This window comes from Bufo gargarizans, chromosome 6 (genome assembly GCF_014858855.1).
Source record: "Bufo gargarizans isolate SCDJY-AF-19 chromosome 6, ASM1485885v1, whole genome shotgun sequence".
NCBI lineage: Eukaryota > Metazoa > Chordata > Amphibia > Anura > Bufonidae > Bufo > Bufo gargarizans.
In genome coordinates, this window is record NC_058085.1 from 367,044,604 (window position 1) to 367,332,961 (window position 288,358).

General features: G+C 44.8%; 1 protein-coding gene across 1 annotated transcript; it reads right to left on the reverse strand.

Annotated features, from left to right (window-relative positions):
- Nucleotides 1-4,121: 4,121 nt before the first annotated feature.
- Nucleotides 4,122-240,529, reverse strand: LOC122942241 (alpha-2-macroglobulin-like protein 1). Its single transcript, XM_044299744.1, has 35 exons — nt 240,330-240,529; nt 237,916-238,099; nt 235,107-235,266; nt 234,972-235,024; nt 229,036-229,056; nt 226,892-227,051; nt 225,860-225,944; nt 204,938-205,016; nt 203,736-203,844; nt 201,816-201,925; nt 186,413-186,577; nt 183,057-183,275; nt 173,913-173,976; nt 148,458-148,603; nt 146,920-147,069; nt 143,243-143,356; nt 141,542-141,635; nt 104,755-104,845; nt 97,390-97,615; nt 92,492-92,618; nt 88,785-88,906; nt 88,623-88,674; nt 87,015-87,104; nt 68,947-69,123; nt 68,759-68,840; nt 68,320-68,476; nt 61,831-61,905; nt 61,375-61,537; nt 59,100-59,296; nt 58,809-59,024; nt 51,896-52,011; nt 48,641-48,731; nt 35,388-35,456; nt 5,884-5,986; nt 4,122-4,282 (listed from the first exon to the last, which is right to left on the reverse strand). Exons 1-35 carry the CDS (start codon nt 240,527-240,529, stop codon nt 4,245-4,247), a joined length of 4,305 nt encoding a protein of 1,434 aa, XP_044155679.1. The 3' UTR covers nt 4,122-4,244.
- Between the last annotated feature and the right edge of the window lie 47,829 nt (nt 240,530-288,358).

The following is a 288,358-nucleotide window of genomic DNA, read 5'->3' on the forward strand; positions in this document are numbered from 1 at the left end:
TCCATAAGCATGGAATATGGCTTCAATGGCTTGGTAGAATTAGCGAATTGACGAATATATTCGTTATATTCCACAAAACGAATATAACGAATGTATTCGTCATATTCCACAAAATGAATATAACGAATGTATTCGTCATATTCCACAAAACGAAGATAACGAAGTATTCTGCATCTTCATTTTAGCTACCTATTCATCAATTTCGCTAATTCTAGCAATGATATAGGAAAGTTTACTATAGAGACAGCTAAGTATAATTCGCTATGCGATTATATGACTGCTTTTTTTTATAAATAGTATAATTATAATAATTATCAGGTATTATAATTATTCTATTTATTTAAAAAAAAAGCAGTAATATAATCGCATAGCGAATTATACTTAGCTGTCTCTATAGTCAACTTTCCTATATCATTGCTAGAATTAGCGAAATTGATGAATAGGTAGCTAAAATGAAGATGCAGAATACTTCGTTATCTTCGTTTTGTGGAATATGACGAATACATTCGTTATATTCATTTTGTGGAATATGACGAATACATTCGTTATATTCGTTTTGTGGAATATAACGAATATATTCGTCAATTCGCTAATTCTACCAAGCCATTGAAGCCATATTCCATGCTTATGGAGCGTCCCCATCACCATGGGAACGACTCCATATACTAGAATGTACTGTCGGATTTGAGAATTACGTTGAAATCGCAATTCGATTTTTTCAAGTTATAATAATCAAATTTCGATTTTAACTTAGCACTGCTATATGCCATATTAGTTAGCCTAATATGGCATATAGCAGTGCTAAGTTAAAATCGAAATTCGATTATTATAACTTGAAAAAATCGAATTGCGATTTCAACGTAATTCTCAAATCCGACAGTACATTCTAGTATATGGAGATGTTCCCATGGTGATGGGGACGCTCCATGAGCATGGAAGTCGGCAGAAGCGGCAACGGGCACTGACTGGAGCAGCCAGGAAGCCAGGAATCCAAAGGACAGGTAAGAACAACTTTAGGGAAGTGGGAAAGAAAAAAATATAACAATAAAAAAAAACAAAAAAAAACGAATATTCGAAATATCGAATTTATATCATTATATTCGAAATATTCGCGAATTAGCGAAGTGCCGATATTCGCGAAAAAAATTCGATATTCGAATATTCGCGCTCAACACTATTCGAGACAGAGACCTGCATGGTCTCTGGGTAGTCATCAATTCTCTCTGCTGCTCTGAGCTGTTGTCATATAATGTCTACGCTGTCTTCATAGTCAACAAATTAGTCTTCTTTCCCTATACACTAATACACTAATTAATTCATAATGAACCTTCAGGGATCTTTATTATTATTGAATCCTCCTGTGTCCTTATGGATCTGATGTATAAACCCAATGATGGAAAGTCATGAGCAATATCTGTATGGATAGAACTATCCCATTGAAGAAAGATTACGGAAAGAGAGGCGGTGTAGCTATAATTATACAACTATGACATGAAAGACGGTGCTGCAGAATATCTGAAACCTGGTACCCACAAAACTGGCAAGAGTAAAGTTCAAACAGAAACAAAGAGGAAATTTAGGGAAAATAATCCAGGTACAAATGTAATCATGTAACTTGTAGAAGACTGCGACTCACTGGTATTTCTGGAGTGGATGGTGGGCGCTCTAACTACATGGGCCGTCCAAATAGCCAACTGTAATGTAGGTATAGAAATGTTGAGTCGTTGAGGCATAATATTTATTATATAGTTAAAAGATGCAAATTAGTAACAGCAATTAAAGCAATATAGCATTAAAAAACACAATGGTCTCAATAATGATACTTCTTGTTTGTGGGGCCCTCACATGAGATAAGTACGGTATATATAAAAGATATACAAAATGGACTTTGTGGACAATCAGACAAATAAAGATTAAATATATGCAGTCTTCAATAATGTCCTTCCATATTTTGATAATAAAGCGATGGGTGCGCTCATTGGTAGTTAGGGTAGTCACCGGAGCTGGTTGAGGCTACCGCAGTATTAGCAGTTTTGATGTGGTTAGCACAAAGTAACATAAGTTTGTGGATTAGATGTTGCCCCCTTCACTGGGTGTTTATGTGGTGTCTGCGGCACTCTTGCCGAGTGAGGATCCTTCCTCCGTGGTGTAATCACCGCATGCTCCCAGTCTTTTTGTAGATGAGCCACGTGCTTGGTCTCGTAGTGTATGAATGAAGGAGTGGTATAAATGTTCCGTGCTTGGGATGTCAAGTTGCTATCTTGAAGGTTGTTTCAAATCAAAGGTAACATGCAGCTTCCTTCACAAATTCACAGTATTTAACACTTTGCTAACGCCAAATAAAGATTCCCAGACACGTTTAGATGTTGTCTCCATACCTTCTTCAGTGGTATTAAAAAATCTATCTTCACCAGCCAATGACTGGCCACCTTGGGGTACATACAGTACTGTGATATAGACTCTAGATTGCTAGTGTCCTGCAAAAATGTGTTGTGATTGGGGATCATACCGAACTTTGCGAGTTCGGGTACCCGGACTCGAACCCGGGTTTGGGTTCGGTGTTCAGGTCATTTTATTATTTTCCGTTATAACATGGTTAAAGCAGAAAATAATATCATTCTTAAGACAGAATGCAAAAGAATATGCCAATTAAGGGGTAAAAAAAAAAAAAATTCACCTCATCCACTTGATCACGCTGCCGCAGTCTCTTCTATCTTCTTTCAGCAGGACCTGCAAAAGGACCTGCAATGATGTCACCACGTTCACCATGTGGTGAGTGTGGTGATGTCATCGCAGGTACTCTGGCAGGTCCTGCTGAATGAAGATAGAAGGACCTGAGATGATATCACCACGCTCACGACGTAGTGAGCTCCGTGCCGTCATCGCAGGTCCTTTTTCATGTCCTTCTCAAAGATATTAGACACTGCGGCAGTGCCATCAAGTGGATAAGGTGTCTTTTTTTAACACCTAAATTGCCATATGCTATTATTTTCCGCTATAACCATGTTATAACGGAAAATAATAAAGTGAAGTTCGGGTCCCCATTGATTTCAATGGGGTTTCATGGTCAAGTTCGGGTCCCGAAGCTGAACTTTGACCTGAAGTTTGGCCGAACCCGGCGAACCGGAACTTTCACAGGTTCGCTCATCCCTAGTTGAAACATTTTTCTGCCCCTGTACTGACTTCTGCTTGTTCCCTGGATTTGATCCTTCACTGTCTGACCTGACCTCTGCCTTATTTATGTTTGTACACTCAGCTGCGCACCCCGACCTTGAATGTTTTTATATTATTTATTTTATATATTTATATACGTGTGACATATTCCACAGCACTTTACAGACTCCATCATGAAGTTGTCACCATCGGGGCTCATAATCTATGTTCCCAGTATCAGTATGTCTTTGGACTGTGGTAGGAAACCGGAGTACCTGGAGCAAACCCATGCAAACACGGAGAGAACATAAAAAATTAATGTAGATGTTGTCCTTGGTCGATTTCAAACCCACTACCCCAGCACTGCTGCAAAGCAACTGTGCTAACCACTGAGCCACCATGCTGCTCTTTATACCAGATTGCTTGTCTGCCCCAACCTCAGCTTGTCCCTGACTGCAGTTTTACCTGTACCGCAGTGTCGCCATAGTGCTCAGTGCTCTGCTCCAGTGTCTCATGACCCACATGGGTCAGCTGTCAAGCAAACAGGAGACTACTCCAGGAAGTAGCATCCTGTTGGTTCCCCTGCAATGAAGTCTAGATCCCTGTAAAGGGGGTAAAGGGTGAATACCAGGGAACTGCAGGATAACACCCTTAGGAGTAGCCCCAAGTTAAATCTGTTCAGGTGACACAGTGGTTTCACACCCACTGTGTGACAGATTGATAGATGGTAGACAGAGATAGATAGATAGACAAACAGACGGGGTAGATATTGGATGATTAATAGATAGATAGATAGAGAGAGAGAGAGAGAGAGAGAGAGAGATAGATAGATAGATAGATAGATAGATCGATAGATAGAGAGATAAATAGAGAGATAGATAGATAGACAGACACAGTAAATGATAGATACATAGATAGGTATAGATTTTGAATGTGTTAAAATGTTTCTTAAAAATAAGACAAATAAATAAAGTAAAAGTGCAGTTTTTATTCTATTCATAGTGACACCTATTCCACCCCCATGCACATATATGAATCACCCAGTCACTTTGGTGTCCTATGATGTCCCTGGAGGACAGCGTTGCGACTTCTCACTGGCAGGGACTGTACGTCGTCTTAGTATTCTCCTCTGTAGTATAAAAAGGAAATAAAAGTTAATCTAGTAGCATCGGAATAAGGACTCATTCACACGACCGTATGTATTTTGCGGTCCGCAAAAAATGGATCCGCAAAAAATACAGATGACGTCCATGTGCATTCCATATATTGCAGAACGGAACAGCCGGCCCTTAATAGAACAGTCCTATCCTTATCCATAATGCGGACAATAATAGGACATGTTCTATTTTTTTGTAGAACAGAAACACGGATATACGGAAATGGAGTGCACTCAGAGTAACATCCTTTTTTTTTGTGGACCCATTAAAATGAATGGTTCTGCATACGGTCTGCAAAAAAAACGGAACAGACATTGAAAGAAAATACGTTTGTGTGCATGAGCCCTTTGTAGTGTAGTGATAAGTTGGAAAAAATTCTAAGTGGGGTGGAATTAGAAAAAAAAAAAACAATTCTGCCAGTACGTACTATGCGGTAAAATTGTCCTGTTCCCTTTATGCTCTAGGTCACTACTATTACAGCGATACCACATTTATATATTTTGTTCTTGTGTTTTAACACTAAAAAAAATTAACATTTAGAATTTTTTTTCCCTTTGGCGTATTCTGACCCCATAACTTATTATTTTATGCCTATGAGGGCTAATTTTTTGCGAGGCGATCTGTACTGTACATTGATACCATTTTGGTTGCTTATAACTGTTTAATCACTTTATTTATTCAATTTTTTGGGGGGAGGTGAAGTGACAAAACATGTCGAATTGGCGATTTTGATGTTTTTTTTTTTCCTTTACAGCACTATAAATACTTTTATATTTAATAGTATGTTTATTTATTTTTATTATTCACCATATCTTTTATTTAATTTAGGGGTCTGCATAGGACAGAGACATTTGAAGATTCTAGAGGCTGCCGCAAGGAATGAGTGGCTCCCATGATCGCCATTAGCTCAGCGCTTCTGGGTTTTCAGCCTTCAGATTCCGTGGTCACATTTGTCCATGGCACCTGAAGAGTTAAATCTCTGTGATTGGCGTTATCGCCGATCGCAGATATAAGCCAGGCAGTTGGAGGCTATGGTGCTCCCTGCTCTCGTGAACGTGTGCCAAATTTACAACGGGGTCCGCTGTAAATTTACAGTGGGTGGTCGGGAAGGGGTTAAGGAGCCCTCAAAAAGTTTACTTTGGAGATCTGGAAATTAGCTTGTAAAGCTTCTCATCAGTCACATCATCATCTAGTTTAAAAAATCTATTATCATTATACTATTATTATTACTATTATTATTATTATAATATTATTACTATTATTATTATTACTTTGATAGGGAATTTGGGGTAAATAGTCCACATCAGTTATAAAGAAAGTCTCTCGCCCTGGAGGACTTGTTCTGTCCTCCATTACACATAGATCTTATTGATTTGAATGGGAGTGGTGCAATACTTAAATTTACCTGTGGTGGCGCTGCAGGCAAATTGAACACTTACTGCCAGTGCTCCTCACAGATTACAGCTGATCGGTGTGGTCCTACCAGGGGAGGGACTTTCTTCTATGGAATAGGGATTGTCCAAATCTAAGAACGCCTTTAACCTTATAATGGGTTGCCAGGTTTATATCTTACCTGTCTGATAATAGTCATATACTCTGATATTTGCTGGTTTCAAGTCCTTGACCTGGGTCTCTTGCTGAATAGGAATGTAGTAAGTGTTTGATGTATGACCAAGCTTAAGACATAGAAAAAAAAAAAAAAATTATAATAAACCTATAACAATATAACAATTAATAATGTATAATATAATAATGATACAATCAGTATACAAAGAATATAAAATAACTGATCATGAAATGATTCATATAGCTGAGGGTTCCCCAGAGAGCTATGAAGGGAGTGTTCTGTGAAGATAACCATGGGATTATTCTTGCATTGGGACCCCCAGGGGCCAGCATCTGACCCTGGTGATGATTAGAGTTTACTAGTAAATTGAGCATACACAGTTAAGCATCATTCACACGTTCTTGTCCGTGCTAAAATCCGTAAGCAGGTGGTCAGTGATGCATCCTTGAAGCTGTCCTTGAAGAATCCGTGTGTCCGTTTTTTGCTGTCCGTGTTGCATCGGTGTTTCACTGACATTGAACAGCTGAAAAATAATTTTCAAAGCATCTCTTCTTAATGATCCGTGAAACACGGATGCAACACGGATGGCATCCATGTTGTATCCGCGGTTTTCACTGACCCATAGACTTTAATGGACGTGATGGACAAAATAGAGCATGCATCCGTGCTAAAAACACTGACCCACAGACCGTGCTAAAACACTGATGTCTGAATACACACATTAAAATGAATGGGGACGTGTGATGTCCGTGGAAAACTGACGTGTGAATGAGGCTTTGTTCAGTTCATTATGTAATTCTACTAATCACATTAATACATTTTCTCACCATTATGTTTTTTTTTTCTTTACCAATCACCATTAAAGAGAGTCTTTCACCTAATCTGAGCGTTTTAGACCGCTCAGATGAGGTTATAGACTCTTTGACCCTCATTACAATCGTACCTTTCTCTTCTGTGTCCCTCTGTCACCACCAGACATCTGAGAAGCTCTGACAGATGTACTTCAGAACCTCCTGCTTGAGGTTCCTTTTGTTTTGCTTTCGTTTTCTCATCTCGTTAGCCTCTCTCAGCTGTCATGTAGTTGCACTGATTGAATCCCTTTAAATCCCTTCCCATACTGCATCACTTTGCGGTTTATACAACTTCCTGGAGTCTTCTGATGCTAGAAGCTGTTACTACTGCATCCACTAGATAAGTCTGTTTTCTTTATTTCTGTTTGCCTGTGGGCTTGATCCTAGGTGACCCTGACTCCCTCCGTATTAAGTGTAGGGAGCCGGTGGTCGTGTCCCCTCACTATTATAGGGTGTTCAGGTGCATACAGTCGAGGAACGAGGATATGCAATTTTCTACCATTGAGATTTTTGCATAGGCTGAGCAGTAAGGGAGAGAGCTAGGGCTCTTACAGGGCTTACCCTCCTGTTCCTTAGTTTTGGATCAAGTCAGTCGGATCTTCATTTGTGTCTTCTAGTTTTCTGTACACCTTCCGTGACACCCTCGTCCAGATAATGAAAATAACACATTTTTTTAAACGTATGCAAATGATCTTCTGAAGGTGCCCAGGGGCGGCGTTACTGGGTGATGTGCCCAGAATAACACACCTCCAGCCGGCGGACGTCACTAGCGGCACCAGAGGACGGCGGGCTGGGAACTGGCCCGCACCTGCGCACTGCTCTGCTTATTATGGGCAGAGGAACAGCTTTTCATATTGCACATGCGCCGGCCAACTAAAGACAGCCGCCGGCGCATGCGCAATATGAAAGGATGTTCCTCTGCCCATAATGGGCAGAGCAGTGCGCAGGTGCGGGCCAGTTCCCAGCCCGCCTTCTTAAGTCACCTCTAATGCCCGAGGGATGCGCACACTCCTGCTGGAGTAACCTCCTCCTTTTCTAGTGACGCGCCGTTTAGCCACACCTAACATGGTATCACCGGCACGTCAGCGTTAGCCGCGCCCCTACACACGCCCTCTCTGTTCAGGCTGGTGATGCGATTATTATGTCAGCACAATCCACGCCCCAGGGGGGCGGGGCCCGCGCGCATCAGGACGCACTTTTAAATCGTGGATAGCGATACAAGCCGGTTGCCGCCACACGCGTTCAGGGAAGTGCCATACGCTACCCCTTACCTGCAGTTACTAGGACCGAGGGACCCCCATCACTAGGGAATAGGGCCTGTACCTTATCAGCGATAAGCTGCTCAGTAGCCCTGACTAAGTCCCCTCTGTATCCTAGTCCTTTGCTGTAAGACTGTATCCAGTAGCATGGGGACGGTCTGTTGTGACACCAGTCAATAAGGACATACTCCCTCCCATGCTAGCCCCTGATCCCCTGATAAGTCTGGGGCTTTAATCTTGAGAAGAAACGCGTAGGGATCTTGCGCACCGCAGTGAATTGGTCACTGTGTACCCCCAGTTAGGGTTGTCCAGGGAATCCTACACTTTAGGTTTAGCTCCCTGATGTGCGGCCCCTAGCCGGGTCATAGGGCTCTATAGGCCTGGTAGGGTTTTCTAGGGACAGTTCATCTTATCTGGGACCCTGTTCCACAGGTAACACTGGCTTCTGGGACTGCGCCACCATACCCAGATGACCGTCACCCACTGGTAAGACTGTTCCCGTTTATATATATTTTTCTGTGGAACATATACCTGCTTTGGAGTATAGTGCTATCTTTTCCACATGGGCTTTACCATATCAATGTGGTCTCCTATGGTGATTATGTGTATTTGTGTTTGTGACACGTTTGTGGTGTGCACACTTTTTTGATATCATCTAATAAACGTTAAGTCTTAGAATACGCTACCTCCTCCTTCTATACAGTTCCCAGCCCGCTGTCCTCTGATGCCGCTCGTGATGTCCGCCGGCTGGAGGTGTGTTTTTCTGGGCACATCGCCCAGTAACGCCGCCCCTGGGCACCTTCAGAAGATCATTTGCATAAGTTTAAAAAGTGTTATTTTCATTATCTGGATCGTCAAAGAGTCTATAACCTCATCTGAGCGGTCTAAAACGCTCATATTAGGTGAAAGACTCCCTTTAACCCTATAAGGAAGTGTTTTATTTTAGTGTTCAGGACGTAATTGCTTTTATTATTTTTATTCTCAGCCACGACGTTTTTATTTTTTCTGTCTACATAGGTGTTTTTTGCGGGATGAGTTGTGTTTATAAATGGAACTATTTTGGGAAAAATCTAATCGATTGTATGGGACAGCATGAAAAAATAGCATTCTAACAGTTTTTAGGGGGGTTTGTCTTATGGCATTCGTCATATCTATATTCTGCAGGTCAGAGTGATTACAGTGATACCAAATCTATGTAAGATTTTTGTATTTTTGCTATTAAAGCCCAATAACATTTTTATATTTACATCCAATAAGCCATGTGAGAGATTTTATTTTGCAGGAAAAGTTTTGGATGACATTTGAGCGAATTGAAGTTGATGAAGTGGAATTCGATCAGAATTTCAGGAAAACTTGATTCGCACTGAAGCCGAATTTCCTAGCGCTTGATGGTAACGAATCGCAAATTTTCCTAAAATGGCTGGTGCACTTGTTAGGACATGGAGCAAGGAACTCTGGGAACTAGAGATCACCCACAATGCCATGCATGCAGCCAATCAGCAGCCAGCCCTGTGATGTCCCAGCCCTATAAGTAGCCTCAGCCATCTTAGATTCTGCCATTTTCCAGTGTACTTAGTGCAGGGAGAGACGTCAGCAGGCGCTAGGGACAGTGCTAGGAAAGACTTCATTGTGCTAAAAAAAAAACTATTTAGAAGTTCAGGGAAAGATTATTCATAGTGTAGGGAAAGGATAGGGAGGCATCATCTACACTATAGAAGAAGAACAGGATGCAGTACGAGAGGTTACAGCCTGGGTAATAGGAGCGATTCTATTAAACCTTGCTGCACTGACTGGGGATCCAAATTGCTATTAGGGCTGTTTCACACGAGTGAGTCCATTGCCGGAATCACGCTCCGTGTGTGAGTGTGATCCTCTGCTCTGGATTTGCAGGAGCGCACGGCATTATCATGATTTATAATGCTATGTGCCTCTGCTTGACCTTATTTCTACAGAATCATACTGGCAGCTTTATGTCACTATGGTTCTGTGGAAAAAAGGCCATGCAGAGACACATAACATTATAAATCATGATAATGCCGTGTGCTCCTGCAAGTCCAGAGCAGAGGATCACACTCACACACGGAGCATGATTCCCACAATGGACTCGCTCGTGTGAAACAGCCCTTATACTGCTGCTTTTAGTTTTGCACTAGATAATACCTCTGTAATTCCAGGAAACCTTGTTGGTTATTGAGTGCAAGTGCTGTGTTGCAGGGTGTATTTATAGGAAACATACGTACATCAAATTAACCATTCTGCGTTGCATTAAAAAGCCTTTTTTGGAGTGTATAAGTGTAAAAAACAAAGGACATCTTATTTGCCGTTCCCCGGTGCAGTTACATTACTATACAGCCTTTTTTGGGATGTATAAGTGTAAAAAAAAGGACATCTTATTTGCCGCTGTGCAGTGCAGTCATTTTGTACTACAGACTTTTTTGGGGTGTAAAAGTGTAAAAAAAAGTAAATCTTATTTGCCGTTCTGTGGAGCAGTTGCATTGTTATACAACTTTTTTTGGGGTGTATAAGTGTAAAAAAAAGTACGTCTTATTTGCTGTTCTGCGGTGCAGTTACTTTGTACTACAGCCTTTTTTGGGGTGTATAAGTGTTAAAAAAAAAGTATGTATTATTTGCTGTTCTGCGGTGCAGTTACATTGTTATACAGCCTTTTTTGGGGTGTATAAGTGTAAAATAAAGTACGTCTTATTTGCCGTTCTGCGGTGCAGTTACTTTGTGCTACAGCCTTTTTGGGGTGCATAAGTGTAAAAGAAAGTACATCTTATTTGCCGTACTGCAGTGCAGTTACTTTTTACTACAGCCTTTTTTTGGGTGTTTAAGTGTAAAAAAAAGTACATCTAATTTGCTGTTCTGCGGTGCAGTTACATTGTTCTACACCTTTTTTAGGGGTGTATAAGTATTTAAAAGAACATATTATTTGCCATTCTGTGGTGCAGTTACTTTGTACTACGGCCTTTTTTGGGGTGTATAAGTGTAAAAAATTACATCTTATTTGCCGTTCTGCGGTGCAATTACATTGTTATACAGCCTTTTTTGGAGTGTATAATTGTAAAAGTAAGTCTTATTTGCCGTTCTGCGGTGCAGTTACTTTGTACTACAGCCTTTTTTGGGGTGTAAGTATAAAAAAAGTACATCCTATTTGCCGTTCTGCGGTGCAGTTACTTTTTACTGCAGCCTTTTTTTGGGTGTATAAGTGTAAATAAAAGTACATCTAATTTGCCGTTCTGCGGTGCAGTTACATTGTTCTACACCTTTTTTAGGGGTGTATAAGTATTTAAAAGAACATCTTATTTGCCATTCTGTGGTGCAGTTACTTTGTACTACGGCCTTTTTTGGGGTGTATAAGTGTAAAAAATTACATCTTATTTGCCATTCTGCAGTGCAGTTACATTGCTATACAGCCTCTTTTGGGGTGTATAATTGTAAAAGTAAGTAAGTCTTATTTGCCGTTCTGCGGTGCAGTTACTTCGTACTATAGCCTTTTTTGGGGTGTAAGTATAAAAAAAGTACATCCTATTTGCCGTTCTGCGGTGCAGTCATTTTGTTCTACATCCTTTTTTGGGGTGTATAAATGTAAAAAAAAAGTATGTATTATTTGCCGTTTTCCGGTGCAGTTAGATTGTTATACAGCTTATTTTGGGTGTATAAGTGTAAAAAAAAGTACGGATTATTTGCCGTTCTGCTGTGCAGTTACATTGTTATACCATCTTATTTGATGTTCTGTAGTGTAGTTACTTTGTACTACAGCCTTTTTTGGGGTGTATAAGCTTTAAAAAAAGGTACCTATTATTTGCTGTTCTGCGGTGCAGTTACCTTGTACTACAGCCTTTTTAGGGTGTATAAGTGTAAAAAAAGTGCAACTTATTTGCCGTTCTGCGGTGCAGTCATTTTGTACGACAGCCTTTTTTGGGGTGTAAAAGTGTAAAAAAAAAGTAAATCTAATTTGCTGTTCTGCAGTGTAGTTACTTTGTACTACAGCCTTTTTTGGAGTGTATAAGTTTTAAAAAAAGGTACGTATTATTTGCTGTTCTGCGGTGCAGTTACATTGTTATGCAGCCTTTTTTGGGGTGTATAAGTGTAAAAGAAAGTACGTACGTCTTATTTGCCGTTTTGCAGTGCAGTTACTTTGTACTACAGCCTTTTTTGGGTGTATAAGTTTAAAAAAAGTAAATCTTATTTGCCGTTGTGCGGTGCAGTTACTTTGTACTACAGCTTTTTTGGGGTCTATAACTGTAAAAAAAAAGTACATCCTTTTTTCCGTTCTGCGGTGCAGTTACCTTGTACTACAGCCTTTTTAGGGTGTATAAGTGTAAAAAAGTACCATATTTTTTGCCTTATAAGACACCCCCCAATAAAAAAGTGGGGGGAAAATGGCAGTTTGTCTGATACTGATACATCGCCGGCCGCTATGCTGCACAGCACGGCCTGCGATGTATCAGCAGGGAGGGAGAAGGGGCTGGAGGCCGGGAACTGATGTTTCACTCACGGCGGGGCCCAGTGCAGTCACTGTACTCCATTTCACCGGGCCCCTCTAACAGCATTTTTCATATGTAAAGTCCATTTATGTAATCTTCAAGCAGTGGCTCTGCTTTAAACTAGCGCAATCCTCTGTAGTAGTACTCACTAACAAAGCGTCAGGCAGGCCGGCAGCGTAACCTTACTCACTTATTCACGTTCCTGCTTCATTAATGAAATGGGAGGAGCGGGAATGAGTTAGTTACGTTACACTGCCAGCCTGCCTGCCGCTTTGTTAGTGAGTACTACTACAGAGGATTGCGCTAGTTTAAAGCAGAGCCACTGCTTGAAGATTACATGAATGGACTTTACATATGAAAACTGCTGTGAGTGGGGCCTAGTGTAGTCATTGTACTCCATTATACCATTACGCTGCTGGCCGGACCGCTGCTTTGATAGTGAGTACTGTTACAGAAGAAAGCAGAGCCATTGCTGGAGCATTACATAAAAATATTTTACATATAAAGACTGTGAGTGGGTGCCCGGTGGTGTAATGGGGGTCACTATTTACACAGGGACAATATACTGTCACACATATGATACTGTGACCAGCATAAGATCATCTCATTCTGGACACAGTATTATATGTGTCACAGTATATTGTCCCTGTGTGAATAGTGACCCCCATTACATAAGATGCTATATGTGTGTCATCCACACATCCCCCATTAAAGTGTGTCATCCACAGATTCCCCCCAAACAGTGTCATCCATAGATCCCCCATAACGGTGTATCATCTAAAGATCCCCCCCATAACAGTGTTATCCACAGATTCCCCATAATAGTGTCATCCACAGATCCCCCATAACAGGGTTATCCACAGATCTCCCCATAACTGTTTATCATCTACAGATCCCCCATAACGGTGTCATCCACAGATCCCCCACAACAGTGCGTCATCCACAGATCCCCCACAACAGTGTGTCATCCACAGATCACCCACAACAGTGTGTCATCCACAAATCCCCCATAACAGCGTGTCATCCACAGATCCCCCATAACAGGGTGTCATCTGCAGATTCCCCCATAAAAGTGTGTCATCCACAGATCCCCCAATAACAGTGTCATCCACAGACCACCATTAGTTCAAAAGCCACCAAAAGCACACCTTTTGGTTCAAAATATATTTTTTCTTATTTTCCTCCTAAAAAATCTAGGTGCGTCTTATAAAGCAAAAAATACGGTACATCTTATTTGCCTTTCCGCGGTGCAGTTACTTTATACTACAGCCTTATTTGTGGTGTATGTTTTAAAAAAAGTACATCTTATTTGCTATTCTGTGGTGCAATCATTATGTACTACGGCCTTTTTTTGGGTGTATAAGGGTAAAAAAAAGTACGTATTATTTGCCGTTCTGCAGTGCAGTTATTTTGTACCACAGCCTTTTTTGGGGTGTATAAGTGTAAAAGAAAGTACGTCTTATTTGCTGTTCTGCAGTGTAGATACCTTGTTGTAGCTGGCCATCTAAGACCTGTCTAGGTTGCTAATATAGCTTGTGTGTTTATATAGCTAAACCTGCGAATAGCCTTAATACAATTCCTATGTTTATGTGTTAAAGACAAAAGCAGAGTTATTTACTGTGACTTCATGTTTTGGATGTCATATAACTGTTATATTTTGTGTTCACAGAAGAAGAAAAAGATAATATGCCTTTAAGATTCATTTTGTAATGTAAGGTAAACTCAGTGACACAGCAGAAACAACAGAAAGCATAGTGTTAATCTGTTGTTGCTGGGCAGAGGTCTAGACCAATCACATCCAGCTTTCTCACACAGCAAGAGTTTTCACCAATCACAGCCAGCCTCACACACAACCTGTCTGGGAATTCCCCTAGCGGGAGCTGCTAGAGTGATTATTCACCAAAGACAGGAGCTGAAGAGACATTCACTCCACTGAGAGCTGTGTTTTTATGGGCACAAGAGGCCAAAATAGGTATTTGAAACAGTTATTTAACGTTCCTACTGTTAGAATAGTGATTAGAACTGTATACTGAACCAGTTATATGTGTATTTATTTACAGTTCCACCAAATTCAAATTGCCAGCAAATACAATTGCAAATTCAATAGCAAACTACAAATTGCAAGCTACAATTGCAAACTACAAAAGTCACAATCCAAATTCAAATGCCATATTGCAATCCAAATTGCATATAACCATACCAGATCATACTCAACCAATCTGCAAATAGTTACTGCAAACTGCAAACCCAGTTTAACAAGTAGAACTGTTTAATCTCAGATATACCTCTCAGAGAGATAATAAAATGCTTAAATAACTTAAAGTTAGAGTACAGATACTGAAGAGAGAAATAGATCCACCATTTTATGTTGAATGACAAGATTGAACAGTTGAACCACCATCTTATGTATACCGCCAGTTTGTGATATATTTTCAACACGTGTTTTGTACATGGACTATCTGCTGCGGAGGAGGCAGTGTTATATATGAAGAAAAGTTGAAGTTAATAAAGATGTTATTTCAAGCATTTGGTGTGCTCTTTAAACCTACTGTTTCCATAGAACGACCCTAGAGGAATTACAGAGTAATAGATAGTCTGGTTAGATTAAAAGTCAGAGATATCAAAATTCTTCTAATGCCACAGCGCAAAAGGCACTTCATAGTGCTGCGCCTGCCACAGTGGAACAATTGCCCTCAGAGGGTGAAGTGATAGCGCTCCTCCACTTGCACAGTAAAGGGCGCATTAGAGCAGCGGAGCGCCAGCATATACTGCCGCTCAGCAACTGCTCACTGTTTCCTTTAAGACAGACATTTGTTCCAGCAACCTTCAGATCGCAGTATCCTGCTCTTCAGAATAAGGTCAGAGTTTTCCTTTTATTACTTATCGTTGCATATAGGCTTTGGCAAAAAAGAGACTTTTTTTGTGTTAGAAATAAGAGACTTTAAATAAAAACAAAGGACAGTTTGTAGTACACGGACTCTAAAGCATTTAAAGTGAAAGTCATTTATTGCCTGCATTTATCGCTGTTGTATTTAGAGTGAAAGTCATTTATTTCTGCATTTGTCAGTATTGCATTTAAAGTGAAAGGACTCTTAATATTCGTATTGATTGTTATAGCATTTAAAGTAAAATGTCTGAACCTAGTATTACCATGCCACTGTTAGAAGATACAAGGATAGATAGAGTAGAGGGGGAAGAGCAAGGGAACCTGTTTGAGGTAGAAGAGTCTGATGCAGCATTAGTCTTGCCTCAAACAAAAATAGCCCAAACAGATGAACTAAGACGTTCATCACGTGTCAGAAAACCGACCCGAAATATACTGGAATATTTGGAGCAAGAAGCAGCATTAAAAGAAAAAAAAGTTCACCAGAATGTATGAGAAGTGGAAATTATACATTAAAGGCATTCGTGGAAAGTTAAAACAAAAAAGTATAAAGGAACTTGAGTGATATGGTAGAGACGGTAGAAGAATCTAAATCAGAGCTTATGGCAGCATATGTCAACCTGCGGTTACTTACGACACCTTCTCAGGTCATTGTAAGGAACATGGACACATGTACTGTGGTCAATAAAGATTTAGTAAAGCTCATGAGAGAACTATCATCTGCAGTAAACTATGATGAAGTTAAAGCAAGAAGGAGACTGTACAAGGTTTTTATGAGAGACTATGCAAGTTCATTAGGTGGAACCACAATTACAAGTGGGACTTTCTTCGCTAGCAGAAGTGCCGCCCCCATATCAGAGTCCTCAAGTACTTCAGCCAAAAGAAAGGAATTAGCTGAACAACTTGGTGTCAAGAAAGCAGAAATTGAGATGGAAGCTGCTATTGAGGCGCAGCGCCAACGGATAGCTAAAAGGGATGCACAACACCATCAAATGGAAGCTCAAATGGAGGCACAGCGCCATCAAATGGAAGCTGAAATAGAGGCACAGCACCAACAGATGAAAAGTCTGGAAAGGCAGAAAGAAGTTAAGATCATAGAAGCCAGACTCAGAGTACATGAGGAGGATATGAGTCAGAGTAGTCATAGGTTCAAATCTGTACTAAGTGAAGAAACAGACTCCTACTTTCCTTCATATGCCCAGGAGAATGGAAGGAAATCTCCAGCATGTAGTGAAGAAATAAGTTATTATCCTTCCATCCCTGCTCATAGAAACAAAGAGAGGCCTAGTCCAGTGTTAGGAAAAAAGTGTGTGAATTTACCCTCTATCGCTACTAAAAAAGATGAAGAAAAGGACCCATCTAATTCAGAAGTAAGTGAGAAAATAGAACCGGATGATTCTATTCCTAGATGCCATGGCAATGCTCAGGAGAGTGTTACAACCATTGTCTAAGCAAGACCATAGAGAACAATAGACTTCCCGTTCCGGAACCCACTGTATTTTCTGGAGACGTACTGAAGTTCATAGAGTGAAAGACAAGTTTTGAAATGATCATTGAGCATCTTTGCTTCAGTCCAGTTGACAAGTTATTCTACCTTTAGAGATATGTTGGTGGAGAAGCAAAGGAAGTTCTTGAAGGTAACTTCTATAGAGAAGACGAAGAAGCCTATAAGCAAGCTTGGGAAACATTTTATGCAAGATATGGTCATCCCTTCTTAGTACAAAGAGCCTTTAGACAGAAACTGAATAACTGGCCTAAAATAGGTCCTAAAGAACACTTCAGACTCCAAAAGTATGGTGAATTCCTGCAAGCATGCAGCAATGCAATCCCACATGTGCAAGGACTGAAAGTACTGAACGACTATCTAGAAAACCACAGGATGCTAACTCAGCTACCCGAAGAAGTGGCTTCTAGATGGAATCACTATGTGACTAAACAGTTAGATCTAAGTAAGAACTTACCAAGTTTTAAAAAGTTCTCTGAGTTTGTCAATAAGGAAGCACGGATATCATGTAATCAAGTAACATCATCTTACGTCTTAAAATCCTTAGAATAAAGGCCTGCAAGAGAGATAAGACGTGCAAGAGCAACTAGCTTTGCAACCAACACAGCAGCTAAAGGTCCAGATACCTACGAGAGCAAGTTCAAAGTCACTACTGGGATCAGTATAGAGACAGAACTGACAAATATTCAGACTACCTTCAAGTGTATGTTTTGTGGCGAGAACCACTCCATACATAAGTGCCAACTATTGAAGGCAAAGTCCCCTGAAGAAAAGAAAAATTTTGTGCTGGATAACCAACTGTGTTTTGGATGCCTAAGAAAAGGCCATGTTACTAAGGAGTGTAAGAAAAAGGTCACATGCAGGGTTTGCAAAGGACGCCATCCTACACCACTACATGAAGAACGTCCAAAGAAAGATAAATCCTCAATACCTAAAGATACTGAGGAAGGAAATAAAGTATCGGTATTCTCTTGCAGAGTAAGGGATGCAGGAACAAAACAGATCATCATAAAGTAAACAGAGATCATAAAGTAAATATGCAGGAACAAAACAATCACCAGATACCTAAAATTAACAGGCAACCTGTGGCCAGCAGGCTGCCTGTATTTATAGTGGGGAGTGAGGGTCATGTGACGTGGCCAGCGTCACATGACCGACAGACAGACAAATCGAGCACCATGTGATCAGCTCGGTGCTCAAGGCAGACCTAACAGCAGGGAGCCTCCCAGCTAGCAAAGCTGCCCTGGGAACGAGGCCAAACACAGATCCTTGCTCCCGAAGCTTAGCAGCAGGTCTGCGGCTGATGGGAGACCGAGTGCGCCTTTGGCGCCCCGTGACACTTGCCCTAGCAAGATTGAAATGGGAAGAGATCCCAAATTCAAGCAGGATTATTTGAAATTCATGGAAGGCATCCTCGAAGAAGGACATGCAGAGAAAGTTAATAACCAACCTAAAGAAGGAGAAGTGTGGTACAGATGTAGCAGGGTTAAATTTCTTAACTCATCGCGTTAACTTGAGACAAAAGCCATTGAAAAGCAATTGAAGGTGTTTGCTTAACTCATTAAGTTTAGATAACACGTCTCATAAATCATGGGTGTTAACTCTACTACATCCGTACATCCCACATCAAGGTGTTTACCACTCAAAGAAACCAGATAAGATAAGAGAAGTATTTGATTGCTCAGCAAAGTACAATGGTGTTGCATTGAATGATCATCTAAAGGGACCAGATCTTACAAACGCTCTGCCTGGAGTACTCTGTAGATTTAAAAAGTATCCCGTAGCGGTCATGTGTGACATTGAAAAGATGTTCCACCAGTTTCATGTAAAAAATAAAGATAGAGACTTCCTGAGGTTTCTATGGTGGGAGCATGGAGATACAGATACAGAGCCAGCAGAATACAGAATGAAAGTACACTTGTTTAGAGCAGCATAATCTCCAGGTTGCGCCAATTATGGTATGAAGTACCTAGCTAATCAGAATGAAAAGTATTGCCCATCAGCAGCAAATTTTCTGAAGAAAAACTTTTATGTAGATGATTGTCTCATAAGTCTAGAGTCTACAGAATCTGCAATCAAACTAGTAAAAGAAAGCCAAGAGTTATGTGCAAAAGGAAACCTGCGCCTTTACAAATTCATCTCAAACAACAGAGAGGTACTAAAATCCATCAGTGACTCTGAACGTGCAGCAAAAATGAAGAATGTAGATCTCAATTATGATCATCTTGCAGTTCAGAACGTACTTGGATTGGGATGGAATGTAGAGAACGACAAATTCTTCTTTGAAGTATCTATTGAAGAGAAGGTTGCAACTAGACGAACCATTCTTTCCACTGCGGCTTCTATATTTGATCCATTGGGATTCTTGGCCCCAGTAATCCTCAGAGCAAAAGAAATACTGCAAGAATTATTCAGACAGAAGTTGGGATGGGATGAGACCAAACCTGAAAATTTGAGGCCAAGGTGGGAGAGTTGGATAAGAGACTTGCAAAACTTGAGAGAAGTTTGAATACCCAGATGTTTTGTACCTCATGATTTCAGAAAGTACATGAAAATAGAACTTTACCACTTTTCAGATGCCAGTAGTTATAGATATGGTCAGTGCTCCTACAGCAGAGTAATAGAAAAAGAAAAGATACACTGTGCCCTGGTTATGGGGAAGGCCAGAGTTGCACCTACCAGTATTCAGACAGTACCAAGACTTGAACTGACCGCAGCTGTTGTTTCAGCATCAGTAAGCAAGTTTCTGAGAGAAGAACTGGAATTAAAAATAGATGAAGAATATTTTTGGACAGACTCACAAGTTGTCCTACATAAACAATAAAGCTCGAAGATTTCATATCTTTGTCGCCAACAGAGTTGAGAAAATTCGGTAAAATAACAAATCTAGAACATTGGCATCACATTGGCACAAAGCATAACCCAGCAGATCATGCTTCAAGAGGCCGGAATGTAACACAATTGAAAAATTCAAACTGGTTCATCGATCCAGAGTTCCTTTAGGAAAAAGAAATCACGCCCAGTAAAGGTTACACAGAATAGTCTATGGGTGATCCAGAAGTAAAAGTTGTACAAACATTGAGCACTGCTGCCAAGTGTCAAGATGACATACTTGAAAGACTAGCCAGATGTTCAAAATGGAATACAGTCATAAATGTAGTAGCTCGAATTCAACGTTTTGCAAAGGGAATCAGAAAGAAGGAATTGTTGAATGTAGAAGAAAGAATAAAAGCTGAAGAAACAGTCATAAGACTCATTCAACAGAGATTCTACAGTGAAGAGTTGAAGAGACTTAGTCAAGAACCTAAAAGGCTTCCAAACAACCACCCATTGTACAAGCTTAATCTCGTTCTGCAGGATGGTATACTGAAGGTGGGAGGGAGACTGGAAAATGCATCGTTACCTAGCAGAGTAAAGCATCCAGCAAACTACCCAAAAACTCTACCTTCACAAGATTGATTATTGATCACTACCACAACATATTCTTGCATCAAGGAAGAAGCTTTACTGGATTGTGAAATGAAGCAAAGTTATAGCAAAGTATATAAGTAAATGTGTAGTCTGCAGAAAGGCACGTAGACCTACAGAAGAACAAAGAATGGCAGATTTACCGGCAGATCGTGTAAACCCATCACCACCATTTCTTTATAGCGGAATGGATTGTTTTGGCTAATTCATCACCAAACAAAACCGCAAGGAGTACAAGAGATATGGACTAATATTTACATGTCTGAGCTCCAGAGCAATTCACCTGGAAATGTTAGAGGATATGTCAACTGTTGCATTCATTAACGCCTTAAGATGTTTCATAGCCATTAGAGGTACCGTCAGAGAGCTTAGATCTGACCAAGGATCAAATCTTGTTGGAGCAAAGAATGAATTGAAGAAAGCTCTAAAAGAGATCGATAAATAAAAAGTAACTATTTGTTAGAGAAACAGTATGATTTTCATATGAATGCTCCACATGCAAGCCATACAGGAGGAGTTTGGGAAAGACAAATCAGAACTGTGAGAAATGTGTTAAGTTCAGTGTTGAAAAAGAACGCCGGAAGAATAGATGATGCTTCACTTAGGACCCTATTCTATGAACTAATGTCTATTGTTAACAGTCGTCCACTAACAGTTAATAACATCAACAATCCAACAAGTTTGGACCCTTTAACTCCCAACCATCTACTTCACCTTAAGTCGGATTACATACAGCCACCGCCTAGCAAGTTCGCCAAAGAGGATTTATATGCTAAAAGGAGATGGCAAAAAGTTCAATATCTATCAGAACAGTTTTGGAATAGATGAGGAAAGAGTACTTAGCCAATCTTATGCTAAGAAGTAAATGGCAAACACCCAGAAGAAATGTCCAAGTTGGTGAAATAGTGTTAGTGAAAGAAGAAGATTTACCTAGAAGTCAGTGGAAATTGGCCAAAGTTCGAGAAGTTAAAAAGGATGAAGACAAACTAGTAAGAAAAGTGTTGTTACAAATAGGAGAATCAAAACTTGACAAAAAAGGAAAACGTCCACTCAAGTTGGAACGTCCTATACAGAAGTTGGTTGTTTTACTTGAGAGTAATAAAAGAAACTTGGAAGTTGAGAACCTGATGGGAAATTCCTCAAATTCATGTTCAAGTCCTACCACTAAGAACATAGAATTATAGGAAATTTTGGTGGGAGTGTAGCTGGCCAGCTAAGACCTGTCCTAGGTTGCTAATATAGCTTGTGTGCTAATATAGCTAAACCTGCTAATAGCCCTAATACAGTTCCCATGTTTATGTGTTAAAGACAAAAGCAGAGTTATTTACTGTGACTTCATGTTTTGGATGTCATATAACTGTTATATTTTGTGTTCACAGAAGCAGAAAAAGATAATATGCCTTTAAGATTCATTTTGTAATGTAAGGTAAGCTCAGTGACACAGCAGAAACAACAGAAAGCATAGTGTTAATCTGTTGTTGCTGGGCAGAGGTCTAGACCAATCACAGCCAGCTTCTCACACAGCAAGAGTTTTCACCAATCACAGCCAGCCTCACACACAGCCTGTCTGGGAAGTCCCCAAGCGGGAGCTGCTAGAATTATTATTCACCAAAGACAGGAGCCGAAGAGACATTCACTCCACTGAGAGCTGTGTTTTTATGGGCACAAGAGGCCAAAATAGGTATTTAAAACGGTTATTTAAAGTTCCTACTGTTAGAATAGTGATTAGAACTGTATACTGAACCAGTTATATCTGTGTGTTTACTTACAGTTCCACCAAATTCAAATTGCCAGCAAATACAATTGCAAATTCAATTGCAAACTACAAATTGCAAGCTACAATTGCAAACTACAAAAGTCACAATCCAAATTAAAATTCCATATTGCAATCCAAATTGCATACAACCATACTAGATCATACCCAACCAATCTGCAAATAGTTACTGCAAACTCCAAACCCAGTTTAGCCAGTAGAACTGTTACCTCTCTCACATATACCTCTCAGAGAGATCATAAAGTGCTTAAGTAACTTAAAGTGAGAGCACAGATACTGAAGAGAGAAATATATTAACCATTTTATGTTGAATGACAAGATTGAACAGTTGTACCACCATCTTATGCATACCGCCAGTTTGTGATATCTTTTCAACATGTGTTTTGTACATGGACTATCTGCTGCAGAGGCGGCAGTGTTATATATGAAGAAAAGTTGAAGTTAATAAAGAAGTTATTTCAAGCATTTGGTGTGCTCTTTAAACCTACTGTTTCCATAGAACGGCGCTAGAGGAATTACAGAGTAATAGATAGTCAGAGATATCAAAATTCGTCTAATGCCACAGCGCAAAAGGCACTTCATAGTGCTGCACCTGCCACACTTGTACTACAGCCTTTTTTGGGGTGTATAAGTGTAAAAAAAAGTACCATATTTTGAGAAGAAACACAAGAAAAAAAATATTTTGACCCAAATGGTGTGCTTTTGGTGGGTTTTGAACTAATGGTCTGTGGATGACACTATTATGGGGAATCTGTGGGTGACACACTGTTATGGATCTGTGGAGGACACACTGTTATGAGGGATCTGTGGATGGCACTGTTATGGGGGGTATCTGTGGATGGCACTGTTATGGGGGGGATCTGTGGATGGCATTGTTACGAGGGGGATCTGTGGATGGCACTGTTATAGGGGATCTGTGGATGGCACTGTTATGGGAGATCTGTGGATGGCACTGTTATGGGGGATCTGTGGATGGCACTGTTATGGGCTGTGAGGAATATGGATTAATATTTACTGTTAGCCATGTCCTCCCCCCCCCCCATTTGCTGACAGATAGCAGAGGTAGGGAACTCCACAGGAGGTCCCTGCTTCAAAGCCCCAGCCCTGATTGTAATTTGATGCACCTCTTGGCATGTTCAGTGTACATACAAAATGGGTTTCCACCCCCCCCCCAGCCATCTGAGTGTCAGTTGGCAAGAGCAGAGGCCCCCAGGGGGTCCAGGCTTCAAGAAGAAGGTCACACCTCAGTGCACCAGTTTGGAGCCAACTGAATCTTGCAGGAAAAACCCCAGCATGGGGTATCCGCCCTTGCCCAGGATCAATGAGACCTCCCAGACATGTTGGCACCTACCTTTCATAAGGAATTATGAATCGCCTGGCCATCGCAGGCGCAAACAGATACATATTTGTGTCCCGGTGGCCACGAGGTACGTTCCCATGGTCTTTGTTTACTGGGACAAGGTCGGGGTAGGGAGATACCCATATCTCCCCATAGAAACCACATAACAGTACCAGGTTTGGGCTCTACTTGTAGCCGGAACCCAGGCAGGTCCATTAGTCCCAGAACCATCTCCTTGTGACCCTCTGGTCTGGAGCTATGAACCCTAAAGGGTTTTGTGGGTCATTTGCTGCCAGCCCAAAAGAGGGGGAGTGGACCCCTCCCTGAGGCAGGGAGGGGAGGGGCCGGCTACAGGTTAAAAGTCTGGTGCCAGCAAGTAGGCGGGTCTTTCTCTGAAGAGGGGTCACATCCTACACATGTGTTTAGAGGGACCCAGGAAATAGCTGAGCTCACGGCCCTTCATGTGGACTCCAGCAAAGAACATCTCAAAGGAACTTTCATCATACTTGGTAACTGACTTTTACACTGCTTAACCCTGTTGTAACCATATAACCTGGCTCTGTAACCTCAGACCACTGTATATATTGTCTGTGTATATTGTGTTATATGTAGTGTGCTCTTACAGCGATTAAATCTATAATTTAATCTTGTGCTATCTTGTATCTCGATCACAAATCCCCACGTCCGTGTTTTGGCCTAGTTATAAGCTACCGCGGGTTGGTTTATGACACTATATAATCCCGTTAGCGGACCGGGCTTATATCAAACGAGAACTGGTGGCAGTTACCCGAGCTGAGGGCGTGCTATTTTCACTGCGGCAGTGAAAAGGCTCTCTCAGCTTGTTGCCTCTCTGTGCCCGCGTGGACAGGAGGTGTGTGTGTAAACTATACCAGCCTGACCTTACGTGCTCCTCTGGAGGGCGTAACTTCACGTTTTTGGTGGCCCCGTGACCATACCAGGTCTCGTGAGCTCGACGTAGTTGACGTCGAGCGGGCACGAGGTGTGGTATTCATCACATGGGGGATCTGTGAATGGCACTGTTATGGGGGCATCTGTGGATGACACATATTTAGCATCTTTTGCTATATATGTGTCATCCACAGATATCCCCCATAACAGTGTCCCTGTGTGCAGTAAATAGTGACCCTAATACAAGTGGGGGCCGGCAACTAGTGTTAAAATTGCTGCGAGGCCCGGTGCAGTCACTGTACTCTAATATACCAGCCCCGCACACACCAGTATTCAGATGTAAACTGTAGGCAATTGATATGTTAGGCTAGTTTCACACTCATGTTTTGTGCAGATCCGTCATGGACGGATCCGTTCAGATAATACGACCGTCTGCATCCGTTCAGAATGGATCCGCTTGTATTATCTTTAACATAGCAAAGACAGATCCGTCTTAAACACCATTAAAAGTCAATGGAGGACGGATCTATTTTCTATTGTACCAGATTGTGTCAGTGAAAACGGATCCGTCCCCATTGACTTACACTGTGTGCCAGAACGGATCCGTTTGCAAGCAGCGTTTTGGTGTCCGTCTCCAAAGTGGAATGGAGACTGAAATGATGCAAACTGATGCATTCTGAGCGGATCCTTTTCTATTCAGAATGCATTAGAATACAAACTGGTCCGTTTTGGACCACTTGTGAGAGCCCTGAACAGATCTCACAAATGGAAAGCCAAAACGCGAGTATGAAAGTAGACTTAACTGTAGGAAATCCATATTTAAACTACAAGGTAGCACAATCCGCGTACCTTAGTACTCACTATTGAACGCCCGTACTTGCAGGCAGGCTGGCCGTCACTTACTTCCTCACGGCGCATGCTCCGCCCACTTTATTAATGAAGCAGGCGGAGCTTGCGCCGCAAGGAAGTAACTGACCGGCCAGTCTGCCTGCAAGTACGGCGTTCAATAGTGAGTACTAAAATACGTGGATTGTGCAACCTTGTAGTTTAAATATGGATTGCCTACAGTTAACATATCAATTGCCTACAGTTTATATCTGAATACTTGTGTGTGCTCGGGCCCGGTGTAAGAGTACAGTGACTGCACCAGGCCCCGCCGCGAATTGCCTCCAGCCCCTCCTGCCTCCCCGCTGATACATCGCAGGCTGCGATGTAAAAATTGCAGTATTCGCCTCATAAGACGAAAAAAAGTGAGGGGGGGAAAAAGTGCGTCTTATGGGGCGAACAATATAGTAAAACTTATTTGACGTTCTGCGGTACAGTCATTTTTTACTGCATCCTTTTCTGGGGTGTAGAGGTGTAAAAAAAAGTACATCTTATTTGCTGTTCTGTGGTGCAGTTACTTTGTACTACAGCATTTTTTGGGGTGTATAAGTGTAAAAAAAAGTACATCTTATTTGCCATTCTGCGGTGCAGTTACTTTTTGTACTACAGCTTTTCTTGGGGTATATAAGTGTAAAAAAAAGTACATCTTATTTGCCATTCTGCGGTGCAGTTACATTGTACTACAGATTTTCTTGGGGTGTATAAGTGTAAAAAAAAAGTACATCTTATTTGCCGTTCTACTGTGCACTTACTTTGTACTTCAGCCTTTTTTAGGGTGTATAAGTGTAGAAAAGTATATCTTATTTGCCGTTCTGCGGTGCAGTTAAATTGTTCTACAGCTTTTTTTGAGGTGTATAAGTGTTACAAAAGGGCATCCTATTTGCCGTTCTGCGGTGCAGTTACTTTGTACTACAGACTTTTTGCGGGTGTATAATTGTAAAAACAGTACATCTTATTTGCCTTTCTGCGGTGCAGTTACATTATACTACAGCCTTTAGTTACATTGTACTACAGCCTTTTTTGGGGTGTATAAGTGTAAAAAAAAGTGCATCTTATTTGCTGTTCTGCGGTGCACTTACTTTGTACTACAGCCTTTTGTGGGGTGTAAAAGTGTAAAAGTAGTACAGCTTATTTGCCGTTCTACCGTGCAGTTACTTTGTACTACAGCCTTTTTTGTGGTGTATAAGCGTAATAAAATTACATCTTATTTGCCGTTCTGCGGTGCAGTTACATTGTTCTACAGCTTTTTTTGGGGTGTATAAGTGTTACAAAAGTGCATCCTATTTGCTGTTCTGCGGTGCAGTTACTTTGTACTACAGCTTTTTTTGGGGTGTATAAGTGTTACAAAAGTGCATCCTATTTGCCATTCTGCTGTGCACTTACTTTGTACTACAGACTTTTTGGGGGTGTATAATTGTAAAAACAGTACATCTTATTTGCCATTCTGCGGTGCAGTTACATTGTACTACAGCCTTTTTTGGGGTGTATAAGTAAAAAAAAAAGTACAACTTTTTTGCCATTCTGCAGTGCAGTCATTTTGTATTACAGCCTTTTTTGGGGTGTATAAGTGTAAAAGAAAGTACATCATATTTGAGGTTTTGCAGTGCAGTTGCTTTGTACTACAGCTTTTTTTGTGGTGTATAAGTGTAAAAAAAAGTACATCTTATTTGCCGTTCTGCGGTGCAGTTACTTTTTGTACTATAGCTTTTCTTGGGGTGTATAAGTGTAAAAAAAGTACATCTTATTTGCCGTTCTGCGTGCAGTCACATTGTACTACAGCCTTTTTTGGGGTGAATAAGTGTAAAAAAAAAGTACGTCTTATTTGCCGTTCTGCATTGCAGTTACTTTGTACTACAGTCTTTTTTGGAGTGTACAAGTGTAAAAAAAAGTACGTATTTGCCATTCTGTGGTGCAGTTACTTTGTACTACAGCCTTTTTTGTGGTGTATAAGTGTAAAAAAAGTACATCTTATTTGCCATTCTGCGGTTCAGTTACATTGTTTTACAGCTTTTTTGGGGGTGTATAAGTGTAAAAAAAAGTACATCTTATTTGCTGTTCTGCGGAGCAGTAACATTGTTATACAAGTTTATTGGGATGTATAAGTGTAAAAAAAGGACATCTTATTTGCCATTCTGCTGTGCAATAACTTTGTACTAATGCCTTTTTTGGGGTGTATAAGTGTAAAAAAAAGACATCTTATTTGCCGTTCTGCGGTGCAGTTACATTGTACTACAGCCTTTTTTGGGGTGTAAAAGTGTAAAAATAGTACAGTTTATTTGCCGTTCTGCCGTGCAATTACTTTGTACTACAGCCTTTTTTGTGGTGTATAAGTGTAACAAAAGTACATCTTATTTGCCGTTCTGTGGTGCAGTTATGTTGTACTACAGCATTTTTTGTGGTGCATTAGTGAAAAAAACAAGTACGTTTTATTTGCCGCTCTGCGCTGAAGTTACATTGTTCTACAGCTTTCTTGGGGTGTATTAATTCCTTTTAATTTAATTATTTTATCTAACAGTATGTCAGACAGATAAGTGAAAGGTTCCTTTAAAGGGGACGGGCAGTGGCAAAAATGTTTCTGTCGCAGGCAGCAGAAGAAGGGGGGGTGGCATTAAGAGTCGCAGCGATAGGCCTGAGCTCCCGTTGTCTTCTAGTGGTCATGTCTTGACCAGCAACCCAGCGGTGCTTGAATGGTTGCCTCAGTCTTCTACGTCATTGCAACAGACATCAGACACCCCCAGCCAAGAGTCGATGGGTTCTTCAGACACAACGCTTACTTGGCATGGCCCAGGAGCAGTCCCTTTGCCCTCACCTGTCCTCAACCTGCCTTTGTCCTTTTGTTACCTCTGTTAGAGAACTATTATATGCCCTAGGCTTTGCTCCACTGTTCAGCGAGCTACCACCCAGAACAGTCAGCAGCTACTACCCAGCCAAGATCTGGAGGAGAGATTCACTGGTTTCTCCGGTAGGCGGCAAGTAGTGATGATTATAGTCGCGTGGGAGCTGATGTTGCAAGCGGTCAGGCTCCTGGCCCTAAGACCATTTAGGGGGACATCAGTAACGTGCAGACAGTAGCGGACAATGATGAAGCTGATTGCACTTGGGAGCTGGGTGAAGAAGGGGGTGACAGCTTGCGCGTGAGGCAGCGGCTGGGCCAGCAAGGTGGTGGCGTGGCCGGGAGTCAGCAAGGTAGCAGCAGTGGGAGGTCAGGAGCCAAACATGCTCGGGTAGACCACCTGCTTCGCAGGAGACTACCTGCCCGGGAAGTAGCAGTGCAGCCGTTCAAGGAGGCAGCGGTAGCAGGCAGTCAGTATGGAGTGTTAGCCATACTCGGCGGTGTGGCAATTTTTTGGTACGCCACCGGAGGAGGTGAACATGGCCATTTGCCAAATTTGTGGGCAGAAGGTGAAGCGTGGGCATGGTGCCAATGTTGGCACTAACGCGGTGCGTCAACACATGCAGCATCAACATAAAGTGGCCTGGGAGAACCGTGGCTCTGATGTGGTGATCCAACCTGCTGCAGCAACCGCTGCATCACCCAGTGGCACGCAGCCGATTTGAGACAGTCAAGGCTCCACCACCTCAGCCGAAGGGAGCTGTCTGTCCTTCCCATCATCTGCTGGTCCTGATGCTCCTCCTACTCCTCATCAGTCCTACCATCAGCAATCGATCAACGAAGCGATTGCCAAGAGACAACAGTATGCATGCACTCATCCAATGGAACACAAGCTGAACGTGCTCCTGGCAAAGTTGCTGGTGCTGCAGTCCTTCCCATTCCAAGTGGTGGACTCTGCACCCTTCAAAGAACTGATAGCTTGTGCCGAGACGAGGAGGAGAGTCCCAAATAGTCATTTATTTGCTAAAAAGGCAGTACCAGCCCTGCATACATATGTTGAACAGAAGGTGGGCCAGTCCTTGAGCTTGTCGGTGTGTGTAAAAGTGCACGGCAGCGCCGACGTGTGGAGCTTGAACAACAGTCAAGGACAATATATGTCCACTGGGTAAATGTGGTTCCTGCCCAGCCACACCAGCAACTTGGCCAGGTCACACCACTTCAGCCTCCATGTTCTCTGGCCATTGGTCCTCTGACAATGTCCACCTCTGCCTCCTCATCCTCCACCATGTCCTCAGCCTCCACTGCAGGGACAATTCACAGTGCCCCACCAGCATACCACATGTGCAGGGCACGGCGGTGTCATGCTGTTCTGCACCTAGTTTGCCTGGGTGAACGGAGTCACACAGGGGAGGAACTGCTCTGCATCCTTCATCAAGAAATCAAATCCTGGCTTTCTCCTCGACAGCTCAAAATCAGACTTATGGTGACATACAATGGGAAGAACATGGTGTCGGCGCTGCGTTAAGTTCACGTGCTCAATCTGGTTGGAAGGCGGCTCCTGAAGTCTTTCGCCCATCTGCAAGTCATACTGAAAATGGCCAGGAAACTTTGCATGCACTTCAGCCACTTGTATACAGCAAAGTTCACCCTCCTTGAGCTGCAGCAGCAGAACGGCATCCCCAACATAGGCTGATATGCAACGTTTTCACCGTTGGAATTCCACCTTCCATATGTTGGACCGATTATTTGAACAGAGAAAGTCCATAAACGATTTATTGATGATACAGGCGGACAGAGGTACTCCCCTGTGTAGAGAAGGCCATGTTATTTGACAGTCGCCAGGACTATGGGATAAACAACATCATTCCATTGATTCATGTCCTGGAACAGATGCTGCTATATCTGGCTGCCCAGGGGACAGAAGACGTGGCGACTACATCTCACGGCCACATGAGCCCTGTGGGGGCTGAACTAGATGAGGAGGACATTTGAACACAAGCAATGTGTAGAGAAATGGGTGTTTTTATCTACACAGGTGACAGGAATGGAGGAGCAGGAGCAGCCAGAGGAGTTACAGGGCAATGAGGAAGAGGAGGCAGAGGACCCAGACACACCTTGGCAGTATGCAGTGGAGATGGAGGCAGGGAGTCCTTCCTAGTCACTTGCGCAAATGGCCTGATGAATGCTCACTTGCTTGCGTAGTATGAGACAGTGACAGGTCTCACGCAGGTTAGAGGCAAGGAAGGGGTGGATAGTTCGGTCCACACCCCTATTCCACCACAGGTGAGACCAGCTGGAGGTAATCAGGCTGGCACAAAGCACCTCCCAGGGTGTCAGCAAGGGGGGAGTGTGTTGCCTGTGGACAGAGGCCTGGAGGCTCTGTGTGGTCCAAGCCAGGAGGGCTGAGAGACCACTATTCCCCATGTGTGCTGAGACACTGGACTGGAGACAGTGGGCGTACTGTGCTCTGTACAGCCAGGAGGCTGTGGGACATTGGCTGAGAAAGCCGCTTGTGTTCACAGGGTGTGAACAAGAACTTAGGTGAGTCAGGAAACTCTGTGTTAGTTAGAGCCTAGCCGGGCAAGTGTTTATTATTTTATGTGGATGTCACATGTGTTAGGTGAAGCTGCGACTTCATGATAACCTGTATTGGTTAAATGCACGGTTTGGACCTAAAACCTGTTGTCCTAAAGTCGTATCTGTGAGACTGACCCCTAAATAAGAGGCGATCCCTTACAGTAGTGACAGCCGAATTGTCACCGTTCGCCAGAGGGATATTACTGGCTCTCCACCATGTTAGACCCTCGCTAATGGTCCAAAATGGGATCCTTTTTTTACACCCACTGACAGGGAGGACAAACTGAACTACTATCGAGACATCATATGTAGTCAGTTGGCCCCTGCCTATGTGCGCCATCACCCATCCTCAAGCAGGTCTGCCCGGGGGGAAGTCTGCGCTCATGTTCCACTGCCATGGCTACTGGGGGGGACAGGAGCAGTACCAGCTCCATCAGCAGCAACTTAAGTCTAGAGTCGCTGATGAGCAGTTTTCTTCACCCACCTACTGAAGAAACTACTTACCAGCAGCAGCAGCTAGACATAGAGCAGAACCTGATCCAGCAGGTTGTGGCATACTTGCACCCTGCCACCCCACATCAAAGATCCCCTGGACTACTGGGCAGCGAAACTCGATTTGTGGCCGCAACTGGCTGAGTTTGCACTAGACAAGCTTTCCTGCCCGGCCAGCACTGTGGCATCAGAGCAGGTGTTTAGTGCGGCAGTTACCCAAGGAGAACTCGCCTGTCCACCCAAAATGTGGAGAAACTGACCTTTGTGAAAATAAATCAGGCATGGATCAGCCAGGATATCCACACACCAGTGCTTGATGCATCAGACTAGATCATCTATAGAGCCACACCTAATCTTTGTCAAAAAAGACCTGTTTCTTCTGGCTACCTGCTTCAGCTACTATTCTGATGCTGCCACCCGCCTGATGCCACACACCTGCTACCAGGTGCTTCTACTGCCACCCACCATCTTCAACTGGTACTGGTATTGCCCCCCACCTCACCAATATGTCACTGGGCCACTCTGTGGTCTCCTCAGGCTGCTGCCAGCTCACCACTATGTCACTGGGCCACTCTGTGGTCTCCTCTAGAGATGAGCAAATCGAAGCTGATTCGCAACGAATGCAAATTTCCATGCATTTTTCCTAAAATGGCTGCTGCACGTGTGAAAACATGGGGCAAGGAACTCTGGGAAGGCGTGATCACCAAGATTGACATGCCTGCATGCAGCCAGTCAGCAGCCAGCCAGCCCTGTGATGTCACAGCCCTATAAATACGGCAGCCATCTTGGAATCTGACATTTTCCAGCGTTCTGAGTGCAGGGAGAGACGTGAGAAGGCGCTAGGGACAGCAATAGGATAAACCTGATTGTGAAAAAAAACTGAAAAAACGATTTATAAGTGCGGGGAAAGGATAGGGAGGAATCATTTCACAGCATCTTAGAGCAGGGAGAGACGTCATAATGCGCTAGGGACAGTGCTAGAAACGCGCAGGGAAAGACTATTTGGGGATCCAAATAGCCATTATACAGCTCTGTCATTCCAGCTATTTGTTCTTGGGGTGCAAGTGCTATGTTGAAAAGCCTTTAGTGGCTTATATCTGTGGAAAAAGAAAAATATATACGCAGTTCACTTCTGCAGTTATATGTGGTGAAAGCGTTTAGTGGCATATTGCAGTACAAAAAGAATAATATATACACAGTTCACTGTTGCAGTTATTTGCGGTAAAAGCGTTTAGTGACGTATTTCAGCACTATAATATAAAATATATATGCAGTTCACTTCTGCAGTTATATGTGGTGAAAGTGTTTAGTGGCCGATTTCAGTACATAAGAAAAATATATATGCACTTCACTGTTGCAGTTATTTGTGGTGAAAGCGTTTAGTGGCCTATTTCAGTACAAAAAGAAAAATATATACGCACTTCACTGTTGCAGTTATATGTGGTGAAAGCGTTTAGTGGCCAAGAAGAACTCGCCTGTCCACCCAAAATGTGGAGAGACTGACCTTTGTCAAGATGAATCAGCCGTGGATCAGCCAGGATTTCCACCCACCAATTCCTGATGCATCAGACTAGATCATCCATGGTGCCACACCAACACTTTGACAAAAGAGATCGGTTTCTTCTGGCTACATGACTCAGCTACTATTCAGATGCTGCCACCTGCCTGATGCCACACATCTGGTGCCAAGTGCTCCTTCTTTCCCCCACCTTCGTCAGCGGGTACTGGTATTGCCACCCACCGACCCACTCTGTCACCGGGTCACTTTGTGGTCTCCTGATGCTGCTGCTGCCATATCCACACTGTCACCTTGCCACTTTGTGGTATCCTTAAGCTGCTGCTGCCATCTCCACACTGTCACCTTGCCACTTTGTGGTATCCTTAAGCTGCTGCTGCCATATCCACACTATGTCAACTTGCCACTCTGTGGCCTTCTCCTAATGCTGCTACTGCCACCTCCAGACTCTGTCATTGTGCCACTCAGTGGCCTCCTCATACTGCTGCCACATCAAGACTCTGTCATTGTGCCACTTGGTGGTTTTCTCTTAATGCTGCTGCGGCTGCCGCCACCTCCAGACTCGGTCATTGTGCCACTCGGTCGCCTCCTAATACTGCTGCCAACTCCAGACTCGGTCATTGTGCCACTTGGTGGCCTCCTCATACTGCCGCCACCTCCAGACCCTGTCATTGGGCCACTCTGTGGTCTACTCATGCTGCTGACACATCACTACTCTGTGGTCTCCTCATGCTGCTGCCACATCACTAATCTGTGGTCCCCTCATGCTGCTGCTACCTCAACACTCTGTCACTGGGCCACTCTGTGGTCTCATCATGCTGCTGCCACCTCAACACTATGTCACTGGGCCACCCTGTGGTCTATTCCTGCTGCTGCAACTTGACCACTCTGTGGTCTCCTCATGCTGCTGCTACCTCAACACTGTGTCACTGGGCCATTCAGTGGTTTCCTCATGCTGCTGCCACATCACTATTCTGGTTTCCTCATGCTTCTTCTACATCATTACTCTGTGGTCTCCTAATGCTGCTTCCACATCAACACTATGTCATTGGGCCACTCTACGGTCTCCTCATGTTGCTGCCACCTCTCCACTATGCCAGTGGGCCACTCTGTGGTCTCCTCATGCTGTAGCCACCTCACTACTATGTCACTGGGCCACTTTGTGGTCTCCTTATGCTGGTGCCACCTCACCACTACCCCACTGCTTGTAACACAGACACGTTGGATTTCTCAATTTTTCCATCAACCACCCCATCCTGGTGTCCCTACAGTGTGATCCTGCTGCCACCCCCAATACCTGTGCCCATTGTGCCCCCCAATGCCCCAGGTACTATACTGCTAAAAAAAATAGTGACCCTAAAAGACATAATTGGGGTAATTTATCAAACTGGTGTAAAGTAGAGCTGGATTTCCAAAAGAGCTGTCAAATATGAAAGGTGGAATCTGATTGGCTGCTATGGGCAACTAAACCAGTTCTACTTTACACCAGTTTGATAAATGACCCCTAATGTTCCTATAGTGTCTACAGCAGCTATAATGTCCTCTAGAGTGCCCCCAGTAATAATAACACCCTTTTTTGTGCTCCAGGCAATAATCCCTGTATAGTGTCCCCAGAAATAATAGACTGGCCTCTACAGTGCCTCCCCAATAGAAAGGCCCCCATGCTGCCCCCCACACAGTAATTTCCCCCACACTAGCCCCATACAGTAGTGTCCACCACACAGTAGTGTCCCCCACGCTGCCCCCCACACAGTAGTGTCCCCCATGCTGCCCCCCACCCAGTAATGTCCCCCACCCAGTAATGTCCCCCACCCAGTAATTCCCCCACACAGTAATTTCCCACACACAGTAGTCCTCCCACACAGTAGTGTCCCCCCATGCTGCCCCTCACACAGTAGTGTCCCCCACATTGCCATCCCTCCCATAATAAATTGCCCCCCCACTGTGCCACACAGTATCCCACCATATTCCCCCCACGTCCTCCTGAGTGCACCCCCTCATGTCCCCCAAAGTTGCCACATTATAAAATAAAAGTTTGCCCCCACACGTCCTCTGTCCTGTGTGCACCCAGGCCCCCCCATGTTCCCCAAAGTTGCCATATTATAATATAAAATAAAAGTTTGCCCCCACACGTCCTCTGTCCATACCGGCCCCCTCATGTCCCCCAAAATTGGCACATAAAAGAAAGAAAAAGAAAGAAACTCTAAAAGCTAAATACTTACCTGCGCATGCTTGCAGAGTCCCGGCACTGTGCTGCTGAGTCCCGTCACAGACACACGCGATGACGTCATCGCGCGCGCCTGCGCTGGGATTTCACTACCGCATAGGCTTCAGGCCTAGTAGGCCCTAAGCCTATGGCGGTGATCGGCGGCGGGGCAGAGAACTATGTGCTCCGCTCCCTGCCCCGCCGCAGTATGTGGGACTGGGTCACGGGACGGGTGTCAGCTCTTCAGCAATGAGGACTTCTGCTGGCACCCCCATCAGAGCCGGCACCTGGGGCGCACCGCACCGCACCGCCCCCCCCCCCCACTGCTCTTAAATAATCCATTCCTGAGTTATGTCCCCTTGACCCTGTGTAGTTCTTTTAAATTTTCTTCTTTGCTGATCTCTTGTAGTTCGGCTCATAGTTCTTCAGGTTACATTAGTACCTTGTAATAGGTCGTACTGTATGTTTTTGGAAAATGTACACAACAGAATTAATCCTTTCATTTAGCTCTTTAATCACTGACCTCTTCTAGGTAAATGGTAAGGGAATCCTGGTGCACGTCAACTTTCTTCACCAGAGGAGATAGCTCGAGCTGTAAAAGCAGCAAAGATGAAAAATCATTATTTTTTTGTTGCTTCTTACTTTCCACACCAGTTGTTGGAGACCTATGGCTTTTCCAGCTGCTGTTAGAGGCCTGAAGAGCAACAGGTTTAACCTTCAATTTTTGCTTTGTCCTTGAGACCACAAATTTAAAGCGTTTATCCAGTCTTTTTTAAACCATCACTAGCTGATCATTGAGTGACGCCACACGCCCTGCCAATCAGCTGTTCTGTGTATCTCTGTTGCTGGAAGTCAATGGGAGAAGTCCTGTAGTACCAAGCTCCCTATACTACAATGTTGATGGTGCTGTGTAGCTCCGCCACCATCTTCCGGTGAGGGAGCCACACAAAACAGCTTATCGGCAGGAGTGCAAAGTATTGGACCCCAGCCAATTGGCTAGTGATGGACTTCCCTAAGAACTGGCCAGATTAAGTAAAGATCATGTCCCCGTGGAACATAAACTTCACTTGACATATAAGTACGGTATATGTCCCCTGCCAACATTTTAATCCAGTGAAGATTATGGCCCTGATTTATCATAACTTCAGCTATGTTAATGGGTTTCACTCCAAATTTATCATTGCGACTTTTTTTAAAAGTCACCATCTCACTCCAGGACGAGGCAGAGTAGACAAACTGGAGAAGCTTCTCTAGACAGAAGTGTTAAGTTTAAGGATAAGACAAACTTATCAAATAACATTTGACATTTAATAAATGTGGCACAAAGTACTCCAACACTGACTCAGAAATATTCCCATCATGATAAATTCCCCTCTATGTCTCTTTTCACTCTTAGGGGAAATTATCATGAGGAGCATATTTGAAGTCAGTTTGCTTGGAGTACTTCGTGCCACATTTATGTCCTTATAATTTCCTGCCTAGACTACTGTAACATCCTTTCTCTGTGCCCTCTCCAGTAAACTCTGCTGTCCCTCCAGTTCATCTTCAATTTATCTTCCTGGTTAATCCACCTCCCCTTATTCCTCTACCACCTGTGCCCTTTTTCAATCACTTCACTGATTGCTCAGCCAACACATCCCAAAATGCTAAGGACATAAAAGCTCCACCCTTCATATAGCTTTGCCCTAATCTCCCACTCCCTCCCTACATGTAATGTAATCTCCAGTCCACAACCTGCCCCCTCCATACATCTCTAATCTCATCTCCCAATATCTCCTCATATGTAATCTCCAGTCCATATCCTGTCCTCTCCATACATCTCTGACTTCCTCTAATCCTCTCCTGATACCTCCCCACATGTAATCTCCAGTCCAGAACTTGTCCTACTCCATACATATCTAACCTAATCTCCTGATACCTCCTCACAGTGGCGTAACTACCGGGGAAGCAGGGGAAGCAGCTGCTTCGGGGCCCGGGCTGCCAAGGGGGCCCGGCGCCCCAGCAGCGTGTGTGACAGTTTATTTTCAAGTTAGTTAAATATCGTGTTCAGGGCCCCTTCACAGCCACTAGTGTGATCTAATTTTACTGTCTGCTAAAGTCTCCTGGTCTGGGATTTGAACCCACAACCTCCAATCTATCAGTGAATCAGTGGCAAAGCATTTACCCTCACAGCCATAAAGGCTGCATTACAACTAACTGTAAAAAAAAAAAAATACATCTATACACATGACAGCTGCCCAAACACACCTAGCACTGCTATATATGTATATGACAGCTGTTTCTGCACACTCAGCTCTGCTATATCTCTATATATGACAGCTGCCCCAGCAAACCCAGCTCTACTTCATCTATACACATGACAGCTGCCAAAACACAGCCAGCTCTGCTACATCTATACACATGACAGCTGCCAAAACACAGCCAGCTCTGCTACATCTATACACATGACAGCTGCCAAAACACAGCCAGCTCTGCTACATCTATACACATGACAGCTGCCCCCAACACACCAGGCACTGCTATATCTCTATATGACAGCTGTCCCAGCACACTCAGCTCTGCTATATCTCTATATATGACAGCTGCCCCAGCAAACCCAGCTCTACTACATCTATACACATGACAGCTGTCGAAACACAGCCAGCTCTGCTACATCATTACACATGACAGCTGCCCCCAACACACCAGCACTGCTATATATCTATATGACAGCTGTCCCAGCACACTCAGCTCTGCTATATCTCTATATATGACAGCTGCCCCAGCAAACCCAGCTCTACTACATCTATACACATGACAGATGCCTAAACACACCCAGCTCTGCTACATCTATACACATGACAGCTGCACCAGCACACTCAGCTCTGCTATATATCTATATATGACAGCTGCCCCAGCAAACCCAGCTCTACTACATCTATACATGACAGATGCCCAAACACACCCAGCTCTGCTACATCTATACACATGACAGCTGCACCAGCACACTCAGCTCTACTATATCTCTATATATGACAACTGCCCCAGCAAACCCAGCTCTACTACATCTATACACATGACAGCTGCCGAAACACAGCCAGCACTGCTACATCTATACACATGACAGCTGCCCCAGCACACTCAGCTCTGCTATATCTCTATATATCTATCTACTGTATAGCAATACTTAGAGATATATAGATGTAGCAGGGCTGGTTGTGCTGGAGCAGCTATCATATATAGAGATATAGCAGGGCTGAGTGTGCTGGGACAGCTGTCATATAGAGATATAGCAGTGCTGGGTGTGTTTGGGCAGCTGTCATATGCATAGATGTAGCAGAGCTGGGTTTGCTGGGGCAGCTATCATATATAGAGATATAGCAGAGCTGAGCTGGAACAGCTGTCATATAGAGATATATCTGAGATACTGCTATATCTGTATATGACAGCTGTCTCAGCACATTCAGCTCTGCTACATCTCTATATATGAACAGCTGCCATGTGTATAGATGTACACTTAGCCAGCTATAACAGTAGAAGTCTCATATTTTTTCACTCAGACTCTTTTCTGAAATACAAGCACTGAGTCCATATAAGGACATACAAGGCGGGACACAGGAAGAGGCTGCATCGCATCGCTGACATGGAGGTAAGTAGAAGTGTTTATTTTTTTTTTTTTTAATACCCGACTGTTACTGCCATGGGGGAGCGGAAGGCACCTGATACTGGCACATGGGGGGAGGGGGGTTGGCACCTGATACTGGCACCTGGGGGGGGGAGGGGGGTTGGCACCTGATACTGGCACATGGGGGGGGGGAAGAGGCACCTGATACTGGCACATGGGGGGGAAGAGGCACCTGATACTGGCACATGGGGGGGAGTGGGGTTGGCACCTGATACTGGCATGGGGGGGGAGGGAGAGAGGCACCTGATACTGGCATTGGGGGGGGGGAGGGAGAGAGGCACTTGATACTGGCACTTTTTTTGTGGTGGTGGGGGGGGGAGATGGCACTATGATACTGGGACATAAGGGGGGGAGGCACCTGATACTGGCACCTGGAGGGGAGAGGGGGGGTTGGCACTTGATACTGGCACATGGGGGGGGGAGGCACCTGATACTGGCACATGGGGAGGGGGGAGGGAGAGAGGCACTTGATATTGGCACTTTTTAGTGGGGGGGGGGGGAGATGGCACTATGATACTGGGACATGGGGAGGAGAGAGGCACTTGATACTGGCATGTGGGGGGGGGGTTGGCACTATGATACTGGCACATGGGGGGGAGAGGCACTTAATACTGGCACTTTTTTGCGGGGGAGATGGCACTATGATACTGGCACATGGGGGGAAGAGAGAGGCACTTGATACTGGCACATGGGGGGTGGGAAGGAGAGAGGCACTTGATACTGGCACATGGGGGGAGATGGCACTATGATACTGGGACATGTGGGGGGGGGAGAGGCACTTGATACTGGCACAGGATGGGGGTCACTTACTGGCACATTATTGGGGGGCATTATGGGGGACACTAGGCCGGCAGCCTATCAGAGGCCGGACACTGAGCGGCATCTACTGGGGCACTATATATGGGGCATTTTATACTGGTACATTTTGGGGGGTACTAGCAGGAAGGGGGGAGAGGAGCACTATGGGGGAATTTACTGGGGGCACTATATAGGGGTATTTTATACTGGCACATTATGGGGGCACTATGGGGACATTAGCTCAACTGGGGGCATTACAAGGGGGTATTTTTTGCACTGTCACATTATAAGGAGAATTATTACTACTGGGGGGGGGGCATTATGGTGGGTTTTATTACTGCCCCATGGTATGACCCCCTAGTAGCAGCACCGGCCTCTCCCTGCTCTGCTATCCCTCTGCCCCTTCTCCAAATCCTTATTATAAAATCTTTCTCATTAGGATAAAACACAACATCAGCTCCGCAGAGCCCCCGGCCAAAGTGTGGAAGTGGCGTCCGAGATCCCCAAGGGCCAAGCCATGTAACTGTAAGTGTTCATGTGGAGTATGTTTATGTTATGCACATATAGCCTACACTGTGCCCCACAATATACAGTATACCTCTATACTGTGCCTCACAATGTACAGTATACCTCTATACTGTGCCCCACAATGTACAGTATACCTCTACACTGTGCCTCACAATATACAGTATACCGCTACACTGTGCCCCACAATATACAGTATACCTCTACACTGTGCCCCACAATATACAGTATACCTCTACACTGTGCCACACAATATACAGTATACCTCTACACTGTGCCACACAATATACAGTATACTGCTACACTGTGCCACACAATGTACAGTATACCTCTACACTGTGCCTCACAATATACAGTATACTGCTACTGTGCCACACAATATACAGTATACCGCTACACTGTGCCCCACAATATACAGTATACCTCTACACTGTGCCCCACAATATACAGTATACCGCTACACTGTGCCTCACAATATACAGTATACTGCTACTGTGCCACACAATATACAGTATACCTCTACACTGTGCCCCACAATATACAGTATACCGCTACACTGTGCCACACAATATACAGTATACCTCTACACTGTGCCTCACAATATACTGCTACACTGTGCCACACAATATACAGTATACCGCTACACTGTGCCTCACAATATACCTCAACACTGTGCCACACAATATACAGTATACCGCTACACTGTGCCACACAATATACAGTATACCGCTATACTGTGCCACACAATATACAGTATACCGCTACACTGTGCCAAAGGAGTGGGGTTTACACAGGAGGAGGGAGGTGCGAAGCGCGCTGAGGGGGGCCCTTACAAATATTTGCTGTGGGGCCCAGTCACTTCTAGTTACGCCCCTGCCTCCTCACATGTAATCTCCAGTCCACAACCTGTCCTCTCCAAACATCTCTGATCAAATCTCCTGATTCCTCCTCACATCTAATCTCCAGTCCACAACCTGTACTTCCCATACATCTCTGACTTCATCTCCTGATACCTCCCCACATGTAATCTCCAGTCCACAACCTGTCATCTCCATATATCTCTTATCTAATCTCCTGATTCCTTCTCACATGTAATCTCCAGTCCACAACCTGTCCTCTCCATACATCTCTGACCTAATCTCCTGATAACTGCCCACATGTAATCTCCAGTCCACAACCTGTCCTCTCCATACATCTCTGACTTAATCTCCTGATACCTCCCCACATGTACTCTCCAATCCACAACCTGTCCTTCCCATACATCTCTGATCTAATCTCCTGATAACTGCCCACATGTAATCTCCAGTCCACAACCTGTCCTCTCCATACATCTCTGACCTAATCTCCTGATACCTCCCCACATGTACTCTCCAATCCACAACCTGTCCTTCCCATACATCTCTGATCTAATCTCCTGATAACTGCCCACATGTAATCTCCAGTCCACAACCTGTCCTCTCCATACATCTCTGACCTAATCTCCTGATACCTCCCCACATGTACTCTCCAATCCACAACCTGTCCTTCCCATACATCTCTGATCTAATCTCCTGATACCTCCCCATATGTAATCTCCAGTTTACTCAAAATGAGTACAATACAATAACAACAAAAAAATTATCCCCAAAGTTTATCATGGTCTAAAGCGCTGACAGACTCCCTTTATAATTTTTACCATTTATTACCCCATACTATGAAATATACTAATTTCCTAACACCAGACACTACCGACCATCCAAATCTTAAAAAGTATATAACTAGAGTTGAGCGAACACCTGGATGTTCGGGTTCGAGAAGTTCGGCCGAACATCCCGGAAATGTTCGGGTTCGGGATCCGAACCCGATCCGAACTTCGTCCCGAACCCGAACCCCATTGAAGTCAATGGGGACCCGAACTTTTCGGCACTAAAAAGGCTGTAAAACAGCCCAGGAAAGAGCTAGAGGGCTGCAAAAGGCAGCAACATGTAGGTAAATCCCCTGCAAACAAATGTGGATAGGGAAATGAATAAAAATAAAAATTAAATAAATAAAAATTAACCAAAATCAATTGGAGAGAGGTTCCATAGCAGAGAATCTGGCTTCCCGTCACCCACCACTGGAACAGTCCATTCTCAGATATTTAGGCCCCGGCACCCAGGCAGAGGAGAGAGGTCCCGTAACAGAGAATCTGTCTTCATGTCAGCAGAGAATTAGTCTGCATGTCATAGCAGAGAATGAGGCTTCACGTCAGCCACCACTGGAACAGTCCATTCTCAGATATTTAGGCCCCGGCACCCAGGCAGAGGAGAGAGGTCCCGTAACAGAGAATCTGTCTTCATGTCAGCAGAGAATTAGTCTGCATGTCATAGCAGAGAATGAGGCTTCACGTCAGCCACCACTGCAACAGTCCATTGGCATATATTTAGGCCCAGCACCCAGGCAGAGGAGAGAGGTCCCGTAACAGACAATCTGGCTTCATGTCAGCAGAGAATCAGTCTGCATGTCATAGCAGAGAATCAGGCTTCACGTCACCCACCACTGCAACAGTCCATTGTCATAAATTTAGGCCCAGCACTAGTGTTGAGCGGCATGTCCCATATTCGAATTCGCGAAATTTTGTGAATATTCGAAAGAATATTCGTAAAATATTCGCGATTATTCAAATTCGTTATTATTTCGCATATGCGATAATTCGAATTTTCGCATCGCATAATACATATGCTATGCAAAATTCACATGTGCGCTAATGAAATCGCCTTACGAAGATTCGCAACTCAATTCAATCACTAATGTATGAATGCAATGCCCTTTGCCTCTGTTCTGGGACAAGTGTAGATATTCGCATGTGCGCTAATAAAATCGCCTTACGAAGATTCGCACCTCAATCACTTTCTAGGGAATGTGAGACTTTTGGGAATCAATCGAGATACAGTGGGGGGTGATGACAGTAGTTGACAGAGTACAGATCAATGTAATCTGTAAGGTGGAAAGTAAAATAAAAAATACGAATTTTCGTTAATCAAATTTTACGAAGTTCTACGTATTCGCGAATATGGTGCTATACTATATGAATGCACAGGCCTTTGCCTCTCTGTTCTGGGGACAAGTGTAGATATTTGCATTTGCGTTAATAAAATCGCCTTACGAAGATTCGCAGCTCAATTCAATCACTAATGTATGAATGCAAAGCCCTTTGCCTCTGTTCTGGGACAAGTGTAGATATTCGCATGTGCGCTAATAAAATCGCCTTACGAAGATTCGCAACTCAATCACTTTCTAGGGAATGTGAGACTTTTGGGAATCAATCGAGATACAGTGGGGGGTGATGACAGTAGTTGACAGAGTACAGATCAATGTAATCTGTAAGGTGGAAAGTAAAATAAAAAATACGAATATTCGTAAATCGAATTTTACGAAGTTCTACGTATTCGCGAATATGGTGCTATACTATATGAATGCACAGGCCTTTGCCTCTCTGTTCTGGGGACAAGTGTAGATATTTGCATTTGCGTTAATAAAATCGCCTTACGAAGATTCGCAGCTCAATTCAATCACTAATGTATGAATGCAAAGCCCTTTGCCTCTGTTCTGGGACAAGTGTAGATATTCGCATGTGCGCTAATAAAATCGCCTTACGAAGATTCGCAACTCAATTCACTAATGTATGAATGCAAAGCCCTTTGCCTCTGTTCTGGGACGTGCCGATATTCGCATGTGCGCTAATAAAATCGCCTTACGAAGATTCGCAACTCAATTCACTAATGTATGAATGCAAAGCCCTTTGCCTCTGTTCTGGGACGTGCCGATATTCGCATGTGCGCTAATAAAATCGCCTTACGAAGATTCGCAACTCAATTCACTAATGTATGAATGCAAAGCCCTTTGCCTCTGTTCTGGGACGTGCCGATATTCGCATGTGCGCTAATAAAATCGCCTTACGAAGATTCGCGCCTCAATCACTTTCTAGGCAATGTGAGTAAGATCTGAGCTGTTGGACCTTTGGGAAACAATCAATTATATGTGTACTGTAATTTTGTGGGGGGGGGAAAAAACAAAAAACGAATATTCGTTTTTACGAATATATAGCACTATATTCGAAATATTCGCGAAATCGCGAAGTTGCGATATTCGCGAAAAAAATTTGCTTTTCGAATATTCGCGCTCAACACTACCCAGCACCCAGGCAGAGGAGAGAGGTCCCGTAACAGACAATCTGGCTTCATGTCAGCAGAGAATCAGTCTGCATGTCATAGCAGAGAATGAGGCTTCACGTCAGCCACCACTGCAACAGTCCATTGGCATATATTTAGGCCCAGCACCCAGGCAGAGGAGAGAGGTCCCGTAACAGACAATCTGGCTTCATGTCAGCAGAGAATCAGTCTTCATATCATAGCAGAGAATCAGGCTTCACGTCACCCACCACTGTAAGAGTCCATTTTCATAAATTTAGGCCCAGCACACAGGCAGAGGAGAGAGGTCCCGTAACAGAGGATCTGGCTTCATGTCAGCAGAGAATCAGTCTGCATGTCATAGCAGAGAATCAGGCTTCACATCACCCAACATTGGAACAGTCCATTGGCATATATTTAGGCCCCGGCACCCAGACAGAGGAGAGGTTCATTCAACTTTGGGTAGCCTCGCAATATAATGGTAAAATGAAAATAAAAATAGGATTGAATGAGGAAGTGCCCTGGAGTCCAATAATATATGGTTAAGGGGAGGTAGTTAATGTCTAATCTGGACAAGGGACGGACAGATCCTGTGGGATCCATGCCTGGTTCATTTTTATGAACGTCAGCTTGTCCACATTGGCTGTAGACAGGCGGCTGCGTTTGAGGCCTAGTATTTAGGCGCTGGGTGACCGGTATGGATTTAGTGACAGAATTAGACTTGGAAATGCACAGAAGCGTGTGTGTGTGAAGTTATTCTGAATGACCCAATGTGCACCTTGAATATTATATACCCTTTTAGGGATAGATTTCAAATAGCTCTGATATAGCAGAAACCACTAAATTATGAAATTGCTAAATTGGGAATTGTACTTCAACCCAGAACAAAAAATGTGCTTTGACGGACACTAAATATCTTGCCCAGCAACAACAGTACAGCGGTGGGTAACGAGAGATTTAGAGGGAATTAAATTTGAGGCCTAGTATTTAGGCGCTGGGTCACCGGTATGGATTTAGTGACAGAATTAGACTTGGAAATACACAGTAGCGGGTGTGTGTGAAGTTATTCTGAATGACCCTATGTGCACCTTCAATATTATATACCCTTTTAGGGATAGATTTCAAATAGCTCTGATATAGCAGAAACCACTAAATTATGAAATTGCTAAATTGGGAATTGTACTTCAACCCAGAACAAAAAATGTGCTTTGACGGACACTAAATATCTTGCCCAGCAACAACAGTACAGCGGTGGGTAACGAGAGATTTAGAGGGAATTAAATTTGAGGCCTAGTATTTAGGCGCTGGGTCACCGGTATGGATTTAGTGACAGAATTAGACTTGGAAATGCACAGAAGCGGGTGTGTGTGAAGTTATTCTGAATGACCCTATGTGCACCTTCAATATTATATACCCTTTTTGGGATAGATTTCAAATAGCTCTGATATAGCAGGAACCACTAAATTATGAAATTGCTAAATTGGGAATTGTACTTCAACCCAGAACAAAAAATGTGCTTTGACGGGCACTAAATAACTTTCCCAGCTACAACAGGACAACGGTAACGAGAGATTTAGAGGGATTTAAATTTGAGGCCTAGTATTTAGGCGCTGGGTGACAGGTATGGGTTTAGTGACAGAATTAGACTTGGAAATACACAGTAGCGGGTGTGTGTGAAGTTATTCTGAATGACCCTATGTGCACCTTCAATATTATATACCCTTTTAGGGATAGATTTCAAATAGCTCTGATATAGCAGAAACCACTAAATTATGAAATTGCTAAATTGGGAATTGTACTTCAACCCAGAACAAAAAATGTGCTTTGACGGACACTAAATATCTTGCCCAGCAACAACAGTACACCGGTGGGTAACGAGAGATTTAGAGGGAATTAAATTTGAGGCCTAGTATTTAGGCGCTGGGTCACCGGTATGGATTTAGTGACAGAATTAGACTTGGAAATACACAGTAGCGGGTGTGTGTGAAGTTATTCTGAATGACCCTATGTGCACCTTCAATATTATATACCCTTTTAGGGATAGATTTCAAATAGCTCTGATATAGCAGAAACCACTAAATTATGAAATTGCTAAATTGGGAATTGTACTTCAACCCAGAACAAAAAATGTGCTTTGACGGACACTAAATATCTTGCCCAGCAACAACAGTACAGCGGTGGGTAACGAGAGATTTAGAGGGAATTAAATTTGAGGCCTAGTATTTAGGCGCTGGGTCACCGGTATGGATTTAGTGACAGAATTAGACTTGGAAATGCACAGAAGCGTGTGTGTGAAGTTATTCTGAATGACCCTATGTGCACCTTCAATATTATATACCCTTTTTGGGATAGATTTCAAATAGCTCTGATATAGCAGGAACCACTAAATTATGAAATTGCTAAATTGGGAATTGTACTTCAACCCAGAACAAAAAATGTGCTTTGACGGGCACTAAATAACTTTCCCAGCTACAACAGGACAACGGTAACGAGAGATTTAGAGGGATTTAAATTTGAGGCCTAGTATTTAGGCGCTGGGTGACAGGTATGGGTTTAGTGACAGAATTAGACTTGGAAATACACAGTAGCGGGTGTGTGTGAAGTTATTCTGAATGACCCTATGTGCACCTTCAATATTATATACCCTTTTTGGGATAGATTTCAAATAGCTCTGATATAGCAGAAACCACTAAATTATGAAATTGCTAAATTGGGAATTGTACTTCAACCCAGAACAAAAAATGTGCTTTGACGGACACTAAATATCTTGCCCAGCAACAACAGTACAGCGGTGGGTAACGAGAGATTTAGAGGGAATTAAATTTGAGGCCTAGTATTTAGGCGCTGGGTCACCGGTATGGATTTAGTGACAGAATTAGACTTGGAAATACACAGTAGCGGGTGTGTGTGAAGTTACTCTGAATGACCCTATGTGCACCTTCAATATTATATACCCTTTTTGGGATAGATTTCAAAGAGCTCTGATATAGCAGGAACCACTAAATTATGAAATTGCTAAATTGGGAATTGTATTTCAACCCAGAACAAGAAATGTGCTTGAACGGACACTAAATAACTCGCCCAGCTACAGCACTAGGGACAGATTTAGCTGGATATAAATTTGAGGCCTAGTATTTAGGCGCTGGGTGACCGGTATGGATTTAGTGACAGAATTAGACTGGGATATGGCCAAAAAATGAACAGACTATTGCTGGTTAAATGCACTTGGTGTGACAGCTTCACCCTGATGTAGGCTTTAGCCAAAAAACAACCACACCATTGAGGGTTAAATGCACTTGGTGACAGGCGCAGCTTGCCCCTGATTTTGTATATGGCCAAAAAATGAACAGACTATTGCTGGTTAAATGCACTTGGTGTGACAGCTTCACCCTGATGTAGGCTTTAGCCAAAAAACAACCACACCATTGAGGGTTAAATGCACTTGGTGACAGGCGCAGCTTGCCCCTGATTTTGTATATGGCCAAAAAATGAACAGACTATTGCTGGTTAAATGCACTTGGTGTGACAGCTTCACCCTGATGTAGGCTTTAGCCAAAAAACAACCACACCATTGAGGGTTAAATGCACTTGGTGACAGGCGCAGCTTGCCCCTGATTTTGTATATGGCCAAAAAATGAACAGACTATTGCTGGTTAAATGCACTTGGTGTGACAGCTTCACCCTGATGTAGGCTTTAGCCAAAAAACAACCACACCATTGAGGGTTAAATGCACTTGGTCGCAGCTTGTGCTGGCGCACCACAAGACACAAAATGGCCGCCGATCACCCCAGAAAAATGAGACTGACAAACGGTCTGTGCAGCCTAAAAACAGTGAGCAATTGAGGATCAGCAGCTCAATGATCCACAGCTGCAGATCGATCAGTTAATCAAGTCCTTTGGAGGAGTTAATCTGCCTAATCTCGCCCTACTGTCGCAGCCGCAACCTCTCCCTACGCTAATCAGAGCAGAGTGACGGGCGGCGCTATGTGACTCCAGCTTAAATAGAGGCTGGGTCACATGGTGCTCTGGCCAATCACAGCCATGCCAATAGTAGGCATGGCTGTGATGGCCTCTTGGGGCAAGTAGTATGACGCTTGTTGATTGGCTGCTTTGCAGCCTTTCAAAAAGCGCCAAGAAAGCGTCACAAAAGCGCGAAGAAAGCGACGAACACCGAACCCGAACCCGGACTTTTACGAAAATGTCCGGGTTCGGGTCCGTGTCACGGACACCCCAAAATTCGGTACGAACCCGAACTATACAGTTCGAGTTCGCTCATCCCTATATATAACTTGCAAAAAATCCACTGCCACTACATGGCCAAAGAGCAGCTTCTACCTTCACCTTCCTTCTCTGGTAGATTGTAAACTCTCATGGGCAGGGTCCTCTCTCCTTCTGTACCAGTCTGTCACTCAGTAAGCTCATGTTTATTGTACTAATTATTTTTATGATTTTTTTTTTTTTATGTATTGACCCCCTCTGTATTCTGTGTGTACAGCGCCAGGGAAGGTAATGGTGCTAATAGATAATATTTTTTTTTATCATACGGTCTAGAGGTCATTAGCAACTGATATTAATGTCCTTTATTAATCCCCAGCGATCATCAAGCTAATGAGATTGATAACACAATGTTACTGTATTACCTTATCGATGCCGATAGAGCTGAGCTGGTATCCTGAGAGCATTTCCACCTCAATAAGGACCATATTCGTAACTTTTCTATCTCCAGTGTAGCTGTAGCAAACAAGATGGAATAGGGACAAATACACAAATTATAGTCAGAAGGTTCTAGCAAATCAGAAATATTTCTAGTAGATGTTAGGAGAATGTGTGCCATTCAGCTTTTAACCAGGAGGACAAAAGTTGGCCCTTTGGTGCCACCTTTTGAATGGCTACCCTGTAAGTCCAATCTCTGGCCCTTTATTTTCCAGTTCATGCTTAGTGATGAGCGGCAGGGGTCATATTCGAATTCGCGATATTTCTCGAATATTTTTTAGAATATTCGCGATTTTTTTTTTTACTCGAAAAATCGGCAAGGTAATGATTGTGTAATATGCAAATTTTCGTAATTCGAATTTTTATTGCAAATTTTTCAACTTACAACTATTAGACAAAGATTATAGCACTATATTAGCTAAATTGCTCTATATTCGATTTTTTTTCGAATATTCGCTATATTGCTATAACTTCATTTTTTCGAATATTCGTAATATTCTAAAATCAAGAATATATAGCAATATAGCGATTTAACTGTGCTGCTGATACTCTTTGTTTGTTGAATTAGATTAGATAGATAGATATAGATAATAGATAGAATGCTCAATTGGGTTCAAGTTTGTGGAACTAGGAGGCCAGGGTAGTTCCAACCAACGTCCGACATGTCTAGCCATGTGACATATTGCATAGTCTTGCTGAAAAATCCCATCTGCCCCAGGATAGACAATCAGCATGTATGGGTGTACATGATCTGCAAGGATGAATTAATACCTAAATCAGTTGAGAGTGCCTTCCATATAGATAAGTGGACCCATGGAATAACAAAGTAACATAGTAACAAAGTTTGTAAGGCTGAAAAAATACATCTGTCCATCCAGTTCAGCCTTTTATTCTGCAAGTTGATCCAGAGGAAGGCAAAAAAAAAAAAAAAACATGAGATAGAGGCCCTTATTTTAGGGGGGAAAAATCCTTCCCGACTCCAATCAGAATAACTCCCTGGATCAACGACCTCTCCAGAAATCGAATAACTATAGCCTGTAATATTATTACACTCAAGAAATACATTCAGGTCCCTCTTGAACTCTCTTTTAGTGAGTTCACTAGGCTTGAGCGAATCGACCTTCGGATTATAGATCTGAAGTCAATTATTTCAAATACCTCGATTTTAATGCTGTTTTTGTACAGGATTAAAATGTATTGGCTCTGTGGAGCCAAACTTTGTCTCGGCCGAAGTCTCACAAGACTTCAATGAATTCCTATGGTATTTATATCTGTGTATTTAAAAACAATTTAAAATATGAATTAGCAGTGGGCTTTGTTTCTGAGGTACCAGCCAGTACCAATGCCCACTTTGGATTCCTATTTTAAATTGTTTTTAAATATGCAGATAGGAATACAGTAGAAATTCACCGAAGTCTTGCGCGACTTCAGCCTCGACGAAGTTTGTCTCCATGGAGCCAATACATTTTAATGCTGTACGGAAACGGCATTAAAATCAAAGTATTTGAACGAATCAACTTCAGATCTATGATCCGAAGGTCGATTCGCTCAAGCCTAGAGTTCACCATTACCACCTCCTCAGGCAGAGAGTTCCATAGTTTCACTTCTCTTACAGTAAAGAATCCTCTTTGTGTAGAAACCTTCTTTCCACAGGGAATGCTGGGTCCACTCTGCCTTTTACTGCTTTTGATGGTATAATGGCCTCTATTAACCTGCACTCCCTGTATTTTATGGTGGCCAGTATGGCGTCTTATCGATCACCTTGACGCCGGCAGACGGGTACAAATAATTTTGTACAAAATGTATTTGCCAAGAATCTCAAATCTAATATATAAAGCAGAGTGTATGTGTGTATGTCCGCTAAAAGAATCCGTACCGTCGCATTTACAATTATGAAATTTGGCACACAGGTACATATGGTGTCCGGGAAGGTTTTAGACTCAGCTCTCTAGGACGTACCGTTCCTGAGATATTCCCACAAAATGCATTAGCCATTAGAAGCTTGGTCACATGACCCTTATCAGCCAATAGAAGCTCTCAGGTCCTCCAGTCTCCACATACACAATTTTACTCCAGGTTTCCATAACAACCCAGCCATTTATCTTCACTGCTGTAGGTCAGCTTTAAAGGAAATCTGTCACCAGGATAATCACTATTGAAGTAAAGCCGTGGCCTAATAGCACTTAGTACCTTATTTCAAGATGTGCCTTTGTTCTAGCAATAGATGTTTTTATCCTCTGAAAATCCAGTTTATTTGTTATGCAAATGAGCCAGTAAGGTGCTCAGAGGGGCATCACTCTTGCAGGAAGGAACCCAGACACGCCCCCTTCCACGTCCCGCTAATCCACGCCCCTGATATTGTTAGGCCATGGCCCCTCCCACTCCTGCCAACGGGGATGGAAAAAATTAAGGTAAAAATCAACTTCTGTCAGCTGCAGGGGTGGGAAGGAGGGTGACTTACTCCCTGCAGCTCACACTCAGACAGCACAGTGTTGCTGTCTTAGAGTGAGCTGTTCAAAAGGACACGCCCCGATCCAGTAAAGGCCACTGTTAAGAGGGTGGGCCCCTGTGGAGGTCACTCTCTCGACTCTTCTACATCTGTCAGGATTAAATAGGAACTTTTCCTTTTGCTTTCTGCTGCAACTTCTCTCTTTCTGTCTGACTGTATGGCAAGGCACAGGGCAACTTCTTCCTGGATAATGAGACTTCTAGAAGTGGTCTCTCTGCTCCAGCAGAACTGGAAGTGTTCTGGCTGGTGTGGACAGCACACGTCCAGGAGGGACGCAGCACTGCAGACCTGCTCCCTTAGCAGGGGTCAGTTAGCACTCACTAACTGGAACTAACTGGTCCCCATCCTTCCTGCAGGACATGGGACTCGCCCACTTCTCCACAGGGAGTGTTAGAATGAAATGGAAGGTTCTACTCTATTCGATCTACTGCTCTGCCATATTCGCTGCCACCTGCTGGTGAACCTGGCACATTACAATTTAACATAAACAGATGCATAACAGGAAATGAACAATATATGGGACCTGGAATAAATGTATAAAATGACATTGAGATTGCATACCCAGATAGAAACAGGCGGTAGGTGTGGTAATGCACCTTGGGGTGTGATAGATAGATAGATAGATAGATAGATAGATAGATATCTGAAATTAAGAGATAGAAAAAATAATTACCTGATTATTATTTGAATAGTCAATAGTTGGTTGTCTCTCTCACAGGCCATAATTTTGGCATCAATACTAAAGAATGGTGTTCCTGGCGGCAGCAGCTCATTGTATTTTAGGACGCTCTGTTAGAAGAAAAGGTCTGAGGTTAGATCATCAAACACTAACTGAAAATGAAGGTGAAGTACAGGTGAAAGACACAAAAACAAGGAAGGCATATCCCAAACCGTGTACTATGAACTGCTATTTCATCATGGAGGGACACGAGGAGAGCTCTGCTCAACCACAGCAGACACTAGACTTTTTTTACTTTTTGTTTTGCTTTAGTGGTTCCTTTTTGTGCTTTTCTCGTTGGTTTTGCTTTTTCATTATCACTTTTATCCCACCATTAAGTATATATTAAGCATTCTAACTTTTTGCATATGTGACACAGAGTGAATTGACTATATATTATGCATCATATATACTGATCACTCCCCAAAACCACTGATAGTGAATAGCATTGTTTATCTTGGGAAGTTGATACCACAGTTTAATGCCTGCCAGGAAGGGAAATATATTACACAGCAAGCAAACAGTCACTTCTTGTAGTTCATTGGTCGGAAGGAGGAAAAATGGGCAAGTGTAAGGATCTGAGCAACTCTGCCAAGGGCCAGATAGTGATGTCTAGTTGATGGTTTAGTATCTACCCAAACTGGTTAAAGGAAAGTAAATGCTAGCCTGTCTGGTTTTAGAGTAACTGAGTGAGAGAAGCATTTTTAAAGGGGTCCTCCCACCTGGAACATTTAGATGAAAATGAGTTTAGTGTCTGATCATTGAGACCCTGGCCTAATACAGGAACAGTTTTGGCAGTGGTGTACAGCCTGTTGTTCCATATATCACAACAAGTGTCAGTTGCGGACTGCTTTGTCCACCTCAATGGTTGGAGTGTAATCACAAACAAAGTCAAGGCCTTGATGAGAGGATGCCACAGCTTGTGATACTTAGATCCAGCCACAGAATCAAGACCCAGAACAGCATGTGACATCCTTCTCCAAAGACCATAAAAAAGAACTGCTCTTATCTTCCAAGATTTGGTTACCAGCCCTGAGCTATATTCCCTGTGATTTCTTGTCTGGATCCGTCTTGCCTGAGTTGCTTGACTATCTATGATCTAGTGACCCAGTCTTTCCATTTTGGACCCGACATTGGCCTGCCTGTTTCCAACCTAGATCTGTCTCTGACTAATCGTCCCCGTATCAGCTGTTTGATTACAGTCGATCTTGGGGACTTGGGACGTGGGTTACCAATCGATGAAGTCTACAGCTCCTTGCGGAGGCTAAGGATGAAGAACTGAGCACACCTTAGACTACATACCTAAGGTTAGCTGTTGCCTACCTAATAATACCAGTCTGGAGGAACCTTTCATTGCCTTGCTGCTAAGCTTCCAACACCCTCCACTCGATCTTGCTTCACACTGTGCAATTTTTATTTTCTTGTCCGGAAAACCTCTTCTTTCAATATCTGCTGTCAGCTGTGTGGGAACTGGCATATGTGTACAGGTATATGGTATATACAGCAGAGTACTGATATGTGAGGTATGAGGTATAATAGATGCAGTGTGTACAGATATATGGTATATACAGCAGTGTACTGATTGTGAGGTATGAGGTATAATAGATGCAGTGTGTACAGATATATAGTATATACAGCAGTGTACTGATATGTGAGGTATGAGGTATAATAGATGCACTGTGTACAGATATCAGTACACTGCTGTATATACTATATATCTGTACACACTGCATCTATTATACCTCATACCTCACATATCAGTACACTGCTGTATATACTATATATCTGTACACACTGCATCTATTATACCTCATACCTCACATATCAGTACACTGCTGTATATACTATATATCTGTACACACTGCATCTATTATACCTCGTACCTCACATATCAGTACACTGCTGTATATACTATATATCTGTACACACTGCATCTATTATACCTCGTACCTCACATATCAGTACACTGCTGTATATACTATATATCTGTACACACTGCATCTATTATACCTCGTACCTCACATATCAGTACACTGCTGTATATACTATATATCTGTACACACTGCATCTATTATACCTCAGTACCTCACATATCAGTACACTGCTGTATATACTATATATCTGTACACACTGCATCTATTATACCTCGTACCTCACATATCAGTACACTGCTGTATATACTATATATCTGTACACACTGCATCTATTATACCTCGTACCTCACATATCAGTACACTGCTGTATATACTATATATCTGTACACACTGCATCTATTATACCTCAGTACCTCACATATCAGTACACTGCTGTATATACTATATATCTGTACACACTGCATCTATTATACCTCGTACCTCACATATCAGTACACTGCTGTATATACTATATATCTGTACACACTGCATCTATTATACCTCGTACCTCACATATCAGTACACTGCTGTATATACTATATATCTGTACACACTGCATCTATTATACCTCGTACCTCACATATCAGTACACTGCTGTATATACTATATATCTGTACACACTGCATCTATTATACCTCGTACCTCACATATCAGTACACTGCTGTATATACTATATATCTGTACACACTGCATCTATTATACCTCGTACCTCACATATCAGTACACTGCTGTATATACTATATATCTGTACACACTGCATCTATTATACCTCGTACCTCACATATCAGTACACTGCTGTATATACTATATATCTGTACACACTGCATCTATTATACCTCGTACCTCACATATCAGTACACTGCTGTATATACTATATATCTGTACACACTGCATCTATTATACCTCGTACCTCACATATCAGTACACTGCTGTATATACTATATATCTGTACACACTGCATCTATTATACCTCGTACCTCACATATCAGTACACTGCTGTATATACTATATATCTGTACACACTGCATCTATTATACCTCGTACCTCACATATCAGTACACTGCTGTATATACTATATATCTGTACACACTGCATCTATTATACCTCGTACCTCACATATCAGTACACTGCTGTATATACTATATATCTGTACACACTGCATCTATTATACCTCGTACCTCACATATCAGTACACTGCTGTATATACTATATATCTGTACACACTGCATCTATTATACCTCGTACCTCACATATCAGTACACTGCTGTATATACTATATATCTGTACACACTGCATCTATTATACCTCGTACCTCACATATCAGTACACTGCTGTATATACTATATATCTGTACACACTGCATCTATTATACCTCGTACCTCACATATCAGTACACTGCTGTATATACTATATATCTGTACACACTGCATCTATTATACCTCGTACCTCACATATCAGTACACTGCTGTATATACTATATATCTGTACACACTGCATCTATTATACCTCGTACCTCACATATCAGTACACTGCTGTATATACTATATATCTGTACACACTGCATCTATTATACCTCGTACCTCACATATCAGTACACTGCTGTATATACTATATATCTGTACACACTGCATCTATTATACCTCGTACCTCACATATCAGTACACTGCTGTATATACTATATATCTGTACACACTGCATCTATTATACCTCGTACCTCACATATCAGTACACTGCTGTATATACTATATATCTGTACACACTGCATCTATTATACCTCGTACCTCACATATCAGTACACTGCTGTATATACTATATATCTGTACACACTGCATCTATTATACCTCGTACCTCACATATCAGTACACTGCTGTATATACTATATATCTGTACACACTGCATCTATTATACCTCGTACCTCACATATCAGTACACTGCTGTATATACTATATATCTGTACACACTGCATCTATTATACCTCGTACCTCACATATCAGTACACTGCTGTATATACTATATATCTGTACACACTGCATCTATTATACCTCGTACCTCACATATCAGTACACTGCTGTATATACTATATATCTGTACACACTGCATCTATTATACCTCGTACCTCACATATCAGTACACTGCTGTATATACTATATATCTGTACACACTGCATCTATTATACCTCGTACCTCACATATCAGTACACTGCTGTATATACTATATATCTGTACACACTGCATCTATTATACCTCGTACCTCACATATCAGTACACTGCTGTATATACTATATATCTGTACACACTGCATCTATTATACCTCGTACCTCACATATCAGTACACTGCTGTATATACTATATATCTGTACACACTGCATCTATTATACCTCGTACCTCACATATCAGTACACTGCTGTATATACTATATATCTGTACACACTGCATCTATTATACCTCGTACCTCACATATCAGTACACTGCTGTATATACTATATATCTGTACACACTGCATCTATTATACCTCGTACCTCACATATCAGTACACTGCTGTATATACTATATCTGTACACACTGCATCTATTATACCTCGTACCTCACATATCAGTACACTGCTGTATATACTATATATCTGTACACACTGCATCTATTATACCTCGTACCTCACATATCAGTACACTGCTGTATATACTATATATCTGTACACACTGCATCTATTATACCTCGTACCTCACATATCAGTACACTGCTGTATATACTATATATCTGTACACACTGCATCTATTATACCTCGTACCTCACATATCAGTACACTGCTGTATATACTATATATCTGTACACACTGCATCTATTATACCTCGTACCTCACATATCAGTACACTGCTGTATATACTATATATCTGTACACACTGCATCTATTATACCTCGTACCTCACATATCAGTACACTGCTGTATATACTATATATCTGTACACACTGCATCTATTATACCTCGTACCTCACATATCAGTACACTGCTGTATATACTATATATCTGTACACACTGCATCTATTATACCTCATACCTCACATATCAGTACACTGCTGTATATACTATATATCTGTACACACTGCATCTATTATACCTCATACCTCACATATCAGTACACTGCTGTATATACTATATATCTGTACACACTGCATCTATTATACCTCATACCTCACATATCAGTACACTGCTGTATATACTATATATCTGTACACACTGCATCTATTATACCTCGTACCTCACATATCAGTACACTGCTGTATATACTATATATCTGTACACACTGCATCTATTATACCTCGTACCTCACATATCAGTACACTGCTGTATATACTATATATCTGTACACACTGCATCTATTATACCTCGTACCTCACATATCAGTACACTGCTGTATATACTATATATCTGTACACACTGCATCTATTATACCTCGTACCTCACATATCAGTACACTGCTGTATATACTATATATCTGTACACACTGCATCTATTATACCTCGTACCTCACATATCAGTACACTGCTGTATATACTATATATCTGTACACACTGCATCTATTATACCTCGTACCTCACATATCAGTACACTGCTGTATATACTATATATCTGTACACACTGCATCTATTATACCTCGTACCTCACATATCAGTACACTGCTGTATATACTATATATCTGTACACACTGCATCTATTATACCTCGTACCTCACATATCAGTACACTGCTGTATATACTATATATCTGTACACACTGCATCTATTATACCTCATACCTCACATATCAGTACACTGCTGTATATACTATATATCTGTACACACTGCATCTATTATACCTCGTACCTCACATATCAGTACACTGCTGTATATACTATATATCTGTACACACTGCATCTATTATACCTCGTACCTCACATATCAGTACACTGCTGTATATACTATATATCTGTACACACTGCATCTATTATACCTCGTACCTCACATATCAGTACACTGCTGTATATACTATATATCTGTACACACTGCATCTATTATACCTCGTACCTCACATATCAGTACACTGCTGTATATACTATATATCTGTACACACTGCATCTATTATACCTCGTACCTCACATATCAGTACACTGCTGTATATACTATATATCTGTACACACTGCATCTATTATACCTCGTACCTCACATATCAGTACACTGCTGTATATACTATATATCTGTACACACTGCATCTATTATACCTCGTACCTCACATATCAGTACACTGCTGTATATACTATATATCTGTACACACTGCATCTATTATACCTCGTACCTCACATATCAGTACACTGCTGTATATACTATATATCTGTACACACTGCATCTATTATACCTCGTACCTCACATATCAGTACACTGCTGTATATACTATATATCTGTACACACTGCATCTATTATACCTCGTACCTCACATATCAGTACACTGCTGTATATACTATATATCTGTACACACTGCATCTATTATACCTCGTACCTCACATATCAGTACACTGCTGTATATACTATATATCTGTACACACTGCATCTATTATACCTCGTACCTCACATATCAGTACACTGCTGTATATACTATATATCTGTACACACTGCATCTATTATACCTCGTACCTCACATATCAGTACACTGCTGTATATACTATATATCTGTACACACTGCATCTATTATACCTCGTACCTCACATATCAGTACACTGCTGTATATACTATATATCTGTACACACTGCATCTATTATACCTCGTACCTCACATATCAGTACACTGCTGTATATACTATATATCTGTACACACTGCATCTATTATACCTCGTACCTCACATATCAGTACACTGCTGTATATACTATATACCTGTACACACTGCATCTATTATACCTCGTACCTCACATATGCTGTATTCGAGAGCTACCTGAGTAAACACGCATCCCTTTCCTTTAAAGGTCAGCCCGTAGTCCCCAGGAATGATTGGCAGAGGCACCATTTGGAGGAGAAGACGATTCGTTTCATCCACCTGAAACTGCCCCACAGTCTTTTTGTTATGAGAAACCGTAACGGACACAGAGCCTTTCGAGGTGTATGTTATGCTTGTGTATTTAGCCAGAGCTTGAATAGCTACGACGGTATCCTGTAGGAGACACACAAATTAATCCTACAAAAGTGCAAACCATGCAACAGCCATCAACAATCTCAGATGCTTTACCTGTGTGGAAGAAAAACCCCCGTTGGAATTCTGCTGTTTCATCAACCAGTTGACAATCTGGAAGCCTTCTTGGAGCTCACTTGCCGCTAACGTAGGGGTAGTAATCACCGCCAGGAGAACATACGAAGATAACTCAACACTGGCTGACATGGAGGATTCAAAGGTCATAATAGTGTGCGTCCAGTACAGGTTACCTCCTGAGGGACAGAAATTTTACTTCAGAAGTACATATAATAAAAAATATACGACCAATGAATCTAAAGTCACTAGCCTAGGAAGACGCTGAAGCACTCAACGGGGCGCCACAGCCTCTTCAAACAGCTGGGATGATAGATAATCAATATTGAATTCCTGGAAAACCCCTTTAAAAACCCCATAGGCGTGCCCTCAGTGTACGTATGCCCTAATTTGCATATTTAAAAAATACTTTCCTAAAAATCACCTAAAGACAGCAATGGTTCAGTGGAAAAAAGGAACAGTGGAGCACATTCTTTAGACGCCAGTCTTACTAGCCCTGCACTGGTGGTGGATCTACTACAGTTATGTAGACACCCCAGCCTCTGCCTAGCTTCAGCGCCTCCACTGCTGCTTCTAAATGTAAGCCAGCTACCTAGCTGTCTTACATTATGACCATTTTCTACGCCTAAAACAGGCATAGAAATTGGTAAATGAGACGGGCCTACCGGCCAGCCCCCTTCGCCGCTTGCACCACACCTACTTTTGTAGACCTGGCATTAGCGAGGAAAAGCCGCAGAGGTCCTTTGTGCCGCAATCTGCACCAGAAAAACTCTTAATATAGGTGTATTTCTGTTTAATAAATGACCCCCAGTGTGTTTTTAATCTGCAGGGTCATTCCTACCCGGCAATATAACTGGTTTATTAGGATCTATCCTACTGACATTTGTCCTTTAAAAAAATATGATGGCGTCACCAACGTACTGTGGACGATGGGGTTAAACAGTGTGTACCTGCAATAGAGGCAGACCATGACAGCTATGGGGCCCGGGGGGAAGGGGGGCGGCCCGCATGGAACCTGAGAAATATGGTGTTCATTATGAGCACCATATTTTTAAAGCAGCTGTTCCACTTTTTCCGACAGTAAAGTTGGATAAAGTGGATGAGGCCAAAGACAACTTTTTGTTTTTGCAGTTTGTATTTAAGTAAAATTTATTCTACTTGATTTAAAACAAAAATAAAAAACAAAACGTAAATTTGTTTGAAATCTGGGCGCATGTGTAAGGCGCATGTGTAAGGGTCAGCCCCTAGAATACTGTTCTTTGCACAGATATCTACAATATGGTGCACGTGACTGTAATGACTTATTTCAGACACTAGAGGTCACTGTGACTCTGAGAAAGAGGAAGCTGAACCGTTTCTGAGATACACAAGAGGTAGGAGGAGCCAGAAGTTCCCGGGGTTTGAGTCCTGGATAGAGGTGGGAGGGCCCTGAGAGCTGGGAGAGCTGGGAGAGGATGGCTGCCATGTTAGGAGCCGAGTAAAGGCTAGTGATGGGACATAGAGCCTGACTGATGGAGTCCTGAGAAGCTGGCAGTGCTGAAGACAGGCCAAGATAGACTCTGAACTGAAGTGCTGCAGCTGTGACCCAGAGAAAGAGACTGCACAGTGTGTTACAGAGGAGTGGGACCGTGTGTCAGAGACCCCTACAAGCCGGATCCTTCCTGCCAGAGCTGAAGAAGATCTGTATCTGCTGTAACCAGAGAGAGAAAGACAGACAAGCAAGCGACCGGACCTGGAGCCAGACTGCATCTTATGGGATCAAGGAGAATCTGCAGAACTGTTAGTGGCACCGGTGCTTTCCTGTGATAGGTTATAGGGTCAGGGACTTAGTCAGTGCGCTGTAGAAGCGTCCCCTGGGTAGCAGGGCTAGATAGGAGTATACTAGCTGAGTGTAGCCTGGACTCTGATGTGTATACTGTGGAACGCATTTATTCTAACTCATGTTCATGTAATCTGTGTAAACCTGTTTATACTTTTAATCCAATTTTCCGGCAGTTACATCTGGTTCTTTAATAAAGCCGGTTTTTGCTTCAGTCTCCTTGTCTGCTGTACTGTACTTGAATCCTGCCTTGCGGCCTCTCCCTCCTCTGACCGCTACACATGCTCAGCTGTAGGTGCGGGAGAGGGGGGGGGGGCATACTAAGTTTTACTATGGAGCCCTGACTGTAAAGTCTGAAAAAGTTACATGTGTAGGGCCCTGGCTCTAGAGCAATTTCACGCTGGATATCCTGCAGAACCAAGACCCCGATTATATTACCTGAGGATACTGCAAATGGAAAAAGTTTCTCTAGAAGTATCTGCCTGGTTGCAAAGTCATTGCTCAGGGAAAAGGTGTACGCCAACAGTGCCACAGTGTACAGGTTGGATGAGTTGTTCACTTTGTTTTTTAGACAGGAGAGAGCCCGCACCAGCATAGGGTCCTGGTAAATTGTAAAGAGACTGTATTATTATTGTGCAACTTATGTCAATTGCAATATAAATATTCAGTTTCTTCTAACCTTATCAATGTCATTCATCCCTCCACCACACCTTACTGAAGCTCTGATTGTACGGGTTGGCTGCTGTATATACACAAACCCATCAAGACGTCATCACTCAGCTAACTGCCACACATATACTGTACCGGGTGCTCAGTTTTGGTAAATACATACAAGTGATCCACAGAAAATGTATCACTAAATCTTCATCAACCACAAATGATGGTCATACTCACAGTTCCTGGGGTGCCCCTTTCCAAAAGGGCTGCTGTGATGTAAGCACTGAGTGAGACGTCGTCCTCCACCCCACCCTGATAAACACAAAAGGTATAAATCATTCCTGCCATAATAAATTTTTAACTCAGGATCACATATTTCCATACTTTTTTTTTTTTAAAGGGGTTGAGCCGTGAATAATCTACATTTGAAGGCTACTTTCACACTGGCGTTTTGGTTTCCGTTTGTGAGATCCGTTCAGGGCTCTCACAAGCGGTCCAAAATGGATCAGTTTTGCCCTAATGCATTCTAAATGGAAAAAGATCCGCTCAGAATGCATCCGTTTGCCTCTTTTTTTTCTTGCTCATTTCACATTGGTCGCATGCACTCAGTTTAAATCTTACAGGCCATATTGTTTGGTAGAAGTTTGATAGAAGCTGTGCCAATTACAGGAAAGCAAAAAAGAAAGGTTCCTAGCCACCATTATTTCTCCCAAAAAGTCATCTCTACCTTGTACTCTCATGTGGCGGACAACTCTCTCTGTGAGGCAAGGTTCATGCCACGGTGGACACCTGGACAGTACATGTCTTTCACGGCCCACTGGGTCAATATTCTTTGCAGCAGTGGCCGAAGGCAAGGTCCTTTTGATCACCCTATGATGTGTTAGCCTGGCTCTCACACCAGGAGATTAGCTGCCTTCTCCTCCTCCATGGATGCTCGCCTGTTCCCAACAGCAGCAGGGCACAGGATCGCTCGCACTAGCCCACCTTCCTATCACATGTGTTAAGTGAAGCGTTGCCATGCCGTGTTGAAGCTGATCGGCCTGGGTGAGAGTAGCCACACCGCCAGGCAGTTGCTTAAGTACATCAAGCAGCAAACATCCTGCTGGCTGTCACCCCAGAGACTCCAACTGGGCCACGTGGTCAGAAACAATGGGCGCAACATCATGGTCTCCTTGAACCTGGGGCAAATAACACATGCTCCCTGCATGGGGCACATCATCAACCTAGCGGTGCAACGCTTTCTAAATAAGTACACTGGCTTAGGCAAAGTGCTGGTAAAGTCCATGAGACTATTCAAGCATTTCCGCCACTCTTATGTCTTAGGTGAACAAAAGTGTTACCTTTCAGCATAGTCCCACAATTACAGCAACCCAAACATGGGAAATTCCCAGTCTTTCTGGGCTTCAAATAAGTCTGGCCCCCTCTGTTAACATCACACGTGTCAGTCTTAATCAGTTTGTCATGCAAATTAGTACCTCGTTTGTATGCCATCAATGGCGGATTGTCAATTTCACTTACTGTAGGGAGACCCCTATGTAAATTGTGCCACTCCCTTCTCAAAATCTGTTGAATTCTTTAAAAAATCAGACCACTGTCCGGCGCTGCAGGCATGAAGATAAGTCCTTGGAGTGAATAGGATTCTTTTTATTATAGTCAACGCGTTTCAGGGGCAAAGAGCCCCCTTCATCAGGACAATATACAGAATGCTACAGCATTCTGTATATTGTCCTGATGAAGGGGGCTCTTTGCCCCTGAAACGCGTTGACTATAATAAAAAGAATCCTATTCACTCCAAGGACTTATCTTCATGCCTGCAGCGCCGGACAGTGGTCTGATTTTTTAAAGAATTCAGCATACCTATTTCCCTGGAACCATTTGGACAGGAAAAGACCCAGGCAGCAGCACGGCATCCCTCAATGCTGGTGGGGAATTATACCAGCTAAGGCACATTCAGCTGTTGTGACTGTTCACAACATAATCTGGTAAGCGAATTACGCACCATAACTGTATATCTCCTATAAGGCGGTACCACACATGAGGCGCTGTGTCTTTTTGTTTTTTCTCCTTATATTCTCAAAATCTGTGCTATATCAGCACTTTGATTGCCATAGGTGGATACAAACAGGATGCGTCCCGTATTCATTCTCCTAGGAGAAACTTGAAAAGTGGACACTCTGACAGCTGAGGAGATCCTGGTCCTCGTTCTATCTAGCAGCCTGCCTGGATATCTTCTATTGGAGAACTTGTTGCACATCTCATCAATGCGATTCATGAATTTGTCATCATTAGATACCACTCGTCTCACACGCAGCATCTGGCTCCAGGGTGAGGAGTCAAGCATGCGGCGTGGGTGATTACTGTCATATCTTAAAAGATTGTTCCTATAGCTCCTATTTCCGGTCTGACCAAGAAGGGTGCCAATCCCAAACAATGGTCCCCTGAAGCAGAGATGGCATTTACCTCCCTCAAGCAAGCCTTTTCTTCAGCTCCAGTCCTTAGATGCCCAGAACCCAACAAACAGTTCTTCTTGGAGGTGGACGCATCCTCTGTGGGAGCCGGGGTGGTTCTGTCACAGAAGAATGTCTAAGGTCTGACATCTGGGGCGGAGATACAGGTCCAATCCATACATGGTCTGATGTGGACTGATCATAAAAATATACTTTTTACTCAAACTACCCCCCCTTTAAAAAAAAGTTCCCCATTTTCCAGTGAGAGATAGGACTCTCACCCAACAAAGAAATTAGAAAATTCTTAATTTGGAGGAATTTGGCAATAGCTTTAAGGAGAATCTGAATATAGATTTTTTCCGCTCTATAAAATCCACAGAAGCAAAGCTAATAGCTTTTAATGATTGTATAGAGGCCACACTAAACAACTTAGCACCTATGAAACAAACAGCAACCTCGTCCCCCTAATAAAAACCCGCCTTGGTTCACTGCTGAATTGAGAGAGGATAAAAAAAACTACCAGAGCCCTTGAAAAGGCCTGGAGAAAAAATCCCATAGAAGACACCAAAATTAAATACAAAATTAGGCCGAATGCACACGCAAGCTGGATTCCTGCTGAGAGCAGGAGCGCACGGTGTCATTGGTTGCTATGACGCCGTATGCTCCCTGCTGCCGCCGCAATACAGTGATACACTGGTATGACGCCGTGCGCTCCTGCTCTCAGCAGGAATCCAGCCCGTGGTTCCACGGACCGCTCACGGCCGTGAAAAACGGCCGTGTGCATTCGGCCTAAGTATGAGAAAGTATAGAGATAATATTAAAAATACCAAAAGAACATACTACTCAAATAAAATAGGCAATGCGGCTAACAACACCAGATAACTTTTCAAAGTGGCTAAAGAACTAGATGTAAGATTGCAACGACGGAGCACTCTCAAGCACTGTGCTAGCAAATGGCTGACTACTTTGCTGAAAAAATCCCGAAAATTAGGGACAATATCCCTATGGTTCATAGGACGGACGAGACACTTTCTTCTTCACTCTCAAACTTACCCTATTCCCTCACAGAATTTCAGCCCATCTCTAAGGAGAGAACTATTGAAATCATTGGAGCTCTTAGATCCTCCTCCTCGCCTCTAGACCCATGGCCGGCGGCCGTGGTGAAGTCCGCCGCGGTTGCAATGGCACCATACATTCGAGACATTATAAATAGTTCCTTTTCCAGCGGTCATGTGCCGGCTATTCTGAAGCAGGCAGTGGTAACACCCCTGCCTAAGAAACCGGCGCTACCTGTGACCGATCTGAGTAACCTTAGACCGATTTCGGGACTGCCGTTCGCTGCAAAGATAGGCTAGAGGGAGGTTGTTGCACAACTACAGGGATATCTGGAGGCCAATCACATTCTTGATGACTTCTAGTCGGGATTCCGACCCGGAAGGGGTACTGAGACCGCTCTGGTCAATGTCCAGGACGATCTACTGATGGCAATTAGACCAGAACGACTCTATGGTCCTAGTCCTTCTGGACCTGTCTTCCGTCTTTGTCACTACTGACCATCAAGTGTTACTGAAACGGTTGAAAGTGGTAGCTGGATTAGATGGAAAGACCTTGGCATGAATGGTCTCATTTCTCCAGGATAGGGTACAACGAGTGAAGCTGGGGGTATATAACTCAGCCGATCTCCCACTGTCCTGTGGAGTACCAGAAGGCTCGGCACTATCTCCAGTCTTGTTCAACATCTATCTGAGACCATTGGCCGACATAATCAGGAGCCACAATCTTCAGTTTCATGTTTATGCGGATGATACACAACTGTACTTTAGGCTTGCCAAAGGAACAGTTGATCAAGTCGATCTGGCCAGATGTCTCTTGGAGATCGATCACTGGATGAGTTCCAATCATCTAAAGCTTAATGGCACCAAAACTGAATGTATTACATTCAGTGACCAGAAAATTACACCCTCAGCACCCCAATGGCTATTGTCTTTTGGACCTGTCACTGAAACAGCCATCCAGGTCAGGGACTTGGGAGTGGTCTTGGACTCCAGATTAACCCTGGCTCCTCAGATAAATCAGGTGGTTAGTACCTGCCGCTACCAGCTGAAACTTCTGAGGAGGATCTTAAATTCCCTCTCAGGAAAGCCTTGGTAGGAGCAGCGATCAGCAGTCGGTTGGACTATTTTAATGGCTTGTACATGGGACTCCCTAAGAAGAACTTGCATAGACTTCAAGTTGTGCAGAATGCTGCAGCAAGGCTACTAACGGGTGTTGCCCGTCGAGAGCATTTCACTCCCTCTCTTAATGCCTTGCACTGGCTCCCTGTCTAAACAACGGGTGATGTTCAAGATTGGATGCTTCATGCATAGGGTATTCCATGGTGTGGGGCCCCTGTACCTGCAACGTAAATTCACCAGGTACGTCCCGTTGAGGACATTGAGGTCTAGTAACTCTGCGAATTTTAACATCCCGCAAGTTAACAAGATCAGACGTGGAGGTAGATCCTTTTCGGCTCAAGGGGCCAGATTTTGGAACCACCTACCTCTGGCCCTGAAAATGATTCCCAGTCTTCTTTCATTCAGACGTGCACTGAAAACCTTTCTTTTCAAACAGGCGTTTGATCTTCCTATATAACACTTATTTTTGGTTCATATAACTTTGGTTTTTTTTCAAAATATTTGTCTATAAATTCATGGTTGGTAATGTCCCTTCTATTTAAAAAAATACTTTTTCCTCACGTTTATTATTTTTGTTCTCTTCACATTCTCTATATCTCGTCAGAACCCTTTGAACCTTGAGATCCCCCTACTTTCCCTCCCTTTTTCTTGATTCTCCATTTGATAAGTGCTAGGAAATTGTCTATGGAATAGGTGCCTTATTCTCTAGGCCTTTGGGGCATATGGCAAAGTGTCATGCCTTTTTCTTGAATCAGCCAGCTAAGCGCATCGAGGCCCTAAGGGTAAGACTGCGTGTACACAAGACTATACATCATCATCATCTTGTACATAGGAGACAGTATTATAGTAGTTATATTCTTGTACATAGGAGGCAGTATTATAGTAGTCATATTCTTTTACATAGGAGCAGTATTATAGTAGTTATATTCTTGTACATAGGAGCAGTATTATAGTAGTTATATTCTTGTACATAGGGGCAGTATTATAGTAGTTATATTCTTGTACATAGGGGCAGTATTATAGTAGTTACATTCTTGTACATAGGTGGCAGTATTATAGTAGTTATATTCTTGTACATATGAGCAGTATTATAGTGGTTATATTCTTGTACATAGGGGCAGTGTTATAGTAGTTATACTCTTGTACATAGGAGGCAGTATTATAGTAGTTATATTCTTGTATATAGGAGCAATATTATAGTAGTTATATTCTTGTACATAGGGGCAGTATTATAGTAGTTATATTCTTGTACATAGGAGCAGTATTATAGTAGTTATATTCTTGTACATAGGACGCAGTATTAGGCTAGGTCTACACAACGACATTTTGTCGCACCAATGTCGCGTGACAATTTTTATAATAGTAGTCTATGGTGTCGCACTGCGACATGCTGCGACTGCGACACAACAGTCACAAAAAATACCATTCAAGATGGATTTTTCTGCGACTGTCGCGTCGCAGCATATCGCAGTGCGACACCATAGACTACCATTATAAAAAATGTTGCGCGATGCAGTGTTATAGTAATTTTATCAATGTGAGCAGAGGTCAGTGTTATTATTATTAGAGATGAGCGAAGTTTTTAAAAATTCGATTCGGCTGATGTGCCGAAGTTTGCCAAGAAATTTGTTTTGTTTTGAATTAATTTGTGACAAATGACTATAAAACAGGTATACCTATATTCCACGGAGGCTGAGGGAATATATATAGCGGGCTGCTGCGGTACACTCTCGCTGCCCTCTCCCTCTTTAATAATGTCTTATTAACAGTTTGCAGCAACGCCGTCCCTAGCGCACGAGCACTTGTCATGTCTCTCCCTATGCTCAGCTCACAGTAGTGATTAGTAGTTCATGGAAAATCTGTTTAAAGTGAACTGATCTCCAACGTGAATTAACTCATCTAGATCACATTCCTGACAACGATTCGGATGCTTCGATTCGCTCAACCCTAATTATTATTATTTTTATACTATAGTTCTGTTTCTGCTCATCACAGACACATGTGGAAATCATAAAATCTGTGTGCATTTGAAATATTGTGGAAAAATGGACCCGTTCTATTATTTTCTTGTTAATAAGACTCTCGTATGTTCCTATTTCAGTCACCTTCATGAGTGTGTGAAACAGTTTCCCTCGACTGATGAAGCAACCATCCGCTTGCTGCTGTAGACCGAGCCAGGTCACGGCTTGTGCCAGGACTTCGTCATCAATAAATATGTAGCTCTTTGCCTGGTAGAAACACTTAATCACAAATGCGGTGAGCCTGGGGACAGGGGAAGACTCATTAATGACAAAACGAGTGCCAAGAAAAGCAGGAGGGGCACGGGTGCACTGAGCCCACCCTCGGAGCACCTAACTGCTCATTTCCATGCATATTTCTCCAGAATGAAGCAACAGAAAGGTATCACTACAATCTTCTGAACTAGAACCTACTCAGTATTGCACCTGGTGGAACAGTTTCCCTTACAGTAACTGAACAAGAACATTTGGAGAAAAGAAAGCAACAGACAGAATGAAGTGAGAATTGGAGGTCAAAAATACTCACCAAGTGCTTCCTTCAGCATCGTTCATTCCAAATGCACTGTACGACCCATCGGAGCGTTTGTAGGAGAGCTGTCGTTGATATCCTGGAGACATGGAGCGGTATAATAGAAGAGACGGTAATGCTTTCACCAAAGCACTGGAATGGGCGCCCCCATCACCACACCATACGTTCCTATACAAGCCACTCACCGCTTTGCAGGTAACCTATGGCTTTCTCCTTTTGCGCAGCGCTCAGCTGTTCTGTGGCTTTCAGATAGGCCAGCACGTATACAATGGGCGCCATAGTCAGCATGTTCTGCTCTCCGCAGCCATACGGCATCTGGATAAGATGATCGAGGTTTTGCAGGGTTGTGCCCAGGATATCACCTGAGACAAAAAGTTTAGACATAGTGAACATTCACATAGTTTTCCGCTCCAGTATCCAAACTTTACACTGCACCTTGACTTCATCGTATTACAGTTGCCTACAGAGCTGCCTTCAGAGGTCTTTGATCATCCTGTTAACGAAGACCTGTCACCTCTCCTAATAGGTCCCTTCTGGTACCTACAATAACTATTCCGGAGCATGTTTACTTTACGGATTTACTGTGATGTCCCTCTGTTATTCCTCCTAGAAATCTGTGAACAAATTGACCACTCGGTGTTACCAGTTTGGGGTGGTGCCCTACAAATGGACACTGTCCAATCGGTCCTCACTCTGTGAGACTCTGTGGGTACACATGCCTTTTGTCAAAGATAATGATGTCAATGTATTTGCAAAATGTTCCAGAATGTGAGTATTTGCTCCAACAGACCAGTCAGCAGAGGTGACAGGTCGCCTTTAAACCGCACAAGTTCACATCTTACCCTTCTGCTGGTTCGGAGTCTGTAGAGAAAGTTCTCTGTTGTCCTGTACTGTAGGACTGTAGGGTTTAGCGACTGTGTGCATTTTAAATTCCTGCTCTTTTTTTTTTGCTTAGGCATCTAGCGGGCAGAGCTACTGGTGATTGACAGGCTTCCTGTTAGAGTAGGACCGCCCACTGGACTCCTAAGTTTAGAATTAGCAAGAATTTTAGCGAATATACTACAAATTCTACTGAATCTTTTCCCATAAAACTATATATCGATCTTCTCAGCTCCTCCTGCTCTATAAGATGCTGCGTGCAGATCGGACTGCAGTTCCAACATAACGGGTATTTGCAATGTATATAGCCATCTTATAAATTGAATACATTACTATTATCAGTTATAAGTGGTTCTCCATGAAAATACTTAAATATGACTTTATTATAAACATATTCCCAAATACCTTTCATTAGTTTCATTATATTTCCGCTTAAAGGAGAATTGCGGTAAATTAACTTAATTTAAAAAAAAAATGCATTAAAGGGAGTCTGTCACCACATTTGAGCATATTAGACTGATCAAATAGCGTTATATGTGCCACCGAGAACTTAAAAACGGTACCTTTGTTGTATCTAATGGAGTTTTCTTTAAGCCAAAAATGAACTTTTAAGATTCTGTAAATGCGCCCTCTCAAGTGCCCAGGGTGGCGTCTCAATCGTCCGAGCCCCAGGCAGCACCTCCTCAACGGCTCATAACCCCGCCCTCCGTGTGCCTCTGCCCGCCCGTTTACTCTCCTCCTCTCTCCTTTTCCACTGTGGCTGCGCGGTCAAATTCGTAGCGGGCGTAGTGGAAAAGGAGAGAGGAGGAGAGTGAAGCACACGGAGGGCGGGGTTATGAGCCGTTGAGGAGGTGCTGCCTGGGGCTCGGACAATTGAGACGCCGCCCTGGGCACTTGAGAGGGCGCATTTACAGAATCTTAAAAGTTCATTTTTGGCTTAAAGAAAACTCCATTAGATACAACAAAGGTACCGTTTTTAAGTTCTCGGTGGCACATATAACGCTATTTGATCAGTCTAATATGCTCAAATGTGGTGACAGACTCCCTTTAAGGCTGCGAGCTGTGACGCAACCAGAACCCATATCTATACATATAACTAGAGTTTCATTTTACCTTGCAATCCATTTGTCTAGCTCCTGTGTGAGTCTGCAACACACAGTGTTCTACCCAGCAGAGTTCAGAATTAGTGTTGATCGAGCACCAAAGTGCTCGGGTGCTGGAGTAGAACACCTCAGGATGCTCGGGTGCTCTGCGGGGCACAATGGAAGTCAATGGCAGAACCCGAGCATTAAACCAGGCTCCCCCTGATCTGAAGAGGGGAGGTGTCTGGTTCATAGGTCAGAAATTGATGGAAACACCACTGAAATGATTCTGGAACAGCATGGGGAGGATGTCTGGATGCATCTTGGACTCCCAGGTCGCTGCTGGGAACGATGTTGTCCGAGTAGTACGCCACTTTTACAGAATGACAATAATACGCACAAAACCGAAGAAAAAGGAAAAAATTTTAGGAAACTTTCCTTTCTGTATATATACTTGTATATAAAGTGCAAGTGCTGGCAAAAATTACAAGGAAGAGGCACTCCAATACAACCTGTATTGCACACAAACGAGGACCCCATTCACATTGTGGTACAATTGTTCAGGTAGTGGGACTCCTACACTCATGAAGCCTATGCACTAAGTGAAAGGGCTGCAAAAATTACAAGGAGCCGGCACTCCAATACACTCTTTATTACACATAAAGGAGGGCATCATACACAGCCTTGAAAAATTATGATTGATGGCCTGCTGGTGACCCTCAAAAACTATTGGAGCAAGGGCCTGCTGTTGAGCTGACCCTCTAAAACATTAGGGGCGAAAGCCTGCTGGTGACCCTCAAAAACATTATGGGTGAGGGCCTGCTGTTGAGCTGACCCTCTATAACATTAGAAGTGAGGGCAGTCTAATAAGCATGTTGATATGATGGAGGAGGAGGATGAGAAAAGGCAGACTGAACCATATACCCTTTTTTGTGGTGGAAGGGGTGCATGAGAATACAGTGTATTTAATACACCATAATAGCCACATTTAAAGTGCCTTTATGTTCAGCCGTTTTTCTCTGGTGGAGTTCATTTTGATAAGAGTCAACCGGTCAACATTTTCAGTTGACAGGCGGATACGCTTATCAGTTATTATGCCCCCAGCAGCACTAAATACCCGCTCAGACAAAACGCTGGCGGCAGGGCAGGGCAGGCCAGTACCTTCAAGGCGTAGAGCGCCAGTTCGTGCCACATGTCCAGCTTAGACACCAAAAAGTTGTAAGGCACAGAGGGATCACTGAGGACGCTGATACAGTCTGCTACGTACTTCTTCACCATCTTCCAAAACTTTTCCCTTCTTGTGACACTAGGCCACGCATAAGGGTGAGGGTGATGGCGGGGTGTCATGAAACTGTCCCAGGCTTTGGAGAGTGTTGCCCTGCCTGTGTTGAAACTGCTGTGTGTTCCCCTCGTCTTCCCTCCTCAGTTGGCCAAGGAACTACGTACTCTGCCGCCAGCGTTGTCAGGTGGAAATTTTTGGATCAATTTTTCCGCAAGGGCTTCTGGTATTTCACCATTTTGCTCGTCCTCTCCAAGACAGGATTGAGAGATAGGAAGTTCTCTTTGTAGCAGAGGTTGAAAAGGGTGAACATCCAGTAATTGCTGTTGTCTAAAACAGACGAGACTTCGCTGCTCCTCCTCCTCCTTCTCCTCATCATAATCATCCAATTCGCGCTGAGAATAAGACAATCTGAGGGTGGTCTGGCTATCACCCTGTGTACTGTCTTCCCCATTTCCACCTCTTCCACATGCAAAGCGTCTGCCTTCATTGTGAGCAGCGAGCATTTGAGTAGACACAGAAGTGGGATGGTTACGCTGATAATAACGTTATCGCCGCTCACCATCTGTGTTGATTATTCAAAGTTTCTTAAAACCTCACAGAGGTCAGACATCCATGCCCACTGCTCGCTTGTGAAGATAAGAAGCTGAATAGAAAGGCAACGACCATGTTGCAGCTGGTATTCCACTACTGACCTCTGCTGCTCACAAAGCCTGGCCAACATGTTGAACGTGGAGTTCCAGCGTGTGCTCACGTCGCACAACAGTCGGGTGAGCTGGCAATTGTAAGCGCTGCTTCAGCTTTGCCAGACCAGAGGCAGCTGTAGATGACTTTCGAAAATGGGCACACACGCAGCGCACCTTCACCAGTAGCTCAGGCAAATTGGGGTAGGTTTTGAGAAACCACTGAACCACTAAGTTGAACACATGGGCTAGGCATGGTATGTGTGTGAGCTTGCCGAGTTCCAAGCAGCCACCAAGTTACGGCCATTATCAGACACAACCATGCCTGGTTCTAGGTTGAGTGGCGAGAGCCACAGCTCAGTCTGGTCCCTTATAACCTGCCATAGCTCTGCGGCGGTGTGCTGTTTGTCACCTAAGCAAATTAGTTTCAGCACAGCCTGTTGCTGCATCCCCACTGCAGTGCTACACTGCTTACAGCTACTGACTGATGGCTGACTGGTGCTTCAAGATGATAATTCAGAGGTGGTAGTGAAGGAGGAGATGGGGGGGTTGCAGCTACTAATGTAGGTGGTGGCAGAAATCCTGATGGAAGTAGGGCCCGTAATCCTTGGCGTTGGTAGCACCTGTGCCATCCCAGGGTATGAGTATGTAGCGTCCCTGGGCAAAAGCACCTGTCCACGTGTCAGTCGTTAAGTGGACCATCCCACTAACTGCGTTGGTCAGGGCACAGGTGATTTTACGGAACACAGGCTGGTGTAAGGTGGGAACAGGACACCGGGAAAAATAGTGGCGGCTGGGGACTGAGTAACGAGGGACGGCCACCGCCATCAGGCTGCGGAAAGCCTCAGTGTCCACAAGCCTAAATGGCAACATTTCCAGGACAAGCAATTTGGAAAGGTGCGCATTTAGTGCTATGACCTGTGGGTGGGTGGCTGGGTATTTGCGCTTTCGTTCAAAGGCCTGTGGTATGGACATCTGTACGCTGCGCTGCTAGCTGATGGTGCTTGCGAAGGTACAGGTGCAGGGTGGGAGGCATCCGGGCCTACGTCTTGGACAGGGGATTAGCCAGCACTTAACACAGGGGAAGAAGAGGCAGTGGTGTGTCCCGCAGACACTGATTGTGGACCCAGGCGTTTGGCCCACAGATTAGGGTGCTTTAATGCCATGTGGCGGATCATGCTGGTGGTGGTGAGGTTGCTAGTGTTCACGCCCCTGCTCATTTTGGTATGGCACAGGTTGCATACTACTATTCTTTTGTCATCTGCACTTTCCTCAAAAAAGCGCCAAACTACGGAACACCTACCCCTTGGCAAGGGAGGTTGTCGCAAAGGGGGTGCTCCGGGGAAAAGTTGCAGGCCTGTGTGGTGTGGCCCGCCTTCTCCATTTTGCCACCCCACTGCCTCTTCCAGCCTGTTGCAGTGCTGAGGATCCCTCCCCCTCTGTACTGCTGTCCTCACTCGGCTTGCCACCTTCCCAGGTTAGGTCAGTGATTTCATCATCCACCACCTCCTCTTTCTCTTCCTCACTCTGGTCATCCTCCTGACTTGTTGACCTAACAAGAACCTCACTTATTGACAACTGTGTCTCATCCTCATCATCAACCTTTTGAGACACTAATTGCCGTTTACTTATTGGCAACTGTGTCTCATCATCATCATCCACCTCGTTAAACACTAATTGCCGTTCCCCACCGTCATCTTCTTCTGACTGTGGATGCGCAAGGGTTTGGGAATCAGTGCACAAGATCTCCTCATATCTCTCTTCAAGTGGACTTGGCAAGAGGCCCAAATCAAGGAATGGAGATGAAAAGAGCTCCTCGGAATATCCGAGTGTGGGATCACTTGTTTGCCAAGAATCTTCATGGGGGAGGAAGGAGGATCAGGGTGAGGATTCTTTTGACCAGACTCTTGCCTACTGAGACTGTGGAAGACAGAGTGGTGCTTAACTGAGTGGAAGCAATATCTGCTGCAATCCAACCGAGCACCTGGTCGCACTGGTGTGACTTCGAGAGTGGTGTTTTGCGCCGCCCTGCAAACTGGTACATGAACTAGGTATCGTGGATGAGTGTGTTTCTTGTGCTCTGGCAGCAGGCACAGTTTCACCGCGCAAAGGGCCACGGCCTCTGCGTGCACCATCAGCAGCACGGCCACTTCCCCGTCCCTTACTGCTCGCCTTGAGCATATTAAATAGTATTTATGCTTGGAAGTATGTCACACGTACAGTAGTGCATGTTTTGTAGGTGTATGCGCAAATAAATTAAACTGAATGTCACAGATATCTAGGATGCGCAAACGTTATACAGGAGATGTAGCGCAGGTAATGTCGCTGTCAGCAGCGGCCAAACAATTGCGCTGAATGTCACAGATATTTAGGATGCGCTAATGTAACACAACAGATGTAGCAGAGGTTGTGTCACTGTCAGAAGCGGCCAAACATTTGCACGCAATTTAGCGCAGGTTGCGCTAATAAAATATATTGCAGCCAGACACAACAATAGTCCTTAAAAGGACTTTTGGGTCTCTAACACCTTTCAACACTAAACAATTCCTGTCCCTACACTATCTGTCTCTTCTTCTGCAGCTCTCCCTGACTAAGACTGAGCACCTGATTGCGCGTTCCGGACAGTCAATCACTGTAATGCCAGTAATCAACATGGCTATGTCATTACAGTGAGTGGCAGTACTACCCCACACGTTTATTAGCTGTGTAGCAGCAAAAAAACGTGCGGGGAGGAGACTCTATCATCGCACTCGAGCACACACGGTGCTCGGCCAATGCTCGAGTGAAAATGGTGTTCGGCCGAGCATGCTGACCCAACACTATTCAGAATGATTACAGATCTCGTCTGCATTCGTTTTGGCATTTCTGTAATGATTAACCCCTTCAGGACCCTGCCATTTTTCACCTTAAGGACCTGGCCATTTTTCGCAAATCTGACATGTGTCACTTTATGTGGTAATAACTATGAAACGCTTTTACTTATCCAGGCCATTCTGAGATTGTTTTCTTGTAACATATTGTACTTCATGACAGTGGTAAAATTGAGTTAAATAATTTACCAAGAATTTGGAAAAAGTAGCAAATTTTAAAATTTCAATCTCTCTACTTTTATAATAGGCTAGTACTACCTCCAAAAATAGTTATTATCTTACATTCCCGATGTTTGGATCATTTTGAAAATTGCATTTTATTTTCTTGGGACGTTAGAAGGCTTAGAAGTTTAGAAGCAAATCTTAACATTTTAAAGAACATTTCCAAACCTCAATTTTTTCAGGACCAGTTCAGTTATGAAGTCACTTTCTGGGGCTTAAATATTAGAAACCACCCATAAATCACCCCATTTTAGAAACTACACCCCTCAAGCTATTCAAAATTGATTTTAAAAACTTTGTTAACCCTTTAGGTGCCCCACGAGAATTAAATGAAAAAGGGAATGAAATAAAAATAAAAAAAAATTTGTAGATTTTAAATTTTAATCTATTTTTTCTGCAACACATCAAGGGTTAACAGACAAACAAAATTCAAAATCTATTACCCTGATACTGGAGTTTACAGAAACACCCCATATGTGCTCAATAAATGATGTATGGGCACACGGCAGGCTTCAGAGTGGAAGGAGCACCATAGGGCTTTTGGAGAGCGGATTTAGCTGGAACGGTAATTGGGAGCTATTTTGCATATGAAGACACCCTGAGGTGGCCCTACAGTGGAAATCCCCAAAAAGTGACCCCATTCCAAAAAACTACACCCCTCAAGGAATATTTCAAGGTGTGTGGTAAACACTTTGACCCATCAGGCGTTTCACAGAATTAAGAAACAGTTGGCTGTGAAAATGAAAAATTACAAGAAAAAGTTGCTTTACACCCACATTTTTCACTTTCACAAGGGGTAACAGGACAAAATGCACCCCCCATTTTGTTCCCCATTTCTCCCCGAATATACCAAAAAGTAATGTATGGGTGCATGGCAGGGTTCAAAAGGGAAGTAGCGCCATAGGGCTTTTGGAGGACAGATTTTGCAGGATTGGCTTTTGGGAGCTGTGCCGCATATGAAGACAACCTGAGGTGGAAACACCCCAAAAGTGACCCCATTCTGAAAACTAAAATATTTCAAGATGTGTAATGAGAACTTTGACCTCAAATGTGGTTCGTGGAATTGGCTGTAAAAAAGGACTTTAGGACGAAAGTTTTCCCTTTCACAAGGGGGAACTGGAGAAAATGTACCCCCTAATTTCTTGCCCATTTTCTCCTGATAACAGCAATACCCCATATGTGCTTGTATACTGCTATATGGGCATACCACAGGGGTCAGAAGGAAAATAGCACCAAATGGCTTCTGGAAGGTAGATTTCATTGGAATAATTGACAGGCGCCATCTTGCAATAGAACACACCCTGAGGTGGCCACAGAGTGAAAAACCCCCAAAAAGTGAACCCATTCTGAAAAACTAAACCCCTCAATATTTCAAGATGTGTAGTGAAAACTTTGACCTCAAAAGGTGATTCGTGGTATTGGCTGTGAAAATTGATTTTCTTTTTCCAGAATAATGATTTTAGGCTCAAATTTTTCACTTTCATAAGGGGGAACTGGAGAAAATGCACCCCCTAATTTATTGCCCATTTTCTTCTGATTATAGCAATACCCCATATGTGCTTGTATACCTCTATATGGGCGTACCAAAGGGTCAGAAGGGAAAGAGCACCAAATGGTTTCCGGAAGGCAGATTTCACCGGAATAATTGACAGACGCCATCTTGCAATTGAACACACCCTGAGGTGGCCATAGAGTGGAAACCCCCCGAAAAGTGACCCCATTCCGAAAACTACACCCCTCAAGGAATATTACAAGGTGTGTGGTGAGCACTTTGACCCATCAGTCCTTTCACAGAATTAGGAAACGCTTGGCTGTGAAAATGAAAAATAATGTATGGGCACATGGCAGGGCTCTAGAGTCAAACAGCTAAATATGTTTTTTTCAGACCTGAATAAACAGACATGGATTTTAGCTGGCATGTTACATTAAATAAATTTCTGAGGTCCCCAACAAGTGACTCTATTTCGGAAACAGCACCCACGTACGAACACTTTAAGTGGTGGAAAGCAGGGGCGTAGCTATAGGGGGTGCAGAGGTAGCAGTCGCTACCGGGCCCAGGAGCCTGAGGGGGCCCAAAGACCCTTGTGCCACATAAGAAGACACTGACTGGTATTATAAATAGTGCATGCTGGTCAAGTTACACCTCTGGCTGGAGGGAACGGGTTAGGTCAAGAATTTGGCATGGGGGGGTGCCATTTAAATTTTTGACTCAGGCAGCACAAAGGCAATGTGCTTCTGTAACCCTGGCCACAAAGCACTGAGGGAAAGGGGGGCCCAAGTTGAGCTCTTTCACAAAGGCCCAAGAGCCTTTAGCTACGCCCCTGGTGGAAAAGGAACTCTTCAGCAAACAGGTGTCTCACAGAAGGCAGAAATACTAAAGAAAGGATTTCAAAGCACACATTTGTAAAAATGAAAAATTACTAGCAGACCCCAATTTTTCACTTTCGCAAGGGGTTAAAGGAGAAAATGCACCCCAGTATGTGTTCCCCATTTTCTCCATATTCAGGAAACACCCCATATGTGCTTGTAACCTGCTGTATGTGCGCATAGCAGGGCTCTAGAGGCAAACTGCAAAAATATGGTTTTTGCAGGCCTGAATAAACAGACATGAATTTTAGCTGCCATGTCGCATTTTAAAAATAACTGAGGTCCCCAGAAATTAAAAACCCCAAGAAGTGACCCCATTTTGGAAAGTGGACCCCCGATCGAACATTTTAAGGGGTGAAAAGGGCACTTTTGACCTAACAGTTGTTTCACAGAAGTGAATATGTAGTGGTTGGTGAAAAGTGGATATGGAAGCTATGCGGACTTAGGCCTCATGCACACAGCCGTTGTTTGGGTCTGCATCCGAGCCACAGTTTTGAAACACACCCTGTATCTTTTTTTGGATCCGTCCCTTCCTTGCTGTCTGGAGGACTTGACCTGGAAAATGTTGCCCTGGTACAACACGGGCACAATGACTTCCTGAAGTACTGGGACCCTCCCCAGCCTGGCTTTGAAAAATTAGGGCCTTGATAACCAGCTCTTGGAACTGGAGGAAAGTTCCTGTGTGGCCTGAGGATTGAAATAGTATGTACGCATTGTAGATTGCCATCTTTACAATGTGTACGGCCAGCTTTGTGTACCACACTTTTATTTTTCATGTGGCACTGTTGGGCTTCAGAACTTGATCTGAAAGATCCACCTCTCCCATGTGCTTATTGTAGTCCAGGATGCAAACTAGTTTGGTTGACAGTGGTAGTGGTACCTCGCACATGAGCAGGGGACCTGGTATTTATGTGAACGGTGGTCATTAAAAGGAATTCCCTCTTGTCCTTGTACAAACCGGATTCCAAAAAAGTTGGGACACTAAACAAATTGTGAATAAAAACTGAATGCAATGATGTGGAGATGGCAAATGTCAATATTTTATTTGTACTAGAACGTAGATGACAGATCAAACGTTTAATCCGAGTAAATGTATAATTTGAAAGGAAAAATACGTTGATTCAAATTTTCACGGTGTCAACAAATCCCCAAAAAGTTGGGACAAGTAGCAATAAGAGGCTGGGAAAAGTAAATTTGAGCATAACGAAGAGCTGGAAGACCAATTAACACTAATTAGGTCAATTGGCAACATGATTGGGTGTAAAAAGAGCTTCTCAGAGCGGCAGTGTCTCTCAGAAGCCAAGATGGGTAGAGGATCACCAATTCCCACAATGTTGCGCAGAAAGATAGTGGAGCAATATCAGAAAGGTGTTACCCAGCGAAAAATTGCAAAGACTTTGCATCTATCATCATCAACTGTGCATAACATCATCCGAAGATTCAGAGAATCTGGAACAATCTCTGTGCGTAAGGGTCAAGGCCGTAAAACCATACTGGATGCCCGTGATCTCCGGGCCCTTAAACGACACTGCACCACAAACAGGAATGCTACTGTAAAGGAAATCACAGAATGGGCTCAGGAATACTTCCAGAAACCATTGTCAGTGACCACAATCCACCGTGCCATCCGCCGCTGCCAGCTGAAACTCTACAGTGCAAAGAAGAAGCCATTTCTAAGCAAGATCCACAAGCTCAGGCGTTTTCACTGGGCCAGGGATCATTTAAAATGGAGTGTGGCAAAATGGAAGACTGTTCTGTGGTCAGACGAGTCACGATTCAAAGTTCTTTTTGGAAATCTGGGATGCCTTGTCATCCGGACCAAAGAGGACAAGGACAACCCAAGTTGTTATCAACGCTCAGTTCAGAAGCCTGCATCTCTGATGGTATGGGGTTGCATGAGTGCGTGTGGCATGGGCAGCTTGCATGTCTGGAAAGGCACCATCAATGCAGAAAAATATATTCAGGTTCTAGAACAACATCTGCTCCCATCCAGACGTCATCTCTTTCAGGGAAGACCCTGCATTTTTCAACAAGATAATGCCAGACCACATTCTGCATCAATCACAACATCATGGCTGCGTAGGAGAAGGATCCGGGTACTGAAATGGCCAGTCTGCAGTCCAGATCTTACACCTATAGAGAACATTTGGCGCATCATAAAGAGGAAGGTGCAACAAAGAAGTCCCAAGACGATTGAACAGTTAGAGGCCTGTATTAGACAAGAATGAGAGAGCATTCCTATCTCTAAACCTGAGAAACTGGTCTCCTCGGTCCCCAGACGTCTGTTGACTGTTGTAAGAAGAAGGGGAGATGCCACACAGTGGTGAAAATGGCCTTGTCCCAACTTTTTGGGGATTTGTTGACACCATGAAATTCTGATTCAACATATTTTTCCCTTAAAATGGTACATTTTCTCAGTTTAAACTTTTGTTCTGTGATTTATGTTCTATTCTGAATAAAATATTAGAAGTTGGCACCTCCACATCATTGCATTCAGTTTTTATTCACGATTTGTATAGTGTCCCAACTTTTTTGGAATCCGGTTTGTACTTAACCACCAGCATATTCTCATGGAGGAGAGCCCTACTTTCACCCATTCTCAGTGGTTGCCCTACCAGGGATCTAGGGAGGCCTCTCTGATTTTTGTGCACTGTGCTGCAAGCCACAGTACTTCTGGCAGTTAGGGACCTGAATATGCTGGTATAATAGTTATCCACATAGAGGTGGTAACCCCTATCCAGCAGTGGGTGCAGCAAGTCCTAAACAATCTTTCCACTAACTCCTAGGATGGGGGGGCACTCTGGGGGATTTTTCCCTTCATAAACGCGGAACTTGTGGGTGTACCTGGAGCTACTCTCACAAAGTTTGTAAATTTTTATGCCATACCTTGCCCGTTTGCTAGGCAGGTACTGGCGGAATCTAACCCGCCCTTTGCAAAGTAACAGGGACTCATCTACACATACATTTTTATCAGGGGTGTACACCTCAGCAAACTTTGTGTTAAAGTGGTCAAGGACAGGCCTAACCTTGAACAGACAGTCAAATGTTGGGTCGTTTTGGGGTGGGCACTGTGTATTGCCATTGTAGTATAGGACTTTCCGAATTGACTCAAAACTCTTCCAGGTCATGGTCTGATTGTAAATTGGAGTCTGGTAGAAAATGTCCGAAGTCCAATATTGTCTGATGTTTGGCTTCTTTACTTCGCCCATATGCAGCACGAGTCCCCAAAATGTCATTATCTCTGCTGCACTTACTGGGGTCCAACCTAGGGGTCTAGCGTATGGCGAGGTAGGGTTCTGAGCTATAAATTGTTGGGCGTACAAATTGGTTTCGGCCACCATTAAATTTACAAAATTTTGCAAAAATCTTGTTCTGTGAAGCCCGCACTGTCTATCTGTATTTCAGACAGACTTGCCCTCAAAATCCGGAATTTGGGGCTGATAATCGTCAGGGTGTGGGGTCCATATGGGGTCACTCTGGGGGGCTGCCTCCGCTGCTACCCTGGGGCGCCTTCTAGAGGGTCCCTCATCAGCGGATGATTATGAGGGGGGAGAGGAGTAGAGGAAAGTGGCATCCTCCTCTCCCTCACTGGCCGACTCAGTATCAGAGGCAAGATACATGTATGCCTCTTCAGCTGAGTAAACTCGATGGGACGGACGGGCCATATTTATTTTATTGGGGTGTTTTGTGTGAAATGTGTAAAACTTTATTTAGTGTGGGGTGTGTATGTAGTGTTTTCACATGTGAAGCGGCTTGTTATAAATGTAAAATATAGAGTAGGAAAAAAATATATAATTGCTGCACGCACAAACCTACATTAACACTATATATGGAGATTTATATATATAGATAAAACTAACTACATGAAGAAAAAATATGTGCACAGTAAACTGAGCAGACCAATCAGAAAAATGTATGTTTCTGATCAGCGCTCAGCAGGTGCAGGACGCACGCACTCACACAGATATTATGTGCGTTATGTGCGTGCAAAAATCTACACTACCTAGCTAAAATTGATTTCTATCTAACACTAAAAGTACTTTTTTACACCAAAACAATTAATGACCAGTAAAAATAAAAAATTTTACTTATTGGTGCTCGGGGCTGCAGAACGCACGCAAGCGGATGTTTGGTGCGTTCGTGCAGACACTGCAGTATAAAAATTTTATTTAATATAAATTTAACACTAGCTAAAAATTAACATATATATATATATATATATATATATATGATTCTAACTGTTACTTCTTTTTTTTTATGGGGGAAAAAGGACAGATGGGGGAGGGGGGAAGCACAGAACCTCTCAGCATGCAGTCACCAGCTAGAAAGGCTGCATGCAGGGAGGTTCTTACCTTTCCTGTGCAGCTTTAGCGCTGCCATTGGCTGGAGCGTTGTTCCAGCCAATCACAGTGCTGGCAGGTGTCCCCTGCCTAACCTCGGAGGGGACAGGTGCTAACTTGTTCAGCACCGGTCACCTCCCCCTGACCCTCCCCGCCCCACAGCTTAGATGTGCTTCCGGCACTGCGATGTGCCGGTCTTCACTGATCGGCCAATCGCAGCGCACGGAGCTGCAGGGGGGCTGAAATGGCCGATGCAGCCCTTACCCGACATGGCTGCCTCTCAATAAGAGCAGCCATCGTGCTCCGGTCCCCCCTGCGTTTTTCAACCAGAGCCCAGCGCTGGTCCTTAACCCCTTAGGGACATAGGACGTACCAGTACGCCCTATTTCCCGAGTCCTTAAGGACCAAGGACGTACCGGTACGTCCTAACTTTAAAATCGGCATTCCGGCGTCCCAGGGGTTAATTTGAACAGGATGCCGGCTGAAATCATTCAGCCGGCATCCTGTTAAAACGCCAGGGGGGTCATGTGACCCCCCCGTGTCGGCGATCGCAGCAAACCGCAGGTCAATTCAGACCTGCGGTTTGCTGCGCTTTTTGCAGTTTCTTTTTGCGGGGATCAGAAACTTCAGAGTGCCTAAAATCAATATTGTACACCCCCCCCTGCACCCCTGCACGATTTGATGGCGGCGGGTGTCGCAGGCGGTGGGGGCGTTGCGGGAGGCGGGCGGTGCGGCAGGCGGGATCGCGATCCCCCGCCTCCCATTGCATAATCGTTGGTGTACAGTGGGTATACCAGGGTGCCAGCACATTGCTGGCACCCTGGTATAAACGGCTGACATCGTTGATGCGATGTCAGCCGTTTAACCCTTTCCATACAGCAGTCCGTACGGACCGCTGTATGGAAAAGGTTAACAGTAAGAGGGAGCTCCCTCCCTCTCCGATCGGGGGGCTGCTGTGCCTTTGCAGCCCCCCGATGGGAGAGGGAGAGAGCCCCCAGACAGCCCCCCGAAGCCCCGTCCTCACCCTTCCCCGTCTGCGAAGTTGTGGCAGACGGGGAAGGTTCCCATGGCAACAGGACGCCTGCTCAGGCGTCCTGCTGTCCATGGTGCTGAACAGATCTGTGCTGAAATCATAGATCTGTTCAGTGTAAGTAAAATACAGTACAGAAACCTATATAGGTTCTGTACTGTATTTTACAGACATCAGACCCACTGGATCTTCAAGAACCAAGTGGGTCTGGGTCCAAAAATTTAAAAAATAAGTAAAAAAAACATTTATCACTGAATAAAAATTAAAAAAATAAAATACACTACACATATTAGGTATCGCCGCGTCCGTAACGACCTGATCTATAAAACGGTCATGTTATTTTCCCCGCACAGTGAATGCCATAAAAAAAAATAAAAAAACTATGAGAAAATTGAAATTTTGCCCACCTTACTTCCCAAAAAAGGTAATAAAAGTGATCAAAAAAGTTGCATGTACGCCAAAATAGTAGCAATCAAACCGTCATCTCATCCCGCAAAAAATGAGACCCTACTCAAGATAATCGCCCAAAAACTGAAAAAACTATGGCTCTTAGACTATGGAAACACTAAAACATCATTTTTTTTGTTTCAAAAATAAAATCATTGTGTAAAACATACATAAATAAAGTATACATATTAGGTATTGCCGCGTCCGTATCGACCGGCTCTATATAAATATCACATGACCTAACCCCTCAGGTGACCACCGTAAAAAAAATAATAATAAAACTGTGTAAAAAAAGCTATTTTTTGCCATCTTACGTCACAAAAAGTGTAATAGCAAGCGATCAAAAAGTCATATGCACCCCAAAATAGTGCCAATCAAACCGTCATCTCATCCCGCAAAAAATTAGACCCTACTCAAGATAATCGCCCAAAAACTGAAAAAACTATGGCTCTTAGACTATGGAGACACTAAACAATTTTTTGGTTTTAAAAATGAAGTTATTGTATAAAACTTGCATAAATAAAAAAAATTGTATACATATTAGGTATCGCCGCGTCCGTGACAACCTGCTCTATAAAATTACCACGTGATCTAACCTGTCAGATGAATGTTGTAAATAACAAAAAAAAAACGTGCCAAAAAAGCTATTTCTTGTTACCTTGCCGCACAAAAAGTGTGATATAGAGCAACCAAAAATCATATGTACCCTGAACTAGTACCAACAATACTGCCACCCTATTCCGTACTTTCTAAAATAGGGTCACTTTTTTGGAGTTTCTACTCTAGGGGTGCGTCAGGGGGGCTTCAAATGGGACATGGTGTCAAAAAACCAGTCCAGCAAAATCTGCCTTCCAAAAACCATATGGCATTCCTTTCCTTCTGCGCCATGCCGTGTGCCCGTACAGCAGTTTACGACCACATATGGGGTGTTTCTGTAAACTATAGAATCAGGGCCATAAATAATGAGTTTTGTTTGGCTGTTAACCCTTGCTTTGTAACTGGAAAAAAAATATTAAAATGGAAAATCTGCCAAAAAAGTGACATTTTGAAATTGTATCTCTATTTTCCATTAAATCTTGTGCAACACCTAAAGGGTTAACAAAGTTTGTAAAATCAGTTTTGAATACCTTGAGGGGTGTAGTTTCTTAGATGGGGTCACTTTTATGGAGTTTCTACTCTAGGGGTGCATCAGGGGGCTTCAAATGGGACATGGTGTCAAAAAAACTGTCCAGCAAAATCTGGCTTCCAAAAACCATACGGCGCACCTTTCACTCTACGCCCCACTGTGTGGCCGTACAGTAGTTTATGGCCACATATGGGGTGTTTCTGTAAACAGCAGAGTCAGGGCAATAAAGATACAGTCTTGTTTGGCTGTTAACCCTTGCTTTGTTATTGGAAAAAATGGGTTAAAATGGAAAATTAGGCAAAAAAATGAAATTCTCAAATTTCATCCCCATTTGCCAATAACTCTTGTGCAACACCCAAAGGGTTAACAGAGTTTGTAAAATCAGTTTTGAATACCTTGAGGGGTGTAGTTTATAGAATGGGGTCATTTTTGGGCGGTTTCTATTATGTAAGCCTCGCAAAGTGACTTCAGAGCTGTAGTGGTCCCTAGAAATTGGGTTTTTGTAAATTTCTGAAAAATTTCAAGATTTGCTTCTAAACTTCTAAGCCTTGTATCCCCAAAAAATAAAATATCATTCCCAAAATAATTCAAACATGAAGTAGACATATGGGGAATGTTAAGTCATCACAATTTTTGGGGGTATTACTATGTATTACAGAAGTAGAGAAACTGAAACTTTGAAATTTGCTAAGTTTTCCAAATTTTTGGTAAATTAGGTATTTTATTATGCAAAAAAATTAATTTTTTTGACTTTATTTTACCAGTGTCATGAAGTACAATATGTGACGAAAAAACAATCTCAGAATGGCCTGGATAAGTCAAAGTGATTTAAAGTTATCAGCACTTAAAGTGACACTGGTCAGATTTGCAAAAAATGGCCTGGTCCTTAAGGTGAAAATAAGCCTGGTCCTTAAGGGGTTAAGTCACCTCTGGTTGCGCCATACATGTACTGTGCGGGTCCTCTATGGGTTAACATGGTTATAGCACCATCTAGCGGTGTTAAATTGTACAGCGCCTTGTTTTTCTTGTTGCTAAAACTGTTGCTTTGTGGGTGGTGCAAAACATTGTGGAGTGCAAAGCATCATGAGAAAGAGAAGTCTCCAAGACATAGTACAGAGCTGTCCTCCTGCATATCTCCTTCTTAAACTCCACCATCCTGGTAAAATCATATATGGTGAAAGATCTACCTCTGCTTCAGGGTAGTTGTGTGTTGCAGAGCTTTTCAGCTAGTTATAACTGTTACTCAGAGAGCTGTTACTACTGTTAGTTAGACATGTAGTCTTATGTATAGGCAGCCATTTTACCATCTGCTTCAGTGTTATGCAACTGTTATAGTACATGCTATCCTATTCTTTTTTCTTCTTATACATGTTATTTGTATTCTTGTAGTTTTACCACTCAAATACTCTTGTTTTACCAATAAACAAGTTAGACTACAAAGAACAGTCCTCTTATTTGGAAGACAGGGATGGTTTATGCTGAATGTCAGACTGCACGCTGTGTGAACGTGTATGAAGACAGAACACACAGTATCATGGCAACTGATCTTCCCTCACCAAACTTCAAAGACTACAATCCCCACAATCCCTAGCTTTCCTGCTGTGAGTTTGTGCTCGTTCATGAGTGTTGATATTTATTGATTGGCTGCCTGATATACAGTCCGGTTACACCCCCTCTACTCAGTAATCACCTGCACACTGGAGAATTGATAGCAATACACTGAGCATGCTCGACCTAACAAAGGCTCAGAACTACAGGTCGATGCCATGGTAATTTATGAGGACACACAGTGGATAGCAGAAGAAGAAAACTACTTTTATAACTACTGAGCGGTCAATATGTGAAATTTACATTATATTAGGTAATTATTGATGATGAATTAGTCTAAAACATAAGTTATGGTAACTGGAATACCCCTTTAATCTTACCCATGATGGAAACATATGCGCTCTCTGAGTTCTTCACCCACGTATCCGGCAGAATAAGTGAGAATGATTTTTCTATGTGGTCATTAGAACCTAAAAAGAGAGCAAGATACATATATATTGCGGGTTTGAAAATTGAATTTTTTTTAGGGACAACAACTTGAATTATACTATACTATATAATCTTATTTTTTTAATCAGAAATAGGATTTATTAATGCATATCATAAATCCTACTCCTGATTAAAAAAAATAAGATTATATAGTATAGTATAATTCAAGTTGTTGTCCCTAAAAAAAATTCAATTTTCAAACCCGCAACTGGATCTGAACACTTTTGAAATTGCTTGTAATGGAAAATTGAGTACAGCCACTGAGTTATTCAGTAAAATGTATCTGTGTAGCGCCACCTGCTGTTTTCTTTTTTTCCTTATTCCTCTCACCACCTCCCTGAGGTGGTCGCACATGCTCATTTCCATCTTTCATCTGCCACCTCCCACATCTTCTGATAGAAGCTGTGATAGTTACATGGATATAAATTATATAATGGTTGTGCACACCTCATTAGGAAGGATTCATCCAACACACTCGTGCATAAGGTTTCTATAGTAACAAGTAATTTTGATTTTATTGTACACGTAAGTAAACAATATGTAAGGTAGATATACAGTGTATAAAAATGGTTGTCCAGAGAATATCAGAAATATTCAACAGTAGGGACCAAGCTGCAAAGGGGTCCCTGTGATGGATATCTTCGTGTGGCAACTTGATTGTTTGGTCAACAAAGTTAGGATATGAACATTAATCCACCTATAATGCAATTCATCAGCAATTAATTCATAATAAAGTTCCAATAGACAAGTGCAGGAGTAAACATAAAGTTCACCTATATGTTTACTCCTGCACTTGTCTATTGGGACTTTATTATGAATTAATTGCTGATGAATTGCATTATAGGTGGATTAATGTTCATATCCTAACTTTGTTGACCAAACAATCAAGTTGCGAAGAATAGCCGAGATATCCATCACAGGGACCCCTTTGCTGCTTGGTCCCTACTGTTGAATATAATGATATTCTCTGGACAGCCATTTTTATACACTGTATATCTACCTTACATATTGTTTACTTACGTGTACAATAAAATCAAAATTACTTATTACTATAGGAACCTTATGCACGAGTGTGTTGGATGAATCCTTCCAAATGAGGTGTGCACAACCATTATATAATTTATATCAATTTTCTGCTTTATAGACTTGGTGTGTCTATATCGGTTGGGGCACCCACTCCATACACAGCAACTAGGTGAGCCATCACAAATTATATTTGTCTCGGTTACATGGATAGAGCTGCAACGGAAAGGAAACACCCTCTGAGCTGTGCCAGGGAGAGAGCTGCAGCAGAAAGGATGCACCCCCTGCACTTTGACAGGGAGAGAGTTGCAGCAGAAAAGACACCCCTCCCCCTCGAGCTGTGATAGGGAGAGTCATTTATTATATGACACCTGAATTTAATTATTTACAGCAATTGTGGCATAACCCCTTTAAATGTGAAATCTACACAATGACCCCTTCATACCAAAATGCCCCATAAATAATGCAAATGTTACCATTCAGACATAAGTATATATTTTCTGTAACCTCTTTCTTGAAGCCTCTTGGCTAGAAGAAAAAAAAAGACATAGAATAAGAAAATACTGTACACATAACAATAAGAAATCATTCCCACCATGTGATACACCCATCCAGTGGTTTCATGCCGTGGAACTTACTTTGACTAGAAGTTGTCTTTGCAGTATGTCAAGGTTTCCACTAGGCGGCACATATGGTTTCTTCCTGTTACAGAAATCTTTGCCGGCCACTGCCTCCGCTCTCACAGTGAGGGGCAGCAGTCCTAGAAGGATATAGGATTCATGATAAAACCTCACATTTATCTAGAAATCTTGCAGGGTTGATCTTGGAGCCTCGGGAACACCCAACAGACCGGACGTCAGCTATATGTGAAAAGCGTATGTCCACCAGGTGAAGGATTGTGATTATCTACAAACCTTGAAGGGGTATGCCCATTTTAGACATTTATGTGGTATCCACAGGATATACCATACATGTCTAATAGATGCAGGTCGCAACAGGGGCAGACTGGGAACGTAAAGTGGCCCTAGAAAAAAAAAACTAAAATGGTCCCATGTTGTAGGTGGGTCCAAATTGACAGAAGGCGGGTCAAGACAATTTGTCAGGGTCAGCAATACCATAACGCAAAGAACCATCCCAGCAGAACCAAACACAGTGCACAATATACTTCCCCAAAAGCTTTCTGTGGGGGTCATCAATAGCTGCTATTTTCTGTCCTCCTCCAGTTGCCTCTGACTAGGATATGGAGCAGGGGCCTGAGAAAGTAAGTGGGGCACAGAAGTTGAATTGAGGACATGTGCAGTCACTGTCCGGTAGCGTGAGTACCTGATACTCACAGGGTTAATTATGTACCCAGCCAGGGGCAGAGAAGAGGGCTTAGGTGGCCCCCTGGGGCATCAGCCCACCATGTAATTTCCCTGTAGGGTCTATGGCCAGTCCGCCCCTTGGTCCCACCTTCAGGGGCCTGCACCTATCTTGAGAAACGGAGGTCCCTCCACTTAATTGCGCCTGGTGGAACCACAACTGGTTGCTGCATCCCATTTAGATGCCAAGGTCTCTGGGATTACAGAACCAATGTACGGATGGAGTAGAGTTAACACTCCTGTTTTCTGAGATTTCTGAGTTGTGTTATCTAATCTAAGCAAACGCCTTCAATTGCTTTTCAATGGCTTTTGTCTCAAGATAACGCGATGAGTTAAGAAATTTGAGCTGGACTGCTAACCCTGCTACATCTGTAGCTCAGCAAGTTCAGCCGTTTTAGCAATCACGGCCACTACTGTATTACGTACTAATCCTGCCTACAAGGAAAACAGCATAAACTAAAGACCCCCATACACATTAGAGTATTGTTGGCCTAACCCCTGTTTTCGGTAGAATCGGCAAACAATATACTGAGTAAGGGAAGCCCCCGATAAGTGATGTCAGAGAATGATAGGGAAGATTTCAAAGTCCAATAGTTTTGCTCTCCCGAAAGATTTCAAAAGTTTCTGGCAGTAGCTTTCTTCTCCTTCCCCACTGAAAACATCAACACCGGCCAATCTGATCATGTAAGTGTATGGGGGAATCTGGAGAGATAGCAGTCAGCTGGACAAAATTTTGGCAAGAAGCTATTGAAGATTTATGGCCATCTTTAGTTAGGCAGTCTACAATGTGCCAAATTTATCAAAGTGGCACAGGCTTTATATGGTGCATGACTAGACACTTTTGTCACCTATTGGTTAGCTTACTTTCTGACAGAATGCTGCGCCAAAGGTGCAAAAAGGTTGTATTTAGGGCCACAACCTTTTTTCACCAAACCATCATAGAGAGGAGCGGTGGATTAGTCTATTTTTTCTTTATAAATGTGTCTAAAACTTGATGCAACATTTTGCCCTGGAATGCTGCACCTTACATCACATTTGAGGAGCAGTTAGTAAATGTGGGCCACTGTGAGCGAATAGGGACATTTTTAATGAAGTTTTTAAAGCCAAAACAACATGTGGAGTAAAAAATAATTAGAGGAGAAATAAAATATTTCCCAAATAACTCCAACCCTTTATGGCCCACCCCTGACTTTTCTTCAGATATTCCTATGAAGCTGCACAAAAACATCACATGCGAATGCACCCGCATGGTAGCAAATAGAGTACAATGACATAGCACCATCATACACTACTCAAAAAATGTTAGGGATATTTGACTTGTGGTGAAATTTTAGGATAAACATAAAATGACCTTTAACCTTTACAGGTGAACTTAATGTGACCTTCTCTAAACTTTTGAATGCACATGTCCAACTGGTCAATGTTTTAGGACTTTTTGCTGTTCTCTAACAAGGAGCTTAACAGTACAATCCACAACAGTTTTTTGATCCATGAATCGCCCAATAAATTTCCTGGTTCAATTATAATTGGTATTTATACAGTCCTCCTCATCATGCTGTTCACATTTTGACATCATGAGACCAGGGCGACACCTAATAATTGATCAACAGTACCTCGCTATTGCGAGCCTTCAAGCACAATGTTCTCAGCTGGAAGTGGCCACTGAGCTTCGAGTGTCACAGAGTGTCATCAGTAGGTTGCAAGAGAGATAGAGAGAGACTGGAAGAGTCATAGAAGTGGAAGTAATTTGGTCACATCCCACACCGATGACCGCTTTATTGTGAACAATTCCCTGCAGAAGCGGATGATGAATGCCACACAACTCCAGGTACATTAAAGGGAGGTAAGAGGCACCCAAGTGTCACGTCAGATCTTTAAAAACAGTTTACATCATCGTGATCTGCATGCTAGATGACCTACAAGGGTACCTGACCACACCACCAGGCACAGGCATCATCATCTTACATGGGCCAGGGAGCATCTACACTGGATGAGGGACCAGTGGGCCTCAGTGCTGTTCACTGATGAAAGTCAATTCATACTGAGCATAAATGATGGCCACCAACGATGTTGGAGACGTAAAGGAGAGCGCTATGCATCAGCCACTGTTACCAGATGAGCCTTTGGTGTTACAGTGTGGGCTGGTGTGTCTAGTCTTTACAGAAATTCTCAACACTTTGTGAATGATCCAGTGACAAGCGCATACTACTTGAATAACATCATTAATCCAGTCATTGTGCCTCTGTATGAACAACACAGGCCTAATTTCATCTTCATGGACGACAATGCGCCAGCTCATCGAGGTTGCATCATTAGGGAATGGCAGCACTTTCTCCAGACCTGAATTCCATTGAAAACCTAGGGGATCAGCTGAGTCGCCATGTAGAAGCTCATAACTCTGTACCCCAGAACCTCAATGACCTGAGGGCCACCCTTCAAGAAGAGTGGGATGCCATGCCTCAGCAGACAATAAGTCGACTTGTGAACAGCAGGAGACATTGTTGTCAAGCTGAAATTGATACTATGACAAGTTATTGAGACATTGACATTTTATACCAACCACTGTTGTTGGCTTTTGTTTAATAAATAGTTTGAGATGAGGAAATCACCATTGCTGCTTCTACTTTAATGCCCAACTTTCATTATTTAATATCACTAGAGGGGGAACTTTTTAAGTTTTTCATAAATCTCACCCGAAAGCCAAATATAACTTTTTTGTGAGTAGTGTATCTCGTCTGAGCTCTGTAGTCCAGACACTACATTTTCCGCAACGCAAGAACAAGCTGGTGGCATCTGGCAGGCAATTGGATACAAATTTACAAAGCAAAATCAAGCAGAATTCTAAATACAGCTCTGGCTTTGATGATGTTAATGTGATGTTAATCAAGGTCTTTACAATATATTTAATGCATTATATGTAGATTATATTTGGGTGCAAAATCTAAATAGCAGCTCCTAAAGAACGTCCCATGTACAAGCCATACCTATCTGGTTGGCAGTGATATTCCAGACGAAGGTCACATCTCGATCGGCACAGACACAACTAGAGTACGTACACTTCTGACATGTTTTCACTGAGAAATCTGTAGTATTGAGCAGGGTTACCTGGACCTGTGCAACAGAGTACATGAGCATGAGAGAATATAGATTATTACTTGATGTTGATGAAAACATATAGATTAGCAGTAAACGAATATAACAACTTTATAGAAGAATTTCATTAACAATAAAAAGTTTCCCAATGGAACAATTCCTCTCTAACGAATAGTTTTCATACTTTTCATAGCCAGTCCTGAAACTGGTGGTAGCGGGCTCAGAATGGCTTGAAAAGATAGAGTATCTCACCAAAATGAGTCAACCCACATTTTTGTAAATATTTTATTTTATCTTTTCATTCGACAACACTGAAGATCTGACAAAATAACTCAACACATAGCCATTAATGTCTAAACCCCTGGCCACAAAAGTGAGTACACCAAATTGTGCCCAAAGTGTCAATATTTTTTGTGGCAAGGCCTTAACTCTCTTGGGCATGGAGTTCACTAGAGCTTTACAGATGCGACTGGAATCCTCTTCCATCCACCAATGACGCCAACACGGAGCTGGTGGATGTTAGAGACATTGTACTCCTCCATCTTCTGTTTGAGGATGCCCCACAGATGCTCAATAGGGTGTCGTTCTGGAGACATGCTTGGCCAGTCCAGCACCTTTACCCACAGTTTCTTTAGCAAGGCAGTGGTTGTCCTGGAGGTGTGTTTGGGGTTATCATGTTGGGACACTGCCCTGCGGTTCATTTTCCAAAGGGAGGGGATCATGTTCTGCTTCAGTATGTCATAGTACATGGTGGCATTCATGTTTCCCTCATTGAACTGTAGCTCCCCACAGCCGGCAGCAATCATGCAGCCCCAAACCATGACACTCCCACCACCAAGGCTTGACTGTAGGCAGGACACACTTGTCTTTGTGCTCCTCACCTGGTTGCAGCCACAAACGCTTGACACCATCCGAACCAAATAAATGTATCTTGGTCTCATCAGACCACAGGACGTGGTTCCAGTAATCCATGCCCTTACTCTGCTTGTCTTCAGCAAACTCTTTGCGGGCTTTCTTGTGCATCATCTTTAGAAGAGGCTTCCTTCTGGTATGACAGCCATGTAGACCAATGTGATCCAGTGTGCAGTGTATGGTCTGAGCACTGATAGGCTGACCCCTCACCCCTGTAACCTCTGCAGCAAAGCTGGCAGCACTCATACGTCTATTTTGAAACGAAAACCTCTGGATATGACACTGAGCATGTGCACTCAGCATCTTTGGTCGAACATGACGAGGCCTGTTCTGAGTGAAACTTCAATCATCGACTGTTGCTCCACTTGTAGTATATCACAACCTGATTCAGAACTTCACTCAGGCTCCACAATGAAATCCAGAGAATCCACTCAGTCGTATTAGTCTAAGGGCCCTTGCACACGGCCATATGCCCTCCGAGACATGCGGGCCATATGTCCTGGAGCAGCATTGATCGTGCACACGGGAGCACTACAGCATCATAGATTATAATGACGTTGTGGACGTTGGGCTGCCCGCAGGGCTATTGTCCTGCACTCATACGATCTTATTATTATCCTGAGACTGATTGCTACCCCATGCTGAGCAATGTTTCGGGGGTCACGCCCCCTTAATCACGCGTGCCTGTGGGTTGTAACCATGCTCTTTAAATATAACCTCTTTCCATCATCATCATCATCATTTCACATTTACATATATTCATTGACAGCTTCAGTTTTCCCAGATATACATAAAATATTTATGTTGCATTTAAAACCAGTTACTGAGATACTAATCATAGAAATACCTTAAAGTTGAAAATTTTATTTAACCCTTTAAGATATAGTTTTTTCCATTTTCATTATCCATCTAATCTCGTATTGTAGCAATCTCTGTTTATTTTCTATCTGAGTAGTACCTTCATTAACACGTTAAGGACCCAGGACGAGAATGCTCGTCCTAAAAGGCGGGTACTTAGTGCCCCAGGATGAGCATTCTCGTTCTGCGGTCCTTCCTCCCCCCGCGTGCTGTGCCGCGATCAGCAGCAGAGATCCACCAGCATCGGTGAAAACGCTGATGCCGGTGGATTAACCCCTCATATGCCGCGGTCAGAGCTGACCGCGGCATATGGGAGGTTTGCGCTCCCTCCCGCTGTTGCGGGGACTCGATAGTTGCCATGGCAGCCCCAAGCCATTCCAAGGCTTGGGGCTCGGCATGAACGGAGGCCTAAGAGGCCCAGCACCCAGGCTGGGTCTCCTAGGCAACTGTTAGCGTCTTACAGTGTAAGACACTAACAGTTCAATATAGCACAATACAGATGTATTGTGCTACATTGAAACAGGGATCAGACCCTGTAATGTTGAAGTCCCAGAGAGAAGCAAATAATAAAGTAAAAAAAAGTTAATAAAAAAAAGATTTACAAAAAAATTTAACGTTTCAAATTCCTGTGTATTGAGGCAGCAGCAGAAATTAGAGAGTAGCAGGAAAACGGGCAAAGCCAAAACAGCATTGGCTATTGGGATACTGCAGTTACAAAAGGATACTCCACAGAGCACAATGGCCCCAACATTTTATGATTCACCAATAATATCTTACGCTTACACTAAGTATTTTCATGTATATTTTCATGCCAAATTACACATGAAATCCACAAATTGACAATTTGGTAGTTACACAATTTAGTTTACACAATGCATAATTTTCCGTGCATGGAATTGACATCCACATCATGGGAAAAAAAAAGTTCAGGCATATTCCACATGGAAGCCATGGCACCTAGTCAACCCCACTGAATGGACGTGGAATCCACTGCATGAAACCTTCAAATTTACTGCAGGAATCCAATGGTCATCCTCAGATTTCAGCTACAAATTCCACTGCAAATACATGTTAAATATTTAATGCATGTATTTCTGCTGTGTGAACATACCATAAGAAATCAAGTTAAAGAGGAAGTAAGTTTTGATGCTTTTGGAAAGATACAGTCCTGATCAAAAGTTTAAGACCACTTGAAAAATGGAAAAAAATCATATTTAGCATGGGTGGATCTTAATAAGGTTCCAAGTGGAGCTTCAACATGCAACAAGAAGAAATTGGAGTGAGACAAAACATTTTTTGAGCATTCAATTTAATAAAAAAAACGAATAAACTGAAACAGGCTGTTTTTCAGCTGATCAAAAGTTTAGGACCACAAAAAACTAAACCCCCCCAGAACAGAACAGAAATCCAACTTCTAAACATGAATTCAGTAATGAGTAGCTCCACCGTTATTGTTTATCACTTCAAAAATTTGTTTCGACATGCTTGATGCAAGCGTTTCCATGAGGTGAGTGGGAACATTTCTCCAAGTGGTGAAGACGGCCGCACAAAGGCCATCTACTGTCTGGAACTGTTCTCCATTTTTGTAAACTTCCCTTGCCATCCATCCCCAAAGGTTCTCAATTAGATTTAGATCAGGGGAACACACAGGATGGGCCAAAAGAGTGATGTTATTCTCCTAGAAGAAGTCCCTTGTCCTGCGGGCATTGTGTACTATAGCGTTGTCCTGTTCAAAAACCCAGTCGTTACCACACAGACGATGGCCCTCAGTCATGAGGAATGCTCTCTGCAACATCTGGACATAGCCAGCGGCTGTTTGACGCCCCTGCACTTCCTGAAGCTCCATTGTTCCACTGAAGGAAAAAGCACCCAGACCATTATGGCACCCCCTCCACTGTGGCGCGTAGAAAACATCTCAGGTGGGATCTGCTTGTCATGCCAGTAACGTTGGAAACCATCAGGACCATCAAGTTTACATTTTTTCTCATCAGAGAATAAAACTTTCGTCCACCTTTGAATGTCCCATGTTTGGTGCTCTCTTGCAAAGTCCAAACAAGCAGTTCTGTAGCGTTCAAGGAGACGAGGTCTTTGAAGACGTTTTTTGTTTTTGAAGCCCTTCAGTCTCAGATGCCGTCTGATGGTTATGGGGCTGCAGTCAGCACCAGTAAGGGCCTTAATTTGGGTCGAGGATCGTCCAGTGTCTTGACGGACAGCCAATTGGATCCTCCGGCTCAGTGCTGATGAACATTTTTGGGGTCTTCCACTCGACTTTTTTGCTCCATAACCCTCAGGATCATTTAAGAAATTCCAGTCTTACTGCGTCCCACCTCAGCAGCGATGGCGTGCTGTGAGAGACCCTGCTTATGCAGTTCAACAACCTGACCACATTCAAAAAGGGAGAGTTTTTTTGCCTTTGCCATCACAACGTGTGACTACCTGACAGAAGATGACAATGAATCCACATCTTTGCACAGATTTGGCATTTTATAGGCATGTGGTCCTAAACTTTTTATCAGCTGAAAAACAGCCTGTTTCAGTTTATTCGTTGTTTTCATTAAATTGAATGCTCAAAAAATGTTTTGTCTCACTCCCATTTCATCTTGTTGCATGTTGAAGCTCTACTTGGAACCTTGTTAAGATCCAGCCATGCTAAATATAATTTTTTTCCATTTTTCAAGTGGTCTTAAACTTTTGATCAGGACTGTATGTGCATGTTGACTAACACATAAACGGTGTGTATGAACTCTATTTAGACTGAGCCTTTATTTTTACATGATGTTGCACATCTCAGACTTACAAAAAAAAAAAGGAATTTCTATAATTTTGTTTTTCAAAATGTTACACAGTTTGAATAAAAAAGGCGGGAAGGTGCCTGTACCATTTTTAAAATATGCTAGATGTCAACTTTGATGACGCATAAAATATGTTTTTTGTTATTTTATCATTCATTTGTGTATGTCAAATCAAGTGTAAAAATTGTCCAAAAAATCCGGGCGGAATGCATCATTTTAAAACTCACCTTCAAACACTGCTTGAGATAATTGAAGACAGAAGCTTTGAGAATAAGTGTCTCTCCTTGGATGATGGAATATGGCAGAGTAAGTTCTACGAAGAATGGTTTGAAGACAGTCAAAGAAACTTGTGGGGATAGACCAAAACCACTGTCTCCCACACAGAAGGCTCTGGCATTGAATTGTGTGATGGTGTCTGGGACAGTTACTTGAATGCTTGTTTTTTCAGATTTACTATAAAATAAGTCAGACCATTAAGTTTAGAAAAATAAACTTTGAAAAAATAAGATATTTCTTAGTATTAAACAGGTTTTCCAATGAGAATGTTTTAAGCATTCAGGTCTGAAAGTTAAAGATAAAAAATTATCATTATTCACCTCCACCGATCCCCTTCTGCTACCGTTCCAACATGGTCCCCCTTACTGTAACAGTGATCTGCCTCGTCCTGGACTGGCAAAGGCAGGGATTTCTGTTGAGTCAAGACAGATCAAGGAGGTGAAGGAAGCAGCGAAAGGAAAGGAAAGAGGATTGGTGGAGGTGAGTAATGATTCTTTTTACCCCTTACTGGTTTATATTCTTAAAATAAAAATCTTACAGGAAAATTCCGTCAAAGCAACCTTCAAGTTCAAGAACAAAAAGATCACATTAAATGGGAAACATACAGAGGGGGTCATTTATTAAGTCTTAATAAAGCCCCTGCTCTGGCGGTGGATCTCTGAAGTTATGTAAAGGCGTCAGCTTCTAAATGTAAGAGCTTCCTTGCTGGCTTACATATAGACCATTTTCTACACCTAAGGCCTTTTTCACACTACCGTATGGCTATTTCAGTGTTTTGCAGTCTGTTTTTCACGATTTGTTCAGTTTTTTGGTTTCCGTTGTGTTTCCGTTTCCGTTCCGTTTTTCCGTATGGCATATACAGTATACAGTAATTACATAGAAAAAATTGGGCTGGGCATAACATTTTCAATAGATGGTTCCGCAAAAACGGAACGGATTTGGAAGACATACGGATGCATTTCCGTTTGTGTTCTGTTTTATAATAATAGGACATGTTCTATCTTTCAACGGAAAAATGGAAATGCGGAAACGGAATGCATACGGAGTACATTCAGTTTTTTTTGTGGAACCATTGAAATGAATGGTTCCATATACAGACCGCATACGGAATGCAAAAAACGGCCCTCAAAACGGAAAAAAAAATTACGGTAGTGTGAAAGAGGCCTAAATCAAATGAATGAGAAAATAATGAATGAGAAGGGCCTGGGGGCCCGTCCCCTTGCCCGCTCACGCCATGCCTACTTTTTTAGACCTGGCGTGAGCAGGGAAAAGATGAGGATTGCGTCTGAAATACGCCAAATATAGGCGAATTTCAGGTTAATAAATGGCCCCAGAACACTTACCTGGTGTCCTCCCTTTCATCTAGATCTGCCAATTCACAAGCTCGTTCTCTGTCATCCAAGATGGCCACACCGCTTCTCAGACTACCTGATGCATATTGTGCATTTAGTAGTCCAAGACACTTCCCAGTGCCTTTAAATTGGGCAGGGCTGGACAAGTAGAAAGTGTCTTGGACTACTAAATGCACAGTATGCATCATGTAGTCTGAGTCATCTTGGTTGACAGAAGAGGAGCCTGGAATCAGCAGATCAGCAGCTGAAAATATAAAAAGGCGGACACCAGGTAAAGCCTAATTCACATAGTGCTTAAATCCGTAAAAAGGTGGTCAATGATGCCTCCGTAAAGATGTCCGTGTTGGGTCCATGTATCAATTTTTTGCTGTCCGTGTGTCATCTGTGTTTCACTGACACTGGACAGCTGAAAAATAATTTTCAAAGCATCTCTTCCTAATGATCTGTGAAACACAGGGCATCAGTGTTGCATCCGTGGTTTTAAAGGACCCATAGACTATAATGGGCGTCATGGATCCGTGAACATGGACAAAATAGAGCATGTATCCGTGGTAAAAACACAGACCCACGGACCGTGCTAAAACACAGATATCTGAATACACGCATTAACATGAATGGGGACGTGTTCTCTCCATGGAGAACACTGACATATGACTGAGGCGTCACTGTTCTATTCATTCACCAGTTAATGTGATTATTATTTTTTTTTTACTGGAGTGTCACTTTAAAGGTTACCCCTACACAAGACAACTCAACCATTTCTCCTGATCACCAGGCGACCCAAAGTGAACTTAAATCTTAAAAAAAAAAACTACTGACTAATGTTACTGACTAGAGGTGAATGAAGTCCGTCAATAAATGTGATTCAGGTCTGAATTGATTATACCCAAATCGAAAGTACTCCATTTGATCTAAAAATTGGTGTATGACACTCGGAGGTCTCTTAGGGCTTATATTTTTTCTCTCTGGTCTTTCTCGCTGTTTATTTTTTCAAAATTTTTCTCTGTCTCCTCCCTTTCAAGCTTTTAATCGCAATGACAACAATAGAAATAATGTCAGAGTGACACTGACATATAGTTTTACTATAGTATGCTATGGAATGGTATAAAGCTATGAGTGAACAGAAGGATGACGGCATCAACATAGTTGGATTTGTTATGCATTTTAAACTTTCAAAAAATTTCAAAAATGGTCCCTTATTGAGGGAAGATGTCTGCCGGTGTTTATACATGCACAGTGGTATTGGTAAAAACAGTGGCTTGTCTGAACAAGCTTTCCAAAAATTATGTCTTAACAGGGGAAGATGCCTGTCCCTGTTTATACACATCAGGAGAAACAATGGCTTCTTGTGCTCAAGCATCCAAAAATGATGCCTTAATAGTAGCAGATTCCTGTCTGTGTTTATGCTTACACAAATTATAATATCAGAAGAATCAGTGGCTTGTTTTGAACAAGCTTCCAAAAATTATCCTCTTGGGAGCAGCAGGAGATATTGATGTAATTATTGACCATTTTACTCTGCTTGTATGCTCCAGCAAATACAAGGTGAAATTCCAGTGAGTTGGAACATCACAGATGAAATGGTGCAAAAGCTCTTCCGGAAACATGGCCAGCAACAAGCCATAATACATTTTTCAAAAGGTTACACCCCCAAATCTATCACATCTATCATGCAGGGAGCATATGTTCTTTCCCCCATTTGTAAAAAAGCCACAATCTTCCCGCAATTGTCGCTGACCACATTGTCCAGTCATGATTGGTGGGGAGACATTCAGAGGGATATTTGCTGCTTGGTACACTTTAGTAACTGATATGCTGTATGAATTCTCTCACCCAGGCTCATCAGTTATAAGACATCATGGCAATGCTACAGTTTATACTTCCTGTTCGGGGACAGAAGAAAGCCCATTGAGGCCATGGAGGGAGGAGGATAAGCACCTGGTGTGAAAACCAGATCAGCACAAACATGGAGGTGTCACTAGGACCTTGCTTCGTTGATGTAAGGCAGCTTCGCCGCGGCCACACATGACATTGATCCAGGTGGCCATGAAAGACAAGCACTATCCTTGGCCAAAACAGCTGATACACATGTCCATTGTGGCATGCACCACAGCAGCAATTCTTAGGAGTAGCCCACATTTTCCACCACAAGCCACAAATGTCTTTTTTTGAGAAATAATGAAAGACAAGTAGAGCTTGCAATTTTTTATTTTTTTTGCACTGGCAAAGTGAATTTGAAGTTTTTAGAAATTCTCATTCACATGTGGCAGAATAACAAAATCAGCAATAAAAAAACACCCCATTTGGTTCCTTTTTCTCTGGTCAAGTCAATTTTTAAAAATGTTGGTGAAGTGAAGACCTGAAACTTAAGTACAGATGTCATAAATAGTTTGAGAATTTTTTTGACAATTAAAAAAAAAAATTATAAAAATAAAATAAAATTGGACAATACAATGTACGTTAGCTCAGCGCATGTGGATTTTCCAACATGAGCCTGGGATTCATGTGTTGCAAAGTCATTGTATCTGCATTTGTGCCTAAACAGACTCATCTTATTTTCTGCCTACAGAGCTTGCAGACGGCGATGATTTCATATGCAATTATATGGATTTTTGAGAACACAAGAAAATGATGAAAAAGTTTTTTTTTAAACGTATTCATTGGACAAAGTCCATTACAATATATGATAGCTCAGTTCAAGATCTGATAACTGGATTTTTTTAAAAGACAAGACAATTTTCAATATTTTTTTAGAAAAATAATCTCGATTGGACAAACTCCAGTGCAATATGACAGGTCAGGTATCAGACATTTACACTTGAATATTTTTGAAAGACAATTTTTATTATTGTTTTTTTTTTCTTATACGCCCGTGCACATCGTCCAATGCAATGTACATTTGGTCAGCCATACGACTGTTATAAAAGGAGTTTTTAAAGAACAATTTGAATTATTATTATGGAAAAAAAATTGCGAATTGTAAATTAGGTTAGGCACAAACCTGATACATGAAGTTTTGGGAAAAAAATTTACTTAAAAAAAAAAAAAACTCCAATACAATAACTGCTGGCACTCTAGAAACAAATGACCACGTGGCCACTCCCAACACTGAGCTTGCCCCAGGTTTGACACAGCTTTTCAGCCTCAGAGTCCACTATTATGATATATGGTAACTGTGATGCAGACCAATACATCAGGTCAGGTACACTAGTCTGTGCTAAACAGAATTTTTGTAATAAAACTTTCAACAGTTGTTTTAAAGAAAGTGTGCAGTTGGACACAGTCTGCAGCCAAACTATATGCTTCCCATGATGCTGGAAAATATGCTTATTTGTAAGCTTATAAACTGTAGAAAAATTGTAGCAAGTTTTTGTAAAAAAAAAACACAGGTGCAATAGTCCCTTAACAAGTGGGAGGCACATATGCAAACTGTTGTAATTCCTGCACCGTTCACCTGATTTGGATGTAAATACCCTCAAATTAAAGCTGACAGTCTGCAGGTAAAGCACATCTTGTTTGTTGCATTTCAAATCCATTGTGGTGGTGCATAGAGCCAAAAATGTTAGAATTGTGTCCATGTCCCAATATTTATGGACCTGACTGTAGCTTCAAGATAGGTCATCAATTTTAGATTGGCGGGGATCAAACTCCCAGCACCCATGCTGATTGACTGTTTCAGCGTAAGGGCTCTATTACCTCTTCCAAATTACTTGTGTGGTGTCTCCTTTGTAGAGGCAGTTCAGTGTAATTACAACTGCTAGGCGAGGGTGATGGGAGTCTGACCCCCACTAGTCGGATATTGATGACCTATCCTGATGACTGGTCATCTATATTAACCCACTGCACAAACCCTTTGGGTTCTTTGTAAATTTAGAAAAGGTAGAAAAATTGCAACAGGTTTTTGGGAAAAAATAAAACAGGTGACATAGGACATTTCCTTGGGGAGACCAAAATACACAGTTTAGGCTACTTTCACTCTGGCGGTAGCCTTTTCCGGCAGGCTTTTCCATGCAACCGCAAGTTCACTGTGCTGGCAGAAGTCTGCTCCGGCCCTACTCACTATAATGTGGGGCGGGGCCGCAGCACGACAAATAAGCCGAGAGGAGGCCGGAATAAAACTACAGCATGCTGCGGTTTTTGTCCAGTGCCTCTCAGCTTTTTTGCCGTGCTGAGGCCGGACCTCCGGCCCGCCCCCCATTATAGTGAGTAGGGCCGGAGCAGACTTCCGCCAGCATGGTGGACTTGCGGTAGCATGGAAAAGGCCTGCTGGAAAAGGCTACCCTTAGTGTGAAAGTAGCCTTACTGCTACTGCACACTGTAACAGGCTTTTAGGAAGAAAAAGGGGCAATTGCACAGCATATGTAGCAAAATATATGTTGCTGGTGATAAATATTTCTATAAAACACTTATGAACCGAAGAAGCTTTGCAACAGGTTATATAAACAAAAAAAGACTGACTCCTGCACAGAGTACTGTCTCTTTAAAAGCTCATGTCTTATGAAAAGCTCCAGGTGCCTTGACTATAAGACACATAACACTAACTGTAACTAAGCCTATCCTGTCTCTAATTATAAAATCAGATTTTCTTCCTAGTAATTCAATACTCAGCTAAATGTATGTTCTATACACTTTCTTCCCTATATGACACCTGCAAGACCCTAAAATGGCTAGCTTCTGTGTCTAATTGCTGTGTCTGTCAGAGGCAGACATGTCCTATCATATCAATGGCTCATCTAATAATGCACTTGTGCTTCAGAGATAGCAGGCAGCCAGTTAAGGCTGTATTACATCAGCCTATTTTTTGGAAGATGATCGCTAACAAAAGTTCGTATGAACGCTCGTTAGAGATCATCTTACAGTATAATACTCCTGCTAATTGCCCAATGAACGAGCAAATGCTTGTTCTAGGGCAGTTCTGATTTTTAAGCACGCTTAAAAATCATTGATTGCCAGCAGAAGATTGTGCTGTGTAATCATGATCTGCCACTGGCAAACCACTAGACAGCATGGGACGAGTGATGACATAATGATCGCTCCTTCCTATACAGTGGAGGAGATTGCTGCAAGAAATAGCTGCTGTCTCCTCCGCTAGCGAGCAAGTGATTGCCAGACAGGAAGGCTTCCCTCATGACAATCGCTTGCCCAATCGGCCAGTGTAATACAGGCTTTAGACCAGCCAATATCCTCCCTGCTGATAGATGGGGTTCAAAATCAGTCTATTTGCAGACTGATCCTCCTGAGTTCTATCAGCTGAAGGCTCATGTGAAGAATTATCTCTGATCTCTTGAACTCAAAAATTCATATAAACCATATTCATATCAGTTTGAGTGTTTATGAGGTCAGATTAGGCTTCACATGAGCCCTCAGCTGACGGAACTGAGGAGAGAACTGATTTTTAATTACATATAAAGTATCACAAAAAATATTGAAAATTTCTTATAAAGACCAATTGAAAAAATATTTTTTAGCTGAAAATAAGTAAAATACAATAATAATAAAAATGCCCCAAAGGTGTTTATAGCTTTTACAGGAGTTCTCTGGGGAAAAAATGACATTTTTGTAATTGCTAGCAGCCTGCCTCACTAAGCAGAGGATTTTTATTTACCTGTTCCATGCCGCTCTGGTCCTCCATGCTGCCGCCAGTGTGTCCATGTTGCGGTCTCTGACACAGCATGGGCATGGTCACGTGCTCTGTCCCAGGACATTGTTGGCAATTGTTAAAATGTCCTTATTCCAAGAGAACAGCTTCACGTTACAATAACTTAATGAAGTTACAAATCAATTTCGTGACCTGCTATATTTTGACTTCATCATTGACGTCACCATTTTTGGTGCCATCGAATCTTATAATAAAACTATCCTAGACACTGATCGGAGGAAAGAGAGTGTCCAAAATATGGAGATATTCAATTTCAATTCATAGCAATAATTATAGTGGAGCTTTATTTTCTTGAAGATAATTACCCAATAGGTACAAGGTTCCAGAGCCAGGTTTCGGGAAAATATTTTCTCACCGCATCATTGCTTGGAGATGGCTGAACAATTGGTACATTATCTGGAAGGTTGCAAAAAAGATTTTATGGAAAACTTCAGCACCAGTTTATGAAACATTATTAATGCAAAGCAGTAATCTAATATTGTGAATTCATTCTACATAAATTGGAGTAGCCTTGTACATATTATCTTGATTTCTTCATTCAAAATTGTAGCTGCTATTGGAACTAGCGTGTAATCTAGCTTGACATCTGTTCTACATGTAATTTATTAGCTTTAAAGATATTCTAAGATAAAATCTAAAACAAAAAATGCTAATACAATAAATATAGACCAAATGTCATTTGAACTTAGATTAAAGGAGAGGTGAGAGTGGTACATTGTGCTGTCAGAAAGCTTGAATGAATGATTTAGCACAGAATGGCAGTTTGCAATGCAGTGGAATACTTGAAAGCTTGTGTAGACAAAGGAACATTTTTAATTATAACCTATCACAAAATAAATGCAATTCACTAAAATAAATATTACAAAGGTGCCATAGCCTTTAAGGGCTATGGACACCTTTGGGTAATTTTCTTTTTTTATCACTGCATTGTACTCATTTTTAACAATCTTTTGTTTTCAATTGGTCCTTGTTAAAAATGTCCAGCCCCTTCCTCTGTACAGGGCTGATATTCTCTAGAACCTGGCTAAACATTTCCATATTCTAACCAATAATCATCAGATTACTTTATGTCACTAAACCGCCTGTCACTGCGTAAGGAAGCCAGGATACAGAACGCCATTCAGCCTGCCCAAGGAGCCAGTTCTTTCTAGCTCAACCCCCTACTGAGCCGCCTTGGTGAGTGCCAAACTTGAATGAAGTTTTCAAAAATTCGACTTGGACAGTTTTTTAACCACCTCCAGTCCGCCCGTTGACTATAAACGTCCAGGAGGTGGTTCTCTATCTCTGAATAGACGTTTCTGAATGTCCATTCAGAGATGGCAGCTGCACGCTAATCGTGCAGCTGCAGAACGGGGGGTCCGCTATCAGTGACAGCAGGGAAACCTAGATAGAAGGCAGGGACAGTTCCCTGCCTCCTAAATCGCTGTATACACAGCGCTTAGCAAGCGCTGTGTATACAGATCAGGAAGCATTATGCGCTTCCTGTTCCGGCCTGGCTGTTCATTACCACAAAGCCCCAGGAAATTCGGCTTCGGTGCAAATCCAATTTTTCAAAAACTTTGGATTGTGTCACTGGCCGCCGCCAACGCACTGACTTTCCGCAGCACCTATGGTGCCCCGCCTCTGTACAGGAGCGAAGACGCGTGCAGCATCCTCGTCTCCTAGGTGATTGGGGCGGGACAGATCCAGCCGCGCACGTCTCCTCAGCGTGGCCGACGTCCTCGGTTCCACCAGCAACCTGATGAAGCCTGGGCACCGAGCAGGGCACTTGGTGCTCAGCCAGGTACAGCAGGGCGAGTCATGTGACGCTGGCCACGTCACATTACCCCTGCTACTCAGTATTTAAAGAGGCAGCCTGCTGGCCACAGGTTTCCTGTTATTTAGGTTCTGCTGTGATTTTGCATACCTGGCGTACTTACCCTCTGTGTATCTCCTGACGATCCTCTGCCTGCTCCTTCTGTACTCCGCTGCTCTCCTGGTATTCAGACCCCGGCTACCTCCTGATGATCCTCTGCTGACTCCTTTGGTACTTCACAATGCTCCTGGTATTTATGATCCCGGCTTCTCCTGACTATTCTCTGCTTGCTCCATTTGTACTTCGTAGCTCTCCTGGTATTGACTCGGTCCGTTCACTTTCTGTTGTTTGTCTGGTCTGTCCTCCCAGCACTTATTCCAAGCTAGGGATTGCCATCCAGTTGTCCCCTGTCATTAGGACTTGCGAGCCAAGTAGGCAGCGCCAGGGGTGAGGGTGAAGCGCAGTGGTCACTATCCTCACCCCTGTGTGTGTGTGTGTACACGACCGTTACAGATTGAATTCCACTTCGTCAGCTTCGATTTGCTCCACACTAATCCTCATCATAATCCTCTTGCTCCTCCACCTCCAACTCCTCCTCCTCATCATTCTCCTCCTCCTCCATGGGAAATTCCCCAACAACTGTAGGGCGGACGGCAAGATGTGTCAGCTACTCTTCTTTCACCGTAGGTCCTCTGCTGCGTGAGCATCAGCAGCTGTTCTAAGATAAATATGAGAGGGATGATGTCGTTCATGCTGTAGTTGTCCCTGGTGACACACTTTCTGGTATCTTTGAAGGGCTTCAGCACCTGATAGGTGTCTCAAATTAGCTGCTGCTGCCTGACCTCGAAGCAACACATGCTCCCTGCTGCTGAAGCAGTCTGGTGCATGACAAAATCTTCACAGCTTTCTGCTGCTCATACAGATGCTTGAGCATGTATAATGTTGAACTCCAGCAAGTTGGCACATCGCAGATTAAGCGGCGTAGTGGCAGGCTGTTGCTTCAGGTCCAGGAGAGCGTTCCTTGCCACATAAGAGTGGCTGAAGTGATTGGACAGTCTCCCTGGACTTTGCCAGCATCTTGCACAAGCCAGTGTACTTATTTAGAAAGCGCTGCACCACTAGGTTGATGATGTGTGCCATGCAGGGAGCATGTGTTATTTTGCCCAGGTTAAAGGCAGCCAGAATGTTGTGCCCATTGTCACTGTACCACCTTGTCCAGTTGGAGTCAGTGGGGTGAAAGCCAGTGATATGTTTGCTGCTTGATGTACATGAGCAACTGCTCATCAGTGTGGCTACTCTCTCAAAGGCTGATCAGCTCCAACACGACTTGGCAAAGTTTGACTTGACACATGTGATAGGAAAGAAGGGTAGTGAGAGTGACCTTGTGTCCTGCTGGTGTTGGAAATAGGAACGTGTCCATGGAGGAGTTCCATGGAGGAGTAGGAGGTACATAAGGGCCTGACACAATCATGTGGGGAGGGGGGTCAAAAGGACCTGGTCTAATTTTTCGAGGTGCTGCCTCGCCACTGCCTTAAAAAACATTGACCTAGGGGGCAGTGAAAGACATGTACTGTGCTTACCCAGAAGAGCTTCTCCAGGTGTCCATCATGGCGTGAACTTTCCTGCACAGTGAGAATCGCAGCGAGTGACCCATGTTGTCCACCTGAGAGTACAAGATAGGGATGGCTGTTTGGAAGAAATAATGCCAGCTAGGAATCATCCAGCGAGGCTGAGCACACGCCATTTAGCTCCCTAAAGGCAGCAGACTCAACTAAATGGTACAGCAGCAACTGCTGAACCTCCAGCAACTTGGCTAGTAGGAAATAAATATTGCACACCATCTGATCGCTGGGCACATAGAGATGTTTCCTGGCCATGCATTCCGTTATCGATGGCTGACGATGGGGAAGAGGTTGAAAGGGAAAGGGATGATGACAATGATGGAGAAATGAAAAGGGATGATGACAATATGAAAGACACCATACTGCCCCTGAAAGGGAGACCGGGAAAAGTAGGCAACTCATGCTGTGGTGGATTGCTGCCACCTCTGTTTGCCCATGGGATGGGTGATGCCACTTCAGGTGGTTCAATAGAGCTGCGGTGCCTACGTTTCTGTTTTTAATACCCAAGTCTTATTTTGCTCTTGCACGGCTTACACAAGGGAATGATTTTGTCTTCTGGCAGGGTGAAGAAAAAATGCCAGTTGGTAGCAGTGGATGGACTAAATCGTCACTGGAGCTGCTGGAGAAGCCTGAGGGCCAGCCAACTTCTTACGGACTATGGACCCAGAACTATAGAGACCCCCTCATACCTTTTGGGGTTACAAGGAACTATGAACCCTGATTTATATGTGGAATTTATATGATACATATTTCCTATTGCCCATTAAAGGTGCAGGGTGTGAATTCGGCAACACAAAAAGGGGTTAACTCTGCACTGAGACTCCCACTGATTGTTTTAGTGATGGGATTAAGATAGCTTACTCTAGGAGCAGTCGACTCCTAGATGAGTAGATCACCCTATGATACACTCAGGAGATAATCCCATCACATGTGTCTCCTCTCTCCCTATTCATTTATTATGGAGTGGGGGGGGGGGTGGAGATGTCTGTTTGCATGTTGTTCATGGTTGATTGCATTATGTTGTTAGACTTCTTGAACTCTATATATTTTGAGTTGGTCTTTAATAAAGTGAGTTCCCGTTTTGGCCTTTAACATAGAGCCTCGTCTCATGTGTGTGGGGATTTCTATACGCTGTATACTCCCCTGGCTATAACCCCTAGCTCTTGTAAGAGCTGTTCCTGGTTCCTGTGGTGGTTACGGTGTCGAGCGGAGTGCTTGGAGCCTTCGGGAAGCACTAGGAGCATCCATCAACGGAGGTACCCAGTCGGGGTGCCAGGAGATCCGTTACATTGGTGGCAGTGGTGGGATGGCATCCTAGTAAGAGGAGAAGCAGCTCAGAGACACCGTTCGCTGATTTACAAATTTGAGGACAACGCTTTTCCCCGTACAGCGCCCCTGGCTACAGCAGTATGGAACCAGTTTGTTCTCGAACAGCGTTCCACTACAAGGAGTAGGATGAACTGGACTGGAAGGATGCAGTCCGGAAAAGCCTCTGGCACGAGGCCCTGGAAGACGTACAGCGTCGGCGGGGCGAGTCTCCCCAGTGAGGAGCAGCAGTTGCAGATGCAAGTGGTCCTGCAAATGCCCCTTCTGGGAGAGCAGCTCCTGGATGATTGGGTGACAGACCTCGAGAGCCTGTGATGGAGGGAGCTTTGGCTAGATGACGCCTACCAGGCACTCTGATGGTACTTGATTCGGCACTCCCCCTGGATGACTGAGCATGACAGACCCGAGGGTGAGGATTATGATGGCCCTGGCCTGTTGTTTGAGGCCTTCGAAGAACCGGAGTTCGGAGATGCTGGAGAGTCCCGATTCTGGGATATCCATGACTACAGGGAGTCTATGCATGATTGGGCTATAGCGAGAGAGGTAAGACAAGACCTGGCATCTCTAGTGACAAGGGAGTGGGAGCCAGAGCAGGATTACCAATACTTCTTCAGCTCAATTCGGCCCCAATATACACTGCCAGAGAGCTGGGTGGCAGTCCTAGATCTACAACCCTACAGCTGGGAAGACCCAACTAAAGTATCCCCTGCTTCAGTACCAGCTGCGGAGGTAGGGGACCTCATAGATTGGTCCTGGGGGGAACCCCATATGGCAGGTGGAGATGGGACCGAGGTCTCTCCACCGGCCCTACAGGGATGCTGGGCGGTCGGCCCAGATCCCCAACGGCAGCCGGAGTTTCAGGGAGTAGGGACAGTCGGTCCTGCTCCCCAGCGGCAGTATGTTTTGCAGGGAGAGGAGAGCATTGTCTCCATTGCTCAGGAGCAATGTACCTTGAAGGGGAGACAACCGGTCTCTCTCCCCAACCACAGGGGGACAGCACCCCTAACTCCAATGGTGCAGATGGGACCACGGTCTCTGCACTAGGCCTACTAGGATGCTGGACGACCGGTACAGATCCCCCACCAACCCCGCAGGAATGCCAGGAGTAGGGGGTAAGCGATCCCTCCTCTCCACAGCCGATTCGCAACAAGATTCTGGGGGTAGGATTCCCTTACCCAATTCCAGCGGAAGAGCTGGCATCTGCGCAGAGCACAGACAGCCTCTGCCCTCCCCTATCCTCTTGTCCAGAGGCTGATTCCCCACAGGCTACCCCAACGGAAGAGCTGGCATCTGGGCAGAGCGCAGTTGGCCTCTTCCCACCAAGTACCCACAGCTCCAAGCTAGAGAACAACAATGCAGCAAGGAGTAACAGACGCACACTCAACAGCTGGGGACATACAGAACAGAGCCAGGCCCCAGATTTCAACAGGACCAGTGTTGGTTTATGGGTGGGCTACTCGACTTACTCACGACACCGACCGACAGGAGGTCAGGTACCTGGTTAGTAAATGTGACGGACTAAATTGTCACTGGGGCTACTGGAGAAGCCTGAGGGCCAGTCTCCTTCCTACGGCCTATGGACCCAGTACTATGGAAACCCCCTCAGACCTTTTGGGGTTGCAAGGAACTATGAACCCTGATTTATGTGTGGAATTTATATGACACATATTTCCTATTGCCCATTAAAGGTGCAGGGTGTGAATTCAGCAACACGAAAAGGGGTTAACTCTGCACTGAGACTCCCACTGATTGTGTTAGTGATGGGATTAAGATAGCTGACTCTAGGAGCAGCCGACTCCTAGATGAGTAGATCACCCTATGATACATACACTCAGGAGATAATCCCATCACATGTGTCTCCTCTCTCCCTATTCATTCATTATGGAGTGGGGGGGGGGGATGTCTGTTTGCATGTTGTTCATGGTTCATTGCGTTATGTTGTTAGACTTCTTGAACTGTATATATATTGAGTTGGTCTTCAATAAAGTGAGTTCCTGTTTTGGCCTTCAACATAGAGCCACGTCTCATGTGTGTGGGGATTGCTATATGCTGTATACTCCCCTAGCTATAACCCCTAGCTCTTGTAAGAGCTGTTCCTGTTCCTGGTTCCTGTGGTGGTTACAGTGTCGAGCGGAGTGCTTGGAGCCCTCAGGAAGAACTAGGAGCATCCATCAACAGAGGTACCCAGTCAGGGTGCCAGGAGATCTGTTACAGGTAGATACTGGCGCAGTAGAGGAAGAGGCAGCCAAGCTCGGCTTAACTCTGGCACATTTTGGGCCTAACCCTCCCACAGTGTCAGTGGCATTACCAGATCCCGAAGCAGACGTGGTCTGTGGTCACTGTTCTTTGAGAGGTACTTGGCCTCTGCTTTTTATTGCTGCCGTCACTGCCCTCCTCCTCCTCAGCACCCTGATCCGGCTATCAGGTCCTGTCCAGTACAATTGTTATCAGAGTCCTGACGCTTCTATCAGACTGATCTTCCCCAACTGACACTGTTACTGCCACCAACAACAATACCATGGCTACAGGTGCCACTACTAACACCAACAACAACACTGCTATGCCTGGAGTCTGCAGCCTCCTCCTCCACCTCCTCATCAGGGCAGTACAAATGCTGACTGCTCTCACGCAAGTCATCAACAGGGAGATTCTCTTGACTATGTGCCATAGGGGATGTAGGGGTTTTATTGAAACTTCTTAGGAAAAAGGAAGCACCCCACTAGGAAGGGGCAGTGAAGACTGAGAGGAATTCACTAAAAAGCCTTCTTTGGGACTGCAGGAGGAGAAGGAAGAATGCTGTAACCCCTGGCTCCACAGCATGGAGTCGGACTCTGAAGTCACCTCCACATCATCCTGCTGCGACTAAGAGGAGGAGTGAGCCATCCAATCCACAGTCTAATCCTCTTTCTACTCAACTATAAAGTTGTGCACTATCCTGTGTTTTCGTGTAGCTATCACATATATATGCTGATTTGAATACAGACAACAACCCCAATAAAAAAAAAAATTATCGGAAACTTGTGAACACAGAAATAAAGGGAAAAGGATTTAGGCCTAAATTTGTTATCGCTCACAGATACTTTTTTGTGTTGGCCTGTGTATTGGTGTACTGATCACCTATATGATAGTTTAATTAAATTGAACAATCCTCCAAAAATGTAACTTCAACTGTGGGGAAATTAAATTCACTGATATGGACAATTGAAGCCTGATGCTCAATTTCTTGTTATCACTCACAGGAAAGTAATTTGGTATACTACTGATCACCTACATGCTGGTTTTATTAAAATGAATATACACCCCACAAAAACAAAATGTATTTTAACCTTGTGGAAACTGAATATACAGAAACATATAATATCACGTTAACACTCACAGTTAAGTTGCCCTAGCCTGTGTATTGGTGTGCTAATCACCTATATGCTGGTTTTATTAAATTCAATAACCCCTCCAAAAAAATAATAATTGAAACTGAACTCTGTGTGTGTGTGCGATGTGATGCAGGCCTCTTCCTCTTCCTGTGCTCCCACCAGCCTCTAGTGTTGAAGATTTGGTGTACGTGTTCTTATTTAGCCTGTCTTTCAGAAAAGTTTATGATGGGATTCAAACCCATGACCTTGTGTATCAAAGGCTGTAAAGCCAGTTACTTAAAAAGACTTCTACTGTAGATAACTTTAATACCTAGTGTACAACCATACACATGACAGTTGCCCCAGCTCTGCTACATTCATACACAGTGTGCTGGGGCAGCTGTCATGTGTATGTACACTAGGTATCAAAGTTATCTACAGTAGAAGTTATATATATATATATATATATATATATACAGTGGCGGAAATAATTATTTGACCCCTCACTGATTTTGTAAGTTTGTCCAATGACAAAGAAATGAAAAGTCTCAGAACAGTATCATTTCAATGGTAGGTTTATTGTAACAGTGGCAGATAGCACATCAAAAGGAAAATCGAAAAAATAACTTTAAATAAAAGATAGCAACTGATTTGCATTTCATTGAGTGAAATAAGTATTTGAACCCCTACCAACCATTAAGAGTTCTGGCTCCCACAGAGTGGTTAGACACTTCTACTCAATTAGTCACCCTCATTAAGGACACCTGTCTTAACTAGTCACCTGTATAAAAGACACCTGTCCACAGAATCAATCAATCAAGCAGACTCCAAACTCTCCAACATGGGAAAGACCAAAGAGCTGTCCAAGGATGTCAGAGACAAAATTGTAGACCTGCACAAGGCTGGAATGGGCTACAAAACCATTAGCAAGAAGCTGGGAGAGAAGGTGACAACTGTTGGTGCGATTGTTCGAAAATGGAAGGAGCACAAAATGACCATCAATCGACCTCGCTCTGGGGCTCCACGCAAGATCTCACCTCGTGGGGTGTCAATGGTTCTGAGAAAGGTGAAAAAGCATCCTAGAACTACACGGGAGGAGTTAGTTAATGACCTCAAATTAGCAGGGACCACAGTCACCAAGAAAACCATTGGAAACACATTACACCGCAATGGATTAAAATCCTGCAGGGCTCGCAAGGTCCCCCTGCTCAGGAAGGCACATGTGCAGGCCCGTCTGAAGTTTGCCAATGAACACCTGAATGATTCAGAGAGTGACTGGGAGAAGGTGCTGTGGTCTGATGAGACCAAAATAGAGCTCTTTGGCATTAACTCAACTCGCTGTGTTTGGAGGAAGAAAAATGCTGCCTATGACCCCCAAAACACCGTCCCCACCGTCAAGCATGGGGGTGGAAACATTTTGCTTTGGGGGTGTTTTTCTGCTAAGGGCACAGGACAACTTATTCGCATAAACGGGAAAATGGACGGAGCCATGTATCGTGAAATCCTGAGCGACAACCTCCTTCCCTCTGCCAGGAAACTGAAAATGGGTCGTGGATGGGTGTTCCAGCACGACAATGACCCAAAACATACAGCAAAGGCAACAAAGGAGTGGCTCAAGAAGAAGCACATTAAGGTCATGGAGTGGCCTAGTCAGTCTCCGGACCTTAATCCAATCGAAAACCTATGGAGGGAGCTCAAGCTCAGAGTTGCACAGAGACAGCCTCGAAACCTTAGGGATTTAGAGATGATCTGCAAAGAGGAGTGGACCAACATTCCTCCTAAAATGTGCGCAAACTTGGTCATCAATTACAAGAAACGTTTGACCTCTGTGCTTGCAAACAAGGGTTTTTCCACCAAGTATTAAGTCTTTTTTTGTTAGAGGGTTCAAATACTTATTTCACTCAATGAAATGCAAATCAGTTGCTATCTTTTATTTAAAGTTATTTTTTCGATTTTCCTTTTGATGTGCTATCTGCCACTGTTACAATAAACCTACCATTGAAATGATACTGTTCTGAGACTTTTCATTTCTTTGTCATTGGACAAACTTACAAAATCAGTGAGGGTTCAAATAATTATTTCCTCCACTGTGTGTGTATATATATATATATATATATATATATATATATATATATATATATTTTTTTTTTTTTTAAGTACCTGGCTATACAGCTCTCATAGCTGTGTGGGTAAATGCCTTGCCTCTGATGTGAAAGGTCGTGAGTTTGAATCCCAGGAGATACTTTTCTGAAAGACATGCTAAATAAGATTTAAATACACCAGGGTCTCGTAGCTCAGAGTGTGTGTTGCTGCGGCTGCTGCCTCAGCCTGTCAGCTGCGTGCCGCTCTGTGACTGAGACAGTGAGTGAGGGCGGGGGGCTGCTCGGCACACAGGTAAATGTAAGTTAGCAAGTTAATTGGTTTTCCACCCTGGCGCCGCCCCTCCCTTCTCTCCGCCCTCAAGCAGCTGCTTGGGCTGCCTTATGATAGAGCCGGCCCTGAAGTTTAAGCATTGAATCAAAGGAAGTGGCGCGCATGAATTAAAGAAGCATTTCAGAATTTTTTTTCCCTGTCACCTATGCAGAGCAGGGGTTTATACACCTCTAAAATTGTATGTCAACCCAAGAATGCAACAGAAAAATTACAGAAATGTATTAACCTGTCTACTTGGTAGAGCAGGGGGTCTATGACAGAAAAAAATTGTTTATTGTCACCCTGTGTGAAAGAAAAATTATTAAAATGTATTAAGCTGTCAACTAGGTAGAGGGGGGGGGGTATATTACACCCAAAAATGTGTGCATTTGACCCTAAAATGTAACTGACAAATGTAATTTTTTTTTCTAATAGGTATACAATCATACCCAAAAATTGTTGAATTTCAACTGAAAATGTAACTGACAAATTACAGAATTTTTTTTAACTGTCTACTAGGTATAGCAGTGGTACATCACACCCAAAGATTTGTGAATTTCAGCAGAAAATGTAACAGACAATTTTTTTTATTGTTTAATCTGTCTACTAGGTATAGCAGTGGTACTATACACACAAAAATTGGTGAATTTCACCAGAAAATGTAAATGACAATTTTTTTTATTTTTTAACCTGTCTACTAGGTATAGCAGTGGTACTATACACCCAAAAATTTGTGAATTTCACCAGAAAATGTAACTGACAAGTAGTGAAATGATATAAAATAAAATACGTACAAATAAAAAAATTGTTTTTGATTTATAAGTAGAGTTGAGCGAACACCTGGATGTTCGGGTTCGAGAAGTTCGGCCGAACATCCCGGAAATGTTCGGGTTCGGGATCCGAACCCGATCCGAACTTCGTCCCGAACCCGAACCCCATTGAAGTCAATGGGGACCCGAACTTTTCGGCACTAAAAAGGCTGTAAAACAGCCCAGGAAAGAGCTAGAGGGCTGCAAAAGGCAGCAACATGTAGGTAAATCCCCTGCAAACAAATGTGGATAGGGAAATGAATTAAAATAAAAATTAAATAAATAAAAATTAACCAAGATCTATTGGAGAGAGGTCCCATAGCAGAGAATCTGGCTTCACGTCACCCACCACTGGAACAGTCCATTCTCAGATATTTAGGCCCTGGCACCCAGGCAGAGGAGAGAGGTCCCGTAACAGAGAATCTGTCTTCATGTCAGCAGAGAATCAGTCTGCATGTCATAGCAGAGAATGAGGCTTCACGTCAGCCACCACTGCAACAGTCCATTGGCATATATTTAGGCCCAGCACCCAGGCAGAGGAGGGAGGTCCCGTAACAGACAATCTGGCTTCATGTCAGCAGAGAATCAGTCTGCATGTCATAGCAGAGAATGAGGCTTCACGTCAGCCACCACTGCAACAGTCCATTGTCATAAATTTAGGCCCAGCACCCAGGCAGAGGAGAGAGGTCCCGTAACAGAGGATCTGGCTTCATGTCAGCAGAGAATCAGTCTGCATGTCATAGCAGAGAATGAGGCTTCACGTCAGCCACCACTGCAACAGTCCATTGGCATATATTTAGGCCCAGCACCCAGGCAGAGGAGGGAGGTCCCGTAACAGACAATCTGGCTTCATGTCAGCAGAGAATCAGTCTGCATGTCATAGCAGAGAATCAGGCTTCACGTCAGCCACCACTGCAACAGTCCATTGGCATATATTTAGGCCCAGCACACACACAGGCAGAGGAGAGAGGTCCCGTAACAGAGAATCTGTCTTCATGTCAGCAGAGAATTAGTCTGCATGTCATAGCAGAGAATGAGGCTTCACGTCAGCCACCACTGCAACAGTCCATTGGCATATATTTAGGCCCAGCACCCAGGCAGAGGAGGGAGGTCCCGTAACAGAGAATCTGTCTTCATGTCAGCAGAGAATCAGTCTGCATGTCATAGCAGAGAATCAGGCTTCACGTCAGCCACCACTGCAACAGTCCATTGGCATATATTTAGGCCCAGCACCCAGGCAGAGGAGGGAGGTCCCGTAACAGAGAATCTGTCTTCATGTCAGCAGAGAATCAGTCTGCATGTCATAGCAGAGAATCAGGCTTCACGTCAGCCACCACTGCAACAGTCCATTGGCATATATTTAGGCCCAGCACACACACAGGCAGAGGAGAGAGGTCCCGTAACAGAGAATCTGTCTTCATGTCAGCAGAGAATCAGTCTGCATGTCATAGCAGAGAATGAGGCTTCACGTCAGCCACCACTGCAACAGTCCATTGGCATATATTTAGGCCCAGCACACACACAGGCAGAGGAGAGAGGTCCTGTAACAGACAATCTGTCTTCATGTCATAGCAGAGAATCAGGCTTCATGTCACCCAACATTGGAACAGTCCATTGGCATATATTTAGGCCCCGGCACCCAGACAGAGGAGAGGTTCATTCAACTTTGGGTAGCCTCGCAATATAATGGTAAAATGAAAATAAAAATAGGATTGAATGAGGAAGTGCCCTGGAGTCCAATAATATATGGTTAAGGGGAGGTAGTTAATGTCTAATCTGGACAAGTGACGGACAGATCCTGTGGGATCCATGCCTGGTTCATTTTTATGAACGTCAGCTTGTCCACATTGGCTGTAGACAGGCGGCTGCGTTTGTCTGTAATGACGCCCCCTGCCGTGCTGAATACACGTTCAGACAAAACGCTGGCCGCCGGGCAGGCCAGCACCTCCAAGGCATAAAAGGCTAGCTCTGGCCACGTGGACAATTTAGAGACCCAGAAGTTGAATGGGGCCGAACCATCAGTCAGTACGTGGAGGGGTGTGCACATGTACTGTTCCACCATGTTAGTGAAATGTTGCCTCCTGCTAACACGTTGCGTATCAGGTGGTGGTGCAGTTAGCTGTGGCGTGTTGACAAAAGTTTTCCACATCTCTGCCATGCTAACCCTGCCCTCAAAGGAGCTGGCATTGACACAGCTGCCTTGGCGACCTCTTGCTCCTCCTCTGCCTTGGCCTTGGGCTTCCACTTGTTCCCCTGTGACATTTGGGAATGCTCTCAGTAGCGCGTCTACCAACGTGCGCTTGTACTCGCGCATCTTCCTATCACGCTCCAGTGCAGGAAGTAAGGTGGGCACATTGTCTTTGTAGCGTGGATCCAGCAGGGTGGCAACCCAGTAGTCCGCACAGGTTAAAATGTGGGCAACTCTGCTGTCGTTGCGCAGGCACTGCAGCATGTAGTCGCTCATGTGTGCCAGGCTGCCCAGGGGTAAGGACAAGCTGTCCTCTGTGGGAGGCGTATCGTCATCGTCCTGCCTTTCCCCCCAGCCACGCACCAGTGATGGACCCGAGCTGCGTTGGGTGCCACCCCGCTGTGACCATGCTTCATCCTCATCCTCCTCCACCTCCTCCTCATCCTCGTCCTCCAGTAGTGGGCCCTGTCTGGCCACATTTGTACCTGGCCTCTGCTGTTGCCAAAAACCTCCCTCTGAGTCACTTCGAAGAGACTGGCCTGAAAGTGCTAAAAATGACCCCTCTTCCTCCTCCTCCTCCTCCTCCTCCTCCTCCTGGGCCACCTCCTCTTGCATCATCGCCCTAAGTGTTTTCTCAAGGAGACATAGAAGTGGTATTGTAACGCTGATAACGGCGTCATCGCTACTGGCCATGTTGGTGGAGTACTCGAAACAGCGCAACAGGGCACACAGGTCTCGCATGGAGGCCCAGTCATTGGTGGTGAAGTGGTGCTGTTCCGCAGTGCGACTGACCCGTGCGTGCTGCAGCTGAAACTCCACTATGGCCTGCTGCTGCTCGCACAGTCTGTCCAGCATGTGCAAGGTGGAGTTCCACCTGGTGGGCACGTCGCATATGAGGCGGTGAGCGGGAAGGCCGAAGTTACGCTGTAGCGCAGACAGGCGAGCAGCAGCAGGATGTGAACGCCGGAAGCGCGAACAGACGGCCCGCACTTTATGCAGCAGCTCTGACATGTCGGGGTAGTTGTGAATGAACTTCTGCACCACCAAATTCAGCACGTGCGCCAGGCAAGGGATGTGCGTCAAATTGGCTAGTCCCAGAGCTGCAACGAGATTTCGCCCATTATCGCACACCACCAGGCCGGGCTTGAAGCTCACCGGCAGCAACCACTCGTCGGTCTGTTGTTCTATACCCCGCCACAACTCCTGTGCGGTGTGGGGCCTGTCCCCCAAACATATGAGTTTCAGAATGGCCTGCTGACGTTTACCCCGGGCTGTGCTGAAGTTGGTGGTGAAGGTGTGTGGCTGACTGGATGAGCAGGTGGAAGAAGAGGAGGAGGAAGCCGAGAAGGAGGAGGTGGCAACAGGAGGCAAAGAATGTTGCCCTGCGATCCTTGGCGGCGGAAGGACGTGCGCCAAACAGCTCTCCGCCTGGGGCCCAGCTGCCACTACATTTACCCAGTGTGCAGTTAGGGAGATATAGCGTCCCTGGCCGTGCTTACTGGTCCACGTATCTGTGGTTAGGTGGACCTTGCTACAGATGGCGTTGCGCAGTGCACACTTGATTTTATCGGATACTTGGTTGTGCAGGGAAGGCACGGCTCTCTTGGAGAAGTAGTGGCGGCTGGGAACAACATACTGTGGGACAGCAAGCGACATGAGCTGTTTGAAGCTGTCTGTGTCCACCAGCCTAAATGACAGCATTTCATAGGCCAGTAGTTTAGAAATGCTGGCATTCAGGGCCAGGGATCGAGGGTGGCTAGGTGGGAATTTACGCTTTCTCTCAAATGTTTGTGAGATGGAGAGCTGAACGCTGGCGTGTGACATGGTTGAGACGCTTGGTGACGGAGGTGGTGGTGGTGGTGTTGGTGGTACATCCCCTGTTTGCTGGGCGGCAGGTGCCAACGTTCCTCCAGAGGCGGAGGAAGAGGCCGAGGCGGCAGCAGCAGAAGAGGCCGAGGCGGCAGCAGCAGAAGAGGGAGCAGGGGGAGCCTGAGTGACTTCCTTGGTTTTAAGGTGTTTACTCCACTGCAGTTCATGCTTTGCATGCAGGTGCCTGGTCATGCAGGTTGTGCTCAGGTTCAGAACGTTAATGCCTCGCTTCAGGCTCTGATGGCACAGCGTGCAAACCACTCGGGTCTTGTCGTCAGCACATTGTTTGAAGAAGTGCCATGCCAGGGAACTCCTTGAAGCTGCCTTTGGGGTGCTCGGTCCCAGATGGCGGCGGTCAGTAGCAGTCTCTTGGCGGCGGGTGTTCTGCTTTTGCCCACTGCTCCCTCTTTTGCTACGCTGTTGGCTCGGTCTCACCACTGCCTCTTCCTCCGAACTGTGAAAGTCAGTGGCACGACCTTCATTCCATGTGGGGTCTAGGACCTCATCGTCCCCTGCATCGTCTTCCACCCAGTCTTGATCCCTGACCTCCTGTTCGGTCTGCACACTGCAGAAAGACGCAGCAGTTGGCACCTGTGTTTCGTCATCATCAGAGACATGCTGAGGTGGTATTCCCATGTCCTCATCATCAGGAAACATAAGTGGTTGTGCGTCAGTGCATTCTATGTCTTCCACCGCTGGGGAAGGGCTGGGTGGATGCCCTTGGGAAACCCTGCCAGCGGAGTCTTCAAACAGCATAAGAGACTGCTGCATAACTTGAGGCTGAGACAGTTTCCCTGGTATGCATGGGGGTGATGTGACAGACTGATGGGGTTGGTTTTCAGGCGCCATCTGTGCGCTTTCTGCAGAAGACTGGGTGGGAGATAATGTGAACGTGCTGGATCCACTGTCGGCCACCCAATTGACTAATGCCTGTACCTGCTCAGGCCTTACCATCCTTAGAACGGCATTGGGCCCCACCATATATCGCTGTAAATTCTGGCGGCTACTGGGACCTGAGGTAGTTGGTACACTAGGACGTGTGGATGTGGCAGAACGGCCACGTCCTCTCCCAGCACCAGAGGGTCCACTAACACCACCACGACCATGTCCGCGTCCCTTACTAGATGTTTTCCTCATTGTTATCGTTCACCACAACAACAAAAATATTATTTGGCCCAATGTATTGTATTCAAATTCAGCTGGATATAAATTTGAGGCCTAGTATTTAGGCGCTGGGTGACCGGTATGGATTTAGTGACAGAATTAGACTGGGATATGCACAGTAGCGGGTGTGTGAAGTTATTCTGAATGACCCTATGTGCACCTTGAATATTATATACCCTTTTAGGGATAGATTTCAAATAGCTCTGATATAGCAGAAACCACTAAATTTTTAAATTGCTAAATTGGGAATTGTATTTCAACCCAGAACAAAAAATGTGCTTTGACGGACACTAAATAACTTTCCCAGCCACAACAGGACAGCGGTAACGAGAGATTTAGCGGGATATAAATTTGAGGCCTAGTATTTAGGCGCTGGGTGACCGGTATGGATTTACTGACAGAATTAGACTGGGATATGGCCAAAAAATGAACAGACTATTGCTGGTTAAATGCACTTGGTGTGATAGCTTGACCAACCACACTACTGAGGGTTAAATGCACTTGGTGACGGGCGCAGCTTGCCCCTGATGTAGTATATGGCCAAAAAATGAACAGACTATTGCTGGTTAAATGCACTTGGTGACGGGCGCAGCTTGCCCCTGATGTAGTATATGGCCAAAAAATGAACAGACTATTGCTGGTTAAATGCACTTGGTGTCACAGCTTGACCAACCACACTACTGAGGGTTAAATGCACTTGGTGACGGGCGCAGCTTGCCCCTGATGTAGTATATGGCCAAAAAATGAACAGACTATTGCTGGTTAAATGCACTTGGTGACGGGCGCAGCTTGCCCCTGATGTAGTATATGGCCAAAAAATAAACAGACTATTGCTGGTTAAATGCACTTGGTGTGACAGCTTCACCCTGATGTAGGCTTTAGCCAAAAAACAAACGCACCATTGAGGGTTAAATGCACTTGGTGACAGGCGCAGCTTGCCCCTGATGTAGTATATGGCCAAAAAATAAACAGACTATTGCTGGTTAAATGCACTTGGTGTGACAGCTTCACCCTGATGTAGGCTTTAGCCAAAAAACAACCACACCATTGAGGGTTAAATGCACTTGGTCGCAGCTTGTGCTGGCGCACCACAAGACACAAAATGGCCGCCGATCACCCCAGAAAAATGTGACTGACAAACGGTCTGGGCAGCCTAAAAACAGTGAGCAATTGAGGATCAGCAGCTCAATGATGCACAGCTGCAGATCGATCAGTTAATCAAGTCCTTTGGAGGAGTTAATCTGCCTAATCTCGCCCTACTGTCGCATCCGCAACCTCTCCCTACGCTAATCAGAGCAGAGTGACGGGCGGCGCTATGTGACTCCAGCTTAAATAGAGGCTGGGTCACATGGTGCTCTGGCCAATCACAGCCATGCCAATAGTAGGCATGGCTGTGATGGCCTCTTGGGGCAAGTAGTATGACGCTTGTTGATTGGCTGCTTTGCAGCCTTTCAAAAAGCGCCAAGAAAGCGTCACAAAAGCGCCAAGAAAGCGACGAACACCGAACCCGAACCCGGACTTTTACGAAAATGTCCGGGTTCGGGTCCGTGTCACGGACACCCCAAAATTCGGTACGAACCCGAACTATACAGTTCGAGTTCGCTCATCCCTATTTATAAGGTGGAGTTCCATATGGAGTAGGAGTTTGAGGAGGCGGTGGATGTAGCTGTGTAGGTGGAAGCGGCGGTGGAGGAGGACAAGGTAGCCAACACAGGTCTTTGGTTTTAATTTAATTTTTTTTTAATTAGGGTACACTCTAAAAGAGTGTGAAATATCCAAATACAACAATGAGCAATTGCGCTGCCGTATAACAATGGCTGGTTATGGCCGGTATACATATCTATTCTGCACAAGGAACGGACAAGTCCTAAGGGATCCATGTCTGGTTCATTTTAATGAACGTGAGCTTGTCCACATTGGCTGTGGACAGGCGGCCGCGCTTGTCTGTGATGATGCCCCCTGCCGTGCTAAACACACGTTCAGATAATACACTGGCTGCAGGTCAGGCCAGCACCTCCAAGGCGTAAAGGGCAAGCTCAGGCCATGTGCCCAATTTGGAGACCCAGAAGGCGTGTGCACACATACTGCTCCACCATGTTGGTGAAATGCTGACTCCTGCTAAGACGTTCCATATCAGCTGGTGGTGCTGGTTGTTGTGGCGTGCTAACAAAGCTTTTCCAAATTTCGGCCATGCTAACCCTGCCTTCTGAGGGGCTGGCGGTGCCCCAGCTGTGTTGGCGACCTCTTCCTCTGCCTTCGCCTTGTGCTTCCGCTGTACCCCCGCTATCAGTGGGAATGCCACCAGAAGTGCGTCTACCAGCGTGCGCTTGTACTCGCGCATCTTACAATCACGCTCCAGTGAGGGAATTAAGGACGGTACGTTGTCCTTGTAACGGGGATCCAGCAGTGTGGCCACACAGTAATCAGCACAAGTTAGAATGTGGGCAACTCGGCGGTCGTTGCGGAGACACTGCAGCATGTAATAGCTCATGTGTTCCAGCTGTCCTCTGTGGGAGGTGTATCGTCTGTGTCCTCTGTATCCCCCCAGCCACGCACCAGTGATGGCCATGAGCTGGTCTGGGTGCTACCCTGCTGTGAACACCGTTCCTCCTCCTCCTCCTCATCCTCCACCTCATCCTCCACCTCGTCATCCTCCAGAACTGTGCCCTGGTCACTGGACAATTGTGTACCTGGCGTTTGTGGGTGCAGGAACCCACCGTCGGAGCCACTTGGGAATGACTGGCTGGAAACCCTACGAAATAATCCCTCTTCCTCCTCCTCCTCCTGTGCCACATCCTCTTCCATCATCGCCAGGAGCATTTTTTAAAGGAGGCATAGAAGTGGAATAGATCAGAAAGAAGAGAAGACGACCCCAGAAGTCCCCCAGCCTATATAGCAAGGGCAATGCCTGTATTAATTTAAATAAATATAGGGGGATACCTGAAAGAGGATAACTCGGTACAAGCTCCGAGTATAACGGCAGAAAACAGAAGAGAGGAGCTTAGAGTACCAATAATAAGAAAAATATATACGTTTTTATTAAGTTCACAATAAAAAACACACATGTAGTGAATGCTAAGGACAGGGTAAGGGAGCAGGGGAAAAAGAAAACGAGTGCCACCCTGGACGGACACACTGGTCACAAAATATAATGATCTATCAATTAAATTACTGCAGATATGGGAAAAACAGATGATATGTGGTACAATGACCAACCCATAGATGCAGACATGATAAATAATTTACTGTAAAGGATGAGTGGAGATCAGATGTGGCCAGACCGCCATGGCTGTAGTGCATAATGTATGGTACAAAGGACATAGGTCATGCAGAGATGTAAACAGTGTACCACAGAAGTGGGATAGTAATGCGGAGAACGGCGTTATCGGCACTGGCCATGTTAGTACTCGAAACAGCGCAACAAGGAGCACAGGTCTCACATGGAGGCCCAGTAATTGGTGGTGAAGTGGTGCTGTTCCGACAAGCAACTCACCCGTGCGTGCTGCAGCTGAAACTCCACTATCGCCTGCTGCTGCTCGCACAGTCTGGCCAGCATGTGCAAGGTGGAGTTCCACCTTGTGGGCACGTCGCATATGAGGCGGTGAGCGGGAAGGCAAAAGTTGCGCTGCGGCGCTGACAGGCGAGCAGCGGCAGGATGTGAACGCCGAAAGTGCGCACAGACGGCCTGCACTTTATGCAGCAGCTCTGACATATCGGGGCAATTTTTAAGGAATCTCTGCACCACCAAATTCAGCACATGGGCCAGATGTGTGTCAAACCGGCTAGTCCCAGAGCTGCTACGAGATTTCGCCCATTATCGCACACCACCAGGCCGGGCTTGAGGCTGACTGGCACAAACCACTCATTGGTCTGCTGTTCATGGCCCGTCCACAGCTCCTGCGAGGTGTGGGGTTTGTCCCCCAAAACAGATGTTTTAAAACTGCCTGCTGTCGTTTACCCCTGGCTGTGCTGAAGTTGGTGGTGAAGGTGTTACGCTGACCAGATGAGGAGCTGGTAGAGGATGAGGAAGCGGAGTAGGAGGAGGAAGCAACAGGAGGCAAACTGAAGTGCCCTACAATCCTCGGTGGTGGAAGGACATGCGCCAAACTGCTATCCGCCTCAGGCCCAGCCGCCACTGCATTTACCCAGTGTGCTGTTATGGAGATATTATGTCCCTGACCATGCTTACTAGTCCACGTATCCGTAGTGTGGTGCACATTGCCACATATGTAGTTGCGCAGTGCACACCAGATTTTGTCCCCTACTTGGTTGTGCAGGGAAGGGATGGCTCTCCTGGAAAAGTAGTGACAGCTGGGCACGACGTACTGTGGGACAGCCACCGCCATAAGCCTTTAAAACTATCCGTCTCCACCAGACGGAATGACAGCATTTCAAAGGCCAGTAATTTAGTAATGCTGGCATTCAGGGCTAGGGATTCAGGGCAGGTGAGTAGGGGAGTACTTCCTCTTCCTCTCCAGCATTTGGAAGATGGAGAGCTGAACACTTCCTTGGGACATTGTGGAGATGCTTGGTGACCCAGGTGTTGGTGTTGCTGGCAGATCCTCTGTTTGCGGGGTGGCAAGTGACACTGTCACTCCAGAGGTGGATAAAGAGGCCGAGACTGCAGCAGAAGAGGAAGCAGGAGGAGCCAGAGACCTTTCTTGGTTTTTGAGGTGTCTACTCCACTGCAGCTCGTGCTTAGCACTTAAATGCCTGGTCATGCAGGTTGTGCTCAGGTAGAGAACGTTTATGCCTCGCTTCAGGCTCTGATTGCACAGTATGCAAACCACTCGTATCATGTCGTCAGCACATTGTCTGAAGAACTGCCACGCCAGAGAACTCCTTGGAGCTGGCTTTGGTGTGCTCGGTCCCTTGCTGGGGTGGGCAGCAGCAGGTGTACTGTCTAGAGGACGGCCGCTCTGCTTTTGCACCCTGCTCCCTCTTCTGCTGTGCTAGTGGCTCTGTGCAACCACCGCCTCTTCCTCCGAACTACATAGGTCACTCGCATGACCTTGATTCCATGTAGGGTCGAGGACCTCATTGTCCTCCACATTATCTTCCACCCAGTCTTCACCCCTGCCTTCCTTGTCAGTCTGCACACTTTCGAAAGCCCCAGCAGTTGGCACCTGTGTTTCGTCATCATCCGAGACGTGCTGCGATGGTCCTCCCATGTACTCATCTTGAAAGATAAGTGGGTGGGCATCAGTGCACTCAATCTCTTCCACTTCTGGGGCAGGGATAGGTGGATGGCCCTGGGAAACCTTGGTAACAGAGTCATCTAAAAGCAGAAGAGACTGCTGCATGACTTGGGGTTCAGACTGCTTGGCTGATTTGCAAGGGGGTGAGGTGAAAGACTGATGGACATCGGCTGCAGGTGCCAACTCTGATCTTTCAGCAGGAGACTGGGTGGGAGAAAATGTGAAGGAACTGGATCCACTGTCAGCAACCCAATCTGCTATCGCCTGTACTTGTTCAGGCCTCACCATTCATAGAGCCACATTAGGCCCGACCAAATACCACTGCAGGTTCTGTCGCCTACTCGCACCTGAAGAAGGGTTTTCACTTGTGCGTGTAGCTGGCACAGATCGACCACATCCTCTCCCTGCAACAGGAGCTCCACCGGCAGCACCACGACCTGGGCCACGTCCCTTATTTGACGCTCTCCTCATATTTCTCGAATTTAGGATCTTGCCCTAAATGGGTGTTTAATTGTAGAATAGAACAACAGTATGCAAAGGGTGTATCTCACACGGCCTGAACCAGACTAGGCCTCAATTAAAGATTTGTTTGCCCAAAATGGCTGTATTTCAAATACCTGAATCAAACCCCTGTATTTAAAGGGTGTATCTCGCACAAACTGAACCAGACTAGGCCTCAATTATAAATTTGTTTGCGCAAAATGTCTGTATTTCAAATACCTGAATCAAACCCCTGTATGTAAAGGGTGTATCTCACACGGCCTGACCCACAGTAGGCATCAATTAAAGATTTGTGCACCAAATGGCGGTATTTCAAATATCTGAATATAACCCCTGTATATACACACGCCCTGATCCACACTAGGCTGCAATTAAATTTGTTGGCCCAAAATGGCTGTATTTAAAATACCTGAATAGAACCCCTGTATTTAAAGGGTGTATCTCACACGCCCTGATCCACACTAGGACGCTATCGAAGAATTGTGCCCAAAATGGCTTTATTTCATATAACTGAATAGAAAGACAGTACCGTATGTAAAGGCGGTATCTCACAATGACACCTGCAGCAAAGGCTGCCAACAATTTTTTTTTTTGCCCAAACGGGTGTTTGTTTAATAACTGAATTTGACAGCAGTATATAAACCTGGAATTTCACACGTGCTGAGGCTGCAAGGGCAGAAAAATTGTGGAATCTGGAAAAAGTGTGTTTTTAAAAACCCAGAAAATGATGGCTGTATTGCTAGCTTAAATTTCACACTGACTCATCCAGATGTTTGATTGCCCAAAAAGTGTTTTTTTGGTAACATAATATGAAAGCTGTATCTATTAACCACTTCAGCCCCGCTAGCTAAAACCCCCTTCATGACCAGGCCACTTTTTACACTTCTGCACTACACTACTTTCACCGTTTATCGCTCGGTCATGCAACTTACCACCCAAATGAATTTTACCTCCTTTTCTTCTCACTAATATAGCTTTCATTTGGTGGTATTTCATTGCTGCTGAAATTTTTACTTTTTTGTTATTAATCGAAATTTAAAGATTTTTTTGCAAAAAAATGACATTTTTCACTTTCAGCTGTAAAATTTAGCAAAAAAAACGGCATCCATATATAAATTTTTCGCTAAATTTATAGTTCTACATGTCTTTGATAAAAAAAAATGTTTGGGCAAAAAAAAAATGGTTTGGGTAAAAGTTATAGCGTTTACAAACTATGGTACAAAAATGTGAATTTCCGCTTTTTGAAGCAGCTCTGACTTTCTGAGCACCTGTCATGATTCCTGAGGTTCTACAATGCCCAAACAGTAGAAAAACCCCACAAATGACCCCATTTCGGAAAGTAGTCACCCTAAGGTATTCGCTGATGGGCATAGTGAGTTCATAGAACTTTTTATATTTTGTCAAAAGTTAGCGGAAAATGATGATGATTTTTTATTTTTTTTTTATTCTTACAAAGTCTCATATTCCACTAACTTGCGACAAAAATTAAAAAATTCTAGGAACTCGCCATGCCCCTTACAGAATACCTTGGGGTGTCTTCTTTCCAAAATGGAGTCACTTGTGGCGTAGTTATACTGCCCTGCCAATTTAGGGGCCCATATGTGTGAGAAGTACCTTGCAATCAAAATCTGTAAAAAATGACCGGTGAAATCCGAAAGGTGCACTTTGGAATGTGGGTCCCTTTGCCCACCTAGGCTGCAAAAAAGTGTCACACATCTGGTATCGCCGTACTCAGGAGAAGTTGGGGAATGTGTTTTGGGGTGTCATTTTACATATACCCATGCTGGGTGAGAGAAATATCTTGGCAAAAGACAACTTTTCCCATTTTTTTATACAAAGTTGGCATTTGACCAAGATATTTTTCTCACCCAGCATGGGTATATGTAAAATGACACCCCAAAACACATTCCCCAACTTCTCCTGAGTACGGCGATACCAGATGTGCGACACTTTTGCGCATCTAGGCTGCAAAAGTGCCCAAATTCCTTTTAGGAGGGCATTTTTAGACATTTGGATCCCAGACTTCTTCTCACGCTTTAGGGCCCCTAAAAAGCCAGGGCAGTATAAATACCCAACATGTGACCCCACTTTGGAAAGAAGATGGCATGGCGAGTTCATAGAAATGTATTTTTTTGGCACAAGTTAGCGGAAATTGATATATATTTTTTTTTTCTCAGAAAGTCTCACTTTCTGTTAACTTAGGACAAAAATGTAAATCTTTCATGGACTCAATATGCCCCTCACCTTGGGGTGTCTTCTTTCCAAAATTGGGTCAGTTGTGGGGTGTTTGTACTGCTCTGGCATTTGAGGGTCTCCACAATCATTACATGTATGGCCAGCATTAGGAGTTTCTGCTATTCTCCTTATATTGAGCATACAGGTAATGAGATTTTTTTTTTCCGTTCAGCCTCTGGGCTGAAAGAAAAAAATGAACGGCACAGATTTTTTCATTCGCATCGATCAATGTGGATGAAAAAATCTCTGCCAAAAAAAAAAGGAGGGGAAAGGCGTCTGCCAGGACATAGGAGCTCCGCCCAACATCCATACCCACTTAGCTCGTATGCCCTGGCAAACCCGATTTCTCCATTCACATCAATCGATGTGGATGAATAAATCATTGCCGGGATTTTTTTTTTTTTACATACAAAGTGTTTGCCAAAGCATAGGAACGCTGCCTCTTCCTCAGCTCGTATGCCTCGGCAAACGTATCTGTTACTGCAGAGGAGAAATCTCGTCTTGCAGCGCCGCATACACCGACTTGCGTGTAATCTGACAGCAGCGCAATGCTTCTGTCAGAATGCACATCAGTGCTGCAGCTAGTCGATCGGTTGGTCCACCTGGAAGGTAAAAAAAGAAAAAAAAAAAAAATGAAAAAACCAGGCCGCAACGCAATAATTTTATAACCTTTGGAACAGAACATGTAAACTTTAACTTTTTGAACTAAACATTAACGTGTTTGCTTACTGGTGTTTTTTTTTTTTTTTTTTTTTACCTTTATAGAACAAACCTCTCCTTCCCCATGGGTCAATGTGCAAAGCGCAAATCGCCCAAAGATGTGGCGAAGTGCGTTATGCACTTTGTCCCAGGTGAAAGGAGACGTTTGCAGCAGCAGTGAGTGAATGGGCCCTAATAGCCCTGTGTGCCTGTCCTGGTGAGATGATCCCTATGCTAGGTGTACCTGTGAGTGGTACTTCCGGAAACACTCTCCAAAGCATAGGGCAGGGTGGTCAGGACAGTCAGGACAGAAATAGCGGGTGCCACGCCTTATTCCACTCCTGCTACAGACACGACATCTTTTTCGGGGTGACGGGTGGGTTGAGGTACCAGCAACGACATTGGGGAAATGTCGCTCGTGTAGACGGCTAACTACACTGGTGGATGGGGCCACGGAACCTCCTGGGTACAGGAGGTTCTCGATGATCTCTTCCTGAAATTTGAGGAAGGATCCAGTTCTCCCAGCCTTACTGTAGAGAACAAAACTATTATACAGAGCCAATTGAATTAAATATACAGACACCTTCTTATACCAGCGTCTGGTTCTGCGGGAAACTAAATACGGAGACAACATCTGGTCATTGAAGTCCACCCCTCCCATGTGAAGGTTATAGTCGTGGACTGAGAGGGGCTTTTCAATGACACGGGTTGCTCGCTCAATTTGGATTGTCGTGTCTGCGTGAATGGAGGAGAGCATGTAAACGTCACGCTTGTCTCTCCATTTCACCGCGAGCAGTTCTTCGTTACACAGAGCGGCCCTCTGCCCCCTTGCAAGACGGGTGCTAACGAGCCGTTGGGGGAAGCCCGCGCGACTAGTTCGCGCGGTACCACAGGCGCCAATCCGTTCTAGAAACAAATGCCTAAAGAGGGCCACACTTGTGTAAAAATTGTCCACATAAAGATGGTACCCCTTGCCGAATAAGGGTGACACCAAGTCCCAGACTATCTTCCCACTGCTCCCCAGGTAGTCAGGGCAACCGTCCGGCTCCAGGGTCTGATCTTTTCCCTCATAGACACGAAATTTGTGTGTATAGCCTGTGGCCCTTTCACAGAGCTTATACAATTTGACCCCATACCGGGCGCGCTTGCTTGGGATGTATTGTTTGAAGCCAAGGCGCCCGGTAAAATGTATAAGGGACTCGTCTACGCAGATGTTTTGCTCTGGGGTATACATATCTGCAAACTTCAGGTTGAAATGGTCTATGAGGGGCCGAATTTTGTGGAGCCGTTTAAAAGCAGGGTGGCCTCTGGGACGGGAGGTGCTGTTATCACTAAAGTGCAGGAAATGCAGGATGGTCTCAAATCGTGTCCTGGACATAGCATCAGAGAACATGGGCATATGATGAATTGGGTTCGTGGACCAATATGACCGCAATTCATGCTTTTTAGTTAGACCCATGTTGAGGAGGAGGCCCAAAAAAGTTTTAATTTCGGAAACTTGGACTGGTTTCCACCGGAAAGGCTGGGCATAAAAGCTTCCCGGGTTAGCGGTTATAAATTGTGTGGCATACCGGTTTGTCTCTGCCACAACTAAGTCTAAGAGCTCCGCAGTCAAGAACAGCTCAAAAAATCCCAGGGCTGAACCGATCTGAGCTGTCTCAACCCGATCTCCAGACTGGGCGGTGAAAGGGGGAACTACAGGTGCGGCTGAAGTTGGGGACTGCCAATCAGGGTTTGCCAGCACCTCAGGGATTCTAGGGGCTCTACGGGCACGTCTTTGCGGTGGCTGCGACGGGGTCACTACTGCACGTGCCACCGTACCAGCTTCAACTACCCTTCTGGTGCTCGCTACTTCACCATGTTCTACGGCAGTGCTGGTACTAGGTCCAGGAAGGGCTGGGCTGCTGGTGTAGGCCTCACCACGTAATCCGACAGCACCAGCCCCACTCTGCTGCTCTTGAAGCGGATCCTGCGCAACCTGCGGTCTAGCGACACGGGGCCAGGTACGCCTGGTGCTATCAGGGACCTCAGCCTCCTCGTCCGAACTTTGGGTCAGACTGCCACTGCTTTCTACAGGTTCATATTCTGACCCGCTAGATTCATCAGATGAGGGTTCCCATTCCTCATCCGACTGGGTCAGAAGCCTGTAGGCCTCTTCAGAAGAATACCCCCTGTTTGACATGTGGGCAACTAAATTTAGGGGTATTCCCTGAGACTAAACAAGAAAAAAAAAGCAAGCCTGTCTTACAAAGGGGAGGCTAGCGAAGTACCAGAGGCCGCTGCGGTTGATAAAAAATATCAAAACTGATTTTTTTATCGCCGCAGTGCGTGTAAAGTGAATGTGCAGCGATCAAAAAAAAATTTTTTTTTGTCACTGCGGTGGGGCGGGTGTGGGCGAACGCACGTGTGGGCGACTGATCAGGCCTGATCGGGCAAACACTGCCTTTTGGGTGGAGGGAGAACTAAAGTGACACTAATACAATTATAGATCTGACCGTGATCAGTTTTGATCACTTCCAGATACTATAAAAGTACAAATGCTGATTAGCGATACGCTAATCAGCGAATAACGGACTGCGGTGCGGTGGGCTGGGCGATAACTGATCCCTAAATACCTAACCAAGGGGCCTAAACTATACCTAAAACCTAACAGTCAATACCAGTGAAAAAAAAACGTGACAGTTTGCACTGATCACTTTTTTTCTTTCACTAGTGATTGACAGGGGCGATCAAAGGGGTGATCAAAGGGTTAATAGGGGTTCAGAGGGGTGATCTGGGGGCTAAGTGTGGTGTTGGTGGGTACTCACAATGATGTGTGCTCCTCTGCTCCTCTGCTGGAACCAACCGACCAAAAGAAGGAGCAGAGGAGCACAGCAGCCATATAACCACATCATATTTACTAATATGATGGGTTATCTGGCTTCTGATTGTTTTTTTAAAAAATCAGCAACCTGCCAGCCACGATCATTGGCTGGCAGGTTGCTGACAAAATACTTCTCGACGAAATGCCGGCCCGCGATGCGCATGCGCGGGCCGGCTGTGACGAAATCTCGCGTCTCGCGAGATGACGCGCCAATGCGTCCAGGAGGAGTAAATCAACCACCTCCCGGCGCGTTAGGCGGTCGGGAGGTGGTTAAACTTGAATTTAACACTTGCAGATCTGGAAAATAGTGTTTTTTGGCACAAAAAGTGTGTTTTTAAAAACCCAGAAAATGATGGCTGTAGTTCTAGCTTAAATTGCACACTGACTAAGCCTGCAAATGCACCAGATGTTGTAAATTGCCCAAAAAAATGGGATTTTCAATGTCCCAAAAGCTCAGATGCAGTGCTAGTGCACTGAGCTTGCATAAAATGGCCACCGCCGCCGCTCACCTAACTGACTTATTAAAGTTATTTTCGGTCACTGGGCTCAGGGCAGGATAAAAAAATTGTGCCCTGCACCCACAAAACACAATGTATGTAGATCGCTGAGTTAGATTCAGATTTTGAGCAAAAATTCTCTCCTTTTCTCTCCCTGAAATCACCAGCAGCATCCTCTCCCTACACTAAGCACAGCAGAGTGACGTGCAGAGCTACGTGACTCCAGCTTATATAGAGACATGACATGCTACACTGGCCAATCACAGCAATGCCATTAGTAGGCATGGTTGTGATGGCTTCTAAGGTCAGACAGTTAAGCGCTTGTTGATTGGCTGCTCTGCAGCCTTTCAAAAAGCTCCAAGAAAGAGCCGAACACTGAACCCGAACCCGAACTTTTACTGAAATGTTCGGGTTCGGGTCCAGGGTCCAAAAATCCTTAAGTTCGGTACGAACCCGTACTTTACAGTTTGGGTTCGCTCAACCCTAGTGATGATTGAGCACCAAAGTGCTCTGGCCGAACACATCGGGATGCTGGAGTATAATGGAAGTCAATTAGAGAACCCAAGCATTAAACGAGGCACCCCCTGCTCTGAAGAGGGGAGGGTGCCTGGTTGATAGGAAAAGGTCAGAAATTGATGGAAACACCACCGAAATGGTTTGGGAACAGCATAGAGAGGATGTCTCGATGCATCTTGGACTCTCAGGTCGCTGCTGGGAACCATGTTGTCCGAGTTGTATGCCACTTTTACAGATACAAAAAACGGGGGGAAAAAACTATTTTAGAGGAAAAATTGTTACGAAACATTCTTTCCTGTATATTTACTTGTATATAAAGTGCAAGTGCTCCCAAAAATTACAAGGAAGAGATACTCCGATACACCCTTGAAAAATTATGATTGATGGCCTGCTGTTGACCCTCAAAAACATTTGGAGCAAGGGTGTCATGGAACCATGAACCAGACGTACAACAAGAGATAAGTGGAAATAAGAAGGCTTTATTGAAAATCAAGCTGTAAGCAAAAGTCCAAACGGATGGCTAAACCGAAGCAGGGTCTTGCGTAGACAGGGGTCAGGAACTAGAAGGGTAGTCAGACGAAGCCTGGATCAGGAACCAGCAGGGTAGTCAGACGAAGCCAGGATCAGGAACCAACGGGGTAGTCAGACGAGGCCAGGATCAGGAACCAGAAGCAGCAGCAGTCTTAGAAGCATGTGAACACAGGAGGACCAAGCAAGGAACTGAAGCCACAGACCTCCTATATATATGAGCTAGGCATCCAGCTCCTCCCAGTGGGAAGGAGAAGCCGCAGGGTGGGAGGCTACAAGAAACCCAGAAACCAAGATGGCCGCCAGCACATGTCAAACGAAGGAGAACAGTAAGAAGGTAAGACCATGACAGTACCTCCCCCTCAAGGGCCCCTCCTCCGCGGAGTAAGGAACGGTTTCTGAGGGAAGCGTGCGTGGAAGGCTCGGAGCAAAGCAGGAGCATGGACATCTGCGGAGGGAACCCAGGAACGCTCCTCTGGACCATAACCACGCCAATGGACCAGAACCACCGAACCCTCGAGCAAGTGCCTCCATTCTTTAAGGGCCTGCACGATGGCCAATAACTCCCTGTCACCAATCTGATAGTTGCACTCCGCGGAAGACAGTTTCCGGGAGTAAAACCCACAGGGAAGCAGAGGACCCTCTGGTGTTCTACGCTGAGACAGAAGGGCGCCTACTCCCGTCTCAGACGCGTCCACCTTGAGGACAAAGGGCAACCCAGGGTTGGGATGCGACAGAATCGGAGCCGACACAAAGGCGGACTTTAGAGCCTCAAAAGCTCGGATGGCCTCGAGCGGCCAGACCTGGAAATTACTGCCCTTCCTGGTCAGATCCGTGAGAGGCTTGGCTAGCATAGAAAAGTCCCTGATGAACTTCCGATAATAATTGGCAAAGCCCAAAAAGCGCTGCAGGGCACGGAGACCACTGGGCTGGGGCCACTGTAAGACAGCCGAAACCTTCTCAGGATCCATGGAGAACCCCTCAGCGGAAATGATGTAACCTAAGAAGGTTACCTGGGATCGGTGAAATTCGCATTTCTCAAGCTTACCGAACAGCCTGTTCTCTCGTAACCGTTGCAACACTCGTCTGACATCCATAATGTGGGCCTCCATGGATTCAGAATATACCAAGATGTCATCCAAATAGACCACCACACACTGCTGCAACAGGTCACGGAAAACATCGTTGATGAATTCCTGGAAGACTGCGGGCGCATTGCACAACCCAAAGGGCATAACCAAGGATTCATAATGACCGGTCCTGGTGTTAAACGCGGTCTTCCACTCATCGCCCGCCTTGATCCTTACCAGGTTATATGCCGCCCTCAGGTCGAGTTTGGTAAAGACCGTGGCCCCTTTGAGGCGATCGAACAGCTCGGAAATCAAGGGTATCGGGTAAGCGTTCTTGATCGTGATGCGATTGAGACCCCTGTAATCGATGCAAGGCCTCAACTCACCGCCCTTCTTTTTCACAAAGAAAAATCCAGCCCCTGCCGGGGACGAGGATTTGCGAATGTGTCCGCGTGAAAGCGCCTCCCTCACGTACTCCTCCATGGCCTCATTCTCCGCTACCGACAGTGGATAGACTTTGCCACGAGGAGGAACGGCACCAGATTGTAACTCTATGGCACAATCGTATGGGCGGTGCGGAGGTAGGGCAACCGCGCGCACCTTATCGAATACATCCCGGTACTCTTCGTATTCAGGAGGCAACAGAGAGTCCGAGGAAGTACACAGCAACTTGACAGGCCCATGGATGCAACTAGCCCCACACTGCGGTGACCACGAGAGGATCTCGGCCGATCTCCAATCGAAAGTCGGATTATGCTTCTGGAGCCAGGGGTACCCCAAGACCACCGGGTAGTGTGGAGACGAAATCACCTGGAGACAGACCGACTCTCTGTGAACGGCACCAATGGCTATCCCCACTGGAAGGGTCTCATGAGTCACGTGTGGCGGCAGAAGGGGTCTGCCGTCTATCGCCTCAAGAGCCAGTGGGGAACCTCGAGGCTGCAGAGGAATGGAATTGGCGGCAGCGAACACACTATCAATGAACAAACCACCAGCACCAGAGTCCACCAACGCCTGGGTCGTCACCGAGCCCCCGACCCAGGAGAGGACAACAGTGATCAGTGGTTTGTCAACACGGGAAACCGGGGACGAGGAGACTCCACCCAAGATCTGCCCCCGACAGGATCTCAGGTGCGAGCGTTTCCCGGACAGTTCGGACATGCCAACCGAAAATGCCCACCGAGACCACAGTACATGCATCGGCCCTCGCGTCTCCGGAGTACCCTCTCCCCCTCGGACAGGCGAGCAAACCCCAGCTGCATGGGTTCACCCCCAGACAAGTCATCCCCAGGAGGCGTGGGAGGAGAGGGAGGCACGGGTGGGACAGCAAACGTAGGCGCCAATCTGTTAGAAGACCTCCGCAGGCTCTCCTTAAAGGAAGGCCTCTCCCTGAGTCTGGTGTCAATCAAAATCAGGAAAGAAATAAGAGACTCGAGCTCCACTGGTAGGTCCTTAGCTGCAACCTCATCCTTCAAGGCATCCGAGAGACCATGAGAGAAAGCAGCGACCAGAGCCTCATTATTCCAGCCCACCTCTGCTGCCAGGGTACGAAACTCAATGGCGTATTCAGCTACGGATCGTGAACCCTGTCTGATGGACATAAGGAGCTTCGCAGCAGAGGCAGCACGAGCCGGCACATCGAATACCTTCCGAAGAGAAGCAACAAAACCGGAAAACTCGGCAACCACCGGATTGTTGTTCTCCCATAAAGGGCTGGCCCAGGCCAAGGCCTTGTCCGAGAGCAGCGAGATCAAGAAGCCCACCTTTGATCTCTCAGTAGGAAAGGCATGTGGCAGCAACTCGAAATAAATGCCCACCTGGTTAAGGAAACCTCGGCACTGAGTTGGCTCTCCCCCAAAGCGCTGTGGAAGGGGGGCAGAACCGGTCATACCCCGAGACACCGCAGGCGCAGCAACAGGTGTCGGGGTAGACTCTTTCGCAACAACCGGAGCGGCAGTAGGAGCGGGCCCAGGAGCGACAACCGACCCATCGGCAACGGAAGCGAAATGAGCCGTGCGTTCAAGCAGGGTTTGCAACGCCACAGCGAACCGACCCAACAGGTGATCCTGCTGATCAAGTCTGGCAACCAGCGTAGGTAGCGAGGATGGCCCTGTACCGTCAAAATTCATGGCTTGGTCCTAATGTCATGGAACCATGAACCAGACGTACAACAAGAGATAAGTGGAAATAAGAAGGCTTTATTGAAAATCAAGCTGTAAGCAAAAGTCCAAACGGATGGCTAAACCGAAGCAGGGTCTTGCGTAGACAGGGGTCAGGAACTAGAAGGGTAGTCAGACGAAGCCTGGATCAGGAACCAGCAGGGTAGTCAGACGAAGCCAGGATCAGGAACCAACGGGGTAGTCAGACGAGGCCAGGATCAGGAACCAGAAGCAGCAGCAGTCTTAGAAGCATGTGAACACAGGAGGACCAAGCAAGGAACTGAAGCCACAGACCTCCTATATATATGAGCTAGGCATCCAGCTCCTCCCAGTGGGAAGGAGAAGCCGCAGGGTGGGAGGCTACAAGAAACCCAGAAACCAAGATGGCCGCCAGCACATGTCAAACGAAGGAGAACAGTAAGAAGGTAAGACCATGACAAAGGGCCTGCTGATCTGACCATCTAAAACATTAGGGGCGAGGGCCTGCTGCCACATTGATGACTGTGGATAACCTTTGGGCGATTGCACATCTCTGTGATGGCGATGATCCCATCGGACATCTGCCCTATCAACTTTCGATGTTCTTTTATGTGCCTACCATAGTGATCATGGGTAACAGGCAATCAGGGTTCGATGCCAGAGAGGGAGCCTGAGAAAAGGCTACCACATCCAAGGGAGGTCAATTCCTGAAATCTCATTGGCTGTTGTTGCCTTGCCCCTTTTTTTTTTCCTAATTGTGAACCCCCCAGAGAGGGTGGGTCAAGTTATTAAAGCACAAGCATCCAAGGAAGGCAGCAGGCACGCGGCAATTACCCACTCCCGATTAGGGGAGGTAGTGACAATAAATAACAATACAGCACTCCTAAGCTGCCCTGTTATTGGAATAAGTACACTTTCCGTTAACGAGGATCTATTGGAGGGCAAGTCTGGTGCCAGCAGGGAAATTGCTCCCGGCCTCCACAATGTACACCCAGTGTGCCATCATGATGAGGATTGTGTTGACCAGACTCTTGGTTACTGAGACTGGACTTGTAGGTGAGGACCTGCTGCCGCTTTGTTGACTCTAGATAACTTATAAGCAATCGCATGTACCCGTGACAGTGGCGATCCATTTGGATGTCTGCCCTATCAACTTTGGAGCAATTTTTCAACAAGGGCCTTCTGGTATAACACTGTTTTGCTTGTCCTCTCCTCCAGAGGAATGAGAGATGAGACGTTCTCTTTGTAGCAGGGGTCAAGAAGGGTGAACAACCAGCAATCCATGTTGTCTAAAATGCGCATAACGCGCAGGTCGTGGGAAAGGCAGCCTAACATGAAGTCGGCCATGTGTGCCAGAGTACCAACAGGCAAGACTTCGCTGTGGTCATCAGAAGGTGAGCTGACCCTGTAAAAGATTGTAGGTGAGAGCCTGCAGGTGAGCTGACCCTGTAAAACATTATATGCGAGGGCCTGCAGTTGAGCTGACCCTGTAAAACATTATATGCGAGGGCCTGCAGTTGAGATGACCTTGTAAAACATTATATGTGAGGGCCTGCAGTTGAGCTGACCCTGTAAAACATCATATGCGAGGGCCTGCAGTTGAGCTGACCCTGTAAAACATCATATGCGAGGGCCTGCAGTTGAGCTGAACCTGTAAAACATATGCGAGGGCCTGCAGTTGTGCTGACCCTATAAAACATTGTATGCCAGGGCCTGCAGTTGAGCTAATCCTGTAAAACACTATATGTGAGGGCCTGCAGTTGAGCTGACCCTGTAAAAAAATGATATGCGAGGGTATATATGCGAGGGCATTATATGCGACGAATAAGCATGTTGATATGATGGAAGAGGAGGAGGATGAGAAAAGGAAGATTTAACCATACACCTTTTTTTGTGGTGGAAGGGGAGCATGGGAATACAGTGTATTCAGTACATTAAACACATTTAAAGTGCCTTTGTTCATCCGCTTTCCTCTAGTGGAGTTGAAAAGTCTGGGGCAATCCAGGCCTTGGTAATTTTTTATAAGCGTCAACCTGTCAGCATTTTCAGTTGATAGGCGGATAAGCTTATCTGTTATAATGCCACCAGCAGCACTAAATACCCGCTCAGACAAAACGCTGGTGGCAGGGCAGGCCAGCACCTCCAAGGCATAGCGTGCCAGTTCGTGCCACGTGTCCAGCTTGGACACCTAATAGTTGTAAGGCACTGAGGAATCACTGAGGACGCTGACACAGTCTGCTACGTACTTCTTCACCATCTTCCAAAACTTTTTCCTCCTCGTGACACTAGGCCGTACATCAGGGTGAGGGTGCTGGCGGGATGTTGTGAAATTGTCCCAGGCATTGTAGAGTGTTGCTCTGCCTTTGTTGGAACTGCTGTGTGTTCCCCTTGTCTCCCCTCCTCGGTTGGCCAAGGAACTACGGACTCTGCCGCCAGCGTTGTCAGATGGAAATTTTTGGAGCAATTTTTCAACAAGGACCTTCTGGTATTGCACCGTTTTGCCTGTCCTTTCCACCTAAAGAATGAGATAAGAGAAGTTCTCTTTGAAGCGGGGGGACAAGAAGAGTGAACACCCAGTAATCCGTGATGTCTAAAATGCTCTTCCTCGATTTCTGCCTACTCACGCTGAACAGATGGAATTAGACTTCCATGGGTACTACCCTCAGTAGCGGAGGCAACCATCTCCTGCTCCTCCTCCTCTTCATCGTCCAATTCGCGCTGAGAAGACATTTCCACCTCTGGTGTCGTCAGTGTCATCCTTAATTGTGAGCAGCGAGCGTTTGAGTAGACACAGAAGTGGGATGGTTATGCTGATAATATCGTTATCGCTGCTTACCATCTGTGTTCATTCCTCAAAGTTTGTTAAAACCTCACAGAGGTCAGACATCCATGCCCACTCTTCGCTTCTGATTAGCGGAAGCTGACTGGAAAGACAACGACCATGTTGCAGCCGGTATTCCACTAAAGCCCTCTGCTGCTCACAAAGCCTGGCCAACATGTGGAACATGGAGTTCCAGCACGTGCTCATGTCGCACAACAGCAATTTCAAGTGCTGCTGCAGCGTTGACAGACCGGCTGAAGCAGTCGATGACTTGCGGAAATGTGCACAAACGCTGTGCACCTTCACCAGTAGCTTAGGCAAGTTGGAGTAGGTTTTAAGAAACTGCTGAACCAGTAAGTTTAAGACGTGGGCAAGGCATGGGATGTGTGTGAGCTTGCCGAGCTCCAAAGCCACCACCAAGTTTCGGCCATTATCACACACAGTCATGCTGCGGTTGAGTGGCGAGAGCCACAGCTCAGTCTGGTCTCTTATCCCCTGCAACACCTCTGAGGCAGTGTGTTGTTTGTCCCCTAAGCATTCAGCTTCAGCACGGCCTGTTGACGCTTCCCCACTGCAGTACTACACTGCTTCCAGCTACCGGCTGATGGCTAACTGGTGCTGCACACGGATAATAACGTAGGTGCTGGCGGAAACCTTGATTGAATTAGGGCCCGCAATCCAGGGAAGTGGATGTGGTCGCTGATGGTGCTTGCAAAGGTCCAGGTGCATAATTTTATTCCCTTGCATCTAACGGCTTTTGGGTGTGCCGATGATAGAGCACCTCATTCCATATTACTGAACTGGTGAGCCACTGTATAAGTATTCTATTCGACAAGATTTCTGTTATATTTCTCCAATCTCTGGCCACGACACACAGAAGGTATTGGACAGATGTCTCTAGTCACTGCAGACACCCTCTATAGAAAAATTATTAAAAATGATGGAAAAAATGTGTACTGTAGCTATAAAATACTGCCAGCCTGCCACCACACACAATAGTCCTTAAAAGGACTTTTGGGTCTTTGAAACGTTTTTCTACTGAATTGATTGCGGTCAGACTCCCTAAACTCTCTGTCCCTTCTGAAGCGCAGCTCTCCCTGACTACAAATGAGCCGAACATGCGTCATCGGGTGCTATATAGCACCCGATGACGTGTTACGGCCAGCCACTGTAATGCCAGTAGCCAACATGGCTACTGGCATTACAGTGAGGGCAGCACTTACCTGCATGTTTATTGGCTGCATAGCAGCCACAAAACATGCGGGAAGGAGACTCAAGCATGGTGCTCGAGCACATGCAGTACTCGGCCAAGTACCGCCATGTGCTGAGCATAGCGATGCTCGAGCTGAATAGCAGTTCGGCCGAGCATGCTCGCTCAACACTACAAATTAGAAATTATATATTGTCAAATCAAAATGTTATAATTAAACTCATTCTAATGTCCTACAGCTCCATAATATAACAAAAAAAAGTAAAATTGCAGTTTCTTACTATACAGAATTGGTTCTCTAAGCACAGTGCAGATGGTAGATTTCTTCTCTGGCTGCAGTATTTGTGTATTTGTCAGAACCTTAGTACCAGTCTCCTGTAATCAAGAAAGGGAGAATCATTTAAGGGGACACTCATTTTAAAGACAAATGCAATCTATTTTAGTAATTATTTTAGGATAGAGAAAGATTTTTCATTGAGGTTAGGCTGGGTTCACATTTGTATTTGAAATTCCAGTTTCTTGCTCTGTCAAAAGAGCATACAACATAGATAACTTGTGACAGAACATTGTGAAATTGTGTTATTGTTTTAAAATGTGAATTCAACTTTTTGAGAATGAATAAGCCTACACAGGCTAAGTGAATAAATCCATTTATTAAGTGTGATTACACAAACAAATGACATACAGAATAGCTAGGGTGTTACATAGAGAGAGGGTAGTTTGGACCCGTCACTCCGAATGGGATCCTGGACATTCGCCGGATTCTAATAATCTGCAGGCGGATTATTAGTGGTTGCACGTGTTGTGGAAATCTGCTATGAGCTGTGAGTGGGGCTGTGATAGGCTTGGTAGAATCTAGCAATGGTCTTTTCAGAATTGTAGAACTAAGCAGATTCAAATGAAAATTTGTAAGACTTTGTGTAGTCGGAGCTTGCAGATTGTGGACTTTTGAGGGGTTTCTCATGAGTTGGAAGACAGAGCAGTGTCAAGATTTAAGACAGAGTTAATTTATGACACTAGCAAGAGAAAGCATCCAAATGTCTACAGTCAGAAGGCACTTGTGTTAAATGTTCAGAAATAACGTACGTGTGTTGGAACAGCCTTTGTTCAGTTCGCAGTCACCAGCTGAAGCAAAGCAGACCCGGGTTGGTAAGACAGAGCATGCACACACCTCAACATAAGATTGGCGCCTAAATACTATAGACTGAGACCAAACCTGCCGGTAGTTAGTTAGTTTGTGTTGCTGAGTGGCAGGCTACCAAGTATTGCTGTTGGTTTATCACAAAGACTTATTACTTAAAGTTTTGGTTCGCTCCAGAGAACAGAGAGGTCTTCACCATAATCTCCAGTTACTCCAGTGTGTGTATCGGGAGTGATATATATTTGGCACGTGCCACATTACCAGTTTTGGGGAAAAGGGAGGGGAAGATCACTGTATAGGCCGGTAAGATTGTAAGCTGCTGTGTCGCACTGTGGGCTAGCCTGTATCTCACACACACACGATTGTTCCTGTTCTTCAGGGTAATAACAGGTATACGAGGCAGAGTTAACTCTGCTTGCAGTAGGTAAATTGCGCAAGTGTTTTCCGGCTACCATCATAGGGCGCCATGCTGTGCAACACAGGGGTCTCAGCCTCCGGGCTGAGTGTATGTAATCTGATTTAATGTTCACTGCATTTGGGAGTGTGTTCGATATCCCGAACCGAACTTTGAACCAAAGTTCGGCTGAACCCGTCGAACCTGAACATCCACGGGTTCGCTCATCCCTATTATGAAATATACTTCTTCACTTAGCCTGCGTAAGCTTATTCATTCTCAAATTCACGTTAAAACAGTTATTTAAGAAAATAAAAGGTCAATCGTCACCACAACCTTACGATATGATGAGTCAAGAGGAAGGGAAGGACGTTTCTGCATTAAGAAGATCAATTAATACAAAAGTGAATAGAAAAGGCAGAAAACAAGATGCTGAATGCGGCATACCTTAAATAAAGAGAACACATCCACATAATCATTGTTCCAACAACGATAGATCTGATCCTCCTGTACAACGTCTGGATATCCACCTCTTACAGAACCTTCAAACATTGAAAACACCTGGAGGGATGACATGAATGAGAAATGATTTGCCTTGAAAGGTCCTTTAAAGGGGTTATCTGGGTCCATCCCGGACATACCCAGAATTTCACCCAGGCAGCCCCTCTGACAAGAGCATTGGAGAAGTTCATGCTCAGATGCTCAACTTTGCCCTGCGCTGAAACGCGCAGGGAAAAGGGCATTTTGTGGAGTTCCGGTGACTTACCGGGCTCTCCTTCAGGCTGCCAGGCAGTGAGTGAGCCCGGTGACATCACAGGCACTGTTGGCCAGGCTTTAGCGCTGCCCTAGCCTGTAAAATGGCTAGGGCAGCGCTAAATCCCGCCCATCAGAGCCGGTGACGTCACTGAACACACTGCTGGGCAGAAGCCTCTGCTTGGCAGTGTGTTATTGTAGATAAATGAGCCCTTGCCCTGCGCTATCCAGTGCAGGGCAAGGGAGAGCATCGAAGTGTGAAATGCTCCGATGCTTTTGTCAGGGGGGGCTGCCTGGGTGAAATTATGGGTATGTCCGGGTTCAGCTCTGAACCTGGACAACCCCTTTAGCGCAGAAAGATTCTCTACCCATCATGAGCATCAATCGACAATATACGTTTCCTAGCTTTTCACCTGATCAGCATCTTCATGAATGAATTTTCCAAAGAAATAAAAGAATAACATGGCACTCACCATCAGACCTTTTATTCCACTTTATTGAAGCATAAAAATCAGCCTGGTTTGGACAAGGTTAGAGCAACGGCTGTTTCGTGTCGTCTGCACTACATCGGCCCGACAAAGTGCATACGAACTGCCGGCAGCATGAAACAGTCGTCACTTTAACCCTGTCCACACCAGGCTGTTTTTTATGCTTCAATAAAGTGGAATAAAAGGTTTGATGGTGTGTTATGGGACGCAGGCAGCGGGCTTCTGTTCCCCTGCGCCGCCGGCGTTCCCCGATCCCACTGCAGCACGGGCGCTCGCTGCGTCAGGCTACGCTTCCTGGTTCCCGGCGTCTCCGTTGTCATGGTGACAGGGGACGCTGCGCGACCTGCAGGAGCGGTCGGCATTCCCCATCACCATAGGAACCAGGAGGGGCTGAGCGCCGAGCTGGGCACTCAGCACTCGACTACAGGCAGGGAGGATGGGTCATGTGACGCTGGCCACGTCACATGATCCCTTTCCTCCACTATATAAACAGGCAACCTGCTGGCCACAGGTTGCCTGTGATTGAGTCACTTAGGCTGTGTATATTCCGTGTAACTGCATTGTTTGACCTCTTGTATTTGACGTCTTCTGACCTGCCTACTGCCTGCTCCCTGAGTACTGTCGCTACCTCCCGGATTTGACTTCGGCTCATTCTCTGATCTGTCTCCTGCCTCTCCCCTTTGTACTTATGCGACCTCACGGACTGACCTCGGCTAGTTGACCCGCCATTGCCTCCTCAGGGGGTACCTCCGCCTTTGTTTACTTCCCTGTCCTACCGTCAGGATATGGCACGTGTGTGCCGTTCTCTGCCTCAGCTGTCCGTTTACCTCTCTGTCTCTGTCCTCTCCGCTCTGCACTTACATAGGTCAGGGACCGCCGCCCAGTTGCGCCCCGTCGCCTAAGGCGGGTAGTGCAAGTAGGCAGAGACAGATTCGGGGGTGGCAGTCAGGGGGTGCACGTTCTCCCTACTTTCCCATACATGACATGGTGAGTGCCATGTTCTTCTTTTATTCCTTTGGAAGATATGTATTGGACTTTGACATAGCGCACCACCGTGACCTTAAATGAGACTTTAAACTTCCACGTGCTTGTGGAATTGCGGGGATTGAGTTTTGAAATAAGCAGTAGGGCCAGCCTTCTTCATTTAATCATCTTCATGAACAAACCTTACTTCGGGCTGTTGAATGGCCATATAAAGCTGGTGACGAGTACGGCAGAGCTTTGGAATGTGACTTAGTAGCTTAATCAACCATCAAACCAAACTAAGACCCATGGGCGCCACCTCTCATGATTCCTTCATTTGCAGAAGTCTCTTACCAGTGGGAGATGTCCCTGCTCTTTCACCTGGTTCACGCTACTGTTAAGATATAGGTGAAATGATGATGAGGGCTCTATGTGGAGACCTTTACTCCTATTATGCACTGTTCTCCCACTAGTTTTCCTGTGCAGTGCTTCAGATGTCCTCACAGGAGAAGACTGACCAGGGTCTCAGTTATCTGGCATTGTATGCCTAAGATAAACTTACTGGTTCATGTTCACCTGTAGCCGCTCATGGGTATCAGCATCTAGCCTCCTCTTTCTGCTTACAGACCAATTCTTGCCCCTAACTCTGCCCATCATTGATGCCATGTGTGCCTCTTAGTTATACATCCCAAAAGATATCATCAATAAATCGGGGGATTGCTCTTAGTATTGCTTCTGCTGTGGAGTTAATCGGGGAAGCTATGAGGAGCAATATCGTTCATTGTCCCATCCTGAGATAAATTTTATAAAGAAGAGTTCTATTGTTTTGCATGAATGGGAGGAAAAGAAGAAAGATGTAGGGAACCGCTCCTCCGGTACTGTCATCAACAGACTTGAAGCAAGGTAAGTATATAAATGTATTTTTTTTTATTGTTTATTCATTATATAAATGGGGAATGAATTTGCAGTTGTTAATGTGATTACTCGTACCACCCTCCACTCATACACTTTACATTCTGTTGGCAGCACATCAGATGAGGCTTCACAGTTTTTTCTGTAGCTGGTCTCCTTAAGATCAGCTATTGTTTTACTCGTGATCATTGGCACACATAGCAAAGATTGTGCTGGGCTTTGTCATCCAGTATGAGGGGGACTGATGTTCGTAGAGGGGAAAGTCTTGCACAGGTTCTTGCCACCTAGTAGTAAGTGGTCTTGGAGCTACCAGGATGAGCCTAGCTCTAAGGACACCATGGTGGCCACTATGGTGCAGTATGTATTGCCCATGCATCAGAGAAAGATCCAATGTCTGTTAATCTCTGTCGACCTCTGGACAAAATTAAAGTGGTTGTCTGGTGGAATTACAATTGATAGGTATCTGATCAGTCATGGGTCCAGACAATCATTAGAATGGGAGTCACTGAGTAGCCTTTGTGAATGGAGTGATGATTCATGATGCACTTCCACTCTACTCATCTCCATGGGACTGCCAAATAGGAGCCAAGTACAATCCATATGTATCTCCAACAGTCCCCAAGAGATGAATGGATCAGTAGAGCACATGTGTGACCATTACTTTAATCACTCAGAGGATTCAGTTTCCCCTTCTCATAATTGGCGGGGTCAGAGAAGTCAAAGTTCCAATAATCAGGGCCTTTCTGACACTATTACTACAGTGGATGGAACCTTCTGCTTCTGGCTCTATCCGCTGTATAGTTTCCCCTGCCAGTGGACAACCAGAAAAGCTAATTGTAGGGGTGCCAGATGTCGGACCACCATTAATCTCATATTGGACACCTATACTGAGGATAGATCATCAGTATATACACGTCCTAAAAAACCCATCCAACACAGTCAATATAGTGATAAAAATGAAAATCAATTGGTCCACTCTACTGTTTCTATCTCACATTTTCTTCTCACCTTTTCGGTGGTCAGCTCCTTTTCTTCATTGTTGATCTGTACGCTTTTATCCACAGCTCTGATTGCACACATGGATCCAGCTGAGGATCCAATCTGGAGACTCAGATTTGCTTTTGGGTTGGCTTCTGTCTGTGAAAACTTCAACCATGCCTGAAGAAGTAAGAAGATTGACCCATTGGAAAGACAGTTTTTTTGTAGTTCATTAATATACCAAAGGATTATACACAGATGTGTCTCAAGATAGTCAGAAATATGAGGCAGGAGATAACCAGCTTTGAAATAAATAAAAAAAACATGATTTCACAATACTCTGTCGGGAGATGTGCATGCTATGTTGGGGAAAGGTGTTTGTGGGGGGAACTGAAGCTTATTGAGGCTACTAAGTTAAAGAGGTTGTCCAAGAATAGAAAAACATGGCTTTCTTCTTATATCAGTACAAGCCCTGTTCATGGTTTGTGTCTGCTATTGCAGCTCAGCTCTACTGGAGTCAACCTCTGGACAGGGGTGGTGCTGTTTGTAGAAGAAAGCAGCCATGCTTTTATAATCCTGGACAACCCCTTCAAGATAATGTATTTCATTTGTATTATGAGAAACTGGAGCGGACAGATCTGTATTGAGCAAATGGCAAGATATTCACTGAGGAAAAAAAATTTCCACCTGAATTTTAACAAGCAAAATTCTCAGCTTAGAGCTCATGCTACTCTACTGAGTGTTTTCTGTATTTTTGGGGAAAAAAAGTTTCAGTTCACGGATCAGACATGGAAAAGACTCCAAATCAATCCAGAGTATCAAAAGATCCAACAATCACAACAGAGTAAATAAAATCAAAGTCAGAGGCTTCCTGCAGTCTAGGTCTCTAAAGCTGGGAAAGTTACTTCCACCCTGCTTTGTCCTATCTTTTAAACTTTCATTTGTAGAACCTATAAGCACTGATGTAGATGACTAGAGTCTTATAATTGACAGCGTTAAGCTTCAGTAAGTTGTATCTGGAGACATCAAGTGCCAAAAGTATAATCTAATCTACAAATTGGGAGATGCATTCTGGAAAAATTACAGGGGATTCCCAGTTTCAGTATATGAATCTGTTAGGTCAGATAGATGGGTCCACCTCTCAGCAGCCTGCCAATTTGCAGTTTAAAGGAGCCGCAGCTGTTAATCCATCTAGTTGCACAGCATCTACTTAGTAAGCATTGTCCTGGTCACTTGAATAAGGCAAACCTGCAATCATTTAAACTCCTGCTACTAAGTAGACAGCTCCATGTCAACAATGAAAAGACCACACAGTTTGCACAAGCATCTCAGCACCTAAAAAACTGGCCAAGGATCAGACCTCCACTGATATGATATTTATGGTCTACTATGATGATAGGTCGTCTATATGCTGAAACCAGAAAATCTCTTTTGTTTGTATAGAAACAGGATCTCATCCAAGACTTGACAGATGTATTAGTTCACCCTCTGGAGCATGAAACCAAGAAAAAAAGAACCATGACTTTGTCACCCACTAAATTTAAATGCAGTTATAGTTGAATTCTCACCTGATTAGGAAAGCATTTTTCTATCGAGAGGAGCACTCTGTCTGCAGTCACATAACCACTTTTCAGCAGCAGAAACCCAATCATTTTGGGAGCTGGCCCAAACTTTGATGTGAAAGTGACTGGGACTGTTAAGAATCCATTAAATGCTAGGCAGAAGGTAGAGTACAATATTAGATCTAATATAAAACAGACATTGCACCAATATAGACTCAATGAACTTAACTTGGATTTGGTTGATGCTAATCCTGTAAAAGTACAAAAATTAAAGTACCATAAAAAGAAACCGGCTCAACACATAGGGTTAGGTGTGGCAATTTAATAAAATATAAAAATGTAAAAAATAAATAAAAAAATTTACAATCTATTTAATCTCTCCTAAATAATTGTTGTCCCATAAAGGAGTAGATCAAGATCCACCTTTAGTATTTCATTTTAGCTCCAACTTTATCAATAAGTTCCATCGCAGGATATTTAATCAGCATCCCATTTGAAAAGACAGGTCATATTTATTCTGATGGCCAGATAAAATCCAGAGTAACCGCTGTGTCCAGCACAGACAGCAGCTAGACAGGTGGGATTGACTCCATAAGGTCCAGGTAGGTTGTCACAGGTCTCTGGAGCCATGCTGACTGCAGTGCATCCCACATCTGCTGGAGGGGGCATGAGGGAGGATTCATAGAGTGAACATGATGATCGAAGTGGTCCTAAAGATGATCAATTGGGTTGGGCAAAGTCTGGGGAATTAGGAGGCCAGGGTAGTACTTGGAAACCTTAGTCATGTTCTTCCAACTAATTTTGGACATTTTCAGCCATGTCACATGTCGCATTGTCTTACTGGAAGATCCTATCAGCCCTAGGGTATGGGTGTACATGATCTGTAAGGATGGATTCATACCCAAATCCGACGAGAGCGCCTTCCACATGGATGAGTGGCCCAAGGAATGCCATGAAAACCTTCCCCAGACCATAACGCTGCCCCCACCAGCTTGTGTTCTTCCAGCAATGGTTGCTGGGTGTTTGTTCTCTGATGTTTCTCGCCTGACACGCCAACGTCCATCCATTTGATGAAGCACAAAACGTGATTTATTGGAGAAGTAAACCCTTTGCCAATCAGTAGAGGTCCAATTTTGATAGTGCCGCGTAAATTAAACCCTTTTCTAATTATGTATTTATTAGCAGAGGTGCAGTGACAATTCATCTACTTTGGAAACCCATATGCAGTCGGGTTCGCTGAACTGTTGTTTTAGACATACATCTGGTGCCCCCTGGTTCATTTTGGTGGTGAGCTGCTCCACTGTATCATCTAGGTCTGTCCTCCTGCACCTTTGTAGTCGACGGTAACCTCTCACATAAATGGTATGTGGTGCTCCTCAGTGCCCATGTCATTTATTCTAAATAATGCCATTCATCCACTCATCATACCCATTCACCGCAGCATCATGAGAACAATTCACATTGCGCAGTTTCAGAAATACTGACATCCTTGTCACAAAAGCCAATAATCATCCCTTTTTGCAATTCTGATAAATCTCGCCTTTTACCCATGACAACAACGAGGGACATTTGTGCAGACAGCCTATCCCACCCCTTATATGCCCACCGAGCCAGTTCACCAGACCTTATATACCCACCGAGCCAGTTCACCACACCTTATATACCCACTGAGCCCGCTAATCCCTCCTTATATACCCACCGAGCCCGCTAATCACTCCTTATATACCCACCAAGCCCGCTAATCACTCCTTATATACCCACTGAGCCTGCTAATCACACCTTATATATACCCACTGAGCCGCTAATCACTCCTTATATACCCACCAAACCAGCTCACCACACCTTATATACCCACTGAGCCGCTAATCACTCCTTATATACCCACCAAACCAGCTCACCACACGTGACTTCCTTAATGAGCTATGAGCTGCTGACGTGAAAGTAGGAAGTAGAATAATTGAGCTTGACTGTGTGTAATCTCCATTTTTATGCATACACAAGTGCTCTCATATACATAGACCCTCAGAACTAGACATATCATGGGATCAGTTAGGAGATTCAGACAAAAAAATGGAGACAAGAGTAACAATTGAAAAACCCAAGGTCTCTAGTATTTAAATTCAAGGTGCAATGATATGAAAAAATGACAGCAGGCTCCATTACAGCTGCCTTACAGCACAACAAAGGGTCCCAAGTGCTCCACGGGATGGTCCACAGAAGTCTGAAGGAATCATCTCTCTCCTGTCTCCGACTTCCAAACCAAAAGACTGGTCTACCACCCCAGCAGTGCTTATCCGTCTCGACATCTTAAAAAACATTCAGTTTTTACCTTTTGTGTTACCTTTTGTGTCACCTTTTGTGTCACACCTATCTCCACCCTTATTCCTCTTGCTTTAATTGTTGCTATGTTATTTATGACTCTGTTTGTACTTGAACCACTGATTGTAAACCGCTGTGGAATATGTTGGCACCACATGTACGGCGCTGGAAGCTGGGACACAAATACCAGCGCCGTACAGCTACGGCACACTGAACGGGCGGGTGCAGGAGCAGCGCTCGTCCGATCAGCTTCAGGGGTCCGGCAGTCACTGATAGCTGGACCCCTGTTGTATGCGCCGGAATCAGTGAAAATACCTATGCTGGTGCATTAACCCTTGCACTGCCGCGGTCAGCGCTGGCAGCTGCATGAGTGGTATCCTGATGGGTCCGTGTGTCCATCGGGTCCCAGCGCTGCTCTGACAGGGACGGCAGCCCGATGGCTTCCTTAGGCATCTTGGCTGCCTTCCGTGATAGCCTGTGAGATACAGCCCTCTGGATCTCACAGGAAGCAGGCTGTATGGCCTCTTTCACACGGGCGTCATGTTTTTTGCCCGGATAAGATGCGTGTGCGTTGCGGGAAAATGCCCAATTTTTTCTGTGCGAGTGCAAAACATTGTAATGCGTTTTGCACGCGCGTGAGAAAAATCGGTGTTCTGTAGATTGTATTATTTTCCCTTATAACATGGTTATAATGGAAAATAATAGCATTCTCAATACAGAATGCATAGGACAATAGCGCTGGAGGGGTTAAAAAAAATAATAATAATTTAACTCACCTTAATCCACTTGATCGCGCAGCCGGCATCTCTTCTGTCTTCTTCTTTGCTGTGCACAGGAATAGGACCTTTGATGACGTCACTGTGCTCATCACATGGTCCAATCACATGGTTCATCACCATGGTGAGGGACCATGTGATTGGACCATGTGATGTGACGTCACCACAGGTCCTTAGCCGGCAGCTCAACATTACAGAAGAAGACAGAGATCCGCAACTACGCGATCGAGTGGACTCGTGAGTTAATAAAAAAAAAATTTTTTTAACTCCTCCATCACTATTTTACTTTGCATTCTGTATTCAGAATGCTATTATTTCCCTTATAACCATGTTATAAGGGAAAATAATACAGATCGGGTCCCCAGCCCGATCGTCACCTAGCAACCGTGAGTGAAAATCGCACCGCATCCGCACTTGCTTGCGGATGCTTGCGATTTTCAGGCAACCCCATTCACTTCTATGGGGCCTGAGTTGCGTGAAAAACACACAATATAGAGCATGCTGCGATTTTCACGCAACGCACAAGTGATGCGTGAAAATCACCGCTCATGTGCACAGCCCCATAGAAATGAATGGGTCGGGATTCAGTGCGGGTGCAATGCGTTCACATCACGCATTGCACCAGCGCGGAAAACTCGGCCGTGTGAAAGGGGCCTAAGTGTATTACACTGAGTAATACACTCACAGCCAATGCTTTACAATACAGAAGTATTGTAATGCATTATAAAGGGGATCAAACTCCCAAAAGTTGAAGTCTCAGAGTGGGACAAAAAATAAAGTTAAAAAATAAAGTTAAAAAATAAAGTTAAAAAAAAATAAAGTGTTCTTTTCCCAAAATAAAGTTAAAATTTTTTGTAAAAAATAGGGAATACAAATATCACATGACCTAACCCCCTCAGATGAACACCGTCAAAAAAATAAAAACTGTGCTAAAAAAAAACATTTTGTCACCTTACATCACTAAAAGTGTCACACCAAGCGATCAAAAATACGTATCCCCCCCAACAATCTAATTGCCACCTCATCTTGCAAAAAATGAGCCCCTACCTAAGACTATCGCCCAAAAAAAAAAAAAAAACTATGGCTCTCAGACTATGGAGACACTTCAAAAATGCTTTATTGTGTAAAACTGAAACAAACAACCATATTCATATTTGGTATTGTAGCATCCGTAACAACCTGTCAGATGAACATTGTAAATAACAAAAAATAAAAACGGTGCCAAAACTGCTATTTTTAGTTACCTTGCCTCAAAAAAAGTGTAATATAGAGTAAACAAAAATCATATGTACCCTAAAGTAGTACCAACAAAACTGCCACCTTATCCCATAGTTTCCAAAATGGGGTCTTTTTTTGGAGTTTCGACTTTAGGGGTGCATTGTAAAGGGGATCAGACCCCAAAAAGTAAAAAAAAAGTTAATTAATTTACTTAGCATTCGGTATGAAGAATGCTATTATTTTCCCTTATAACCATGTTAGAAGGGAAAATAATAAAATCTACACAACACCGATCCCAAACCCGAACTTCTGTGAAGATGTCCGGGTTCGGGTCTGGGTACCAAACATGCCGATTTTTCTCACGCGCGTGCAAAACGCATTAAAACGCTTTGAACTCACGCGGAAAAATCGCACATTTTCACGCAATGCACCCTTTACAAAATGATCCAAACATGAAGTAGACATATGGGAAATGTAAGATAATAACTATTTTAGAAGTTATCACTATCTGTTTTAAAAGCAGACAAATTGAGAGGCCGGGGGCCTTCATCGGGCAGTTCTCGGAACTGCCTGCTCCCGGTGACCGCATTTGTTTCAGACCGGCTCGCGGCGCAGGCACAGGTAAGGGCTTACCTGTGCATCGCCGGACTTGTTATTTAAGATGGCAGCCCGCATGTGTTCGCCGGGCGAATACGGCGATCTGGCCATCACTGCTGAAGGGGTTATTATTATTATTCACTCTACCACACTGACATCTAGTGGATATCTTGTATATTGCGATGCTTACAACTTGCTTCCAGCCCATAGCAAAGAGTCCTGTGCTTAGTTTTTCTGACCAATTCTTACTGGTTTATACTGGTGGACTTATTTTAACCACCTCCCGTCCGCCCATTGACTATAAACGTCTGGGAGGTGGTTTTCTATCTCTGATGGACGTTTCTGAACGTCCTTTCAGAGATCACAGCTGCACGCTAATCGTGCAGCTGCCGAGCGGGTTGCCCACTGTCAGTGACAGCAGGGAAAACCCTTAGAGAAGGCAGGGACAGTTCCTAGGTGTCCCTGCCTTCTAGATCGCTGTATACACTGTATACAGAGCAGGAAGCGCTATGCGTGAGTGGTATGTGGGTGAGTACAGGAGCTGTCGGGTCTTTTACAGACCTCAATCAGCCCTGCACTGAGGCTGTACAGCGCTGTATACCCCAAAAATTCCCCAAGTAAGGTATTAAAAATGTAAAAAATAAAAATAGAAAATACACATATTTGGTATTGACGCGGCCGTGATGGTCGGTTCTATAAATATGTCACATGATCCACCCAGTCCAATAAACACCATAAAAAAATAAAAATAAAAACTGTGTCAAAAAGGCGTATGTCCCACAAAATGTTACCAATGAAACCGTCACCTCGTTCCTCCAAAAATTAGCCCCTACATAAGAAAATATCTAAAAAAATAAAAAAAACTATAGCTCTCAGAACATGGACACATTAAAACATCATTTTTTGTTTCAAAATATTATTGTGTTAAAGTGAAATAAATAAAAAAAAGTATACATATTAGGTATCGCCACATCTGTAACTACCAGCTCTATATAAAAATATCACATGACCTAACCACTCGGGAGAACACCATAAAAATAAAATTTAATAAAACTGTCAAAAAAAGCCATTTTTGTCACCTTACATCACACAAAGTGCAACACCAAGTGATCAAAAAGGCGTATGTCCCACAAAATGGTACCAATAAAACCATCACCTCATCCTGCAAAAAATGGGCCCCTACATAATAAAATCATTTAAAAAAAAATAACTATAGCTCTCAGAACATGGACACATTAAAATATAATTTTTTTTGTTTTAAAAATGCTATTATTGTGTAAAACTTAAATAAATAAGAAAAAGTATACATATTAGGTATCGCCACATCCATAACGATCTGCTCTATAAAAATGTCTCATGACCTAACCTCTCAGGTAAACATTGTAAAAATAAATTAATAAAAACTGTGCTAAAACAACCAATTTTTTGTCACCTTCCCCTATAAAGTGTTATAATGAATGATCAAAAAATCATATGTACCCAAAAATAGTACCAATAAAACTGGCACCTTATCCCCTAGTTTTCCAAAATGGGGTCACTTTTTGGGAGTTTCTACTGTAAGGGTGCATTAGGGGGGCTTCAAACGGGACATGGCATCTAAAAACCAGTTCAGCAAAATCTGCCTTCCAAAAACCATGTGGAGCTCCTTTTCTTCAGCGCCCTGCCGTGTGCCCGTACAGCAGTTTATGATCACATGTGGGGTGTTTCTGTAAACCGCGGAATCAGGGTAATAAATATTGAGCTTTGTTTGGCTGTTAACCCTCGATGTGTTAAAGAAAAAAATGGATTAAAATGAAAAAATCTGCCGAAAAAGCGAAATTTAAAAATTTGATCTCCATTTTCCTTTAATTCTTGTGGAACGCCTAAAGGGTTAACAAAGTTTGTAAAATCAGTTTTAAGTAACTTGAGGGGTGTTGTTCCTACAATGGGGTCATTTATGGGGGTATCCACTGTGTAGGCCCCACAAAGTGACTTCAGACCTGAACTGGTCCTTAAAAAGTGGGTTTTGGCAATTTTCTTAAAAATTTTAAGAATTGCTTCTAAAATTTAAAAAGCCTTTTAACGTCCTAAAAAATTTTAATTCCATTTCCAAAATGATGCCAACATAAAGTAGACATATGGGGAATGTTAATTAATAAATATTTTATGAGGTATCACTTTCTGTTTTAATAGAAGAGAAATATAAATTTTAAAAATTGCGAATTTTTCATTTTTTTGGGTAAATTTGGTGTTTTTCATAAATAAAGGTAAAATATATTGACTCAAATTTATGACGTGATCATGAAGTACAATGTGTCACAAGAAAACAATCTCAGAATGGCTTGGATAAGTAAAAGTGTTCCAGTTATTATCACATAAAGTGAGATGTAAGATTTGCTAAATTTGGCCTGGTCCGGAAGGGGGCAAATGGCCCGGATGTGAAGTGGTTAAATTGCAGCAATATGTCCATCATATATAGTTAACTCCATAATTTGGTAAACTTTAAAGCTCCGCACTGAAGAGCAAGCAGAACACAAAGACAGAGGCAGCGCTCTGGTGTAATACCGTAATGCCAGTAAAATTATTTAGTGACCTAAAGGAACATTCGCCTATGACTGCTGTGTCACAACAGCTACGCAGACATAGTACATGGATCCCCGACGAACCTCCACTGTGTGCCAAGGTGTGCCCTCGTCCAGGAGCCAGTAACTGATTCACTCACGTCCGGAATATTCAAGGAAGAACAGAAGAAAGGAAGAATTGCAGGACTTTTTTGGCAAATGTTTTTATCCTTTTTTTTGTAAAATTATAAATCTTAAAACGACGCATTTCAAAGGCGAATTATCTTCTTCATCAAGTAAAAGATACATAGTCTCATGTAAACAACCATTTAAATACCCCGTTTGGCGAGCAAGTCAGGACAGGACGGGAGCTGCGCTGCGAGTCCGCAGCGTGACACTCGCTCGTCTGTAAGGGGCCTAAAGTTTTTTTTTTCTTTATGGTAAAAATGGTGATTGGACATTAGTGCAACTACTCAGTAAACAGATCAACTGTTGCCGTACCTCTTAAGAAAAGGGATTGATAAAAAATAATACTAAATAAATAACAATTATAAAGTGATACACTTATTATATGTGGTGAAATGGTAAAAATGATTAACCTCTTCTACCCAGGGCCAGTTTTCACCCTCCTGCCCAGGCCATTTTTTGCAAACTTGACATGTGTCACTTTATGCGGTAATAACTTTGGAATCCTTTCACTTATCCAGGCCATTCTGAGATTATTTTCTCATGACACATTGTACTTCATGATAGTGGTAAATTCTAGTCGGTATATTTCACCTTTATTTCTAAAAGAAAATCCCAAATTTACCACAAATTTTGAAAAATTAGCTGTTTTCAAAATGTCAATTTGTCTGCTTTTTAGTAATAGTGTCGATCGAGCACTGAAAGTGCTCAGGTGCTCGAGTAGAACACCTCGGGATGCACAATGGAAGTCAATGGGAGAGCCCGAGCATTAAACCAGGCGCCCCCTGCTCTGAAGAGGGGAGGGTATCTGGTTCATAGGAAAAGGTCAGAAATTGATGGAAACACCACTGAAATGGTTCGGGAACATCATGGGGAGGACGTCTGGATGCATCTTGGACTCCCAGATCGCTGCTGGGAACGATGCTGTCCGAGTAGTGCGCCACTTTTACAGACTGACAATAATACGCACAAAACCAAAGATAAAATCGATTTTAGAGGAAAGATTGTTAGGAAACATTCTTTCCTGTATATTTACTTGTATATAAAGTGCAAGTGCTGCCAAAAATTACAAGGAAGAGGCACTCTGATACAGCCTGTATATCACATACAGGAGGGCCTCATTCACATTGTGGTATAATTTTTCAGGTAGTGGGACTCCTACACTCATAAAGCCTATGCACTAAGGGAAAGGACTGCCAAAAATTACAAGGAACCGGCACTCCAGTACAATCTTTATTATATTACACATGAGGGCATCATACACACCCTTGAAAAATTGTGATTGATGGCCTGCTGGTGACCCTCAAACATTAGGAGCAAGGGCCTGCTGATCTGACCATCTAAAACATTAGGGGCGAGGGCCTGCTGGTGACCCTCTAAAACATGAAGAACAAGGGCCTGCTGGTGACCCTCAAAAACATTAGGAGCAAGGGCCTGCTGATCTGACCACCTAAAACATTAGGGGCGAGGGCCTGCTGCTGAGCTGACCCTCTAAAACATTAGGGGCGAGGGCCTGCTGGTGACCCTCTAAAACATTAGGAGCAAGGGCCTGCTGATCTGACCATCTAAAACATTATGGGCGAGGGCCTGATGGTGACCCTCTAAAACATGAAGAACAAGGGCCTGCTGGTGACCCTCTAAAACATTATGGGTGAGGGCCTGCTGGTGACCCTCTAAAACATTAGGAGCAAGGGCCTGCTGATCTGACCATCTAAAACATTATGGGTGAGGGCCTGCTGGTGACCCTCTAAAACATTAGGAGCAAGGGCCTGCTGATCTGACCATCTAAAACATTAGGGGCGAGGGCCTGCTGGTGACCCTCAAAAACATTAGGAGCAAGGGCCTGCTGATCTGACCATCTAAAACATTATGGGCGAGGGCCTGATGGTGACCCTCTAAAACATGAAGAACAAGGGCCTGCTGGTGACTCTCTAAAACATTATGGGTGAGGGCCTGCTGGTGACCCTCAAAAACATTATGGGCGAGGGCCTGTTGGTGACCCTTAAAAACATTATAGGTGAAGGCGTGCTGCTGAGCTGACCCCCTAAAACATTAGGAGCGAGGGCAGCCTAATAAGAATGTTGATATGATAGAGGAGGATGAGAAAAGGGAGATTGAACCATATACCCTTTTTAGTGGTGGAAGGGGTGCATGGGAAAACAGTGTATTCAATACACCATAAAAGCTACATTTAAAGTGCCTTTATGTTCAGCCGCTTTCCTCTGGTGGAGTAGAGAAGTCCAGGCCTTGTTCAATTTTATAAGAGTCAAGCGGATACGCTTATCAGTTATTATGCCCCCAGCAGCACTAAATACACGCTCTGACAAAATGCTGGCGGCAGGGCAGGCCAGCACCTCCAAGGCGTAGAGCGCCAGTTCGTGCCACGTGTCCAGCTTGTACACCCAATAGTTGTAAGGCACAGAGGGATCACTGAGGACGCTGACATTATAGTATTGCACCATTTTGCTCTTCCTCTCCACCACAGGAATGTAGCGGGGGTCGAGAAGGGTGAACAACCAGTAATCGGTGTTGGCTAAAATGCGTACAACACGAGGGTCACGGGAAAGGCAGCCTAACATAAAGTCAGCCATGTGTGCCAGAGTCCCAACAGGCAAGACTTCACTGTCCTCATCAGGAGGATGACTCTCAATCTCCTCATCCTCTTCCTCCTCTTCTACCCATCCACGCTGAACAGATGGAATAAAACTTCTGTGGGTACAACCCTCTGTAGCGGAGGCAACTGTCTCCTGCTCCTTCTCATCCTTCTCATCCAATTCGAGCAGAGAAGATGAACTGAGGGTGGTCTGACTATCACCCTGTGTACTGTCTTCGCCCATTTCCACCTCTTCCACATACAAAGCGTCCGCCTTTATTGTGAGCAGTAAGTGTTTGAGTAGACACAGAAATGGGATGGTTACGCTGATAATAGCATTATCGCCGCTCACCATCTGTGTTGATTCCTGTCAGACATCCATGCCCACTTGTCGCTTGTGAAGAGCGGAAGCTGACTGGAAAGGCGACGACCATGTTGCAGCTGATATTCCACTACTGCCCTTTGCTGCTCACAAAGCCTGACCAACATGTGGAACGTGGCGTTCCAGCGCATGCTTACGTCGCACAACAGTCGTTGAGCTGGCAATTGCAAGCGCTACTGCAGCATTGCCAGACCGGCAGAAGCTGTAGATGACTTGCAGAAATGGGCACACACGCGGGGCACCTTCACCAATAGCTCAGGTATGTGGTACCTGGTATGTGTGTGAGCTTGCCGAGCTCCAAAGCCGCCACCAAGTTACGGTCATTATCAGACACAACCATGCCTGGTTCCAGGTTGCGTGGCGAGAGCCACAGCTCAGTCTAGTCCCTTATCCCCTGCCACAGCTCTGCGGCGGTGTGCTGTTAGTCACCTAAGCAGATCAGTTTAAGCTCGGCCTGTTGCCGCTTCCCCACTGCAGTGCTACACTGCTTCCAGCTACTGACTGATGTCTGACTGGTGCTGCAAGATGATAATTCATAGGAGGAGGAGGAGAAGGGGAGGTTGCAGCCACTAACGTAGGTGGTGGCGGAAACCCTGATGGAAGTAGAGCCCGCAATCCTTGGCATCGGTAGCACCTGTGCCATCCCAGGGTACGACTCGCTCCCGGCCTCCACAACGTTCACCCAGTGTGCCATCAGGGAAATGAAGCGTCCCTGGCCAAAAGCACTTGTCCATGTGTCAGTCGTTAAGTGAACCTTCCCAATAACTGCGTTGGTCAGGGCATGGGACACATGCTGGTGTAAGGCTGAGACTGCACACTGTGAGAAATATTGGTGGCTGGGGAATGAGTAACGAGGGACGGCCGCCACCATCAGGCTGCAGAAGGCCTCAGTGTCCACAAGCCTAAATGGCAACTTTTCCAGGGCCAGCAATTTGGAAAGGTGGCATTTAGTGCTATGGCCTGTGGGTGGCTGGGTATTTGCGCTTTCGTTCAAAGGCCTGGGGCATAGACATCTGTACGCTGCGGTGGGACACAGAAGTGGATGTGCTAGCTGATGGTGCTTGCGGAGGTCCAGGTGCATTGCGGGAGGCATTCGGGCCTGCATCTTGGACAGGGGATTGGCCAGCACGTAACACAGGGGAAGAGGAGGCAGTGGTGTGACTCGCAAACACTGTTTGTGGACCCAGGCATTCTGCCCACTTAATAGGGTGCTTTTGATGCCATGTTGCGGATCATGCTGGTGGTGGTGAGGTTGCTAGTGTTCACGTCCCTGCTCATTTTGGTATGGCACAGGTTGCAGATGACAATTATTTTATCGTCCGCACTTTCCTCAAATAAGCGCCAGACTGTGGAACACCTACCCCTTGGCAAGGGAGATTTCCACAAGGGGGTGCTACGGGGAACAGTTGCGGGCCTGTTTGGTGTGGCCCGTCTTCTCCCCTTTGCCACCCCACTGCCTCTTCCAGCCTGTTGCAGTGCTGCGGATCCCTCCCCCTCTGTACTGCTGTCCTCGCTCGGCTTGCCTCCTTCTCAGGTTGGGTCAGTGACTTCATCGTCCACCACATCCTCTTCCACTTCCTCACTCTGGTTATCCTTCTGACTTGTTGACCTAACAACAACCTCAGTTATTGACAACTGTGTCTCATGCTCATAATAAGCCTCCTGGGACACTAATTGCGGTTGACTTATTGGCAACTGTGTTTCATCATCAACATCCACCTCGTGAAACACTAATTGCCAGTTCCCCACCGTCATCTTCTTGTGATTGTGGATACTCAAGAGTTTGGGAATCAGGGCACAAGATCTCCTCATGTCCCTCTTCAAACGGCCTTGGCGAGAGGCCCAAATCAAGGAATGGCAATGAAAAGAGCTCCTCGGAATATCTAAGTGTGGGATCACTTGTTTGCCAAGACTCTCCATGGTGGGAGGAAGGAGGATCAGGGTGAGGATTCTGTTGACCAGACTCTTGACTACTGAGACTGGACTTTGTGGAAGACAGGGTGGTGTTTTACCGAGTGGAAGCATTATCTGCTGCAATCCAACCGACCACCTGGTCGCACTTGTCTGACTTCGAGAGTGGTGTCCTGCGCCACCCTGCAAACTGGGACATGAAGCTAGGAATCGTGGTTGAGTGTGTTTCTTGTGCTCTGGCAGCAGGCACAGTTTCACCGCGCCAAGGGCCACGGCCTCTGCCTGCACCATCAGCAGCACGGCCTACTTCCCCGTCCCTTACTGCTCGCCTTGCGCATATTAAATAGTATATATGCTTGCAAGTATCTCACACTGTACAGTAGTGCAGGTTTTGTAAGTGTATGCGCAAATAAAGTACACTGGATGTCACAGATATTTTTAGGCTGATCACACGTTACACAGGAGATGTAGCGCAGATACAAACAATTGCAAGCTATTTAGCACAGGTTGCACTAAAAATATATATTGCTACTATAGTCCTTAAAAGGACTTTTGGGTCTCTAACAATTCCACGCAATTTAGCGTAGGTTGCGCTAATAATTATATTGCTGCCAGATACAACAATAGTCCTTAAAAGAACTTTTGGGTCTCTGACAAGTATTTAAAAAAAAATATTAGTATTTCACTCCCTACACTATCTGTCCCTTCTTCAGTGCAGCTCTCCCTGACTAAGGACTGAGCCGAACACGTGTCATCGGGTGCTATATAGCACCCGATGATGCTTTCCGGCCAGCCAATTCACTGTAATGCCAGTAGCCAACATGGCTACGTCATTACAGTGAGTGCCAGTACTTACCTGCACTTTATTGGCTGCGGGGAGGAGACTCGATGTTAAATGGACTACAATTTTAGATGCTTTGTCAAGGATTCACATCAGTTATGAAGTCACTTTGTGGGACTTACGTAATAGAAACCACCAATAAAAGGCCCCATACGCTCCTCAAGTTATTCAAATATGATTTTACAAACTTTGTTAACCCTTTAGGTGTTCCACAAGAATTAAAGGAATATAGGGGAGAAATTTCTAAATTTCACTTCTATTTGCAGATTTACAATTTTTACTGTCCATTCACACTTCCGCAACTGTTTTGCGGTCCGCAAATTGCGTATCCGCGAAACACGGACACCGGTCATGTGCGTTCCACATTTTGCGGACTGCACATGGCCTGGCACTATAATAATAGAAATGCCTTTTCTTGTCCATATCTGCGGACAAGTTAGGACATGTTCTATTTTTTGTGGGGCCGTGGAACGGAAGTGCGGATGCGGACAGCACACTGTGTGCTATCCGCATCTTTTGCAACCCCATTGAAAATTAATGTGTCCGCACCCGTTCCGCTAAATTGCAGAACGGATGCGGACCCATTTCCAGACGTGTGAATGGACCTTTAATCCATTTTTTCCTGTAAGGCAGCAAGGGTTAACAGCCAAACAAAATATTTATTACCCTGATTCTGCAGTTTACAGGAACATCCCATATCTGGTCGTAAACCGCTGTACGGCCACACGGCAGGTCACAGAAGGGAAGGAGCCATATATGATTTTTGGAAGGCAGATTTTACTGTGATCATTTTAAGTTGCCATGTCGCATTTGAAGACCCCCTGATGCACCCCTAACGTAGAAACTCACAAAAAGTGATGCAATTTTGGAAACTATGGTATACGGTGACAGTTTTATTGGTACTATTTTGGGGTACATATCATTTTTGATCGCTTGATATTACTCTTTTTGTGAGGCAAGGTAACCAAACCTGTTCTGGCCCCGTTTTTATTTAACATTCACCAGATAGGATAGATCATGTGTTAGTTTTAAAGAGCAGGTTGTTGCAGATGGGATGATACCAAATATGTCTATTTTCATTTTTTTGTTTCAGTTTTACATAATAATGCATTTTTGGAAATAAAAAAAACATGTTTCTGTGTTTCAACTTTCTGAAAGCCATAATTTGTAGCATATGTATCAAATTGTTTTTTTTTTACACAATAAAAGCACACAGAGCTATGGGGACTGAATATTGTGGATGTGCTAGCGGCCATCTAGCAACCCATGTCCTCAGCTCTATAAACAAAATCCCGGTGACAGGTTCCCTTTAACTACCTCAGGACCGCCGTACGCAGGATTGCGTCCTGCCGGCGGCCCTGCTCTTCTGGGTGGACGCATATACGCGTCCTCCCGCGAGAGCCGAGATTTCCTGTGAACGCGCGCACACAGGCGCGCGCGCTCACAGGAACGGAAGGTAAGTGAGTGGATCTCCAGCCTGCCAGCGGCGATCGCTCGCTGGCAGGCTGGAGATGTGATTTTTTTAACCCCTAACAGGTATATTAGACGCTGTTTTGATAACAGCGTCTAATATACCTGCTACCTGGTCCTCTGGTGGTCCCTTTTGTTTGGATCGACCACCAGAGGACACAGGCAGCTCTGTAATAAGTAGCACCAAACACCACTACACTACACTACACCCCCCCCCCTGTCACTTATTAACCCTTTATGAACCACTGATCACCCCTGATCACCCCATACAGACTCCCTGATCACCCCCCTGTCATTGATCACCCCCCTGTCATTGATCACCCCCCTGTAAGGCTCCATTCAGACGTCCGTATGATTTTTACGGATACATGGATCGGATCCGCAAAACACATGCGGACGTCTGAATGGAGCCTTACAGGGGGGTGATGACAGGGGGGTGATCAGGGAGTCTATATGGGTGATCACCCCCCTGTCATTGATCACCCCCTGTCATTGATCACCCCCCTGTCATTGATCACCCCCCCTGTAAGGCTCCATTCAGACATTTTTTTTGGCCCAAGTTAGCGGAAATATATTTTGTTTTTTTGTTTGTTTTTTCTTACTAAGTCTCATATTCCACTAACTTGTGTTAAAAAATAAAATCTCACATGGACTCGCCATACCCCTCACGGAATCCAAATGCCTAAACATTTTTAGACATTTATATTCCAGACTTCTTCTCACGCTTTAGGGCCCCTAAAAAGCCAGGGCAGTATAAATACCCCACATGTGACCCCATTTCGGAAAGAAGACACCCCAAGGTATTCCGTAAGGGGCATATTGAGTCCATGAAAGATTGAAATTTTTGTCCTAAGTTAGCGGAAAGTGAGACTTTGTGAGAAAAAAACAAAAAAAAACTCTAACTTATGCAAAAAAAATAAAATTCTATGATCTCGCCATGCCCCTCATTGAATACCTTGGGGTGTCTTCTTTCCGAAATGGGGTCACATGTGGGGTATTTATACTGCCCTGGCATGTTAGGGGCCCTAAAGCATGAGAAGAAGTCTGGGATGCAAATGTCTAAAAATGCCCTCCTAAAAGGAATTTGGGCAGCTTTGCGCATCTAGGCTGCAAAAAAGTGTCACACATCTGGTATCGCCGTACTCAGGAGAAGTTGGGCAATGTGTTTTGGGGTGTCATTTTACATATACCCATGCTGGGTGAGAGAAATATCTTGGTCAAATGCCAACTTTGTATAAAAAAATGGGAAAAGTTGTCTTTTGCCAAGATATTTCTCTCACCCAGCATGGGTATATGTAAAATGACACCCCAAAACACATTCCCCAACTTCTCCTGAGTACGGCGATACCAGATGTGTGACACTTTTTTGCAGCCAAGGTGGGCAAAGGGGCACACATTCCAAAGTGCACCTTTCGGATTTCGCAGGCCATTTTTTACAGATTTTGATTGCAAAGTACTTCTCACACATTTGGGCCCCTAAATTGCCAGGGCAGTATAACTACCCCACAAGTGACCCCATTTTGGAAAGAAGACACCCCAAGGTATTCCGCGAGGGGCATGGCGAGTTCCTATAATTTTCTATCACAAGTTAGCGGAAAATGATGATTTTTTATTTTTTTTATTTTTTCCTTACAAAGTCTCATATTCCACTAACTTGCGACAAAAAATAAAACATTCTAGGAACTCGCCGTGCCCCTCACGGAATACCTTGGGGTGTCTTCTTTCCAAAATGGGGTCACTTGTGGCGTAGTTATACTGCCCTGGCAATTTAGGGGCCCAAATGTGTGAGAAGAACCTTGCAATCAAAATGTGTAAAAAATGGCCTGCGAAATCCGAAAGGTGCACTTTGGAATATGTGCCCCTTTGCCCACCTTGGCTGCAAAAAAGTGTCACACATCTGGTATCGCCGTACTCAGGTGAAGTTGGGCAATGTGTTTTGGGTGTCATTTTACATATACCCATGCTGGGTGAGAGAAATATCTTGGTCAAATGCCAACTTTGTATAAAAAAATTGGAAAAGTTGTCTTTTGCCAAGATATTTCTCTCACCCAGCATGGGTATATGTAAAATGACACCCCAAAACAAGAGACACCCCAAAAAATGACACCCCAAAAAATGAGACACATTTTTGTACCATAGTTTGTAAACACTATAACTTTTACCCAAACCATTTTTTTTTTTTGCCCAAACATTTTTTTTTAATCAAAGACATGTAGAACAATAAATTTAGCGAAAAATGTATATATGGATGTCGTTTTTTTTTGCAAAATTTTACAGCTGAAAGTGAAAAATTTCATTTTTTTGCAAAAAAATCGTTAAATTTCGATTAATAACAAAAAAAGTAAAAATGTCAGCAGCAATGAAATACCACCAAATGAAAGCTCTATTAGTGAGAAGAAAAGGAGGTAAAATTCATTTGGGTGGTAAGTTGCATGACCGAGTGATAAACAGTGAAAGTAGTGTAGTGCGAAGTGTAAAAAGTGGCCTGGTCATGAAGGGGGTTTTAGCTAGCGGGGTTGAAGTGGTTAACATGCTCAATATTTTGTCCCTGGTCCTAAACACAGAACTAAAAAAATGGATATAGCTATTGGTGTCCACTGTCTTAAAAACCAGTACAAAACTGGTCATCCTCCGCCCCAAGGAACTGTGCGCCAAACAGGGCATTTAAATGATTGTTTACATGGGACTATGCTTTTTTTTTACCTGATAAGGAAGGTGATTCATCTTTAAAATGCGTTAAAATTTATAATTTTACCAATAAACTAAAGGATAAGAAAGAAAGTCCAAGGCTTCTTACTCCATTGACAGTTCCGCAAAAGTCCTGCGATTCTTCCTCTCTTCTAACCTCATGATTTGTGTTAGTCTGAATTTTTTTCCCCAGCCTACTACTAATTTTAAGGGCTCATGCACATGACCGTTGGATGTTTTGCGGTCTGCAAATTTCAGATCTACAAAACACGGATACCCGCCATGTGCATTCCATATTTTACAGAACGGAACAGCTGACCCATAATAGAACAGTCCTATCCTTATCCATAATGTGGACATTAATAGGACAAGTTAATTTTTTTTTTTGCGGAACGGACATACGGAAGCAGAGTCATTTCTGTTTTTTTGCGGCCCCCATTAAATAAACAGTTCCACATACGAGTCGCTAAATAAACGGAACAAAATACATTTGTGTACATGAGCCCTAAGCCTCATCTGTGAAGATGTCCGTGTAGGATACATGTTTGGTCCGTGTATCCGTTTTTTGCTCTCACTATACAGCTCAAAATTAATTTTCATTGCATCTCCTAGTCTGTGAAACACGGATGAAACACAGTTGGTATCCGTGCTGCGTCCGTGTTTTTTACGGATCCATAGACTATAATAGGCGTGATGGACAAAATAGAGCATGGATGTGTACAGGGCCGTCTTTAATGTGGGGCAAAAGGGGCAGCAGCCCCGGGCCCAGTTGCTCCTGGGGGGCCCAAGGCAGCTGCCTCTTGAGACCTGATGTCCACTGCCCCAAATTCAATGACATTGTCGTAAAATATCTTGCCTCCGCTCCGCCGGCTCCGTGTCCCGATCCTATCCTTCACTATGCGAGTGGCATGGCTTACATAGTGAAGGACTTACCGTATTTTTCGCACCATAAGATGCATTTTTTTCCCCAAAAGTGGAGGAAAAATGCCCCTGTGTCTTATGGGGTGAATACTCAGTATGGAAGCGCTCATTAGTACTGGAGGACCGGGAAGCGGTGAAGGCTTTGTACTCACCACTTCCTGGTCCTCGACTGTTGGCTGTGCAGGGCTGCGCACAGCGTGAGGCGCTCTGTGACGTCACACTGTGTGCACCCTTCACAGCACAGCCGACAGCAGGAGGATGCAGATCGCGCTGGGGGAGAGGAGCGGCGGCGTCCAGGAGCAGGAGAGGTAAGTGTTTTTTTTTATTTTATATTTATGAGGCTGATGGACACTTCTGGGGGCTGATGAGAGGCACTGGGGGCTGATGGAGAGGCTGCTGGGGGCTGATGGAGAGGCTGCTGGGGGCTGATGAGAAGCTACTGGGGGCTAATGAGAAGCTACTGGGGGCTGATGAGAAGCTACTGGGGGCTCATGAGAAGCTACTGGGGGCTCATGAGAAGCTACTGGGGGCTCATGAGAAGCTACTGGGGGCTCATGAGAAGCTACTGGGGGCTGCTATAAGGATACTGGGGGCTGCTATGAGGCTATTTTACCAGAGAAGTGGCCTTGACTGGTTGGGTATGAGTCTGAGATATTGTATGTTGAGTCTGGTTTCAACTTACGATGGGTCAGAAAAGACCATTGTATGTTGAAAATATTGTATCCTGAGGCCATTGTTTCACTACCACAGCAGACTCCCTATGTGTGTTACTGCAAGCACAGTGTTCTACACCACTATACAGGCACAGTGTTCTACACCGCTATACAGGCACAGTGCTCTACACCACTATACAGGCACAGTGCTCTACACCGCTATACAGGCACAGTGTTCTACACCCCTATACAGGCACAGTGTTCTACACCACTATACAGGCACAGTGTTCTACACCACTATACAGGCACAGTGTTCTACACCACTATACAGGCACAGTGTTCTACACCGCTATACAGGCACAGTGTTCTACACCGCTATACAGGCACAGTGTTCTACACCGCTATACAGGCACAGTGTTCTACACCGCTATACAGGCACAGTGTTCTACACCACTATACAGGCACAGTGTTCTACACCAGCTATACAGGCACAGTGCTCTACACCACTATACAGGCACAGTGTTCTACACCACTATACAGGCACAGTGTTCTACACCACTATACAGGCACAGTGTTCTACACCACTATACAGGCACAGTGTTCTACACCGCTATACAGGCACAGTGTTCTACACCGCTATACAGGCACAGTGTTCTACACCGCTATACAGGCACAGTGTTCTACACCGCTATACAGGCACAGTGTTCTACACCGCTATACAGGCACAGTGTTCTACACCGCTATACAGGCACAGTGTTCTACACCACTATACAGGCACAGTGCTCTACACCACTATACAGGCACAGTGTTCTACACCACTATACAGGCACAGTGTTCTACACCACTATACAGGCACAGTGTTCTACACCACTATACAGGCACAGTGTTCTACACCACTATACAGGCACAGTGTTCTACACACTATACAGGCACAGTGTTCTACACCACTATACAGGCACAGTGTTCTACACCACTATACAGGCACAGTGTAGCATTTCTACACCACTATACAGGCACAGTGTTCTACACCGCTATACAGGCACAGTGTTCTACACCGCTATACAGGCACAGTGTTCTACGCCGCTATACAGGCACAGTGTTCTACACCGCTATACAGGCACAGTGTTCTACACCGCTATACAGGCACAGTGTTCTACACCGCTATACAGGCTCAGTGTTCTACACCGCTATACAGGCACAGTGTTCTACGCCGCTATACAGGCACAGTGTTCTACGCCACTATACAGGCACAGTGTTCTACACCTCTATACAGGCACAGTGTTCTACACCGCTATACAGGCACAGTGTTCTACGCCGCTATACAGGCTCAGTGTTCTACGCCGCTATACAGGCTCAGTGTTCTACGCCGCTATACAGGCACAGTGTTCTACACCGCTATACAGGCACAGTGTTCTACACCGCTATACAGGCACAGTGTTCTACTCCACTATACAGGCACAGTGTTCTACGCCACTATACAGGCACAGTGTTCTACGCCACTATACAGGCACAGTGTTCTACAGCTCTATACAGGCACAGTGTTCTACACCACTATACAGGCACAGTGTTCTACACCACTATACAGGCACAGTGTTCTACACCACTATACAGGCACAGTGTTCTACACCACTATACAGGCACCAGTGTTCTACACCGCTATACAGGCACAGTGTTCTACACCGCTATACAGGCACAGTGTTCTACACCGCTATACAGGCACAGTGTTCTACACGCTATACAGGCACGTGTTCTACACCGCTATACATGCACAGTGCTCTACACCGCTATACAGGCACGTGTCTACACCGCTATACAGGCACAGTGCTCTACACCGCTATACAGGCACAGTGTTCTACACCGCTATACAGGCACAGTGTTCTACACCGCTATACAGGCACAGTGTTCTACACCGCTATACAGGCACAGTGTTCTACACCTCTATACAGGCACAGTGTTCTACACCGCTATACAGGCACAGTGTTCTACACCGCTATACAGGCACAGTGTTCTACACCGCTATACAGGCACAGTGCTCTACACCACTATACAGGCACAGTGCTCTACACCACTATACAGGCACAGTGCTCTACACCGCTATACAGGCACAGTGTTCTACACCGCTATACAGGCACAGTGTTCTACACCGCTATACAGGCACAGTGTTCTACACCGCTATACAGGCACAGTGTTCTACACCGCTATACAGGCACAGTGTTCTACACCGCTATACAGGCACAGTGTTCTACACCGCTATACAGGCACAGTGCTCTACACCACTATACAGGCACAGTGCTCTACACCACTATACAGGCACAGAGGTCTACACCCTATACAGGCACAGTGTATCTACACCACTATACAGGCACAGTGTTCTACACCACTATACAGGCACAGTGTTCTACACCACTATACAGGCACAGTGTTCTACACCGCTATACAGGCACAGTGTTCTACACCGCTATACAGGCACAGTGTTCTACACCGCTATACAGGCACAGTGTTCTACACCGCTATACAGGCACAGTGTTCTACACCGCTATACAGGCACAGTGTTCTACACCACTATACAGGCACAGTGCTCTACACCACTATACAGGCACAGTGTTCTACACCACTATACAGGCACAGTGTTCTACACCACTATACAGGCACAGTGTTCTACACCACTATACAGGCACAGTGTTCTACACCACTATACAGGCACAGTGTTCTACACCACTATACAGGCACAGTGTTCTACACCACTATACAGGCACAGTGTTCTACACCACTATACAGGCACAGTGTTCTACACCACTATACAGGCACAGTGTTCTACACCGCTATACAGGCACAGTGTTCTACGCCGCTATACAGGCACAGTGTTCTACGCCGCTATACAGGCTCAGTGTTCTACGCCGCTATACAGGCACAGTGTTCTACACCGCTATACAGGCACAGTGTTCTACACCGCTATACAGGCACAGTGTTCTACACCGCTATACAGGCTCAGTGTTCTACGCCGCTATACAGGCACAGTGTTCTACGCCGCTATACAGCACAGTGTTCTACGCCACTATACAGGCACAGTGTTCTACACCTCTATACAGGCACAGTGTTCTACGCCGCTATACAGGCACAGTGTTCTACGCCGCTATACAGGCTCAGTGTTCTACGCCGCTATACAGGCTCAGTGTTCTACGCCGCTATACAGGCACAGTGTTCTACACCGCTATACAGGCACAGTGTTCTACACCGCTATACAGGCACAGTGTTCTACGCCACTATACAGGCACATGTTCTACGCCACTATACAGGCACAGTGTTCTACGCCACTATACAGGCACAGTGTTCTACACCTCTATACAGGCACAGTGTTCTACACCACTATACAGGCACCAGTGTTCGACACCACTATACAGGCACAGTGTTCTACACCACTATACAGGCACAGTGTTCTACACCACTATACAGGCACAGTGTTCTACACCACTATACAGGCACAGTGTTCTACACCACTATACAGGCACAGTGTTCTACACCACTATACAGGCACAGTGTTCTACACCGCTATACAGGCACAGTGTTCTACACCGCTATACAGGCACAGTGTTCTACACCGCTATACAGGCACAGTGTTCTACACCGCTATACAGGCACAGTGCTCTACACCAGCTATACAGGCACAGTGCTCTACACCGCTATACAGGCACAGTGTTCTACACCGCTATACAGGCACAGTGTTCTACACCGCTATACAGGCACAGTGTTCTACACCGCTATACAGGCACAAGTGTTCTACACCTCTATACAGGCACAGTGTTCTACACCGCTATACAGGCACAGTGTTCTACACCGCTATACAGGCACAGTGTTCTACACCGCTATACAGGCACAGTGTTCTACACCAGCTATACAGGCACAGTGCTCTACACCGCTATACAGGCACAGTGTTCTACACCGCTATACAGGCACAGTGTTCTACACCGCTATACAGCACAGTGTTCTACACCGCTATACAGGCACAGTGCTCTACACCGACTATACAGGCACGGGTTCTACACCGCTATACAGGCACAGTGTTCTACAGCGTCTATACAGGCACAGTGTTCTACACCGCTATACAGGCACAGTGTTCTACACCGCTATACCTGGCACAGTTTCTACAGCGCTATACAGGCACAGGTTCTACAGCCGCTATAGCAGGCCAACAGTGCTCTACACCACTATACAGGCACAGTGCGCTACACCACTATACAGGCACAGTGCTCTACACCGCTATACAGGCACAGTGCTCTACACCGCTATACAGGCCAGTGCTCTACACCGCTATACAGGCACAGTGTTCTACACCGCTATACAGGCACAGTGTTCTACACCGCTATACAGCCAGTGTTCTACAGCCGCTATACAGGCACAGTTTCTACACCGATATACGGCACAGTGTTCTACACCCTATACAGGCACCAGTGTTCTACACCGCTATACAGGCACAGTGTTCTACACCGATATACAGGCACAGTGTTCTACACCGATACAGGCACAGTGTTCTACCAACGCTATACAGGCACAGTGTTCTACACCGCTATACAGGCACAGTGTTCTACACCTCTATACAGGCACAGTGTTCTACACCACTATACAGGCACAGTGCTCTACACCGCTATACAGGCACAGTGCTCTACACCGCTATACAGGCACAGTGCTCTACACCGCTATACAGGCACAGTGCTCTACACCGCTATACAGGCACAGTGTTCTACACCGCTATACAGGCACAGTGTTCTACACCGCTATACAGGCACAGTGTTCTACACCGCTATACAGGCACAGTGTTCTACACCGCTATACAGGCACAGTGTTCTACACCGCTATACAGGCTATCTGCAGCTTGGAAATAGCCGTTTTTTTACGCGATTCACAGCGAATAAATTCGGATCAAATCTTTTTGGTAAATTCGGCAAACCGACCGAATCAATTTTTTTTTAAATTCGCTCATCTTTAGAAATTACATTAAACCATTTTTCTTCCAGTCTCAGGGAGAATGTGGTAAGCATTTATGGAAAGGGCCGATTACTTTTTGTTTCAATGTTAGTGTCCTATTAAGAGACAGTCAATCTGCAATTTTTCATAAAGAAGCTGCTGCACAAAAAGGTGATGTTGGGATATTAACATTTATATTTATACTAGCAGAAGGAGCCGGCTTCGCACGAGTATATTTCATCTATTTCATTTAATGTTTCTGTGTGTCGTTAAAAGATATCGACAGTATCCACTATAACAGTGACATCTACAGTACCCCACCCTTTTAACAGTGACCTCCACAGCGGCCTGCACCCTTAACAGTAACATCCACAGTGCCTTCTCCTTTAACAGTGAGCTTCAGAGTAGCCGACCCTTTATTAGTGACCTCCACAGTACCCCGTCTCGTTAACAGTGATTTCCACAACACTTTGCCCCCTTAACAGTGACCTCTACAGCATCCTGCCCCTTAACACTGACCTCCATAGCGGCCGTCCCCTTAACTGTGACCTCCACAGCAGCCTGCCCCAAGGGTGGCCAGAGATGTGGTTTTAGGCCGGAGAGTCCGGCTTTCGGACTCCTTGTCCTGCGCAGGGCCTGGTCAGACACAGGGATGTTTTTTGAACAGCTCACTCTAAGACAGCAACACTGTGCTGTCTGAGAGTGAGCTACAGGGAGAAAGTCACCCTCCCTCCCACCCCTGCAGCTGACAGAAGTTGATTTTTACCTTAATTTTTTTCAATCCCTGTCGGCAGTGGAGGGGGCGTGGCCTACCTGGATTTGGGGGCGTGGTATATTGGGACCTGACAGTGGGGTTTTTAAGTCCATCTTTTGAAAGTGGCCATTCAGGCCACCCTACCTGCCCCCTGAACTGTGCACTCCGCTGCCTTAACAGTGTCATTCACAGTGCCCTGCCCCTTTAAAGCTGACCTGCAGCAGTGAAGAAAAATGGCTGGGTTGTTATGGAAACCTGGAGAAAAAATGTGTGTATGTGGAGACTAAGGGCCTGCGAGCTTCTATTGGCTGATAAGGGACATGTGACCGTGTGTATGGCAGTTGGGATATGAAGAGAAAGACTTGCAGGCTTGTATTGGCTAATGCAGGTCATTTTTTGGGAATATCTCAGGAACGGTGGGTCCTAGAGAGCTGTGACCCCCCACAAGATTTCTAGGGATGTGTATACCAAGTTTCGTTGAAATCGATGGTTGCATTTTTGAGTGATCGCGGAACATACATATATGTCCTTCTTTATATATATAGATCATAAATATTTTGTCATCTTCATAAAAATGTAGTTTTCAAATTAAAAAGAATTGTGATTACATGTACACACCCAAGACCTGCTACCTTGCTGTCTACACTTACAGGTCTCTTTGTCCAATACGATTGATTCTTCTCCATGTTGCATTATCCCACCGTTACCTATAACCTGCAAGGCAAACAGTGAAAACGCTAGAAGAATCCTTCAACGTATAGAACAGCCGTAACAATCTGTTAATTCTAGCAACTTTCCTGTGGATGACCTGATTAGAGGCACAAACATCAATCTGTACAGAAACCGCAGCAGGGTGTGTGCTTTATAATATAGAGGAAATTAACGGCAGAAAGTTATAGATTACAGCCCTTCCCCCAGAGACCAAAGAGATTTTATATAGAAATACCATTCCACTGCCTCTGTGGACGCTAATAAAACAACTAAAATACTGCCCCTATATACAAGATTATAAGTACTATTTTACCGTCTCCTATGTACCGCAATATTATAATACTGCTCCTATGTGTAAGAAAATAACAACTATAATACTATACCTATGTAAAAGAATATAACTACTATAATACTGCTCCTATGTACAAGAATATAACTACTATAATACTGCTCCTATGTACAAGAATATAACTACTATAATACTGCTCTTATGTACAAGAATATAACCACTATAATACTGCCCCTATGTACAAGAATATAACTACTATAATACTGCCTCCTATGTACAAGAATATAACTACTATAATACTGCTCCTATGTACAAGAATATAACTACTATAATACTGCCTCCTACGTACAAGAATATAACTACTATAATACTGCTCCTATGTAAAAGAATATAACTACTATAATACTGCTCCTATGTACAAGAATATAACTACTATAATACTGCTCCTATGTACAAGAATATAACTACTATAATACTGCTCCTATGTAAAAGAATATAACTACTATAATACTGCTCCTATGTACAAGAATATAACTACTATAATACTGCCTCTGATGTACAAGAATAGAACTACTATAATACTGCCTTCTATGTACAAGAATATAACTACTATAATACTGCTCCATGTACAAGAATATAACTACTATAATACTGCCTCCTATGTACAAGAATATAACTACTATAATACTGCTCCTATGTACAAGAATATAACTACTATAATACTGCTCCTATGTACAAGAATATAACTACTATAATACTGCTCCTATGTACAAGAATATAACTACTATAATACTGCTCCCTATGTACAAGAATATAACTACTATAATACTGCTCCTATGTACAGGAATATAACTACTATAATACTGCTCCATGTACAAGAATATAACTACTATAATACTGCTCCTATGTTCAAGAATATAACTACTATAATACTGCCCCCTATGTACAAGAATATAACTACTATAATACTGCTCCATGTACAAGAATATAACTACTATAATACTGCTCCATGTACAAGAATATAACTACTATAATACTGCTCCTATGTACAAGAATATAACTACTATAATACTGCTCCTATGTACAAGAATATAACTACTATAATACTGCTCCTATGTACAAGAATATAACTGCTATAATACTGCTCCTATGTACAAGAATATAACTACTATAATACTACCTCCTATGTACAGGAATATAACTACTATAATGCTGCTCCTATGTACAAGAATATAACTACTATAATACTGCTCCCTATGTACAGGAATATAACTACTATAATACTGCTCCTATGTACAAGAATATAACTACTATAATACTGCTCCCTATGTACAAGAATATAACTACTATAATACTGCCTCCTATGTACAAGAATATAACTACTATAATACTGCTCCTATGTACAAGAATATAACTACTATAATACTGCTCCTATGTACAAGAATATAACTACTATAATACTGCTCCCTATGTACAAGAATATAACTACTATAATACTGCCTCCTATGTACAAGAATATAACTACTATAATGCTGCTCCTATGTACAAGAATATAACTACTATAATGCTGCTCCTATGTACAAGAATATAACTACTATAATACTGCTCCTATGTACAAGAATATAACTACTATAATACTGCTCCTATGTACAAGAATATAACTACTATAATACTGCTCCTATGTACAAGAATATAACTACTATAATACTACTCCTATGTACAAGAATATAACTACTATAATACTACTCCTATGTACAAGAATATAACTACTATAATACTGCTCCTATGTACAAGAATATAACTACTATAATACTGCTCCTATGTACAAGAATATAACTGCGGGGGCGGAGCTTGACTTCCGGCCAAGCCAGACGCATGTGAGAGAGCTCCTCTCCATGTGAGCCAGCAAACTGGTTAATTTCGCTACCTAGCCTGAAAAGAATGGGTAAAGTGGGACGATACATCCCTAGAGACAAGCCAGAACCCGCCAGATGGGATCGCGGTCCTCAAGAAATGGATAAATTCCTGAACAAGAGGCCTCCGGCCGTGAGTGCCGCCAAGATGGCGCTGCCTGAGCACGAGGACTGGCTGCAGGAAGCAGAGGGAGCGGACGGCGTCTCATCAGATCTGGACGCCGGGCCCCGTGCCAACACCTCAGCGCCTGTATCGCGCCAGTTTATCCAAGGGACAGCGACCCACCGAGGGATGTGGTTGGAGATTTTCTCCACTCCCCGGTTGTTTTTCAGGTTAGACACTTTACTTTACGTTTCCCTGGTCGCACGCGTGATTTCAAGCTACTGCTAGCTCTAAGGTCTACACTTAGAATACATCATGGCATTGATTAAGTGTACCTCCTTTAATGTTAGACGATTTAACACCCCGCAGAAGAGGTCACAGGTCATACGTATGTTAAAAAAGTCACACACAGACATCTGTTTCTTCCAGGAATTACACTTCAAGTCGACGCATGTGCCTACTCTCCCCAAGTCCTACTTCCAGCACTGGTTCACTAGCGCGTTCAGTAGTGCAGCTAGAGGAGTTGGCATCGCCATATCAAAGAGAGTCCCTTTCCAATTATCTTGCATACAGGATGACCCGGAAGGGCGCTGCGTATTCGTAAAAGGCTCAATAGGCACCCAGGTAGTGACCCTAGCCAGTCTATATAGTCCCAATCGGGGTCAAACAAAATGGCTTGTCAATACTTTAAAGACGTTTGCCTCCTTCGCTGAAGGAATCAGATTAATAGGTGGTGATCTTAACATGACGCTGAATCCCATAATGGATGCTTCTGATGGCTCTCCCCAATTGACCCAGGTGGCTTTAGGTCGGGTCAACGCCTATCTAGCAGATGTCAATTTAGTGGACTCCTGGCGGTTGCTTCACCCTGCCGACAGGGACTATACTTTCTTCTCAGCCCCACATAACACCCATAAGAGACTGGATTATGTCCTGATCTCTGGCAGCTGTGCCGACAGGGTGGAGCAATCTACCATTGGGCCCGTCACGGTCTCGGACCATGCCCCGGTGTCGACTTCGCTTCATTTCCCCTCGCTGCCTACACAAACTAAACAGTGGCGTCTGAATGAGACACTTCTAGATAAACAGTCAGATCTAGCCACCCTCAGTCAGAAATTGTCATGGTTCTTTAATGAAAATTCCACCGAAGGTATGCCATTCACAACTATATGGGAGACGCACAAACAGGTCATGAGAGGTGAGCTCATTGCACTGGGCAGTAAAGTTAAAAGGGATAGACAGGAGCACTTGAATTCCCTACTTAAGCAGATTGTGGCTATTGAGTCTGTACACAAGCGCTCTAGAGCCCTAGAGGCCAGGGAACAGCTAGCCATCCTGCGTAAACAACTAATGGATCATCTAAATGTATGTTATGCAAAAACATACCAATACTCTCAATTTTGCTTTTATTCTCATGGGGACAAGGGCACGAAATTAATGTCCTCTCTCCTGAAACAGAAGAAGGACTCAATGTATATAGCAGGGATTAATAGGAAAGATGGTACCACTGTCCACAAAACATCAGATATAGCCACTGAGTTCCAAAAATTTTATCGAGATCTGTACGGTCTTCCTGAAGAAATAGCGGGGTCTACTGTAGATAGGGTCTCCCTGATAGACAACTTCTTACAGCACCTGCAGCTTCCCACTTTAAATGAGAAGGAGGGTCAGACTCTTCTATCCCCAGTAACGGAGAAAGAAGTCATGAACATCTTAAGCTCCATGCCAATGGGAAGAGCCCAGGTCCCGACGGTTTCCCTGTGGGATATTATAAGAAATTCTCAAAGATACTAGCTCCCCATTTTGCTGCCTGGTGCAATGAGCTCCTGAATGGCTCACAGTTACATAAACAGTCCCTTGAGGCCACAGTCACTATTCTTCCCAAACCCGGGAAAGACCCTAAGTTGTGTGGCAGCTATAGACCAATTTCGCTTTTAAACGTCGACATCAAGGTCTGGGCGAAACTTCTTGCAACTAGAATAAGTGTCCTCCTTCCGAAACTCATTAATCCTGAACAGGCAGGCTTTGTCCCTGGCCGGGAAGGCAGTCACAACTCCTGCAGAATTCTGTCCATCATACAGCTAGCAATGAAAAAACGCCTCCCCTGGTTCTGCTGGGTATAGATGCGGAGAAGGCTTTTGACCGGGTGAATTGGGCTTATATGATAAAAACCTTGCAAAAGTTTGGCTTCCCTGCGCAATTTCAGAGAGCTATAATGTCACTGTATGGCGACCCTAGCGCCCGGATCAGAGTTAATGGCACTTTATCGCCTCCCTTCCCTATCAGGAATGAAACGAGGCAGGGATGCCCCCTGTCCCCTGCCCTGTACATTTTAGTCATGGAAACTTTGCTCCAGGCCATTAGAGATCATCCTGGCATCAGGGGACTCAAGTTGGAGAATAGCCCCATAGAATATCTCAATGCAGCTTATGCAGACGACCTCCTAGTCATGGTCTCCAACCCGGTCGAGGCCTTCCCGCATCTATTATCCTTGTTCGAACAGTATGGACAGGTGTCCAATTTTAAAGTAAACTACACAAAGTCGGAAGCCATGAACGTGTCGGCACCGGTCAAACAAATCCACCTGCTGAAAGCGAGAACCCCCTTTTTATGGCAAACGTCTCATTTGTCCTACCTGGGAATTAAGATCCCCTGCAGATTAGAAAAGCTTTTCCAACTGAACTATGCTGCACTACTGAACGATGCCCAACAACAATTGCACACGCTGAGAATCCCGTATATTTCATGGATGGGCCGAAAAAATCTGTTAAAAGCATTTATTATGCCCAAGATACTGTACGTCATGCAGATGCTGCCCGTCTTCCTTCCCTCCTCCTTCTTCACACAAATTAGACGGCTTTTCAGCATTTTTCTCTGGGAGGGGAGGGGAGCGAGACTGGCGCATCGCACGTTGATATTGAGGAAGAATCAGGGAGGAATGGCTCTACCTGACGCTCAGCTATACTATAAGGCCATTCACCTGAAGAGGTGTCTGCATGTCCATGCCCCCTGGTCTCACATCCTGGGTAGGGAACTTGAGATCTCCCAACTTGACAAAAAACAGAGAGCGGGGTTATGGGGTCTGAACTCATCTTCCCTTCACTCACAGGTACTGCTTAAAGGCACGGCGGCCGTTATCAGACAACTGAATAAGGACAAAGGCTTGCTACATGCTCTATCACCACTGATGCCAGCAGACCTTGCGCCATTCCTTGTGAAACCCACTGCTGACACTGTATCTCCAGTGTGGAACAAACTACACAACTACACCGTCACAGAGTTCTTAGATGGGGCATCGGGTGCTCTCTCTGCCCATCATCCCCTAAATCACGTTCTATCTTCTAGCAATTTTCTAGACGCCATAGAATTGAATTCCATCAGCAAGCCACTGCTGACTTCTAGACAGCACACTCCAGAAACGACATGGTTCGAGAAGTTGTTACACTTAAAATCCCCCCCCCCAGCAAAATAATATCAAAATTCTATTCAGCGCTAAATGTCCAGGCTCCTATGAGGATCCCACAGTACTTGAAAACCTGGGCAACCGAGCTTGACTTAGAATTCTCAGAAACGGATATATTGCGCATACATGCCCACTCCCACGGATTCTCGAGGTGTGTGAAGGTGCAAGAGCACTCATACAAAGTGCTGACTCAGTGGTATCAGACCCCTAAACAATTATTCTTAAAAGGTCTTCGTAAGTCTGACACGTGCTGGAGGTGTAAGGGGGCGTCAGGGACGCAAACACACATATTCTGGTCCTGCCCAAAGCTCCGCCAGTATTGGGACGGGGTATTAGCTATAATAAATAAAGTGATGAATGCTCATATTCAACTATCGCCAGAACTGGTGCTTCTCTGGCTCCCCACACCGACCTTAACGCCATCCAAAAAGAGCTTAGCAACACATTTGATACAGGCAGCGAGGCTACTCATACCACAGAAATGGCTCAGCGAAGGTCCACCGACACTTCCGCATTGGGAGCAGAAAGTAGATCAGATATGCAGATTGGAGGAGTTACATGGTTGGGAGGCCAGACAACACGAGAAATATCTAAAAGTTTGGGAACCTTGGCTGACATTTCGTAACAGCAGTGGGGGCTCTACAGATCTCCTGAGTATTAGAGAGGCAAATTAACCTGAAATCCTCTTATGGTCTCACCCCAATGCCATTTAAATATAATTACGTCTGTTTGGATAATACTTAGACTAGCGTGTTTACACATAAAGCACCTTGGACATGCGTGTACAGGAGGGCCTCCTATTGAGGCCTATTTACCCCGTCCCGCCTCCCACTTCAGTCCAAGTTGCAGGAATGCAGTCCCCCCCTCCCTACCCTGGTAGGGGTTCTGGCCTTCTCCTTACCAATAACGCCCAAGATTGCTCCTGCTCAGCTGTCGCAGGGAAGGGCACTATTTTTATGATTTGTATTTGGCTATTATTTTTTGAATAAAGTCTTTCGCATCTTTTGCATCTTTTGCACAATCCGCTCTTTAGCAGACAGCGCGTGACAGCACTTTACAATGTCTAGATTGCTTGTACAGGATATTGCTTATTGTTCTTCAAACTGTAAAATACTTGGTATAAGCATCATTGTAAGTTGCATTATGATCACGTGTTTACTTGGTATTTGTTGGCTTTATGTAAACATATATCTGTCTTGCTGACACTTTGACTGTGCAACTGTGGTAAGGGGTTGGAACCTTCCACCCAATGTTGTCATTTTCCAATAAAAAGAAATTTGACAAAGAATATAACTACTATAATACTGCTCCTATGTACAAGAATATAACTACTATAATACTGCTCCTATGTACAAGAATATAACTACTATAATACTGCTCCTATGTACAAGAATATAACTACTATAATACTGCTCCTATATACAAGAATATAACTACTATAATACTGCCTCCTATGTACAAGAATATAACTACTATAATACTGCCTCCTATGTACAAGAATATAACTACTATAATACTGCTCCTATGTACAAGAATATAACTACTATAATACTGCCTCCTATGTACAAGAATATAACTACTATAATACTGCCTCCTATGTACAAGAATATAACTACTATAATACTGCTCCTATGTACAAGAATATAACTACTATAATACTGCTCCTATGTACAAGAATCTAACTACTATAATACTGCTCCTATGTACAAGAATATAACTACTATAATACTGCTCCTATGTACAAGAATATAACTACTATAATACTGCCTCCTATGTACAAGAATATAACTACTATAATACTGCCTCCTATGTACAAGAATATAACTACTATAATACTGATCCTATATACAAGAATATAACTACTATAATACTGCTCCTATGTACAAGAATATAACTACTATAATACTGCCTCCTATGTACAAGAACTGCTCCTATGTACAAGAATATAACTACTATAATACTGCCTCCTATGTACAAGAATATAACTACTATAATACTGCTCCTATGTACAAGAATATAACTACTATAATACTGCTCCTATGTACAAGAATATAACTACTATAATACTGCTCCTATGTACAAGAATCTAACTACTATAATACTGCTCCTATGTACAGGAATATAACTACTGAAATACTGCTCCTATGTACAGGAATATAACTACCATAATACTGCTCCTATATACAAGAATATAACTACTATAATACTGCTCCTATGTAATAATATAACTACTATAATACTGCCCCTATGTACAAGAATATAACTACTATAATACTGCTCCTATGTACAAGAATATAACTACTATAATACTGCCCCTATGTACAAGAATATAACTACTATAATACTGCCTCCTCTGTACAAGAATATAACTACTATAATACTGCTCCTATGTACAAGAATATAACTACTATAATACTGCCTCCTATGTACAGGAATATAACTACTGAAATACTGCTCCTATGTAAGAATATAACAACTATAATACTGCTCCTATATACAAGAATATAACTACTATAATACTGCTCCTATGTAATAATATAACTACTATAATACTGCCCCTATGTACAAGAATATAACTACTATAATACTGCTCCTATGTACAAGAATATAACTACTATAATACTGCTCCTATGTACAAGAATATAACTACTATAATACTGCTCCTATGTACAAGAATATAACTACTATAATACTGCCCCTATGTACAAGAATATAACTACTATAATACTGCTCCTATGTACAAGAATATAACTACTATAATACTGCCTCCTATGTACAGGAATATAACTACTATAATACTGCCCCTATGTACAAGAATATAACTACTATAATACTGCTCCTATGTACAAGAATATAACTACTATAATACTGCTCCTATATACAAGAATATAACTACTATAATACTGCTCCTATGTACAAGAATATAACTACTATAATACTGCCTCCTGTGTACAGGAATATAACTACTATAATACTGCTCCTATGTACAGGAATATAACAACTATAATACTGCCCCTATGTACAATAATATCACTACTATAATACTGCCTCCTATGTAAGAATATAACAACTATACAACGACCCCGTTGTTCCTAGAGGCTCATTTGTATATAATAAAACATTTTTCTCTGCAATGTGGACACATATAAATATGGGACCAACACAGATGCCTTCAGCTGCCAAGTGCATATGCTACAGGTCAGTCAGTTTCATAGGTACAAGACTGCTGACAGATGCCCTTTAATTACGGTATATTATACAGGGCTGTGTGATACATTTTGTGCACCTTTATGGAACATGATGGAATTTACTTACAATATAATAGAATTTGACACTTTTGTAGTCTTTCATTAGGTCATTTGGACATATAACATATTCCACTCGTATCCTTATTCGCTTGTTACATGGAATGATCCCAGAGATGGGCTGCAGTCTTAGAAAGCTTTCCGCTTTACTGTAAAAGGGGAGCAGGAAGTGCACTGGACCCCAAATTCTTCCATCTAATTGCCCAGTAGAGGAAGTGATGATGTTTCCCTAAAAATGAGGACGTACAATAACAGTGTTTTCAAAGGTGACACTAGTGACACAATTTTGGTTAAATCTGTGCTAATATCTCTGGTTTCCTTCCCCCTCATTCCTTTTCTCCCACCTAGTGTCCTCTCTCTAGGAGCGCCATAGTATTTTTTTTATCTAGCATTCTATTTATGATCCAGGAACATCAGGATGAACAGTAAAAAAGTCTCCCAGGTAGAAGTGAGTTGCAGTGCATAGAATTATATGAGGGTGCTTTCACACTAGCGTTTTTGTTTTCCGGTATTGAGTTCCGTCCTAGGGGCTCAATACCGGAAAAAAACTGATCAGTTTTATCCTAATGCATTCTGAATAGAGAGCAATGCGTTCAGGATGCATCAGTCCAGTCCCTCTTACGTTTTTTTGGCCGGAGAAAATACCGCAGCATGCCGCAGTTTTCTCTCCGGCCAAAAACCCTGAACACTTGACGGAATGCTGGATCCAGCATTAATTTCCATTGAAGTGTTCTGGCAAAACGGATCCGCATGCCCAGACCTTTAAAAATGAGAAAAAAATAAATACTGGATCCGTTTTTTCCAGATGACAACCGGAAAGACGGGTCGGGTATTGCAATGCATTTGCGAGACGGATCCGCATCCATTTGCGTCCAGATTGCCGGAATCGTCTGCTGCAAGTGTGAAAGTACCCTAAGGACCCTTTCCCATGGGCGAGAATTCCGCGCGGGTGCAATGCGTGACCCGCACTGAATCCGGACCCATTCACTTCAATAGGGCTGTGCAGATGAGCGGTGATTTTCACGCATTACATGCGCTTTGCGTGAAAATCGCTGCATGTTCTATATTCTGCGGTTTTCACGCAACGCAGGCTCCATAGAAATGAATAGGGATGCGTGAAAATCGCAAGCAAGTGCGGATGCGGTGCGATTTTCACGCATGTTTGCTAGGAGATGATGTTAGTAAATTGATTAAAGTCAATTTACTGTATTATTTTCCCTTATAAGATGGTTATAAGGGGAAATAATAGCATTCTTATTTCCGAATGCTTACTAAAATGTGGCATGGGGGGGGTTAAAAAAAAATAATAATTAACTCACCTCATCCACTTGTTCGCGCAGCCGGCATCTTCTTCTTTCTTCCTATTTCAGGACCTGCCAAAGGACCTTTGATGACGTAATCTAGTATCTTCATTCAGCAGGACCTGCGCTGATGTCACCGCACACACCCTATGACGTCATCGAAGGTCCTTTGGCAGGTCCTGAAAGAAGAAGAAGGAAGAAGATGCCGGCTGCGCGAACAAGCAGATGAGGTGAGTTAATTATTATTTTTTTTTAACCCCCCCCATGCCACATTTTAGTTAGCATTCGGTATTAAGAATGCTATTATTTTCCTTTATAACCATGTATAAGGGAAAATAATAAAATCTACAGAACACCGAACCTGAACTTCAGTAAAGAAGTCCGGGTTCGGGTCTGGGTACCGCAATCAGTTTTCTCTCACGAGCATTGCACTCGCGCGGAAAAAACTGTGCAACGCAACACAATCGCAGTCAAAACTGACTGAAATTGCGTACGCACTCGCACGATTTTCCCTGATCGCAGACGCAACGCATCCGGACTTATTCCGGACACGCTCGTCTGCAAGGGGCCTAAGAGACAGTAAAGATGAAATCCTTCCCCTGATCTAGCACACCTTATAACAGTGTTCGTTGACTCCCCTCTATGTCTTCAGATTGTGTCATCGTCAGTAGCTTTGGTAACTATATGACCCATGAAGTTTTGCTCGGGCATAACATAGTGAGGTGGCACTACAATATACCCATCAGAGACAATAGTAAAATATATTATTTTGAATAATGAGTTGGACACTTGGTTAAGGCACAGGAGAGGCGACAGGCCGCACCCTGTGCAGCAGCATGCAGCATGTCATGCAAGCTCCAGCCCACTGCAGGGAGTGGCTATGCTATGGCCCAAGCACATTCAACCTGATGTTTTACTGCTCAGAAATCTGCAGGAGACAGCAGTAACATTAAACGTGATGGTTGCAGATGAGAATTCACTTGGGGACCTGTGGATTCACCAGAGTTACCCTTTAAGTTGGCAAGTGTAAGGCCTCTTTCACACGGGCATTATGTTTTTTGCCCGGATAAGATGCGGGTGCGTTGCGGGAAAATGCGCGATTTTTCCCGCGCAAGTGCAAAACATTGTAATGCGTTTTGCACGCGCGTGAGAAAAATCGGCATGTTTGGTACCCAAACTCGAACTTCTTCACAGAAGTTCGGGCTTGGGATCGGTGTTCTGTAGATTGCATTATTTTCCCTTATAACATGGCTGTAAGGGAAAATAATAGCATTCTGAATACAGAATGCATTGTACAATAGCGCTGGAGGGGTTAAAAATAATAAAATAATAATTTAACTCACCTTAATCCACTTGATCGCACAGCCGGCATCTCTTCTGTCTTCTTCTTTGCTGCGCACAGGAATAGGACCTTTCATGACGTCACTGTGCTCATCACATGGTCCAATCACATGGTTCATCACCATGGTGAGGGACCATGTGATTGGATCATGTGATGTGACGTCACCACAGGTCCTTAGCCGGCAGCTCAACATTACAGAAGAAGACAGAGATCCGCAACTACGCGATCAAGTGGACTCGGTGTGTTAATTTTTTTATTTTTAACCCCTCCATCACTATTTTGAATTTACTTTGCATTTTGTATTCAGAATGCTATTATTTTCCCTTATAACCATGGTATAAGGGAAAATAATACAGATCGGGTCCCCAGCCCGATCGTCACCTAGCATCCGCACCCGCACTTGCTTGCAGATGCTTGTGATTTTCACGCAGCCCCATTCACTTCTCTGGGGCCTGCGTTGCGTGAAAAACGCACAATATAGAGCATGCTGCGATTTTCACGCAACGCACAAGTGATGCGTGAAAATCACAGCTCATGTGCACAGCCCCATAGAAATGAATGGGTCAGGATTCAGTGCGGGTGCAATGCGTTCAACTCACTCATTTCACCCGCGCGGAAATCTCACCTGTGTGAAAGGGGCCTAAAAGGAACACATATTTCTAGATGCAGAACAGAAAGATAAGACTAAGAGATGACACAAGAAGACTGGGATCAGTCTCTCACCCGGATCATGACTTGCCCGTTCCATTCAGATGTGTCCAGGGTAAAGCGCGCTTTTCCTGTTTTATCCGTTTTTCCATCTACGTTGAGCGGATCTTTTTGAAACTTCACCTCCAGAGAAGCATTTACAAACTGGAGTGGGGCACCATCCCGATCCTGCGCTCTTAGCTACGATAGAAAAATATTTTGCACTTTACTTCATCATCACATCATCCCCAGCATCGCTGTCTATAGAGTACTCATCATGAGACTTTATAAGCTTTAAGGGCAGGGTGAGTCAGGTGAACCCATCATGAAGCAATCTGCTACAGTCATGTCGACATCAAGTGACCTCATACCACAATCTGTATATCTCCAAACAACACAAATATCCTATGAGTGGACTTCAAACGGTCTCTTCGCAAATGGTGGCTGTTCGAGTCTTTGCCTCTACGTTGTACATCTTAGCAGGTCTGTACTGGGACAACAAGGTTCCACTGGTGCAGTCTTTGTATAACCACAAGTAAAATGTGGTCAGTTGTACAGCACAGAGGGGGGTTGTTCTGACCCCCATAACAGTCCCCCTTCACCGCTTCATCCTATGAGAACTTACTGTATAGAATCACCATGATCACCAACGTACTAATCATAAATTATGAAAATTGATGACCGCAAATAAAATGTAGTCACATGATGCCATTGTAGGTACCAGGAAAGGTGCATTGTTGGTCATAACTTTCAGCTAACAGTCAAGGGAGTTAATCAAGGGATAGTTCTGACCCCCATAACTGTCCCCCTTCACCACTTCATCCTATCGGCACATACAAAATCACAGTAATCAGTAATGTACCAGTCATAGAGATGGATTTATGAAAGATGACCACAAGTATAATGTAGTCACATGACACTGTTTTAGGATGTGGTGAGGGCAGGCTCGGACTGGCCCACAGGGGTACAGGTGAATCCCCCCGCGGGCCCCTGAGCAAAGTGGGCCCCTAGTCTCCCACCCCCTGCACAAGTGGCACATAACACAATAGACTTACTGCACTACATACAGATATTCCTCATCCAGCCTATGTTCATATAAAAACCTGAAAGATTATTAAAGAAACTCCCCAGTTTATTATTATAGACACGATCAGAGCTGAGACGACGTCTAGTTACAGAGGAAAGCTGCCAGTGTCCTCTTCTCCTCAAGACTAGGGATGAGCGAACTCGAACTGTATAGTTCGGGTTCGTACCGAATTTTGGGGTGTCCGTGACACGGACCCGAACCCGGACATTTTCGTAAAAGTCCGGGTTCGGGTTCGGTGTTCGTCGCTTTCTTGGCGCTTTTGTGACGCTTTCTTGGCGCTTTTTGAAAGGCTGCAAAGCAGCCAATCAACAAGCGTCATACTACTTGCCCCAAGAGGCCGTCACAGCCATGCCTACTATTGGCATGGCTGTGATTGGCCAGAGCACCATGTGACCCAGCCTCTATTTAAGCTGGAGTCACATAGCGCCGCCCGTCACTCTGCTCTGATTAGCGTAGGGAGAGGTTGCGGATGCGACAGTAGGGCGAGATTAGGCAGATTAACTCCTCCAAAGGACTTGATTAACTGATCGATCTGCAGCTGTGGATCATTGAGCTGCTGATCCTCAATTGCTCACTGTTTTTAGGCTGCCCAGACCGTTTGTCAGTCACTTTTTTCTGGGGTGATCGGCGGCCATTTTGTGTCTTGTGCGGTGCTGCGACCAAGTGCATCCAAGCTGCAACCAAGTGCATTTAACCCTCAATGGTGTGGTTGTTTTTTGGCTAAAGCCTACATCAGGGTGAAGCTGTCACACCAAGTGCATTTAACCAGCAATAGTCTGTTCATTTTTTGGCCATATACTAAATCAGGGGCAAGCTGCGCCTGTCACCAAGTGCATTTAACCCTCAATGGTGTGGTTGTTTTTTGGCTAAAGCCTACATCAGGGTGAAGCTGTCACACCAAGTGCATTTAACCAGCAATAGTCTGTTTATTTTTTGGCCATATACTACATCAGGGGCAAGCTGCGCCCGTCACCAAGTGCATTTAACCCTCAGTAGTGTGGTTGGTCAAGCTGTGACACCAAGTGCATTTAACCAGCAATAGTCTGTTCATTTTTTGGCCATATACTACATCAGGGGCAAGCTGCGCCCGTCACCAAGTGCATTTAACCCTCAGTAGTGTGGTTGGTCAAGCTATCACACCAAGTGCATTTAACCAGCAATAGTCTGTTCATTTTTTGGCCATATACTAAATCAGGGGCAAGCTGCGCCCGTCACCAAGTGCATTTAACCAGCAATAGTCTGTTCATTTTTTGGCCATATACTACATCAGGGGCAAGCTGCGCCCGTCACCAAGTGCATTTACCCTCAAGTAGTGTGGTTGGTCAAGCTAGTCGACACCAAGTGCATTTAACCAGCAATAGTCTGTTCATTTTTTGGCCATATACTACATCAGGGGCAAGCTGCGCCCGTCACCAAGTGCATTTAACCAGCAATAGTGTGGTTATTTTTTGGCCATATCCCAGTCTAATTCTGTCACTAAATCCATACCGGTCACCCAGCGCCTAAATACTAGGCCTCAAATTTATATCCCGCTAAATCTCTCGTTACCGCTGTCCTGTTGTGGCTGGGAAAGTTATTTAGTGTCCGTCAAAGCACATTTTTTGTTCTGGGTTGAAGTACAATTCCCAATTTAGCAATTTCATAATTTAGTGGTTCCTGCTATATCAGAGCTATTTGAAATCTATCCCTAAAAGGGTATATAATATTCAAGGTGCACATAGGGCCATTCAGAATAACTTCACACACACGCTACTGTGCATTTCCAAGTCTAATTCTGTCGCTAAATCCATACCGGTCACCCAGCGCCTAAATACTAGGCCTCAAATTTATATCCCGCTAAATCTCTCGTTACCGCTGTACTGTTGTTGCTGGGAAAGTTATTTAGTGTCCGTCAAAGCACACTTTTTGTTCTGGGTTGAAATACAATTCCCAATTTAGCAATTTCATAATTTAGTGGTTTCTGCTATATCAGAGCTATTTGAAATCTATCCCTAAAAGGGTATATAATATTCAAGGTGCACATAGGGTCATTCAGAATAACTTCACACACACCCGCTACTGTGTATTTCCAAGTCTAATTCTGTCACTAAACCCATACCTGTCACCCAGCGCCTAAATACTAGGCCTCAAATTTATATCCCGCTAAATCTCTCGTTACCGCTGTCCTGTTGTGGCTGGGAAAGTTATTTAGTGTCCGTCAAAGCACATTTTTTGTTCTGGGTTGAAATACAATTCCCAATTTAGCAATTTCATAATTTAGTGGTTTCTGCTATATCAGAGCTATTTGAAATCTATCCCTAAAAGGGTATATAATATTCAAGGTGCACATTGGGTCATTCAGAATAACTTCACACACACCCGCTACTGTGCATTTCCAAGTCTAATTCTGTCACTAAACCCATACCTGTCACCCAGCGCCTAAATACTAGGCCTCAAATTTATATCCCGCTAAATCTCTCGTTACCGCTGTCCTGTTGTGGCTGGGAAAGTTATTTAGTGTCCGTCAAAGCACATTTTTTGTTCTGGGTTGAAATACAATTCCCAATTTAGCAATTTCATAATTTAGTGGTTTCTGCTATATCAGAGCTATTTGAAATCTATCCCTAAAAGGGTAGATCATATTGAAGGTGCACATAGGGTCATTCAGAATAACTTCACACACACCCGCTACTGTGCATTTCCAAGTCTAATTCTGTCACTAAACCCATACCTGTCACCCAGCGCCTAAATACTAGGCCTCAAATTTATATCCAGCTGAATTTGAATACAATACATTGGGCCAAATAATATTTTTGTTGTTGTGGTGAACGATAACAATGAGGAAAACATCTAGTAAGGGACGCGGACATGGTCGTGGTGGTGTTAGTGGATCCTCTGGTGCTGGGAGAGGACGTGGCCGTTCTGCCACATCCACACGTCCTAGTGTTCCAACTACCTCAGGTCCCAGTAGCCGCCAGAATTTACAGCGATATATGGTGGGGCCCAATGCCGTTCTAAGGATGGTAAGGCCTGAGCAGGTACAGGCATTAGTCAATTGGGTGGCCGACAGTGGATCCAGCACGTTCACATTATCTCCCACCCAGTCTTCTGCAGAAAGCGCACAGATGGCGCCTGAAAACCAAGCCCATCAGTCTGTCACATCACCCCCATGCATACCAGGGAAACTGTCTCAGCCTCAAGTTATGCAGCAGTCTCTTATGCTGTTTGAAGACTCCGCTGGCAGGGTTTCCCAAGGGCATCCACCTAGCCCTTCCCCAGCGGTGAAAGATATAGAATGCACTGACGCACAACCACTTATGTTTCCTGATGATGAGGACATGGGAATACCACCTCAGCATGTCTCTGATGATGACGAAACACAGGTGCCAACTGCTGCGTCTTTCTGCAGTGTGCAGACTGAACAGGAGGTCAGGGATCAAGACTGGGTGGAAGACGATGCAGGGGATGATGAGGTCCTAGACCCCACATGGAATGAAGGTCATGCCACTGACTTTCACAGTTCGGAGGAAGAGGCAGTGGTGAGACCGAGCCAACAGCGTAGCAAAAGAGGGAGCAGTGGGCAAAAGCAGAACACCCGCCGCCAAGAGACTCCGCCTGCTACTGCCCGCCGCCATCTGGGACCGAGCACCCCAAAGGCAGCTTCAAGGAGTTCCCTGGCATGGCACTTCTTCAAACAATGTGCTGACGACAAGACCCGAGTGGTTTGCACGCTGTGCCATCAGAGCCTTAAGCGAGGCATTAACGTTCTGAACCTGAGCACAACCTGCATGACCAGGCACCTGCATGCAAAGCATGAACTGCAGTGGAGTAAACACCTTAAAACCAAGGAAGTCACTCAGGCTCCCCCTGCTACCTCTTCTGCTGCTGCCGCCTCGGCCTCTTCTGCTGCTGCCGCCTCGGCCTCTTCCTCCGCCTCTGGAGGAACGTTGGCACCTGCCGCCCAGCAAACAGGGGATGTACCACCAACACCACCACCACCACCTCCGTCACCAAGCGTCTCAACCATGTCACACGGCAGCGTTCAGCTCTCCATCTCACAAACATTTGAGAGAAAGCGTAAATTCCCACCTAGCCACCCTCGATCCCTGGCCCTGAATGCCAGCATTTCTAAACTACTGGCCTATGAAATTCTGTCATTCAGGCTGGTGGACACAGACAGCTTCAAACAGCTCATGTCACTTGCTATCCCACAGTATGTTGTTCCCAGCCGCCACTACTTCTCCAAGAGAGCCGTGCCTTCCCTGCACAACCAAGTATCCGATAAAATCAAGTGTGCACTGCGCAACGCCATCTGTGGCAAGGTCCACCTAACCACAGATACGTGGACCAGTAAGCACGGCCAGGGACGCTATATCTCCCTAACTGCACACTGGGTAAATGTAGTGGCAGCTGGGCCCCAGGCGGAGAGCTGTTTGGCGCACGTCCTTCCGCTGCCAAGGATCGCAGGGCAACATTCTTTGCCTCCTGTTGCCACCTCCTCCTTCTCGGCTTCCTCCTCCTCTTCTTCCACCTGCTCATCCAGTCAGCCACACACCTTCACCACCAACTTCAGCACAGCCCGGGGTAAACGTCAGCAGGCCATTCTGAAACTCATATGTTTGGGGGACAGGCCCCACACCGCACAGGAGTTGTGGCGGGGTATAGAACAACAGACCGACGAGTGGTTGCTGCCGGTGAGCCTCAAGCCCGGCCTGGTGGTGTGCGATAATGGGCGAAATCTCGTTGCAGCTCTGGGACTAGCCAATTTGACGCACATCCCTTGCTTGGCGCATGTGCTGAATTTGGTGGTGCAGAAGTTCATTCACAACTACCCCGACATGTCAGAGCTGCTGCATAAAGTGCGGGCCGTCTGTTCGCGCTTCCGGCGTTCACATCCTGCTGCTGCTCGCCTGTCTGCGCTACAGCGTAACTTCGGCCTTCCCGCTCACCGCCTCATATGCGACGTGCCCACCAGGTGGAACTCCACCTTGCACATGCTGGACAGACTGTGTGAGCAGCAGCAGGCCATAGTGGAGTTTCAGCTGCAGCACGCACGGGTCAGTCGCACTACAGAACAGCACCACTTCACCACCAATGACTGGGCCTCCATGCGAGACCTGTGTGCCCTGTTGCGCTGTTTCGAGTACTCCACCAACATGGCCAGTGGCGATGACGCCGTTATCAGCGTTACAATACCACTTCTATGTCTCCTTGAGAAAACACTTAGGGCGATGATGCAAGAGGAGGTGGCCCAGGAGGAGGAGGAGGAGGAGGAAGAGGGGTCATTTTTAGCACTTTCAGGCCAGTCTCTTCGAAGTGACTCAGAGGGAGGTTTTTGGCAACAGCAGAGGCCAGGTACAAATGTGGCCAGACAGGGCCCACTACTGGAGGACGAGGAGGACGAGGATGAGGAGGAGGTGGAGGAGGATGAGGATGAAGCATGGTCACAGCGGGGTGGCACCCAACGCAGCTCGGGCCCATCACTGGTGCGTGGCTGGGGGGAAAGGCAGGACGATGACGATACGCCTCCCACAGAAGACAGCTTGTCCTTACCCCTGGGCAGCCTGGCACACATGAGCGACTACATGCTGCAGTGCCTGCGCAACGACAGCAGAGTTGCCCACATTTTAACCTGTGCGGACTACTGGGTTGCCACCCTGCTGGATCCACGCTACAAAGACAATGTGCCCACCTTACTTCCTGCACTGGAGCGTGATAGGAAGATGCGCGAGTACAAGCGCACGTTGGTAGACGCGCTACTGAGAGCATTCCCAAATGTCACAGGGGAACAAGTGGAAGCCCAAGGCAGAGGAGGAGCAAGAGGTCGCCAAGGCAGCTGTGTCAATGCCAGCTCCTTTGAGGGCAGGGTTAGCATGGCAGAGATGTGGAAAACTTTTGTCAACGCGCCACAGCTAACTGCACCACCACCTGATACGCAACGTGTTAGCAGGAGGCAACATTTCACTAACATGGTGGAACAGTACGTGTGCACACCCCTCCACGTACTGACTGATGGTTCGGCCCCATTCAACTTCTGGGTCTCTAAATTGTCCACGTGGCCAGAGCTAGCCTTTTATGCCTTGGAGGTGCTGGCCTGCCCGGCGGCCAGCGTTTTGTCTGAACGTGTATTCAGCACGGCAGGGGGCGTCATTACAGACAAACGCAGCCGCCTGTCTACAGCCAATGTGGACAAGCTGACGTTCATAAAAATGAACCAGGCATGGATCCCACAGGATCTGTCCGTCCCTTGTCCAGATTAGACATTAACTACCTCCCCTTAACCATATATTATTGGACTCCAGGGCACTTCCTCATTCAATCCTATTTTTATTTTCATTTTACCATTATATTGCGAGGCTACCCAAAGTTGAAGGAACCTCTCCTGTGTCTGGGTGCCGGGGCCTAAATATATGCCAATGGACTGTTGCAGTGGTGGCTGACGTGAAGCCTCATTCTCTGCTATGACATGCAGACTGATTCTCTGCTGACATGAAGCCAGATTCTCTGTTACGGGACCTCTCTCCTCTGCCTGTGTGTGTGCTGGGCCTAAATATATGCCAATGGACTGTTGCAGTGGTGGCTGACATGAAGCCTCATTCTCTGCTATGACATGCAGACTGATTCTCTGCTGACATGAAGCCAGATTCTCTGTTACGAGACCTCCCTCCTCTGCCTGGGTGCTGGGCCTAAATATATGCCAATGGACTGTTGCAGTGGTGGCTGACGTGAAGCCTCATTCTCTGCTATGACATGCAGACTAATTCTCTGCTGACATGAAGCCAGATTCTCTGTTACGGGACCTCTCTCCTCTGCCTGTGTGTGTGCTGGGCCTAAATATATGCCAATGGACTGTTGCAGTGGTGGCTGACGTGAAGCCTCATTCTCTGCTATGACATGCAGACTAATTCTCTGCTGACATGAAGACAGATTCTCTGTTACGGGACCTCTCTCCTCTGCCTGTGTGTGTGCTGGGCCTAAATATATGCCAATGGACTGTTGCAGTGGTGGCTGACGTGAAGCCTCATTCTCTGCTATGACATGCAGACTGATTCTCTGCTGACATGAAGACAGATTCTCTGTTACGGGACCTCTCTCCTCTGCCTGTGTGTGTGCTGGGCCTAAATATATGCCAATGGACTGTTGCAGTGGTGGCTGACGTGAAGCCTCATTCTCTGCTATGACATGCAGACTGATTCTCTGCTGACATGAAGCCAGATTCTCTGTTACGGGACCTCTCTCCTCTGCCTGTGTGTGTGCTGGGCCTAAATATATGCCAATGGACTGTTGCAGTGGTGGCTGACGTGAAGCCTCATTCTCTGCTATGACATGCAGACTGATTCTCTGCTGACATGAAGCCAGATTCTCTGTTACGGGACCTCCCTCCTCTGCCTGGGTGCTGGGCCTAAATATATGTCAATGGACTGTTGCAGTGGTGGCTGACGTGAAGCCTCATTCTCTGCTATGACATGCAGACTGATTCTCTGCTGACATGAAGCCAGATTGTCTGTTACGGGACCTCCCTCCTCTGCCTGGGTGTGTGCTGGGCCTAAATATATGCCAATGGACTGTTGCAGTGGTGGCTGACGTGAAGCCTGATTCTCTGCTATGACATGCAGACTGATTCTCTGCTGACATGAAGCCAGATTCTCTGTTACGGGACCTCCCTCCTCTGCCTGGGTGCTGGGCCTAAATATATGCCAATGGACTGTTGCAGTGGTGGCTGACGTGAAGCCTCATTCTCTGCTATGACATGCAGACTGATTCTCTGCTGACATGAAGCCAGATTCTCTGTTACGGGACCTCCCTCCTCTGCCTGGGTGCTGGGCCTAAATATATGCCAATGGACTGTTGCAGTGGTGGCTGACGTGAAGCCTCATTCTCTGCTATGACATGCAGACTAATTCTCTGCTGACATGAAGACAGATTCTCTGTTACGGGACCTCTCTCCTCTGCCTGTGTGTGTGCTGGGCCTAAATATATGCCAATAGACTGTTGCAGTGGTGGCTGACGTGAAGCCTCATTCTCTGCTATGACATGCAGACTGATTCTCTGCTGACATGAAGACAGATTCTCTGTTACGGGACCTCCCTCCTCTGCCTGGGTGCTGGGCCTAAATATATGACAATGGACTGTTGCAGTGGTGGCTGACGTGAAGCCTCATTCTCTGCTATGACATGCAGACTAATTCTCTGCTGACATGAAGCCAGATTCTCTGTTACGGGACCTCTCTCCTCTGCCTGTGTGTGTGCTGGGCCTAAATATATGCCAATGGACTGTTGCAGTGGTGGCTGACGTGAAGCCTCATTCTCTGCTATGACATGCAGACTGATTCTCTGCTGACATGAAGCCAGATTCTCTGTTACGGGACCTCTCTCCTCTGCCTGTGTGTGTGCTGGGCCTAAATATATGCCAATGGACTGTTGCAGTGGTGGCTGACGTGAAGCCTCATTCTCTGCTATGACATGCAGACTGATTCTCTGCTGACATGAAGCCAGATTCTCTGTTACGGGACCTCCCTCCTCTGCCTGGGTGCTGGGCCTAAATATATGTCAATGGACTGTTGCAGTGGTGGCTGACGTGAAGCCTCATTCTCTGCTATGACATGCAGACTGATTCTCTGCTGACATGAAGCCAGATTCTCTGTTACGGGACCTCCCTCCTCTGCCTGGGTGCTGGGCCTAAATATATGCCAATGGACTGTTGCAGTGGTGGCTGACGTGAAGCCTCATTCTCTGCTATGACATGCAGACTGATTCTCTGCTGACATGAAGCCAGATTCTCTGTTACGGGACCTCCCTCCTCTGCCTGGGTGCTGGGCCTAAATATATGCCAATGGACTGTTGCAGTGGTGGCTGACGTGAAGCCTCATTCTCTGCTATGACATGCAGACTAATTCTCTGCTGACATGAAGACAGATTCTCTGTTACGGGACCTCTCTCCTCTGCCTGTGTGTGTGCTGGGCCTAAATATATGCCAATGGACTGTTGCAGTGGTGGCTGACGTGAAGCCTCATTCTCTGCTATGACATGCAGACTGATTCTCTGCTGACATGAAGCCAGATTCTCTGTTACGGGACCTCTCTCCTCTGCCTGGGTGCTGGGCCTAAATATATGTCAATGGACTGTTGCAGTGGTGGCTGACGTGAAGCCTCATTCTCTGCTATGACATGCAGACTGATTCTCTGCTGACATGAAGCCAGATTCTCTGTTACGGGACCTCCCTCCTCTGCCTGGGTGCTGGGCCTAAATATATGCCAATGGACTGTTGCAGTGGTGGCTGACGTGAAGCCTCATTCTCTGCTATGACATGCAGACTGATTCTCTGCTGACATGAAGCCAGATTCTCTGTTACGGGACCTCTCTCCTCTGCCTGGGTGCTGGGCCTAAATATATGCCAATGGACTGTTGCAGTGGTGGCTGACATGAAGCCTCATTCTCTGCTATGACATGCAGACTAATTCTCTGCTGACATGAAGCCAGATTCTCTGTTACGGGACCTCTCTCCTCTGCCTGTGTGCTAGGCCTAAATATATGCCAATGGACTGTTGCAGTGGTGGCTGACGTGAAGCCTCATTCTCTGCTATGACATGCAGACTGATTCTCTGCTGACATGAAGCCAGATTCTCTGTTACGGGACCTCTCTCCTCTGCCTGTGTGTGTGCTGGGCCTAAATATATGCCAATGGACTGTTGCAGTGGTGGCTGACGTGAAGCCTCATTCTCTGCTATGACATGCAGACTGATTCTCTGCTGACATGAAGCCAGATTGTCTGTTACGGGACCTCTCTCCTCTGCCTGTGTGCTGGGCCTAAATATATGCCAATGGACTGTTGCAGTGGTGGCTGACGTGAAGCTCCATTCTCTGCTATGACATGCAGACTGATTCTCTGCTGACATGAAGCCAGATTCTCTGTTACGGGACCTCTCTCCTCTGCCTGGGTGCTGGGCCTAAATATATGCCAATGGACTGTTGCAGTGGTGGCTGACGTGAAGCCTCATTCTCTGCTATGACATGCAGACTGATTCTCTGCTGACATGAAGACAGATTCTCTGTTGCGGGACCTCTCTCCTCTGCCTGGGTGCTGGGCCTAAATTTATGAAAATGGACTCTTACAGTGGTGGGTGACGTGAAGCCAGATTCTCTGCTATGGGACCTCTCTCCAATTGATTTTGGTTAATTTTTATTTATTTAATTTTTATTTTAATTCATTTCCCTATCCACATTTGTTTGCAGGGGATTTACCTACATGTTGCTGCCTTTTGCAGCCCTCTAGCTCTTTCCTGGGCTGTTTTACAGCCTTTTTAGTGCCGAAAAGTTCGGGTCCCCATTGACTTCAATGGGGTTCGGGTTCGGGACGAAGTTCGGATCGGGTTCGGATCCCGAACCCGAACATTTCCGGGATGTTCGGCCGAACTTCTCGAACCCGAACATCCAGGTGTTCGCTCAACTCTACTCAAGACCTATCTTCTCAAAGCTTCTGCAGGAACCCCCATATTCAATCATCTGGTAGCATCCTCCTGCTGTGTGAGCAGGTAATATTTGAATGTATCTATATGGTGGGCCCCCAAAATAAATTTTACTGGGGGGCCCTAGGCACCCCAGTCCGACACTGGGTGAGGGTGCATTTGTGGTCATAATTACAATGCACCTCTAGACAATATGAAATAAAGTGCAGGTGCACGCTACGAAAACATGGATAAATCTGAACTGCATTACTGTAATACTTACGGTTTGAAAATTAGAAACTCTTTGCACACATTTTTGGGATGGTGGCGGCCCCCTTCATGGTGGAGCCTTGGGTGGACAAGATGGAACAAATTTACATCGCCTTGAGGAACTTTCTCATTGGGAGCTCCGTACTCCCAATTCATCACACTCTGGTCTCCCTGGAGGGTCCAGGTAGAGTTCCCTCTACTGCATGTTCTGTACCTCTTCGCTTACTACTCACACCCTTTGTTTTTTTCATAGATATGATGTTCTTTCTATTTAGCGCTACTGCCACTATTGCATACCATGGGGGTGGGCCAGCTGACTGGATCATTTGGTATTTATTTATTTTCTTTTTAGGTTTGTATTTTCACCTTATTAGGGGATTTGTCTTATGCAACTCTGCTCCAATAGCCTATTCAGGTGGCCACCTCAGATTCTACTAGCTAGGTACCCTTTAATCCTTCCTATTGGATATAGGCTCATCTTGATTCGTTACTTCAATTACCTTGTTCTGGCCTGGGTGCCATTGTGCTTTGTCAAGCCAAGGCCTAGCCTCCGGCACGTAAGAGCTTTCATTATATATTGTAACTATTGGAGGTTTACCTCTCTACATAAATTTGCATTTCTACTGTTTTCTCTGATGTCTTTATAGTAATTTCTAAACAAAGATTGTAAAAAAAAATATTGTGTAGTGCCCATCTACCAGAGACAAGGTGGCTTCCAAACAGATGGGACCTACACTATCAGACTTTCCTCTCCTTGGCCTAAGCATACAAAGTTCAGGTCAATGTAGAATCCACCTCTATTGTACTCTGATAATGTAGGTCCTGTCTGTTGGAAGCCACCTTGTCGCTGGTAGACGGACCCAGCACAATGTGTGCAAAGATCTTCTAATACAGTATGTAACGCAGTAATGCAATTCCAGTGTTTGCATGCGTCTTTGTGCACATCAGTGTGCTGCTGCATATAGTGTTTGCTTTTGCACTGCGGTCATGGTAGCCTGCACTTGTACTTTATTTAAAATTGCTTGTAAGTGCAAGTCTAACATTGTACATTTGGGGGGTGGCTGCCTCAGTTTAGACCTTGCACTCCTGTCTACCTGCCCAGGGCTTTTAATTAGAGTATAACATACGTAGCTAAATTCTACATTATCCAGAATTTTGTAGGCTTAGGGCTAGGAGAGGCAAGTTTGATAGTGTAGGTCCCTTCTGTTAAAGCCACCTTGTCGCTGGTAGGTGGGCTCAACACAATTTTGATCAAAACTGTGCACAAAGAGCTTCTAATTTTCGAACAAAAAGTAAATCAGTAATGCGATTCAGATTTATTTGTGTTTCCAGTGTTTGTATGTCTTTCTTCTTGAGCCATGTGCTGCTGCATGTAGTGTTTGGTGGTTATAATGTTCATCTAACAGTCAAGAGCTTGTTCTGACCCCATAATGGTCCCCTTTGCCACTTTATCCTATGACCACTTACAGAATCATCATATTCAGTGCTTTACTGATCATAAATTGATGATTATATAAATGATTAGTAACCTAATTTTGTAACTGCTGGTATCCTGTTCCATTTGGGATGTCTCAAATAGTCCAAAATCCAGCATAAAACTGTAAATACCGTGTTTCCCCGAAAGTAAGCCCTACCCCGAAAATAAGCCCTATCTCGATTATCAGGACGGGCTGTAATATAAGCCCTACCCCGAAAATAAGACCTAGTAAATCTCCTTAAAAACACTTTGTAAATGTTGCCTAGTGTCTCCGTTTGCTGCTATATTTAAAAGAAATAAGTTTTCGCTCACTGCTGCCCCGCCGGAGGTTCTCTTCTCCTGTCTGATGTCTGCTGCTGCTTTCTGGTTTCATTGCCGCTGACGTCAGCCGTGGATCTCGGCTATTTTCTTTCCTCCCCTCCTCCCTCCAGAAGCCGTCTTCGGCGCACTGACGTCAGCGGCAATCTCGGCTCTCCTCCCGCTGACGTCTGCGCCCCCCTCCCTCTTTTGCACGGAGCTGGCTGACCTCACCGCACCTCTCTGTACAGTACGGTACCAATCATCACCTCAGAGAAGAATACCGTACTGTAAACGCTGTTAAACAGGTATTTTTACAAGTACCATATAAAACAACACTGAACCTCATACAGTACCAGAAATACCTAATGATATAAAAAACGAACTCCTGACCTGATAAGGGGGGGATACCTGAGGGGAAGACGGGACACAGAATTTTTACCGCAGATTTTAACAGGTTTTTAAGAAAAATGATAAATGACACAGCACAAACACTGTGTTGTTTATCATGCTTTAAAGGAACAGGATTTTTTAAAGCAACAACTAGCCAGACAGACTTGAGACTTTTTGCGCACTTTATGTGTACCGTATACGGTATTAATACAGTACGGTATTTATAAATGTTGTTTAATGTACATACCGTAAATAAATAAGCCCTACCCTGAAAATAAGCCCTAGTGTGTTTTTTGGGACTAAAATTAATATAAGACCCGGTCTTATTTTCGGGGAAACACGGTACTGAAATATTATTAACAAATAAAGTGAAAATGCAAATAAAGTGAAATCTCCTTAAAGGGGTATTCCCATCTTAAGCATTTATGCCAGGTCTATCGGATATGCCATGGATGGCTGATAGATGCAGGTCTTTCCATAAATCCCATAGACATCAATGGAGAGGGCAGCTTGCAAGTTTGACCTGTGGATATGCCATAGATGCTTAAAGGGGTTGTCCAATGCTTAATGTAAAGAAATGAAAACCAGACATCAAATAGTTCATGACAATCTCTAACAAAGCTACAACCAGCGCTGTACCTCACATGGATCCAGAAATCTCCACGCATTTCTGCAGACAGTTTTTCAAGGAGTCTCCTTTCTCAGAGTTTCTGTCCTCTCTGTGTAGCTCTCACTATCACAGCTCAGAGGGTGTGTCCTTTCTCAGGGTGTGTTTTCTTTCTGCTGCAGTTCTCTCACTTTCACAGCTCAGTGGGTGTGTCCTTTCTGCTGCAGCTCTCTCGCTATCACAGCTCAGTGGGTGTGCCCTTTCTGCTGCAGCTCTCTCAATATCACAGCTCGGTGGGTGTGTCCTTTCTGCTGCAGCTCTCTCACTATCACAGCTCAGTGGGTGTGTCCTTTCTGCTGCAGCTCTCTCACTATCACAGCTCAGTGGATGTGTCCTTTCTGCTGCAGCTCTCTCACTGTCACACCTCAGTGGATGTGTCCTTCCTGCTGCAGCTCTCTCACTGTCACACCTCAGTGAATGTGTCCTTCCTGCTGCAGCTCTCTCACTATCTCAGCTCAGTGGGTGTGTCCTTTCTGCTGCAGCTCTCTCACTATCACAGCTCTGTGGGTGTGTACTTTCTTCTGCAGCTCTCTCACTGTAACTGGCCCTGCTTCTAACAATAGATACACCTCATGGCATTTGAAGGATGCAACTGAGCATGTGTGTCCACCTCAAAGACATTACTGTGGTGGACGGAGAAATAAGGAAAAAAATAAACAGCAGGTGGCGCTATACAGGCATATTTTATTGAATAACTCACCTGCAATTACAAAAGTGTTAGTATCTAGGTAGTTTGAAAAATGTAAAAAAAAAATTGTGGGACAACCCCTTTAAGATGGAAATAATATCCCTTGAAGGTGTTCGGCGTTCCACCATCCCTCTTACCGTTATGCGATATGGATATCCACCTTTGTAATAAGAATCCATTTCTTCAAATGTGAGGATTTGTTCTTCAAATGAAACAGGGACTGTTTTAAAGGCATCAAACTTTATTCCTAGGAAAGGAGCAGATTTTGGATCAGTGATTGCGAAGGGACAGGACTGAGCATGCCCACAATCTGCACTTCATCCTGGAGCATGATGGGAAGGAACTGCGGAATAAGGGTCCATTCACACGTCCGTAGAATGGGTCCACATCGCTCAGATTGCAGATCTTGCTGTGGATTTGTTGCAAATTTTGCTGCAAAATCCACGGCAGATTATTTCTGCTGAATGAACGTCCTATTTGGATGATCTTAAGGGCTCATTCAGGCGGCCGTACGCTGTCCGCAAAAAAGAGGATCAGACAGACCCTTTTCTTCTGTTCTACAGCTCCGCAATACAAGTATAACATGTCAGTGAAAATCAGGACCTGGCCCCATTGAAGTCTATAGGTCAGCAAAAACGCGGAATGCTATCCGTATATTTTTGCAGACATGGTGATCTGTCCACAAAAAAAACTGAACCACATTTTTACAGACAGCATACAGCCGTCTGAATGAGCCCTAAGGGACATACTGTATACACTGCAGATTTACCACCGTGGTTTTTGCATGCAGCAAATTTGTCGTATTTTACAAAAGCAGAACATTTTTATTTAAAAAACAAACAAAAACACACAATTGTAATTTTGGATTTTAAATCCAGGGCATGTAAATTTTTGCTGCGGATCTCCATAACAGAATAAGGTGAAATTTGCTGAAAATCTTCAGCATAACTCGCAATAAATCCGAAGTGGAATGTCAATGGGAGCCTGCATAAAAATCTTTTTGAAATGGAAAAAGAGCAAAAAAATTTTTGGAAAACAGTGTGGATTCCGCACCGAAATTTTTAGATACAACGGCACGGACATACCCACAGATTGGATTCGCTGTAGATCATTTTTACAGCAAATTCACAAACAATCTACAGGGAAATCTACAAGACATGCCAATTTGGGGGCAGATTTACCCCGGAATATTTTCCTGCAGATTAAAGCAAAAAGGTGGAAAAAAAATCAATGGCTTGAAAAACTGTAACTGCAGACAGATGTAGCAAAATCCACAACAATACATTTCTGGTGGATTTTATTGCTAATTTTGACTTTCCCACTGAAGTCAACTAGGAACCTCCACAATAATATGCGACAGAAATGTAAAAATCCATATTGCAGGTCAACATCAGTGAGGAATATTTCTACAGAACACAGATTTGTTAAAATCTCATCTAATTGCCGCTAACACAGGAAAAATCTGCAGCATTTAAAGGGATATTTAAGCTTTTAGATATTGGTGACCTATCCTCAGGGTAGGTCATTCATCTCGGATCAGTCAGGGTTGGCATCCCCACCAACCATCTGTATTTGGCCGCCAGTGTAATCTATACAATGAATGGAGGCTGGAACCAGAAAGCTCTGTCCAATATGTTGTGGCCCAGCATGGCCACCACACGCTAGATGGAGCCTTCTGCTTTCAGCATTATCCACTGTTTACACTCTAGTGCCAGTGACTGCCAAAAACAGCTGATTGGTGGGGTTGACCGGTGTCGAAACCCCCACTGATCTAATATTGATGGCCTATGTAGAGGATAGGTCATCAATATCTAAAGTCTAGAATCCCATTTAAGTTGCATGTGAATGTTAGGGTGAAACTAAAAACATTGGTCCTGAGTTCCAAGAACTGCAGCATCAACCATAAAACAACGTGTGGCTTCACTCTAATACAATGACAGCATGAAGGCCATCAGAATGTCTATGAAGACGAAAAAACTTACATGTTCCAGTTTCTAACCTCAATGATGTACATGTTTTGAAACCTTAGCTTTCATTAATATATGGAATTCACTCACCTGTGCCGTCCTCTACCAGAGACACTTTTATCGCAACATTATAGAAATAGTTATTGTAATTCAAGCGATTTCCATCCACCTTTGATTCAAAGCAACCCGTGGTATCTGTCTAGAAAAGCAAATGAGATGATGTAAGAAGCTAACAGTAACAACGCCCAAAACAACTATGACCGGTCAAGGGAGAAAAGTAAATCAACAGGCTTCGCACATTCACCAGCCAGAAGATTTCATAAATGCGCTGTTTGGAATTTCCATCGTTTAAGGGGTAGAGTTCTATGATTACATTTTTGCAATCCTCAAACCATCAGCCAATGATGGTAAAGCAGCCAATTAGGATCCAGTTAGAGAATTGAGTTTTCTCATTTCATTGCTATGGCATGTTGGGATATCTGTATCCACATAATCATAAATGGCTGTACAGTTTGGGCATCATTCAGTTGTACGTATTTTGGCCAATTTGGTTCTCAGGTCTACGGCCAATGGCCAACTATAATAAAATGGTCCAGCAGGTGGTACAAACTCCAAGTGGATGTTGCATTTATGACAAAATATAAGTCTGAGGCCCATCTCAACCATTTGGCATATTGAGTAGGGAGACAGTGTAAACATTAGGCTGCATCCAACTAGAGGGAAATTGAGAACATTTATCCATGGTGCGCGGTTATCATGCTGTCCATAGGTGGAAATAGACAAATACAACAGCAAACTCTCCCATCTTTAGTCCAGGAGACATAAATATTATTTCTGATAACATGATCTATCTGCTCAGAGTATTTACTTGGACACAAATAATTAGCATTACAACTGGTCAAAAATTCTCCATGATGATGGAATGGTCAAAAATGGGTCCAGTCACAATGAGGCATCTCCCCATTAGCGATCCAGTGACCAATGCCAACCACATATCAGAACAATGAATCAGGGCCATTACATGATTGATAATTGGTTAATGATTTGCTTAGAAGCAGAGAGAGAACATTTCCAAAGCTTCATATCTTCTGGACGAGACCGGTTGATATTGTTTTCTAAGGTAAAGTTGTAGCTAGGCTTTCTTTTTCCCGAGACTAAGACATAGATGGCTGCCCTAGGCAAAGTGGTTGTTGAGGTTAGCACCCAGCACCCAGAGCCCATGCCTCAGCAGCTAGGCCCCATCTTGTGGGATCCAAAACCACCATACATATTCAAAAACAAGGCAAGCTCACCTTTCCAGTGATTGTAGTACAGATCGTATTGCAAAGGTCAGCATGCACCTTTCCTTGAACCCCCTTCCCATAAGTATATCTGCAAGAACATTATCAAGATAAAGTCATGGATTAGATATAATAAAATCATCCAACCCAACATGAGGGTTGGATTGTGACGTTTCAAGTCAAGAAGCCCAACTTCCCTAGTTCTGTCCAGGTTCTCACATGATGATAGATTACTAGTCACCACCAAAGATCTGTAATAACACTGAACAAGAAAGGGATGCCAACAGATTTGAGCTCTGAAAATTGTAGAATTACTAAAAGCTATATACAGTATATGTCAGAAGCACATGCTGGGAGAATTCCCATCACCGGATGTATCCATGGGCTCCAATAGACATAACATATGACAAAGAAGCTGTCCCTTCTGCTCCACTACTGTTATATATACAGTACAGACCAAAAGTTTGGACACACCTTCTCAATCAAAGAGTTTTCTTTATTTTCATGACGATGAAAATTGTAGATTCACACTGAAGGCATCAAAACTATGAATTAACACATGTGGAATTATATACATAACAAAAAAGTGTGAAACAACTGAAAATATGTCATATTCTAGGTTCTTCAAAGTAGCCACCTTTTGCTTTGATTACTGCTTTGCACACTCTTGGCATTCTCTTGATGAGCTTCAAGAGTTAGTCACCTGAAATGGTTTTCACTTCACAGGTGTGCCCTGTTAGGTTTAATAAGTGGGATTTCTTGCCTTATAAATGGGGTTGGGACTAGGGATGAGCGAACTCGAACTGTATAGTTCGGGTTCGTACCGAATTTTGGGGTGTCCGTGACACGGACCCGAACCCGGACATTTTCGTAAAAGTCCGGGTTCGGGTTCGGTGTTCGTCGCTTTCTTCGCGCTTTTGTGACGCTTTCTTGGCGCTTTTTGAAAGGCTGCAAAGCAGCCAATCAACAAGCGTCATACTACTTGCCCCAAGAGGCCATCACAGCCATGCCTACTATTGGCATGGCTGTGATTGGCCAGAGCACCATGTGACCCAGCCTCTATTTAAGCTGGAGTCACATAGCGCCGCCCGTCACTCTGCTCTGATTAGCGTAGGGAGAGGTTGCGGCTGCGACAGTAGGGCGAGATTAGGCAGATTAACTCCTCCAAAGGACTTGATTAACTGATCGATCTGCAGCTGTGGATCATTGAGCTGCTGATCCTCAATTGCTCACTGTTTTTAGGCTGCCCAGACCGTTTGTCAGTCACATTTTTCTGGGGTGATCGGCGGCCATTTTGTGTCTTGTGGTGCGCCAGCACAAGCTGCGACCAAGTGCATTTAACCCTCAATGGTGTGGTTGTTTTTTGGCTAAAGCCTACATCAGGGTGAAGCTGTCACACCAAGTGCATTTAACCAGCAATAGTCTGTTCATTTTTTGGCCATATACAAAATCAGGGGCAAGCTGCGCCTGTCACCAAGTGCATTTAACCCTCAATGGTGTGGTTGTTTTTTGGCTAAAGCCTACATCAGGGTGAAGCTGTCACACCAAGTGCATTTAACCAGCAATAGTCTGTTCATTTTTTGGCCATATACTAAATCAGGGGCAAGCTGCGCCTGTCACCAAGTGCATTTAACCCTCAATGGTGTGGTTGTTTTTTGGCTAAAGCCTACATCAGGGTGAAGCTGTCACACCAAGTGCATTTAACCAGCAATAGTCTGTTTATTTTTTGGCCATATCCCAGTCTAATTCTGTCACTAAATCCATACCGGTCACCCAGCGCCTAAATACTAGGCCTCAAATTTATATCCCGCTAAATCTGTCCTTAGTGCTGTAGCTGGGCGAGTTATTTAGTGTCCGTTCAAGCACATTTCTTGTTCTGGGTTGAAATACAATTCCCAATTTAGCAATTTCATAATTTAGTGGTTTCTGCTATATCAGAGCTATTTGAAATCTATCCCTAAAAGGGTATATAATATTCAAGGTGCACATTGGGTCATTCAGAATAACTTCACACACACCCGCTACTGTGTATTTCCAAGTCTAATTCTGGCACTAAACCCATACCTGTCACCCAGCGCCTAAATACTAGGCCTCAAATTTATATCCCGCTAAATCTGTCCTTAGTGCTGTAGCTGGGCGAGTTATTTAGTGTCCGTTCAAGCACATTTCTTGTTCTGGGTTGAAATACAATTCCCAATTTAGCAATTTCATAATTTAGTGGTTTCTGCTATATCAGAGCTATTTGAAATCTATCCCTAAAAGGGTATATAATATTCAAGGTGCACATTGGGTCATTCAGAATAACTTCACACACACCCGCTACTGTGTATTTCCAAGTCTAATTCTGGCACTAAACCCATACCTGTCACCCAGCGCCTAAATACTAGGCCTCAAATTTATATCCCGCTAAATCTGTCCTTAGTGCTGTAGCTGGGCGAGTTATTTAGTGTCCGTTCAAGCACATTTCTTGTTCTGGGTTGAAATACAATTCCCAATTTAGCAATTTCATAATTTAGTGGTTTCTGCTATATCAGAGCTATTTGAAATCTATCCCTAAAAGGGTATATAATATTCAAGGTGCACATTGGGTCATTCAGAATAACTTCACACACACCCGCTACTGTGTATTTCCAAGTCTAATTCTGGCACTAAACCCATACCTGTCACCCAGCGCCTAAATACTAGGCCTCAAATTTATATCCCGCTAAATCTGTCCTAGTGCTGTAGCTGGGCGAGTTATTTAGTGTCCGTTCAAGCACATTTCTTGTTCTGGGTTGAAATACAATTCCCAATTTAGCAATTTCATAATTTAGTGGTTTCTGCTATATCAGAGCTATTTGAAATCTATCCCTAAAAGGGTATATAATATTCAAGGTGCACATAGGGTCATTCAGAATAACTTCACACACCCGCTACTGTGCATTTCCAAATCTAATTCTGTCACTAAACCCATACCTGTCACCCAGCGCCTAAATACTAGGCCTCAAATTTATATCCCGCTAAATCTCTCGTTACCGCTGTCCTGTTGTGGCTGGGAAAGTTATTTAGTGTCCGTCAAAGCACATTTTTTGTTCTGGGTTGAAATACAATTCCCAATTTAGCAATTTCATAATTTAGTCGTTTCTGCTATATCAGAGCTATTTGAAATCTATCCCTAAAAGGGTAGATCATATTGAAGGTGCACATAGGGTCATTCAGAATAACTTCACACACACGCTTCTGTGCATTTCCAAGTCTAATTCTGTCACTAAATCCATACCGGTCACCCAGCGCCTAAATACTAGGCCTCAAATTTATATCCCGCTGAATTTGAATACAATACATTGGGCCAAATAATATATTTGTTGTTGTGGTGAACCATAACAATGAGAAAAACATCTAGTAAGGGACGCGGACGTGGACATGGTCGTGGTGGTGTTAGTGGACCCTCTGGTGCTGGGAGAGGACGTGGCCGTTCTGCCACATCCACACGTCCTAGTGTACCAACTACCTCAGGTCCCAGTAGCCGCCAGAATTTACAGCGATATATGGTGGGGCCCAATGCCGTTCTAAGGATGGTAAGGCCTGAGCAGGTACAGGCATTAGTCAATTGGGTGGCCGACAGTGGATCCAGCACGTTCACATTATCTCCCACCCAGTCTTCTGCAGAAAGCGCACAGATGGCGCCTGAAAACCAACCCCATCAGTCTGTCACATCACCCCCATGCATACCAGGGAAACTGTCTCAGCCTCAAGTTATGCAGCAGTCTCTTATGCTGTTTGAAGACTCCGCTGGCAGGGTTTCCCAAGGGCATCCACCTAGCCCTTCCCCAGCGGTGAAAGACATAGAATGCACTGACGCACAACCACTTATGTTTCCTGATGATGAGGACATGGGAATACCACCTCAGCATGTCTCTGATGATGACGAAACACAGGTGCCAACTGCTGCGTCTTTCTGCAGTGTGCAGACTGAACAGGAGGTCAGGGATCAAGACTGGGTGGAAGACGATGCAGGGGACGATGAGGTCCTAGACCCCACATGGAATGAAGGTCGTGCCACTGACTTTCACAGTTCGGAGGAAGAGGCAGTGGTGAGACCGAGCCAACAGCGTAGCAAAAGAGGGAGCAGTGGGCAAAAGCAGAACACCCGCCGCCAAGAGACTCCGCCTGCTACTGACCGCCGCCATCTGGGACCGAGCACCCCAAAGGCAGCTTCAAGGAGTTCCCTGGCATGGCACTTCTTCAAACAATGTGCTGACGACAAGACCCGAGTGGTTTGCACGCTGTGCCATCAGAGCCTGAAGCGAGGCATTAACGTTCTGAACCTGAGCACAACCTGCATGACCAGGCACCTGCATGCAAAGCATGAACTGCAGTGGAGTAAACACCTTAAAACCAAGGAAGTCACTCAGGCTCCCCCTGCTACCTCTTCTGCTGCTGCCGCCTCGGCCTATTCTGCTGCTGCCGCCTCGGCCTCTTCCTCCGCCTCTGGAGGAACGTTGGCACCTGCCGCCCAGCAAACAGGGGATGTACCACCAACACCACCACCACCACCTCCGTCACCAAGCGTCTCAACCATGTCACACGCCAGCGTTCAGCTCTCCATCTCACAAACATTTGATAGAAAGCGTAAATTCCCACCTAGCCACCCTCGATCCCTGGCCCTGAATGCCAGCATTTCTAAACTACTGGCCTATGAAATGCTGTCATTTAGGCTGGTGGACACAGACAGCTTCAAACAGCTCATGTCGCTTGCTGTCCCACAGTATGTTGTTCCCAGCCGGCACTACTTCTCCAAGAGAGCCGTGCCTTCCCTGCACAACCAAGTATCCGATAAAATCAAGTGTGCACTGCGCAACGCCATCTGTGGCAAGGTCCACCTAACCACAGATACGTGGACCAGTAAGCACGGCCAGGGACGCTATATCTCCCTAACTGCACACTGGGTAAATGTAGTGGCAGCTGGGCCCCAGGCGGAGAGCTGTTTGGCGCACGTCCTTCCGCCGCCAAGGATCGCAGGGCAACATTCTTTGCCTCCTGTTGCCACCTCCTCCTTCTCGGCTTCCTCCTCCTCTTCTTCCACCTGCTCATCCAGTCAGCCACACACCTTCACCACCAACTTCAGCACAGCCCGGGGTAAACGTCAGCAGGCCATTCTGAAACTCATATGTTTGGGGGACAGGCCCCACACCGCACAGGAGTTGTGGCGGGGTATAGAACAACAGACCGACGAGTGGTTGCTGCCGGTGAGCCTCAAGCCCGGCCTGGTGGTGTGTGATAATGGGCGAAATCTCGTTGCAGCTCTGGGACTAGCCAATTTGACGCACATCCCTTGCTTGGCGCATGTGCTGAATTTGGTGGTGCAGAAGTTCATTCACAACTACCCCGACATGTCAGAGCTGCTGCATAAAGTGCGGGCCGTCTGTTCGCGCTTCCGGCGTTCACATCCTGCTGCTGCTCGCCTGTCTGCGCTACAGCGTAACTTCGGCCTTCCCGCTCACCGCCTCATATGCGACGTGCCCACCAGGTGGAACTCCACCTTGCACATGCTGGACAGACTGTGCGAGCAGCAGCAGGCCATAGTGGAGTTTCAGCTGCAGCACGCACGGGTCAGTCGCACTACAGAACAGCACCACTTCACCACCAATGACTGGGCCTCCATGCGAGACCTGTGTGCCCTGTTGCGCTGTTTCGAGTACTCCACCAACATGGCCAGTGGCGATGACACCGTTATCAGCGTTACAATACCACTTCTATGTCTCCTTGAGAAAACACTTAGGGCGATGATGGAAGAGGAGGTGGCCCAGGAGGAGGAGGAGGAGGAGGAGGAAGAGGGGTCATTTTTAGCACTTTCAGGCCAGTCTCTTCGAAGTGACTCAGAGGGAGGTTTTTGGCAACAGCAGAGGCCAGGTACAAATGTGGCCAGCCAGGGCCCACTACTGGAGGACGAGGAGGACGAGGATGAGGAGGAGGTGGAGGAGGATGAGGATGAAGCATGGTCACAGCGGGGTGGCACCCAACGCAGCTCGGGTCCATCACTGGTGCGTGGCTGGGGGGAAAGGCAGGACGATGACGATACGCCTCCCACAGAGGACAGCTTGTCCTTATCCCTGGGCAGCCTGGCACACATGAGCGACTACATGCTGCAGTGCCTGCGCAACGACAGCAGAGTTGCCCACATTTTAACCTGTGCGGACTACTGGGTTGCCACCCTGCTGGATCCACGCTACAAAGACAATGTGCCCACCTTACTTCCTGCACTGGAGCGTGATAGGAAGATGCGCGAGTACAAGCGCACGTTGGTAGACGCGCTACTGAGAGCATTCCCAAATGTCACAGGGGAACAAGTGGAAGCCCAAGGCCAAGGCAGAGGAGGAGCAAGAGGTCGCCAAGGCAGCTGTGTCACGGCCAGCTCCTCTGAGGGCAGGGTTAGCATGGCAGAGATGTGGAAAACTTTTGTCAACACGCCACAGCTAACTGCACCACCACCTGATACGCAACGTGTTAGCAGGAGGCAACATTTCACTAACATGGTGGAACAGTACGTGTGCACACCCCTCCACGTACTGACTGATGGTTCGGCCCCATTCAACTTCTGGGTCTCTAAATTGTCCACGTGGCCAGAGCTAGCCTTTTATGCCTTGGAGGTGCTGGCCTGCCCGGCAGCCAGCGTTTTGTCTGAACGTGTATTCAGCACGGCAGGGGGCGTCATTACAGACAAACGCAGCCGCCTGTCTACAGCCAATGTGGACAAGCTGACGTTCATAAAAATGAACCAGGCATGGATCCCACAGGACCTGTCCGTCCCTTGTCCAGATTAGACATTAACTACCTCCCCATAACCATATATTATTGGACTCCAGGGCACTTCCTCATTCAATCCTATTTTTATTTTCATTTTACCATTATATTGCGAGGCTACCCAAAGTTGAATGAACCTCTCCTCTGCCTGTGTGCTAGGCCTAAATATATGCCAATGGACTGTTGCAGTGGTGGCTGACATGAAGCCTGATTCTCTGCTATGACATGCAGACTAATTCTCTGCTGACATGAAGCCAGATTGTCTGTTACGGGACCTCTCTCCTCTGCCTGGGTGCTGGGCCTAAATTTATGACAATGGACTGTTGCAGTGGTGGCTGACGTGAAGCCTGATTCTCTGCTATGACATGCAGACTGATTCTCTGCTGACATGAAGCCAGATTGTCTGTTACGGGACCTCTCTGCTCTGCCTGTGTGCTAGGCCTAAATATATGCCAATGGACTGTTGCAGTGGTGGGTGACGTGAAGCCTCATTCTCTGCTATGACATGCAGACTGATTCTCTGCTGACATGAAGCCAGATTGTCTGTTACGGGACCTCTCTCCTCTGCCTGTGTGCTAGGCCTAAATATATGCCAATGGACTGTTGCAGTGGTGGGTGACGTGAAGCCTCATTCTCTGCTATGACATGCAGACTGATTCTCTGCTGTCATGAAGCCAGATTGTCTGTTACGGGACCTCTCTGCTCTGCCTGTGTGCTAGGCCTAAATATATGCCAATGGACTGTTGCAGTGGTGGGTGACGTGAAGCCTCATTCTCTGCTATGACATGCAGACTGATTCTCTGCTGACATGAAGACAGATTCTCTGTTACGGGACCTCTCTCCTCTGCCTGTGTGTGTGCTGGGCCTAAATATATGCCAATGGACTGTTGCAGTGGTGGCTGACGTGAAGCCTCATTCTCTGCTATGACATGCAGACTGATTCTCTGCTGACATGAAGCCAGATTCTCTGTTACGGGACCTCTCTCCTCTGCCTGTGTGTGCTGGGCCTAAATATATGCCAATGGACTGTTGCAGTGGTGGCTGACGTGAAGCCTCATTCTCTGCTATGACATGCAGACTGATTCTCTGCTGACATGAAGCCAGATTCTCTGTTACGGGACCTCTCTCCTCTGCCTGTGTGTGTGCTGGGCCTAAATATATGCCAATGGACTGTTGCAGTGGTGGCTGACGTGAAGCCTCATTCTCTGCTATGACATGCAGACTGATTCTCTGCTGACATGAAGCCAGATTCTCTGTTACGGGACCTCTCTCCTCTGCCTGTGTGTGTGCTGGGCCTAAATATATGCCAATGGACTGTTGCAGTGGTGGCTGACGTGAAGCCTCATTCTCTGCTATGACATGCAGACTGATTCTCTGCTGACATGAAGCCAGATTCTCTGTTACGGGACCTCTCTCCTCTGCCTGTGTGTGTGCTGGGCCTAAATATATGCCAATGGACTGTTGCAGTGGTGGCTGACGTGAAGCCTCATTCTCTGCTATGACATGCAGACTGATTCTCTGCTGACATGAAGCCAGATTCTCTGTTACGGGACCTCTCTCCTCTGCCTGTGTGTGTGCTGGGCCTAAATATATGCCAATGGACTGTTGCAGTGGTGGCTGACGTGAAGCCTCATTCTCTGCTATGACATGCAGACTAATTCTCTGCTGACATGAAGACAGATTCTCTGTTACGGGACCTCCCTCCTCTGCCTGGGTGCTGGGCCTAAATATATGCCAATGGACTGTTGCAGTGGTGGCTGACGTGAAGCCTCATTCTCTGCTATGACATGCAGACTGATTCTCTGCTGACATGAAGACAGATTCTCTGTTACGGGACCTCTCTCCTCTGCCTGTGTGTGTGCTGGGCCTAAATATATGCCAATGGACTGTTGCAGTGGTGGGTGACGTGAAGCCTCATTCTCTGCTATGACATGCAGACTGATTCTCTGCTGACATGAAGACAGATTCTCTGTTACGGGACCTCTCTCCTCTGCCTGTGTGTGTGCTGGGCCTAAATATATGCCAATGGACTCTTACAGTGGTGGCTGACGTGAAGCCTGATTCTCTGCTATGATATGAAGACTGATTCTCTGCTGACATGAAGCCAGATTGTCTGTTACGGGACCTCCCTCCTCTGCCTGGGTGCTGGGCCTAAATATATGCCAATGGACTGTTGCAGTGGTGGCTGACGTGAAGCCTCATTCTCTGCTATGACATGCAGACTGATTCTCTGCTGACATGAAGCCAGATTGTCTGTTACGGGACCTCTCTCCTCTGCCTGGGTGCTGGGTAGTGTTGAGCGCGAATATTCGAAAAGCAAATTTTTTTCGCGAATATCGCAACTTCGCGATTTCGCGAATATTTCGAATATAGTGCTATATATTCGTAAAAACGAATATTCGTTTTTTGTTTTTTTCCCCCCCCCCCACAAAATTACAGTACACATATAATTGATTGTTTCCCAAAGGTCCAACAGCTCAGATCTTACTCACATTGCCTAGAAAGTGATTGAGGCGCGAATCTTCGTAAGGCGATTTTATTAGCGCACATGCGAATATCGGCACGTCCCAGAACAGAGGCAAAGGGCTTTGCATTCATACATTAGTGAATTGAGTTGCGAATCTTCGTAAGGCGATTTTATTAGCGCACATGCGAATATCTACACTTGTCCCAGAACAGAGGCAAAGGGCTTTGCATTCATACATTAGTGATTGAATTGAGCTGCGAATCTTCGTAAGGCGATTTTATTAACGCAAATGCAAATATCTACACTTGTCCCCAGAACAGAGAGGCAAAGGCCTGTGCATGTGCATTCATATAGTATAGCACCATATTCGCGAATACGTAGAACTTCGTAAAATTCGATTTACGAATATTCGTATTTTTTATTTTACTTTCCACCTTACAGATTACATTGATCTGTACTCTGTCAACTACTGTCATCACCCCCCACTGTATCTCGATTGATTCCCAAAAGTCTCACATTCCCTAGAAAGTGATTGAGGTGCGAATCTTCGTAAGGCGATTTTATTAGCGCACATGCGAATATCTACACTTGTCCCAGAACAGAGGCAAAGGGCATTGCATTCATACATTAGTGATTGAATTGAGTTGCGAATCTTCGTAAGGCGATTTCATTAGCGCACATGTGAATTTTGCATAGCATATGTATTATGCGATGCGAAAATTCGAATTATCGCATATGCGAAATAATAACGAATTTGAATAATCGCGAATATTTTACGAATATTCTTTCGAATATTCACAAAATTTCGCGAATTCGAATATGGGACATGCCGCTCAACACTAGTGCTGGGCCTAAATTTATGACAATGGACTGTTGCAGTGGTGGGTGACGTGAAGCCTGATTCTCTGCTATGACATGCAGACTGATTCTCTGCTGACATGAAGCCAGATTGTCTGTTACGGGACCTCTCTCCTCTGCCTGGGTGCTGGGCCTAAATATATGCCAATGGACTGTTGCAGTGGTGGCTGACGTGAAGCCTCATTCTCTGCTATGACATGCAGACTAATTCTCTGCTGACATGAAGACAGATTCTCTGTTACGGGACCTCTCTCCTCTGCCTGGGTGCCGGGGCCTAAATATCTGAGAATGGACTGTTCCAGTGGTGGGTGACGGGAAGCCAGATTCTCTGCTATGGAACCTCTCTCCAATTGATTTTGGTTAATTTTTATTTATTTAATTTTTATTTTAATTCATTTCCCTATCCACATTTGTTTGCAGGGGATTTACCTACATGTTGCTGCCTTTTGCAGCCCTCTAGCTCTTTCCTGGGCTGTTTTACAGCCTTTTTAGTGCCGAAAAGTTCGGGTCCCCATTGACTTCAATGGGGTTCGGGTTCGGGACGAAGTTCGGATCGGGTTCGGATCCCGAACCCGAACATTTCCGGGATGTTCGGCCGAACTTCTCGAACCCGAACATCCAGGTGTTCGCTCAACTCTAGTTGGGACCATCAGTTGCGTTGTGGAGAAGTCAGGTGGATACACAGCTGATAGTCCTACTGAATAGACTGTTAGAATTTGTATTATGGCAAGAAAAAAGCAGCTAAGTAAAGACAAACAAGTGGCCATCATTACTTTAAGAAATGAAGGTCAGTCAGTCCAAAAAATTGGTGCCCAAGTGTCCCCAAGTGCAGTCACAAAAACCATCAAGCGCTACAAAGAAACTGGCTCACATGCGGACCGCCCCAGGAAAGGAAGACCAAGAGTCACCTCTGCTGCGGAGGATAAGTTCATCCGAGTCACCAGCCTCAGAAATCGCAGGTTAACAGCAGCTCAGATTAGAGACCAGGTCAATGCCACACAGAGTTCTAGCAGCAGACACATCTCTAGAACAACTGTTAAGAGGAGACTGTGTGAATCAGGCCTTCATGGTAGAATATTGGTGCTAGGAAACCACTGCTAAGGACAGACAACAAGCAGAAGAGACTTGTTTGGGCTAAAGAACACAAGGAATGGACATTAGACCAGTGGAAATCTGTGCTTTGGTCTGATGAGTCCAAATTTTAGATCTTTGGTTCCAACCACCGTGTCTTTGTGCGACGCAGAAAAGGTGAACGGATGGACTCTACATGCCTGGTTCCCACCGTGAAGCATGGAGGAGGAGGTGTGATGGTGTGGGGGTGCTTTGCTGGTTACACTGTTGGGGATTTATTCAAAATTGAAGGCATACTGAGACAGCATAGCTACCACAGCATCTTGCAGCGGCATGCTATTCCATCCGGTTTGCGTTTAGTTGGACCATCATTTATTTTTCAACAAGACAATGACCCCAAACACACCTCCAGGCTGTGTAAGGGCTATTTGACCATGAAGTAGAGATATGGGGTGCTGCGCCAGATGACCTGGCCTCCACAGTCACCGGACCTGAACCCAATCGAGATGGTTTGGGGTGAGCTGGACTGCAGGGTGAAGGCAAAAGGGCCAACAAGTGCTAAGCATCTCTGGGAACTCCTTCAAGACTGTTGGAAGACCATTTCAGGTGACTACCTCTTGAAGCTCATCAAGAGAATGCCAAGAGTGTGCAAAGCAGTAATCAAAGCAAAAGGTGGCTACTTTGAAGAACCTAGAATATGACATATTTTCAGTTGTTTCACACTTTTTTGTTATGTATATAATTCCACATGTGTTAATTCATAGTTTTGATGCCTTCAGTGTGAATCTACAATTTTCATAGTCATGAAAATAAAGAAAACTCTTTGAATGAGAAGGTGTGTCCAAACTTTTGGTCTGTACTGTATATATATACAGTGGATATAAAAAGTCTACACACCCCTGTTAAAATGTCAGGTTTCTGTGATGTAAAAAAACGAGACAAAGATAAATCATTTCAGAACTTTTTCCACCTTTAATGTGACCTATAAACTGTACAACTCAATTGAAAAACAAACTGAAATCTTTTAGGTGGAGGGAAGAAAACTAAAAAAAACTAAAATAATGTGGTTGCATTAATTACTGGGATAACTGGGGATGTAGCTGTGTTCAGAATTAAGCAATCACATTCAAAATCATGGTAAATAGGAGTCAGCATACACCGGTCATCTTTTAAAGGGCCTCTGATTACCCCAAATAAAGTTCAGCTGCTCTAGTTGGTCTTTCCTGAAATGTTCTTAGTCGCATCCCACAGCAGAAGCCATGGTCCACAGAGAGCTTCCAAAGCATCAGAGGGATCTCATTGTTAAAAGGTATCAGTCAGGAGAAGGGTACAAAAGAATTTCCAAGGCATTAGATATACCATGGAACACAGTAAAGACCGTCATCATCAAAGAGAAAATATGGCACAACAGTGACATTACCAAGAACTGGATGTCCCTCCAAAATTGATGAAAAGACGAGAAGAAAACTGGTCTGGGAGGCGACCAAGAGGCCTACAGCAACATTAAAGGAGCTGCAGGAATATCTGGCAAGTACTGGCTGTGTGGCACATGTGACAACAATCTCCCGTATTCTTCATATGTCTGGACTATGGGGTAGAGTGGCAAGACGAAAGCCTTTTCTTACGAAGAAAAACATCCAAGCCAGGCTACATTTAGCAAAAACACATCTGAAGTCTCCCTAAAGCATGTGGGAAAAGGTGTTATGGTCTAATGAAACCAAGGTTGAACTATTTGGCCATAATTCCAAAAGATATTGTCACAACCAGACAGCTGAGAAGCTCTGACAGAAGCCTTTCAGAACCTCCTCCTTGAGTTTTCTTTGTTGTGCTGTTCAGTTCCTCATCTCGTCAGCCTCTCTCAGCTGTCATGTAGTTGGACTGATTGTTTCCCTTTAAATTCCTCCCCATAATGCATTACTGGGCGGCTTATACTTCTTCCTGGAGTGTGTGTGCATGCTGATCCTATTTCCCGGTCTGCTACTAAGTTAAGTGCTGTACATTTATCTGTTATTTTCTGTTTGCTGGATCTCAGGTGACCCTGACTCCCTCCGTGTCTGGTGTAGGGAGCCGGTGGTCGTGTCCCCTCACTATTGTAGGGTGTTCAGGTGTTATATAGTCGAGGTACGTGGATATGCAACCATCCACCTCTGGGATTTTTGCATAGGCTGAGCAGCCAGGGAAAGTGCCAGGTTTTGTGCAGGGGTCTCCCTCTTGGTTCCCTAGCTTTGGATCCAGTGAGTCATATATGCATGTTGCATTGTCTTGTTTCCTGTACACCGTCCGTGACATTATAAGCCGCCAAAACCGTCTCAAGCATGGATCCGGTTTCACTTTTGGCTGAACGCTTCCAGGGTCTTTCATTGGAGGTAGCTGATCTCCGTAAGACTTTTTCTCAGCTTCAAGTGACCGGTTCAGCTTGCGTTCATGGAGTTTGTTCTGAGCCTAAGATTTCGCTCCCGGATACGTTCTCCGGGGGTAGTGAGAATTTTGTGCGCTTTAGAGAGGCTTGCAAACTCCATTTTCGCCTTCTTCCCCATTCCTCTGGTGATGAACGGAGGGTGGGGATCATTATATCGCTGCTCAGGGGTAACGCTCAGTCTTGGGCCTTTTCGCTGCCGGAGGGGGCACGGCCTCTCCGTTCAGTGGATGAATTCTTTTTAGCCCTGGGTCAGATATACGATGATCCGGATCGTATTGCTCTGGCTGAGTCTAGACTACGTCTATTATGCCAGGGTAAACAATCCGCAGAGATATACTGCTCAGAATTTCGGAGATGGGCAGCCGATACTGGTTGGAATGATGCTGCACTCCGAAGTCAATTTTGCCATGGTCTTTCAGAGGGATTGAAAGATGCATTTGCCTTTCATGAGAGGCCTATTTCCTTGGACTCTGCTATGTCTCAGGCCGTTCGTATTGACAGGCGTCTTAGAGAGAGAGGAGAGATATCTCCTTCCTGTCATACTCAGTCCCAGGACAGTGAAGCGGTCTCATTCTGTGCGCAGGGGTCTCGGTCGCTGTCAGCCCCTTCTGAGCAGGAGCCCATGCAGCTGGGGTTGATTGCCTCTGACAATAGAAGATTCAGCCCGCATGGGAGGGTTTGTTTTTGTTGTGGAGGTATAAATCATTTGGCAAATGTTTGTCCCTCTAGGAGATTCAGGCAGTTTTCTGGGAGTAATAAAGAAACAAACAGGAAAAAATCTTTTAAAAATGTTCCGTCTGTTACTATTGGCAGGGTTGAGGCGGAAATTGAAGGTTTTCCGTTTGCTTGTAGTTCCCGTTTTGTCCTGCCTGCTAGGGTGGCGCTAGAGAGCAAGAACATTTTTTGTGAGATTTTTGTAGATAGTGGAGCAGCTGTCAATCTCATTGATAATCAATTTGCAATAACTCATGGTTTCCAGGTGCGCACTTTGGGAAAGTATATTCCTGTTTTTGCTATTGATTCCGATCCACTTTCTCACAAATCATTAAAGGGCATAGTCCACAATATCCGTTTAATTGTGAGTGATGCTCATGTTGAGGATGTGTCATGTTTCGTCCTTAGCGGTTTGCCTACTCCTCTAGTGTTGGGGCTACCCTGGCTCACTAAACATAACCCCACCATTGATTGGCAAGCGAGACAAATAAATGGTTGGAGTGACTTTTGCAGATAGAATTGCCTCACGACATCTGTTTCTGAGGTTGCTACTAAGACTGTACCATCTTTTCTCTCTGAATTTTCGGATGTCTTCTCTGAGAGTGGAGTTCAGGATTTGCCCCCGCACAGGGAGTACGATTGCCCTATTAATCTCATCCCAGGCGCCAAGCTGCCTAAATCTCGTTTATACAATCTTTCCCAACCTGAGAGGATCGCTATGCGTGCTTATATCTCTGAGAGTCTGAGAAAAGGACACATACGACCCTCGAAGTCACCTGTTGCCGCTGGTTTTTTCTTTGTTAAGAAAAAAGATGGTTCTTTAAGACCTTGTCTGGATTTAAGGGAGCTGAACAGTATCACTATTCGTGACCCTTATCCGCTTCCTCTGATCCCAGACCTGTTTAACCAGATTGTTGGGGCTAAAGTCTTTTCCAAATTAGATCTAAGAGGGGCATACAACCTGGTCAGGGTCAGAGAAGGAGATGAATGGAAGACGGCCTTCAATACCCCTGAGGGCCATTTTGAGAATTTGGTTATGCCTTTTGGTTTGAATGCCCCAGCCGTTTTTCAGCATTTCGTGAACAGCATTTTTTATCATTTGATGGGAAAATTTGTATTAGTGTATTTGGATGACATTTAGATTTTTTCTCCTGATTTCAAAACTCATAAGGAACATTTACGTCAGGTCTTGCTCATCCTGCGGGAGAATAAATTATATGCGAAACTGGAAAAATGTGTGTTTGCGGTTCCAGAAATTCAATTTCTGGGGTTTCTTCTCTCCGCTTCTGGTTTTCGCATGGACCCCGAGAAGGTCCGCGCTGTGGTTGAGTGGGAGCTTCCTGAGAACCAGAAGGCGCTGATGCGTTTTTTGGGCTTTGCCAATTATTACAGGAAGTTTATTTTGAATTATTCCTCTATTGTTAAACCACTCACTGATATGACCAGAAAGGGGGTAGATTTTTCTTCTTGGTCAGTAGAGGCGCGTAAGGCTTTTTCTAATATCAAGGAGAGTTTTGCTTCCGCTCCCATCTTGGTGCAACCTGATATTTCTTTACCCTTCATAGTTGAGGTTGATGCTTCTGAGGTGGGTGTGGGGGCGGTCTTGTCTCAGGGTTCCTCTCCTGCCAAATGGCGACCGTGTGCCTTTTTCTCGAAAAAACTCTCCTCCGCAGAGAGAAATTACGATGTGGGAGATAGGGAATTGTTAGCCATCAAGTTGGCTTTTGAGGAATAGTGCCATTGGCTAGAGGGAGCCAGACACCCTATTACCGTATTTACTGACCATAAAAATCTGGCCTACTTGGAGTCAGCCAAGCGTCTGAACCCGAGACAGGCCAGATGGTCTTTGTTCTTTTCTAGGTTTAATTTTGTTGTCACGTTCCGCCCTGGAGTTAAGAATGTGAAGGCAGATGCCCTGTCACGTTGTTTTCCGGGAGGTGGGAATTTTGAAGACCCGGGTCCCATTTTGGCTGAAGGTGTGGTGGTCTCTGCTCTTTTTTCTGAATTGGAGGCAGAGGTGCAGGCAGCCCAATCAGAGGCTCCTGATCTTTGTCCTCCTGGGAGGTTGTTTGTGCCTCTCGCTTTAAGACACAAGATTTTTAAGGAACACCACGATACGGTCCTTGCTGGGCACCCGGGGGCAAGAGCCACACTGGATCTCATCGCTCGGAGATTCTGGTGGCCTGCGCTTCGTAAGTCGGTTGAGGGTTTTGTGGCAGCCTGCGAGACTTGCGCTCGTGCCAAAGTCCCTCATTCACGGCCATCAGGTCCTCTCCTTCCCTTACCCATTCCTTCCCGTCCTTGGACACATCTGTCCATGGACTTCATAACGGACCTGCCTCGTTCCTCGGGGAAGACTGTGATTCTGGTGGTGGTGGACCGTTTTAGCAAAATGGTGCATTTCATCCCTTTTCCTGGTTTGCCCAATGCTAAGACGCTGGCGCAGGCATTTATTGACCACATTGTCAAATTGCACGGTATTCCTTCAGACATAGTCTCTGATAGGGGCATGCAGTTTGTTTCCAGATTCTGGAAGGCTTTCTGTTCTCGCTTGGGGGTTCGGTTGTCATTCTCTTCTGCTTTCCACCCGCAGTCGAATGGCCAGACAGAGCGCGTCAATCAGAATCTGGAGACATATCTGCGCTGTTTTGTGGTGGAGAATCAAGAGGATTGGTGTTCTTTTTTGTCCCTTGCTGAGTTTGCTTTAAATAACCGTCGTCAGGAGTCCTCTGATAAGTCACCATTTTTTGGTGCATATGGGTTTCATCCGCAGTTTGGGACTTTCTCGGGAGAGGGGTCTTCTGGTTTACCTGATGAGGACAGATTCTCCTCGTCTTTGTCATCTATTTGGCAAAAGATTCAGGATAATCTAAAGAGCATGAGTGAGAGATATAAGCGTGTGGCAGATAAGAGACGTGTGCCTGGTCCGGACCTGAATGTTGGTGATCTGGTGTGGTTGTCTACCAAGAATATCAAATTGAAGGTTCCCTCCTGAAAGTTGGGTCCTAGGTTTATTGGGCCTTACAAAATCCTGTCTGTCATCAATCCTGTTGCCTACCGTCTTGATCTTCCTCAGACTTGGAAGATCCATAATGTTTTTCATAAGTCCTTATTGAAACCTTATGTTCAACCCATTGTACCCTCGCCTTTGCCTCCTCCTCCGATTATGGTTGATGGGAATCTTGAATTTCAGGTCTCTAGGATTGTGGATTCTCGTCTTGTCCGCGGTTCTCTTCAGTACCTTGTTCATTGGGAGGGTTATGGTCCTAAGGAGAGGATGTGGGTCCCAGTGACGGACATTAAGGCCTCTCGTCTCATCAGGGCTTTCCATAGGTCCCATCCTGAGAAGGTGGGCTCTGAGTGTCCGGAGTCCACTCGTAGAGGGAGGGGTACTGTCACAACCAGACAGCTGAGAAGCTCTGACAGAAGCCTTTTTTAGAACCTCCTCCTTGAGTTTTCTTTGTTGTGCTGTTCAGTTCCTCATCTCGTCAGCCTCTCTCAGCTGTCATGTAGTTGGACTGATTGCATCCCTTTAAATTCCTCCCCATAATGCATTACTGGGCGGCTTATACTTCTTCCTGGAGTCTGTGTGCATGCTGATCCTATTTCCCGGTCTGCTACTAAGTTAAGTGCTGTACATTTATCTGTTATTTTCTGTTTGCTGGATCTCAGGTGACCCTGGCTCCCTCCGTGTCTGGTGTAGGGAGCCGGTGGTCGTGTCCCCTCACTATTGTAGGGTGTTCAGGTGTTATATAGTCGAGGTACGTGGATATGCAACCATCCACCTCTAGGATTTTTGCATAGGCTGAGCAGCCAGGGAAAGTGCCAGGTTTTGTGCAGGGGTCTCCCTCTTGGTTCCTTAGCTTTGGATCCAGTGAGTCATATATGCATGTTGCATTGTCTTGTTTCCTGTACACCGTCCGTGACAGATATGTTTGGTGCAAAAACAACACTGCACATCACCAAAAGAACCCCATCCCCACAGTGAAGCACGGTGGTGGCAGCATCATGCCAAGGGGCTGTTCTTCTTCAGCTGGAACTGGGACCTTAGTTAAGCTGGAGGGAATCATGAACAGTTCAAAATACCAGTCAATATTGGCACAAAACCTTCTGGCTTCTGCTAGAAAGCTGAACATGAAAAGGAACTTCATCTTTCAGCATGACAACTACCCAAAGCATACATCCAAATCAACAAAGGAATGGCTTTACCAGAAGAAGATTAAAGTTTTGGAATGGCCCAGCCAGAGCCCAGACCTGAATCCGATTGAAAATCTGTGGGGTGATCTGAAGAGGGTTGTGCCCAGGAGATGCCCTCGCAATCTGACAGATTTGGAGGGTTTTTGCAAAGAAGAGTGGGCAAATCTTGCCAAGTCAAAATGTGCCATGCTGATAGACTCATACCCAAAAATACTGAGTGCGGTAATAAAATCAAAAGGGGCTTCAACAAAGTATTTATTTTTATATTTTTTCTTCCCTCCACCTAAAAGATTTCAGTTTGTTTTTCAATTGAGTTGTACAGTTTATAGGTCACATTAAAGGTGGAAAAAGTTCTGAAATGATTTATCTTTGTCTAATTTTTTTACATCACAGAAACCTGACATTTTAACAGGGGTGTGTAGACTTTTTATATCCACTGTATATGTATATATATTTTATATATATTTTTTCTTACTTTGATTAGTATACAAGGTTAAGGGTTAGGGCACCCCTAAAATAAGGCAGGGACATCCACATAACAGCCCACATGCAACTTGAAAGCTAAGAATTTAAAGTCCTCCAGTTGAGCTACAATCTGAGAACATGAACCTCTTATTCAGCTCTGTTATTTGTTCTATAATTTTACATTTGCTGCAGTTTTTTTTTTCTTTTAAAGGTTGTATAACTAGTTTAAGATGACCTAACACATCAGATTAAGGTCAGTTAAGCCTGCTGAAACATTTAATGTGTACGGTCGTGTCTCATCTTTTCCAAGACTGCAGATGTCAGGGGAAAGAAGGGTGGGACTTGGATTTCAACATGCTCAATTCTTAATTCCTGGGGTTAAATAAGCTGAAGACAGAGCTTTTGGCAGCAGCTTATTCCCCACTGCCAAGGAGACCACAAGGAATAGCTATTGACCAAACTAGCTTTCGGCCAACAGCTATCTACAGTGTGTGTCAAGTTCAAATCGGTTTTCTAAGGACACTGTTTGACAAAGTTGCTAAAAATAACAAAGAATCAGTCCTCATCTCCAATGATATTGCGGTGCTCCCGTTCTGCAGTCCCAGCTTTTCTGCACTTCCTGTACCGACTCCACACTAGTGATGAGCGGCAGGGGCAATATTCAAATTCGCGATATTTTTCCATATTTTGTCATATATTATTTTCTTGATTGCGAAAATCAGGCAATGTAATATTCGCCTAATGCGTGCGCAATACAGGCGTGGGTCACTTTTGCTACATTTTCCAAGCTGCTAGAATTTTCTTGAGACTGGAGAAAATGGTTGGCACGGCAGAACATTAAAAATGGCTTTATATGTAGATAGAGTGTTCAAATATTTTTGCGATTGCACTAATCGGAAATTAATGATGCAGATATTTTGGCGCAATACGTGAAACTTCACATTTTAGCAGGTCTGACTACATATTACTGATTGGTGCACTAAGTATTGTTGTGACATCACAGCACTATGTCTGTAGCATGTATCTATGGACGGCAGAACCAGCCACACTATATCACTATCTAACCTATACTGACTATCTCCCACTAACTATCTGTATTATATATATGAGCTATCTAATGTAATGAGACAGCAAAGCACAGAGCACAGCAATGTCACTGCTGTCTCTCTCTCTCTCAGAACTCCATAAAACTACAGAAAGTAGCTGTTGGGGAGGTTCTTATATAGTAAGGGGTAGGCAACTTTCCTATTGGTTGCTAGGGATGTGGCTAAGCTCAGACAAAGATATTGCAGCCTTCTCATTGGCCCACAAGCAAGAGGCAGGGAGGGATCATGGGTTCAGGTGAAAAAAAATTCTAGAATATTTAAAAATATAAATATATATTACTATATTCTAAATATTTGCGAATTCTCGAAGTGCCAATATTCACGATTAATATTCGCGATTCGAATATTTGCGCCCAACGCTACGTCACACAGCCAGAAACAATAGCATTTTTAATTTTCTATCAGTAACTTACTTCCCTGCAGTACCGCCAGCATCTGGCTGTTAGGGGATGGGTGGGGTATCTAGGGGAGAAGAGCGCCGACCAATTAGAGGTGGTGCTCGCTCCTAGGCATACTGACGCCCTGTGGTCCGGAAGTGCAGGCCACAGGTCGCTTGTGATTGGTCTTATCCTCTGGATTACCACACTAGCGTTGGTTCTGTCTTTTGTCCGCTGTGCCATTCTGTTACTTTTCGTCTGTTATTTTGTCTCCCTGTGTTCCCTTTCTTGATTCCTGCCCAGCACTTATTTAGGAAGGGACTGCCATCCAGTTGTGGGACGCTGTTTAGGGTGGATCATGCAATTGGGTAGGGGCAGTACTAGGTAGTAGTACAGGGTTCGCTTACGTAAGATACTAACTTCAGTCAAATAAAGGTAGTCAACCTTATACAAAGTGCACTAATGCGATCCACTTACTTTCCACAAACTTTCAGTGAGAATGTGGGATCCACATAGAAAATCGTAGATGGCTGTTCAATGGTGACTTCAAAGCGAGGAAGCACTGAAACATGAAGATAACCATGAGTGCAGGTGGAAAAGTCATGACCGTTCTGGGCCTATCCCTGGTGAACAAGCAAAGGGGTACTCCCATCTTCTGCATCTTGTCATGCCATACATGAGTAATAGGTGTGGGAATCTTGTCTATTAAGAGAACAGGGATCCTGTGACCTCTGTTCAAATTCGTGAAGCTGCTTTTCCCACAGAGCACAACCCTTTCATTTCCATTGGCTCCATAAGTAAGGGCCCGAGTGAGCTGACCATAGATATTAGAGAAATGACTGCCAGCATTTGGATGACCACTCACTCAACCAGAAATTACTAAAAAATATATACACAAGTTTCTTTTACTAAACTTCATTATTGGACCTACCCTTTCCCCATACAAATGATGGGACTCTTGATAAATACCCATGGGCCTGTTGACATTTAACTGGCTAAACAACTGCTGTGGTGGCATGAATAGACCTTGCTCAGTAGTCCAAAAATCAATAGTCCATAATATGTGGCTACAAAAAATTGATCTTGCCTGGTCCGTTCTCACAAAGCATTTATTATCCATCGACCTTTGAAATATGAAGATGTGAGCCCAAACATTTGCTGAAATGCTTAAAATGTCCATTAAAGAAGACCTTAATGTCTATTATGTTGGGCTGAACTAGCTTGGTCCCACCAAAGGAAATAATCCTGATGGCCTATTCACTAACTATACAAAATTTGTGGATGTCCATCTTTTTATTATAAACTAATAAACCTCAAAACTGAGGTATCTACTGCACGGCCAGCCTCAGATGGGGTTCCTTCTACCATTCCTCATTGAACCTGTTATCTGTCAGAACCTAAATCTATCATTAGATCCCCTGGACCAGGATGGGCTAGTCTGATCCTGATTGTCTATTTGTATCTTCATTAACGTATTTTATCATCTGCAGCTGAAAGGAACCTACTCACCAGTCTCGTCAACTTCAAAGGTCTTGAGTGCCAGTCCATTGTCTACCCTGATGGTGTAGGTGCCCAGTATGGGATCGGAGGTCAATACAAAGCTCAGATCTGCAATGCAACTTGTGGTGTTCACATCCAACCACTGAAAGATGCGGTTGCCGCTAGGGTCCTTATGGATAAGAATATAGGAGATAGCAGGTGAAAGAGTAAATTACAATAATCAAATAACTGTGGTGCCCCTGTGATAATACTCAAGAGCCTGGTCGCTACAGGCATCCCTGGTCCCATGAGCAATCTCCATCTGCTTGTATGCCACCCGATAATAACAACTCTATATACAAAGTACTACAATAACATTGCCACACAGTGTCTAAATAACATTGTTATACAATGGATAAATGAATTCAGTGACCAACTAACCGACCTGTGTATACATATACAAGGGCCATACCATGTCTAAATAATTGTAACAGCGGCTGCTGTGCGCCGCTGTTCTCCTGCTTACCACCGCAGTCCCGGGTGCCGTGTTCAGCGGTGATCTACTGCCAGTGTTTCCTTTCAGCCCTGGCCACAGCATGCTTACTGCTTGTTTCCTGCAGCATTTCCTTAAGGGCCGGCGCGCATCTCTTCCAGTGTTTCATGGGTTGGATCATGTAACCTCGCCAACCAATCCTAGCCCTCCTACACATATATAAGTGGCTCAGCCTCCGTCCCAGATGCCTTAGTGTCAAGGTCCTTGTGTCCTGCTAAGGTTTCTGATATCCGCTTGTGTTCCTGATTCGTACTTGTATTCCTGGACTCTGCTACCTGTTTAATCCCTGCCTGCTTGCCTTGACTCTCCTGTTGCCGATCCAGATTGCATGACCTGTACCTGCGCTACCTGCCCTGACCTATTGCCTGTCTGACTTCGCCTCTGCCTCATCCTTCGGTCCTGCACTGTTGCTCCTGGTTCCGACTCAGCCTGCTGACAACGCCTGTACCTCTGGTACCTTTCCCAGGTACCTCCTGGTCCACCTGGACCAGCTGCCTCGTGTGCCTATCCTCCTTAAGAGGTAGCGACCTGGCGTTCCCCTCGGGAAAGTCTATCCTAACCATCAGGGGTGCTGTAAAGATTGAGGGGTTCACTTAGACAACGCCCTTAGAGGAGGTAGGACACGTGGCACAGTAGGTTCACACCCGCTGGTTTGTAATAATAATACTGCTATATATAGTAGTTAATATTAAGATTTGTGCCAGTCAACAGACTCGAATGCCAGGACATTTATGGTGCCCTCCATTCCAGAGACACCTCTAAGGCTGGTACCGCTTGTGTTAGGCCTGCCACAAACTCACCGGGGCACAATGCCATGCATTGGAAAAAAACTGTGAGGAAATCTTGCAGCAGTTAAAGGGGTTGTCCCATGAAAAATATTCTGCGGTTTCCAAACCACCACCTGGATCTGAATACTTTTGTAATTGCATGCAATTAAAACTTTAGTAGAGCCACTGAGTTATTAAATACAATGTATCTGTATAGCGCCACCTGCTGTTTATTCTTTTTTGTTATTTCTCTGTCTGACTCGCTAACATTTTTGACCATACTCGGTGATGCAATACTCCATTCCTCACAGGAGCCACATGGTGGACCTGACACACTGTGGCAGATCTTCTCCGGGTATGTCCAGCACCACTTTGCTGCAGACCCTTTTACTCAAGAGTTGCTCAAGAACAGGATGACTATTCACTCCTGCCTCAATACTTAGCTCTGCTGTGAGAGAACAGCCCCCAGTCAATATACATGAGCCCCCAGACTCCATTAACACATCAGCAACCTCACACTGACAACTGGGTCTAACAAGTAAACTCACATGGAAGCTTGGCCTATTATTCGCCAGTGCCATATTGATCAGAAGTACCCCCTACCCCAACTCTACTTTACTCAACCGGCTATATTACCTATGCCGCAGGTTACTGCTAGCTCCTAACCACAGAACCCCATTACTCCATTACTTAAACCTTACAATGGCATGTCATCCAACTTAAAGAAACAGAACCTACAGTAATTATGATATGTCCTGGTAAGGTCGAAATGCCTTCCGCCCATCTTAAACTTGCATCCACCATCAAGACAAGAATCCTTTCTTTCCATATCATTCAGCGGTACCAGAACTCACCTTCATCTCCACAACGTTGTACTGTAAAAGATGAAAGGGACACATTAAATTATGATATCTTGTGATTTTATAATGAGTTTGATAAACCAATTTATTATGAATCAAAAGAGCTGTTTGGTGCCACCTACACAACAAAAACCTCAATTTATGGAATTGAGAGAAATGTTTGGTCCTGTGCAGCTAATTTTGCCGTTGTATCTAGAAGCCAACTTTGCCTTCTAGACTAGCTCTCCAAATATTTTAACTCTATCTGGGGATCAAGTTGGGTGGCCCAGGTTAGTTAACCTTTTTTATTATATCTTTGCAGAGAATTCTGAGTCACTAGAGAAAGGTCCTCGGTTCAGGATCCTCATCTCTAGGCCAGACAGAGTGTCCCTCATTCTGGAAGACGATTCCTGATCTGTACAACCTAGACAACTCGTTATTGTGAATGGACGCTATGTAATACTTTATTTATCCTGATGTGGTGCTTTGGGAAGTTCAACCATTACTGCCAGATGATCACTGGAGGTTCCAGCTGAGGGACAATTTGTGAAAAATAAATTTTCAAAGGACACTTCTAAGCCTACTTTCACACTTGCGTTCGGTGTGGATTCCGTCTTGTATCTGCACAGACGGATCCGCACCGATAATGCAAACGCTTGTATCCGTTCAGAACAGATCCATTTTCATTATTCATTCCAAAAAAAGTCTAAGTCAAAACGGATCCATCTTGACTTACATCGAAAGTCAATGGGGGACGGATCAGTTTTCAATTGCACCATACAGTACAGACCAAAAGTTTGGACACACCTTCTCATTCAAAGAGTTTTCTTTATTTTGATGACTATATAAAAAAGTATGAATATATATCACTATATTCTATGTAGATTCACACTGAAGGCATCAAAACTATGAATTAACACATGTGGAATTATATACATAACAAAAAAGTATGAAACAACTGAAAATATGTCATATTCTAGGTTCTTCAAAGTAGCCACCTTTTGCTTTGATTACTGCTTTGCACACTCTTGGCATTCTCACAGCAGGGGTTTGTATACGCCAAAAATGGTAAAATGTCACCCGACAATTGAAAATAAGATTTTTTTCAATTTAGGGCACTAAAAACAGCAGACAGTCCTTGAAACAGTCCTTGAAAAGGCTAGAGGGATGTAAAAGGCAGTAAAATGTGCTTAAGAGCATGGCAACTGCTCTGCAAACAAATGTGGATAGGGAAATAACTTTAAATGAAATAAAATAACTAAAAATTACAAATTATTAACCTGCAACTCAGAGAAGGAGGTGGATATGGAGTCGGAGGTTGAGGAGGCGGTGAATGTGGTGTTGTAGGTGGAGGCAGCAATGGAGGAGGAGGAGGTAGCCAATGATGTTTTATTTTATTTTTTATTGGGGTAGGTAGCTCCCAAAATATTAGGACAAATAAAAAATAAATAAAAAAGAATCATTGCACTTGACTTGAGTACAAGAATGTATGTTTGATGATGGTATAAATGTCTATTCTGCACAAGGTACAGACAAGTCTTGTGGGATCCAAGCCTGGTTCATTTTAATGAACGTGAGCTTGTCCACGTTGGCTGTGGACAGGCGGCTGCGTCTGTCTGTAATGACGCCTCCTGCCGTGCTAAATACACGTTCAGAGAGTACACTGGCTGCAGGGCAGGCCAGCACCTCCAAGGCATACAGGGCAAGCTCTGGCCATGTGGACAATTTGGAGACCCAGAAGTTGAATGGGGCAGAACCATCAGTCAGTACGTGTAGGCGTGTGCACAGGTACTGTTCCACCATGTTGTTCAAATGCTGCCTCCTGCTAACACGCTCCATATCAGCAGTTGGGGCCGGTTGTTGCGGCGAGGTGACAAAGCTTTTCCACATGTCGGCCATGCTAACTCTGCCTTCTGAGGTGCTGGCGCTGACACAGCTGCGTTGGCGCCCTCTTCCTCCTCCCCTGCCTTCACCTTGTGCTTCCACTTGTCCGCCGGCGTCAGTCGGGAATGCTCTCAGTAGCGCGTCTACCAGCGTGCGCCTGTAGTCGCGCATCTTCCTATCACGCTCCAGTGAGGGAATTAAGGACGGCACATTGTCTTTGTAACGGGGATCCAGCAGGGTGGCCACCCAGTAATCAGCACACTTTAAAATGTGGGCAATTCTGCAGTCGTTGCGCAGGCACTGCAGCATGTAGTCGCTCATGTGTGCCAGGCTGCCCAAAAGGTAAGGACAAGCTGTCCTCTGTGGGAGGCGTATCGTCTGCGTCCTCCGTATCCACCCAGCCACGCACCAGTAATGGGCCCGAGCTGCGTTGGATGCCACCCCGCTGTGAACATGCTTCATCCCTCCTCATCCTCCTCGTCCTCCAGTAGTGGGCCCTGGCTGGCCACATTTGTACCTGGCCTCTGCTGTTGCAAAAATCCTCTTTCTGAGCCACTTGTAAAAGACTGGCCTGAAAGTGTTAGAGATGACCCCTCTTCCTCCTCCTCCGCCTGGCCCACATCCTCTTCCATCATCGCCCTAAGTGTTTTCTCAAGGAGACATAGAAGTGGTATTGTAAGGCTGATAACGGCGTCATCGGCACTGGCCATGTTGGTGGAGTACTCGAAACAGCGCAACAGGGCACACAGGTCTCGCATGGAGGCCCAGTCATTGGTGGTGAAGTGGTGCTGTTCCACAGAGCGACTGACCCGTGCGTGCTGCAGCTGATACTCCACTATGGCCTGCTGCTACTCGCACAGTCTGTCCAGCATGTGCAAGGTGGAGTTCCACCTGGTGGGCACGTCGCATATGAGGCGGTGAGCGGGAAGGCCGAAGTTACACTGTAGCGCAGACAGCCGAGCGGCAACAGGATGAGAACGTCGGAAGCGCGCACAGACGGCCCGCACTTTATGCAGCAGCTCTGACATGTCGGGGTAGTTGTGAATGAATTTCTGCACCACCAAATTCAGCACATGCGCCAGGCAAGGGATGTGCGTCAAACCGGCTAGTCCCAGAGCTGCACCGAGATTTCGCCCATTATCGCACACCACCAGGCCGGGCTTGAGGCTCACCGGCAGCAAACACTCGTCGGTCTGTTGTTCTATACCCCGCCACAACTCCTGAGCGGTGTGGGGCCTGTCCCCCAAACACATCAGTTTAAGAACGGCCTGCTGACGTTTACCCCGGGCTGTGCTGAAGTTGGTGGTGAAGGTCTGTCGCTGACCGGATGAGGAGGTGGTAGAAGAGGAGGAGGAAGGTGAGTAGGAAGAGGAGGCGACAGGAGGCAAAGAATGATGCCCTGCGATCTTTGGCGGCGGAAGGACGTGCGCCAAACACCTCTCCGCCTGGGGCCCAGCCACCACTACATTTACCCAGTGTGCAGTTAGGGAGGTATAGCGTCCCTGGCCGTGCTTACTGGTCCACGTATCTGTGGTTAGGTGGACCATGCCACAGATGGCGTTGCGCAGTGCACACTTGATTTTATCCGATACTTGGTTGTGCAGGGAAGGCACGGCTCTCCTGGAGAAGTAGTGGCGGCTGGGAACAACATACTGTGGGACAGCAAGCGACATGAGCTGTTTGAAGCTGTCTGTGTCCACCAGCCTAAATGACAGCATTTCATAGGCCAGTAGTTTAGAAATGCTGGCATTCAGGGCCAGGGATCGAGGGTGGCTAGGTGGGAATTTACGCTTTCTCTCAAAGGTTTGTGAGATGGAGAGCTGAATGCTTTCGTGTGACATGGTGGAGATGCTTGGTGACGGAGGTGGTGGTGTTGGTGGTACATCCCCTGTTTGCTGGGCGGCAGGTGCCAACGTTCCTCCAGAGGCGGAGGAAGAGGCCGAGGCGGCAGCAGAAGAGGGAGCAGGAGGGGCCTGAGCCCTTTCTTGGTTTTGAAGGTGCTTACTCCACTGCAGCCCGTGTCTCGCATGTAGATGCCTGGTCATGCAGGTTGTGCTAAGGTTCAGAACGTTAATGCCTCGCTTCAGGCTCTGATGGCACAGCGTGCAAACCACTCGGGTCTTGTCGTCAGCACATTGTGTGAAGAAGTGCCATGCCAGGGAACTCCTTGATGCTGCCTTTGGGGTGCTCGGTCCCTGGTGGCGGTGGCCAGTAGCAGGCGAACTGTTTTGGCGACGGCTGCTCTGCTTTTGCACCCTGCTCCCGCTTTTGCTACGCTGTTGGCTCGGTCTCACCACTGCCTCTTCCTCCGAACTCTGAAAGCCAGTGGCACGACCTTCATTCCATGTGGGGTCTAGGACCTCATCGTCCCCTGCATCGTCTTCCACCCAGTCTTCCTCTCTGACCTCCTGTTCAGTCTGCACACGGCAGAAAGACGCAGCAGTTGGCACCTGTGTTTCGTCATCATCAGAGACTTGCTGAGGTGGTATTCCCATGTCCTCATTAGGAAACATAAGTGGTTGTGCATCAGTGCATTCTATGTCTTCCACCGCTGGGGAAGGGCTAGGTGGATGCCCTTGGGAAACCCTGCCAGCAGAGTCTTCAAACAGCATAAGAGACTGCTGCATGACTTGATGCTCAGACAGGTTCCCCGATATGCACGGGGGTGATGTGACAGACTGATGGGCATTGGTTTTCAGGCGCCACCTGTGCGCTTTCTGCAGAAGACTGGGTGGGAGATAAGACTGTCGGCCACCCAATTGACTAGCGCCTGTACTTGCTCAGGCCTTACCATCCTTAGAACGGCATTAGGCCCCACCAAATATCGCTGTAGATTCTGGCGGCTACTGGGACCTGAGGTAGTAGGTTCAGTAGGACGTGTAGCTGTGGCAGAACGGCCACGTCCTCTCCCTGCACCAGAGGCTCCACCAACACCACCACCGTGACCATGACCGCATCCCTTATTAGATGTTTGCCTCATAGTTAGCGTTCACAAAGCAAAGTAAAAATTGGTTAAGTATGTTAAAAATAATTAACCGCCAATATAAACCCTGATGTAGGGTATTGCACAATTATTTATTTTTTAACTCTATATGACAGCGGTATTTGTGGCCTAAATGTGACTGTCTTCGAAGTACGTTAAATTCAAAATGAGAAGTATATGAACACACGGTTTATTTCAACCGCAGTAAACAAATGGCCGTATTTCTGGCCTAAATGTGACTGTCACCTATGCACGTGTAATCAAAGATGACCAGTATATGAAAAAAATATGTTTTAAAGCACAGTCAGCAAAAAAGCTGTATTTCTGGACTAGCAGACATACAGATAGATAGTACTGCACCAGCATGTCTGCATAAAATGGCTGCCGGTTAGGTATTCATAGTGACAAACTGAAGTAAAAAAAAAATGCGTTTTCAACAGAAGTTGGCTCAGTGCAGGCTTAAAAAAACTGTGCACTGCACCCACAAAACACATTGGATTAAGATCGCTGAGTTATAAGGCAGTTCTTCTTAGTATGTATCCCTGATCTGTCCTGACAGCAGCAGCATCCTCTCCCTACACTAAGAATAGCAGAGTGACGTGCAGCACTACATGACTCAGCCTTATATAGAGGCTGGGTCACATGCTGCAGTTGGCCAATCACAGCCATGCCAATAGTAGGCATGGCTGTGATGGCTTCTAAGGGCACACCGTTAAACGCTTGTTGATTGGCTGCTTTGCAGCCTTTCAAAAAGCGCCATAAAATTTGCCGAACACGAACCCGAACTTTTACGTAAATGTTCGGGTTCGGGTCCGGGTCCAAAAAAAGCTAAAGTTCGGTACGAACCCGAATTTTGCAGTCCGGGTTCGCTCAACTCTACTAGGGAGGTTTTCCTTCATCTTTGCCCTAGCTCAATTCTGGTCAAGAAAGATGTCTTGTAAGAGTCCCTCTTCCTGGTACTCTGACCTTGGGGCACAAGGTAGAATGTTCCTAATCTTGAAATCAAGTCCCTTCCATGACATAAACTATCTTTAATTTAAAGACAAAGACACACGTTCCAAGTCATCTTGCAAGTTCACAATACCTTCATCTTTGCGCACACAAAGTTCTCATCCAACGTCACAATGCGGAATTTCACTTAAAAAATAATAGGAAGACAAAAGTTATGTGCTTCATGTGTTTCATGGAACATATCCCCCGCCCGTGACCCCCACATTACCAGTATCACTTGGGCGGTAACTTGGTTTATCCGTCTGAATCACAACTCCAGGAGGTATTCTCCAGATCAACACCTTTTTACTGTCCACAAAATTGACATTGCCGTGAGCTTCGATTTTCACTATACCAACTTCAGAGGTGCCATCACTTGGGGCAGGAACCTGGGGGTGAGGGACACAGGACACAAACATCAATATGGAATTTGGACTTCGCTCTTTTTGGTTCATATTATTCCGTTGAGTCTTACATAAAAGGAATGTCCACTGAAATGTTTTCATCTTTCATCTCTGCGGCCACCTATAGGTGACTACTCAGCAAGTCCAGGTCAAACCCTTTATAAAGCTTTAAGCTTTAAGCTTAAGCTTTTATAGGACCTATTGAATGTGTCTACGTTAGAAGACCTTCCAATAACCCATACCTAGATAGAAATGAGCACTAATGACATGGGGGAGGGGAATGACCATGTTCACAACTCTAAATGCCCTATGCAGCTAAGGATGGTCCCACATGAGGATCAACCTTAAAGAGGGCACTAAATGTACCTTTAGTCATGTGAGAGTAAGCAAAGTAGCAGACACCTTTTAAAGAGACTGCATTATATTACATGAAATATATTCAAATATATACAAGGAATCATAAAAGATATTGGGACGTTCAGTATAGTTTCATTCTGAATATGTAAATTGCCAACAATAACTATAAAATAAACTACACTGAGAAAGTAAGTAAGTGGGTGCTATGTGTGTTCTGGAAAGTGTAAGCAACAGAATAGTGAGTGCAGCTCTGGAGTATAATACAGGATGTAATTACGATCAGTACAGGATAAGTAATGTATGTACACAGTGACTGCTACCAGCAGAATAGTGAGCGCAGCTCTGGAGTATAATACAGGATGTAACTCAGGATCAGTACAGGATAAGTAACGTAATGTATGTACACAGTGACTGCACCAGCAGAATAGTGATTGCCGCTCTGGAGTATAATACAGGATGTAACTCAGGATCAGTACAGGATAAGTAATGTAATGTATGTACACAGTGACTGCACCAGCAGAATAGTGATTGCAGCTCTGGAGTATAATACAGGATGTAACTCAGGATCAGTACAGGATAAGTAATGTATGTACACAGTGACTGCACCAGCAGAATAGTGAGTGCAGCTCTGGGGTATAATACAGGATGTAACTCAGGATAAGAAATTTAATGTATGTAAACAGTGACTGCACCAGCAGAATAGTGAGTGCAGCTCTGGAGTATAATACAGGATGTAAATCAGGATCAGTACAGGTTAAGTGATGTAATGTATGTACACAGACAGTGACTGTACCAGCAGAATAGTGAGTGCAGCTCTGGATTATAATATAGGAGATAACTCAGGATCAGTACAGGATAAGTAATGCAATGTATGTACACAGTGACTCCACCAGCAGAATAGTGAGTGCAGCTCTGGAGTATAATACAGGATGTAACTCAGGATCAGTACAGGATAAGTAATGTATGTACACAGTGACTGCACCAGCAGAATAGTGAGTGCAGCTCTGGAGTATAATACAGGATGTAACTCAGGATCAGTACAGGATAAGTAATGTATGTACACAGTGACTGCACCAGCAGAATAGTGAGTGCAGCTCTGGAGTATACTACAGGATGTGACTCAGGATCAGTACAGGATAAGTAATGTATGTACACAGTGACTGCACCAGCAGAATAGTGAGTGCAGCTCTGGAGTATAATACAGGATGTAACTCAGGATCAGTACAGGATAAGTAATGTAATGTATGTACACAGTGACTCCACCAGCAGAATAGTGAGTGCAGCTCTGGAGTATAATACAGGATGTAACTCAGGATCAGTACAGGATAAGTAATGTATGTACACAGTGACTGCACCTGCAGAATAGTGAGTGCAGCTCTGGAGTATAATACAGGATGTAACTCAGGATCAGTACAGGATAAGTAATGTAATGTATGTACACAGTGACTCCACCAGCAGAATAGTGAGTGCAGCTCTGGAGTGTAATACAGGATGTAACTCAGGATCAGTACAGGATAAGTAATGTATGTACACAGTGACTGCACCAGCAGAATAGTGAGTGCAGCTCTGGAGTATAATACAGGATGTAACTCAGGATCAGTACAGGATAAGTAATGTATGTACACAGTGACTCCACCAGCAGAATAGTGAGTGCAGCTCTGGAGTATAATACAGGATGTAACTCAGGATCAGTACAGGATAAGTAATGTATGTACACAGTGACTCCACCAGCAGAATAGTGAGTGCAGCTCTGGAGTATAATACAGGATGTAACTCAGGATCAGTACAGGATAAGTAATGTATGTACACAGTGACTGCCACCAGCAGAATAGTGAGTGCAGCTCTGGAGTATAATACAGGATGTAACTCAGGATCAGTACAGGATAAGTAATGTATGTACACAGTGACTGCACCAGCAGAATAGTGAGTGCAGCTCTGGAGTATAATACAGGATGTAACTCAGGATCAGTACAGGATAAGTAATGTATGTACACAGTGACTCCACCAGCAGAATAGTGAGTGCAGCTCTGGAGTATAATACAGGATGTAACTCAGGATCAGTACAGGATAAGTAATGTATGTACACAGTGACTCCACCAGCAGAATAGTGAGTGCAGCTCTGGAGTATAATACAGGATGTAACTCAGGATCAGTACAGGATAAGTAATGTATGTACACAGTGACTCCACCAGCAGAATAGTGAGTTCAGCTCTGGAGTATAATACAGGATGTAACACAGGATAAGTAATGTATGTACACAGTGACTCTTTCACTCACCATAAAGTAACAACAGTTAAAACCACTTCTGGGGCTTTTTTTACACAAACTAAGGTTTTGCCCTTGAACCTCCAAGGTCACAGTCACAATAAAACCCCACTTGTAAAGGTTCCCATCCAGCAGCAGGCAGGCTTTCTCCATGGAAGGATAGTGCAGCCTAGCTGGGATTAGCAGCATATAATTTCTAGAACAGAAAGGTGAACATATTAACACTCAAGTAGGAAAAGTCTAATGATCGGGTCATAAATGTACCGCACCGTAACCAATACTCTGCTTGCTGTCAGTGACTGCAATTAAAAAAAACAGAAAATGCATAGCAGCCTGGTGGTGCACACAAGTGAGAGTTTGCTACAGTTGAATCCAATCTAAGCAACAATCTTCTGTGACCTATACCGTCTGGATTCCTGACTGATACATTGTAGCAATTCATGGACAGGAGAAAGGATGATTTTAGCTCACGGAGGATTGTCCAGACTGGATTCAACTGTGAAAAGTACTGGATCCGATCTGTACAGCTATTATTCTTATTTACATCCACAGACTGAAAACGTATACTTACCAACAACTTCTTGCAGCTGAGGTTCGTTACTATTGTCTAGATACTCCTCTATGAGATACAGTGGATATAAAAAGTCTACACACCCCTGTTAAAATGTCAGGTTTCTGTGATGTAAAAAAATGAGACAAAGATAAATCATTTCAGAACTTTTTCCACCTTTAATGTGACCTATAAACTGTACAACTCAATTGAAAAACAAACTGAAATCTTTTAGGTGGAGGGAAGAAAACAAAATAAATAAATAAAATAATGTGGTTGCATAAGTGTGCACACCCTCTTATAACTGGGGATGTAGCTGTGTTCAGAATTAAGCAATCACATTCACAATCCTGTTACATAGGAGTCAGCATACACCGGCCATCATGTAAAGTGCCTCTGATTAACCCCAAATAAAGTTCAGCTGCTCTAGTTGGTCTTTCCTGAAATTTTCTCAGTCGCATCCCACAGCAGAAGCCATGGTCCACAGAGAGCTTCCAAAGCATCAGAGGGATCTCATTGTTAGAAGGTATCAGTCAGGAGAAGGGGACAAAAGAATTTCCAAGGCATTAGATCTACCATGGAACACAGTGAAGACCGTCATCATCAAGTGGAGAAGATATGGCACAACAGTGACATTACCAAGAACTGGACGTCCCTCCAAAACTGATGAAAAGACGAGAAGAAAACTGGTCTGGGAGGCGACCAAGAGGCCTACAGCAACATTAAAGGAGCTGCAGGAATATCTGGCAAGTACTGGCTGTGTGGTACATGTGACAACAATCTCCCGTATTCTTCATATGTCTGGGCTATGGGGTAGAGTGGCAAGACGAAAGCCTTTTCTTATGAAGAAAAACATCCAAGCCAGGCTACATTTTGCAAAAACACATCTTTAGTCTCCCAAAAGCATGTGGGAAAAGGTGTTATGGTCTGATGAAACCAAGGTTGAACTTTTTGGCCATAATTCCAAAAGATATGTTTGGCCCCAAAACAACACTGCACATCACCAAAAGAACCCCATCCCCACAGTGAAGCATGGTGGTGGCAGCATCATGCCAAGGGGCTGTTCTTCTTCAGCTGGAACTGGGGCCTTAGTTAAGCTAGAGGGAATTATGAACAGTTCCAAATACCAGTCAATATTGGCCCAAAACCTTCAGGCTTCTGCTAGAAAGCTGAACATGAAGAGGAACTTCATCTTTCAGCATGACAACGACCCAAAGCATACATCCAAATCAACAAAGGAATGGCTTCAACAGAAGAAGATTAAAGTTTTGGAATGGCCCAGCCAGAGCCCAGACCTGAATCCGATTGAAAATCTGTGGGGTGATCTGAAGAGGGCTGTGCCCAGGAGATGCCCTCGCAATCTGACAGATTTGGAGTGTTTTTGCAAAGAAGAGTGGGCAAATCTTGCCAAGTCAAAATGTGCCATGCTGATAGACTCATACCCAAAAAGACTGAGTGCTGTAATAAAACAAAAAGGTGCTTCAACAAAGTATTAGTTTAAGGGTGTGCACACTTATGCAACCATATTATTTTATTGTTGTATGTTTTCTTCCCTCTACCTAAAAGATTTCAGTTTGTTTTTCAATTGAGTTGTACAGTTTATAGGTCACATTAAAGGTGGAAAAAGTTCTGAAATTAATTATCTTTGTCTCATTTCTTTAAATCACAGAAACCTGACATTCTAACAGGGGTGTGTAGACTTTTTATATCCACTGTATATACAGCATTGGCCACACACATATATATATATAGAGAGAGAGAGAGAGAGAGAGACCGAGAGACCTTTAACAGTAAGACAGGAAAAGTTCTTTAAGAGGGATTTCTTGATCTTAAAAGCTAGGTGAGACACCCATCATCATCGCAGTCACCTACTTACATGTCTCTCTTGATATATCCATGGACAAAAGGTAGCAAGGCGAGACCTAGAAGAAATCCTATGAGGCTGTCATACTTCATAGAACAAGCCATCTTCATCTTCTGGATGTCAGCACCCTGGAGGACTGTCACTTTACTTCCTATCAGTCTTCTGTCTTCCAGTCCGGACTTCACATGAACCTTCCAGTTCTCAGTCAGCATTTATGTCGTATAACCCCCCCACTTCCCCTCCAAATCGTCCACATAAATAAAGTACTGGGGTGTATCATAATCAAGGCAAGTGACCAGGTAAAACTCCCATCACATCTCAGGTCTATTGTTTTTCTTTCATCTAATAAGTTATTTATTACTTTATTGCTTGCTTGAACAAACTGTGTGCAGACTGTGATCTGCCGAGGGTGGCCGAGAGCAAGAAGCCCAAATTCTTCCAGACGTCAGGATTTTGTATAGATTTTTTTTAAAAGAAACGTCTCATGAAACATTATATTTAATAATTATAATCTTATGTATGAGGAAGTATTACTATTTATTATTGGATACAGTTTTACAGTATATATGTTCTTACATATAGAAGCCAGTATTATAGTAGTTATATTCTTGTACATAGGAGCAGTATTATAGTAGTTATATCCTTGTACATAGGAGGCAGTATTATAGTAGTTATATTCTTGTACATAGGAGCAGTATTATAGTAGTTATATTCTTGTACATAGGAGGCAGTATTATAGTAGTTATATTCTTGTACATAGGAGGCAGTATTATAGTAGTTATATTCTTGTACATAGGAGGCAGTATTATAGTAGTTATATTCTTGTACATAGGAGGCAGTATTATAGTAGTTATATTCTTGTACATAGGAGCAGTATTATAGTAGTTATATTCTTGTACATAGGAGCAGTATTATAGTAGTTATATACTTGTACATAAGAGGCAGTATTATAGTAGTTATATTCTTGTACATAGGAGCAGTATTATAGCAGTTATATTCTTGTACATAGGAGCAGTATTATAGCAGTTATATTCTTGTACATAGGAGGCAGTATTATAGTAGTTATATTCTTGTACATAGGAGCAGTATTATAGTAGTTATATTCTTGTACATAGGAGCAGTATTATAGCAGTTATATTCTTGTACATAGGAGGCAGTATTATAGTAGTTATATTCTTGTACATAGGAGCAGTATTATAGTAGTTATATTCTTGTACATAGGAGCAGTATTATAGCAGTTATATTCCTGTACATAGGAGGCAGTATTATAGTAGTTATATTATTTGCCAATTTTCTTTTTATTCAAGCAGTAGCAAAGTATTACAAAAGGTACTGAAATCTCATAACAGTAACAAGTAGTACATGGATAGTCATATTTTCATACAATATGTAGGTTCACATACACTGCAGCTGGAAACTACAATTGAAATACATTTATGGTGTAATCATGTTTATAGGAACCTGAGATTGGGTGAGTGCCTAATATAGCAAGTAGATGACCCAGGGGATCACAGTTACATGAAGACAAGGGTAACAATAAGACAACTGATGGATCGGTAGGTGGGTAACATGTAAGGAGGGAGGGAGGAGGGGGGGTTAGGATTACTGTAGTAATGACGATAAGTTTAGAGGATCAAGCAAAGCCACGAAAAAGCCTCCAAGGATGCCATATCCTCCAAAATTTCTGGCGATTTCCCGCTTCCCATGCTGCTAAATCTTCTAAGCGATATAGCTGATCTGCTTTATCTAACCATTCCATTTGTGATGGAGGCCTATCAGATTTCCATTTCAGCGGGATAAGTAGCTTGGCAGCAGTAAGTAGGGCCGTAGGTAGATTAGCTTTTGACTGGGTGAAGGATTGGTTTGGGCACCAGAGTAGTACCAGTTTAGGGTCTAGTATCATTGGGCATCGTGGGGAGCACACCTGGTTAATAGTAGCTTCAACTTGAAGCCAAAAGGAACGTATTTTGTGGCAGTTCCACCAAATGTGGGATAGTGATCCCGGTTCAGTGCCGCATCTCCAACATATATCCGAAATGGTTGGGTTTAGTTTATGGAGAAATACAGGTGTTTTATACCACCTGGTTGTAAGTTTGAATGAGTTTTCCTGTACTATTACACAGCGTGAAAAGCCATGAAAGTTGGCCAATACAGATGCTCTCTCAGGGGTTGAGAATTTAGTGGAAAGTTCCGTCTCCCACGCAGAGGTATGGGACACAGCCGGGGGGGGGGGGGGGGCGTCTGACAGGGGGAGCTTGTACATTTTGGATAAAGCTTTTGAAGCAGGAAACGGTGTCCCCACTTGCTCTTCAAGCCAAGTCAGTGGGGGGGAGGTATCTTAAGTTTCTTAATGTCCTTACGGAAACTTAATATTTGTAGAAAAGAGGTTCCCTTCACCAGTGGCATGTCTAGTATGGACGACCAATCCAGCTCTCCATTTTGGCATCTAATAGTTTCTATTGGATGATTATGAAGAAGAGCCCAGATGCCTGAGGCGTCAAGTACATCTCTGTGGATGTATGCCTGTAGCAAAGATAATGGGAGGTGAGCGTGTGGGAATCTCAGCTCGTTAGTGGCAAACAGCTTAGACCATTCCGCTAGTACAGCTCTCCACATATATGAAATATTTGTGGAGTTATGCAGGCAGGGGCGGACCCCCCATAAGGCGAGTCTTTCTCTGCAAGCAAGGGTGGTGGCCTCCAGATGGGCGCACATCGACGCTGGTCTGCCCGCCATTAAATCTAAACACCTAATCACTTGGGTGGCCTTGTAGTAAAGGCGGATATCCGGTAGCCCGAAAGGTCGAGTAGGCTACTCTAGCTTTCTTACTCTTCCAAATGAAATAAGAGAAGATTCGATTTGATGTCATTTGATGTCATTGAAATAGGAGTTGGGCAGCCAGATAGGTAGTGTTTGTAAAAGGTAAATGAATTTGGGGACAATGTAGGTGTTTAAGTAGTTCTTCCTACCCATCCAAGAAATAAATGGGAGCTTTACTGTCTGTAGGTGCTGTCGTATGTCTTTCAGGAGCAGGGCGTAGTTTAAGCCGAATAAGTCAGTTGGATTGGCCGAGACGTGAATGCCAAGATACTGGATAGAACGCGGGGCCCATGTAAATGGGGTGGTGCGTTGGAACTCTAGGACCGTGCTCCGTGGGCAGGTTATGTTTAGCGCTTGTGATTTACTGTAGTTTATTTTGAAATTAGATATGAACCCAAATTCTTCAAAGATTCTGATGAGTTCAGGGAAGGAGGTCATGGGGTTAGAGGTTAGAATAAGTAGGTCATCCGCAAAAGCCGCCGCGACATGGGAGTGGTTACTAATGTTAAGTCCAGATATCTTGGGGTTTTCTCGGATTTTGCATAATAGGGTCTCCATTACGATAATGAACAACGCCGGGGATAAGGGGCACCCCTGTCTGGTCCCGTTGGTGATTAAAAAGGAGGGGGACAGAGAACCATTGACCCGGACCCTGGCAGAAGGGGCCGAGTAAAGAGACAGTACTGCACTGATTAACTAGGGAGAGAAGCCAAACTTCGACATGGCGGCGGACATGTAATGCCAGCTAACTCTGTCAAAGGCTTTCTCCGCATCCGTGCTTAAAAGAGCTTAGTGTTCTCATTACCCTGTCTGCCATGCACGAATCCTACTTGCTCCCCGTTGATGATCTCTGGAAGAACTGATTGGAGTCGGGTAGCCAGTATCTTTGCCCACCATTTGATGTCTGTGTTTAAAAGGGAGATTGGCCTGTAATTCCCGCATGACGTGGGGTCCTTGTTCGGCTTTGCAATTATGGTTATGTGAGCTTCCAATGTTTGGGGAGGGAGAGTTCCCCCTGTTAGAAGGTGATTACACATATCTCTAAAGTGCGGTGTTAAAATCTCTTTGAATGTCTTATAATAGACAATGGGATATCCATCGGGTCCCGGGCTTTTGCCCACGGGGATCGAGGCGAGCACCTCCCGTACTTCAGTGTCTGTGACTGGTGCCGTCAAGGCTGACGCTTTGTCGCTAGGGATTACTGGTAGTGACAGTGTTTCTAGAAATTTCATTGTCGCAACCTTAATAGTCGTCTGTCCTGGGGTATGGAGGTTGTAAAGCTTGGCATAAAAGTCACGAAACGCCTTGGCTATTTCTGGTGTGGTTTTAAGTTGTTTACCATTTGAGGTTTTAATGCAGGAAACACGGGAGGTGTCCAGTTGTTTTTTGGCTAAAGCTGTCATTAATCTTTTCCCCTTATTGCCGTGCGCGTAAGTACGGAATTTGGAGCGCATAAGGAGTTTAGCGGATGTCATGTTTAGCAGATTTTTTAGATTCGAGCGAGATTCTGAGAGTTGTTCTAGGACATCTTGAGCTTGGCTTCTTTTGTGGGAGAGTTCTAGCTTAGAGATGCGTTCAAGCAGGGTAGATAGCGCTAGTGAACGCTGCTTTTTAACAAAAGCTCCTAGAGATATCAGGTTGCCTCTAATTTTGGCTTTGTGCGCTTCCCAAATAATGGGCGGGGTGGGAGTCGTTGGTCCCGTAGTATTAATGGTGAAGTATTCGGAGATGGCTTTAGCGATGGAGGGTTTCATTTAACCTCCAGGTTCGCTCTTTAGAGGGGGGGGGGTCTGAGATGTGTAGATGCAGAAAGATCGGGGCATGGTCAGAGATAGTGATACTGCCTATGGAAGCCTTCAAGACTCTTTGTATGTGCGCCGAGGATAAAAACAGGTAGTCAAGTCTTTGATAGGAGGCTTGTGCAGAGGAATAGAAGGTGTAATCCTTCTCTACAGGATTTAGTGTGCGCCAGACATCGACTACTCCTGTTCTTTTTAGGTGTTGTTTAAGTTTTTTCATAAGCTTATGTGAAATGGCTGATCTACCAGTGGAGGAGTCTAGGTCTGGCTCCAAGGTGGCATTGAAATCTCCGCCAAGGACTGTAAATCCCTCTTGAAAAGAGGACAGCTGGGACAAAGTCTGAGTAAGCCATGGGACTTGTCCTCTGTTTGGGGCATATAGATTCGCCAGTGTCAATAAATTATCTGCTAGCAGGCCTTTCACGAAAATGTAGCGGCCATCTGGATCCACCACTGTCACTAAGTTTTTAAAGGATAGCTGTTTATGGAATGCCACGCTCACACCTCTACTAGCAGTGGAAAAGGGGCAATGGAACCAATGTGAGAATTTAGTAGTGGGGAGATTAGTGTGTTTCTTGCAGGAATACATACAATAGATGCCTTTTCTTTCTGCAGAAGAGACAATGTCTGGGCCCTCTTGCAGGGTTTGTTCAAGCCCTCTCCAGCAGAGCTCAAATAACAGTATGACTCCCAGAATCAACTCCGTGTGCATAGGTTATAACTAAAGCAGAGGTTGGTCTGGGGAGAAATCTCTCAACATCGGAGCAGCTAAGAGGGGCAGGGAGAGGGCATTAGAGGCAGTGGGGGAGGTAAACGGACAAGTTGGGGAACTGGCTGGAGAGGCTGCATAAGCACTTGCCCCGGACTAGACATTATCAGCAGCAAAATCTATAAACCGGGTTAAGGGAAGAACATTTAAGACCCAGGAGGCCTATCACCCATTGCGGACAGAGTCTACTCCGGCAAGTTCCAAGAAGAAAGTCTGAGGTATATCCGCTTCAGCGTGCAGGTAGAGACAACAGAGCCAAGAGGGACAGCCTGTATAACATCTCCGCTCGAGGTACCAATGTGGCCAACTGAGGGTAAGAGCTTTGGTGGTATGGTAGCCCCTTCTCCAGGGAGCCCCGTGCGGAGTCCCGAACCGGCAATCGAAAACATGTTCGGAGGATTGTGGCATTATTCTCGGCTTCAACAATGGCTATTTAGGGGGAGAAGGGGGGGAGCAGGGCTAGAGCAATAAAGGAAGCTATGGGGCCCAAGACCCGTTATTTGCATTGCAACGGCATAGATTAACAAGGCATAGAAGGAGGAGATGGGGCGCAGGGTTGAGGGGGGGGGGTAGATTGCCATTATGGGCAAGTTGCTTACGCCTGAACGCTGAGGTAGCCCCAGGTTTCTTTGCGGTGCCGCTGGTTGGTCTCCCTCTTGAGGCAAAGGCAGCCAGGACGGGATAGGCAACGGTTCCATATTCAGTGCGGACCACACTGTGTCGAGGTCACCCGGAGCGTGAACAGTAAGTCTCCTTCCATTAATCCAAACGGACAAGCCGAATGGGAACAGCCAGTTATACTGTAGGTTCCTCTCCCGCAGGGCTTCTAATAATGGCTTCAGGATGCGCCTCTTAGCTAGTGTCGAGGGGGCGACATCTTGATAAAAGTGGATCTCCTCGCCTGCATAGGTGACCGGGCAGTTCTCTCTCGCTTCTCGTAGGAGCAGCGCTGTGTCCACATAGGATAGGAGGACGCAGATGATGTCTCGCGGCGGCTCCCCTTGCTTGGGCTTAGGGCGCAGCGCCCGGTATAATTTGCTCTATGACCACCGACGCCGCCCGCTCTGGTCCCAGCAGAGACTGGAAGATTTCCGAGGCGACCTTTCTCAAGGACTCAGGCGCATATAATTCTGTAAGTCCTTTGATTCGGATGTTCTTTCTCCTACTCCGATTTTCTTGATCCTCTATGAGGAGGAGAGATCTGTTGATGTGCTCCGTGTGTTGAGCAGAGCGCGAAAGTATGGTCTCGGTTAGTGACGCCATTTCGGCTTATTTAGTCTCCAGACCATCGACCCTGTTTTTTATCTGTCTCAGGTCAGATTTGATATCTGCCAATTCCTCCATGATCGGTCTCATAGCCTGGAATATGGTCTTTTTTAGGAAGGCCTTGGTGATAGGGGCGCTGCAGACTCACTGTAGTCACTCCCCGGCAAGCTTTCAATGTCGGAGGCTGTATCCCCAGCATTTCCCGCTCTTGACGCCATCATGGGATCCGACCCAGCCGCTTGATCTGACCGTGGCTTCCAGTATTTCTGGAGTTCAGTCTGGTTTCCCGTCAGCTTAGAGGTACCATGTGGGTCTCCTTGACGTTCTTTGCTGTATTTTCCCATTTTTGCAGTTGTTCTGTTGCTAAAAAAAAGGTGATTTAGAGGTGCTTTATGGAGGAGCAGCAGTCTTACACATCCATCACAGTCAGTGGCCAGGCTCTATAGTAGTTATATTCTTGTACATAGGGGCTGTATTATAGTAGTTATATTCCTGTACATAGGAGGCAGTATTATAGTAGTTATATTCTTGTGCATAGGGCAGCATTATAGTAGTTATATTCTTGTACATAGGAGCAGTATTATAGTAGTTATATTCTTGCACATAGGAGGCAGTATTATAGTAGTTATATTCTTGTGCATGGGGCAGCATTATAGTAGTTATATTCTTGTACATAGGAGCAGTATTATAGTAGTTATATTCTTGCACATAGGGGCTATATTATAGTAGTTATATTCTTGTGCATGGGGCAGCATTATAGTAGTTATATTCTTGTACATAGGAGGCAGTATTATAGTAGTTATATTCTTGTACATAGGAGCAGTATTATAGTAGTTATATTCTTGCACATAGGGGCTATATTATAGTAGTTATATTCTTGTATATTGGAGGCAGTATTATAGTAGTTATATTCGTGTACATAGGAGCAGTATTATAGTAGTTATATTCTTGTACATAGGAGCAGTATTATAGTAGTTATATTCTTGTACATAGGAGGCAGTATTATAGTAGTTATATTCGTGTACATAGGAGCAGTATTATAGTAGTTATATTCTTGTACATAGGAGCAGTATTATAGTAGTTATATTCTTGTAAATAGGAGCAGTATTATAGTAGTTATATTCTTGTACATAGGAGGTAGTATTAAAGTAGTTATATTCTAGTACATAGGAGCAGTATTATAGTAGTTATATTCTTGTACACAGGAGGCAGTATTATAGCAGTTATATTCTTGTACCTAGGAGGAAGTATTATAGTAGTTATATTCCTGTACATAGGGGCAGTATTATAGTAGTTATATTCTTGTACATAGGAGCAGTATTATAGTAGTTATATTCCTGTACATAGGAGCAGTATTATAGTAGTTATATTCCTGTACATAGGAGCAGTATTATAGTAGTTATATTCTTGTACATAGGAGGCAGTGTTATAGTAGTTATATTCTTGCACATAGGAGCAGTATTATAGTAGTTATATTCTTGCACATAGGAGAAGTATTATAGTAGTTGTATCCTTGTACAGTACATAGAAGCAGTATTATAGCAGTAATATTTTTGAACATATGATGCAGTATTTTTGTAGTGATATTATTGTACATAGGAGGCAGTATTATAGCTTTTACCAATATATTATTCTACATTATATTATAGTAGTAATATTCTTGTACATATGGGAAGGTATATAACTGTAGTACTATTGTGAATAGGGGGCAATATTAAAATAGTTATATTCTTGTCTGTGGAGTCAAGTATTGCACAAACAAAAGCTAGATGGGCTTAAAATTTGACAACTGCATTTGTGAACCAGCAGGATTAGTTTTATTGCTAACTAGTGATACTAAAATAAATGTTGATTGTAATTGCTCTCAAATTTAAACTTTAAGGTTATTACGGTACTTCAATTTAGTCACATGAATGTTACAGTGTTATGTCTTTTTTGTAGCCCCTGTCTGGACTTCATCCTTTTTAACAAGGTGTGTTTACTCAGCTTTTGTCTCTCTCACACATTGTGACCTTGGTACATTGTGACTCCAGGGCCATGTGAAAGTAACTATTGTTTGAGAATTTAATATATCATCTTTATGTTCAGGCCTTCTGACTAGTTGGAGAATTTCCACAGATTGGAAATTGATGCATTATTATGACATTAGTACATGTTTGCAGGCAGCAGTATGATGGAGGCAGGAGCAGCCTCACGGAAGATGATGATTGGCAGTCCACAGCGGTGGCATGATGGAGGCAGGAGCAGCCTCACGGAAGATGATGATTGGCAGTCCACAGCGGTGGCATGTTGGAGGCAGGAGCAGCCTCATGGAAGATGATGATTGGCAGTCCACAGCGGTGGCATGATGGAGGCAGGCAGCAACAGTGGCAATATGGGGCACCACCAGCAAGGCCAGATCTATTTATTGGCCTCAGCCAGAGGAGTGTGAAAATCCTCCCCAATCCAGACTTGGTTTCATTTTGACAAAGGTGATTTTTTGGACACTGATGTAGGACAACTTGATCCCTTTGGGTGTCACTATGCCCCATACGGCGCTGAAAACCTTATGCGAGACTCGACTGGAGGCTGGGCAAGAAAGAGAGCGTGCCGTGCCAGTTGGGACCACTGTTCCAGTGCCCAGAAATCCATGGGATCAGGGAACAGCATATGCACCAGAGACTGGCCAGAGTTTTGGTAGGCATGAACCTGGGCGTTGAGGCGGGAGCTGTCGGATTGCTGATTTGCCTCAGCTTGGGGCGGATCGTCTAAAAACTGCTCCATCATGTTAAGGAGACTGAAGTTGCTGCTGCTGCTGTGGCTTCTCGTGGCGGCAGATGACTCTGCAGTGGGCGGGAATAGGCCTCCCTTTCATACACGCTAGCGGCAGGCTTCTGATGCCAAAAGCTGCGTACACAGTGTTTCCTGGTTATAACATAATTTGTACTCCCTTTCTGCGGCAGGAAAACATTCCTCCATTTTGATAGCAAGGGTCTAAAAGCATGGCTATCCTGTAATCAGACTGCTTGATGTCAACGATACGCCTGTAGGTATGTAAGCAAGCGAGTCTACAGGTCACCATTCAGGCTCCGCACCCCACTGCGACGATTAGTTGTTGTGGCCGGTGTCACCATCATCATCATCATCCTTGTGGTCCTCCAATTCCGACTCCTCTTTCTCCTCCAGTGGCAGCGCCTTCTCCTCCTTCGATGGAGCTGAGGACAAGGAGCAGTCTTAGCAGGACAAAAAGGTGGTGATAATGATAATGTCAATGACATATATACCGTATTGCTTGCGGATGCGGATTGGCTTCCACAAGGAGGACCAGGAGAAGGAGGACAGACTTGTTCTGATTGGATTTGCTGGCCAGTTGTATTTTCCCAAAGGTTCCGGTGATGCTGCCAGATGTGCTGCAATAAACTTCTATGTCCCATGATTGTGTTTGAAGAGCCACTGCTTATTTTAATCCTGCAGATCTTGCACTTGACTGTGGTGTTCTGTGCCCACCATGTGAAGAAAAAACACCATACAGGAGTTGCTCATACACAGCTACAGACAGCTGAGCTTGGCTTAGCTTTGGCACGTTTTGGGCCTAACCCACCCACATTGTCCCAGCGGCATCAACAGATCCTAAATCAGACGTGGCCCTGGCTGTTCTTTGGGAGGTACGTGGCCGCTGCTCTTTATTGCTGGCGCCACCGCCCTCCTCTACTGATGTTGCCTCCTCCTTAGCACCCCGATCCGGTTTCCAGGTCACGCAATTGTCATTGACGTCCTCACCCTCCCTGACGCTTTTATCAGAAAGTTAGATATCATGGTAGGCTCCTGGGCCCCCCCACCCCTGCTCTGCGTTTCCCTCGACTGCCACTGTCGCTGCCCCCACTACTATGGCTACAGGTGCCACTAATACATCAACACAGCTATGCAAGGGGTCCCCAGCCTCTTCCCCAGCCTCCTCCTCAGGGCAGCAAAAACAGTGACAGATATCACAAAAGTCATCAACAAGGAGACTCTTTTGACTATCTGCCGTAGGGTGGGGTGCCAATTCTTAGGAAAAAGGAAGGTGCCCCACTAGGAAGGGGCAGTGAAGACTGACAGAACTTCACTGAAAGCCTTCTCTGGGTGTGCAAAGAAGAGGAGAAGGAGGAACGCTGTGACCCCTGGCTCCGCAACACGGTGTCAGACTCCGAAGTCACCTCGGCCTCATCCTGCTGTGACTGAGAGGAAGAGTGTGCCATCCAATCCACAATCTCTTTCTCTTTCTCCTCAACGATAATGTTGCGCCTTACCAAAGCCATCAGGGACAACTGCGGCCTACTACTACTGCTACTTGTGGCTGGATAGCTGGTGCTGCCACTACCCACATTCTGGTTGTGGGTCTTTCGTTTAGAACCCTTCCTTAGCCCACACATTTTTGGGCCTCACAGATAATGTTGTGTACTACCCTTTGCAGGGCTGGTTTTAGACAAAATGTGGCCCTGGGCAAAATCAAAAGAGGGGGCCCACATCTTGTAATAATGTGCTAAAAACACAGGCTGATGTCCGACACCCCCGCCGATCAGCTGTTTGAGGAGACGGCGCGTGCTGTTCACTGCTGCTGTCCCTTAGACATACAGCCGCAGCAGGGGGGGGCTGGGACGGGGGCAGGGAGGCAATTGCCCCCCAGGCCAATCTAAAAAAACGGCCGCTGGGCCGTCTTTAACATATAATATTTTTTTTTTATTATTATTTTTTGATTCCTCAGGGCTGCACCGCCGATCACCACAGGCGGCGCGGCCCTGGATGTAATTGCAGCGGTGGTAGCGGCGGGCAGTAGGAGATGAGCGCTTCCATTGTGGAAGCACTCATCTCCATATTCATCTGTATCGCCGTCCTCAGGACAGCGATACAGATGGCTGTGCTGTGGGGCAGGGGAGGGAGAGGCGTGTCCCTACCCTGTTCTTCTGATAGGCCGCAGGCACTAATGCCTTCAGCCTATCGGAGGCCGGCTCAGGCGGCACGATGACGTCATTATTATTGCGCCGCCTGAGCCGGGCAGCACACAGCATGGGACACAGGCCGGAAGAGGCCTGCATCGCATGACTGATGATGGAGGTAAGTATAAGTGTTTTTTTTTTTTTTTCTTTGCTGGGAGGGCTGGCACTATGGGGGGAGCTGGCACTATGGGGGGCTGGCACTATGGGGGGAGCTGGCACTATGGGGGGAGCTGGCACTATGGGGGGGCTGGCATTTCTTACAGTCCCATTTTTTGGGGGTGGCATTCTGGGGACATTTATTTCTTGCCCATTTTGGGGGGGCACTATGGGGGCATTTCTTACTGGCACTATGGGGGGGAGCTGGCACTATGGGGGGAGCTGGCACTATAGAGGGAGCTGGCACTATGGGGGGAGCTGGCACTATGGGGGAGCTGGCACTATGGGGGGGGCTGGCATTTCTTACAGTCCCATTTTTTGGGGGTGGCATTCTGGGGGCATTTATTTCTTGCCCATTTTGGGGGGGCACTATGGGGGCATTTCTTACTGGCACATTATGGGGGGGACTATGGGGGGAGCTGGGACTATGGGGGGAGCTGGGACTATGGGGGGCTGGCACTATGGGGGGGCTGGCACTATGGGGGGCTGGCACTATGGGGAGCTGGCACTGTGGGGGGGAGCTGGCACTATGGGGGAGCTGGCACTATGGGGGGATTGCACTATGGGGGAGCTGGCACTATGGGGGGGTGGCACTATGGCAGGGGCTTGCACTATGGGGGGAGCTAACACTATGGGGGCTGGCACTATGGGGGGAGCTGGCACTATGGGGGGGATCTGGCACTATGGGGGGAGCTGGCACTATGGGGGGCTGGCACTATGGGGGAGCTGGCACTATGGGGGGCTGGCACTATGGGGGGAGCTGGCACTATGGGGGGGAGCTGGCACTATGGGGGGAGCTGGGACTATGGGGAGAGGTGGCACTATGGGGGGGCTGGCACTATGGGAGGAAGCTGGCACTATGGGGGGCTGGCATTTCTTACAGTCCCATTTTTTGGGGGTGGCTTTCTGGGGGCATTTATTTCTTGCCCATTTGGGGGGGCACTATGGGGGCATTTCTTACTGGCACATTATGGGGGGGCACCATGGGGGAGAGGAGCACTATGGGGGTATCTGAGGGCTCTAAAGGTGCTTTTTTTATTATTGGCACATTATGGGGGCACTATAGGGGAGAGCGGCACTATGGGGCATCTGGTGTCACTATAGGGGCATTATTTGGGGGCACTATGGGGAAGTGGGGGCTATAAAGGGGCCTTTTTTATTGGCACATTATGGGGGGCACTATGACATCTGGTGGCACTAAGGGGGCATTTTTTACTGTTACATTATGGGAGGCATTATAGGGGAGAGCGGCACTATGGGGCATTATTTGGGGGCACTATGGGGGAGTGGAGCACTATTGGGGCATCTGGTGGCACTCAGAAGGGGCATTTTTTACTGGCACATTATGGGGGAGAGGAGCACTGTAGGAGCATCTGCTGGGGGCACTAAGAAGGAGCATTTTTTTAATAGCATATTATGGGGGACACTATGGGGAAGGGGGAGAGGAGCACTATGAGGGCATTTACTGGGGCACTATATAGGGGTATTTTATACTGGCATACATTATGGGGACATTAGCTCAACTGCGGGCACTAAGCGGGGGTATTTCATGTACTGTCATATTATAGGGAGAATTATTACTACTATGAGGTATTATGCGGAGCTTTACTACTACTTGGGGGCTATGAGGAACATGATTACTAGTATGGGCACTATAGGGGCATTATTAGTACTAAGTGTGCTCTGGCAGATAATTATTTCTATTGGTGGGATTTTGGGGAGCACTGTTACTTTGGGGGGCACCCTGGCACAGTATCAGCTTAGCACAATAATTTTTGGGGGACATTATCTTTATACTATTAGTGTCTGGGCGCAGTTATTTTTTAGAGCACTGTGTGCCAATAATTGTTGAAGGGGGCACTATCTGTGTGGTAGTAGTATTTCCAGGGGGACTTTCTCTGCAGTATAGTATTGGGGGCACAGCAGGCACAGTATTGGGGGCACTATCTGTGTGATAGTAGTATTTCCAGGGGGACTGTTTCTGCAGTATAGTATTGGGGGCACAGCGGGCACAGTATTGGGGGTGGCAGGAAAGGGTGTTCAGAAGATGTGAAGATGATGGAAATGTGGGAAACTAATGTCTGTTTGTCAATCTCTGCAGAGACGGGAGATGGCTGAAAAATCATCATGGCGGTCTGGTCTGAATGGAGAAGATGAGGAAAGAGAACGTCTACAACAAAGGTGACATCACTGGATGTAAGAGGTATGTGGTGCTATGTAGGAGAGGAGATGCTCCGGCTCTTCCCCTGCCATTTGCAGAAGGAGGATTCAGAGCTGGGTGAGGACGGCCAAAGGGGGCAGCAGGCCACGGGCGGGTGGCAGATGGTGGGGGGAACCACAGGCCTTGAGCAGGATCTGGGGAGGGAGGAGAGCGGAGGAGCTTCCTGGCTGTAGCTTGTTGTATAAGCAGGCAGTGCATCCAGGACAGACCCTCCCCTCTCCGTATGATGTGTAGAGAAAGGCCTCAACTATAGAATGTCAGCTGTACAGTGTTTGTTGGGAGTGGCCTATTATATGTAGGAGGGGCTTTTAATAATGGGCGGGGCTAAAATGGGCCACTTGACTGGATTTGCCCCCCATGGCTAAGGCTGCCAGCCCTCCCCTGAGCAGCAGAGCAGGAAGAGAGAAGGGAGACGGCGCGTGCGCACAGCGAATGCGTCTCTTCAAACAGCTGATCGTCTGGAGTGCCGGGTATCAGACCGCCGCCGATCTATTATTGATGACCTAAAGATAGGTCATCAATATGAAAAAATACGGAGAACCTCTTAAAGCTACCCCAATACTGTGCCTGTTCTGCTCCCCCCATGTCCACAAACACTATACTATACTATACACCCAGACTGCCCTCACTAGTAATGGTGCCCCCAATAGTGATAATACTCCCCAAGATTAGTAGCAATGCCCTCTATATTGCGTCAAATAATAATAATAATGCCTCTACAGTACTCTGGTAGTAATAATATAACCATACTGCTCCCAGTGGCTCTACTGTCCCCCTGTAGTGCCCCCCACTAGTTCCAATATATAATGCTTCCCTCCATAGTGGCAATATATATATAATGTTCCACTGTAGTGCCAGTATATATATATAATGCTCTTCCATTCCTCCCCAGTAGTGCCAAGTATATATAATGATCCCCTTCCCCCATCCCTGGTGCCCCCAGCAGTGTTTTCCCCAATGCACGGGCGACGTCCGTGCGGTGGCCGGGACGGATCGAGAATGGGTCTGTGATCTGTCCGCACCGCAAATTTTTTTTAAATGTTCTATTTTTTTGCGGTGAGGAGGCACGGACAGAAGCACCCCCTCCGTGCCTCCACTCCGCACCGCAGCTCCGGATTGTGGACCCATTCAAGTGAATGGGTCTGTGTCTGTGATGCGGGGAGCACACGACCGGTGCCCGCTTGCGGGCTGCATTACGGCCACGGCCGTGTGCATGAAGCCTAATTCAGAGCACATTACTGCAGGAGATATAACAGAAGAGGACTATAACTCCCAACATGTCTAAGCCATTATTACAAGAAAATTGAGACTAAACCCTTCAGGATCACAGGAGCATATCCATGAGGCAAACATAATTAGCTGTGATTATCTGTGATCCTGAAGGTTTTAGTCTAAATTTTCTTGCAATATGCTGGGGGTGGCGCCCCTTTTAGACTGGACACGCCCATCTACCTGGGACTTCTGAGCAGAATATGTTTGTGGCTGGTTCCTACACTGCCCTGAATATTGTAGGCTTAGGTAAGTCCAAAGTGAGGCAGTATATTTAGTGTTAGGGACCCATCTGCGGAAGCCACCTTGACGCCTGGTAGGTGGGCCCGACACGCATGTGCGCTAAGAGCTTCCATTACTCATTTATAGTCGGTATTGTACCACTTTTATCTAGAATGACCCCCATTTCTTAGCTCTATTGTTTGTATATATAATGGTGTGCAGCCATTTTGTTTTTTGTAAGCCATTATTACTTAATATCAGAGAATATTACAGGGGGACGTATAAGAGGATGGGACTACGACTCCTAGCATGTCCAAGACGTTATTATGTAATATTAGAGTACATTACAAGAGCAGGTATAAGAGAAGACTACAATTCCCAGCATGTCCAAGCAGTTATGTAATATCAGAGTACATTATAAGAGGAGGTATACAACTTCCAGCATATCCAGGGTGTTGTAATGTACCCTGATATTATATAATAATGGCCTGAACATGCTGGGAGTTGTAGTCCTCTCCTCATACCTCCTCTTGTAATGTACTCTGATATTACATACCAGGAGGTATAATAGGAGAGGACTATAACTCCCAGCATTTCCCTAGTACTGACATTGAATCCATACTTCTTCACATGCATGGCTGGTCTTCTTCTTCATTACTTTACTTCAAAGCTCCGCCTCCTGTTCTGGTCACATGATGGTGAGGTCATGGCAGGTCCTTCATCCCCTCTTCTCTGCTGAGCTCTGCCTCCTGCATCTGACATTATCGCAGGTCCTGTCAGCACTGTGGTAATCATTTCTCTTAGGCCTCTTTCACACTTGCGTTGTCCGGATCCGGTGTGTACTCCACTTGCCGGAATTACACGCCGGATCCGGAAAAACGCAAGTGTACTGAAAGCATGTGAAGACGGATCCGTCTTCAAAATGCGTTCAGTGTTACTATGGCAGCCAGGACGCTATTAAAGTCCTGGTTGCCATAGTAGGAGCGGGGAGCGGGGGAGCGGTATACTTACAGTCCGTGCGGCTCCCGGGGCGCTCCAGAATGACGTCAGAGCGCCCCATGCGCATGGATGACGTGTCCATGCGATCACGTGATCCATGCGCTTGGGGCGCCCTGACGTCACTCTGGAGCGCCCCGGGAGCCGCACGGATGGTAAGTATACTGCTTCCCCGCTCCCCACTACACTTTACCATGGCTGCCAGGACTTTAGCGTCCCGGCAGCCATGGTAACCATTCAGAAAAAGCTAAACGTCGTATCCGGCAATGCGCCGAAACGACGTTTAGCTTAAGGCCGGATCCGGATTAATGCCTTTCAATGGGCATTCATTCCGGATCCGGCCTTGCGGCAAGTCTTCAGGATTTTTGGCCGGAGCAAAAAGCGCAGCATGCTGCGGTATTTTCTCCGGCCAAAAAACGTTCCGGTCCGGAACTGAAGACATCCTGATGCATCCTGAACGGATTTCACTCCATTCAGAATGCATGGGGATAATCCTGATCAGGATTCTTCCGGCATAGAGCCCCGACGACGGAACTCTATGCCGGAAGACAATAACGCAGGTGTGAAAGAGGCCTTATATGTGAGGGAGGGGACCTTACATTGCATTGTAAGGCCTCATGCACACGACCGTTGTGTGTTTTGTGGTCCGCAAATTGCGGATCCGCAAAACACAGATGGCGACCTTGTGCGTTCCGCAATTTGCGGAACGAAGCGGACAGCCATTCATATAACTGTCTATTCTTGTCCGCAAAACGGACCACGGAACGGAGCACCGGATGCGGACAGCGCATCTTTTGCGGCCCCATTGAAGTGAATGGGTCCGCATTCAAGCCACAAAAACTGCGGCTCGGATGCGGACCAAAACAACGGTTGCGTGCATGAAGCCTAAAGTGCAGCTGTTCAGCTGTCTGCCCGTTTGCTTCTTCAGACGTTCAGCTGAACAGCAGCATTGTAGCAAGGGGCCCCTTAGACAATGGGGGCCCTGGGCAATTGCCCAGTTTGCCCCCCCCTAACGCCGGCCCTGACCCTGTTGTATTGGTGTAGTATTCATGTACTGTATATGCAGTATACAATAATGTATTCAATAATCCCCCAAAAAATTTGCACCATGTGAAGAAATAAAGGGAAACGGATTTAGGCCTAAATTTATTATCACTCACAGATAATGCTGTGTGCTACCCTGTGTATTGGTGCAGTGAACACCTATATTATGGTTTCATTCAATTGAACAGCCCCCCCAAAAAAATATAAATTCAAATCGTGTGGACTTTTAAATAAATGGAAACGGATAATTATATTATATCACGTTATACCCGTTACATTAAAGAGGTTGTCCATACGGTAGGTACAATATTATTTTTCATTTTTATTAAAAGCGTATCCGTGCATGTTATAAAAAATAAATAGATAAAAGGTTGAATTATCATCAGGAACGTACAAGTCGTAGACCTGCGTCATTTTTACTTTATTTCACCATATTTACTAAATTCTCAGCATTATCTCATGTGTGGCCTGAACGTGGCCAGCAGAGGGAGCTCTTGCCTAACACAGGAGCAGTAAAAGTCATGTGACTGGCGGCATCGCCTTCTGGCCGCGCTCCTTCTCCATCATTTATGGAAACAGAAGAGACAAATTCATGGAAGATGAGAGGGGGGGACGAGGGAGGATCTGGAGCCGCTTTCCTGCAGTTCTAAGTAATTAGTGGCAGGTGGGCCCTGGTATGGCGGCACAGAAAGTTACATAGTACGGTCGAAAAAATACATATGTCATATGTTCAGCCAAAGAGCGGGAGAGGATGTGAACTAAGGGAAGGGTATGAGAACCAGAATTCTACCCATTTCCATAAGTGTTCATTTTACATACAGGGAGTGCAGAATTATTAGGCAAGTTGTATTTTTGAGGATTAATTTTATTATTGAACAACAACCATGTTCTCAATGAACCCAAAAAACTCATTAATATCAAAGCTGAATATTTTTGGAAGTAGTTTTTAGTTTGTTTTTAGTTTTAGCTATTTTAGGGGGATATCTGTGTGTGCAGGTGACTATTACTGTGCATAATTATTAGGCAACTTAACAAAAAACAAATATATACCCATTTCAATTATTTATTTTTACCAGTGAAACCAATATAACATCTCAACATTCACAAATATACATTTCTGACATTCAAAAACAAAACAAAAACAAATCAGTGAACAATATAGCCACCTTTCTTTGCAAGGACACTCAAAAGCCTGCCATCCATGGATTCTGTCAGTGTTTTGATCTGTTCACCATCAACATTGCGTGCAGCAGCAACCACAGCCTCCCAGACACTGTTCAGAGAGGTGTACTGTTTTCCCTCCTTGTAAATCTCACATTTGATGATGGACCACAGGTTCTCAATGGGGTTCAGATCAGGTGAACAAGGAGGCCATGTCATTAGATTTTCTTCTTTTATACCCTTTCTTGCCAGCCACGCTGTGGAGTACTTGGACGCGTGTGATGGAGCATTGTCCTGCATTAAAAACTTGTTTTTCTTACCTTGCAGACTTCTTCCTGTACCACTGCTTGAAGAAGGTGTCTTCCAGAAACTGGCAGTAGGACTGGGAGTTGAGCTTGACTCCATCCTCAACCCAAAAAGGCCCCACAAGCTCATCTTTGATGATACCAGCCCAAACCAGTACTCCACCTCCACCTTGCTGGCGTCTGAGTCGGACTGGAGCTCTCTGCCCTTTACCAATCCAGCCACGGGCCCATCCATCTGGCCCATCAAGACTCACTCTCATTTCATCAGTCCATAAAACCTTAGAAAAATCAGTCTTGAGATATTTCTTGGCCCAGTCTTGACGTTTCAGCTTGTGTGTCTTGTTCAGTGGTGGTCGTCTTTCAGCCTTTCTTACCTTGGCCATGTCTCTGAGTATTGCACACCTTGTGCTTTTGGGCACTCCAGTGATGTTGCAGCTCTGAAATATGGCCAAACTGGTGGCAAGTGGCATCTTGGCAGCTGCACGCTTTACTTTTCTCAGTTCATGGGCAGTTATTTTGCGCCTTGGTTTTTCCACACGCTTCTTGCGGCCCTGTTGACTATTTTGAATGAAACGCTTGATTGTTCGATGATCACGCTTCAGAAGCTTTGCAATTTTAAGAGTGCTGCATCCCTCTGCAAGATATCTCACTATTTCTGACTTTTCTGAGCCTGTCAAGTCCTTCTTTTGACCCATTTTGCCAAAGGAAAGGAAGTTGCCTAATAATTATGCACACCTGATATAGGGTGTTGATGTCATTAGACCACACCCCTTCTCATTACAGAGATGCACATCACCTAATATGCTTAATTAGTAGTAGGCTTTCGAGCCTATACAGCTTGGAGTAAGACAACATGCATAAAGAGGATGATGTGGTCAAAATACTCATTTGCCTAATAATTCTGCACGTAGTGTAGATTCAAAGGGGTATTCCCATCACATACAATGGGGGCATATCGCTAGGACCACCTCTGGGACCCGCACCTACGCCGAGAATAGAGCAGGGAGAGTGTGGCCACTGCCAAGCGTTCTCTCCCCATACAAATAAATGGGAGCGCACCACCCTTGCGCGGCCACTGCTGCCATTCATTTCTACGGGGGCTGACTATTTTCCACTGCCTCATAGAAATGAATGGAGGGCGGCTGCACATGCGCAGTGTGCCCTCCACCACTTTCAGGGCTCTGTTTATCCATTTGATCGGGAAGAGTCCGCCACGGCCATCTTGATTTAAGATCCAGGACAAAATCTCATGCATCACCGCGCACAAGATTTTGCGCAGGATCTTCAATCAAAATGGCGGTGGCGGACTCTTCACGCGCAAATGGATGAGATGAGTATGACTTTTTTTTATTTTAATTTTTTTTTACCACAAAGCACGAGAAAATTCGGCTTTACGGCGAATCAAATTTTTCCTGATATTCAGTTCACTCCACACTGATTACTACTATCAGCACTGTAGGCAACATTACTACTTCTAGGGCACAATGGGGGACATTATTACCACTGGTGGCACTGTAGGTGCGCCATTACTACTACATGCACCGTAGGGAGCACTGCAGGGTACCCTGGCACAGTATTAACTTAGCACAATTATTTTTCGGGGACACTATGTTTACAGCATTATCACCGTCAGATTTGCTGGGTGCAACTATTATTAAGGACACTGTGGGCACTATGGGGTCATTTACGAACAGATATAGGGAACTTTTTGGTGTATATCTGTCGCAGATTGTGGCACAAATGTTATTTGCACTGCAATGTGTGACTTTTTCAGGGCTCATGTCAGGGGGGGGTGACGTGGGCAGGGAAAAGGGACGGCTGGCAGGCCCGTCTCATTTATCGTTTTCCACGCCTGTTTTTAGGTGTAAAAAATTGTCTAAATCTACACCAGCGAGGGAGCCGGTGTAGATTTAGACAAGTGTAAAGTCCACCTAAGTTAGGTAGAGGCCAGAGGCAGATGAACCACCAGCGCAGGAGGGTCAAAGACTGGCATCTAAAACGCCGGTATTCATAAATGTCTTCCTATCTGTTTGCTACTATTTTTTTAAAGGGAACGATCGGTTTCCACAGTTCAGTATTAGCAGGGCCATTTTTAATACTGATTGGACCCTGGGCAAGAATTTACTTGGGCCCACTGGATCCCGCCTTCCCACACCCTAGCATGCAATCACGCCCTCCACCACAACACAATGTGCAGTGTGTGAGTGTATTACAGATCACCGCATCAATACAATGTGCAGGGCGTGAGTGTATCATAGCCAACCATGGGGAAGCATTGGGAGGCTATTGCGCATGCGCGGCTTATAGAGATGCTTTCAATCAATGCATTTTTATGAGGAGTGTTTAGCGTGAATGCCAGTGTTGCACATTGTGGACTAGGAAGAAGCTTCTCTAGTGGCCGTCTGATGAGTGGCCGTCTGATGAGTGGCCGTCTGATAAGTAGCCGTCTGATGAGTGGCCTTCTGATGAGTGGCCACTAGAGGTGTTCTTTGGCGGTTATGTAAATACTGCCTTTTTTTTCTGAAAAAGCTTGCAGAGACACCGGAACTACTACATTTAGCTGTTGTGGTTCTGGTGACTATAGAGGGGAAAAATGAATTAGCACAAACGTATCAAATAAAATGGCTGTATCATTATTCTAAAAATTAAAAAAGTACAACTTCTGGCACAAATACATGGTATTTTGCAGAATACTTTTACAATGTGCAGATAGTACTGTACTACTAACCCCTCCAGCCACACCTCCCACAACCCAGCACCCTTACTCACATAAAACAAGTTATATATATATATGTATTATAGCTTACAGTGAATTACTGTAAGTACTTACAGTTCTGAAGACTTCTCCAGGCTCAGGATCAGTGCTCTGGGCAGCTGGGCTCAGGGCTGGAAGTGGGCACCGCTCTCCAGGAAGGAAGGAGACTGGGGCTCGGCTCACCCTAGCGTTGCAGTGCCTCGTACACAAAGGGCAGGGGAGGTCGGGAGGAGTAGCAAGAAAGTATCGTATTTTTCGCCCTATAAGACGCACCTAGGTTTTAGAGGGGGACAATAAGAAAAAATATTTTCATTATACCTCAGGTCAGACCACAAATCAGACCCCCAATGTTAATTAGACCTTAGATAACAGCCCCAATAAGATCCCCAATGTTAATAAGACTTCAGCTCAGACCCCAATATGAATGACCCCCAATCAGACCTCAGATAAGAGCCCCATGCCTCTCATCAGCCCCCAGTAGCTTCATATCAGCCCCATTAGCCTCATAGCAGCCCCCATTAGCCTCATATCTGCCCCCAGCAGCCTCATATCAGCCCCCAGCAGCCTCATATCAGCCCCCAGCAGCCTCATATCAGCCCCCAGTAGCCTTATAGCAGCCCCCAGTAGCCTTACAGCAGCCCCCATTAGCCTCATAGCAGCCCCCAGTATCCTTATAGCAGCCCCAGTATCCTTATAGCAGCCCTCAGTAGCTTCTCATCAGCCCCCAGCAGCCTCTCCATCAGCCCCAGTACCTCTCACCAGCCCCCAGAAGTGCCCATCAGCCTCCTAAATAAAATACTTACCTCTCCTGTTCCTGGACACCGCCGCAATTCTCCTCCAACACGATCTGCATCCTCTTGCTGTCAGCTGTGCTGTGAAGGCTGCGCACAGCGTGACGTCACAGATCTCCTCACGCCTGCGCGCAGCCCTGCACAGCCGACAGTCGAGGACCAGGAAGCGGTGAGTACAAAGCCTTCACCGCTTCCTGGTCCTCCAGTAGTAATTTACGAGTGGCCAGCGGGGTTCAAGAGGCAGCTGCCTTGGGCCCCCCAGGAGCAACTGGGCCCAGGGTAGCTGCCCCTTTTGCCCCACATTAATGATGGCCCTGAGTATTAGGGTGCACAGCACGCACAGTCGTGGGGATAGCAAGTTGGTGGGAGGATGATGGAAAAGTAGGAAACTAAGATGTCTGTGTGTCAATCTCTGCAGAAAGAAGACCTGGCTCAAAGAAGTCATCATGGCGGAGACGAGGAAAGACAACATGTATATCACAGGAGACACCACTGGCTGTAAGAAGCATGTAGTGCTATTTGGTAATGAGGAATGTAATTTAAAAAGTAATAGTTATCCATCATGGATCCTAATGTGATGCCTGTTATTTTGACAAGAAGATTAGTGCTGCATTCTGCACTCTTCTGTCAAACCTGAAGGAACTGCTGACAGAGGCTTAGAACAGAGACTAGAGAATAGCTTGAAAATAGCCTTATACTTTCCAAGCCTGTAGACCTTATTTTACCTGTTAAACTTCTATGAGAGATACTGTAGCATCAAAAGCCTTTGCAAAATCCAAGAATACTATAGTGTATATCCACACCCTCTGTCCAGGCTTCTACTCACCTCACTATATCCACAGCCGCCCCTCTGTCCAGACTACTACTCACCTCACTATATCCACAGCCACCTCTCTGTCCAGGCTTCTACTCACCTCACTATATCCACAGCCGCCTCTCTGTCCAGGCTTCTACTCACCTCACTACATCCACAACCGCCCCTCTGACCAGGCTTCTACTCACCTCACTACATCCACAGACGCCCCTCTGTCCAGTCTACTACTCACCTCACTACATCCACAGCCGCCCCTCTGTCCAGGCTTCTACTCACCTCACTACATCCACAGCCACCCCTCTGTCCAGACTACTACTCACCTCACTACATCCACAGCCGCCCCTCTGTCCAGTCTACTACTCACCTCACTACATCCACAGCCGCCCCTCTGTCCAGGCTTCTACTCACCTCACTACATCCACAGCCACCCCTCTGTCCAGACTACTACTCACCTCACTACATCCACAGCCGCCCCTCTGTCCAGTCTACTACTCACCTCACTACATCCACAGCCACCCCTCTGTCCAGACTACTACTCACCACACTACATCCACAGCCGCCCCTCTGTCCAGGCTTCTACTCACCTCACTACATCCACAGCCGCCCCTCTGTCCAGGCTTCTACTCACCTCACTATATCCACAGCCGCCCCTCTGTCCAGGCTTCTACTCACCTCACTACATCCACAGCCGCCCCTCTGTCCAGGCTTCTACTCACCTCACTACATCCACAGCCGCCCCTCTGTCCAGGCTTCTACTCACCTCACTACATCCACAGCCGCCCCTCTGTCCAGGCTTCTACTCACCTCACTACATCCACAGCCGCCCCTCTGTCCAGGATACTACTCACCTCACTATATCCACAGCCACCTCTCTGTCCAGTCTACTACTCACCTCACTACATCCACAGCTGCACCTCTGTCCAGGCTTCTACTCACCTCACTACATCCACAGCTGCCCCTCTGTCCAGGCTTCTACTCACCTCACTACATCCACAGCCGCCCCTCTGTCCAGGCTTCTACTCACCTCACTACATCCACAGCCGCCCCTCTGTCCAGGCTTCTACTCACCTCACTACATCCACAGCCGCCCCTCTGTCCAGGCTTCTACTTACCTCACTACATCCACAGCCGCCTCTCTGTCCAGGCTTCTACTTACCTCACTGTAGCCACAGCTGCCTCTCTGTCCAGGCTTCTACTTACCTCACTATATCCACAGCCGCCCCTCTGTCCAGTCTACTACTCACCTCACTACATCCACAGCCGCCCCTCTGTCCAGGCTTCTACTCACCTCACTACATCCACAGCCGCCCCTCTGTCCAGGCTTCTACTCACCTCACTACATCCACAGCCGCCCCTCTGCCCAGGCTTCTACTCACCTCACTACATCCACAGCCGCCTCTCTGTCCAGGCTTCTACTTACCTCACTGTAGCCACAGCTGCCTCTCTGTCCAGGCTTCTACTTACCTCACTATATCCACAGCCGCCTCTCTGTCCAGGCTTCTACTTACCTCACTATATCCACAGCTGCCCCTCTGTCCAGGCCTATACAGTGCCTTGCAAAAGTATTCACCCCCCTTGACTTTTTTCGTATTTTGTTACATTACAGCCTTAAGTTTAATGTTTTGTTAATCTGAATTTTATGTGATGGATCAGAACACAATAGTCTAAGTCGGTGAAGTTAAATGAGGAAAACGGAAAATTGGCATGTGTGTATGTATTCACCCCCTTTGTTAGGAAGCCCATAAAAAGCTCTAGTGCAACTAATTACCTTCAGAAGTCACATAATTAGTGAAATGATGTCTATCTGTGTGCAATCTGTATCACATGATCTGTCATTACATATACACACACCTTTTTTTTTTTTTTTAAAAGCCCCAGAGGCTGCAACACCTAAGCAAGAGGCATCACTAACCAAACACTAAAGTATATGGGGAAAACCAGCACTCTTCACCTGGTAGTGCACTAGAAAGAGCAATGTAGACAAGTTGGTGGGTATAAACATCCATGTGGGACGCCGAAACATGGAAGCGGCCATTACAGAGCGCAGTCAGGACGCACGAACAGCAGAGACACCAGCTCCTCACCTAGAAGGTAACTCACAGTCAGGGTGCAGCCCTCATCACCGTGTGGGACGCCACACTAGGTGCAGCACCCTACTGATATATTACCACTCCTGTCTGCATAATTTTTTGCCAGTGACCGGCCAACAATCCCTAACAGGGAAACATTAACAGCAACAGACTTTCATATTGCTACTTTTTTCTGCATAGCATATGTTTTTCTGCACAACATTTTTTATAACAGTGACCGACCAGCAATCCCCAACAGGGAGGAACTACAAGTAACAGACTTCCACCTCGCTACATTTTTCCTTACATCCATTTTTTACTTTGCTATAACTGTTACCAACCACATGGGATACCTACCCAGAGTGACAGCAAATGATTGAAGGTGAACTCTGTGCTGAATGACCATATCTGTACCCCCACCATTGCAATTATATATTTATTTATTTGTATATTTTTACCCCAGATTATTTTTTTTTTTACCTTTTTATCTTCTATCCTCCAACCATCATGCTCCTTTAAGTGATCACTATCACTGAATTTTAAATCAAATTTATGTACACCATCCCCCCCATTTTAATATATTTATTAGTGATATTTCTATTAGTGATATTGATACTCAATAAATACATATTTATACCCACCAACTTGTCTACATTGCTCTTTGTAGTGCACTACCCGGTGAAGAGTGCTGGTTTTCCACTTATACTTAAAGGGGTTATCCGAGTTAAATACATTTATGCTAATAACTCTTATAGTATTATATTAAACTATTTAGTAAATCACTTACATTAGCTATTTTGCTCTGTTTAGCCAGTTCACATTTGGGTCATGTGACCCCCGACGTCATCAACCCTGCTCAGGCGCTGACGTCTCGTTTACAGGCTTCTCCCTGCTTGAGGGAGTGGCCCGGCTCTGTAAACGAGACGTCGGAGCCTCTGGTGCCCGCCCCTCTCTCCCTCTCCTCACACAGCCTCGGCGATGGTAAGCGATCGCTCATGTGCGATACTTACCAGCAGCAGGGTATGTGTCTGGCTCCTTCCCTCACTTGGGGCAGTTTACACGTTCCCCTCCCGCGTCTGGGGATCCTTATTACAGCCCTGGCCCCCTCAACAAGTCTCCATTATACTGTTAATACCCCCCTGGGGAAAAAAAGGAAATAATTGTCCATCATATAGCTTAGATATAGCTATATCTATATCTGCATCCAAGCTATGTCTTTATCTCATCTATAGCTTAGATACAGCAATAGCTTAGATACAGAAGTAGCTTAGATACAGAGGTAGCTTAGATACAGCTGTAGCTTAGATACAGCGGTAGCTTAGATACAAGGGTAGCTTAGATACAAGGGTAGCTTAGATACAGCGATGGCTTAGATACAGGGGTAGCTTATATACAGGGGTAGCTTAGATACAGCTGTAGCTTAGATACAGCGGTGGCTTAGATACAGTTGTAGCTTAGAATCAGTGATAGCTTAGATACAGCAATAGCTTAGATACAGCTGTAGCTAAGATACAGCGGTGGCTTAGAATCAGTGATAGCTTAGATACAGCAATAGCTTAGATACAGCTATATGTCCATCTTATAGATAGAGCCATAGCTGCATCCTAACTGTAGCTGTATCTGAGCCGTAGCTGTATCTGCAATGTGACAGGAAGATCTGCCTGTGTAAGCTAGGAGATGATCATGTGACTGTTTTTTTTTAATGCAAACTTAGGATGTGCAGAGCAGGGTGAGGGGAAGGTCAGATTGTTCACGCCCACAAATATTCATGAGGGAGAGCTCAGGCTTTGTTGTTATACGCCCCCACAGCATGTACTTCAGCATGTAAACACAGCAATAACAGAACCATGAAAAGGTGTACGTATGGGTTTCTCTCTTAAGAAATCAAGCTTAACCAATGTATATGTATGTCCTGATGAATTTTATGAGGTTTTAATATTTTTTCCCATAACTCAGATAACCCCTTTAATTGCATATCCTTCCTTCCTGATTGGGTGAATCAGTCAAACCTAGAGCACCTACACATTGTATTGGCCAGGTGAGCCACCAGCAACCCGTTTTCAGTTCACTAACCAAACACTGCCATGAAGACCAAGGAACTCTCCAAACAAGTAAGGGACAATGTTGTTGAGAAGTACAAGTCAGGGTTAGGTTATAAAAAAATATCCAAATCTTTGATGATCCCCAGGAGCACCATCAAATCTATCATAACCAAATGGAAATAACACAACAGCAAACCTGCCAAGAGACGGCCGCCCACCAAAACTCACGGATCGGGCAAGGAGGGCATTAATCAGAGAGGAAGCACAGAGACCTAAGATAACCCTAGAGGAACTGCAGAGTTCCACAGCAGAGACTGGAGTATCTGTACAGAGGACGACAATAAGATGTGCGCTCCATAGAGTTGGGCTTTATGGCAGAGTGGCCAGAAGAAAGCCATGACTTTCAGCTAAAAATAAAAAGGTTGTGAGTTTGCGAAAAGGCATGTGGAAGACTCCCAAAATGTATGGAAGAAGGTGCTCTGGTCTGAGGAGACTAAAATTTAACTTTTCGGCCATCAAAGAAAAACGCTATGTCTGATGCAAATCCAACACATCACATCACCCAAAGAACACCATCCCCACAGTGAGACATGGTGGTGGCAGCATCATGCTTGTAGAAATTCACTTGCATCAGACGCACATATCCAAGCTGCGCTAAAAGTGCGCCGAAGTACACCAACCACAAAGAATTTCCCCCATGCTTAAATCACACGTATCAAGCTCTTTTGTGTAAGGAAAGGTAACACTCAACCAGAGTCAGACAAGGTGTTTCATTCTAGACCTTCAGTTCAGCACCCCTCTGTTAACTTGTCTAAGAACTTTTACTGGGCTAACCCCGGCCTCCATGGCACATGGCCGCCCAATAATATTACAGAGAGGCAGTTACAATCCACCTCATGCCTTGACCAATAGGAATACATTTCAGAACTGGAAGAGACATATTTGGACACCCCCTGAGAGTGCCGGTAGGTGGAGCTCAAACATGCTCATGTGGCCTGCTGATCTCAATCCACCACCACTACCAGGACATGTGCAAATGCTTCCAAATGAATCAGCCTGTCCTTAAACAGATATTGCTCTCTAATCCGACAACATCCATTTAATCCAGTGCAAGTCTCCCACTGGCACAAAGTGAACCTCTGTTAGACATGGTTCCGAAAGGGGGGATCAGTCCCTGAGGAAGGTCTTTTGAAATAGGGTCGACCAAGAAAGGTGATATAGCAATCACATGGACACCAGTCCCACCAACCAATGTTTAACATGTTGGGGCCCCCATGGTTGAGTGAGACCGGCATCAGCGTGCTATACTCCACCGTTGCTGATGAGGACCCGCTGGTAGATTTTACTAAGAACATTTCACTCAGAGCTAGCAGCCATTAGATCCCCCTCAAACCAACGGTGGCGACTTTCACATGGGGGAGTAGGAACCCGAGTGCTGATCTATAGAGTTTCCCTGGTACCATCCTAACCCAATCACGCTCTTTTATAACCGTAATCCGGTCAGACCTTACACAGGGAGGCATATACAAAATAAACCTACATAACATTCCTAAGCTAAAGAGAAAGTCCACTATAGTCATCCTATGCTAATAAAAATTTCCACGACATGCTGTCGGGATGTTTTTCAGCAGCCGGGACTGGGAAACTGGTCAGAGTTGAGGGAAAGATGGATGGTGCTAAATACAGGGATATTCTTGAGCAGAACCTGCCCCACTCTGTGCGTGATCTGAGGCGAGGACGGAGGTTCACCTTCCAGCAGGACAATGACCCCAAACACACGGCTAAAGCAACACTTGGGTGGTTTAAGGGGGAACATGTAAATGTGTTGGAATGGCCGAGTCACAGCCCAGGTTTCAATCCAATAGAAGATCTGTGGTCCGACTTAAAGATTGCTGTTCACAAGCGCAAACCTTGGAGCTGTGATTGCTGCAAAAGGTGGCTCTACAAAGTATTGACTTTAGGGGGGTGAATAGTTATGCACATTGACTTTTTCTGTTATTTTGTCCTATTTGTTATTTGCTTAACAATTAAAAAAAAATAACATCTTCAAAGTTGTGGACATGTTCTGTAAATTAAATGATGCAAATCCTCAAACAATCCATGATAATTCCAGCTTGTGAGGCTTTTTCAAGGCACTGTATGTATATAGTCCCTTAAGTGTCTTTCAAACATTTTTCCCACAACATAAGTTAAGCTTACTGGTCTATAATTACCTGGGGAAGACCTAGAGCCATTTTGTAAATAATAGCACCACATTTGCCTTGCGCCAGTCACTTTGCACCATTCCCTAGAGAATCTCTAAAACTGATGAACAGGGGCACAGCAATGACTGAACTATTATTGTTTTGCTCACTTATATAGCGCTGACATATTCCACACCGCTTTACAGACATTAGCATCAATCTGTCCCAATGGAGCTCACAATCTAAGGTCCCTATTAGTAAGTCTTCGGAGCGTGGGAGGAAACTGGAATACCTGGAAGAAACCCACACTAACACGGAGAGAACATACAAACTCCATGCAGTTGTTGTCTTTGGTCGGATTCAAACCTAGGACCACAGCACTGCAATGCACCAGTGCTAACCACTGAGCCACCGTGCTGCCTTATTTTAAAAAAAACTCCTGGGTGTAATCTATATGGACCCAGAGCCTTGTTCATCTTTATATTATTTAGCTTAGCTTGGAAAATATCTGCATTTAGGCAATTAAGTATATTATTGGCTGTATTAGCAACAGTGGCACCACCTACACCAGCTCCTCAGAACTGGCACCACCTACATCAGCTCCTCAGCATTAGCACCACCTACATCAACATTTCAGTACTGACACCACCTACCTCAACTTCTCAGAACTCGCCCCACCTACATCAGCTTTTCAGCATTGCCACCACTTACATCAGCATCTGAGCACTGGCATCACCTGCACAAACTCCACAGCACTGACCCAACCTACATAAGCTCCTCAGCAGGGGAACCACCTACATGAGCTCCTCAGCACTGGCAGTACATTCATCAATTCCTCAGCACTGGCCCCACTTACATAAGCTCCTCAGCGCTGGCCCCACTTACATAAGCTCCTCAGCGCTGGCCCCACTTACATAAGCTCCTCAGCAGGGGAACCACCTTCATCCGCACCTCAGAACAGCTGCCATCTACATCAGCAACTCAGCACTGCCAACACATACACCAGCTCCTCAGCGCTATCACCACCTACATCAGGTCCTCAGCACTAGAACTACCTACACCAGCTCCTCCGCACCATCACTACCTACACTATATTCTCAGCACTGTTACCACCTACATAAACTCCTCAGCACTGAAACTACTTGCATGATCTCCTCTGTAGTGTTAATGGCAACATCAGATCCCTAGCACAGTCACCACCTATCTCAGCTCCTCAGCACTGACGCCACCTACAGTATGTACAAGAATATAACTACTATAATACTGCCTCCTATGTACAAGAATATAACTACTATAATACTGCCTCCTATGTACAAGAATATAACTACTATAATACTGCTTCCTATGTACAAGAATATAACTACTATAATACTGCTCCTATATACAAGAATATAACTACTATAATACTGCTCCTATATACAAGAATATAACTACTATAATAAAGCCTCCTATGTACAAGAATATAACTACTATAATAAAGCCTCCTATGTACAAGAATAAAACTACTATAATACTGCTCTTATGTACAAGAATATAACTACTATAAAACTCCCCCTTTATGTACAAGAATATAAGTACTATAATACTGCCCCTATGTACAATAATATAACTATAATAGTGCTCCTATGTACAAGAATATAACTACTATAATACTGCTCCTCTGTACAAGAATATAACTACTATAATACTGCCTCCTATGTACAAGAATATAACTACTATAATACTGCTCCTATGTACAAGAATATAACTACTATAATACTGCTCCTATGTACAAGAATATAACTACTATAATACTGGCTCCTATATACAAGAATATAACTACTATAATACTGCCCCATGTACAAGAATATAACTATTATAATACTGCTCCTATGTACTAGAATATAACTACTATAATACTGCCTCCTATGTACAAGAATATAACTACTATAATACTGCCTCCTATGTACAAGAATATAACTACTATACTACTGCCTCCTATGTACAAGAATATAGCTACTATAATGCTGCCTCGTATGTACTAGAATATAACTACTATAATACTGCTCCTATATACAAGAATATAACTACTATAATACTGCCCCATGTACAAGAATATAACTATTATAATACTGCTCCTATGTACAAGAATATAACTACTATAATACTGCCTCCTATGTACAAGAATATAACTACTATACTACTGCCTCCTATGTACAAGAATATAGCTACTATAATGCTGCCTCGTATGTACTAGAATATAACTACTATAATACTGGCTCCTATATACAAGAATATAACTACTATAATACTGCCCCATGTACAAGAATATAACTACTATACTACTGCTCCTATGTACAAGAATATAACTACTATAATACTGCTCCTATGTACAAGAATATAACTACTATAATACTGCCTCCTATGTACAAGAATATAACTACTATAATACTGCCTCCTATGTACAAGAATATAACTACTATAATACTGCTCCGTGTACAAGAATATAACTACTATAATACTGCTCCTATGTACAAGAATATAACTACTATAATACTGCTCCTATGTACAAGAATATAACTACTATAATACTGCTCCTATGTACAAGAATATAACTACTATAATACTGTTCCTATGTACAAGAATATAACTACTATAATACTGTCTCCTATGTACAAGAATATAACTACTATAATACTGCTCCTATGTACAAGAATATAACTACTATAATACTGCTCCTATGTACAAGAATATAACTACTATAATTCTGCTCCTATGTACAAGAATATAACTACTATAATACTGCCTCCTATGTACAAGAATATAACTACTATAATACTGCTCCTATGTACAAGAATATAACTACTATAATACTGACCCCTACGTACAAGAATATAACTACTATAATACTGACCCCTACATACAAGAATATAAATACTATAATACTGACCCCTACGTACAAGAATATAACTGCTATAATTCTGCTCCTACTGTATATCAACTGCTCACTCTTCATTTGTATATACAAAGCTAAAAAACATTTAGTAATCCTGCCCTTTTTTTGATCCCCAGTGACCATCTCTCCATTACCATTATTTAGAAGGCTGATCTGCTCTGACCTTAGTTATTTAGCATATACTGTATACATTTAAAGAATTGGGGTTTTGGGATCAATATTCAAACATTAAGTGACAGATTCATTTAAAACGTCAATGCCATTTTATTTAAGGTAAGCCTCTAGAGCAGCGGTTCCCCAACCTTTTTTGCACCAAGGACCAGTTTCATGCAAGACAATTTTTCCAGGGATCGAGTGGGGCGTGGGGGTTCTGGGCAGGGCTTAAGGGGTGTTGGTCGGCGCTGACTGATTCACGCGCATGACAAAACACAAGGTGCAAGGTGCATATTAAAATATATAACACTTTATAACGATTACATTTATTATTTAAATGTGACTCCAAAAAAAATAGTGTTGCAACATCAATTCGATACCATGCAAAAAATAAAAATACTCACATGTTAACCGCATGTTGCATGGGGTTAACGTGTGAGTATTTTTTTATTTTTACTTTTTGCAAAGTAGCAATTGCCCATTATGTGAGGAGGTACTTGATGGGGTCACTTACTATTAATGTGAAGCAAATAGAGGTCTAAATTGATAAAGCCATGTGCCTCATATAGCTAGTGCATGCGCAGTTCGTTCCCTGAGGCTGATGCCAGCACAGGGTAGGAACACTATGCCGACACTGCGCATGCGCTAGCTCAAGATTACGGTGCACTAGCTTTGTAACGTTGGGGAGCAAGGAGGAGATTCAGAGGGCGGTGCTGGGCTCCTTCACAGTGGGCGTGGCTGGGCTCCTTCACAGTGGGCGTGGCTGGGCTCCTTCACAGTGGGCGTGGCTGGGCTCCTTCACAGTGGGCGGTGCTGGGCTCCGGAAACGTTAGTAACAGCTCCTTGGGCTTCTTACTTGCCTCATTTAGATATCTATAAAATCATTTTTTTTACACAATAAACCGCCTCCGGACTGCCTAACGCAGGATCGAGGTCCAGAGGCGGCAGCGCTGCGCAGAATCACGCATATATGCGTCATCTCGCGAGACGCGAGATTTCCTGTGAACGCGCGCACACAGGCGCGCCCGTTCACAGGATCGGAAAGGTAAGCGAGTGGATTTCCAGCCTGCCAGCGGCGATCGTTCGCTGGCAGGCTGGAGATGCGATTTTTTTAACCCCTAACAGGTATATTAGACGCTGTTTTGATAACAGCGTCTAATATACCAGCTACCTGGTCCTCTGGTGGTCCCTTTTGCTTGGATCGACCACCAGAGGACACAGGCAGCTCTGTAATAAGTAGCACCAAACACCACTACACTACACCCCCCCCCCTGTCACTTATTAACCCCCTAATAACCCCTAATCACCCCATATAGACTCCCTGATCACCCCCCTGTCATTGATCACCCCCCTGTAAGGCTCCGTTCAGACGTCCGTATGATTTTTACAGATCCACAGATACATGGATCGGATCCGCAAAACACATACGGACGTCTGAATGGAGCCTTACAGGGGGGTGATCAATGACAGGGGGGTGATCAGGGAGTCTATATGGGGTGATCACCCCCTTGTCATTAATCACCCCTCTGTAAGGCTCCATTCAGACGTCCGTATGTGTTTTGCGGATCCGATCCATGTATCCGTGGATCCGTAAAAATCATACGGACGTCTGAATGGAGCCTTACAGGGGGGTGATCAATGACAGGGGGGTGATCAGGGAGTCTGAATGGATGATCACCCCCCTGTCATTGATCACCCCCCTGTAAGGCTCCATTCAGACATTTTTTTGGCCCAAGTTAGCGGAATTTTTTTATTTTTTTATTTTTCTTACAAAGTCTCATATTCCACTAACTTGTGACAAAAAATAAAAAATTCTAGGAACTCGCCATGCCCCTCACGGAATACCTTGGGGTGTCTTCTTTCCAAAATGGGGTCACTTGAGGGGTAGTTATACTGCCCTGGCATTTTAGGGGCCCTAATGCATGAGAAGTAGTTTGAAATCAAAATCTGGCCGGTGAAATCCGAAAGGTGCTCTTTGGAATGTGTGCCCCTTTGCCCACCTAGGCTGCAAAAAAGTGTCACACATCTGGTATCGCCATACTCAGGAGAAGTTGGGCAATGTGTTTTGGGGTGTAATTTTACATATACCCATGCTGGGTGAGATAAACATCTTGGTCAAATGCCAACTTTGTATAAAGAAAATGGGAAAAGTTGTCTTTTGCCAAGATATTTCTCTCACCCAGCATGGGTATATGTAAAATTACACCCCAAAACACATTGCCCAACTTCTCCTGAGTACGGCGATACCAGATGTGTGACACTTTTTTGCAGCCTAGGTGGGCAAAGCGGCCCACATTCCAAAGAGCACCTTTCAGATTTCACCGGTCATTTTTTACAGATTTTGATTTCAAACTACTTCTCACGCATTTGGGCCCCTAAAATGCCAGGGCAGTATAACTACCCCACAAGTGACCCCATTTTGGAAAGAAGACACCCCAAGGTATTTCGTGATGGGCATAGTGAGTTCATGGAAGTTTTTATTTTTTGTCACAAGTTAGTGGAATATGAGACTTTGTAAGAAAAAAAAAAAATGAAAAAAATCATCATTTTCCGCTAACGTGTGACAAAAAATAAAAAGTTCTATGAACTCACTATGCCCATCAGTGAATACCTTAGGGTGTCTACTCTCCGAAATGGGGTCATTTGTGGGGTGTTTGTACTGTCTGGTCATTGTAGAACCTCAGGAAACATGACAGGTGCTCAGAAAGTCAGAGCTGCTTCAAAAAGCGGAAATTCACATTTTTGTACCATAGTTTGTAAACGCTATAACTTTTACCCAAACCATTATTTTTTTTACCCAAACATTTTTTTTTATCAAAGACATGTAGAACAATAAATTTAGCGAAAAATTTATATATGGATGTCGTTTTTTTTTGCAAAATTTTACAACTGAAAGTGAAAAATGTCATTTGTTTTGCAAAAAAATCGTTAAATTTTGATTAATAACAAAAAAAGTAAAAATGTCAGCAGCAATGAAATACCACCAAATGAAAGCTCTATTAGTGAGAAGAAAAGGAGGTAAAATTCGTTTGGGTGGTAAGTTGCATGACCGAGCAATAAACTGTGAAATAGTGTAGTGCCGAAGTGTAAAAAGTGGCCTGATCATTAAGGGTGTTTCAGCTAGGGGGGTTGAAGTGGTTAAAGCACACAGAGCTATGGGGACTGGATATTGCGGATGTGCTAGCGGCCATCTAGCAGCCCATGTCCTTAGCTCTATACCCAAAATCCAGGTGACAGGTTCCCTTTAAGTATTAAAACACAAGAAAAACTATACAAATGTGGTATCACTGTAATCGTACTGACCCGGAGAATGAAAGTAACAGGTCAATTTTACCGCATAGTGAACGCAGTAAAAACAAAACCCATAAAAATGTTTTTTTTTCCAGCTTCCTACTTCATCGTATGCAATAGTAAATGCAGCCACTAGAAATTACAACTTGTCCCTCAAAACATAAGCCCACATACAGTCAGGTCCATAAATATTGGGACTTTTGTAAAATTGTAAAATTTTGGGCTCTATACACCTCCACAATGGATTTGAAAGGAAACAAACAAGATGTGCTTTACCTGCAGACGGTCAGCTTTAATTTGAGGGTATTTACATCCAAATAAGGTGAACGGTGCAGGAATTACAACAGTTTGCATATGTGCCTCCCACTTGTTAAGGGACCAAAAGTAATGGGACAATTGGCTTCTCAGCTGTTCCATGGCCAGGTGTGTGTTATTCCCTCATTATCCCAATTACAATGAGCAGATGAAAGGTCCAGAGTTAATTTCAAGTCTGCTATTTGCATTTGGAATCTGTTGCTGTCAACTCTCAAGATGAGATCCAAAGAGCTGTCACTATCAGTGAAGCAAGCCATCATTAGGCTGAAAAAACAAACCCATCAGAGAGATAGCAAAAACATTAGGCATGGCCAAAACAACTGTTTGGAACATCCGTAAAAAGAAGGAACGCACCGGTGAGCTCAACAACACCAAAAGACCTGGAAGACCATGGAAAACAACTGTGGTGGATGACCGAAGAATTATTTCCCTGGTGAAGAAAACACCCTTCACAACAGTTGGCCAGATCAAGACCACTCTCTAGAAGGTAGGTGTATGTGTGTCAAAGACTTCACCAGAGTAAATACAGAGGGTTCACGACAAGATGGAAACCATTGGTGAGCCTCAAAAACAGGAAGGCCAGATTAAATTTTGCCAAACGACATCTTAAAAAGCCTTCACAGTTCTGGAACAACATCTTATGGACAGATGAGACCAAGATCAACTTGTACCAGAGCGATGGGAAGAGAAGAGTATGGAGAAGGAAAGGAACTGCTCATGATCCTAAGCATACCACCTCATCAGTGAAGCATGGTGGTGGTAGTGTCATGGCGTGGGCATGTATGGCTGCCAATGGAACTGCTTCTCTTGTATTTATTGATGATGTGACTGCTGACAAAAGCAGCAGGATGAAGTCTGAAGTGTTTCGGGCAATATTATCTGCTCATATTCAGTCAAATGCCTTAGAACTCATTGGACGGCGCTTCACAGTGCAGATGGACAATGACCCAAAGCATACTGCAAAAGCAATCAAAGAGTTTTATAAGGGAAAGAAGTGGAATGTTCTGCAATGGCCGAGTCAATCACCGGACCTGAATCCGATTGAGCATTTCACTTGCTGAAGACAAAACTGAAGGGAAAATGCCCCAAGAACAAGCAGGAACTGAAGACAGTTGCAGTAGAGGCCGGGCAGAGCATCACCAGGGATGAAACCCAGCGTCTGGTGATGTCTATGCGTTCCAGACTTCAGGCTGTAATTGACTGCAAAGGATTTACAACCAAGTATTAAAAATTGAAAGTTTGATTTATGATTATTATTCTGTCCCATTACTTTTGGTCCCTTAACAAGTGGGAGGCACAGATGCAAACTGCTGTAATTCCTGCACCGTTCACCTGATTTGGATGTAAATACCCTCAAATTACAGCTGACAGTCTGCAGTTAAAGCACATCCTGTTCGTTTCATTTTAAATCCATTGTGGTGGTGTATAGAGCCAAAAATGTTAGAATTGTGTCCATGTCCCAATATTTATGGACCTGGCTGTATGTCTATGTGAATGGAAGAATAAAAAAGCATTATGGCTCTGGGAGTAAAAAAAAAAAAAAACGCAAAAATTTAAAATTTGCTGCGTCAGGAAGGGGTTAATATCAGAGGATTTAATTGAAGCTTTCTTGGGCTGAGCAGTTTCTCCTAGGCCTTGTCAATTCCCCTACAGGTACAGCATTGTTTACATGAAAGGATCGTATTGCGGCTGTACTTTTGTACACAGTACTTTGTTACTGTTGATGTATTGGATAAACTCTGGTATGGCCGCTACTCGAGTGAAATCAATACGATGTTTGTATGCCCTGTCTAGTGTTGAGCGAAGAAAGCATCGGATGCTTCATCTGAAGTCCCTTCTTCAAAACTTCTGAATAATACTGTACAGAGATCAGTCTCCGTTTAGTATTGGAATGTATTGGCTCCAATGAGCTGAAGTAAGTTATTTGCGAAGTCGCGTGTTACTTCGTTGTCTAACTTCGGTAGTTGATTTTTTTAACCTGTTCCGGACATAGTCCGGAGCCCGAGGAGAGAGGAGCGCTGCATCGTGTCTCAGAGCCAGCACCCCCCATCTGTTCAGAGCCCAGGATCCAGCACCCCATCTGTGCCCCAGCACCACCAGGTATTTAGGGAAAGGCTAGGGACAAGTTAGATTAGGCAGGGATATTTAGGGAAAGTTAGTTGAAGAAAAAAAAAATACCTGTTTTGGTTGCATCACCCTAAATTGGGTGTCTGTGGTCCGCAGCACAGCTGTGTGACCCTAGACACCCCAGGGGTGCTGCAGCTTGCCCCCCTCCCCCTCTCACAACTTTTTTGGGGTGCAGGCAGTTTCTTTTTTTTTTTGTGCGTACGCTGACTGTGGCCGGCACTCTTAGCATCCGGCCACTGTTAGCGCATCGCACACCCCACCGCTGATCAACTTCAGACGATTTATAAAATTATTTTTTTTTCACATCTTTTCCCCTTTTTAGTTAGTCTTTTTTGTCTGTTAGGTTTAGGGTGAGTTCGCGAACACCCGTGCCCCCACACGCTCACCAAATAAAGATTTACACGCACGCTCACACCTATGGCCCGCCGGATGTTCTCAGCCGAGGAGGCATACACCCAGCTTGCCTCCGAGTCCGAGAGTCCCAGTGAGGACGAGGATGACCCCACTTTCCTGTTGTCATCCGCGTCCTCATCATCTAGCGATGATGATGAGCCCCCAAGGCGGCGAAGACGCCGCCAGGCGGAGCAAGGGGACCGCCATGCTAGGGACCCTGTGGCCCACCCTAGTACGAGCAGCTCTGGGGCTCGTACTAGTTTTCCGGCCCACCAGTTAAATCCACCGGAGCCCCCTGCCTGTGAACTTTTCTGGTGTACCCCAGAGCGTTATGAGCCCGTGATTCCTGATTTTGTAGGCCAACCAGGAATCCAGATTTCCACAGTGGGCTTCACTGAATATGACTTTTTTAGTCTTTTTTTTCAGTGACCCACTGGTAAATCTGATGGTGGAGCAGACGAATCTGTACGCCCAACAGTTTGTTGCTCAACACCCGGGCTCCTTTTTGGCTAGGGCCGGTGGCTGGACGCCGGTCAGTGCAGCCGAGATGAGGACATTTTGGGGCCTCGTGCTGCATATGAGCCTAGTCAAGAAACCCAGTGCCAGGCTGTACTGGAGTGGGGACGTCCTCTACCAGGCCCCACTTTACAGTACGGCCATGACACGCTCCCAGTTTGAGGCCATCCGGAAATGACTGCATTATTCAGATAATGCAGCATGTCCCCCTCAAGGTGATCCTGCCTATGACTGCCTGTACAAAATCAGGCCGGTCATCGATCACTTTGTGGCCAAATTTTTACAGACCTACTGTATGTACCTGGAAGGGAGGTCGCAGTTGATGAGTCTCTCATTGCGTCCAAGGGGAGACTCATTTTCTGCCAGTATGTTCCCTCTAAGTGGGCGAGGTATGGCGTGAAGCTGTACAAACTTTGTGAGAGTACCTCAGGGTACACTTACAAGTTTTGTGCATACGAGGGGCGAGATTCCTGTATTGAACCCCCAGAATGTCTCCCTACTCTGGGTGTTAGCGGGAAACTTGTGTGGGACCTTCTGCACCCACTGCTAAATAAGGGTTACCACCTGTACGTGGATAACTTTTATACTAGTATCCCCTTGTTCCAGTCTCTCGACGCCAGATCCATGTCCGCTTGTGGGACCGTGCGGAAAAATCAACGCGGCCTCCCTGCCCACCCCCTCCAGGTACCTATCCCCAGGGGTGAGACCCGTGACCTTACCAGTAGAAACCTGTTGCTGGTCAGATATAAGGACAAGAGGGATGTCCTTGTACTGTCCACAATTCATGGTAACGACATCCCCCCTGTCCCTGTGCGAGGCACCGCGGCAACGGTCCTCAAGCCCAATTGTATCGTCGACTACAATCAGTATATGGGAGGAATTGATCTCTCTGATCAAGTCCTCAAGCCATATAAAACGCCATGCGCAAAACCCGAGCATGGTACAAAAAAGTTGCGGTCTACTTGGTACAGGTTGCCATGTACAACTCTTTTGTGCTGTCCCGGAGCGCTGGCAACACAGGGACATTCCTTCAGTTCTATGAGGCAGTCCTCAAGGCCCTGATCTTTTCTGACCGGGAAAGAGCAGGCCGGAGTACCTCGGGAACTGTAGGCGCCCGGATCGTCCCTGGCCAACACTTTCCAGGTGTGGTCTCTCATACTGGAAAGAAGGGACGGACCAAAAAAAAGGTGCAGTGTGTCACAGGAGGGGGATACGGGAGGACACCACTACGATCATCCAGGCCTCTGCATTATTGGTTGCATCAGGGGGGCTTCAAATGGGACATGGTGTAAATAAACCAGTCCAGCAAACTACAGAATCGGGGCAATAAATATAGAATTTTGTTTGGCTGTTAACCGTTGCTTTGTTACTGGAAAAAATGGATTAAAATGGAAAATTTGCCAAAAAATCTAAATTCGGAAATGTTATCTCCATTTGCCATTAACTCTTGAGGAACACCTAAAGGGTTAACAACGTTTGTAAAATCAGTTTTGAATACCTTGAGGGGTCTAGTTTCTAGAATGGGGTCATTTTTGGGTGGTTTCTATTATGTAAGCCTCACAAAGTGACTTCAGACCTGAACTGGTCCCTAAAAATTGTGTTTTTGAAAATTTCAAGATTTGCTTCTAAACTTCTAAGCCTTGTAACATCCCCAAAAAATAAAATATAATTCCCAAAATGATCCAAACATAAAGTAGACATATGGGGAATGTAAAGTTTTAACTATTTTTGTAGGTATCACTATGTATTATAGAAGTAGAGAAATTGAAACTTAAATTTTTTTGTAAATTTGGTATTTTTTTATAAATAAAAATGATTTTTTTTTTACTTCATTTTACCAGTGTCATGAAGTACAATATGTGATGAAAAAACAATCTCAGAATGGCCTGGATAAGTCAAAGCGTTTTAAAGTTATCGCCACTTAAAGTGACACTGGTCAGATTTGCAAAAAAATTGCCTGGTCCTTAAGGTGAAAATAAGGCCGTGTCCTCAAGGAGTTAAGTGAAAAACCATGTTAAAACTTGAAACCGAACTTGGCTTCGGTACCGATTAGTATCTCGGAATACGCGCGACTTCGTTAATAACTAACTTTGGCTCATCAGAGCCCATGCCTTTTAATACTGTACGGAAACAGATCTCCGTACAGTATTTTTCCGAAGTTTTGAATGAAGCGACTTTGGATGAAGCATCCGGAGCTCGCTTCGCTCAGCACTAGCCGTGTCATATCCCGTACTTCATTTACAATGGAGACGTTTCCAACTTAGCAAAGTAATGGCATCTACCAGGGTGGAGACCTTCATTGCAGAATCTGATGCCCCATGGACATGAACATATCCATTTTCCATATCTGCAAAATACAGATGTGGTCCATGATGCTTCTGCAATTTTTGCTGATGCGGACATACGGATGTGGAAAAAATTGGCCTGCAAAATGAAGACCACGGGCCCATTGAAAACAAAACGGCACACAAACTGCATCCGCATTCTGCGGATCCGTGATTTGCGGATACAGTTGTGTGTCTGAGGCTTGAAAAGGGAGGCCCAGTGGATTTTTAAATAAAATACTTATGCAGGGAAAGGGTGGAATAGGAAACAAGATGGCATTTTACATTACTAGGCTTCCCCCATGTGTCTTGTCCTATGATGTTTTACACGTATTGATTTTCTGTAATATTTCGTATTGTCTTTGTTATCCATGTTTCTACCGTATGTAGCAGACTTCGGGTTTATTTATTCTACGTGATTGTCTATACCCCCTTCCCGTTGGTGTCACGGAAGGTGTACAGAAAACTAGAAGACACAAAATGAAGATCCGACTGACTGGATCCAAAAACTAAGGAACCAAAGGGTAAGCCCTGCAACAGCCCTGGCTCTCTCCCTAACTGCTCAGCCTATGCAAAAATCTCTATGGTAGATGATTGCATACCCTCGCTCCTTGACTGTATAACACCTGAACACCCTATAATAGTGAGGGGACACGACCACCGGCTCCCTACACTAAATATGGAGGGAGTCAGGGTCTCCTAGGATCCAGCAAACAGGAAAACACTAATGAATGAACAAACTTATCTGTAGAAGAATCAGTAGTAGCATCCAGCATGCACACACTCCAGGAAGTTGCTAACATCTTCCGGCATCGCACGGCTGAGGGTTTTCCCCATCCTCAGCCGTGACAGTTGGGGTACATAAGCAACTTGCAGTATGTTTGCTAATGATTAAGAGTACACATGGTACTCGAAACGCGTCAGAGGCAAACGCGCTGTGTATGTGTGTACCTTACATAGAAACAATAAAATTTCCATTTTCTTATTATCCGGTGACTGGAACGTTTTCCTCTTTGCCGTTGCATTGATGTTCTGCTCCATCTCCGTGCCCTGGAATTTCCCGTGATTTGTATGCCGCTACTATAATACCGCCTCCTGAAATATTATCTGCATTTGTGTAATTGTATAAAGAAGAATCACTTTTATGTGCTAAAAAAAACCGTTGTAACTGTCGTCAGTTCACTAGCGGCTGATGGGATAGTAGACAGAACGCGGCACTTGTAAAAGTGAGCTTTATTTTTATTATAAGAGAAGCCTCGCTGTGCGCCAGCCACGAGGAGATGTGGAGAATGTTGGCCGGCTGCCTTTCCTGTTATCGGGAGATACCGCAGTTATTTTTTGTGTTTACCATTCCTGAGCAATTATTTGTGACCCTTCATGTGATAGGAGGTTGTGTGAGCTGCCAAAGACCAAACAGCCCTACAGTTTAATGTTTGGTCTGGCCTAAAGGAATTGTCTGGTTTGCAAAATACATTTGCTTGAAATCCTAGATTTTTGTCCTAATAGACCGGACTCCTGATGGTACCCCAGACTGGAGATCTAGCTAGAGACCTCAGAGCAGAACTCTTCACATGAGCGGTAAAAGTGCCTCTCGGTAAGTTCATGTTTCGGTGTATCTGTCATCAGCCTCTTCCGACAGCTGATATGCAGTATAGCTCAGAGCAGGGCAGAGGCGAGTAGCAGCTTGAACACGTATGAAGAAGACTTTGCATGTGTAATAAGTATTGATGAGCACTCGATTCTAAACTAATCAGATTTGTTACAAAATTCACACAAAAAATTGTCACAGAACAAATTTGAAAATTTTTGACAAAACAGCGCCGTTTTATTTATTTTACATGGTGGCGGGCAGAAACACAGGGGAGGAAAAAGAAGGAGGATGGTCACATGAGGCTGAAAAGAAGAGGAGGGGTGGGCTTGCCCTGATTGGCTCTGAGGCTGACAGGCAGCCTGGATCAGCCAATCAGGAGGGCAGCAGGCAGAGACGTGTCTGTGCACAACGAGCAGAACTTCACTCTGCTTTGCACTTGTGACCTGGAAGGAAGCTGTGCTGTGGCTCTGCCTCTGCAGACATAACCCACTGATATACTCACCTAGGGACTGTATTAGTCAATCAAACTTGACCAATGAACTGATACAAGTTTTTTATATTTCTTAATTGTTTAAATCCTCAATCATCCACGCCATTGCTGTTATGCATAGTTGCTGTTTGGCTGCAACATGTTTTTTTAACCTCCACAGCACATTAATGCTTTTCTTAGGGTACTTTAGCACTAGCGTTAAAGTTTTCCGGTTGTCAGGAATCATCCTGATATGTCTGTTTACTTCAGATTGTTTTGCCCTCAAGTTCTCCCTCAGTTAAGATGGTGGATTGTGTCTTCCTGTTTCATATTTAAAAGGGTTTCTGCAGTTTGTTTAAACTGATGATCTATCCTCTGGATAGATCATCAGCATCTGACCAGCGGGTGTCCGACACCCGGGACCCCGCCGATCAGCTGTTTGAGAAGACAGCGGCGCTCCGGGAGCACAGCGTCCTTCTCACTGTTTACCACAGGCCCGGTGACGTCACGACTAATATCAACAGTTCACTTGAATGGAGCTTAGCCCCGCCCAGGCCATTAATACTAGTCGTGACGTCACTGAGCCTGCGGTAAACAGTGAGAAGGCCACGACGCTCCTGGAGCGCCGCTGCCTTCTCAAACAGCTGTTGATGATCTATCCAGAGGATAGATCATTAGTTTAAACAAACTGCAGAACCCCTTTACTAATTGCTTGAGTATTGTGTTTAGCTTCTGCTTGTGCAGTCCTCTTGCTTGGATCTAGCTCTCTGGTTTGTTCCTGCTCCTTGTGGTTTACCCTGCTACTCTGTGACCTCCTGCTACCTCCTGTTGCCGACCCGGATTGCTTGACTACGTTCCTCTGCCGCCTGCCCTGACCCATTGCTCGTCTGACCTCGGCTCTACTGCATCCTTTGGTCCTGCACCGTTGCTACCGGTAATGGCTCCGTCTGCCTGGCTCTGCTCCATCCTTCGGTTCTATTTAAGACGCCCGGTGCTTCCTGTGTACAGGCCTTGTCCCTGCCATTGGATTCCAGCAGTATTCCACTAGTATTGTGACAGAATACTCAAGCCAAAAATGGAATCCGCCGGGACTGGGAGTCCGGAGGTTCCTTAATCAATGTAGGCTATACTTTGATGCGAATGCAACTCAGTTTCCTACTGATAGATCTAAAGTCTTATGTATTATTATGCTGCTGACACATAAAGCCATTGTCTGGGCTAGTCCATTGATTGAGACTCAAGACGCCCGGCTAAATCACTTAGAGGACTTTATCGATGCCATGAGTCAAATGTTAGATGACTAGAGTTGAGCGAACACCTTGATGTTTGGGTTCGCCGGGTTCGTCTGAACTTCAGGTCAAAGTTCGGGTTCGGGACCCGAACTTGACCCCGAACCCGGACCCCATTAAAGTCAATGCGGACCCGAACTTCACTTTATTAAAATAATACTATTAGCTTTTTCAGATCAGATGGTATATTCTAACACAGAGGCGTTCCCATGGTGATGGGAACGCTTTAAGTTAAAATATACCATTGGATTGGAGAAAACTCTGATCCGATGGTATATTCTAACACAGAGGCGTTTCCATGGTAAGGGGGACGCTTGAAGTTAAAATATACCATCGGATTGGAGAAAACTCAGATCCGATGGTATATTCTAAACCTGAGGCGTTCCCATGGTGATGGGGACGCACCCCTGACAGGGAGCTGCCATCCGCGGCACCTGAGGGGTTAATTGTGCAGGTGGCAGCTCCCTGTCAGAGGTCAGGTGCTGGGAATGTTTCTACAAACTTTGCATTGGTGGGCAGTGCGCCCCCCCCCTCCCCAGTATTAAAATCATTGGTGGGCAGTGCGCCCTCCCCCTCCCTCCCCAGTATTAAAATCATTGGTGGGCAGTGCGTCCTCCCCCCCTCCTCCCCAGTATTAAAATCATTGGTGGGCAGTGTGCCCTCCCCCCCTCCGGTATTTAAATCATTGGTGGGCAGTGCGCCCTCCCCCCTCCGGTATTAAAATCATTGGTGGGCAGTGCGCCCTCCCCCCCTCCGGTATTTAAATCATTGGTGGGCAGTGCACCCTCCCCCCTCCGGTATTAAAATCATTGGTGGGCAGTGCGCCCTCCCCCCCTCTCCGGTATTAAAATCATTGGTGGGCAGTGCGATCGGAGTCCTAGCAGTGTAATGCTGTGGCTCCGATCGGTTACCATTGCAGCCAGGACGCTACTGAAGTCCTGTCTGGCTGCCATGGTCAGTTAGTCAGCATTATACTTGCATGCGCTGTGACCTCCCGGCGCTCCTTCTTGTAACTCACAGGTCTGTGCAGCCCATTGCTATAAGCATAAGCAATGCGCCGCACAGACTTGTGAGTTACAAGAAGAAGGAGCGCCGGGAGGTCACAGGGCATGTAAGTATGCTGCTGACTAACTGACCATGGCAGCCAGACAGGACTTCAGTAGCGTCCTGGCTGCAATGGTAACCGATCGGAGCCACAGCATTACACTGCTAGGACTCCGATCGCACTGCCCACCAATGATTTTAATACCGGAGAGGGGGGGAGGGCGCACTGCCCACCAATGATTTTAATACCGGAGGGGGCGTCCTGGCTGCCATGGTAACCGATCAGAGCCCCAGCATTACACTGCTAGGACTCCGATCGGAACTGCCGCTGCCACCAATGATGGAGGGAGGAGGGCGCACTGCCCACCAATGATTTTAATACCGGGGAGGGCGCACTGCCCACCAATGATTTTAATACCGGTGACAGGGGGTGGAGGGCGCACTGCCCACCAATGATTTTAATACCGGTGACAGGGGGTGGAGGGCGCACTGCCCACCAATGATTTTAATACTGGGGAGGGGGTGAGGGCGCACTGCCCACCAATGATTTTAATACTGGGGAGGGGGGGCGCACTGCCCACCAATGCAAACATTGTAGAAACATTCCCGACACCCAACCTTTGACAGGGAGCTGCCGCCCGCGCAATTAACCCCTCAGGTGCCGCGGATGGGAATGCCTTGGGTTTAGAATATACCATCGGATCTGAGTTTTCTCCAATCCAATGGTATATTGTAACTTCAAGCATCCCCATCACCATGGGAACGCCTCTGTATTAGAATAAAATAACCCGAACACCGAACCCGAACCCAGACTTCAGTGAAAAAGTTTGGGTTCGCTCAACTCTATTGATAATCCCAATACGAGGGGCTACAGCTTAGGCAGCATTACTAGCATTGCGCCAGGGCAGACGCCCTGTCAAAGAGTATGCAATGGAGTTCAAGAGGTGGGCTGTTGACACCGATTGGACGATGCAGCGAAAATTTATTTTTTTAGGAAAGGACTATGCAGCGCAATAGAAGATGAACTTGCTTGTGCAGGGGCCCCTTTAGGTTTGGATGCTTTTATTAACCAATCTATTCGAATCGATACCCGACTATCTGAACGACGACACGAGAAATGGGCTACCTTGAATTATGATACTAAGCAGTCTCCCTCTTTTCCTGTCTCCACTTCCAAGGAGCCCCAAGGAAAGATTTACAGAGAACCAGGAAGTAAGCCTATGCAAGTAGATTCCATACTAAGACGTGAAAACGTTGATCGAAGGGAGCACAGGCTCCGGGAAAGTCTATGCTTTTACTGTGGAAAGTCTGACCACTTCCTTATCAACTGCCCTAGCCGTCCGCGGAGGTTGGTGGCAGCCATTACAGATCCTAACTTGCTCCTCATGGACCTTTCTTTTTCGTAAAGGCATGGGGTTAAATTTCAGAAAAAACTCTCACCCGTGGTAATGGAGACCGTAGATGGATCCCCACTGAGCTCAGAGCCGGTGGATCAAGAGACAGAACCACTTGAAATCATTATAACACCTCATCACCATGAAGTCCTATTGTTTCTATTGATCTCTTCTCCTCCACATTTCCCTGTTATTTTAGGCCTACCCTGGTTGCAAGCACAGAACCCTGTTATCAACTGGGAGACCAAAGAAATAAGCTTCCCAGCCAAGGATGTTCTTTTGACAGCTCAGTATGAACAAGGCTCAGAAAATCTGGCTCAAGATAATAAGGCAATAGAGTTACCCTCTGCATATAAGGAATTTGCGGACACTTGCGATAAACAAAATGCGGACAAGCTTCCCCCACACCAACCCTACGATTGTCCTATAGAATTACTTCCTGGTGCACCTATACCTTTTGGAAATATCTACCCTTTGGCAGGCCCTGAACTAAAAGCCCTCAAGGAATACATAGAAGAAAATCGGGCTAAGGGGTTTATCCGCCCATCTTCCTCACCGTCCAG

What these genes read in the sequence shown, in the direction of transcription:
- LOC122942241 (XM_044299744.1), bottom strand. Translation starts at nt 240,529, where the DNA reads ATGCTGACTGAGAACTGGAAGGTTCATGTGAAGTCCGGACTGGAAGAC. An exon ending in GTGTCAAATTCTATTATATT is followed by an intron (nt 173,977 to 183,056) that starts GTAAGTAAATTC and finishes TTTGCCTTGCAG; the next exon opens with GTTATAGGTAACGGTGGGAT. An exon ending in TATATACTTATGTCTGAATG is followed by an intron (nt 87,105 to 88,622) that starts GTAACATTTGCA and finishes CTCTCTTTTTAG; the next exon opens with GTTCTAATGACCACATAGAA.